Source organism: Doryrhamphus excisus, linkage group LG12 (assembly GCF_037039965.1).
Source record: "Doryrhamphus excisus strain RoL-2023G ecotype Guam linkage group LG12, RoL_Dexc_Guam_v1.1, whole genome shotgun sequence".
In the NCBI taxonomy this organism is placed as follows: Eukaryota; Metazoa; Chordata; class Actinopteri; order Syngnathiformes; family Syngnathidae; genus Doryrhamphus; species Doryrhamphus excisus.
Window position 1 is genome coordinate 10,113,678 of NC_136368.1, and position 202,508 is coordinate 10,316,185.

General features: G+C 39.2%; 4 protein-coding genes across 14 annotated transcripts; all 4 read right to left on the reverse strand.

The window, feature by feature from the left end:
- Window positions 1-24,468: 24,468 nt before the first annotated feature.
- Window positions 24,469-37,740, reverse strand: LOC131136124 (protein FAM171B-like). Of its 2 annotated transcripts, XR_009131704.2 has the most exons (9): window positions 37,461-37,740; window positions 31,478-31,711; window positions 30,913-31,005; window positions 30,676-30,834; window positions 29,653-29,823; window positions 28,966-29,082; window positions 28,585-28,708; window positions 26,133-27,568; window positions 24,469-25,868 (listed from the first exon to the last, which is right to left on the reverse strand). XR_009131704.2 is itself a non-coding variant. In XM_058082661.2 (8 exons), exons 1-8 carry the CDS (start codon window positions 37,678-37,680, stop codon window positions 26,653-26,655), a joined length of 2,034 nt encoding a protein of 677 aa, XP_057938644.2. In that variant the 5' UTR covers window positions 37,681-37,740; the 3' UTR covers window positions 24,469-26,652. The 2 variants fall into 2 exon arrangements, 1 of the variants encoding a protein (XP_057938644.2); XM_058082661.2 differs by having other exon boundaries at window positions 24,469-27,568.
- A 22,214-nt stretch (window positions 37,741-59,954) lies between these two features.
- On the reverse strand, window positions 59,955-66,015 carry lrrc3 (leucine rich repeat containing 3). Its single transcript, XM_058082432.2, has 2 exons — window positions 65,754-66,015; window positions 59,955-64,791 (listed from the first exon to the last, which is right to left on the reverse strand). The coding sequence occupies exon 2, from the start codon at window positions 64,539-64,541 to the stop codon at window positions 63,741-63,743; it is 801 nt and encodes a 266-aa protein (XP_057938415.2). The 5' UTR covers window positions 64,542-64,791; window positions 65,754-66,015; the 3' UTR covers window positions 59,955-63,740.
- Window positions 66,016-79,198: 13,183 nt separating this feature from the next.
- Window positions 79,199-124,854, reverse strand: pcbp3 (poly(rC) binding protein 3). Of its 8 annotated transcripts, none has more exons than XM_078795023.1 (14): window positions 124,585-124,854; window positions 107,557-107,716; window positions 100,909-101,066; window positions 96,660-96,683; window positions 96,548-96,580; window positions 95,170-95,286; window positions 94,587-94,718; window positions 92,008-92,136; window positions 90,444-90,518; window positions 90,235-90,276; window positions 88,729-88,804; window positions 85,603-85,655; window positions 82,859-83,021; window positions 79,199-80,207 (listed from the first exon to the last, which is right to left on the reverse strand). In XM_078795023.1, the coding sequence occupies exons 3-14, from the start codon at window positions 100,981-100,983 to the stop codon at window positions 80,131-80,133; spliced, it is 996 nt and encodes a 331-aa protein (XP_078651149.1). In that variant the 5' UTR covers window positions 100,984-101,066; window positions 107,557-107,716; window positions 124,585-124,854; the 3' UTR covers window positions 79,199-80,130. The 8 variants fall into 8 exon arrangements, with proteins under 8 accessions (XP_078651149.1, XP_057937702.2, XP_057937697.2 ...); XM_058081719.2 differs by having other exon boundaries at window positions 82,859-83,028; XM_058081714.2 differs by having other exon boundaries at window positions 88,729-88,807.
- An 8,684-nt stretch (window positions 124,855-133,538) lies between these two features.
- On the reverse strand, window positions 133,539-202,107 carry col18a1a (collagen type XVIII alpha 1 chain a). Of its 3 annotated transcripts, XM_058081532.2 has the most exons (42): window positions 201,923-202,107; window positions 201,776-201,849; window positions 155,570-156,111; window positions 153,739-153,822; window positions 153,375-153,446; window positions 148,997-149,078; window positions 147,723-147,859; window positions 147,025-147,051; window positions 146,677-146,883; window positions 146,552-146,578; window positions 146,367-146,429; window positions 146,158-146,235; window positions 146,018-146,068; window positions 145,773-145,904; window positions 145,590-145,652; window positions 144,455-144,499; window positions 144,101-144,232; window positions 143,963-144,034; window positions 143,153-143,179; window positions 142,836-142,934; window positions 142,022-142,057; window positions 141,824-141,913; window positions 140,939-140,971; window positions 140,681-140,716; window positions 140,314-140,373; window positions 140,156-140,233; window positions 140,039-140,074; window positions 139,851-139,904; window positions 139,638-139,703; window positions 139,417-139,491; window positions 139,321-139,351; window positions 138,357-138,410; window positions 138,212-138,246; window positions 137,100-137,228; window positions 136,836-136,995; window positions 136,655-136,719; window positions 136,373-136,501; window positions 136,259-136,291; window positions 135,875-136,171; window positions 135,574-135,771; window positions 134,767-134,882; window positions 133,539-134,662 (listed from the first exon to the last, which is right to left on the reverse strand). In XM_058081532.2, exons 1-42 carry the CDS (start codon window positions 201,931-201,933, stop codon window positions 134,449-134,451), a joined length of 4,050 nt encoding a protein of 1,349 aa, XP_057937515.2. In that variant the 5' UTR covers window positions 201,934-202,107; the 3' UTR covers window positions 133,539-134,448. The 3 variants fall into 3 exon arrangements, with proteins under 3 accessions (XP_057937515.2, XP_057937512.2, XP_078651369.1); XM_058081529.2 differs by lacking the exons at window positions 201,776-201,849; window positions 201,923-202,107 and adding an exon at window positions 163,245-163,768; XM_078795243.1 differs by lacking the exons at window positions 201,776-201,849; window positions 201,923-202,107 and adding an exon at window positions 162,192-163,170.
- Between the last annotated feature and the right edge of the window lie 401 nt (window positions 202,108-202,508).

Below are 202,508 nucleotides of genomic sequence, written 5' to 3' on the forward strand. Positions count from 1 at the left end.
AACGGCATTGCTGGATCCAGTCTTTCCTCTACTTTCCCTTGTAGTGCCCATGTTTGGAGTTTTATAAGCCATGTGGCTGCGGCAGGAAGACACCTGACTATTTCCATTTGTCATTACCGTGGGAGTTGCAAAGAGTCATTCCAGTGATGGGCAAGTAAGCTTTTATGAAACACGGATCCACTTGAGCCAGTTGTTTCAAAACTGTGACACTTCAGTTAGAGTGACCTTTCCTGGCAAAGTGTCAGGTCAAAGTGGGCAGCCTATTTTGTTTTTATGTTGTTTTGACAAACACAAGTGTAAATAATAACTGATTGATGATGAAAATGGAAGGTGCATGGTGGGGGAGTGGTTAGCGAGCAGGCCTCACTGGCAGGAGACCCGAGTTCAATTCCACCCTCTGTCATCTCTGTGTGAAGTTTGCATGTTCTCCCTGTGCATGTGTGGATTTTCTCTGGTTTCTCCAGTTTCCAAAAAAACATGGTCGGTTAATTGGCGACTCCAAATTGTTCATAGGTATGAATATGAGTGTGAATGGTTGTTTGTCTATATGTGCCCTGTTATGTACCCTGTGATTGGCTGGCGACCAGTCCAGGGTGTACCCCGCCTCTCGTCCGAAGACAGCTGGGATAGGCTCCAGCACCCCCCGCGACCCTCGTAAATGAATGATGAAAATAGAGGTGACTCATTTCTGTAAAGAAAGAGATTTTTGTAAAGAAATCATTTTTTTTCAACAGTTTTTGGATTAAGACAGTTTTTTTTTCCACATTTGCGGAGGACTCTCCCACAATTTTAAGTATTCCCACCTATTAGAACCAACTCGCCTGGCTCCATGATGATCCAAAAGCGCGAACATGCTGGCCACACGGTCATGAGATCGGGGCTTGAATCTCCATTTGGGTATCTCTGTGTGGAGTTTGTGTGTTCTCACAGTGCTTGGGTTTTCTCTAGGTACTCCGGTTAGGCTAATTGCCCATAGGTATGAATGTTTGAATATGAATGTGTGAATGGTTGTCTGCCTATACTGTATGTGCCCTTCAATTAGCTGGTGACCAGCCCAAGATGTACCCGGCCTAGTCTCTAGTAAGGAAATTAATGGATGACCTAACGTGTCAACCCACAAATCATCATTGACAGAATTTATGAAGTGTTTTAGGTGCCAAGAGAGAGTTAAGATAGGAGGTGTTACGTTCTACATGGAGTTGTTAGTGATGAGCTTGCCAAGGAAGCATTAAATAGTAGAATCAAGTTCAACTAAAGTGACTCTTTTGCTTCTGTTGCCTTTTTTTTGTTTGGACTAAACACACCATTACCTGCAGTGTACCATCTGGTAGACTCCCCACCTGCCTCAACAGGCTCTAGAACTGATGAGACAAGACTGGGTGAAGATGTTCACAGGTGGTCAAACGTTTAAAATGCATTTCTGCCTATTGTGGGGGAATTACGTTTTTTTAAGATATGGTGCTCCTACATTTGATTTTGTATTTAACTGTAGACTTTTAAAGGTGCATTTTTCCTCATCTACTTTCCAATACTTATTGACAAATGCATACATTTTCTATGCCCTTGTACTCATTATGTTCATGGTGGTATGCTGGAGCCTATCCCAGCGAACTTCAGGCGAGAAGCAGGGCACACCCCGGATTGGTGGCTGGCCAATTGCAGGGCTTGACATAAATAATATTTTTGAATTTATGGTATAGTAAACATATCTGGATCACATTGACATTTTTTGACAATGTGAACGATCAAAAATCATATTTTAAGTAAAAAGTGTTTTACTGCTCAGTTGTCTGTCTCTACTTTTAGGTCCAAAATTGTACAGTACAGATTCCTCCATATCTCTAGAATAATAATGTTGGTACTTTTATTTGTACAAGCTGCCCTCTGAGGTTCAGTAGTTGACTTACACCTCTAATTCTCTGAAGAGCACAAGGCTGAAAACACTTCTTGGCTCCATATGGAATTTCTTATGACCCTTATCTAGCTGTTAAGCAATGTGGCAGGGAAGAACGGAGGAAAAGGGGGGGATCTGAGCAAAAAAAGGTTTGAAGAAGATATTTCCTGTTGTTCTTTGTGGACAGACAGTCATCACAGCATATGACCTGAATATGTAACACTACCGGTTATAGCCTGAAACCACCTATTAAGATTAGCACACTTTTATAAGTTAGAAATGCTTGTGATAAGAGATGACTTGTTTGATTCACAGCTCCTTTCACAATTTTATGTGATCTGCATGATCCCAGTGGGTTAAAACCGTTTGGTCCAGATTGTTCATCTTTAGAAGAGATTAGTTCTTCTGGCACCTTGTTAGTTTCATTCACAGTCAAGGACTTGTTTTCCTGTCCAGCTTAAAGGGGAACTGCACTGCTTTTGGAATTTTACCCATCATTCACAATCATTATGTGAAAAATGAACACATATTAGTTTCCCTTTTCTTTGCATTCTAGGGCGGGGAAAAAGTTAATATTAGCTTGGTAGCAAACGGGATGGGATACCTATTTTAATGGTAAAGCTCTCAAAAAAACACAGTGTGCCATCAACACAACTGACTTGCATCCTAAAGAACAGCAAGGACTGGAGCACATGTCTTGTGACACAGCCATCCAAATCAGAGCAGACATTCTAAGTGTTGTCGCTGCTGTTGTTGTTGACATGGCTAGCATAAGTATGTGTATCAATGCAGTTAGTTTGGAGCTCGTTTTTGTCCCAAAGGGAAGCTACATGTGGATTACATTCATGGGGTATGTACTAACTTTTTGAAGTGTCACTGACAAATGTTTCTCTGTTATCCATCCATAGTTTTCTATGCCGCTTAACCTCACTAGAGTCGTGGGGTATGCTGGAGCCTATCCAGAGGACTTTGGGCGGGTTATTTTTTGGCCGTTTTTTCAAGTCCACGGCTGTCGCGAAATCACACTTTTTTCAGTGGTTGAAACAGCACTTTTCTGGCCGAGGGAGATGGACCAAACCCACCAGAGATTTATTAGGGGCCCCGGCAGGAGCCTAGGATGGCAAAAAAAAACACTTTTCTGGTTGTTTTTCGGCTGTTTTTTCGGGTCCCCAGCGGCGGAAACAGAACTTTTCCAGCCCGGGAGGTTGACCAAACCCACCAGACATTCATCAGGGGCATCTCCACACAGAGATGCCTAACGGGAGAATCAAACCCATCGAGGCCCACCGTGTGCGGAGCTTCTATACCATTTACCATACAGCCCATTGTGTCACAGTTCTGTTCCTGCCTTCTCCTGGTTTTCCATGTTTTCCAGATGTCCTGGAGCGGGCTGGAGGCGGGAGGACTGGGCACACCTGAAGTCCATCTAATTAACTGCCCATTTAAGGCCGCCGCTTGCAGCGGGAGTCGCTGGTTCCTCGTATTGTTTCCTGCTGACCTACTGGTGCTTCGGTCTACCCAGCACTCCCTAGCCGTCCAGCCAGCCTCCTGTTGTTCGATTTAGTAGTTTATGTTAGCTGTACTCTGTGGCGAGATTTTTGGTTTCTTCATCGTGTCTTTCCTCGCCACCACCTTGTGTTGCCCCCTGGGCAGTTTGTTTTTTGGACTTTGCCTATTAAAGGACTTTAACTGCTACACCTGTTGGCCTTTCTCTGCATCTGGGGCACCAACCCTGGACACCCCGTGACACCATGCAAGTCATTAGCATTTAGCAATGGTGCAACAAGAGTTTGTTAATATTTTCCAGCTAGAATGTAAAAACTGGACTAACTTTCAGAAAATGAGGGTTTTTTTTTCAGGAAAGGCTCATTCTAGTTTGAGCAATTGCGTGTGCCAAACAATGTTATGGGAAATTGAGCCTGAGCCTTTCTTTCTGACCTGCCGGATCTCAGCACAAGCTGTCACTGACTTTTGGCTGCACAGCTTTTCAGCAGAGGCCCCCGTGGGATCACAGGTGCAGATATCTGAGAATCTTGCTGATGCATTCACCCACAGAGAGTGTGTATGATTTGGGGGTCACCCAGCTTCCCAGTCTTTAGGAAACCCCCACTGAGCTTGACGCTATTTGCATATTTTTTGTAGAGTTATTATTAATGCTCTATATCCACCACAAATTTAAGAACTACACTTTTTGTCATTTTTTTAAATGACTTATTCATTAATGTATCGCAATACTTGAATCCCCTAAGGTCTAGACCACACACATGCAAGCACTTTACTTTTGTAACCTTGACAGAGGTCTCCCCCCTGCTGAATACCATTCTAGTAAACATGTCCAACATGAAGAAATGAGGTTACAACAGAGCACAGGCCTCCAATGGGGGAAAAAAGTCAGACTACTTTGCTTTTATCTGAACAATCCAAATGAATTCCTCTGATATAATCACATTGTAATCAACTGGTTGTGATGCAAAATGCCAGAATTATAAACTAAATGAGGTTATAAGTGTCAGACTTTCATTTTATTGAGTGTAAATGATAAAAAGCAGATGGTATTCGGAGACATTTACACAATTTAAAATTGTCACACATAACGTATAGTATTAGGTGCTCTCATTTCAATATGTCTCCTCGCTTCTATTGTTTGGCTAAGGAACGTCTCTGTCAGCAACTGGCAATTTTTTTTGTTCACTCTGTGAAAGTGCTTGTGAGCTTATAGCCAGCATCAGCAGCTTCCAGGAAACAGCTAATTCCCATGAGGTTAGTGTTTTTTCAGTTAAGACAGAAAATTTAATGTATACATTTTGCCTTGGTTTGCGTACATTTCCGGTTAGCATACACTGTGGAGGGAATCTTGTCTTGTTAATCATCCTCTGCATGTGTTTGTACCACAAAACACCCTTGTAAGCAGCCCATTAACTTGCTAATACATGGAGACAGGAAGCAGCAGTCACCCCATCTATGATGTCATCAGAAGTGGACTCGAGTTTCTACTTGTTTCAACCGTTTCAGCAACTTCAAAAAGTGTGATTTCGCAACAGCCAACCTGAAAACAAGGCAGACAATTGTGGTAAAAAAGTGGCTTTATTGTAAAACCATGAAAATGTGTTTTTGGCTCTGATCTAGTTAATGTAATTTAAATTATTCCTTATGGTAAAATTTGCTTAGTTTAGAGTATGTTTTGGTTAGTGTCAGACCTTTTGGAACAAATTAATGATGCTAACCAAGGTTCCATTCATTCATTCATTCATTCATTCATTTTCTACCGTTTATCCTCGCGGGGGTGCTGGAGCCTATCCCAGCTGTCTTCGGGTGAGAGGCAGGGTACACCCTGGACTGGTCGCCAGCCAATCACAGGGCACATATAGACAAACAACCACTCATACTCACATTCATACCTCTGGACAATTTGGAGTCGCCAATTAACCTAGCATGTTTTTGGAATGTGGGAGGAAATCGGAGTACCCGGAGAAAACCCACGCATGCACGAGGAGAACATGCAAACTCCACACAGAGATGGCCGAGGGTGGGACCGAACCCAGGTCTCCTAGCTGTGAGGTCTGCGCACTAACCACTCAACACCAAGGTTCCAGTGTATACAAAAAAAACATATAAAATATCAATATACGCAAACTACTTAAAGCACCATTAAACATACAGTATATGCAACATTGGTGGGTGCAGGGTGACTTATGTGTTTGTAGTTATAATAACAATCATATTTTGTTTCCATTTTAAGACTTAGTGGTAGGGGTAGTGTCACAAGACACCCAACTCGTTTAATATGTATTCTTTCACTTCGTGGAATTGTCGTTTATCTCACAGACAATTTGTACTGTCTATGAAACCTTTGGAGCATTTATTGAAATGCTGGCTTTTAAAATGTAATGTATAAGAGCTGGGCATGTTTATTTAGTTGCCTATATTACCAACACTTTTGAAGAGCAAATGTATGACTGACAAGAGGTTTCACTCTATCTAAGCCATTTGATGGGACGCCTGTTCTATGAAGCGTCTATAGCAGGGGTGCTCATTAAGTCGATCGCGATCTACCGGTTGATCGCGGAGGTGGTACTGGTCGATCGCTGGTCGATCGCGGCGTGACATTAAAAAAATATCATCCTAGCATCAGTGCCGTCACTTGATTGATATACAGGGCAGCCATTCAGATGACAACTGAATGTTGCCCTTCGGGTGACCAATCAAATCAAACAACGTCTCTAAGTGCAGCAGAACTTACGATGTCAGCCTATCATCCATCCCCGTTACTTGATTGACATACAGGACAACCAGTCAGATGACAACTGAATTTTGACCTTTAGGTCACCGCTCATGCGTAAACAACGATGCAAAGTGCTAAGCTAGTCGGCGAATTGCGTCAGATTTTAAGCCCTCGCTAAAGTTTATGGTCACTAAAATGAGTGAAGTAGCTGGACCAAGTAAAAAGGCAAAAACATATCACTTCCATACGGAATGGGAGGTGGACTTTTTTTTCACAATGTCTTTTTCGAAGTGCGTTTGCCTGGCTAACCTGGCTATCAGCAGCTACTGTCCGGACTGTGCATCCCTGGCTGATTCAATTCAGTGCAAGTCATCAAAGTAAACTCAGGTAATTACAAAAAAGGTTAATAGTTTTTTAATTATGTGTGTTTTGCAATACTGGCTCATTTGGTTATGTAAGGTACATCAACATACATTGTACGTACAAATAATCCTCAATACATTTGAAAATAAATAGATGTTTTGCATTTTTGTAGTGGGTAGATCATTTTGACTCGCTCATTTTAAAAGTAGCTCGCATGCTGAAAAAGTGTGAGCACCCCTGGTCTATAGGTACTGAAACCGATGCACAGAGTGAATTCTCTTCCTGCCTATTTGGAGATGAGAGATGAGGAAAACAGACACACATGCACATGGTTGAAGGCCGGAAAACTTACCCAGTTCATTTTTATTTGAGATTAATTTATTTATTATCATAATTCATTTATTTTTGTGATTTATATGTGAAGTCCAAGTGTTTGCAGCACAGTAAAATGTCCAAACTACTGACATTGTTCCAGCCCGTTGTGCATTTGTGTCTGTGGTAACAAACCTGCCGCAGGGTGTATTTATAATACTTTCTGTGCTCTTATATTTGACACCAGAGGTTTGAGGCTTTAGCTCTCCACTAAATTTGTCTCCTGGAAGCTGCAAGAGATCACAACAGATAAACTGGTACCAACAATGTTGAATTATGACAAATATAAACAACCTCACTTGAACCTGTTGTAGAAGGCAGCTCTGTACACACGCCTGGAACAGACATACAGCACCAATTACCATTACCAATACCCATACCCATATACCCATATCAACCTGTTGAACGGAAGAGGGCAGAGAAACAACCAAAACTCTCCAATTTGCCATCAAGCAGGTGAAGGAGGAACATACCAGCTCCCAAGAAGAAAAATGTGGCTAAAATCTTCTCATGTGAGTTAAACACTGGTCTCCTGAAGCCAAACAAACATAAGACAGCTGACAACTTCATAGATAGAATGTACAGTGCATCTGGAAAGTATTCACAGCGCTTCACTTTTTCTACATTTTGTCATGTTACAGCCTCATTACAAACTGTATTAAATTAATCTCTTACCTCAAAATTCTACACAAAATACTCCATTATGACAATGTGAAAAAAGGTTTTTTTGACATGTCTTGAATTTATTAAAAATAGAAAACAAAAAAATCACATTTACATAAGTATTCACAGCCTTTGCTTAATACTTTGTTGATCCACCTTTGGCAGCAATTACAGCCTCAAGTCTTTTTGAATATGATCCCACAAGTTTAGCACACCTATCTTTAGGCAGTTTTGCCAATTCTTCTTTGCAATAAGTCTCAAGCTTCATCAGGTTGGATGGGAGACGTCTGTGCACAGCCATTTTCAGATCTCTCCAGAGATGTTCGATCGGATTCAAGTCTGGACTCTGGCTGGGCCACTCCAGGACATTCACGGAGTGGTTCTGAAGCCAATCTTTTGAGATCTTGGCTGTGTGCTTCGGGTCGTTGACCTCAGGCTGGGGCGAAGGTTCATTTTTCAGCAGGACAAGAGCGCTCTGGAGCAGGTTTTCATCCAGGATATCTCTATATATTGCTGCATTCATTTTCCTTCTATCCTGACTAGTCTGCCAGTTCCTGCTGCTGAAAAACATCCCCACAGCATGATGCTGCCACCACCATGCTTCACTGTAGGGATGGTATTGGCCTGGTGATGAGCAGTGCCTGGTTTCCTCCAAACGTGGCGCCTGGCATTCACACCAAAGAGTTCAATCTTTGTCTCATCAGACCAGAGAATTTTGTTTCTCATGGTCTGAGAGTCATTCAGGTGCTTTTTGGCAAATTCCAGACGGGCTGCCATGTTCCTTTTACTAAGGAGTGGCTTTCGTCTGGCCACTCTACCATACAGGCCTGATTGGTGGATTGCTGCAGAGATGGTCCTTCTGGAAGGCTCTCCTCTCTCCACAGAGGAACGCTGGAGCTCTGACAGAGTGACCATCGGGGCCTTGGTCACCTCCCTGACTAAGGCCCTTCTTCCCCGATCGCTCAGTTTAGAAGGCCGGCCAGCTCTAGGAAGAGTCCTGGTGGTTCCAAACGTCTTCCATTTACGAATAATGGAGGTCATTGTGCTCATTGTGACCTTCAAAGCAGCAGAAATTTTTCTGTATCCTTCCCCAGATTTGTGCCTCAAGACAATCCTGTCTCGCAGGTCTACAGACAGTTCTTTTGTCTTCATGCTTGGTGTTTGTGCTCTGACATGCACAGTCAACTGTGGGACCTTATATAGACAGTTATTATATTTCCAAATCATGTCCAATCAACTGAATTTACTGCAGGTGGACTCCAATTAAGCTGTAGAAAGATCTCAAGAATGATCAGTGGAAAAAAGATGCACCTGAGCTCAATTTTGAGCTTCATGGCAAAGGCTGTGAATACTTATGTAAATGTGATTTTTTTGTTTTCTATTTTTAATAAATTCAAAACATGTCAAAAAACCTTTTTTCACATTGTCATAATGGAGTATTTTGTGTAGAATTTTGAGGTAAGAGATCAATTTAATTCAGTTTGGAATGAGGCTGTAACATGACAAAATGTAGAAAAAGTGAAGCGCTGTGAATACTTTCCGGATGCACTGTATAGCATGAGTCTATATGTGACCAGCCCATGTTAGTTAATGACACACAAATCAACTAAAACCATCATGATGACAATTTTTGGGGTGATGTCTGGGTCTTTGAAACAATCTGAAAACCATAAAAACAGCATCGCTTCTGTCATGTCATTCATCAAGTCAGAATGGAATGTTGGAATGGAAGGGAATGATACATCTTTCAGTTCAATAGTTGTCGCCTGTTTATGGAGCCAACTAGTCAGGCCGTCTGCTAATGTACATATAGCCTGGCTATCACTCAAGGAAATGTCTGGTAGGTTTGCTAATGACTGATTGTGTCCACTAGCACTTAGATGTCTTCCTGCAATTGTCAAACACAAGTGCCTTGATTTCAAAGTATATTTGAAGTTCTCCACCCAAAAGTAACACATACCAATGTGTCATGGAGGGCTAACATGAGGGAAAAAACACATTATAGAAAAATAACCTTCCATTTGTTCTTGGCCAGTGTGTGAGTGCCACCATCACTACGATCCTAGGACAGACTGTAGTGCATGTCAACACGCTGACAGATGCCCTTCAGTAGGGGCATTGCAGTCTTGCAAACTAAAGCAGGCCTATCTAGTCATTAATTTAGATTAGGAAAAAACAGTCCAGTTGGGATGATAAAATTCCCTAAGAAAACAACAAAATATTCCCATGCATTGCTCATGATAATATTGTGTACTGCTATACTCTTGCTATACTGTGTATATTAGTGTACTGCTGTAGATACTTTATACGTATGTCACATACCTAGTATGTATCGGATTTAAAAAAATCCCATTGTGTCCGACAATGAACTCTCGGTCTGTCCAGCACATTCCCAAAAAAGACATTTCTCTAAACACAGGATGGCTTGTTTACAAAACCCCTTTCAGTTTTTTGTCTGCTGCTCATAATTGAGGAAATATTGAATCATGTTTTCTTGAGTGTGGGAATCTCTCCAGACTTTGCTTCAAACAAGAGATTTACAAGAAAAAAGAAACTTCTTTCATTTGTTGATTAACCGAACCATGTTATTGGAATGAAAGATGGTTTTGACAAAAAGTGTTTTCAACAAACTGACTTCCCAGTTAGAGACTGTTTTTTAAGTTGACAAGCCCAATGATCTTACCAGTGATTATTATTTGACAGAAACAGGAACACAAAAAAATGGCATCACTTGAATACAAGGAATGGCAATATACTGTATGTGCGCAGAAAGGCTTTGAATATGACGTTCATAAACTGCAGCCACGACATGGTACCTTTCCAGTAGTGTGGTATAAAAATAGATGTAGTGTTCACAGGAATAAACTGTCAAGCAGAGTTCTTGTCCTGTGAGTTTCTAACGCTGCAGCATGAATGACTCATACCAACAATGACTCATATGACCTTCGAGCCCACTTCAAGTGACAGTCAACTCACAGAAAATACACTTTGCTGTCACATCATTGCGTTACGTAAAAACACACAAAGACCGATTACTGTTTTTTACAGGTTTTGTGAAAGGAATGATACATGAGTGGCAGGAGGTACAATGAAAAAAACTAGCAGTAATTTCTATGAGAATAAAGTACAAATACTAAGAGAATAAAGTCATAATATTCTGAGATTTTTTAATAGAATGAATTTCAATTTAATAATAAGTAAATTGAATAAAAAATAAAATGATCCATATGTACATCTTCTACAGCCAGTGAGGATAAGCGGCATAGAAAATCATTGGAAGTCTAAATATTAACAGTAGAAATGTATGTTTTAAGAGTAAATGAATGAATAAATATGTACGCATTCTACAAGCATTTGTCATAGTAAAAGGCACACAGAGTGCTCTGAGGGGTGCTTGTATTATGAATGACCTGTTAGCAGACAACCAAAGAGAACAATAGAAAAAACAACTGTGGAAGTTTTTCCTGTCCTCCTTTTGTCCTTTCCTTGAGTGAGCAAGTATGAGAGAAAGAGAAACTCTGGGTGTGTTTGTTTTGTAAAGTGGGATATGGCAGTGGGAGGGGCAACAAAGACCCTGCCTGCTGTCCATTCGCAAACACAGGAAACTGGGGAGGAAAAGGGAAATAGTCATACATTTTTACACCAGCAAGTCACTGTCTGCATACTAACACTCAGTATGTTGTCCCCTCTGAAGACGACTCAACAAATGAACGTTGCTATGGTAAATGAAGGTGACATTATGCAGGCGATGAGGCAAAAGGATGGAGTCAATCGAGGAAGGAAGTCATGGTGCCAACAGTCTGCTGACTGGCTCCCAAGGTAATAGATACATGCGCAGCAAACCACAAAAAGCTTCCGCAATTTGCAGTTTAATGCAATAAAATCGTCCCCAAATTAGAAGAGAGTTATTGTAGGTCCGCTAAATAATATTTTAATACAATACAAATGGCATAAAATAAAATAAAAAACAATAACAAAGTATTCATTACATTAATTTGGTTGACTCATAGTTTATTTGGAGTATACTTAAAAGGAACATAAGCAACATCATTTTTAACTGGAATGTTTTGAAGTTCACTGCCTGAATGTGATGTAATATGAGCTGATAATCAATATAATATAAAAATAATAAGAATAACTAAATAAATATTAATGCTCATCCATATAAATGTATACTATTATCTGAATGAGTTCATTTGTTTTTTTTAACAGTTTCATGTCTTGCATGCTAACACACTACGGCTAAATCCCAATTCTACCCCTTGACCCTTGTCTTACCCCTTACTAACAGTACAGTTCGCATGCTAGCATTATTAACATCCTAACATTTGCATTTTATTCATTTTCACAGGTATTACCTCACCTAGACAATTTGTGTTATCATGCTAGGTGTTAGCATGTGAACAATTAACAGCTACAGCATTCAGTCCGGTGTCATGGTTAGGGTGCGGAATACATTAGCGAGTGTAACATTGCAGTTCAGTGTCGCCAGCATTCACACACAATTTCTCCTGAAATCGGACATTCTTGTATGAAGTACTTAATCCCCGCTTTATAAGGATGACACTAGCCTTACCCATTCTCTAGTACGTATGTATGTGTATCTAGTAACTGTTGACATATTTTTGTCTTCTGTGCAGAAAGGGACAATCCTCTAAGACAAGTCCTATAAAATGAAACCCATATGTTACAAATGAAACGTATATGCATGGAAAATATACAGAAGAGTGAATTTTGAATCGATTCAGCCAACCGGCAGAAAGCAGAATTCATGAACTTCAGCTCAGTGCAAAGTTGGTGGACAGCTGACGACCTCTTCACATATGTTTGTTGAACCTTTGTCATGCTGCTTCCTGTGAGGCATTTGGGTTGAGGAGGGAGGAGGAACATATTACACACTGCACAATATTAAGAACAAAAGGGCACTGCACAGGATTCAGGAAGGGTAAAGATTTGTTTACAGCAGATAATGTCTTAATATCACAAGAATGATTCAAACTGTGACAATTTGTTTTTGCTTGTAGATAAAAAAATACTACATACATATATAAATAATGGCGAGAATTTGCAAAATTGACAGATGTTACAATGCATTTTCAAAGGGTTCAAAATAACAAACATGCATCATGCAAGCGATGATTCGACAAATATGTTCAATTTGGCTCAGATCTTTCATAATTTTTACCATTATACTAACAAGATTTAGAATACAGTTGGTGTCATTAATGCAGTCCAGAAGGTCCGACTCAAATGAAAACGTACTCTAACTCAGGGGTGTTCAAAGTGCGGCCTGACGGCCATAGCTTAGTGATTAGCATGTTGGCCACACAGTCAGTAGATCGGGAATAGTGTCAACAATTGTCTATGTGTGCCCTGTGATTGGCTGCACTGTCTCTTGCTGAAAGTCAGCTGGGATAGGCTCCAGCATTTTCTATGGGCCTGTGAACAATACATTGTAGAAAAAGTAAATGAGAAAAAACTGAAAGTTGATTTAAAAAAAGCTAATGAGTCTGACAGATGACTTACATACATACACAGTACACATATAGCTGAATAGTAATAAATATAGCAATAGTCTCATCAATCCATGTTAATTTCAGACTTAAAATAATGTACAGATTTAACCCACGCCTATATTCAGTTAAGCATACCCACTTCTGGTTCATGACCCACCCATTTTTGGGAAGATTACACCCACTTCCGGTTTATGCCCTGCCCATTTTGAGTACAGTTACAGATAGAGATCATTTTAATGGGTGAACCGATACAGATACACACAGACACAGCTCATCTCCACCAATTCTCATGAAACAATCTGTAAACTGGAAGGTGAGAGAATACATCTGTACTGACATCCAAGGTACTGTAGATATTTACAAAAGATGTGCAAACAAGGTGATGTCATTCCGGTATCAAAAGCCTGGGGTGGATGTCAAATGAGTTAAGCATCGTTCTGTTTTTTATCAAGCGAGTCAGTGATGTTATGCACAACAGCCGCTGCAGCATCTGGAAGGAAGAAAGTCACATTGTTACGATTTGACTCTTGGAAAAGGTTAAAAGGGTAACACTTTAAAATTTAAATCTTTGCAGGCAGGAATGACAACCTGAAGACTAAAGCCCGTGGATATCAGTCCATCAGGCTTTCACTTCAGCCGCTTCGGTTGTTGATGGTACAAAATATATTGTTGATTACTTATTTTTCCTCTGATCCGCAACGTAAATGAAGAGCAACCTCTTACCGTCACTGTCAGTCCAAGTACAAAGGCAGGACATATTGTACTGATCTAAATTTGTTTGCTTGTGAATGGGCACAACAACCAATAAAACTAACAAATAAAAATGTTGTGTGTTTGTCTTGGTTTCTATGAACCAGGAAATAACAGACCAAAACAAAAATACCACCCTCTGCTTTGAGGCCAGCAAGGGTCCTGCTGGTAGATCCTTAGCCACCGGCTGCTTATTGTGTGTCCCAGAGCAGGTCCATGAATGCCAGGATCTTTCAGGAGCCTGATGGTAGAGGAAGACACCAAACCTCTGCATCCTACTTCAATCAGCTGGACAGACCTTGGGCAGCCATCGTCGTCATTGTGGATCTGCGCCCTGGTCTGTGTAGCACAGTTTCTTTCGTCGTAGGCCTCTTTGGTGGAATCCTCTCCAACTTTAGTGAAGGAGACCATAGCACCCAGTCTAGTCTTAGGGTGGTGGTTGCAATCTCTTGGTGCTTGCCAATATGAACTGGCATCTTCCTATGCCTATCTGTCCAACTTCTGGTTTGATAGCAGGATGGTTAGGCTGTTTCGGTCCATCTTTTCACTTTTTGTGTCACTTTTATTTCAAATGTTGAACTCAAATTAGAGAAGAAAGACGATGTCAAGCTCACAGGAGGATCTGAAGTGGGAGACGCCAAAAATAGACATTTTATTTGTCATTTTCTCTGAAAACCAGGAAATCTACTGAACCCCACCTCTCCAAAGTCAAGACATATATATTTACGTATAGAAAATACTGCATAGTCAGCATTTCTTGGTCATAAGTTTTAGGCCAACTACATGTTAATGTGCTTGAATAATTCAAACACCTGTATCTAGTCATATGATTTATTTCACTTGGAGTTCCTGCTGCATAGAAAGAAAGGCAGTGGGATGGTCAAGAGGTCGATATGCTTTACGACTACAGACCGACGGCCAACAGCGTTACATAAGAACTAGCATTAGTGCACCAGGTGTTGATGATGAAAACAGACAGGAGAGGGGACTCAGCTTGTGAAATGTGCAAGCAGGCCAAAAACCATCATCATTTCTTGTCCCCGAGGTACTAAATGTTGCAGGGATGGGGATAATACAAATAAAGCAGACACGTTCCTTTTCGTTTATCTGGCTTGATACAGAAATGATACACTAGCTTGTAATTCAAATGAGCTGTTTTAAAGGGGGCCTATTGTGCTCATTTTTCGTCCCTTTGTATTGAGGTGTGGACTCCTATAGAGCAGCTACACATGGTAACCAACACAAGAGTTCTTCCAGAATCTGCACCCATTGAGTTTTTTTCTTTTTTTTTTCTTTTTCTTAATTTATTTCAGACATGCATACTATGTTACATTATTCTTTCTCACATATACACTTACAATACAATACACTTACAATACCTATATATATATATATATATATATATACATACACATATATATATATATATACACACATACTATATACGTACATACATATACATACACACATATCTACATATATATATACACATACATACACACATACATGCACACACACAACACCTCATTACTACACATGTCTGAAAAGGAGCAGGAAGAAGCAAAGTTGTATTTCTTTGGATTACGTGCTTTCCGTGAAAATGGTCCGTTTCAATGTATTCCCCCCACTGCCCACCTCCAGGTACACCCACTCTGCTGGGGTTGGTCACACTCCCATGTGTATAGAAAGACTACGCGTTTGGGCCACCAACTTTATAGGTTTTCCGCTTTTAACATACAGCCATACGTATGTGTTGGATCCCAAATCCGATCTGAAAGTAGAGACTGGACAGTTTGACTTTCTCAAGAAAAGAGGTTATTTCAAAACGTCTCTCAACTGGTAAGTAGCTTTAGCATTTTAGCATTTCCTAGAACATTGGTAACGTGTAATGTGTTTTGTGGGACTACCAGTGTGTAAAAAACTCAGGTTGATCCACTAATTGTGGTGGGAAAAGGCTATTAGCAAGCCCGCTTCCTCTATGTTATACAGCTAAGCGCTTTTTCTCCATGACGTACACAAAATAAACACAGTAGGGACACTGATAAACTGTTACTTACTGCTTGCTCTTCTGACTCTGCCACACAACCAAGTAACATTGGAAAGGCAAAGGGCTTCAGCAAGTTTGTCGGCTAGTCCAGCTGCATAGTGGCCCATAGTCACAAAACAGTGTGAAAGTGTCCAGTGTGAAATGCCATTGACAGATTAAAATGTATTTCTTTTGCTGGTAGGGAATCAGGAACTCCAACCACTTGTGCCTGTTGTGCGTCTTTTGTAAACAAATGTGGCTTTCCCGTACGGGGCAATGCTAGCAAGTAAACAGGAGCAGTGCTTGGGGGAGGGCAGAGAGTTTATATATGAGGAAGTCCGCCCCTCTGTGATGTCACAAAGAGGCAGTTTTACCACACCTTTTGAAACCAAGTGTTTTGAGCCATCCTAAACATCTTTCAGGTCTCACTTCCAACCTCATTATCTGAAACTGGCATCGTTTAACATGAGAATACAATGTAACAGGGTCAAAATCCTCAGCCTCAGCGTTTTCCCCCATACTCTCTTTGGCCCTAGAAGGCACCATGACATGCTCACCTGGGTTCAATTGTTCAATTACTAAGAAACAACCATTTTGTTGGTTCAACCAACAACCATTTTGCAACAGACCATTGTCATTTTGCTGGAGACCTGTTTTCTTGTGTTTATTAAATCTGCTGAATTGGTGAGTTAAATAGCACTCCAACAATTGACACAATGTCACCAAGAAGTGTTGAAAGGTTTTGTGTGTGTGTGTGTGTGTATGTGTGTGTGTGTATAAAATATATTTGATTGGAATGAATTGCTTTGCTAAGGTTAAGTTAGCATTAGCCTTGTTAATCTGACCTGAATTATATGAAGTGGATCGTTCCGTCCATGCAGGACAGGCGCCCTGTCTGTGGGATTGAATCCACTGATGGTGAGCTAGAAAGCAAGGCCAGGATTCTGGACATTCACCGCTCCTTCGGTCAACCTCCCATACTTGTGGTCTGGTAGGAGGCTCAGCAGCCTGTCCTCTTCTCCCAGCCTCATTAAGCCTTTTTTCGTAACAATATTTTTTTAATATTTATGTTGGATACATGTGACAATAAAATTCTAACTACATTTATAGGTCAGAAAAGTGGAAAAAGCATCATAGGTCCCCTTTAATGGTTTTAATCAAGTTGAGTGCATTTGGTCACGATGTAGGGAACTTGCAAGGGAACCCAGATTGCAAATTAATGTAATCATGATTAATTTGCATGAATTCATCACACTTTAAATATAACTATTACTGAGTGGGACTGTTTTGTTTACATGCTGTCAATATAATTTCATGAGCCGCAGGGTTTTGGCTCAGTTCCTGGTCTGCGCTCTTATTTTGGATTTGCTTCCTGTTGTGTGTACATGCATCAACTTAACCCCTGTGTTGCACATTGGACTGCAAAGCAAGAAGAGATCGCACTGCTGTTCCATTACTACATGCTAAATATAGCCTCATTTTCCTGACCTCCCTGCACCCGCAAAGAACATCGTTTGGCTCAATTAAGCGGACATTAGAACATTTCCTGCAGTCTCATACCCCATTTTAAGCCATGGCTTCATGTATACACCAGTCCTATTCTCACGGCCGCATGGGATTTCATCATTTTAATGTGCTAATTTATTTGTTGTTGAGCTATTATCAATGCACCTTGAAGCAGATGTTAGTTCACATCCACAACCCAAGCACGGTTAAAATACTCAAAGCCGACCCTTATCTCTCTGCATACAGGTGGCAAATCACAAACATGGCAGCTCAAACACATAAATCCAACATGTAGCAGGCTTCCTTTTATTTGTACAGCTGAACCATGGGTAACCTTGTCTGAAAAGCAGCGATGATGTTCTTGTATTGCCATACAGATCAGAGACCTTAACAGCTAGACAAGCATGAGAAAGAGCAGTAAAATAAACATGCAGGTTCTTGGCTTGTTGGTCTTTCACTCATTTATTGATGTTATATCTCTCATCAAGATGTTTGATATTCAGTTTCATGACACACATAGGCAGAGACATGTCTATTTATGACTTCCGTTGTAAAAGTCGCTACTTTTTCGTTAAAATTGGAACACCATGGCTAATGCAGCGGTGCAGTTACTGTCATTTTATAAACACTAAACTCATCACATATCAAATTTACACTCAGAAGGTATACCTGAGAAATATAAAAACATGTACCAATAAAAGTTTAAATTAACAAACCAAAGTTCTCCCACAATATATTCTGTCTGAGGGGCACTGCAATGACACCAGCCTCCCACTGAGACGGAGCTTTCTGGTTCTCACACTCATGCACACCACTATATGCCATTTACCATATTTATACAGTTCAACAATCATTCTCCATTCTTATATCATGTCTTTCCTTTGTTTTGGTGTAAAGAAGCACAAGAACATTAGGAAAATATTGAAATTGAATGAACTATCCTTTTACAAAACATTTCATGAAACACCTCATATTTCCTTAGACAAATGTGCAATTTACTTTTATCATTCACAAATATGCATTGCAACTGATCCCACTGATTGTACAAAGGCACAAAACTTTAATTGGTACTGAAAAATATAGTAATGCACTTTAAGATTAAATGAGACTTTTAAAGAAAGGGATTTTTAAACCACTTACACATAAGCATATAAAATCTAAATGTAATCCCTGCGTACACCTTACAAACTAAGGAGAGTGATTTTAAATGTGTAATGAAGAAAGTGTTTGCCTGTCCTGTAAATCTGTAAACTTCATACATGAAACATACATACACATACAATATATACTGAAAATTTATGGAGTTGTATGAACAGTAGAATTTTTGTTTTGAAGCTGCTGACTAACATTAAAGTGCACATTTTTTAAATCACCACAGTAAGGATTCATCTTCACAGAGCTGTATTCTTTCAATGCAAACAGTATCTAAGGCAGCAGTCTAGTCTGGACTTGTATTTGTTCCTGAAACTTGGCATCTTTTGGCCTGTACAAGTGCATCAACGCCAGGTGTCATGTCCTGACTAGCTGTCACTTTCAGAATGTCATTTAAGTGCTTGTTTGTGAGCCTTGAACGCATTTTTGTTTTATTGATATTCATCACTGAGAAAATTTGTTCACAAAGGTAGGTTGTCCCAAACAATGCTATTGTATCCCAAATATGCTAATGCTATTTCGCTAGCAATTAGATAGCTGGCTTTTACCGCTTCTTCACTGACTTCTCGGCTCTTGATGAAAGTTGACTGCTGTTTCCTCAGACCTGCCAGCAATTCGTTAATCTTATCTCTTCTCAGTTGTACTTGCAAGCCGTCATATTTTTCGCTGTGATGAGTCTCCTAGTGGCGTCGAATATTATATTCCTTCAATACCGAAACTTGTTGCAAACACACCAAGCACAAAGGTTTTCCGTGCATCTCTGTAAATAAATAGGACGTGGTCCATTTTTCTTTGAAAATTCTACACTCCTTATCTACTTTTCTCCGTTTGGATAACGACATTTTGGCTAATGAGGGTGCAGCGGAGAGGTAGAGACCAAGGTATTAACAACGTCTTAACAAGCAGCAGATGGCGCATTGATACCGTCTGCTGTTTTCAGTCTGTCTCAGTGATGCGGCTTGTCTTCTACTCTGATGGAAAGAGTGCGCCCCTTAGCGGATAATCCATGAATTGCAGCGAATTAAAAAAAATTAATTCCATGTCTTTTATGCATTTTTTCCACTTTCAAATTATCCTGCGGGCCTGATCGAACCTCCTTGGAGGCCGGTTCCGGCCCGCGGGCCGTATGTTTGACACCCCTGGTGTTTACCGTCTCTCGCCCAAAGACAGCTGGGATAGGCTCCAGCATACCCCACAACCCCAGTGAGGATAAGCAGTTCAGAAAATGGGTGGGTGGATATAAAATGTCAATATCACACCCTATTGGCGGACATTAATTTTAGTACATTTAAAGTTACATGTAAAATAGTGCTTATTCTGTACATGGTGGCGTGACTCAAGTCATAGAGTGGGCACCTCCCAAACTGATGGTTGCTTGTTTGATCCTCAGTTGTTGAATTTCAGTTCAGCATTTCATGATTCAAATGCAATTTCTACTGCAATTGGTACATCTAGTCTTTTTTAAAAAAAAATCAGTGAATTAAACATTACATTTTTGCACAAAAAAGACTACAATGACTTATTTTACACCCATAAAACAGAATATCTGTGCAGCCAGTCATCAGGATGTTCTGTCTTTTCATTTTGGGTGACATACATTAAAACCAGAAACAGCATGAGAAACAGCTGCTCTGAATTTGTACCCCAAGCCAAAAAAGCACTGCAAGACATTCCATCTTAAATTTATGAGCAACATTTGTAGTAGGTTTGCACAAGGGGCCTTTTGTAATGAACTGAGTTGTATCAGTTATTAATCAGTCTGGCTATTTGCAGAGTTTCGACATCAGCTACCACCTTTGATCCACCCTTATTGTGAAGCGAGTCTTTCTCTTCACATCGGAATTCACTGATGGTACTTCTTCAGCTGTCATATCCACTGAAGAGAGCTGGACTTGTATTTGAAAAAAATAATTTGACCAATTCAAAGCCAGTGGCATTTTGAGACCTGCCAATCTAGAAGAAATATCATGTTTTAGTGCACTCCCCCATTTTTACGCTGGAAGTACGCTGTTCAGAAAAAAAAACAAAGCACACTGCAAAAATGCCCTGTCAATTTTAAGGCTAAATATTCTAGATATAAGCATGCTTGTGCTTAAAACAAGCAAATTTGGCTGCCAGTGCAGTAAGTGAATTTCACTTGCTAAGATGTCTTAAAACAAGTCAGTCTGTCCGACTGTCAGTATAGCACATAAAATCTTGAAATAAGATCACAAAGACTAATTTCCAGCAATCTAGTTAAGCTTGGTTAATGCAAAAGAAGCTTATTATCACTCAAAACTAGGGTATTTTTTAGCATCAAATGACTTAAAACAAGATTTATGAAATTCTTGTTTTTAGGTTGCTAAATAAGACCACATGCTCTTAAAATAAGGAAACATGACAATGCTCTCAGAAAAAAAAACATGCTTTTATTGACAAGGACCAAGGTAAAGATTGTCTTCAGAGGGGTCTAAACCCAGCCCAAAACCCTAAACGTGCATTTCATAACAAATTTAGAAGTGAGTTTCAATCAAAATGACTAAAACCAAACAACAAATTGTACCGTGACATTTTGGCAAATCAAACATGAATCAACCATTTTTGGTCACACTGGTCACAAACCTGTGCATTTTTGGCTTACTCTACTTTTTGATGAATTCTTCCCATTCAGCTATTGCCTTCTTGTAGGAATGAGTAAGGTCACGCTTGTGAATAATGTCCTTCAGTACCTCAGTCTGGACCTTCAGTACATAACACGTGTAGAGACAACTTTACCAATTTACCTGTGTCATCACTATCCTGGTCTGTGGGCGTGTCCTCTAGGGGATCAGTGTTCTCAGTTGATGCACTCTGATCTAAAATAAAATATGTGTACATATTTATAAGTGTAATTAATTTACAAAACATCAAGGTGTGGATGAATCAACATTCATACAGGTGTCCATGTGTTTAATGATAGATTGATATCACCACAGTATTAATTTCAATTTCACACAGAAATTTGCAAATTGTCAACAAAAAATGCTATTCATGTGCATTTCTAGCACTACTTGTGAAATCATGCATTTTATCCAAATTGTCCAATTCATATTTTGTCTGTGATACACCTCATTCATTAATTCACAGTAAATCCATACCTCTGGATGTCATGTTGCCCAAATGCACTTTCGTCTGAGGAAGTTCTCTGGCCCAGGTAGAAGGTCCCTCAAGGTCTTCTCGTGTTGATGAGGGTAGTACCTCATTGGTAATATTTGCAGCTGTAACATGTGAGAAGAGATCATTTACCAAAAGCATATTTCTAACACCATTACTATGTTGCCCTTGTACATTAAAGTTACATCAATGCTAATGATTTTACATGATTTTGCTTGGTAAGCGCAGTAACAGACTACAATTGTTTGAAAAGAGCCCAGACTGAGTTATTATTAACATCAGTCTATGTGTGTCTAAAAATATGCGCTGAGGGTAGGCTCTTACAAGGTAAATGTCATGTAAATTATAAAGACACCATTGCTGAGACTCGCAACCAACTGGCTAATGTTAACCTTCCTTACCATATCAAATCCCCTTCGCGCCATGCGACTTGAGGCAGTCCTTAATGTTAGCTAGGTTTTAACAGATAACATTACTGAACACCAAAGGAAAACGCATGATATTAATGTCAGTTGACCTGGTATAAGCTACAGACAGTTTATTTACATGAGACTAATTAGCTACATTCGTTGTACACACCCCATCAGCGAGGCAGCTAGCTAGCAAAACGGGTTTTGCAGTTAGCGAGCTAGCTTAACAAAGTCAAATCAGCTAACAGTTCATTAAGTTATTCTGTCAACTTGTTATATTTGGAGCACCCCTCCATACATCCCCTATGCCTTTCTAATTTGACTGGCAATTATCTTGGTTAGCTGATGTTCAACTACATTGAATTTCTACCTTACCTTGCTCGGTCGCTGCCCCACCTTGGCTCTCTGGTGAACTGATGCCATAAGGTCCGCTAGCCACAACTGCTAATTTGGGCGTGTGGCTCGTGATGCATTTGGATGTCCTCGTGAAGTAGGAAATTCACACTTTAACAGCTGAAATTTTGACATTAAAAGCCAGAGAATTTGTAAATACAAGTGGTAAACTCGGGAAAGGTCCATGGTGAGGCGTTATGATGTATAGCAGGTCAACATATGTGAACAATTTAAGAAAATTGTATTATTTTTTTTTTGGCCAATATTTTAAAATTATATACAAAAAAAATTGTATATAGACATCTCTTCCTTAAAGAGACCAGATAATAGTCTGTGTGATAATAATTAAAAGAGATGAAAACAATTTAAGCCTCTGTTTTTGCCTGAATGTACCTGCTGGGGAAATGTTAACCACAGCTGATGCTTGAAATTAGATGTTTTTTTCTTGAGTTACTAGTACTTAAAATAAGACTTTAGTGGATGTTTACAGACATGCCTTGTATCTAGTCAAAAATTACTCTAACAAAGACAAAAATGCTTATCAAGACAAGGCAAGTGACATTTACTTGAATTAAGTCAAATGATCTTCCTTACAAAGCACTAGATAATCCATTTATACTTAAAACAAGTTCAAGTAGATTTTCTAATCTAAATATAAGATTATTACACTTGGTCAGATCTGCAGTTTTTGCAGTGCATAGCATTCTTTGCAAAATACAGCGACTGAGAAAACTAACTGGCTAACACTGTTGTACACATTTTTCTTCTCAACTAAATTTTTGACCTCATGTATTTGTTTTTGAAGAATATTCGCCATGGCTAGGAGAAGCTACATATTGCAGTTAATGATGGTATTTGTGGCAAAGGAAATGACTAAGTAAGACAATCCACAGGGCTTGCAGTGCCATAACCTATATGAGGGACACAAACAAAATGAGGGAACTGAGATGTTACTTGAGATGGAAGGGAATCTCCCAGGGTATCTATATACAGCCCCTTTTAACTCTGAGCTATTTCTGAAGCCATTCACACCAAGTCATTCTATTTTAAACGGAATGTGTGTGGGTGACTGAGGACTCTTTACAATCGTGCATTCAGAAATACTATTCTGAAATGCCCATGTAGAGATACCCATCTCATCCTTGCTTGAACAAGTTGGCAATTCAAGAACGTTCATAGTAAGAGGGATCTACTGGGCTCCACATTATTTAATGAAAATATTATCATTGTTAAGTAAAACATTGTCAAAATGATTCCTTTTAAGACACAGCTGTAAAAACACCTGCAAACTGTGTTAGTAGGCTGAAGCAAAAGTGTATTTTTAATACACTACTGTGTGTATATTGGTTTGGGAATTTGTGTTACGGGAGTAATGTGTCTCCTCTGTTCACAATAAATGTACAGTTCGCTGGAGATGCATCCAGCTCATTATCTACTACAGCACACACACCCTGAGTTTTCTGTCATGAATAAAATGTCAGTATTTGTCCAGTTACTTATTGTATTTGACAGCAAGTACCTAGGCCTTTCCCCGTCCTGTTGATCTTCTAGATGTCACATTTGGTGCTGCATGCACCTTGAATGTCCCTTTCAACTTATGTCACTACTTCAGTTCCTGTTATTGAACTGTATGCCTAATTAAGTACATTAATAAATTATCACTGTTTTGTGGTGGACTATGGTCTATTATTAGTCAAAAAAGATGCATATTTAAGAAAAGTTTACATGTTCTTGGACTAAATTAAGCATTTTTCATTTTCAAGCAAAAGTTGGACTTTGGTAAACAATGATCGACATTTTTGCCTCCTCTGATATTTTCATATTGATATGGTCCCTGTAGGGCAGGGTTGGGCGAATATTTTGACTTGTGGGCCACATTGAGTTAACAAAATTGTCCGGGGGGCCAGAACATATTAACACACTAACATCACAATTTATGCTTATTTTACCTGGAGAAGTGTTATACTATCAGTGGTATGTTCTCATGCCCTTTTTTTCAGGAGCCCTTTAAACATCAGACCACATCAAACAATGTAATTTAATTTTGCAGTTTTGTTGGGTTTTTTTGTTTTTTACTAAATAAGACATTTTACTTGCAAGTCATGTTGCCAGTTTGTATGTTAAGTTGAAATACTTAGAAAGCAACTGGCGGGCCGGATGAAAACGCTTAGTGGGCCGAATGTGAACCCCAGGCCGTAGTTTGCCCACCCCTGCTCTAGGGCCTAACCAACTAATAGCATTATTAGTCGTTGATTTTGAAGCTTATCATTAGTTGCAGCCCGTAATTTATTTCACAGTGCATTGCTTCAGTTTTCATACATTTCAGTTTCAGTCTGACCTTTTGAAGTGGTAGCATTAATCTATTTTCTATGCCGCTTATCTCATTAGGGTCACGGGGGTTTGCTGGAGTATATCCCAGCTGACTTAGAGTGACAGATGGAGTACACCCCAGACTGCTCGCCAGCCAATCGGACGGCACATCTGGACAAACAGCCATTCACACATATGGACAGTTAAATTAACTGTAGAGTTGCCAATTCACCTTTTGGGATGTGGGAGCAAAGCAGTACCAATGTATACGGTATATTGTGAAATGGTTTATAAGCATGCACAGCGCTTGTTTCCTTCATTTTGGGAGATCAGCTGACCCTATTACACATGAAACGGATCTTATCCAGTGATGTAATCTGCCTTCGCAAAGATCTGAAAGTCTGCCACAGTCCCCTTTTTACTTTGCCAGGCTGACAGCTCGCAAGTGACGCTAAAGCTACAGCCAGGTAGCGACCTCCTTAGTAGTGAAAAGAGCAAAGCTACAGTAGAATGAGAAAAATATGGGAGTTCATGGCATTTGATGTCATTGTGGATTTTATTTTTGGTAAGAGGCTCAAATCAGGTCTGCAGTGTAACCTGTAAGTATTGTGTAAGTTTTGTTTTTGAAGTGTGGAAAAAAGCACAAAGGAACCGATTAGGACAGCATTTTTCTGAACTTTTCCATCATAGCAGAGAGAAATACCTCATGTGGACTTTGTATTGTTTCATCCCGGGTATTGTTCAATGTTTTTCAACAAAATAAGATTGGAAGGCTGAAGGCCTATGTCAGTTTTAAAAAAAATCGGTATCTGACAAAATCTGAATCAAGTCAGGCTTTTTAAACTCTGTAATCCTTGGACCAGAAAGGATTTGGGATCAAAATATCCAAAGAATTGAATGTGAGCCAATAGCTTTTGCTTACTTATTTTGCTCAATTATTTAGTTAATATTATTTCATTGTTCTATATTGATGCATTTATATAGTTAAAAAAATTTGCACTGTTTTATTCTGTTTGTAATCATGGTCCACAAATTAAAGGCAATATCATTTAATAATCTTGACAAATTTAACCAAAAAAGTATTAGAATCTGCAGTACTGCCCTCCCTTATTTACTTCCATTGAATCAACTTCTTTACTCCTCAGTGCCAGTAGCCACTCTAGAAGAACAGAACAGAAAAACAGAGTAGGAGCAAGCATCAACAGACGCACACCACAGAATATGCAGTAGGCCATCACAAAAGGTACAGTCATTCAAGCCATAAAACACGTTTTCATAATTTACATACAACATGGGCACTGTTATAATAAACATGATGAAGCCCTTTCTTGGTATAGTCTATTAAAAAAAAATCAATTAAGCTGCTGTATTTATTACACATTATGATGGTGAAAGTAATGCTGCATCAATTGCACAAACAAACCTTGTGTAAGGCTGCCCTCCAGTGGATGGATGTAGCCAACTACAGTCAGTCAACTCCATTGGCCTGATGGAAACGGAACCTCTGAAGAATAACAAAACAATCCAATGGGATCTATTATCTAGGAATGGCTCCAACCTTAAATCCCCAGGGTAGTAGGTGGTTAATAAGTGTTGTATTTTAGTTGTAGGATTAACATAAGGATTGTTGTAGGAGTTGTGTGTGCGTGTGTTATGACCTTGTCACAAGGGAAATGTGGCAAGCGACCGAAATGCTGTTCATGTGATAGTGCAACAACCTCTTCTTGCTTTACTGCAGTGGGTGTCACTTTTTTTCTTCTTATATTCATATTATTTATTATTTGAGAGCAGTGACGCATACTAGCGTATTCAGGAGCCCAACTGCATGCTGAGTATGAATTCATACATGTTTAACATGTCTGCACTATTACTAAATGCTCCCCACCCTCATGCCCCCCCCCCTGACAGTTCAACATGGCTCCCACTGTGTGAGAAGCACAGCTTTACTGTGATGTTGTTTGTTTGCTGCTAGATGTTCTCTTAACAAAAGTAGCTTTTCGCTCCAGTGTTCCAGCTCTCCTTGAGGGTGTCTGGTTCATCTCGATCATATCCACACCCGAATCTAAACTAGTTTCCTGACTTTCCGCTGGTCTCCGCCTCCTCTGCTCTTCTGCCACAGCATAATGGATCTCAGCTGCAGGTTTGCCCTCAAGTGTGACAAACCAGGCCCGAGGTGGTTGAGACGAGGGCGTTTTTGAAAGTTCTGCCACAGCATCCATTGAGTGTCTGCTGGTTCTCATTTTACTTAACGTTTCTGGGACAGATGCAGATTCCAGTAGACCACACTGACTTCTAGATGTGTTTGGGGATATTGGATCCTTAGCATCCTTTAATTTGTCAACTTTGCTTTCTCCTTCTTGGGTCTGGGTAGCTGTGGAGACGGCTGGCAAATTTTGAATGCATTTTTTTTCGGGCAGTTTTTCTGGGGATTCACCATTCAAAGCAACTGCAGGTGTCCGAGTGGCTGCCTTGCTCCAGTGAGGCTGCTCCATTTGCTCTTCCACTTGGAAAAATGCTGACGCATGAAGAATGGCAACAGGCTGGTTGTAAAATATTAAATTGTCTGTAAGAGAGGCTGGAACTTTTATCATCTCAGGAGTGTGTGATTGAACCAGATCATTAGCTTCGGCACTCGCGGCCAAAGCACTGGGATTGGCTATGATATTGGCGTTGTAGATGGAAAGAGTAACATTGTGTTGGTTATCGCTCATTTCAGTAAATAATTCTTTCAGGCCATGCTGAGATGGAGTGGCATGACCAGAAGATTCTACAATGTCTTCACTGTTGCATGTGGTGGTGGCTTGGTCTTTTCTTGTCAGTGGTAAGAGCTGCTTCCTCTTAGTGTCCCTCGCAGAGCTTCTGCAGAAGATAAGGTACGTTATTACAGGAATTTAAAAGCTAGCATTTGTTACATTCATTCATTTTCTACTGCTTATCCTCACGAGGGGGTGCTGGAGCCTATCCCAGCTGTCTTCAGGCAAGAGGCGGGGTACACCCTAGACTGGTCGCCAGCCAATCACACGGCACATATAGACAAACAACCATTCACACTCACATTCATACCTATGGACAATTTGGAGTCCCCAATTAACCTAGCATGCTTTTGGAATGTGGAAGGAACTCCACACAGAGATGGCTGAGGGTGGAATCAAACTCGGGTCTCCTAGCTGTGTGGCCTGCATTTGTTACATGTATGCTATGATTGTAACATGCTGCAGTGATGCTTGTTGCCTCTACTAGTAGGAGCCAATGGCATTGTGTGGGTTTCCTGTGCCTGGGGCAAGGATTCATGATTGCAAATTATTCTAAATGTCACAGCGTTCACCTTCAGTCTCCCGTCCCTTGTTGTTATACTGTATAATTTGGCGATGACCTCCATTTTCAGTAACTCAATAGTTTTTGGACAATTGACCTAGATATAGACATAACCATATTCCATCCAACCATCGATTTTCTATGCCGGGTATGCTGGAGCCTATCCCAGCTGACTTAGGGCGATAGTGTTAATATTTCTGTTACTATATACATGGCCACATGGTCTGGCCACTGACTTGGTCATTGAAGAATATTCCACTAATTAATCTTTAAAATTATATGATTTCATTTAGTTATGTCTGGACTTGTGAACCCCTGAAAATATGTAACATGACATATTTGTGAATGTTATTGTTGGGATGCTACACTACAGTGACATTTTAACTGTTTTATTCTATTGGGTTGGAATATTAAGGTAAAATCATAAAAACCGTCATTGTACAAAGACCTACTTGTACCGAGACCTGTGTTATTTATATTTTATAGTTCAGTAAATTAGATTGTTACATTAACCATCTGTCACTTGAGCTTTATCCCATGTTGGTAATAAGCCTCCTTACCTCTGATAACTTAACAATCCAATGAGAAGACAGGAAAAAATAAGAAGCACCGCTCCCAGGATAACCGTCAGGAACGTTGAATAACGGACAAAGAAGTCGCTGAAGTTGCCAGTTCCAAAGACATCTAACACAAGATTGAGAAGATAGAGATTATAAACAAGCATGCATTATTTAAGAAACGTGTTTCTACATAATTTTTTCTTTGCAAACTACTGTACATTTCAAGATCAAGCAATGTTTCCTTATTTTCTACTGCTTTGCAAGCTAAAAAAACAAAACACACAATCCAACATAATTTTACATGTGTAATATGATTGTAAATTGTATAATTGTAATACTAAATAGCATTGTCATCTGTATTGCTTTAACCCCAGCACTTACCTCCACTAGTTGGCATCGGTGCAGCGATCCAGTCACCAAGATGAGGAGCTGTCCATGTCCAAAACAGTTTCCCATCCATAGACACCACAGTCCCTAATCCTTGTCTCATCCAACCACCTACAAACCATACAAATGAATCAAGTATAGCTCGCAAAGCTACAAATAATCTTGTCTGGAATGTTTAATTTGTAATGCGACATAAAATTGAGGCTGCATTTCACACTTTGACTGAAATCGCACAAGCTATTCATAATCAACAAGGAGATAATGGTGACAATAATACATTTTAGTTCAACAGCTTCTTGATCAGGGAGCCATACATCTATCATCTTTCTATGCTTACACTACAAAAACATTCAATTTATAAATAAGACCTCAAGGAAATTCACATTTGGGTCTGGAACCAATTAATCGCAATAAACGAGAGACAACTGTATTTGTAAAATACAATAAAAGAACAATTTCATCTTATTTACTAGAAATAATGTACCTTTGTTCATCACTCTATGCCAGTGACTCATAGCGACCACGTTAAGACATACATGGTGAGCTGGTGAAATTCATCCTTGTCGGAGTCCACCACTGCATATAATACTATATATATACACATACATACATATGTTGTTTCAAATTTTATCCTTCCCCATTATGGAGGGACACATTACACGTGCGTGATATTGTACCCACCAGTGGTCTGGTTATATAACCACGCTGGAACTACATTTGAAGACTGAAGTCCACAGCTGTCAGGAAGAGTTAAGCTGATCTTTATGGGTCCACTGATATGCAACTCTGTGTTCCTGGAGAAAATTCGCACACTGACGGCCGCCACTGGATTCAACTCCATGCTGATATATCCTAAGAAAAAAACAGTTCATAATATAATATTAATACATACAATTGTTTTTCACATAAAAACGATATTTTATTTTCCAATCTGGAACTGGTTTGTTTCAGAACAGTGTTTTGCACTTTTGGCTGTGATGTAAAAATGAATCGTTATAGATGCCTTAGCCAAAGGAGCTATAATCAAGTGTAAAAATGTGTCTGAGTGCCACAGTGCAGTTTCACATAACATCCAGAAGATGGTGCAATGTAAAAGTCACACAATGAGCTTTGTCTCAAGCAAATATATTTACAAATCCATTGGGGTCCCGTAAGGGGGTGCATTTTGCATTGGGGCATAGAGCACCAAGTCAGGCTGACGCAGGAGAGAAAAGAAAAAAAGTAATCTGACACTGAAGTCTAAAACGTCAAGATTCGCCCATTCACATGTACAGCTTAAAGCTTAACAATTAGCTCAATGAAATACATTTTTAACATATGTATATAGGCCATAGTCAACCACAGAACAGCAATAATTTATTATTTAATTTTAAAAAAATCATGATGCAAAAAAGCTGCAAAATTTTATATTTATGAGGACCAAAAGTACTCCAAATCATGCATGTAACTAAATTCAGGTTCAAGTCAAATAGTTTAAAAAAAGAGGTTTAAATATTTCAGGTCCTAAAAATGTGGTGACCACAGCTGCCCACAGGGGGACCAATGGAATTGTTTTCCACGAGGACTCAGAACTCCTGGCGAATATTGATTTTCACTGCAAAATAAAGGAGCATTTACTGACCGTTTTTATGAATATGACTGCAGGCAAATTGATTTTAAGGTCATAAAGGCTTGTCCTCTGTTTAACAATCCAGACATATTAACCTGATGTACTGCTTATGATGCCCAAAGTGTTGAGGAAGTGTCCCTCCTCTGAAGGCAATTTGGGGATTGTCAAGTAGGCTTGAATAAAAGCAACGTCACTGCTCTCTGTCAGGTTCAGCAGGCTCTTGGGAAACTGGACAATGGGCTTCAATGAAGCGTCTACAAAGTAAACAACAAAATAGTTGATCAGGCTGTACTTTACTATACCAGTACATTTAAATAACAGCAATACAGCACCAGATGTTTTGTCGGTTACAAGGAAAGTATCTTCAAACAGCCAGATGTTTCCTTGAGTAAGACCCAGCAGTGGCACGGTCACTGATGAAAATACTGAAACGGGAAGAACATTGTGTGAAATTTCTTGTTAGAGAATTGGTTTACTAATGGAACCATAATATCACTGGATGATGCTTCAGCCTACTTCAGTCGTCAGATATAGCACATGTGCTGGTGTATGTGCATACATTCATGAAGGGATAGTTAAAGAGGACACTTAACTGCAGTAGTTCTCAACAAGTTTGGCTGCACGATCCACCACTCAATGACAAGCATTTTTCAACTCAAACGTCTCAGATACGTATGTATCTTATAATTAAAGGGACTGTTTGAAACACAATGTGTGCTGCGGCGATCAAAATTTATTGGGTGCACTTCTCTAGCAGATATCTGCAGCTGTATCAAACAAAAAGCACGTTAAGTCCCCACTCAATGTCCTTCACCTCCAGCTCAAGCTCGACCATAAACAGCCAGGAATCAGTGCTTTACTGGATACATATTTATCCGGTTTACAAAGTCCACTTACTTGGTGTCCTGGTGATTCTATATGGTAACACTCGGCAAATGTAGCCGTCCCTGCTGGCCACGATCGTGATAGGCAGTCCAGTTTGGAAAGGTACTTGGAGCGAAACACCACCATCATTCCCAGTAAGAGCTGTGCTGGTTCTGGTGTAGTTTACATAGACGTCCACTTTTGCCTGGTTCAGGTACTGATGACTCAGCATTTCAGTAACTTGGACCTTCAAACTAAACTTAGAACCTGAGAGGAGAGATAACAAATGTGTTGTTTTGGATGCAGACAAATCGACACTGAAGATGCATGAACCAAAAAAACATTCATTATGTGACTTAACACTCCTACACACAACAGCATGCAACTGTCAACATTTACACTATGTAGCATACTTGCACATAGCAAAACCAAAACAGGTCTTACAAATGTGAGAAGATATTGCTATGTTCATATCTTACTGCCACCTAATTTAAAATGGAGCATTGTTATCTTAGGAAAAACCCTATAAACGTTACACAATAAAGGCTTGCGTGTCTTATACATGTGTTCCGATAGGAGCTGAGTTGAGTTCTAGCTTGCCGTGGGTAATGGGAGGAAACAGTAGCCCATTTTAGGGAATGGTGTGCCTGTTGTGAGATAATTCAATACTGAAATTATAGCCTGCCTCCATAGCCAAGTCTGGTGCTTTTGTGTCCCAGTAAACATTGCAGTAACATTACTGACACCTAGTCAGCAGTGTAGAATACTACATATTACATGTCATGTATCATCTGAATGCCTACCTTATATTTGTATTTTACTTAATTTAGCCATTTACTTAATTTAGTCAAAATATGCACATTTATATAAATATGCATGTTTTCCCTAATAGGCCATTTTCAACCACAAAAAACATGATCTAACAGTTAATGTGGATTTTGAAATAATGGTAATGGTTTTATTTCATTGGAACATGCATGAGATTACAATTGAGTGCATCACATAATCAGTTCACAGTTCCACGTGTCCAAAAGGAGTAGGAAGAAGCTTATTAAATCCTACCCCTCCATCTGGTACTTTTACAATCAGTAACTGTTACATTTGTTCACTTCCAGCTTTCCTAATAAAGTTTAAGTTTTGTTTTTTTGTTGTTTTTTTTTATCACGTACCGAAGTGCGAGGTGATATGACCACACAATGACATAATGGGTACCATAGTAAGTGTCAATATAGTGATATATATAGCACATCATGACTGGTTCAAGACTCTTCATCCTTGTATTTAGCAAACATCAACTGCTTGTATTGTTTCTTGAATTCACTCATTGTTGTGCATTGTTCGAGGGTCTTACTCAATCCATTCCAATCCATAGTTTGATTCCACATACTGATATGCTATGGCTTTTTAACGTAGTCCTAGCATATGTGTTTCAAATTTAGTTCTTCCCTGAGATCATATTTCTTCATATTAGAACTATTGGATGACATTTTTAGGTAATTGGTTATTTTTAGCCTTATGCATTATTTTTAGCTGTTTGAAGATGAACTATATCAGCAAGTATTTGTGATTTTAGAAATAAGGAGTTAGTATGTTCTCTGTAAATGTGTAGCATTATGCTGATTTTTTTTTACCATTTGTGAAAACCACTGAAACAGACAAACATATCCTGTTGTATTTTGATATGAATGTTTTTTTTTAATAATGAATAATGCTCATTACTTGGTAAAAATACATTACTAGGCTTGGTATTGCTGCCCCGCAGGTGTATGATTTATTGCTTTCACAAGAACTCCCACTGGATCACACACAACCTAACTCTTTCAGTAACAAAACAAAGGTGCCTATAGTTCCAAATAAAGCAGGCAGAAACTCCTCGGACAACACAAACAGAAAGCAATCGGTCGAACCCTGCAGCAATATTGATGAAGCCACCTCCAAAGAGCTATGGACACAAATACAAATGGTGATAGGGACAAGTCCGTAATAAAGAAGCATTTAAGAGCGCTGCGACAGTATAGTGCTTTTTTTTTTCAAGTTATATCAATGTGATTCTCTTATCATGCCATTTGCAATCTACTGATCCTCTGACACCACATCCATAGAGCTAATTAGCTGCTTCCACACTGTGAAAGCAATTGCTGGTCCATGTCGCCAAGACTAACATTTCAGAGAGCTATAATGCCGCATGCACATTTTAAAAGATTTTCAAAACGTGTACAATGGATCCCCACACAGATTTTTTTACAAAAAATAAACCATTAATTTTCTATGCCGCTTATCCTCACTAGAGTGGCGGGTATGCTGGAGCCTATCCCAGCTGTCTTTGGGCGAGAGTCTGGGTACCAAAAAAGAAACAAATAATTTAAAAACAGGCAGTTTTATCCGCACAAAACACTATTGCTATTGGCCCCAGAAAAATCCATTACAACTGCTTTAGTTGACATTTCTATTCATCTCTTTCAACTCTTCTCTTAATTTTCTGACTTGGTGAAACCAATCTGTGTACTGTACATTCATGAATCTCACCAATTGTTTTATTCTCAACAGCACGGTTCATGTAATGGATGACCAAACTTCTTAGGTTCACTATTTATGACTTCATTTTGGAAAATCACTCTCATCAAATTCCCCTCACATTACACTCGAGGGATCTGTGATAATCACGCTGCTTGAAGGGCAGCCATAGCTTTACGGGAATAGCTGATGAATCAATAGCTAGTTAACATAACAGTCAAGCAGGTGCCAAAATATTATCCCACATGGTGATATTTCAATATGGCCTCTATCGCATTTACATTGACTTGGAACATTATCAGCCTCACTTAGCCAACTGGGTAGACATAATAATACTTGGTTGCCTTTGTGAGCGTTTTTGGACGGGGCGGGTTCACCACATCTGAAGTGGAGGTGTCTCGTGCTAGATTACCATAATCTCTCCATTTGGCCAACCGAGGCATGTTGCAAAGAGGTTTATGATGAGGATTGAAATGGGCCATCTGAGGCCATTGATGTGAATGTGAGATAGAGCCCATGTTGTGTGCGATATAACCTAAATAGGTCTGTTACTGTCACACACAAATGAATACATTTAAATGTAGGTATTCCTCAATGTGTGTTGCCCCTTTGTATATAGAGTTCAGATTATCAGATTACTCAACTCAAGTGAAAAAGTTCCAAGCCAAAAAAACTGATACAAATGGCAAAAAAGGGAAAACTGTGAAATACTTCAAGCAAAGAAAATATATATATCTCCAAAGTTGCTTTGTAGTTACACTCCCACTACAAACCTGCAAAGCATGTGAACATACTGCCCAAAATAGGGAAAAAATAGAACACAATCAGGCTGATGGTTCTGCAAGACCACCAGGCAGCACTAACAGATGGTCCTACAGAGACTTATCTCTAGAAAACCCCCCACAGCCCTCACCCACTCCTGCTGATATAAACATGGGCAGCCTTGTTTGTGTGTGCGGGTGGGTGTATTGGAATTAGGTCATACATTCCACAGAAATAGGGAAATGCAAGACAAATCTGCTTCAAGTGTTGAATGTCAGATGCGTGGAGGTAAACAGTGTACAATCATAAGACATCCTTCCCCAGAGTCAAATTATTTCTCTACAACTACTAGCAAGAAAATAATGGTGACAATATACAGTACTTTGCAAAGGCCACTAGCTTCATTGTTATAATGACCTTTTTCGAAGCTGTCATTTCGACATAGCAATGGTAAATAGTGTGCATATTCTATAGTAAGTTTACAATCGGAATTTTCGGGTAAAACTCCTCATTGCCTCACTCTGCTTTAATGAAACTCCAATGGTCTTTTGGCTCTGCGAGGTCCTGGATGGACCATTGATGGGGGATTTTCTTTATAGAAATAAATACAAATACACAAAATAATCTCCAAAGTCAAAACCCATGGCACGCTAGCACCCTTGGGAATGCATTCAAGCAACTAATAAAGACACACTAATGAACTGACATTGCAATGTGATCACTTCTCACAAACATTGAAGAATGACATCTGCCACGGGCGAGTGAAGGAGGATGGGAGAGTGAGTAGGAGGTATACGTTGTTCTACCAACAAGAGTGAGGCGAGTTCTTGATTGCTTGTTGGGTAAAATAAACACACAAAGGGCAACCGATACTAATATGGGGAATAATAAACAACTATACTAACACTAAGCACATAACATTAGTAACTTTCCCAAAACAAGTACCGCAAATTATGCTGGGAAACCAGAAGCACTTCCAGCACCAGGAGTGATGGCGGCTTCCAACAGGCCATGTCATTCCAAAGTGAATACTTGCCCAGCCTCACCAAGAAGCTACCTCCAACGGCCCCCAGGTGAATTAGGTTTGAGACTGCTGTTGTAATTTAAAAAAAATCACACAAGATGGAGTATATGTGTATGAAGTATGAATGAGAGGGACCCAAGTGGAAGAGTGAGGTTACAGGGAGAAGAGATACAGAAGGTGGAGAATTTTAAGTACTTGTGGACAACAGTTCAGAACAATGAAGATTGTGAAAAGGAGGTGAAGAAGCCTGTGCAGGCAGGATGGAACGGGTAAAGAAAAGTGTCAGGCGTGATGTGTGATAAAAGAGTTTTAACTAAAATGAAAGGAAATGTATACAAAACTGTGGTGAGACCAGCCATGTTGTTTGGTCAAGAGACACTGCCACTGAGGAAAAGACAGGAAGCAGAACTGGAGGTAGCAGAGATGAAGATGCTGAGGTTCTCATTGGGAGTGACCAGGATGGATAGAATCAGAGGGACATTACATGTTAGAGGCCTTGGAAATAAAGTCAGAGAGGCCAGACTGAGATGGTTCCGACATGTCCAGAGGAGAGATAGTGAATATATTGGTAGAAGGATGTTTTGTTCAGAGCTGCCAGTTAGGACCAAAATACCAAAGAGGAGCTTTATGGATGTAGTGCAGGAGGACATGAGGGTAGTTAGTATGAGAAAGACAGATGCAGAAGACAGGGTTGGATGGAGGCGGTTGATATGCTGTGGTGAGCCCTGAAGGGAAAAGCCGAAAGAGAAAGAAGAAGTTGTAATTTCTAAAAGACGATGATTAAAAAAATGTTGCTACCATTGTACTGAAAGACTTCTGCACTATCATTGGTATGACCTGACATTTGCACTTCACTCTCCCCATCCCCGAGCAAGCCTCACTGGCCGGGGTGACTTGGTTCCTTTGCCCTGGTTGGACCTGCTAATAGCCTATGCCCCTGGCAAGCATCGCCAGCTATCATTCATCAGGTCTTGGGAGAAGTGATCGCATTAATTGACCGACTTTTCAGAACAATGGGGATTGTAACAATAATAAGTGTAATCTTAATTTCAGTTGGAACTTAAGAATGTATTGTTTTTTGGTACAGTTTGTTGTGTGAACATGTCTTAGGCTAAGAGAGGAGGACTTTGTTGGATGCAATTCAAGAAGAATTGTATTACATAAGGAGACCCTGTTTGTTCCCTTTTCCAAGCTTAATGGAGAAAGTTGTGTGGGATAGGCACTCATGTGATGAAGACTGCACTCCCATCACAGGATGAATTAGTCATGAGAAGTGACAGAACTGCAGAGAAGCAGTGTGAGCAGGGTCAAACCAGCCAGTTAGAGACTGTTTTTTTGTTTGTTTTATTTTAGAATAAAAACTAAAACCGCAAAAGGCTTCACACAAAGAGCTTAGTTTATTTGTCGCTGTATGGAAGTGACAACAAAATTGCGACACACAAATGGCGTGATTAAGATGCAGCGAGCGTGCACAGATGGAGACACTTTGTCATAAAGCTGTCATCACTCTAAACCAGCACATTTATACATTTTATAATGACATCCATGCTCACACCGACAACTACGAAATGATGACTGGGAATAGACGTGGGGCAAATATTAGGATATCAAGTCAATATCGGGTTTCATCCCCTCTGAAAACATGCCAAATATGTGGTTTGACTTCGTATTCACGAATAAATGAAACCGGCATGAATCTGTGTGTTTCTTACAAACCTGGTGGAGGATCGAGTATTTGATGCTGGAGCTGAAATGGTTCAAGATTCATGTTCCTGATTCGGTGAGAAAAGTTCTTGTCATCGACATTCAAAGCAGGTCCAGTCCTGGCTCCGATGGCGGCAGCGAACTCTCCCAGCATTTGGCTGTTGACAAAAATCAACGCGGATAGCAAAGAGACGAACATTTTGTCTTTGCTTTTGTCGAAAAAAAAACACATTCAATGCTTAAAACACACACACACACAAAGTTGTTGTTAGCTACACTACATTGTCATTTATCTCCACGTGAACGACTGACAGCCTCTTTAAAGACAAACTCCTCCCCTTTTCCATGACTTTTTATTTCTGGTCTTGTTTTTTCCCCCCAAATATTATCGATTTGTTTTATTTATTGGAATTGTGTGATAGTAGTGGTTGTTTACTTTTTTTGGTTCGTTTAGCCAATTCCACAATGTGTGATTTATTATTACATTATATAATGTGTATATAATTACAATTTATATGATCAACTATTGACCTGCACCTAATAATAATAATAATAATTTAAGTCGTTATTGCCTATATTATGATTTAATAATATTATTACGATAATTATTATTGTTATACCATCAAAAATAAATGTTACAATAATTACATGAATGCAATAAATCTAAATATCAATAATATACCGCACATATTCAATAACATAATATTGACATAACATAATATTTAATATTTACTCCTTTATCAAATAAATACTATCATTTAATATTGTTTTAGTATATAGTATAGGTATTATTACTAGAATTAGATAATTATTCATTTTTACATAATATAGTATTATTGTTTTTGCATTATTTTGTTTGTTTAAAAAAATGGAATATATAATGATTGTTGTTGTTATTATTATTATTATTATTATTATCATTCATGCCGTTTTCTTCATGAGCAATTTATTATAATTTTATTTAATACTATATACAATAATACAACATAATAAAATACTAATCCCCGGGTGTAAAATGGTGGCAGAAGTTTTTGGCCAATTTTGCATTCATAATTATACAAAAAAAAAATAAAAAAACGTGAAAAACAAATAAATACTTGCATTATCAAATTTCCACCGCTAGAGGGAAACACTGAAACTGCGTTTGTTCTTGTCATACTGGTGCCATAAATAGAAATATCTTGTTTGCCGTAAGATAGTCTTTTAACAGGGGGTTGAATTTGAAGCTAATGGAAGACAAAGCTGAGGGTTAGACAGTAACTTTAGACAGTAACTACAGATCAGTAACTTTAACAGCGTTAACTTGTCCCCTGTCACATACATTCTATGCACACTAACCATATACATTTCATGTGCTTATACACACTTTCATAACTGGATTGTACTTCTGCAATCCAATTTCACATTAGTGAGGAATCATGGTATCAGCCCTACGTGAAAAAGTAATTGGCCACTTGTTAAATCATGAAATAACTTTGGCACTCAGCTGAGTTTAATGCTGTAATCGGAAAGAAAGATGACCCAAGGGGTGATTTCCGGGACCAAACCTATGGTATATAACCTCTATTTAAACTGACATCTGCAAAGTCACAAAAGATCTCAAGCTAGTACTGTATGCAGATGATCTGACTGTATTCAACTTGGTCTACCAAACAAAAAGAGGCAGCAGAGATCACTTTTGCTGACTTAGCAATATTTTATATATATTTATGTCCTAAATGCTTTTTTCTGTCTTATATTTACTACATTGGGTAATATGAGTGAAAGGTGACTATAGGGGTGTTATTTCATGTCCAGACGGCTCTAATAAAAAACATATTTACAATGTTCTAAACGAGTTATCCATACTACGAAAATGTTAGATTAATAAATAAGGACTCCTACTTTACTGATATTCACAGTCAGGTCTGAAGGCAATTACGTAGTTGCAATAAATGAGGGGTGACTGTACTTATTTAGCCTTTCATGTCTTTACTGTCCTCTAGCGTCTATTATAATTACACGGGCATGCATCATAGTCAGTTATGCGAAATAGACATTGACGTCATTTATCCCCCTGATATCGACAGGGAATTTCTTCAAATAAATGTGTTCTATCATGTGTGAATCATCCACAGTGTCTTGGTGAAGTCACAACTATGTGCTTTGCCAACCATGCATACTTATTTTACTTTGGCAGTTGGACTTGTGAAGATTGGTTTCTCAAATAGAGATAGCGAAGCTTTCTATCCAAATAAAATGGACAAATCCTTTCTCATATTGCAGCCTCACATGATAGTTTTTTCTGTGACAGGGACATATTTTTCAAGCCAATTCTTTGCCCCACAGACCTAGCATAAATTGGAGTTTAAATACACGAGCAGGAAGATGCATGCTCGACCGGGTTTTTGGGATCAAATTGTCACCAATTAGATACAGTAATGGTTCATTTCTCAAAATAAGTAGCTGTATCAACAAGAGCAATTTAGAAAATATGTTTTCCATCCTCATGTGTGCACTTATCTCCAATTTATTTCCTAATCTTATCCAAGCACAAAAACATTTTTGTTCGTTGCTCCTCGTAGTCATAACACTGCCTTATTTAAATGCATGCATCCAAAAGATACATTGCATATAATAGCACAATATGAGATACTATTCAAAGACTTAAAATTTTCTGCTTATTGTGCTCATATTTCAATTGCAATAAAACTGAACGAAAAACAAAAAACTTTGTGGCTAGCAAGGCGACGTGTTAGTCCGCCAGATAAATGTTTCGTATTAGGTGCAACAATGACAATATCTCTGTAGCTTTGTTAATATACAAGTCCGTTATGTAAATCAAACACTTGCTGTTTTTTTAGTCTCAAAATAGATACCTCCCATGACGTCCATTGTTAGCTCGCACATATTTGTTTTCTTGTGCTATAAGGCACAGAAAAAGGGAAATAAATATGTGTTCAAGTTCCCCTAAGCCAGGGGTGGGCAAACTACGGCCCGGGGGCCACATGCGGCCCACCAAGCGTTTGAATCCGGCCCGCCAGTTGCTTTCTAAGTATTCCAACTTTTAACATACAAACTGGCAACATGACTTGCAAGTCTTATTTAGTAAAAAAAAACAACAAAACTGTCAAATTAAATGACGTAGTTAGATGTGGTGTGATGTTTAAAGTGCTCCTGAAAAAAAGGGACATGAAAACATACAGCTGATAGTATATAACACTTACAGATAAAATTAGACAAAAAAAAATTATTAAATAATAAAAGTAATAAAAGTATTAAATAGTGTGTGAGTGTGTGAGTTAAATATATATATATATATATATATATATATATATGTTCTGGCCCCCCCGGACAATTTTGTTTCCTCAATGCGGCCCACAAGTGAAAGTATTTGCCCACCCCTGCCCTAAGCCAACATCGACATCAATGATCAATTGCTTTACTGACCCAAATGGATCACTTTGTTTATGTTGATATGTGTAGTAGTTTTTTTAACTTCCATCTTTGTGACTCGTGAAATGTCGATTTGGTTATGCCAAAACTAGATGAATGCTGGAATGTAGAATGAATGAAATATCCTGGCAATCGACCGGCTGATGATGGAACCAGCAACCATCAGGTTGGGAGACAGTCACAGAATTACAACACTGAAAATGTCCATTTATTTTCAATCAGAAAAAGTCACAGAAAATATATTTTTATTATGATGGGAAAAGGCTGCATGGTGTGCAAGTGGTTAGCGTGCAGGCCACACAGCTAGGAGACCTGAGTTCAATTCCACCCTCGGCCATCTCTGTGTGGAGGTTGCATGTTCTCCCCGTGCACACATGGGTTTTCTCCAGGGACTCCGGTTTCCTCCCACATTCCAAAAACATGCTAGGTTAATTGGTGACTGCAAATTGTCCATAGGTATGAATGTGAGTGTGAATGGTTGTTTGTTTATATGTGCCCTGTGAACCTCATGAGGATAAGCAGTAGAAAATGAATGAATGTAGGGAAAAGTTGAGAAATTAGGGAGTAGTTTGGGGACAAAAAATGTCGGAATTTCAAATGTTGGAATGCAAAAATGGAGAATGGTTGTTTCATTTTCAATCGGAAAATTGTCACATAAAATATGACATTGGTAATGGCCGACATTGGTATCCAATTTTTTCCTGATAATGAAAATCAATATTAAAATATTTGTGTTTTCTATGGACTTTTGTGTCCCTGGCCACACTGACTATGGTGAAGTCGAATAGCCCCTTACGTTAGCCTCTGGGACGCTAGCGCTTACCCATGCATTAAAGCACAAATTTGAAGGTCTTGACATTCTTGCCAGCTCGTAGATCATGCTCGCTGGTGAATTCACTTTCCATGATACTATAAGGTCCCGAAGGCTTGAATCGCCACTTCCTTGGTAGCCGCTGGACTTTCATCTTAGCCGCGGCGCTGATGCCTCAATATCAATGGGTAGACAGGGAATAACACCGATGCTCATGGCATGTAAAAATGTGCTTGAATAAACAAATAGATATATCATAGATGGATAGTTTATTACTCTCCAACAGAAATTCACATTACCAGGAGCTCTGCAAAAATGGGCTCCTGTATTTGCCGGCATGCAGAAATGACCTCATCACTCTGCCTCTCAAGCGTGTAAATAAACAACAGTTGGCACTAGGAGCAAGCTAGCTTGTGCCTTCCATCCATACATTTTCAAGATTCACCGCCTATCTTCAGTAGGAATTAAACTAAATTAAAATTAAATTAAAAATTCCATGGAAATAAGCGTGGTAAAATCTGGCACTGTGTATGTGCGCTCAATTAGGATAATCTGTAGGGGCTACGGTAAAAATGTTGCTTTTTAATATGATATCTGGTGTATTTTCAATTGTATAGGCAGATAATCTTTTGCCTTCATTTTTGCCTTGGATTTACAGTGTGTAAGGAAGGAACTATTTTCCGTTCAAAGATTACCTTCGAAGGTCCTTTTTTGTAACACTGAAGTTTTGCACAAATGGAAAAAAACAATGTCAAAAACTGCCATCGCTTCAAAAATCCTTATTAATTCTGATTGTGTCCTTCTCTAAATGTGCAAACAATGGCTTTTTCGGTTAGTGAATTAGCCAACCCGAGAGATATGTCAACTTAAATTAGTTCTAATGTAATGTATTTTTCACCAACAAATTCAAATACTGCATTGGAGTATGCTGAAAAATGTTGTCATGATAATATCGATGAGCAGAGCTGATGAAATGTTCACTTTTGCAGCTGCAAAGCTGTATTCCTTCCAAAATAGTCGAGATGGACCAGAGGCAACAAAGTGATGTGAGAGTATAAGACAGAGTGGCAGATGTTGTCAATGAATCCGACCTTGCCTGGAGAGACAGGTGCATGACTTGCCTTTAATAATGATAACATCACCAAGTGCTTTGGCGATACAGTATAGTGTTGGCTGCCTATACACTGTTGCAGGAGAGGGATAGAGGGAGGGGTGCGGAAACAAAATAAAAGATAAGAAAAAACACCTCGTCCCTGGACCACTCTAAAGTCTTCATAGCCTGGGGCATTCGCTACAAATAAATTTGAGCTGCCATAGATACAGTAGATTTTCAAGATTCAAGAGTTTATTGTCAATTCACCATTTATGAAGGACATTCAGAGCATTGACATTAAGCTTGTTCCCTCCACTGTGCAATTACATTAACCCTTTAGGCGCCAGGGTTTTTTCAGTTTTGATGTTACTATTTCAAAACGTAGCTTGAAAGTGGCATATTGCAAATTAGTCATGTTGTCCAGTTCATGTGTCTGAGTGGGTAGTCCAAAATGTATGGGGTTAGTGTGAGGATCATGGGGTGTGGGTAATCCACAGTTTAGGGAGCAGAGGGATTTTGGGGGTGGCAGCTGGGAGAGAGTTTAGCATCCTGACAGCCTGATGGATGAAGCTGTCCCTCAGTCTGCTGGTCCTTGCTCGCAGACTCCTCAGTCTCCTTCCAGATTACGCGGGACTGAAATGATGATGTGTGGGGTGGGTGGGGTCCTGTGTGATGGCTAGCACTCTACTGGTCAGGCATGTACTACAAATGTCTTGGAGGGAGGGAAGAGGGAGGGAAGCGGGGTGCCGATGGTCTTCTCAGCTGTACTACACAACTGCAGACTCACAATACTGAGCATTTTTTTTATAATTCTTTGACAATGTCAAGCATTATTCCAATTACAAAGCACATTTTTCACATCACTGGAGTGCATGCAAGGTCAAAGTGGAGCATTTCATGTTAGAGGTGTTTTTTCCCAGATAATGTGTTTTATGTGCTCCATCACCCCTTCTCCATCAGCAATATATTGAAGTGTGCCAACATTGCACAAGCTCAGTTTCATTCTCCATTCCCGAGGATACAATAACGGCCCCTGCTACATCCTCACTGCACTGGATTAGATAATTAGGTATTTGACATACAACCTTTTTTATGACAAGAATATTCCCATATTTGTTGATATACAGTACCCTTGAGTGCTATCAGCTAAAATGTGGGTGTGTGATTGTTTTGTGTCTCACTATATTGCTCTATTCCGAGCCATTATTTAATGTTGGGTGTCAGAGATGGATTAACCATGAAGAGAATATTACCCATATTATTACCGCATCAAAATGTATGTGTCAGTGTGAGGTTACAGTGACAGTGACATTTACCTGTCTGGAAGTGGGGTTGAATGCTAAATTTGTGGACCATAAAACCGAAGCAATCACCTTAGATAGAGTGAACGTATTCTGGGAATTTAATGTGATAACAGGCAGCAACAGCATGCGATAAGTCACCTTGATTTGGTCATTACCAAGGACACTATAATTGAATAAGACGGTCTACTCTGTCGCAAATGAATGGAACAGTGTGTTGTCCACCAACAGTGACTTGTCATGAATTCAACTAATCACCCAGAGAAACAAATTTAATCTACAGTGTGTGGGAGTCCCACACTCACTGTGAATCTCGTCCACTGTCTTGTTTATTTATTACAACCGGTATAACAAATGTACAACATTTTTATCACACATACCTGTCTTTGTTTTTGCAGAACTTGAAAAACAACAAATCTGACTATTAGTGCAATCCATTGCTGTTTTTGGATTCCATCATGGCGGCCAAACCTCCGCCAGACATACGACGGAAGATTGTGCCGAGTTGACAGTCCTGTTGAATTCTAGTGTCCTTGGAAGATACTAGACTGTTGGGAATCAAATAACACAATTTCACGGAGTAAATACTGTGATATGTGCGTCTGATAGTGTATAAGCCACCAGAGAAGACCTCGCTGGCCCTGCTAAAACTGAAGACTGCGCCTAATGAGAGAACATGTCATAGATAGTGCAAGTGGGGTTCATTACTTGTTCACTTTCTGTGAAATAATGATCCTATAATGTATCTTGTTACTGTACTGTAGGGATCAGTTCATTATGGTTGTGATCTTTTCATGTGGTCTCTGAACAAAAAGGAGAAACTGTATGGGTTCACGTTCCATACGCATGTAAATAAGCTAAGACACAGCCATGTGGGTACAAAGAAAGAACTACAAAGAACACATGTACACATGTGACCATTTATATTTATTTATGTGTCTATTTGTAACCCTTTTGTGGGCTTCGTTTCATTTTTTTCATCATTATTTCAGGTTTCTGGTAAGAACAATTAAAAAAAAAGGACACTATTCTATAGCTAATCATAATCTTATGATAATCACTTAATGTTGTGTTTGCTCCTTATAACACACAGCTCTGAACAGGCAGACGGCCAGCCCCAAAATGTTGTTTCTTTCTTCACTACTCGAAACGTAGATTATCTGCATTTTAAAATCAAAGCCAGCGATTTTAGTGTTCCAACTGTTGTATTGTTCACCCACTAATGGGGGAATATGAGCTGGGTTTAGACCGTCATGCGACAGGTTAGTTTTACCCTACTGATGATGTGTCCTTGCAACAGTAAATCCAACACGGTGCAGTAGCTTGAGTGATCTCACTAATATCAATGTTAGTCCCACTTCTGTTCTGGAGCGTGCCAGTCGTGGTTATTTGTGGCTAACTGTCAAATAGTCAGTCGCTGGAAGATGTTTCAGTTGTCTCAGGACTCTTTTGTGGACTCTTTTCATGACAATATCCTGAAATGTGTGCAGTGGATCCCTGCACATTTGCGATTTAGTATTCCCCCAAATTTGTGCATTTTCTGTCTTTTTTTTTCTCTCCAAAAACTCTTTCACCCTAAGTCAGTAATAATTTAGAAATATGTGCTAATACCCGATGTACAGCATACACGTACCACACTTTTTACGTTTATGTGTTTACGCGTCACTGAAAATGCTTTTTCGTCAAGCATTCTCCTTGATCATTGAACACACTGGAGTTGCTGCGAGACACACAACTTTTATACTCCACCACAGTGGATTTAATTAAAAAAAACATTGTGATTGAATTCTGTACTTTCAGTTTTTAATTAAAAAGTTTGCCCAAAATGTGTCAATTTATGAAGAATATTTATATGCTTAACTCTCAAGACGTAGTTATAAATTTTTAAAATCCTGAACGCCAAAAGACGTATTTATAAAAGATGTACGACTGGTCTACGACTGGTGATGTATTTATGTTTTTTTTTTGTTAGTTTTTTTCTTTGCACGAGAGGCGAAAAGAGGTGATAATGCAACTGCACACTGATGGATAACACTTTTAGAGCAATTTTAAGCCATAAGAATGGCCACAACTTGGTCGTTATACTTGTAAATAATTGTTATTTTGATGTAAAACAACATTTTTGTGTTGTTTATGTTGTGTTATGTTTAGATATTTGAGCTGTCACAAAAGCAAAACAATGGCACCCAAATGCAAGTTATGCTTGAAATTTATCTTTTCACAAAAGCTGTTTTTTTCCTGTTTTTAGTCAGGAACTGATATTTTCCTGAAACTTACCTATGTTCCACTGAAAAAGGCAGAAACAAACTTTTCTGACGAAAGCTGCAAAGTCTAATCTTTTGGTAGTTTTCATGTTTGTATAGCTATCAAACACAGTATTCTGTGTGCCTTGAAAGATCAGTCAAAATCATCTAAAATGGCCAGTAGTGAAGGGATTGTTCAATGGCTGAAATTGAACGTGTTAAATGTGTTTGGACAAAATACATAATTTTAAATTCCTAATCATTTGCTGCTAATGAGATTCCCTATTCAGCACTGATAGGATCAAATTCTGAGTTTCATCCCTAATAATGCTAGGTTTTCATTCGAGATATAATTTGTTTGTGGATCGTACAGAATCTATGTTTTCAAGACAAAGCATGCTCTATTGCAGAGGTTTTCAAGAGGATTGGTTTGATTTGTATGGTGGCCAACAGGGGTAAACATGCAGCAACGTCCACACCGTAAAACAGATGCAATGGGGAAATGCTGCAAATTAAAAATGCTACAATCACATAAATGCAGCAGGATCAAAAGCAACTGACAAAAACACACACAAAAGGTGTGTAAGTCCCCTGGGGAGTGCTCGCACATGAATCCTTTGTTGCCAGGTGTGACTGGTGACCGGTCATTTTGTATAACGACAGGTCATTCCCCTCCCTGGTGGCAAAAGGCTTGTTAGTGGCCACTTTCCCGAAGATGTGAGACATAGGAGGGCGGCTTTTCTGGGCCCTCATTTACATCTCAAAAGGAAGGAATATTCCTTTTACAACAACAATGTCAAGATATTGGGCAGAGAGGACAGATGGCATGAAAGAGGAAGCCAGCTATAGCCCCCTTTCCAACAAGAACTTTACGTTGGATCCTGGAACGATACTGGGCCAAAGTTGAGATCCTTCTCGGCTGCACAGTTATGGCCAAAAAATGTTATACACTGAAAAAATATGCTACGTAAAAAATTGACACACAAAACTGAAGTCAATTGCAAAAATTTGTATCCATGAATGCAGCGTCCTTTTAAGTTCTCTGGACTTATTTCCTAACCGATAATAGTGTCATGTAAGGCAACGGTTCATCAATTGTTTTCGAGTATCATACAATGATGTTTGTTGTTGTTGACAGCTCCACTCATCTCTCATCTCTGTGGCCAGGATGCATGTGTCTTCACAGCCCCCCCGTATGTATGTATGTATGTATGTATGTATGTATGTATGTATGTGTGTGTGTGTGTGTGTGTGTGTGTGTGTGTGTGTGTGTGTGTGTGTGTGTGTGTGTGTGTGTGTGTGTGTGTGTGTGTGTGTGTGTGTATGTATGTACAGTGAAGAAAATAAGTATTTGAACACCCTGCTATTTTGCTATTTCTCCCACTTAGAAATCATGGAGGGGTCTGAAATTTTCATCGTAGGTGCATGTCCACTGTGAGAGAGATAAACTAAAAAGAAAAATCCAGAAATCACAATGCATGATTTTTTAACAATTTATTTGTGTGATACAGCTGCAAATAAGTATTTGAACACCTGTGTATCATCTAGAATTCTGACCCTGAAAGACCTGTTAGTCTGCCCATTAGAAGTCCACCTGCACTCCATGTATCATCCTGAATCAGATGCACCTGTTTGAGGTCGTTAGCTGCATAAAGACACCTGTCCACCCCATACAATCAGTAAGACTTTAACTTGTAACATGGCGAAGACCAAAGAGCTGTCCAAAGACACCAGAGACAAAATTGTACACCTCCACAAGGCTGGAAAGGGCTACGGAGCAATTACCAAGCAGCTTGGTGAAAAAAGGTCCACTGTTGGAGCTATCATTAGAAAATGGAAGAAGCTAAACATGACGGTCAATCTCAATCGGAGTGGAGCCCCATGCAAGATATCACCTCGTGGGGTCTCAATGATTCTAAGAAAGGTGAGGAATCAGCCCAGAACTACACGACAGGACTTGGTCAATGACCTGAAAAGAGCTGGGACCACCGTTTCCAAGGTTACTGTAGGTAATACACTAAGACGTCATGATGTGAAATCATGCATGGCACGAAAGGTTCCCCTGCTTAAACCAGCACATGTCAAGGCCCGTCTTAAGTTTGCATATGACCATTTGGATGATACAGAGGAGTCATGGGAGAAAGTTTTATGGTCAGATGAGACCAAAATAGAACTTTTTGGTCATAATTCCAATAAGCGTGTTTGGAGGAAGAAGAATGAAGAGTACAATCCGAAGAACACCATCCCTACTGTGAAGCATGGGGGTGGTAGCATCCTGCTTTGGGGGTGTTTTTCTGCACATGGGACAGGACGAGTGCACTGCATTAAAGAGAGGATGACTGGGGCCGTGTATTGTGAGATTTTGGGGAACAACCTCCTTCCCTCTGTCAGAGCATTGAAGATGGGTCGTGGCTGGGTCTTCCAACACGACAACGACCCGAAGCACACAGCCAGGAAAACCAAGGAGTGGCTCCGTAAGAAGCATATCAAGGTTCTAGCATGGCCCAGCCAGTCTCCAGACCTGAACCCAATCGAAAATCTTTGGAGGGAGCTCAAACTCCGTGTTTCTCAGCGACAGCCCAGAAACCTGACTGATCTAGAGAAGATCTGTGTGGAGGAGTGGGCCAAGATCCCTCCTGCAGTGTGTGCAAACCTGGTGAAAAACTACAGGAAACGTTTGACCTCTGTAATAGCAAACAAAGGCTACTGTACCAAATATTAACATTCATTTTCTCAGGTGTTCAAATACTTATTTGCAGCTGTATCACACAAATAAATTGTTAAAAAATCATGCATTGTGATTTCTGGATTTTTCTTTTTAGTTTATCTCTCTCACAGTGGACATGCACCTACGATGAAAATTTCAGACCCCTCCATGATTTCTAAGTGGGAGAAATAGCAAAATAGCAGGGTGTTCAAATACTTATTTTCTTCACTGTATGTATGTATGTATGTATGTATGTATGTATGTATGTATGTATGTGTATATATAGTATGTATGCATGTATATGTATATATGTATGTATATGTGTATATATGTATGTATATGTATATATATGTATGTATATGTATATATGTATGTATATATATTTATGTATATGTATATGTATATATGTATATGTATACATATAAAATTTAGATATATTCAACAAGCTTCTCTTTCTTTTCCTATCTTTTTTTCTCTTTGATTGAGATTCATGAGATGAGATAAGCAAATGAGAATACATACTTTGTATGGCATGCTGTGGCTGTTAGTGGTTTGTGGCTGAAAATTTTAAACTCATGAGTAGGCATCATACTTTCAGCTGCCGTCAGGATGATGTGTGACTTCTTTGATCTGACATCAGATGTGATGGGACAATTAATACAAAAATGTGCAGGTTCAGACGGTTAGATTAAATAGTGGTGCTGTGATTGTTTATTGCATTGAAATGTGCCTAACCCACCAGTGAGGTATTGGTGCACTGTGTGCCTGTCAGCCAATTACCACTGTGCAGGGTGCCTGCCTGATGAACAAACCAGGTTGGAGCTGACAATCTTTCAGTGGACCTTTGGCCCGGTGTTTTGTCACTAAATTGTCAACGAGCCAAGCTGAAAATGTGGCTACCTCCCCCTGGGGCACCGCCACGCCTATCTCTGTGCAGCCCGGTCTACCAAATTACCAAATTGACTGCACACAGTGGTGCACTGGATGAAAGTACCACTGAGTGGGGTCCGCCCCTTTGCGCTGAGCCACGTAATGAGAGCCCTATGAGTGAATGGAGTTACAAGGTACTTTTCTGACACCTTTGCAATACAGACTGTATATACAGAGGGACCATTTGCGCTTGATTACGTTCATCTATTGTTCAAATGTTCATGGCCAATGAAGCCGAAGTCATGGGTTCAATTACTTTGTGGGAGTGTTGTTTCGGTTTATTGCTTATTACATTCATACAGTCATGCCAATATGAGTGTGAATGGTTTGTAGATATGTCCCCTGTGACTGCAGTTATTCTTAAACACATTGCTTTGTCCTCCTTCCTACAATGCCTTTAGCCTGGGGGCTGATCGGGAAGTGGCCAGCCAACCAAAATTAACCAAAATTAATGTGCGGAGAGCTGACTCATCCAAAAAGTCAAAAAAGACCATAAGAAAGACACTGGGCAAACTCTGCCGGCATGGCAGTGTTCCAAGACGAAAACCACTGCTGAACAAAAAGAACATTATGATTATTCTCATCAAGAGATGAGAAATATGACCTTTGGAAAAAAGATTTATTTAATACGCTTATATGCAAGAACAACGATAAAAAGCTTCAGCATGTGGAATCAAATTATGGAATGGGTTGAGAGAGGAACTAGAACAATGCACTAAAATGACCCATTTCAAAAAAACAGTACAAACATTTGATGATGACAGAATAGAAGGAAGAAGAATCCTGAACCACAGACAAATACTATGCTACACCACATGGGAACTGCAATTTATCCATACCGATTTAGAAACCTCAACTTCAGTGCTACACGTTGTTTCATTGCTTATCATTTTGGGTATTATTCAGAAATTGGAAAGGAAACATTTGATGGGAAGTGAACAAATGCACCAGTAGTGGAAGTTAAATGTATTAGCAATTTGATTTGGAACTGGCAGGGGTTGGATTAAATATTAAATAAGCTCTGCTTTTTCCTACTCATTTTGGACATGTGATATGTGATGTGAAAGAATGTGAGAAAAGATGTTCAAATAAATCAGCCATCACCAAATGGCGGAACTCGCCCTTTACGGACCCGTGACCAATGAATCAAATGTGTTCTCAAAATGTAACGCCCAGAATGAAAAAATATTTTAAAAAGTCAGAGCTCATTCATTTACAGCACAGCAACATACAAATGGGTCTTCACTGAGGATTATATGGATATTGGAGCAAAACAACATCTTTCGGTGATGGGAGAACTCTGCTACAGAGGCAGCTTTTCTGTTTTTTCTCTAGATTTTACAGGTGCAGTTTTAACTTTAAAAAGCCTCTTGTGCTTATGCATTGTTTCTACATTAATTATGTGAAATTGGGTCCTGTTTTCTTTTAGATTGAATTTAGGTGCCAAAATAGATGTGTTGGAGGACAGTGGCTCTCAATTATTTTCTGTCAATTACAATAATTCTGCAAAGTTGACTGGGCCAGATTTCCTCCACAGCGCTGGAAGAGACTCATCGCAAGTTATTGCAAACGCTAGACTGCAGTTTGTGTTCAATTGTGTTGTTATTTTTTAATATTTAAATTTATTTAATGATCTGAAACATTTAAGTGTAAAAATTTAAAATTTAAGCATAAAAAAAATCGGGTTGTCAATATTTTTGGCTTTTTGGAATCAATGAATTGGATTTAAGTTATTTTTTATGGGAATTATTAATTCACTTACCTGGAACTGATTAATGATGTTGTATTTGATCCCCTACAAACACACAAGAATTCTGACCCCAACAGGCCGATTATGATCCCATGAGGGACACAAAAATCACTATTTTGTCCCCCTTAGAATTCATCTTAATCTCAGATGCCTTCAAACCATCACCATGGGTAAGACATAAGAGTTGGCAATTAACCTCAGGGACAAGATTGCAGACTTGCACAAGGCTCAGATGGACTACAAGACTATCAGCAAGGAGCTTGTTGGGATTCGGAAATGGAAGAAATACAAGATAACGGTTGATTGCCCCCACTCTGGAGCTCCATGTAAGATATCACCTCATGGGGTAAGGATGATTGTGAGAAAAGTGAAGGATCAGCCCAGAATTACACAAGAGGATCTGGATCATGATCTCAAGGGTGCTGAAACAAGTGGCCGAGACAGTCTCTGGACCTTAATCCCAAAATGCAGAGGACATATTTGTGTGGTATATTGGTGTATGGTATTTAAAAAATAGACTTAACACTACAATTGGTTTGTTCCAAAGTTTTATTTCTTACCATTTCTCATTACCTAAAGGTGTCATTCAACAATGGAAGTCAATGGGAAAGTTTGATTTCACAGGGGATATACTACATTTGTATCAGTGTGACTCTTTTACTGCCACAATAAAAGCAGCAGTGAATGCAACAGTTGTAAAGTTAATATCCAAAGCTCTATCAAAGAGGGCGTACGTCTGACAAGCGGTCAACAGTCCGAGCCCACAATATCTGCAAGTGACCTCTGGGTGCAAAGAAATACTTAAAGGGAGAAAGATACATTCTTGTGTCAAAGATGAGGTGCAATGTCATCTAGTGAAATAAAAGCAGCGCCTTCAGCAAGTCTGATTTTGGTAAAACTGCAATCTTGGCTTTTCAACAATTGTAGGATTTTATATGCCCATCTGGACCAATTTCTGCCACCATTGCACATAATTCAATCATTCATTCATTTTCTGCTAGAGCCTATACCAGTTGTCTACGGGCGAGAGGCGGGGTACACCCTGGACTGGTGGCCAGCCAATCACAGGGCACATATCGACAAACAACCATTCACACTCACATTCATACCTATGGACAATTTGGAGTCATCAATTATTATTATTATTAAAAATATAAAAATTATCATATTCTGCAGACTACAAGCTGCAAGTAGTGAAATTTGCAGCTGAAAAAAGTAATCGAGCAGCAGCAGAGAGAAAGTTTGGAGTAAATGAGAAACTTGTTGGGACTGGCATAAAGGAGGCTACTCTTACTGCGATGAAGAAAACAATACAGTTACTGCACTTAAAACGGTTTATGTACATAAACACTGGACACCTTTTCTGTTTGTGTTTATTTTTAGTGTAGCTGAATAACCATATCATATAGCATAGCATACGTATCCTACATCTATTCAGCCTGTTGTCTATTCTTTTATTAATGCTAGAACTTGCCTTCCAAGATGATGTAATGTTTGTCTTGGTCAAGTAGTTTGTAAAATAAATTACCCACAAACAAGGCAACTTGTACTCCAGACTTGTATATATATATATATATTTTCTACCTAATTATGCATTTTTGGCCTTGTGCGACTTATACTCCGGAGTGACTTGTAGTCCAGAAAATATGGTATATTTTTAGAATGTGCTGAAGGCCAATAAAAAAAAAACAAAAACCGCAGGCCACAAAAGGCCCCCAGGCTGATCTTGGGACACCCCTGATTTAGTAATTACATTACATTGTTTACTAGGATGGGAAATGCTTCAGTTTTTGTATGATTCGGTTTCAGGTGGACCCTTTGGAATGGATTAATAATGGAAACCAAGGTTCCCAAGGTTTATGCATACCATATTTATTTTTATATTTATCACAACTAGCATTCATCCCCTATTTGACTTCAGACATTGCAGTCTGCTTTATTCAAGCAACCCACTGGCAGGAAACCACAGCCAGACTGAATTATCCCCATGCTACCAACCTACATCATGAGCTTCTGAAAAATCATTTCTTTTTTTGTGCCTTTTTTCCGAGTCCTTGCCCACCTCCAGGTTGCTCTTTTTTCTTGGACCTTTTATGTTGCCCCCCCCCGCTTCTGGCCTCTTATCATTTTCTCTTGAACTTGTATCCTGCCACCTTTTTTGTGATTGCTTATTTACTCCCACCGGCTCATGCATTGCTGTCTCACTGTGGATATATTTTATTGGCTTTATTTGTTCCTTTTTAGATTCAACACACTAAACCCACATAGGGGTCATGAAGACAGCATGAAGGTGGCTACATGCTGTCTTGATCATCCTATATATCCCTGTGTTATGTGCTCTGTGGTGTGTCGTATGAAGAAGCATTTCACCCTGAGGAAGAAAACAATCAGTTATACTGAAGGTAAAAACGGATTTTTGACCAAAAAAAACCCCAAACATTTTAAACAAATAGTATTTTTTCCCCACCTAAAAATAAGCCATTAGTTGGTAAAGTTGTTAAAAATGTATGAACACATGATTCATTCATTCATTCATCCATTTTCTACCGCTTATCGTCACGGGGGTCGTGGCAGATGCTGGAGCCTATCCCAGCTGTCTTCGGGCGAGAGGCGGGGTACACCCTGGACTGGTGGCCAGCCAATCAGAGGGCACGTATGTGAAGTATGCAGTACATGTACTATACTATTAACAGAGCTCACAATTTCGACATGTTTATGTCTTTATGCTTCATTGATAACTAGGGTTGGCCATTGAGTCTTGAGCATTGATGGGGACTGGGACTAATATTCAAATTCTCCCAGCATCGTTCAAATGTTTTATTTCAATTCCTAGATTGGATAACCGACCGGAAGAAACGGCCACAAATGCCAATGAAGGCGAAGCCGGCAAGCACCAGCAAAGAATTGGATATCATTAAACACTTCATGGAGAACTTCAGTTATTCTATCCAAAAAGAGCTCTAAACACATGTTTTAATAAAGTTTCAGGAATGACACATTTTCTGAGAAAAAGGCACTGTGGTGACAGTGGTGTTTGAATCTAATGCAGCAAGTCAAAGTTTATCTCTGTAATGAGTTTTATCAATCACAGTTGTGTCACAGTTCTAATGGCTGAATGAGACAAATGATGAACTAATGAATAAAACAACAGACTTATGTGACACTCATTCTTTCACCATGAAAAAGTACATCCAAAATATCATCAAACATCGACAAACATTTACAAATATAACAATGCTTGTTTCAAAGAGAGAATTATCGCTCGATTGCCAAATCAATCCTTGGCCTTAAATTTGTTCATCAATCAGAATAAAACAAAGTGCAAAGATTTTAGGCAAAGAAAAACAAACTTATTTGTGAACAATTTAACACACTAAAATAACACATTTAATAATCAATAAAATAACACAATCATTACATTTATCACAAACATTAATAATTTTAATTAAGTCAAGAGTACAAAATAATGCCCCATTCAATCCATATGTTTGCCATCTTCCTTTTTTAAATTGTTTTACATGTTTGCCATTATATGTGTTTTGGATTATTGCCCAATCAGGGTTCCATTTATCACAGCAAGTCTTCCTGAATCAGGTAAACAGCCCCAGACCATCTCACTACAACCACCATATTTTACTGTAAGTGTGATGTTCTTATTCTGAAATTTGGCATTACTTTTACACTGGAGAGACACAGCCCTTCCATGAATTTCCACATATTTTCCCAAAGGTCTTGAGGATAATCAAGATAATTTCCACTTGGATTTGGGATCCAACACGTATGGCTATATGTTGAACGTAGACATTCTAATACATCCTGCTTATTATCAACTCCTTTAAAGTTGGCCGGCCGAAATGGGAAGTTTTTCTTTGCACTCAGCAGTGGGCGAAATTGCAGTTTATTATCAACTCCCATACCATTTATCAACTCCTATAAAGTTAGCGGCACAAGCTGGAACTTTCTATGCATCGGGAGTGTGACCAACCACAGCAGAGTGGGCGAAAAAGCTGTTTATGATCAACTCTTATACTGTTTATCAACTCTTATACGGTTAGTGGCACACACCAGGGCCCCGTTTCACGAAGCAGGTTTAGTGAAAACTCTGAGTATGTTAACCCTGAAATAAGGGAAACTCTGAGTTTTCCGTTTCACAAAGGGAGGTAAGTCAAACCAGAGACAGAGGAGTAACTCCAGCCTGTTTCACAGAGAGAGGTAACTAAACCTCGGTGTCAGTTACTATGGCAACAGACTCTGTGAACATAACCTGGTCAGGACCGGGTTTTCTTCAATGAACCTCGAGTTTCTTTCTGTCTCCGCCCTCTTACGCTACACACGGTGTGATTCATTCATTGTGTTTAAAGCCAGTTTGGTCGTTTTTCTTCAAGGTGTGCTGTGTGTCGCATTGTTTTTTGAACCATGGCATGTCCGTTTGTAGAAGACCCTGTAGACCAGAGGTAGGGAACCTATGGCTCGGGAGCCAGGTAGGGCTCTTTTGATAACATTTCTTACCACAATAAAAATTTATTTTTGCTAACATTTTAAAGTAAACCATCACAGAAATGACTGTTAAAAATAATATTAAAAATCAACAACTTTCTTATGCATTTTAATTTGTCCATCTATATTCTGCTGCAATACGGCCAACCATATCTATCTTTCCTGATGATATTTTCCAGGTCAAACACCAAAACTTGATTATTACTGGGTAATGCTGTAGTCTACCTCGGTCATTGAGATGTCAAAAAAACATGTAAATGTAAACTTTCCTCCTTCAGTCAAATAGCTAAAGCTGCAGAACCAAGCCTTCTGACGAAGATGGCCAAAAGAATGAAATACGTCTACGGAGTATGGTGCAAAACTATGCAGCAGCAGAAGTTGTATTAATGGCAACAAGTATTTCATTTATTATTAGACACTGCGCTGCTCACGAAAGTGTGCTGGCCACACCCCATTGGCGTGGGGTAGTGTGCCTGGTCTACATAATTAGAGCCCATTATATCTAAAACTGTTGGTCTTACATAAAAATGCACACATTTTATTGCATTCAATGTTTAAAAAAATGTATATGGCTCTCACAGATACACATTTTAAAATATCTGGCCTTCATGGCTCTCTTCGCCAAAAAGGTTCTCAACCCCTGCTGTAGACGAAGAGGCACTACTACTCAGAAGAGAGCTCCGCATTCGTAGGGAAGTTATCCACAGGCCGAGATTGGACACGCTATCATTTCCAGATAATTTTCTTTTCGAACGGTACCGCTTCACTTCACCATCCATCACTTACATCCATAATCTCATCCGTCAGGACATTCAAAACATCACCAACCGTGGACGTCCAGTGTCATCCACCTAGATTCTGTGTGTTGCTCTTCGGTTTTTTGCCAACGGAAGTTTTTTATATAATATAGGTGATGCAGAAAACATTAGCAAGGCCACCGTCTCCAGAGCTGTGAGAAAAGTGTCCCTAGCACTAAAAAGACAAATCAACTCCTTTGTTGTGTTCCCGGGACATAAACCCGTGGGGGTCATCAAGGAGGAATTCCACAGAATTGCAGGTGAATGTAGAAATCAGTTAAAATGTATGATTATAAATCATATTCAGTTAATGACATGGTGCTGCAACCTCACACTGGGATTTGTCATTTTAATTTCTTTTAGGATTCCCTGGTGTGATAGGGTGCATCGATGGGACGCACATTCCCATCGTTGCTCCTTCAGAAAATGAAGGAGACTTTGTGAACAGAAAATCCATTCACAGCATCAATGTGCAGGTAGATTGAATGTCAGACTGCATCAAACTGCAAAAACTCAAAATCATACCAACAATATTTCTCTTATTTCTCGTCAAAATGTCTAATTTCTGATCAAATTGAATCACACCTAAAAGTAAATTGTTTTTAGACAATGTTCACGTGTTTCAATCACATTTCACTTAAAAAAATAATTTGAAAAATCTGTCAGTGGAGCAAGTTTGTTATTTCTACTTATTTCAATTGAAAATGTGCGTGAAACAAGTGAAAATTGCCTGAAAACCAGTTACTTTTTATGTGGTGTCTTAAGTGTAAAGACATTTGATGAGAAATGTAGACCAACCACATGGTCACCCATGGTGAATCGAGGGAACGGGGCTCCATTGATGAGGGCTTTTTAAAGTCGTGGTGCACGCGCTTAACTCAGAGTGAACAAACTCTGTGTTGATTGAACCAAATGAAATCACCTGTTCTGAAACCCGGAACTCAGAGTTTCCTGTCTCAGAGTAGATCAACTCAGAGTTCAGGGTTAGACTCAGAGTTGGTTGAACCTGCTTCGTGAAACGGGGCCCAGAACTCTTTCTGGCAGTGTGACCAACCACGTGCCTGGAGGTGGGCCGTGGTTGCAGTTTTCTCAGCGTTTTGTGCTGGTTATTGTGTGTGGCTGCTCTATAGGAGTCCACAACTCAATACAAAATGAGCATAATAGGTCTCCTTTAACAAGTGGGGTCTGCAGTTCTTTGGATGTTGTTGTGGGGTCTTTTGTGTCCTCTTGGATGAGTTGTCCCTGCACTCTTAGGGTAATTTTATAACCTTTTCCAGACATGTAGGTTTAGTTCTTTTCTACCATAACAATAAAAATTTTAATTGAAAAACTGCATTTTGTGTTCAGTTGTGTTGTCATTGACTAATATTTAAAATTGTTCAATGATCTGAAGCATTTATGTGTAACAACATAAGAAAACATAAACAATAAGAAACCAGGAAGACACTTTCTCACACCAATATTGTATTGGCCCAGACAGAGGGGTGGTATTATTATGTAATATATATATAATATATAATAGTGAGGGTTGAGTCAGTGCAACTCTCCTCTTTTGATTTTTAACTTATTTTTTCACTTGTCATCCAAATGATGAAGAAACTTGTTTTGTGCTGGCACACCGTGTCATTTTGCACTACCTCAAATTCAAACTGGATTTTCATGTCATTAAAGAGACTGTTTGCAATTAACTGACTCACAATTACACCGCTAGCACTTACCTAGGCTGCACTTTACGTGCTCGTAGGAGAAGCACTTTCAACATATTCTGTTACCGTTGCAGTCTTTTACATTTCAAATTTAAATAAATAAATGTGATAGATAGATATGTAGATATGGAAGGTTTATGATAAAAACTCTGGGTCTTTCTTATCAACTGTGGCATTCTTATCTTTGAAGATGGTGGATTGATACACTGTATTTAAATGACAAAGAATCATAGCATCAAGAGAGTGCCTGCCCAATGCTGGTGGGAAGATACGATATGGGGGCAATGACCATTTATGTGGGAAAAGTTGGATAGTTTTTTTTAGTTAATTGTTAGTTAGTTTTGACTGATGATGCATTTAGGTTATTTTGCCAAAAGCACCATGAGTGTTCGACTATTTTTACGGAAACAGAATTTAGATTGGAAGCATGAGTTTGGGGAGAGATTTAAGCTTTTGCAAGCGAGCTATGGTGTGCTGAACTGTTTGGCTAAATGACCACAAGAGTTTTGAGAATTTAAGTTCTTTTGCTGAGCTAAACCAATGGAGAAAAATTGTAAAAGGCATTAAATAGAGCTGATTATTCTCTACAGGTGCATCTTCATAGCACAATGATATGCTTGTGGCACTGAGGCCACAGCAGCCTTCTGACTATCCATACGAATATCAATATCTTCAAAATTGATGAATTGTTGTCCTGGCATGACTCAGTCATGAATATTTTCATGATAGATGAGGGTGTTGTTTCTTCATTACTCACTCATTGTAGAAAATGTCAGCCATTTGTTCTCCCCAGTCAGTCAATGTATATATAAGCATGATGTACTCACGAAATTACTCATGAAATTACGTAACTTCATCTGCTTGTGTATTACATTACAATGAATATTTTAGAAGAACTCCCAACACATATACTTCTACTCTACATGAAGTTATAATTCTCCAGTGGAGTAGGACGTTCATGATCATAATCTGTCCCTCGGGGATATGGATAAAACATGATCATTTGCTTATTCCCGAGCTGGATGATGTTGGGTTTTTTTTAACAGTCCTATTACAAGTCACATTTTGTCAAAATATTTAATTTTAAAAAGTATTAAATGAATCAGGTATGAAGAAAGCACAAATGTTTTTGTTCCATTGGTTCATTTTTTATTGACAAATGCTGACAAAATGTCCACAGAAATCCAAATAACAAAATCAGACAATTACTCAGACTGTGACAAAACAAATGCTAGTATAACACAGAAAGTTACCCAAGCCCTTTCACTTCCATCATAGAAATACACAGCTTGTGAACTAAATGTCATCTACAGGAAAAAAAAAATGTTATCCAACATCCAAACATAGACGTAGACAGACAGAAAGTTAAGTTGTAAAAGTTGTACATAGTGGCATAACCATGTCAAATGACAAAACTGCACAGAGTGATTACAACTTAAGTGATAAGCACAACATTTTCAAATCATTCACCTTGTTTGGGAAGCTAGAGACTATCCTTCAGCTGATAATGAAGAGGGGACAAAGTGTTCGGTCAGTCACAGTGTACTAAATTCACAGTATGGAGAAAGGAAGATTGAGTGAGTGAGCTAAGTTTAGATTGCAACTGTAAAAGATTTCCTTGTTGCTACAACTACTACTTGCTACTTGTCAAACTTATGTAGGTGGTCCTCCTGTTACGATATTTGTGGTTCCGAACGCGCTTATGCAAATTCATTAAAAATGTAACAGTTAGAGAACTAGTTAGAGAATGTGCGTTAGATAAACACGTGCTCCGCTCAGCTAGGATGCAGTGCGTATTGGTCTCATGCACTGCGGATGAATACAAGATGTTCCTCATTTGCACCTGCATGGAGTAGATAACATTGGGTGCTAATTTGCTTTTTGCACTTTATTATGTCTCCCACGAGTAAGGCAGTCTCTTATGGTGGAAGTGTACCAAGGGAAAAAAGCAATTACAGTGGAAGTCGAAATGAACATCATGGTAATCTCCCATGAAAGAAGAAAGATCCACCAATGTTGGCCGCAATACTCTTGCAACCATCATTAAGTAACAAGATCCTTGAAAGTGACAGTAATAAGTAGCAGCGTAATTGTCTTACTATTGACATGGAAAGGTTGCTCGTGCTTTGGCTCCTACAATCTCTTTCCAATATGCCACAGAGAAAACAGTAATGGAATTGATTTTTTTTTTGGTTCATTTAATTCTTGTCATGAAGCTTTTTATTACTATATTTTACATGTCTGTTGTGTGTTCTGTATACACTGTGAGTAGTTTAAGGGCTCTAATTTTGCGGCGTGAGGTGGCGCAGCGTGGTAGACTGGACTGCGCCGAGATGGCCGTGGTGGTGCACCAGGGGAGGTATCCACATTTTCAGCTTGGAGCAGGGACAATTTTGTGACAAAACAGTGCACCAAAGGTGCGCTGAAAGCTCGCCAGCTCCGATTCATTCATTCATTTTCTACCACTTGTCCTCACGAGGGTTGCAGGGGTGCTGGAGCCTATCCCAACTGTCTTCAGGTGAGAGGCGGGGTACACCCTGGACTGGTCGCCAGCCAATCACAGGGCACATATAGACAAACAACCATTCACACTCACATTCATACCTATGGACAATTTGGATTCACCAATTAACCTAACATGTTTTTGGAATATGGGAGGAAACTGGAGTCCCCGGAGAAAACCCACGATTATTAAGAACATGCAAACTCCACACAGAGATGGCTGAGGGGGGAATCGAATTTGGTCTCCTAGCTGTGAGGCCTACGCGCTAACACGCTAACCATCCATGTCGCGCACATTTCAGTGGAAGAAAGAATGACAGCATCCACTATTTTATGTAACCGTCTGTCCCATCACAGCTGAAATTATGATGCCAACTGGTGCCGACTACATTGGGTGGGGGACAAATAAATGGCTTGTCTGGACAAATCAACATTTTAGAAGTAAAAACTGTGCCAGAAAAAAAGCACAAGACAGCTCCACTCATCCTTCACCTCTGTGGTTCTGCTTCCAACCATCCAATCACAAATGAACCAACACACAGCGTGGACTTTGTGTAAACATAGAAAGTGACCCATTAGACAACTAAGAATTAACAACAACTAAAAACTACAATTAATATAAAGTTGGTTGTTAAAATCTTTTTTACTGTTAATTTTTTCTCAAAGAGAATGAGGAGGAGATAACGCAAATATACCATCAAAGGTTCTCCTATTTAGCGATGTAGGAATGCTGGTGGAAAACAAGCAAGATGCCTGGAATTTGCCTGTTTAATGTAACTGTCAGGCACAGATGACGTGTCCCGCGAGGTGGTGTATGTGGAGCGTGATGCGGATTGTGTGCCTCTGATGGGCATTTCAAGGCAATGAGAGGCGTTCACTTGATTGGTTAAGATTCGGCTGTGTTAAACCCTCTCAGGCCTTCTCTCCTCCCTCTTTGCCACTTGCACTGGTGGGAGGGACGGAGGCGTGGGTTCGTGGCGCTGTGTCAGACTGTGCTGCAAAGTGCGCTGGCCACACCCCGTTGGCCCGTTGGCCGGTAGGCGCGGCGCAGAGCAGGTGAGCCTGATCTACGGAATTAGAGCCCCAGGAGTTGACAAAATTTGACTTACCATAATTTCTGGTGTATAACCCTCTACTTGTTTGTCACGCTTTCTGAAATAATTCTTTAACATAGGACCGTTTACATGTACATGTAACGCCACATGATATGGTCAGACAACTTGGGGAAAAAAATACAGTTTCCAGCAGTTTCCTAAAAATATCAAAGACTGATCCAAAAAATGCCAAATTTTTATTTTGGTGTGAATCACAATAGGGTGGGAATTATGGCTTGTGCTTGTCTAGCTTACAAATGTTTTTTTCAACAGCAGAAGGTGCTCCAAAATATTTCACAAGCTCCTTTTAAATTGCATTTGATTTACAACCCTATTTACACAATTAAAACTCTGTCAAGAAATCACATGAACCCCAGTGAGCCTATAGACAAGTTAAATGAACTTATTTGATCATGTGGTGTACATGAAGTGATGCAAAAGCTCCATGCCTTTTATTTTTGGCCCTTTTCACTTGTTCTTCTTTCTAAATTGTGCACCTGATAGCTTTGACTTACTCTTTTCCAAGTTTTGTTGACAATAATTAATGACACCAAGATAATGTTGCCCTAGGCAATTGCCCGTCTGGCTCATAGGTAGAACCGCCACTGCATACACCGTACCGTTATATTGACAATATAAGGGTATCCATATCAGTATTTACGTGAATCCATCTTCCTCACAAAGCCAAAAAGAAAAAGAAAAAACATTCTAGGACCAGTAATTGTATCACTCAACCAATACCAGAAGCTGTTAAGACAATGCTCCATTAAAAGTCAAACCTACATGTGGAGTTAAATGTACACACATTGCAGTCATAGTATAGCACAGATACTGGAGTGATCAATGTTTCCCATAGATTCATTTATTTGTATGATAAATTTGATCAATTTAAAAATTACAATAAATCATGATAAATTTGGCCACATATAAAAAAAAACTCTCACAAACGAAGGGACTGTTGTTGATTATTCAGATCCCTCTAGATTTTGTAGACTACTGACATTTTCTGGTCTTATTGGAGACGCTTAACATAAAACCATGTATCGCTCTCTGTATCGCTCTCACAGGCGGCTGTCTTGTTTGTGACATATAAAAAACACAAACCAAAGCAACAGAAAAACAGGGTTTTCCCCAAATATTTGCTTGACATTCCATGTTTTTTTGCTCATTTTTTGTCTCCCACTGCGTTGTAAAAATGACATGCATATGCGTCATGTCTAATTCTGCAAATTCAACGATGACGTCACCCGACACCTAATTTATCACGTCACACTGTCACAGATATTTGAGCTTTGCCAACAAGCTTCATAATGATTGTGACTGAACAAAGTTGAGTCAAGACACAATCCAATAGAAAAAGCAAAATAAATAGGCAAACCACAAACATATTTCAAGACAAAGACACACTTGAGTCGTGGGTGCCCTGCTAGAGAACAGTGCTGATGGTGTCAAAATCTTTAGTGATCTGAGAGCTACTGGGCAATGATTTGAGATACTCCAGGTGCCTCCTGGCATCCTCCTGGTTGTGTCTCACATAGTAGACAACATATCCAATCACCATTGTAAACCATCCAAACATGGTGACAAACATTGCAACATCTGTCGTCTTATGATGAAAGTTACAGAAGTTAATCCCCGAATCCAGAACTTGTATCACGGACCTGCCTGCGTATTCCTCCTGCACGGCTGTGTGGCAAACCACGTCATTTACCGACTCTGGATCCAATCTCAGTTCCCTTAGAACCTCCTGTAGTACGCACTCACAGTGCCAGGGGTTATTTGAGAGGTTGATTTTGGCCTTGAGACGGGCAAATGCCTCTTTTGGGACACTGTGGACACGATTGTTAGAAAGATCCAGAAGAAGGAGGCTGTCTGTGACACCCTGAAACGCTGCAACATCCACAGTCTCGATGTCATTATTCGACAGATCCAACTCCTGAAGGTAGTTCAGTTCTTTGAAGGCATGGTTGGGTATTTTAGTGATGCGATTGGATGCCAAAATCAGAGCAATGGTATCACTCGGGAGGTTCAATGGGATTTTCTCCAAGTTCTGAGACGTACATTGGACCACAGTCATGCCGCTCTTTTCTGAACAGTGACAGCTCGACGGACAAGCAGATGTACTTGCAAAAACTATTCCAAAGAGCAAGCCACATAAGGATGTGAAGCTATCAAATGTATGAGGTTTTCTGGGCATGTCAGACCGCAATACCTCCTGCATATTCATGAGTATATTACCTCACAAGTCCTCCCAGGTCTAACCACTTTCAACTGATTTTCCAATTCATGATAAATACTGAGTCATTCACTTTGAAACTGCATTGACCGAATCCTTGAGATATTCCTTCTTAAAGTACATTTGAGAAGAGCTCATCCAGTAATGAGGTGATGTGGAATCTCCAAGCAGGGATCTGTAATTTCATAGATTCACGAAGAGTACCGACCAAGCAATGCTGGAATCACCATAGCTTATGTTGCTGGAAAAAAACAAAATACATTAGTGTTACTAACATGACATCTTTCTTAAGCGCAGCATGAGTTGGTATTAGATTATATTAGTGTTTTTAATGCGTTGTACGTATCTACAGTGCAAGGACAATCAAATTTTATGAATGCAAATGCGATTGTCTTTCAATATCCCTATTAACCAAAGCTAAGTAAAAGCTATTCCCACAGTGTTTACAAAATCCATAATGTGATTATTGAGAGAAATGCATTTCATCTGAGCAAATTTCCTAAAGCGCCAGTCACATTTACGGGTCATCGGCAGGGTTCTTTTATTCAATTAGAAAAACCATTATGGTGTTGTGTATTGTCTACACAACACCATGAAATTATCCTCTAATGCAAAAGCCCTGCAGTGCATATCAATTATAATTACCTTCTTCCAAATATGCACTTTATCTTTGATTCAAACAATGACTGGGATCATACTCCGAGGATGGTTGATGCTCTTCCATAGACTCATTACAAGATATTCCAAGATTGCTCCAGCTGTCCAACTCGATCATCACTTTAGGTCTGTGCACCCTCTGGTGGACTTAATTAATCCCAAGATGCTTGCTGTGTTTAAGGTTAGCCACCCCTCGCTGGTATCCGTATGATTCTCATCTTTTTCCATGTCTGTCCAGGGTCGAATAGCCCAAGGCAACAGACACACACACACACACACACACACTCTTATGAGCTTAAATAAACCCCTCAAGTCCCCCAAAATATGTGGCACCTACTTAAACACGTAAGGGGAATGGTATCACAAACATCATTAAGTGTGACTGCTTCATGCTGTTATATAGAATAACATAACACTCATTTAGAAAAAGGCAATTAACACAAGATGTTTGCTCTTTAGACTATTATGTTCAAAATGTTTCACTTATCACATTAGGATGTTATTAAAATTGCAGGTATAGCACATAACTAAAAAAAGGGCACTTACCACGTGTTTCCTTCTCTTTTTCACACGAATTTAAACGGTCCTATACATCCATATGTTAATAAGAATACGAGGCTGCTCCTCCGACCAGTGTGGCCATGACACATGTGACACAAACCACATGTTAACAGAGTGCCCTCTCCAACAAGACTTCGCCATAAAAAAGGCGGACTTATCACACGGAGAAGTTATAAAAACACCTTCCAAGAGATGATAAATGTCTTCTTGAAGAAACATGACACACTCACTTGTGAAAAGCAGGATGATGAAGATGTTCTTTCAAGTGAAGCACCGCCTTTCTTTCCATTTCAAGCGCACTCCGGCCGGATGGCTCGCACTGGGCGGGTAGGGAGTGTGGCAGCAAGAAGCGCACGGAACGATCCAATTGTCGATAGCAAAGATACCAATGACAGTTTAAGTATTGGATCGATACCAGCGCGATGCCATCGCTATGGCATTTCCCCCCCATTTCCATGTCATGTTGATATTTTAATATATTGTTATAATATCTACAAACTCTGGGAATGAGTATATGAACATTGAAGGGCTGTGGGGCAAAAAAAAGCCAAATTATTTGAACGAGAGCCAGCTGCAGTTTTTGCTTTTTGTTTTGTCTATTACTTCATTTTGTTCAATACATTAACACAATAAAAATAGAATATAGAGGGATATGTAAATATTTTAATCATTATATATTTCAATATACATTTTAAAATATCGATACATTATATAAATATTTGTACAACAAAAGGGAATCATGCTATTTATATTGTTCCATTGCTGTATTGTACATTAACCCTCGTTTATTGTCATTAATTGGTTCTGGACCGAACCATAATAAGTGATTTTCCATCCATCCATTTTCTATGCCGCTTGCAGGTATGCTGGAGCCTACCCCAGCTGTATTCAGGCGAGAGGCGGGGTACACCCTGGACTGGTCACCAGCCAATCACTCACACTCGTATTCATACCGATGGAGCATTTGGAGTCGCCAATTAACCTAGCATGTTTTTGGAATGGGGGAGGAAACCGCAAATGTCCTTCTTTATATATTGAATATCTTCATAGCCCATAGGAAAACCTCTTTACGACCTCCTAAATTTTGTTTTTAACATTATTAGAGCCCCCTTGACACGAAATAACACCATTACAGTGGTAATAGTCACCATTACAGTCATAATACTCAATATAGATATAGAGTACATAAGCAATTTAAGACATGAATAAGGCTTGTGTGTGTGTATGTGTGGTCAACTCTAGTAAAGTTTATTTATAGCCCTATATCTAAGTCTGGAACATAACCCTCGCAAAAAGCACGGATCTATTGTATATATTTTTTGACAAACATCTTTGTCCTGGCTGCACGGTGAGCCGAGTGGTTAGCGTGCAGGTCACACAGCAAGGAGACCCCAGTTCAATTCCACTCTCGGGCATCTCTGTGTGGAGTTTGCATGTTCTCCCTGTGCATGCGTGGGTTTTCTCTGGGAACTCCGGTTTCCTTCCACATTCCAAAAAATGCTAGGTTAGACAGCTGGGATAGGCTGCAGCATGACCGTGACCCTCATGAGGATAAGCGGTAGAAAATGAATGAATGAATCTTTGTCCTGTGCTTTATTTTGTAGATAATCATGATCAACAAATAATCTTGATACTGGCCCTGTATTTATAGGTTATCACATGGTTTGTCTGGTATCAGGCCAGGTATCATGCCCTCAAGTGTCAGTATCAGCCCTAGACCGAAGGCTGATACTGGCATCTTATTATCACATACTATTTAATCATGAGCTTATTATCACATACTATATAATCAAAAGACCATTTTGTTTCCAGAAAATTTTCAGTTTATTACATGTATTATATCTAAACAGTGTAAACACAATAATTGCAAAAATATTTAAACAATAATATTTTATTAACAGTCTTATCTTATCCATGTCAGCAAAACAAACGCTGTGTGTTCACGCTTGTGCGCTGTTCTCTGATTGGTTGTTTCACGGGCACGATACCAGAGCAGCGCACTCTGAGTGGACAGCTACGGGGGCTGATACTGGACATGGTTGAACTCTATATTTTATCAGTATCACTGCCCTGGGCTTTGACACAGTATCATTTCGGCCTTTTCCGTATCATTCATGGGCGGTTTCTAGGGTACAGGGCCAATTAATACTGTAGTATGTGATAATTACTTGATATCTAATCTATACCAAAATGTGCACTATTGCCCACCCCAACTGGTGGAGGAACCAACTCAATCAACATGAAGGACAAACTAAATTGCCGTTTGTGTACAAAAAAACTCAAGACTGACATGAATATGTGAACTCTGCAGAAAGGAGTTTTCGTTTCACTAAAGCACTTCCAAATTAAAGTACCATATCAACGTGAAGCATACATTAGTCAGCGATTCCCCTGTGGGTACTTCTGGGCCAAACTACTCTCTACACTCTCACATAATTTCATGGTCCCAGTAAGTCTACCTCTGACAAATTGACTCCAGGTGGATTGCCAAAAACTACAGACCAATTAATATCGTCAAGGACAGGCGTTTGTTGCATCCCACAATCTTTTGAACAAGGCCAATTTCAACAATAACAATAACATTGAAAATGCAGGACAAATACAAATGAATGAGTATTAATTATGATTAATCTAAATTAATCCACAGCCGCTCAGATTAGGTAACAGGTTAATCATTTTATAGCCAACATGAATGGACTTACATTTTATTGTACTGTGAATTGGGCAACAATAGCTCAGTCTGTAAGGATATAGGTTCGAGTCCTGCTGCAGAGAGAAATTAGATAGTTGGGATTTTTTTACATGAAGTTGTATGACACCACCATAAGCAGTAAAGTCCGTCAACAGCGACTCACTCCCCACTTCATGTCCTGAGCCGGGTTCTGGTCAGATTTCGGTGGTAAAGAAAGTAGTTCTAGCTAGCTGCTGGGGACAGTTAAGTAAAGAGTTTGGATTCTCAAAACAATATGGTTTCAAAAGCATAATTTTAATCATTTGCATTGCAAAAATGTCTACTACAAAAAATCAGACGTCACAAATAGCTTGGCGGTAATTCCTCTGCCGTCGTATCATTTTGAACTCCTGCATGTCCATCATGATCACTCCTGATCATGTATCACAGTGATTAGATGCACGGATCACCATCACTGCAACGTGAGAGCTGTAGTAGTTTAAAAAATGGTACTTACTTGTAATTATATTTTAATTCCTGTTATATTCCAATATATATTTCAATGTAAAGCTACAAATATTATGAATATTACAGTGTTATTCTTGTCAAATGGACTTTTTCCTCATTTTTTTTCTCAATATACTGCTGGCCAATAACAAAAACAGCCACGAGCCACAAATGGCCCGGAGCCACACTGTGGACACCCAAGATTCATACCATTATTATTATCATCATTATTATGCTTTCTGTTCAACAAAAGCAAATTATGGGTGAACTTCTCATCATACTCACAAGGTACATAGTAGCACATTTGGTAGTGTAGTCTTACGGGGGTAAATTCTAACAAACAGCACAGAAGTCAAAGCACCACAAATGACACATATATCATTTTTTATCTTAATTTATTTGGGTGTTGTCAAAGGATAGAGGCCAGTATATTATTCTTTAACTTTTGCATTTCATGGTAGTTTGAGTGTGGAAGCAGGTGTTAAAAAAAGATTGTACTCTTTCAAAAAATGGAGGTTGCAATTGTCATGGAAAGGAGAGGAAAAAAAACGCTTTCATGTTTTGCTGTAAAACGGTATCTCCCACATTTCTTTTTATGTTCAATCCATGACAATTTAGCTACCTAACAAAAAGTTTACATACAGAATTTAGTCTCTGCAGTTGGGTAGTCTGCTTATCAGCCAGGAGACATATCGGGAATCATGAACCTTCAGAAATCTAAAACCAATAATGAGGTATTTACTGTAAAGTAATTAAAAGCATGCAAAATGATTCTTACAAGAAAAAAAACATCTGAATGATGTTTTTGAGTGACTGATACAATTACTTTTTGCACAAATGGTTTGACTTTTGGGAGGGGCAAGGTGGCATGTCGACAGCACAGATTTCTTTCTTTCTTTCTTTATTAATTCATTTCAGACAGGCATACAATGTTACATTCATGTACATTACATATTCACATATACAATATACACTTCATTGCTACACATGTCTGAAAAGGAGCAGGAAGAAGCAAAGCTTATTAAATCCTACCCCTTCTCCACGCCAGAGAAGTTGTCAATTCAGTGAATAGTTTTTCCAAATATATAAACAGACTATTACACAAAACGAAAGAAACAAAAAAGAAGTAACCCCAGAGCATTGCCGTAGCACACCACCGACCCTGCCGACCTCACCAGCACCTGAGTGCACCCATCTAGTGGCCAGCAACCCCGCTGCCCTCAAACAAGAAGCCAACATGGCGGACCCACAAGTATGTGTGTTAACCTGGGTGGGCTTACATTTGGGATGGTTTCTTTGTACTGTCATTCAACAGTCCTCTTCATTGTGCCACCAACATGTCACCAGCATGTATTCAACTTGACACCCAATATCCAAACATCACTGTACCTCATTCTTGCGAGGCTCCCAGAAGAAGCACCCACCAAGCCCAGGCGCCCCAAACGCCATCTGCAGGCTGTTGAGGCCCCAGCCCAACCAGAGAGCGGCAAGCCACGCAAGTGTGCTGAAGCACCCAAGACCCAGACACACACCCCCAGAAGCCCAGGGAAGGCCAGACCAGGCCGATCCACCAGCTGAGGCCACAGCACACCCCTGCCCATCCCAGAGTTCCACTTACTCAGAGTTCTCGCTCACTTGAAACCCTAATATAGTATGAATGAAAGGTTGCACTCTTTACATATCCCATCAGGCTACTAATCATTGATACCAAACCGGAATGCAGCAGTTGTCTGTAGTACACATTGAGATGAATACTTAAAATGATACACAAGTTCAATAGAAAGTGGGGTTTTTACCTTACGATATAACTGCTGAGGTTGATTCAACTCAAAAAACACAAGCTATGTCTGACCACCAGGGATCACGGCTAGTCTTATTCTGCCCAGAAAAATGAAAGGACGATGACAGCCAAATAAAAGCGAGTCAAGGTTGGTTTTGTGAAGCAGGAACGTTACAAATATCTCACATTTGCTGCCAAAGAGATCCTGCGGCTTTTACATGTCAGCAACTAATGCGCTTCAATCAATTTCAAACAAAACAAAAGGGCCAAAGGTTGGAAGGCTGCAAGCAAGCGGTTTTGCATCAGCACTTGGTGTATTATCGTAATCATTTTATGCAGAAATATTTTCACAGTGTCAGGGGTTTTGTTCACCTGTACATGCTTCATGACTGCAGTGTGTACGAGGCTTGTCATTTGAAATTACATGTTTCAGATTCCATATTTGATGATTAACACCCTCGGGAAGTGTTTCTAATAACCACCATTTATTTATGTTCTGTATGTTTCGATGAACAAATTTCACTGCTGTGTTCCTGTAACTAATAACTGCAATAGCTCCAAACAGAACGGGCCCCACTGTGGTTGTTGAAGAAACAATTTAATGTCAAAATGCATTCCTTTTTTTAATATCGCATCTCTTGTTTTAGGTCACCTGACTTCAGTCTGACCCGTCTGCAGTTACTACAGTTACTACTACGTCTGTAGTTGCAGAGAATAAGTAGAGAATAAGTAGAGAGAATAAGTAGAGAGTAGTTGCCTTCTTGCCACTTCTGACACCAATGTAGCAATTTTGAGTCACACAGTAAAATGGTCAGGGGCACTATTTCTTACTCAAGGAAGTGTGACACACAGAAAGAAAAAAAGCAACATTCAAGAGCAGAGTGAGCACACACGTCTGTCCTGGGTTGATAGCGAGGTTTGTTTGATCAGCTTGCTGGTCGCGGCACTCACTTTCGTGGGGCTCGTCCATCCTCTTCAGCCACACGTTCCACCTTGAGCGAGCTTCTTTCTCCGCTGTCTGCAAGTGTGAGTAGTTTGAGTCGATGCCATCCTGCAATCCCACTTCTGACACCAATGTGGCAATCTTGAGTCACACAGGAAATGGTCAGAGGCACTTTGTCTTGCTCAAGGAACTTCAAGCAAGCACCAGACCTCAGAGAACACGATCCACAGTCCAGACGAACATGTGGTCACTAAACAGAACACTAACCCAACTCTCGGGATGAACAAAATAATGGCACACCACACAATGTATGTAAACTCAGACTACATACTGACGACTACTACTACTACTACTAGGGGGGTGGAGGTAATGTAAAACAAGTAACACTAACACTAAACATAACATTTCTAACATTTCTAAAAGTGCCACAAGACAGTCCAGTGTTGACTCACTGTTGCTACAATATGTTACACCAGGGGTCACCAACACATTGCCTACAGGCAGCAGGTTGCCTCTAAGGACCCCCAGGCCTGTTCTAAAAATACCTTAAATAGTACCATTTACTAGTGAGCTGCATCAAATGTTTTTGGGTTGCTATTAAATCACACGTGTACATCTCACATGTACATGTAAACTGGTAATTACAATATAAACAAAAAAGACGTATGTTTAATAAGCCTATCCCAGCTGTCTTCGGGCGAGAGGCAAGGTACACGCTGGACTGGTCGCCAGCCAATCACAGGGCACATATAGACAAACAACCATTTGCACTCACGTTCATATCTATGGACAATTTGGAGTCGCCAATTAAGCTAGCATGTTTTTGGAATGTGGGAGGAAACTGGAGTCCTCGGAGAAAACTCACGCATGCACGGGGAGAACATGCAAACTCCACACAGAGATGCAAAGCAGACAATCAAATCCAGGTCTTCCTGATCTGCTGATTGTGTGGTCTAGATGCTAACCACACGTTCACCGTGCGGCCTGATGCAGCTTATAACCCGGAAAATACAGAATAGACTGTACATGTCCGAGTTCTCATTGTAAGCTTCTCTGTAAATGACGTCATTATCTTTCATTGTTTCAGAGGAAAAGCTTTAATAGGCAACATGCAGGATGCTCTCCAACAGCCAAGGCAACAGGTGTTTGTCTCAAGGATTGGTTGGAATCAAAAGGAAGAACAAATATGCTTTTTATATTTGAGCAGCTGTCACCGGACAGCTACAAATAACTGCTAAGGCCCTGTGGCTGCAAGCTGTCAAAGGCTTGGATATGCATAGGTTGAAATGATACACAATGCTCCAATTGATCAGCCATTTCCATAAAAATATGTGATCAGTGTATGCTGATAAACACAATTGCCAGTAAAATGATGCGCCTCATATTGAGCTCGCCAATTGAGGTTGTGTTTGATCACTCCCTTACCAAACCAACAGTAGCTCTGTTAGACCAATCTTGCATATTTGTTTACATGCTTTGCCAAGCTATAAACAAAGCTGTCTACTTTGCATTGGCGGCACCTGGCTAGCTAGCTGGAGTAATCTGCCTAGTTTCTGGTCTTAGGACTCCAATTGTGACTTTTTATCACAGTAACATTTTGTTTTTAAAACAATCAAGCAATGCGGTGAGTTCAGAGCTCTTTTTTTTCTTTTGGATGATCGGAAATTTTACTACTCTGTCAAAGCCCAATCCTAATGGCAAATATTTCTCAGATGTTTTATGTTTTTTACAGCCACTATGATTGCTGATGTGCTATCCATTAGCTTCACAACACATATGTGTTCATTTCACCACAGGAGATATGTCATGTGACACATATCGGTATCAGCTAATATCGGAAATTGAGAGCGGGACAATATCGGCAAAAAGACATCCCTAGACTGAAGAATTTAACATGGATTTGTATTACTCCAAAACATGCATCAAATTAAATTCACGTTTATGTCAAATAGTACAAGAATTGTTTCACACAAAGGCAAAAAAAAGACAATCCGCCCAAACGTTTATTTGCCAGGAATCCTTGCACTTATCTAACGGTGACCCTGGCCAAAACCACTCACCATGAATGAATTGAAAAATGTCGGTAATGCAATCGGCAGCGTAAAACCTTGATCGGAGCATCCGTAGACACAACTTTAAATAATGACCGATCAAATCCTAAAGCAGTCTTTGAGACAGGTTTTTACCCCCATTGTAAATAATATAAATAACATTTTTGACAGTCACACACAACTTGATAATTTTACTTAAAATCGACTCCCTATGGTAAATGGTATAAATATTGTAACATCATGAGTCGCTGTATATGGACCTCATGCATCTCACGTAAACATGATTAATCGTAAGACAGAGCAACAGTGAACAGGCTTCTATCCTACAGCAGTGGTTGTCAATTATGTTCTGTCATGCCCCCCAGTTGCACTAATTTTTTTCCACACACCACCAATTGGAAATACTATTATGAACCTAGAATATGTTTTACATTACATTATTTATTTATTTATATAGATATTTTTCAGTATTGTCTCCTCAACCCTAAATGTGAAGGACCACAAAACATCAATATATGCAAATAACCAAGCCTTAAGCCTGAAATTTATTGTGAAAGGAAACGTGTGTTCCACTTTACATCCCACAGTATGATTTGCTTGCACAAATTAGCACTGCTCTTGTCATCATTCACTATGCCACTGGGAAAGAAGGTGCCATACTTCATAGATAACCTTGAACTGTAAACAATGTCAGTTATTAATCTCTGTAATGAGACAAGGAAATAGAACGCCACAACCTTAATAATCTCGGATAACAAAGAAACCAAAGTCCTTACCTCCTTCTTGCATGAAGATGTCAAAGGAACTCAAAAAGATGAGCTTTCTGAGCATGCTTATTCAGCATTATTCAATACACCGAGTCTTATGTTACTGCTGTAATTGACTCAGCAAAGACACCAGCTCTTTAATCCTAGACAGGGTTTATGATTAATACTGTTAATGACGATGAGGTTGAAAAAGATTGGGAACTACGGTTCTACATTAATACTCCTTTATACACGTTGTATGCAAATTATTCTCCTGACACAGTATCTGTTTCTTATCTAATTTAAATATGGCTCAAACAGCAGAATGATACTCAACTCAGGGGCGCTGTGCTATTTGCGGGCCCATCATTCCTCTCGGCGGCATGTTTGTTGTCTGTTTTTGTGAAAAAAAGAAACATCATTTTTAAATTACCTGCAGGTATTAAGTCAGTATAATATACAGTATGTATGCATAAATTAGTTCAGGCTTGCACTAAACACAAACTAGAGAGAATATGAGTACAATGTGTAGAGACAAGTAATAATAGAAGTTGTTATTTGATTAAAGTGACTGTAATTGTGGTCATTAAGAACCAGCTGTCCCGTGTGGTTACTAAATGGATGTGCATGTATTGAAGAAGGCATTCAAAACTCTCCAGTTTCTGTTTCTAACAAGATTCATGGGTATTACTCTGTTAACTCGTACATTGACTCATATGGAATTGTGTTTGCACTCTGTGATGCTTGACTCATGTGACTTGATTACTTGATTCAAGCAAATTTCTGCAGATGTGTTCTGTGTAGGGTGATTCGAGTGAATCGACAACTCAATTCACTCAAGTGAGTGAATATTAAGAACTCAAAGGCAGTTAAAGGAATGAGTTTCCCATCACTTGTCCTCAAAACAGACAGCCGAAGCAGAAACATACTGTAACTCTTGTCCAGTTACACAACACAAGTTGTGCACAAGGAGACATCCTGTTCTCAGCAAATCGAGCTTCAAAATAAGATTTTGGCAGTATTAACCTGGATTTTACAACACCGGGCAGAAGCTGCATCCTATTGCTTCTCTTTACTAAAAGTGAATCTCCTCAAGTTGGCAGGCAGGGACGTCATCTGCATGCCATTTTTCACATATCAAATTGTACGTTCATTCATTCATTTTCAACCGCTTATCCTCACATTCATACCAATTTCTGTTCAGCAGAAATGTCGCTTCACTGACACTCAGTGAATGGCTTAGTGAGCGGCCAGAATAATACACATACTTTTGTCTTTCAATATATATTTTTTATTAATAATATGCCATAATCAATCACAAAACAGGGATCATTCATGAATTAATAATTTTTTGAAAAAACACAATATTGCAAGGCATGACTGTACCGTTAATAATAACAAACCAACCTTCAATGATTTTGTATAGTCACAACTTGCAAGAATGTAAGAAAAGATGACAAAAACAAAAGTCAAGCGAAAAAACATTTATTTTCTGTTTACAAAAAAATCAACCTCAATAAATAGACCTTCAGGAAAGAAAAAAAGAACAGGATCATATAACACATTTTGTCAAACCTTTCCTTAGTGCCAGAGTTTTATTGAAATGTTGCTCCAGTACAATGGCATATAATGTGGGGGATAAATGTGTCCGTAATGTGACATAAGCAGCACAGCATAAAGTGTTGGACACAATTCATCAGTGAAGAATATGACAGTCAAAAAGGCAACTGAGAGCTTTGAAAATTGATCAAGTATCAAGACAACTTGCGTGTATTTTACAGGTTCACTTGAACATTGTAAAGATGGAATGAGAATGGCGATGAATGACACTATAATAGCTCCTCTTACAGTCGTCTACCTGTCTCCTAAGCAATAACTTCACCAATTGATCTGTCAATCAAAGAGATTTTTCACTCCATTCCAAGGTTCACTCACACTCCCTCCTTTTAAGAGAAGGAGTATCGCTACTGACGTTTAATCACGCGTGTAACATTCCCGCTCATTTAATCTGTGATGGTAGCTTAAATCGACTGGTGATTGCTTTCATTTGTGGTCCGTCTAAAACCGAAAGGTACCAAAACTGAAACACAAAACACATTAATATAGAACAATTATAGTTATACATGCAGAAAAATATTTTGAATGGTGGGTTTTCTTTGTTGGGATACAGAATGTTACGGCAGGAACAATGAATTAGCCTTATAGAATATTGTAGTATTGTGTAAACTAAGTATCGTAGAAATTTGGTGTTGGGTGTATGATTGAAGATGGCCGGAAAAACAAGCAATGCTTCTATCATTACAAATATTACAAGTTTATTAGATGTAATATTGTGCACTAACTGAACCGGGCTACGACAACCAAGGTAAAATTATGGCTAAAACTCGGAAAATGAAGTAAATAAAAACTAGAGCATTTGAAAACCATGGTTCAAGGGTATTTACAAAAGGAGGAATGAGGAATTTGCAATAGAATCTTTCTTAGAACATGTTGCCGCTATATGTAGGTCAACCTACAAATTACCTGAGCCCAAGCCGCAGTGGATCAACTATTGTCTCTCATTTCTAGACTCATCATTTTTTTATATATGAAGAAGAAATTATTTAGCAACTGCCAACAAAAAGTTTGGGTTACACTCTTAAGGCAGAATCTGGTGCTTTAATAATTTTGTATTTTTCTTTCACCAACTCACTACTAACCCTATAAAGTACAGATATACAGTACTCACTTTGTGGGCATTTTATGGCAATGTGTGAGTTTCTCATGGCTTGTTGAAATAGGCTGAAAAAACAACGTCTGGCTGTTGTATTCCAGCAGTGATCCATTTATTTTCATGAAACAAGCTGTATATCTCTGATTGTTACAGTATTCAGTGGAATCTTGGTTGGCGTCCTTAATCATTTCCAGAAGGTCGGACTCTAATCAGAATGTACGCTAACCAAATACATTTTTCCCATAAAAAATAATATACGTAAATCCGATTAATCCCTTCCAGAAAGCCAAACATGTAACACAAAACATGCTTTTATAGTTTTATAATTATAGACCTTCACTAAAAAGTGAAACATCTAGAGTAGGTAAAGCAGTGTAATGTTTTTGTGTTTCGTATTGTAAAATTCCTGAATGTATGAATGCATGCATTTCTATTAGGAGGGCATTCAAATGCCATGCTAGTGGCATATAGGAGGACGTACAGGTAGGGGCACTAATAACCGACCTGTTGGGCCAATAACATGTTCATAAACAATATTATTAATTGGGAATAAATACAAATGTTATTTTCATTATATTATATCACGCTTGAACAGACTCAACTAGGGTTGGGCATCATTTGAATTTGAATTCCTGTTGCGTTTCTTTCAATTCCGGTTCATATCGATTGTCTATTCCTAACTAATTATTCGGTAGCTCGCTATGCTGAGCTACCGGAGGCCGTTATCCCTGCAGTGATCTCATGTCCTGCGCAATGTGGGAAACAAAGAATAATAGTAGTGTAAAGGTGAGAAAAGGGGTGTTATTTCATGTCTACAGGGCTCTAATAGTGTTAAAGAACATATTTCGAAAGACAAAAACTCTGAAAATATTCAGTTTATTAATATTGTATACTACTTTGCAGAAATTCACTTGTGGCAGTTGGGTCTGAAATCAATTAATCCCAATGAACACATTTTTTTTTTCAATTTGTAAGCTACTTTTTATGACACCCTTATTTTGATGTAGCCCAAAGCGCTTTTTTTCGACTGTTGCTAATAGAGACGGACCGTCAATGTGAATAATCTTGCCTGGTCTTAGCTGTAACGCCCATCATTTATTTAAACCGAACTTCCAAGACAACAATGTGTATCCTTCATTTTATGAAGTTATGGCAAACTTTTTGGCCATTGGTGCTTTCTGAGTTCTTCTTCGTTGATGCTGGCAACAAGTTATTTTTTGGTCAGCGAAGTGGCCATCAAAACAAAGAATTGAGATAAAAACATTTGAACATTCTAAGGAGAATCACAATGTTAGTCCTGGTTCCCATCAAAGCTTGAGGCTCGATGCCCAACCCTAGTCACAAGGCAACACACGCCTGCAGCAGCAGCAGCAGCAGCCCTCCTCCTATGACATCACAGCTCTACATCAAGTTAATGAAAAAACACCAACTTTGAAATTAAATTGCTCAAGTTCCCCTAAAAAAGCCTGTCTGGGATGACCTTTAAGATCCAACAGTGCAAAATGTAAATTGTTGCAATTGGTGTTTACATTTTGATCTGGAGTGATATTTGTGCATTTCAGTGGATGGGGTTACCATGAGGTCATTTCCAACCGGTGTGTGATATCCTGGCTACAAATACAGTGTTCACAGCTTGTTTCCTTACACTGCACCATGATGCAGTGGGTCACATGCAGGTAATTCAGTACAATGTGTGGGCAAACAGTAAAACATGACTTAATTGCAAAGTCAGTATGGAAAAGTCTTAGAGGGGACCTATTGTGCTTTTTAGTTTTCTGACCTATAAATGTAGTTACAATGTAGTATTCTCATGTTAAAAGAAGTTTCAGATAATGAGGTTTGCGCATCTGGAAGTGAGCCCTGAAAGACGTTTGGGATGGCTCAAAACGCTCGTTTTCAGAGGTCATTGTAAAACTGGAGGTTTGTGATGTCAAACATAGGTGGCCTTCCTTTTATGGCGTGTATTGTAGGCAAGATAAGCTCTCTGCCCTCCCCCAATCTCTGCTTCCCCCACCCTCCCCCAAACTCTGCTTCTCTGATGATTGTTAGCATTGGGAGTGTTTCTCCGGGTGTAAGGGAAGCTACATTTGTTTACAATTCCTAATGACGCGAACAGGCACAAGTGGTTGGATTTCCTGATTCCCTACCAACAGAAGAAAAATATTTTAATCTGTCAACGGTATTTTACACTGGACTTTTTTGTACGCAGCTGGACTTGCCTGAGGCCTTTCCAATGTTACTTGGTCATGTCAAAGTGTCAGAGGGGCAAGCAGTAAGTAACAATTTATCAGTGTCCTAACTGTGTTTATTTTGTGTAAGTCATGGAACAAAAGCAGTTGTCGGTGTAGCATTATAGAGTGTGCATACAGGGAATGGGGTTGCTAATTGCCATTTCCCAGCACGATCAGTAGACCCTTTATCAAGCCCTATAAAGTTGGGTTTGGCAGCTATCAACACAACACCAGAAGCACATGGGAGTGTGACAAACCACAGTGGAGTGTGCATGCCTGGAGGCGGGCCTTGTGGGGAATTCATTAAAACAGATCGTTTCCGTGGGAAGCACAAAATCCAAAGAATTACAGCTTGAATAGGTGCAGATTCTGGTAGATCTAGAAATCTTTCTGTGCTGGTTATCGTGTGTAGCTGCTCTATAGAAGTCCACAACTAAATACAAAGGGCCGAAAATTTGCATAATAGGTCCCCGTCAATAAAACATAATGTTGTTTAAATATCTAGTGACACAAAAGAAAAATGCAACAATGGATGGAACAACAATAGGTAACAATGTAGCATGAAAGGTTGTAAAGAATAAAAAAAATAAAAAAAAAAATAAAGTGAAAATACAAGACAAAAAAGTGATTCAAATAGGTGTGAATAATCTCTAATCTACATCACTTAAATATGAAGACCAATACAGATTAACCAACACATGGGGTGCAATGGCATTTTGCTCAGGGGCCATGTGATGCAAACGGGGAAGATGGGTAGAAATTAGAGTGTGGCCATTCCAGTGACTTCGGATGTAAGCCTACAATGGTACAAGGAGATTGGGGAGGAGCAGGGCAGGAAGGGATAAACAACACAACGCAACTGTAAAAGAAGAATTTGAACATAGGAAGAGAAAGTTATACTGCAGTAGCTGCTTGTGTGCTTGATTTTTGTAAATGTATATTTTTTAACTACTTTTTCAACACAGCTACACTCACAATGTACCCAATTATATGAAAGTCCCCCCAAAAGAACACATGCAGTTGTCACCTAAATTAAATATAAAATAAATATTGCTACATTTATTTATTTTTGCAGTTTTATGTTGATATTCTGTATCTCTGTTAAATAAACTTGCTATCGAAAAATTCATCACTTCTCATGTCTTTGTAAGGGAGTAAACTTACAAAATCAGCAGGCATCACATGCCCCCCATTTAGGGAAAAAATGTTGCACTTTCCACAAAAGATGTCAGAAAAGTAGACACACTTTAGCATGTTTTTTAACATTTTAATATGCTGTTACAGCCACCAGCTGGGCAGATATTATTATGATTACCATGATTACTATTATTATTATTAATCTAATACTGTAGCTTGTTTAGATTGGTTTTAGGGGTTTACCGTGGATATGGACCTGGTATTGATCGATCCTTTCGTTACCAGGGTATCGGGATACGATCAATACTAGTGCGATAAAATACAGTAGATATTCTTTGGATTGCTTCCATGTTTTTCCCCGCCCACAAATACAGTATCTGTGTGTTTTTTAGTAAGTTGTTCATCACGGTTAATCGAATTTTCATGAAGAAGGATTCCCTATGTCTAATTGGAATATTTTTGTATTTAGAGCAAAGAAAACATGTTTACGACCTTCTAAATAGGTTTTATAACATTATTAGAGCTCTTGATACATGAAATAACACCCCTATAATCCCATTTACACTCATACGTATTAGTCAATAGAATAACAAAAGAAAACAAGCCGTTTAAGACATAAGACATTATATAGACACGCACATGTTAGCATTGGGAGTTTTTTTTTACACTTGTGGTTGTGTACAGAATTTCCTTCGGTGGCTATTGTATCAATGTAATGAAATGACCCTTAAGGGCATTATTATTGTGTTCATGTTATTAAGCTTGTGTATGTTGCTGTAAATGTGTTCTGGTGACGACAGGAAGTGACGTTGGGGTTTCAGATTTGACTTTCAGCTTGACTTTGGCAACAATACCTCGTGTTGGGGATTATTGTCCCTGTTATGTAACAGCAGTTGTTCCTGTGATCAAGTCTGGTGCTTGTGTGTCTCACCAATCATGACAATAACATTACTGAAAACTCGTAACCAGTAAAGAATACTAATCACAATATCTTTGAATGCATCATGCCAATGGAGTTAGACATTTTTATGCTTGAAAATGCATAATTCGCTAACATAACGCTAAATCTGACCACAAAACAGCAATAGTTGATTGTAAAACCGTGATAGAGTAAAGACCCAAAATTTGAAGTGCAAAGTGGCGGATGATGGTTGTATCATTATTGTTTGTTAGCCTGAAATCTTTATTGTGTTATTCTGATTATAATCATGGTAAACAAATTACAGGCAATAATCACAAATTCATTTAATTTAGTTTATCATGTGAAGATATCTGGAGGGCCTGCAACCACCTTTTTCAGTGTATGAGATCCAAAATCAGCAGGATGAACTTTTAGACAATGCAATCAGATTATGCTTTGATGCTTTGATTGTGTTTCATTTGTTCATCCTGACAAGTTCTATCTTTGTATAAATAATATAAAATAAGATCATATATTTTATTTTTATTTTATAACATGTCAAATCTCCAGATTTGTAATACAACTTTTACTCAATTTAGAAAGCTGAAACAAGTAAGTCTAATTCCATGTGATAAAACACTCATGTTTGTTGATGCTCGTGTCTAAAAAGGAAGCCAGTATTGAAGGCGACTTCAGGATGTTGTCATTGTTGAAGGGTCATTCCACATGACAGCCACGTCCCTGAACCTGTCATTGGAGTCATGGGAAAGCAATAGCCATTAGTTTCTGTGTGGCCTGTTCTCTGAACTCGCCCTCAGAAGTCTAACACATAATGTCTGTTTTGTATTACGCATTATGTCTTTTTTTATTGTGTTAACTTTTACTATGAGGTGCAGGTAGCCTCAAGTGGATGTCAATGGATTTTGTGTGTTTCAGTATTTGTTTTTCATTTCATTGAATACATTTTCACAGGAATGAAAGATGGTAAGTAAAATATAAATACCAAATAAAGTGCTATTTAAAATGCTTATATCCAGCCATTTGTGCTGTTATTGTGATATCACTGTGATATTTCACTCTGTCCACAGACTTTGTAAAGAGGTATTGATTAGTTGGTGATTTCAGTATTCACTATCCACTATTCCAAACACAGCAGACAATTTTCTAAGTACCGCAGTTGGCACCACTCCTATGATCCACTTTAATAAAAAGGAAAAACGTAATGCATTTTGCCATCCATACACAGGAGGAAAGAGAAAACGGCGTTAATCCACAAACAGAACAAGTGACTACCCAACTAAAATTTTCATTACTCATAAATTTTAATCTTGAGTCTATTTTATCTCTTAAATTACCAGAGCTAAACTAATAGCGTAGGGTTGTTGTAAACTCAGGGGTCAATGGTGTTACCTGGCATTGATGAGATATTGGGCCAGGCTGATGTTAGCAGGCGTCCCAGTGATGGTGATCTGACGCTCAGATGAACCTTCCATGGCATTTGCGATTTTGATCTGCGCACCAGACATCTGTCGGATCTCATTAATCTTGGTTCCTTGACGTCCAATGATGCAACCTATTAGCTGGAAAATATGCAAACGTTACATTTTTAATAGAATCCCTTTTCAGTTTGATACATTGGATAATTAATGTACTGTGGCGTTAAAACACGATTTTTCAAGAGGATATACTGTCATGTAAATAGGTACAGTTATGTCCTGAAATATTTGGACAGTAACAGACGTTCATCATTGTTTCCTTTATGCAGCACCACATATGGTTTGAAGTTTCGGCTTTGAGGTCTTTGACATAATTGTAATTGCAACCACACTTTACAGTACAGTAAAGTCTCGTTATATCGATATCGGTTATAACGAATTACTACTTATTTACGATACTATTTTCATTTCCCAGCAAATTTCTAGTCTTTTATGATATAATTAGTTCCGTTAGTACGATACACGGTTATTATGATAATCCGGTTACTACGATGCTCTTTTCATCTCCTGCCAGACAATTTGGTCTGCTTATATCGATACAAAAGCAGCTTAAATCAATCTTTGCTTAAGGATTTCAATACCAAAAAAGAACACGGCGAACGGCTGCTTCCAGTCAACTTTATTTTTCACACTTCCACCACCAGAGCTGCGCACACCGATTCTCGCACTTCCTGGTTCACAGGTCATGCTCAACCCGCCCGGCATAGCTGGCCAAACACATGCCTGCAACAGAAGAACCAACTGACATAGCATACACACCTATTCCAACGAAGACACAAGCGTACAAATACATGTATTTAATTGTGTTGTATTCAGATATCTTTTTATCGCTTGCAATAATCACTGTTTTTCATATGTACATGCTGAACGCTGTTGCAGGCATGTGTTTGGCCAGCTATGTGGGGCGGGTTGAGCATGACCTGTGAACCAGGAAGTGTGGGAATCGGTGTGTGTGCTGTGCTCTGGTGGTGGAAGTGTGAAAAATAAAGTTGACTGGAAGCAGCCGTTCGCCGTGTTTTTTTTTGGTATTGAAATCCTTAAGCAAAGATTGATTAAAGTGCATTATTGCCCACTTTTAATGCAGTTCGGCGCAGGATCGGATATATGGATATATGGACCGTTATATCGGTATTTTTTCCGACTCCCGAGAATATCGATGTAACGAGACTTTACTGTATTTGGATGGAAAACTGGAATTTCGGCCCTTGGACATCATCAATTTCCAATTCTCCCTGAAGATGTTTTGTCAGGTCTGCACTGCAGTTGTTGCTTTTAATTCAGTCACATTTTTTTAGCTGATACATTTAGACTAGTTAGCACTTTTGTTAGCAGTTAACTAATTTTCTTCACATTTAATATAGAAATTAACTATTCTGTTTACTATAAATGCAAATGGTAAACCCAAGTGTTCAAAATCATTCATTCATTCATCCTTTTTCTACCGCTTTTTCCTCACGAGGGTCGCGGGGGGTGCTGGAGCCTATCCCAGCTTTCTTCGGGCGAGAGGCGGGGTACACCCTGGACTGGTCGCCAGCCAATCACAGGGCACATATAGACAAACAACCATTCACACTCGCATTCATACCTATGGACAATTTGGAGTGGCCAATTAACCTAGCATGTTTTTGGAATGTGGGAGGAAACCGGAGTACCCGGAGAAAACCCACGCATGCACGGGGAGAACAGTGTTCAAAATGTTAAATATAAATATTAAATCCACATTGTTTTGTTTCTTTCTGCTTTTCCTGTTTTCGGAGTCGCCACAGCGGATCTTTTGATCTGCATACTGATACATGTTAAATCTAAATAAAAGTGTTCAATGTAAATATAAATCTATATCTATAAATCTAAACATGAATCATACATTATTTGTTATATTAAATGTTGAATCCTAAAATAAATCTTTAATAAATGAATAAATCTTTATTTTGCTTTCAAAGTATTTCCATTCATATTCAACAAAATGTTACATGCTAAATGTTAGTATGTTTTATGTCACGTTGTGACCTGTTAAGGGAGGTACTCACTGATGAATCATTTATTTTCAAAAGGTTACGCCATATTTTTAAATGAGAGGTTTACACTTAAATCCCATCACATGTTATTGCAAATTGGCTGTGGTGGTATATAAAGTTAACATAATAAAAAAAACTCCGATAGTCCAAATACTACTTTATACACTACTGGTTAAAGGTTGTCCAATTTCTCCGGAGAGAAAAAAATACATTTTTACAAGTCTCTCCTAAGTTGTTGGCCACATTTGTAGCAAAAAATTACTTTCTCCAGTACAGTGCTGTTCAGCTGATGTTCATGAGAGTATACTACCACAGTGTGTACCAACTGTTTTTATGCAGACAGAGAAGGTAGTACGTACTCCAGAACTTGGAACACCTATAGGAATTAGTTGCACCAGCTGCCAAGGCTTGATCAACCTCCATTTCTGAAACAGAGCTATAATTTTACCTTTTGTTTAACCTCTGGCACTTCACCACTTACCTTTGTGCCATTTCAAGCTATTGATTGGACTTAAACAACTTGAATTTTAATAAATAACTGTAAACATTGATGTGTTCCAAAACTTTTGAACAGTAGTGTATGTTCGTAAATTATATATCTATATACAAATGCAACTACAGAGATTACATAAACCCTTCTCACATCATTAGGGATGGTGAGCTCATGAGTGCTGGCTGGTGGACTGGCATCCAAACCTGAATCAACAAAAAAAAGCAAAACACAGCTGAAAACTTCAGCTTCCTGTTAAGACTTTGAACAAAAATTTCACAGGTGTACAATAAGTAGAATAAGTATTTTGAAAAATGAGGGAGGTCACACGGTCTTCTTTTTGCAGTCGGTTTGGCTAATTAAACACGGACAGTAGATACGATGGAAGTATGGCAATGGATAGACCTGTGACTTGAAAAGGAGCTTGGGTTTCTAGCTGTATGATGTAGATCATCATGTGCTTCTGTTTCTGAAAAGTCTGAATAAAGTGAAACAATGTTTGAAATTAAAAATGTTGCTAATAAACAGGTTTGCAGCTGTGCAAAATTGTGCTAGGTTGCAGCACTACCAGACCTCCAAAAGATTTCATTGTCATTTGTAATTGCAAAAAGAGAGAAAATCGCTTACAATAATTAGGTCAGTTTGATACAACTCTTCTGGGTGTGTTCCCCTTGTTTAAAGTCCTGGGCCAAACTCATATCATAATTGGGCCACATCCCTTAAGGGAGTACAGCATCAACTTATAAGCAGAACTTGCAAGTGTATATTTGGTATATCTGGAAGCCAGATGGAGCAGACCCTAAAAAGGACCAAAGGGATGTACATTGTCCTAGAAATGACATACGTATGTACCTTGTGGCAACATCAGTTGCTTTTACTGTTACATTTCACATGCATACACTCCACAAGTGTAATAAGAACACACTGCAGCTCCCATTTGACAAATTTCCTATACAGATAAGCATGTGATGTTTCAAATTTAAAAACATTCTTCAACCAATTTCACTCCTTTTTTCCTCAAAAAAAACATTGGTATTCCAAGGAAATCATTCTTTAAAAAGTAAAAAAAAAATCAAGCAAAAACTTCAGCCTTTATCTCAAGAAATTAAAAACATACACTCATGCATACTCACAATGCAAACCCAGTAATTGAAAGTCATTATCACATCTAGCCCAACCAAATAAGATATGAAATATGATCAGAAACCTGCAAAAATGCACCTTATTAATGAAGCTGTTGGTAAAATTGTTGCTGCTTTGATTTTAATGTCCATATATACACTACTTACAAGACGTTTGGGATATCCGGCTTTCTCTAAACCTTTCCATATTGGAAAATTATACTGTAAAATTATTGTTTTTTTATGACTATTCACATTTCACCTGTTTGCCCAATGGATTGCGTGGATGGTTCTAATTTTTTGTGTGTAAGAGTACAGCAAAGCAGCTTAACTGAACAACTGTTATGATGCATAATTTAAAAATACAGTCAACCCTCACCACTTCACGCTTTAAATTTCACTGCTTCACCATATCTTGATTTTTAATAAATATAATAATAAGTCATTACTGTTTCGTGGTGGACTACAGCCTACTGTTAGTCATATAATATGCCTACTTAGACACATTTTAATATTTTGGGCTTAAATAAGTCCATGACAGTAATATGTGAATTTCAGCTAAGTTGGATTCCTTATTCATCAATGGAATATTTTTTTTAGTTAGTGCATTAAAAAAAACCTGTTCATGGCCTTTTAATTGGAGCCCTCTAGACATTAAATAACAAACCGACAGTCACCTTCACTGAACTGAGTGGGAGGCAGACAGGAAGTGGTGTAAGGGGTTCAGAGTTGAGTTTTAGCTTGGTGTGGGTTACTGCTGCAACCTGCAATAAAAGCCTGTTGTTCCGCAATCAAGTATGGTGTTTGTGTATCTCACTCAACATTTCATTACTGATACCTAAATACTACATGTCATCGCAGAGTCTTTGAATGAGTCTTTTGAATGCCTTATATTTGAACCTGTATCTTAGTTTATTTAGCCATTTTTATCCAGGTAAATGCATTAAGTAATTTTCTACAATATACACATTTCTGAATAAAAATAGGCTGTATTTATTATTCATTCATTCATTTTCTATACTGCTTATCCTCACTAGGGTCACGGGTATGCTGGAGCCTATCCCAGCTGTCTTTGGGCGAGAAGCAGGGTACATGCTGTGCTGGTCACCAGCCAATCACAGGGCATGATTTATTAACTATCACATATTTTTTTTTAAACGTGATGGAGTGACGCTGTAAAATTCAAAGCACAAAGACGCAAGCGATTCTATTTGGGGCATTCAGAAGACTGATTCAAAGGCATATTGTGATATGCCTTTGAGATATCATTGTATTATGGCGTATTCTACACTGGCCACTAGGTCTCAGGAGAAGTACAAGCCCAAGGCATAAGCAAACTAAGCACCTGCTTATGGCCCTGTGACCTATCGAGGGCCCCCAAGAGCAATAAAAAAAAGACAAAGTAATTAATTATTTTGCAATAGATGGCCCCAAAATCAAATTTTGCCTCGGGCCCCATGGGGGCTTGGGCCGGGCGTGAGAACAAAGTTCTATATTATATCTTATTTAATCTTAATATGTATATTATATAGGGTAATACAAGAGTCATGAGCACTAATAATGTTAGTAAAAAAAAACCTATGCACTAACTATGAAACTATTTGGTTTATAAATAACAAATCCTACTCAGTGCAAATTTGCAGAACTGAGTAACCACGTCGCCTTGTGGGACATCTGTGACCATGCACTTCTAGTTTTTTATTGTAGTCAGCTGAATAGCAATTACAAAAGTTGGTCAAATGCAACAAATATTTACGTATATTTACTTACATAGTTCAATATTTTTCCCCAGAACAATATATCTTTTGTTACAGGCTATTTGGTACATGCAAAGGTTTATGCTTTATAGTTAACTTCAGGCCTACCAGATATTGCATGTGATTATACTTTGACCATAAATGGAAAGTGAAATACCCAAAATGTTGTCAAGGACATAAGTTAATTCACATTATGAATATGTTCTGTTGGTGTCAATTATGCTTTCCAGCCCAAGGAAACCTCAACGCAAAAAAAAATGAAATAGAGTAGAAGCCTAAGAGATCAAGTCATGCTGAAATAATAAATGACATAAGGTGAAAGGTAAGAGAAGGGAAAGGATAAAAATGTATCGCAGGATGACGACGGAAGGACATGTCTACAGGGTCTTGTGGGTACGTACCAGGGAAAGCAGGGGTGGTCTGTCCAAGAGGGGTAAAGGGGGTTTGCTGCATAGCCAGCTGGTGGAGCTTGGTCAGCTGCTGAAGGGTTAGGAGGGAAAGTACAACTAACTGGTTACTGTTACACAAAGAAATGTAGTAAATCAAAAGTAGAGATGTATGAAACAGTGAGGAGAGGTGAACGTAACTCAGGATGGTGGAGGGACAAGAACAAGAAAAGGATAGAGAAAGGGGAAGGGGGATTTCTGGTTTGGAGCTTTATACCAGTCCTCCCAGGATTTAGCGGGCTTTTGTTAAAATTGTTGCGGCCTCAAATGTCTGCTTTTCCCCTAAATTGCCAAAGAAGTTGCAGTGTTTTTAGGTGTTTATTGCATGAAGAAATGGAAGCTGCAAAAAATTGTTGTGATTTTCCCTCTGTGTAATTACAACAGAAAAATGTGTTGACTAAGTAATTACAGTAACTAACAAATATTAAAGAACAAAAACATAGAGAAAAAAATCTAACCAGAATGGCACAAAACCATCAGAACAGGCTTTATTCAGCCACAACACAGTATATGAACCTGTGTTCATAAAGCAACAACATAAATACTAAATACAATGTTTTTATCAGCCTATACATGAGGGAAAAAAATGAAAGTGCACAGAACCTCACAGCAGAGTTAAGCATCATTAATACTGAAGATGACCAAATGGGAAAAGTCTGTCATAATTGTCATAAATAACCAAGCTTCCAAGCTGTCCAAACTTCAGTTCTATAATAATTACCCTTGAAAATACTGTGAGAAATTGTTACTCCTCACTTTTCTGACATATTATATGCACTCAGCACGTATACAGTGAAACTGTACGTCCCAGTTTTTGTTGTAAAATTATTGCCACAATTACAGTATGTCTCGGTTTACGTCCATTGTCTCGGTCATTGTATCAGTGCACATAACAAACTTGTTGAGTGCCCAAACAAAGCGTCCACACATTGGTAACTCTAATAATGGACAGTGATCCTTTTTGAGTTGGGACACTATAAGCAGATTCCATTTCGGCAGACATTTTGGTTTTGAACAATTCCATTTAACATGGATGGTCTCAGGTTATCGTCGGAAGCGTCAGTATTAACTTCCATAAGGAATGGGGGAAGATGTGTGCTTTAGATCATGATTTTCTGTTTTACAGACTTTTAAGAGGATGTCAAGTCTGTTCTTGAGTGACTCCAACCAGTACCTCCTACCGCATCCATCACTGACAAACTTTGAATTAATCAATATGACAAAAGGTAGTTCCCTTACGACAAGGATAAATGATGGCAGCTCATTAATGGAACACTATATGGTACACTGAAAATGAAAAAGGATGTACTAACCTACTTGGCTTTAATATGATCACCACTGTTATCTTGTTGCTCTGGAATGACTTATTTCAACTGACTTTCAACACTGTCACAGATGTCACAACACTACTATCAAGTTTTTGATTCCCACATTCTTCACAAGTAGAGAATAAAAACTCACATCTGGGTGTGGAATGGCATACTGTCCCTGAATTGTGTAAGCCTGTGGGGACAATGGAAAGAGGTATCATTATTAAAAAAACCGTAAAACTGCAATGTTTTGCTACCAAAAATAATATTGGTGTACAATTCCTCCCCGCCAATTAACTTGTAGTACATTTAGTCATTAGGTGGAAAAAAACAACGCATTTCATCACACACTGAACGTACCTGACCACCTGAAAAAATGACAGGTGTAGAAGCAGGCTTTGGGCGATAAGGGATCGTGGCACCTTTGGGGGGAGACTAAGAGAGACAAACACAAAAAAGAAAGGGAATAATTAGTCCATCATGTGAATTTTTAAGTTTTTAAGTTTGAACAATGTAGGAAATAGATGGCAATTATGGAAATACTCTAACCCTAATTCCAACGGTCTTGACATTCTGCCAAATAGAGTCTTCCCCATTTTTGGGGCCATTGGCATTGGCGCAATGGAGATATTCATGAAAAATCACAACATAAAATAGAGCCTTACGTTTGACAATTTCTTACGAAATCGTATGCAAACTCATACTGTGTATTTGTTCATTTTAGGTGGTTTATGGCATAATGTGAAACCAACACAGTCCCATGTCAGCATTCGTATTGAGATTGGGCCTGTGTAGTGACAGCAGAGACGCAGGCATCATGGGACTTCTAGTTTGCCAATATATTGTAATGACTTGAGCTACAGATTCATGCTGTGCACAGCAACAAAGTTGTTCAAGACAGGGGAGGGCTTAATCCGATATCTTATGTAGTTTATGTGCCTTGCATGCAACATCAAGACAATGTAATGTACATTACTAGCTGTAGCAGAATAGAAAGTATAAAAAATATTCTACTTTGGCTGTTCAAGTGCAGCGTTTCTTCAGCTTCATCTTATGGCCCAACTTCGTTTTAGCATTGTGTGTCTATTCAGTCAAGTTCTCAATAATTCTTTGTCATGAGCCTGACACCACAATTCACAGACCGGCAGCTTGTTAATTGAACATCAAGTAAACCCATGGTATAAATAAATACAGTAGCACTTAACATGCAGGCGGGGGGACTGCCCAGCATGCACTGCATGCAGTTTGTGAATACTGTTTGAGGTTACATGTTTGTTGTTAACATGTCACAGTTGTTTATTGGCCACATAGTCTTAGCATTTAATTTATGTTGTTGTGCTAACTTGCTTTGTATGTGTTGTGCTGTTAATTTTGTTTGTGAAACAGTTTCAGTGCTCTCTGCTTTGCTCTCAAGCTGTTCTGCAGAAAGCTCACAGCCCCCTGACACGTCACAGTGCCCGCAGGGGAGGCACACCCCACCATTTGAGAAGCACTATTTACATCAATTACAATCAATACATTTTGTTCACTAAACACGTAAAACATAAACAAGTCAACAACTACTTTCCAGTGCAGAAATTAAAGTGGTAAAAACATGTCATGTTTGGGCTGGACTGTCCATCCATACAATAGAGAAAAACAAGAGAATTAGGTCAGCTGAACCAAGTCGAACACAGCTTTAATGGCATTTTCACCCAAGATAGTCTTTACGAGAGTCTTTACACTGGAAAAATAAGCACCTCGTTGGACCTTTTAAGGCTCTGATTGTTTGTCTGTTTCTGATGTAGTGCCCTATGGAACATACCAGTCGCTTTTGTTTGCCCTGGAATAGGAAAAGCAGTGGCCCTGGAAAACCTTTATCAACTCTATAGGCTACATTAATGCAGAAGATAAAAGAAGCTACAAGTATGGCAATATACTGTACCTCCAGCATGATGACACAGATCTGTTTGACACACTGGATGATGGCTTCTGGGGTCCCGGAGATTGTCACTGCACGCTCTGTTGAGTTTGGGAGCATGTCCCCTGCTACTTGAACCTGTGCACCCGTGGACTGAAAACGGGAGGTGGTGTTTAAGGGGCTTTTTAACGTCGACAAACAATTCAGTTCAAGATTTTCATGCAAACAGGCTCCAGAGTTGAGTTTAAAAGGACCGTCTGTCTTCTTTTCAAGTAGGTAGGATGCATTGAATTGCTAAGTTGCATGTCATGTCACATTGCGGTCTTCACCTGCTCAAACGCTCAGGGGTCAAACAAGGGTATTCGCAGATAGACAGCAGAGGAAGTCACAGAAAAAGTAGCAAAAAGATGTGTTGTTCTTGCATGTAGAAATCTTTCAAATTGAGATTTTGGAAAAAGGTATTACCGTACTAAATCAGTCCATCATAACGGGAAAAAAAACGCAAAGAGGGGTCTTAACCTGTCTCTCTTGTTGATTAGAGCTGAGACTGAGCAAGGTGGAATTTGAAACAAATAGGCTAAATTTATACTCAAACTAATGAATCAAAACTAAAAATAAACAACAATAAACATTGTTGGAACTTTAAAATGCTGATAAAAATGAAAGAAACAATAGATTTGCAATTTCCTTATAGTGCTTCATCTAAATTCTCTGATTGTGTAAGTGCACAATTATTTAATAACACGCTAAATATACCGCAAAGATTACAAAGCCTGGTTTGTTGCAAGAAAATCTACGAAAGCCATAAATCAAACCTGTGAAGCATATTCACAAAGTTACTCCCTCGATGCTCTTGTCATTAAAGGGGACCTATTATGCTTTTTAGAATGTTGTATTATCGTGTTAAATGATGCCAAAGTTTCAGATAATGGGGTTTGCACATTTGGAAGTGAGCCCTGAACATTTTTTTCCTGGGTTTCAAAAGGAGTCCACAACTCAATACAAATGATTAAAAAATGAACATAATAGTTCCTCCTTAAGACTTAACTACAAGAACAAACACCTTCACCTGTTTAAAACAAATATTTCTAGAAATACACCCATCTGGGGGAGAGATGCAATCTAGTAGAAAATATGAACAGCCCAAGTCAGCTGCAGGCTAGGCAAAAAACGTGGCAGGGTCGTGATTGGGTTGTTTACATCAAATTACTGTTCATACACTACACCCCCATGGAATAATGATGAAGGACACATCCAAGAATGTATTTGTGCAAACTGGCTTGGTCTAAGTACCCAGATAGACATGTTAAAAGCGCTATTTACAAGTGTTACATGAAATGAAAATGTTTTATCTGAATGGTCTGTAGATCTTTTATCCTATGTGTATGAGTCATGCACTGAAATTGTACATCTATCTTTGCTGCTACTTTGCCTAAGAATATGCACCCAAAAGTTTAAGATTTGGAACAAGAGAAGCATATCCAGTGACAGACTGGAACTCCAAGAACGGCACTAGACTTTTGATCCAGACCAACCCACAACTGGTCCTTTAACCTTTTGTACAATCCCTCCCAAAATATTTAAATGTAGGTCAGATTTTCTTCACTCTGTTAGGGATACAAAGTCCAGACTTACTTCAGTTCTACTAAATTGCATGATGATAGAGCATGGTTAGATTATATGGTTTTAATGCCATATAATATACATATATTAGGGGTGCTCCAATGGATCAGCCACCAATTAGTATTGGACGATTTATGTGAAAATCTGCATATCTGCATCAGTCATGTGGATATGCAGATAGTTGGGTTTTAATGACTATGAGCTTCACTGATAACCTCTGGCTTAATTACAGCATCCAGCCTATAACAACTGTCTCACACCAACTCTCTCTTCACAAAGCCAAAACAAACATGTCTCCAGTGTGCTTCCTCGAGTTGTGAGAGTGGTATAAGTTTTGCACCCTGCAAAATAAAAAACCTTTAGTTTGTTGTAGCATTTTGTTGGGCGGGCACTTGGCAGGGTGTGGTGGGTTTTCATGGCCCATGCTAATTAATGAGGGACACACGCCCTTGTGTGCATGGCTCTCAGAGGTAGCGGATAGCCATAAAAGTGGATGGATTTGTCGGACTGGATGGCCGGCTGAGGACACTGGGTTTGCCGATTGCCTGGGGGCTTTTAGCAGTTTAGCTGACCACTTCATTGTAGATGCTATAAGGAAGATAACATTGTTCGTCACTCCTTGTTCGCATACTATACTGGTGAATATTGCCACAGGATGAATTAACTTCCATTTTGTAGATCATTGGGTCACAATGGATCGTTTTCACCACATATGGCAACATAATGTTAATGAGACTCTCGCTTGTAAATGTCTCTCTGTTCGATAATGTAATTACATTTCCACCTACTGCACAACTCAACGAAGACGCATTTTAATTTAAAGCAAAATCCATCTATTTCTATAACTATATGTCATGATTGGATAACAAAAGCCTTCAGGAAAACATACATAACGTACAGGAAGTGTGGATAGAACACACTTACATTGGAAATCATCACATGAAGCACCTAACTACTAGGAATTAACAGGCTGACCGTACCTCTCTCATTTCTTTTATTTTGGAACCTCCTTTTCCTATGAGGGAGCCACACTGGCTGGCTGGCACGACAAGCCTTAAGGTCACTGGAGGCTTGCTGGTTGCTGGGCTGTTGCTCATGGAATTGATGATATCCTAGAAAACGAACGAGAAATGGATGGCCTCAAGAAATCATGGTGTTAATTTATTACCGGCTATCAGTATGACTCACTTCATAATTAATTACTTAAACTGAGCAAATATGTTTAATTAATTGGTATTATAAAATGGGAAAATTGCCCAGAACAATTCTGATAATATTTGTTGGTAAAGTATGGGATGGTTTGTTTCAAACATCTATTAAAGAAGTATGATTTGTCAGTGGGTAAATTTACAGCAACAATTACAGTTCATACATTTAGACATGTGCAACAGCAAATTAGCTTATTTGACAACTAATAGCTTGCATGCCTAAAATCTTTATTTTGTGAAATGAAAACAGAAATATGTTACTAAGTAACTATATTTGCTCAAGACAAAATGCATTTCTTCTTCTCTGATTCAACAAGACATGTTCAATTACTTTGGAACACATACACATACATACCTCCTCAAATTTGTAGGCAATCATGGCAAAAGCCTTGAAGATTGTGTCTGTTGGTCCAGTAATGGTGACAATCCTCTCTGGGCAGTTGCCCTCTGAGATATTGATTCGTGCTCCACTCTGAAAAAGCAGCATATACAGTATGTAGTGTCCATGAAATCTATGTAGCTGATGTGAGTCTACAGAATCTCAACCGCAGTCAAATTCCCAATGCTAATAAAACTAAATACATATCATTAAAACAAATTGTTTCTTTTCTTTGTGCAGTAAATATAAAACAATGTTTAACTTCTTTGCAAATAATGATTTACCCACACACACATTTACAGTGATACTCGTTTCATTATGAAACTGTTCCACTGGGTCTATGAAAGGCCCAGTCGAAAAAAACCCAAATCAAAATTTCTCATAACAAATAATGTAAATCTAATTATCCCATTTGAATGAAATTGATAAATGCACATTTAAAGGGCACCTATTGTGCTAATTTTCTGGCCCTTTTTATTGAGTTGTGGACTTCTATAAAGCAGCTACACATGATAACCAGCACAGAAAATTTGTAGATCTTCCTGAATCTGCGCCTATTCCAACTGCATTTCATTGGATTTAATGCTTCCCACTAAAATGGTCTGTTTTAATGTATTCCACCCACGGCCCGCTTCCACGCATGCCCGCTGCGCTGTGGTTGTTCACACTCCCAAGTTCTCATGAGGACTTCAGGATTATGATAGAGCTTGAGCTTGTTTCTCAAAAAGAGGTTACTTCAAGACTTCTCTGAATAGTTAAGTTAAGTTTTCTACAAAATTGGTAATGTGTACTGTTGTGTATGTTTTTTGCGGGCCTGCCAGTGCTTAAAAAAATTGGGTCGACCCACTGATTGCATTAGGAAATGGCATTTTAGCAACTCCAGAGTCGGTGAAGTTGTAATTTCCCGTATGCCCACTCTATAATGCTACTCAAAGAACCTCTTTGTTCCATTACTTTCACAAAATACACACAGTTAGGACACTGCTACTTGCTTCTGACCCAACAATGTTGGAAAGGCGTAGGGCTTCAGGAACAATTTGTCCGCTAGTCCAGCTGCCTACTGGCCCATGTTCACTAAACAGTCCAGTGTGAAATGCTGTTGACAGATTAAAATATTTTTCTTTTGCTAATAGGGAGTAAAGGAACTCCTTGTAGGCTCAGTTCCAAATGTGCAAACCTCATTATTTCAAACTTTGGCATCTTTTAACACGAGAATACAACATTGTAACTCTATTTATAGGTCAGAAAACTGGACTACTTTTACCTGTACCTCTACTAAAGACTCTTACTGGCAATGATCAGCAATAGAGGATGAGAAGGTAGAGCCACTGTTAATAATGCAAATGACACTTACCTCTTCCCGCATCTTTTTCACAGTTTCCCCTTTCTGGGGAAGAAAAAAGAAACATTACAATTCTGCACTTAGTAAAGGGTTTCTGTGACTAATATAAAATAAAACCACATACCTTTCCAATTATACTCCCCACTTCCTACAGAAAAACAAAAAAACAATCATCAAGTGTTTACACAAGGACTCCACTGTATAATTTATTAGGAAGACATTTTTCTCTCTGAATGAGGAAGGCCCAACACTGTGGAGTGGTCACGTGGTCATGTAATCAGACTTCACGAGGTCACTGTGGCACAGTGGGTAAGGGACAGCGAAGTAGCTCTGGCTGTGTGTCAACACAAGTCCTTTCCTGCGTGACTGTAAGGGTTACTATGACTTTCAAAATTCCAGGTCACTATGTTCCTGGAGCAGACATTAATATTCATACAATATTCAACAGACTTTTTCAACAGCCACCGTTTACACTACCAGTATAAAGTAGTTTTGAATGTTCCTGAGTAGGAGAATACTCGTATACAGTGTTCCCTCACTACATTGTGATTCACCTTTTGTAGATTCGCTGTTTTGTGGATTTTTTCCTTATTGTGATTATTTTTAACAATGTGTGAACGTGCATTGTATTGTGCGTCCTTGTGGTGTATTAGAGCGATCTATGGCTGTTCTGTTTTATGTGTCTGTTATTGTATTTACCACTGCTACCATTAGCAGGTGTAGCATGCTCATGTGAGAGTTGAAGATGTGTGCAGCTAGAGTAAAGATGACATCCCTCCACCTCGTCAGCCGGCTAAATATGGAGACAACAATCCTTATTGGCTAAAGGAGAACCTGCCCATTCTGTGCTGATTACTGTACACCATTGTCAATTAATCTACTTCGCAGCACTGCCGTGTTTCCAGTTTCTTGGCGATCTCAGCACCATTATGGAATACTGTAAATGAATGTTCGTTTCATTAATGTCTCTATGAGAGAAGCGTATAAAGTGTGAGGGACAGTCTTAAAACATAGTATATAATAATTAGTTGGCTACTTCAAGGATTTCACTTATTGCAGGCTATTTTGGGAACCTATTCCCCACAAGGGAACGCTGTATTCCATTTATGGGCTATTGCTTGTCCTGTGACTCATTATACAATAGCAATCACCACTGTACAATACACTATACAATATACTAATAGCTGTGAAAGCTTTTTGAGATCTGCTGACTAAAAACCTGTTAAGTTTAGTTGCACTCTTAGACTTGCTTATTTTTTAAAGTGTTGAACAACCACCACATCATAAAAAATAATGTAATAAGATAACTGTACAATATTAAAGTTTGGCAGGTTTTGCAAGAGTGCCATAAAAGACCTTGCACTTAATGATACATGTCAGTGATAACAATCATGATGGTTGGACACCACCTGCTGTTTAGATATCAATGCATAATTAACTAAACGTTTTATCCACATGGAGTAATTTGGCCCCATAACAATAGCCTAGCTTCTTGTGTTGCATTTTACAATCATTGTTGTTATTGTTCTTGCCAAGAGCGCTGATACCAAAGCAAAGGGCCAAAAGAAGAGGAAATATCATTGAAAGACAATGAAGGTATCAGTGCTAAAAACTAATTTAGTCCATCATGCTAGTAGATTTGTTGGTACAGAGACTGGTGAGCGCAATGGAAGTTCAAATGAGCTATAATGGGTGAAATAAGGCCATAGTAGAGGACAAATGTGGGTCATTACACTAAAACGCGGGTAGCATGTTGGACATGTCAGGCAACGGGGGTCATTCAAATGATCAGAGCAGCTGTGCAATGGAGTAGAGACCATTTGGGGCACATCCAAGGGGAAAATATTTGTCTCTGTGGTGCATTCTATCAACCGGGCCAGTGCATTTTCATGTTGTAGCTTTGCATAATTAAGAACATTGAGGGTTTGCATGCTTTCTCGTGTTGGTTGTTGTCGTGTCCTCCACCATCTTCCAACAGTCCAAAAACATGTTTGTTGGGATACTCAAAATTGCCCGTCAGTGTGAATGTAAGTATTAATCTGTCTTCCTCCACTTGTCAGCCTTGCGATTGACTTGTGATCTGCTGGGATAGGCTTGAGCTCCCTGTGACCTTGAACAGGTCACACTGTAATTGATGGATTCATGGATGGGTGGATCAAACAGCAAACTAAATCCAAACCACACTAGAATGTACAACAATCAGAATCAACTGCTTAGTTATGGAATGCCTCACCGGAATATTACAAAACAACCTCCCAGGCTAGAGGGACACAAGAGTCCAGGGACACAGATGTACGAGACATTGAATAAGGGCAATAATAATAATGAACAACACATACCAATCACAGAGAGAGATGCCAGACTTAATTAGAGAGAGAGAGAATCTAAACAAAAGAAACAAGATTAAATGAAGATGTCCTGAGAAATTTCAGATCAGATCAAGATGGAGTTGAGCATCGGAAGCAGGCACCAAACCAAAACATCTAACAGCTGAGGGGCAAAAGAAGACCAAGTATCTAAGAAATCAGACAACGCCAAAATTCAGACTGCCATGAAGGTGCTGAAGGAGGAAACTATGTCAAGTAAGTTAGAAGATTAAATGTCAGCTCATGAGAAAGATAAAGGAAAGGAACAGATATCGCAAATTAAGCGGACAATGGATGTGATTGAGACTATTAAATCCAGGTCTTATACTAAGGCAGTCGAGAAGAGAAGAACTTGATGAAATGGATGATACCTCCTGCAATGAAGATGTGGACGTTAACAATGAAAATAATGACTAATAAACGTAAGCATTAAGTATCTTTTGTCCAAAAAACACAATTTTGTATCATGTGACACAGAGGGTTTTTTTTATTATTCCATAATGAGAAGTCCACTGGTCAAATGTTGTGTCCTTGGGCTGGACACCAAACATCGTAAATTGGTCCCAGTGGTTCACTAACATCGGACATGATAGCTTGCTGTGGTATAAGTGTATGGATGGTTGTCACAGAAACTAATTTGCAACCTTTGGGCCAAAGTACCATATAAATGAGGCAGAAAGCTGCTGATATTGTTGGAATGGCAGGGATGTTACAATTTGCTATTAATTGGTGTAGCATTACCTCACCACATGGTAGGTGCAGTTGATAGAGTCTTTAATAAAAAAATAAATGAGCTTGCTCGGAGCAGCACAACACAAAAATACAAAGTAGCAAACAAACAAAGTTGTGAAAGCTAGAGGACATGCACAAACGTAAATAATACAGACATGAGGAGGAGCTTTTAGGGACTCATCTAAAAAACTCATAGTCCAAAACATTGCATGGACGAAGTGTCAACCAAGGCCTAAATCAGAACCGGCTGTACGATATATTGGCTGTGCGATTTTTGGCGTTCCCCAAATCACTGCCTTTTTCTTGTTTTGGTTTGTGGAGAATGTCGTTGTGGTGATCTGGACATGCTTACAGGACATATGAAATATCTGAACATGAGTTGGTCGCACTGATTATGTATGTGGCATGAACGTGTGGTGCACCACACACATAGAATTAGGCATGTCCAACATTCTGGCACAGGCAAAATGTGCGAAAGACACACAACTTCCGAAGTATGTAAGTTTGTCTTTCACCTGAAAAAAACTTGGAGAGTTAGTTTGACATGACAAACAACCTCTGTGGCTGGTCTACGGTCAGTCTATGGCTCGAAAGTTAGCATGAGCTTGTATATCTAGGCTTTAAGACAATGATCCCACACTGACAATGGAATGTTCACAATGATTGCAATGATTACAGGGTTACACATATCATCGTGCTGAAACTGTAACCCAAATACCAAGGTAGGGTCTGTACCATCGGTTGCCCTATTGTTGCAACTCATATTGCATTGTATATAATATATATATATTATATATATATATATTATATATATATAATACATATATAATACCTTTAAAAAATGATGAATCCTTTTTTGGCTGGAACCTTTCTCCCAATAAAAGTAGAAAATAAATGGGTTCCAAGGAATGGTACCTTTTGCTTGTAACAATTCTGTTTGTGTCAAGCCAAGCCAAGATGATGACATAATGTGTGTTAATTAACAGTCCCTCCAGAGCCACATAACATCCATCATGGACAAAGTTATTACAGACTTGGCTGTATCACCAAGAAGGAAAGAAACGATTGCATACAACCACATGGTTGCTGAGAGTGGTTGACATGTCAACCAGTGAAACATCTGTGTGGAGCTCACCATTGACCTTAATGGTGACAAGCAGTTTTGAAAATGTGTGGATGGATGTGCTGCATATGGATAGATAGAAGTGAAGGAACCTCTGCGATGTACATGTTATTTCTTCCTTAAAGAAAACATCATGCACAGTGTTTGCTTACTTTTCCATGCATGAGGAGACGGATGGTAAGGGTGACATTGAGGCCACCTTCCGACTGGACTTTGGTAGACTCCATGTCAGGAGGAGGTATGGCCGAATGATGCTGCTGGAATCCTCAATAGAAGAATGAATATGATGGCACTCCTGCCAGCCAGCCACCTGTTAAACACATTTTAATAAACACATGTGCACAATGCATAACACATCTCTAGGATCTATATTATTTGTGTTAGTGATTTATCTTGAGTATCACTGACCATTGTAGTACATGTCAGACAAAGTTTGAAAAATAGTACTCTAAAGAATCTTGAATTTTGTGTGTGGGTGAGTGATGCATATATATATATACATATATATATATATATATATATATATAAGTATTCACAGCGCTTCACTTTTTCTACATTTTGTCATGTTACAGCCTCATTCCAAATTGTATTAATTTAATCTCTTACCTCGAAATTCTACACAAAATACTCCATTATGACAATGTGAAAACGTTTTTTTTTTTGACTTTTTTTGAATTTATTAAAAATAGAAAACTAAGAAATCACATTTACATAAGTATTCACAGCCTTTGCCATGAAGCTCAAAATTGAGCTCAGGTGCATCTTTTTTCCACTGATCATCCTTGAGATCTTTCTACAGCTTAATTGGAGTCCACCTGCAGTAAATTCAGTTGATTGGACATGATTTGGAAATATAATAACTGTCTATATAAGGTCCCACAGTTGACTGTGCATGTCAGAGCACAAACACCAAGCAGGAAGTCAAAAGAACTGTCTGTAGACCTGCGAGACAGGATTGTCTTGAGGCACAAATCTGGGGAAGGATACAGAAAAATTTCTGCTGCTTTGAAGGTCCCAATGAGCACAGTGGCCTCCATTATTCGTAAATGGAAGACGTTTGGAACCACCAGGACTCTTCCTAGAGCTGGCCGGCCTTCTAAACTGAGCGATCGGGGAAGAAGGGCCTTAGTCAGGGAGGTGACCCGATGGTCACTCTGTCAGAGCTCCAGCGTTCCTCTGTGGAAAGAGGAGAGCCTTCCAGAAGAACAACCATCTCTGCAGCAATCCACCAATCAGGCCTGTATGGTAGAGTGGCCAGACGAAAGCCACTCCTTAGTAAAAGGAACATGGCAGCCCGACAAAGATTGAACTCTTTGGTGTGAATGCCAGGCGCCACGTTTGGAGGAAACCAGGCACTGCTCATCACCAGGCCAATACCATCCCTACAGTGAAGCATGGTGGTGGCAGCATCATGCTGTGGGGATGTTTTTCAGCAGCAGGAACTGGCAGACTAGTCAGGATAGAAGGAAAATGAATGCAGCAATATATAGAGATATCCTGGATGAAAACCTGCTGCAGAGCGCTCTTGTCCTGCTGAAAAATGAACCTTCACCCCAGCCTGAGGTCAACGACCCGAAGCACACAGCCAAGATCTCAAAAGATTGTCTTCAGAACCACTCCTTGAATGTCCTGGAGTGGCCCAGCCAGAGTCCAGACTTGAATCTGATCGAACATCTCTGGAGAGATCTGAAAATGGCTGTGCACAGACGTCTCCCATCCAACCTGATGGAGCTTGAGACTTATTGCAAAGAAGAATGGGCAAAACTGCCTAAAGATAGGTGTGCTAAACTTGTGGGATCATATTCAAAAAGACTTGAGGCTGTAATTGCTGCCAAAGGTGGATCAACAAAGTATTAAGCAAAGGCTGTGAATACTTACGTATGTAAATGTGATTTTTTTGTTTTCTACTTTTAATAAATTCAAAACATGTCAAAAAAACCTTTTTTCACATTGTCATAATGGAGTATTTTGTGTAGAATTTTGAGGTAAGAGATTAAATTAATACAGTTTGGAATGAGGCTGTAACATGACAAAATGTAGAAAAAGTGAAGCGCTGTGAATACTTTCCGGATGCACTGTATATATATACTGGACATTTTATGTGGGTCTCACCACCCATAACCTTGCTTTTGTAATGTTTTGGAGATGTATATATTTGGAAAATTAGGCCGGTCTTAAGCTAACATACCCCCAAGTTCCCCTGTTTAATGGCAGGACTCTAACCTGAATTAAGGAATTTTATTCTTGTGGGCAGATGGAAAGTAATACAGTACAATATAATATCGTAAAACTGTATATTTTGGAGTGGCCTTTTGTTGTGGCCAGCCAAAGGCACACCTGTGTCATAATCATGCTGCTTGATCAGCATCTTGATATGCCACACCTGTGAGATGGATGGATTATCTCCATAAAGGTGCTCACTAACAGATTTAGACAAACGTGTGAGCAATATTGGACAGAAATAGGCATTTTGTGTACATAGAAAACGTGTTGTCGGCTCAAGAATGACAAAAATTTTCTGTTTATATTTTTGTTGAGTACACATAGCTGTAATGTCTAACTGTTGGTATTATGTCCCAGCACTAAGGGACATTGTACATTATTTAAGAGTGAGTTTAATTCACCGATCCGTTAAGTTACCACCAGCTTGCTTTTATTAGCACAAATGGATTTCTCTTTGCTGCATTCAATAGTTTCTTCTTTGGCTCCACAAAATTCAGATGAGTTTGTAGAATTTCCTTTTAATAATTAAGAGGGAAAATGGGAATGCTATAACGTGGTAGTCTCATACTAATTAGTCTGAGCTGACAGGCACTTCCAACAATGTTACCAGCCAACTCTTGAATCATAAATCCTTCATGAGTTTGCTGTCTTACAAAAGTCAGAAAAAGCATACTAATGATTTAAATGTAACGAATGTAAATAAGATTACAAATATAGCGTACATTACAATGTCACCATTGTACCGGTTTGACTCAGTGTCACTCACACAAACTTAACTTTCACTTTTTACAAGGGCTGTATAAACTCTGTGTACTTTCATTCTGAGCTCTCTTTGTCTAGCTTCCTTCTCAATGAAGAGTCCAGCGCTGTAAGTAATACTCTTGATACTTACAGTTTGACAACCTGTGTGATTGTTGACTCATTCCCAACAAAGTATAATTGGACCGGATATGGGTCATATGTACTACAAATTTCAGCCCATATTGGTTAAATGCATCTAGTCCATTGTCTTTTAGGACAATGGGCTTAATCCGGTGTGGACTCATTTACCAGATCTGCAACAGCTTTCTTCCAGAACTGGTCCAGATCAGCAAAAAACAAGTTAAAATATGACCCAAATAAGGCACGCATGCATTACCCAAAAAGTACATTTTAATCAGCGTTGGCCCAATTGTGGTTCAGATTTGTACCAAAACTGTTTGTTTGCTGACCTTTTTGCAATGGGAGAAGTAATTAATTCTCCAATTGTAAATGAAAGGAAAAAATTCCAAAGAACTGGGAAGAAAGCCCAAGGAGCAGCAATGTGGCCTTTACACCATTCTCTTGGCACCCATGCTGATGAGCATTATAATGCTGCACACTTTAGAATATTTTGTGCACAGCAGATGTTTTAGAAGATTCGGCACAAAATGGCTCTTGGAGCATTTTTTGCCCCAAGTAATTGAACTAACCAGTGCACACTCTGTACTTTTATTGTTGCAAAGAGAATATTGCGTACACTTGACTGTCACATCTTATAGAATTGCCTTAATACCTGCAAGCTGTATTGGGATAGCATCTTCCATCTGCAGTACACTTTGTACTTTTTCAAAATGGTCTCTGAGCGACGAACAATTTTAATTTATAAGGAAAAATTGCTGCCGGGGAACAGAAAGGGAGGTTTTGATGATCTCTGTGGCACCACATGCTGAGATCATATTTTCTGCTTTCAGCAATTTGCAAGTAGCTACTGTGAGCACAACACATGCTCCCATTTGGCCCAAAAGCAAAATGTAAACCAGTTATTTCCATTCACTTGGCCTGGTTGGGAACCTATAACTGACAGACTCACAGAGGTGTGGCATTGTTAGCAACAAGTACGAAGTGACATTTTGCTTGAAAAGGAAATATTTGTTTTTACATACATACATGCATGCATAGATAGATAGATAGATAGATAGATAGATAGATAGATAGATAGATAGATAGATAGATAGATAGATAGATAGATAGATAGATAGATAGATAGATAGATAGATAGATAGATAGATAGATAGATAGATAGATAGATAGATAGATAGATAGATAGATAGATAGATAGATAGATAGATATGTGTTGGGCGGAGTTTAACAAAAATGGGGTCAAATTTCAAGTCAAGTTTCAAGGCTAGCTAAACAGGGACCGCTGCTGACTCATCGTACATATCGTATCTGTTGGCCCATTTTTTTTTTTGTGTCATACTGAACTGTTCTGGCTACTCATCACAACACAATTTCAGTGAATGTTGTTATTGTGTTATCTATCTGTGTATCTATCTATCTGTGTATCTATCTATCTGTGTATCTATCTATCTATCTATCTATCTATCTATCTATCTATCTATCTATCTATCTATCTATCTATCTATCTATCTATCTATCTATCTGTCTGTCTGTCTGTCTGTCTGTCTGTCTGTCTGTCTGTCTGTCTGTCTGTCTGTCTGTCTGTCTGTCTGTCTGTCTGTCTGTCTGTCTGTCTGTCTGTCTGTCTGTCTGTCTGTCTGTCTGTCTGTCTGTCTGTCTGTCTGTCTATCTATCTATCTATCTATCTATCTATCTATCTATCTATCTATCTATCTATCTATCTATCTATCTATCTATCTATCTATCTATCTATCTATCTATCTATCTATCTATCTATCTATCTGTCTATCTATGTATCTGTCTATCTATCTATCTATCTATCTATCTATCTATCTATCTATCTATCTATCTATCTATCTATCTATCTATCTATCTGTCTGTCGCAGGGATGGGAATTTTCCGCGGATCCGCGGAATTCCGCGGATTTTTCTGGCAAAAGTCCATTTTCGTAATTCGTGTAAATTCGTTGAGAAAATTGTGGGGGGTGGGGGGGGGGGGGGTAGGTGTAGGTACAGTCTCGGTATATCGTGTCCGATCGGGCCGAGGCGGCATCTTGGCCGCGAAGTCGACGAGAAAATGAGCTGGTTTAGTAGGCTTGCTGTGATTGGTTGTATCGTCTTTCAGCCAATCACACGTCGCGTTTCAAACGCGTTCGGTGAACCCGTAATGGCGGAACACGGTGAAAGAGAGAACATGAGAAAGAGAGTAGAGCTGAGCAGAAGAAAAAAAACGAGAAGGCAGCGAAAGTTGCAAGACTGGCACATCAAAAAGCAGAAAAGAGGAAGGTTGCGACTGATCGTTTGCATGCACTGATTGCAAAAAGAAAACGACTATGTTAAGTTACCTGGTGTTGACTTCAACGTACGTGTTTAAAAGGAAATTGTGAGTCACATATTCAAACCTATGGAAATCTATTAATTTTACTTTGAATGCAGTTTGTTCCATGTTTTTTAGTCATTTATTTTTGTTGTTTGAGGTCTTAATATTTCTTTCATTGTATGCCAGTTTTAGTGCCCTCAAAAGCTGAAATGTTGGGAGCTTCCGGGGGGCTTCGCCCCCCTGGGCCCCCTACCGGGCTCCGCCCTGGACCTGGCTGGGTGGCCCCCAGACCCCCGACTTATTTTTGTCTGTCTGTCTGTCTGTCTGTCTATCTGTCTGTCTGTCTGTCTGTCTGTCTGTCTGTCTGTCTGTCTGTCTGTCTGTCTGTCTATCTGTCTATCTGTCTATCTATCTATCTATCTATCTATCTATCTATCTATCTATCTATCTATCTATCTATCTATCTATCTATCTATCTATCTATCTATCTATCTATCTATCTATCTATCTATCTATCTATCTATGCATGCATGTATGTATGTAAAAACAAATATTTCCTTTTCAAGCAAAATGTCACTTCGTACTTGTTGCTAACAATGCCACACCTCTGTGAGTCTGTCAGTTATAGGTTCCCAACCAGGCCAAGTGAATGGAAATAACTGGTTTACATTTTGCTTTTGGGCCAAATGGGAGCATGTCCCTGTTTCGCTAGCCTTGAAACTTGACTTGAAATTTGACCCCATTTTTGTTAAACTCCGCCCACTTCCAATGTATGCCACGCCCACTCTGATTACACATAGGGATACAGATCATTTAGATGGGTGAACAGATTCAGACAGTGATGTACTCGCTCATCCCTTTAACTTTAACCGTCAGTCATGGTTGTGTTTTGGAAAATCTTGACAGATATGCTCTGAATTTGTAATTAAACAGTTATGTATGTATATTTAATATCTTGCTATACACATTATACTGTATATCATCTTTGGGGCTTGAGGATACAAAGCCTCTATAGTAGCACAATAATCAATTAAACGTTTTTAGAAAATTGAATGTTGAACTTAACATAAATAAGCCGACAGTTAATCTCCCATTAAACGTTATCGGTCTGCTGACAATACAGTAAATACAGTGATTTCTAAGTGTGCACTTTTTTTGACCTGGTAGGTAGGACAATGTGATTTTTTATAAATATCTGTGTATATGTGGATTTAGCCTAAAATAAGCAGAGACATGTAAAAAGACACTTCAGACATGTCATTTCCTTTCCTTCATAACATGACATACAATTCAACAGTGTGAAAATCCTCCGACACATATCAAGGCCATGGGCAGTTGACAAGAGGGCATCAGATGAAACCACTGTCATTACTCACCACGTTTGCTGCGGGTGATGTTTTCCCAGGTCATAAAGGACAGCAGAGTGAGGCGGGATATGAAGCAACAGCGACAGACTCTCACTTACGCATTGATCAGTTTATCAGATTTCCAACTTCCATTCAAGTCCATTGCCAGCCCATGCTGTAGTCTGTAGGACTGAAATATAAAGAAGCAAATTGAGACAAATGATGACAAAAACTCACATTGACCCCAGCAAGAGCATCACTGGGAATAGGGTACTAGTAGCATGACCCCTTTTTTTCTTGAAATTTATTTGTTTGTCTTTTTCCATGAAGTCATCATAAAACAGGCGTGCTACTTACAATATAGGAATTTTGTTAGTTGGTCAAATATTACACTCAATAATATACTCAATATGTTACAGTATGCATGTTACAATCTTATACTTGTTTTGTATGTGGTGTATTTCACAGGGCAGGTGTATATGGCTCGTTTCAGTCACTGCCGGTATTTTTTTTTCCGTCTGCTCTTTTCTACTAATTTGGCTGGTTTCAAGTTTGCGTGAAGCACTGAACGCTGTGTTTTTTGAGAAATGCAGGGAACAGTGCTTACCAACTTCACACAGATCATGAAAGAAATAATTAAATAATGTTTTGCAGGTCACTTACATACATACACAATCACTTACATACATACACATATTGTGGAATACTAATAAAGAATACATATAGTAATCAGCAATTGCAAACATAGTACCAATGTAAGCCCCACCCCTTCCTGGGTAAACCACGCCCACTTCCAGTTTATGCCCCGCCCTCTACAAATACCGATACCGATACAGATCGTGGTGTACTCATTCCTAGAGAGCCCTGTCCTGTCCATCACATCTCTGCTGTTCTTCACTGACTGATTTGTAGGCCTTTTACAACCTCTCCTCCATATAACTTTTTACATCAACACACCTACTCATGCAAAGGTCCTTTTCTTCTAGAGGCTATCCACACAGATAGTCACCTCATCATTCCTTCCACCCACTTGATCCCAGTGACTCTTGCTAGCCTGTTCTGTTTCTGTTCTGCTCACAGCCTCCAGAAATCAGTCCAGACATGCATAAGTTTGACTATATTATACTTTATAGAAATTATTTAGAAAATTTCACAGGGCACATATAGACAAACAACCATTCACACCTGGACAACAGGAATACAGGATGTTAGGAACAACAACAGTGAGTGCGCAAACAAGGATTGATCAATTGGCAACCCACAAGCCTAATCCGGCCTATGAGAACTTTTTTCCAGCCCCTGCAATAAAACTATTGATTACTGAATTCAGGCTAAAGTCCTGGGGTATAAATAACATTTGATTTGATTGATGGCATAGGCAAAAAATTCTTTCTTTCTTTGAGTGTAGTCAGATTGGTGAGTTGCATAAGCAATGCTTTTTGCAGCACGCCTTTGCTGTTGTGCACAGTAAAACATCATTTTAAACTAAATGGAATAATCCTTGGCCCAAATAAAGGTTGTGAAGGGTTTTAAGGACAAAAAAAGTCTTCAAGGGCTTCATCTTCGTCCCAAAATTTCATGTTTGGAATTTGCACGAGAGCACCAAACATGAGACATAAAAAAAGTTTTATTCTCTAATGACAAAAAATATAACCCTCTCGGCCCTGATGTGTGGAGTTTGCATGTTCTTCACGTGCATGCGCAGGTTTTTTCCCAGGTACTCCGGTTTCCTCCTACGTTCCAAAAACATGCACGTTAGGTTAATTGGCGACACTCTGCATGATTGTCTTGTCTATATGTGCCATGCGATTGGCTGCCGACTAAATTAGGTTGTATGTTAATTCTTGCAATTTTTAAATTGATGTTAAATTTTTGATCAGGGGTGTATATATTTGGGCCTCAAAGTGTCTGAGAACAATTCTGGCCCTTGGCAAATGTAGTTGATGAACCATGAATTACATATTTTATTCATTCAGACTGCGTATGGATAACAGCTCAAGTCAAATGACTGGATGTTGAAAGAACTTTGTGTTGTCTTTTCAAAAAAATAAATGGGCAAGTATTTTTGGTCATCTTTAAACAAATTAGTTCCGGTACAAGGCAATTTTGGCCACGTATTGGGTCATCTCTGAGAAATTACATTTAAATCTATGGCTTTCCTGATTGCCTGCTGTTAAATGCATTTCTATTTTTGTTGAGGCGTTGGACATTTCAGCAAAAGCAAGAAAAAACCACACGGGAAAAGAATAATTTGTCCAGTGACTTGAATAAATTTTTTAATTGGGTTGAAGTCTAATGTTTCACAAAATGAAAAGACACAAAATTGTATTGTTTTTTTAGAATCCATATACAGTCGCACAAATATATACTTGCAACCAAATCTCTATCTATACGCCTGATTAAATGTGATAGCATATGCTTTTAGGATAATGACACAGTGAAACTTCTGCTATTGTCTTTAATCCATTACGAAGGGTCCAATGAAAACCAAAACTCTGCAACTTATTTTGCAGCCATATTTAAGTGAATTAACAGCACAAATTCAACCAATACTCAGAAACTCCTGAACCCCTCACTCAGCGGCGCACTGTGAGGGAGAAAGGACACAGCTACAACTTCATTGTACTGTGAACAAAAACCACACACACACATAATAAAGATGATGAGATGACAATCTATTGTGATCTATAGCCTATTGTGTCCCAACTCTAAAATAAACATGATCTGTTCTTTGCAGAAACTGAGGAACTAACTTTTGTTTACTTTGTTTGGGAACTTGATTCTGCTGACTAATTTGTTAGGTTTGGCTGTACAATAACCAATATACGTTTTTACCCTGCAAGCTACTTTTAAAATGACCAAGTCCCAAAGATGTACATCACACTATAATTCTATCAAATATATTTCTAAATATGTAAAGACTTCATATATTTACTACATTTATAAATGAGTGTTTGTGTATATGAGTACATGTGTATCAGGGGTGTACACACTTTTTCAGAATGCAAGTTACAATATTGCTCCCTCACTATATTGTGTTAAAAAATAAGACATCAATTAATTGTTATTGTTACTGACTTAAGTAGGGTACACCCAGGACTGGTCGACTAGGGCCTATTATTAGTCAAAAAATATTGAGAGACAATGTATACATTACAGTACATTACATTACCTTTCACACTGCATTGGGCTGGCTACTGAGCCAGCCGAGCCCAGTCGACATGCCATGGCTGAGTGAAAAAAAGCTTGGATGTGTAAAGTCACTGATCCCTTGTGACTGCTTTGGAGCAGGGCGGGCCAGCGGAGTACGAACAAAAACTGCAGAACAATACATGCTTCCACTTTTCAGTCCCCAAATACTAGAAATTTCTCCAACAATTCAGAAATAATTGCTAGATTTGTAAATATGTCACCAAGAGAGTTTGAAATATCGCCACATTTCAACAACAGACAAAGTTGGCAGCACTGCCACACTGTGTGTTTAACTCCGCCCCTTCATAGCTCAGTGTGGACACAGAGACGCTGGCACACATCTTGACCAATGACATTCACCTTTAACAGTATCAAAGAAAAAGCAGAAAAAAACTACACGGCTTTCAATTGGCTCCCAGCGACGTGGGCCATCTCCTGTTTTCATTTCAAAGAGCGTTTGTGACTGACACTTAACAGCATGCCCCTGTGACCCTTGGGAGGACAAGCGATAGCAAATGGATGGCTGGCCAGCTTAAGCATATCCACAGGCAGGAGCCTGTGCAACCAGCCACAATCAGTTAGTCCAGTGATGGTTTGGGCGTGAAATTACAACCACCATAATAACAAAAAATGTCAAAGCAAGGAAAATGAAGGGAAAGGTTGATGCTAATGTTGGAGAGAAACTTAGTGGAGATAAATTTACACACATTTAAATCCATGTATTTGTGACAACTAAGCCAGGCTAGATGTGCTGCATGTTGTGTGTGAGCCTGAAACAGTTTATTTGCAGCTACACATGACTGCATGATTCCCTCAGCACACACACCAGGGATGGCCAGACTTCGTTTTTACAGCAGGAGGCTGCTGCCCTCTGTTGGTGTTGTACCGGAAATGCATCACAACATGCTGTATAGGAATATCCTCTTTCTCTCGCTCTGCTTATATAGCAATTCTTTGATATTAATACGTCTACAATATTTCATGATTAAAATGCATCCAATTGTAAGGCTGACAAATAAGTCCATATGTAAAGTGCTCTGGGCTTTATTCCTTCAAAAGCATGGCAGGGTAGAAATAAAGTCAGTGGTCTATATTTGGATGCACCAAACATTAAGATTATCCTCAGAAACTGGGCGGTAATCTGATCTTCAGCTTTTGTGCTGCACCAAAGGGTGGGTTAAGTGTTGGCGGTCCCTCGAGGTAAAAAAGACTATTAGCATGCAGCATGAAAGTCAATGAAAAGGGCCCCGCTGTGCTCCCCTGACAGTTTTAATATTTAATGATAAAAAGACTAATGCTCATTCTTCTTAGCTTAGCTCTTATCCCCATTAAATATCCTGACATTATCTTCACCTCAGATTACAGCACTGACCTTGCCCCTTCACACACACACAGACACACAGACACACACATGTGCCGTTATATGGACACACCAGCATCAGATGTCAATATCAATATAATGCTGCCATTTTATTACTGTTAAAAACATGACAGCCGACACTTCCGCTGCACCCTCCGTTACCCAGTGTGCCTCAGCAGCCTGCAGTTATGTTTCTTCCTCAACTCCAGAGGTCCTCATACAGTAAATCAGAGCCACAGCACAGTGCTTAGTTATGTCATCAGATTTTTTAGTTTTTTACATTTCCAGTCATCTTCCAGTGAGGTGATTAAATGCACACAATTTGGTTTGGAGTGAACATGGGCACATCACCAACCCACCAAATGCCAAGAGCAAACAAGCAAAACCAGCGGAATAAATGCTTATCTTGAAATACTCAAAGAAAAAAAAAGACACCCAGCAGTTCAGTGGTCATTTTCACATACAAAGGCCACTCACAGGGGCTTAGCCGGAGTCATCATGCTGGGCAAATGCTGCTTTGCTAGAATCATAAGTCTGTATACAACTCAAGTCCGGGTTGTGGCACAGACTTTGCTTTGAAGTCATTCATAGGGAAGTCACTCAGTCGGTGGGAAAAGACTGGGTCTTGTCATTTCTGACGAGGCATTAGTCATGCTGTATTTTATGTGCAGCAGCTTTCTTCTCTGCTGCCTTTTTAGAGTTTTTGTCAGAACTGCTTCCTACGTCAACTCTGAATAATTTGAAAAAAAAGCCTCATAAATCCAAATTCAACGCACAAGTTCACAATGAAATGTTAACACTGAAGGTCAGTTCAGATGTTTGGGCACATATGTGACCTGTACCTGATTTTTTCCTGTCCTTCTTTTCTTGTGAGCTGTACAACTCAGATTTTCCCAAATGCAACTAAGACCTTGTTCGTATGTGAATATAAATCCTTGATATTTCCACAAATGTGCCAACGAGACCACAAATTACAGAAATGTTTACTTCCATAAACACATGACATAGAGTGCGACGTTGTGCTTATGCGCTTCATAAGCACTTCATGCTTAGCATTCACATTGACATGCAGACATTCACAAAATCACACAAGCCAGTATCTATTTGGAGAACAAACCTTGATGGAAGTTTGTAGTAAGAATAAGGGCACTAACTTGATGGGGCTAGGGTAAGTATGCCGCCTCAACGGGGTGTGGCCAGCTCACTTTGCAATTTTCATGAGCTGAGCAGCGCAGCGGTGCGCACCCACACCTCCATACCTCCCACCGGCGCAAGTGGCAAAGAGGGAGGAGAGAAGGTGGGAGAGGGTTTAACACAGCCAAGTGTAATTTTAACCAATCAAATGAACAACTCTCATTGCCTTTAAATGTGCAGAGCCCACTAGAATGTCACCCCTCTGTGACATAATCACCAGTTGGCTTTGTAGTTCTTCACTAACAAGTCACAAGTCTCTTACAGTACATTATTTATGTGAAAAACTATAATTATACACTATAAAACGTATTTTATGTGAATATTTTCAGGTGTTTGGAGCAGATTTAAGTTTTTTCTGATAGGAAAAATAGGATTCGGTTTTCAATGGACCCTTTGGAATGGATGAATAAGAACGATTTAGGTACTGTACCACTATCTATCAATTCTGTCATGAGTCTTTATGTCCCTACAAAATGTAACACAATTAATATTGAATGGATAATAATTGTGATTTATCTAAATTAACAACATAGTGATTAAACCGTTTAAATCTTTAGATGACCATAGCTGAGCTGAAAGCACCGCAACATTAGGTTACAAGAAATGTAAAGCAATTCAATTCAACACATCTTGAAATGTAAAAACTGATTCAAAGTGACATGAATAGGAAAGTTATTTTCCTAATAAAACAAAACATTTTGAAGGACTGAAGGACATCCAGTATGATCTGAAAAGACCTTGAATGGCCATCTAGAAGCAAGAGCTACACAAAGGCATTACAATTTATGGATACATTTACATAATCCTCCATTTAACATAGATATCCCTTCCATGACCCCTTCATTACATTTTTGCATCTTCACAGGACCGTGCTTGCACTTGTGTGTATATGCATACTGGAGGTTGAGGAAAGAGGGTGTGAAAGGCAATTGGCAAGGCTTCAACTGCAGATGGAATTGCCAGTTATATATCTTGATGCCGGACATATTTATGTCCAGAGAGGCTTGCTTTTTTTTCTGCCTGCTCATCACAGCTACTAGCAGGCACTACACTCGGTTTCTGAAGTGTATGATGCTTATATGTTGTGCACATGCAATCACAAGACTGAGAAAATACAAATAATTTAGAATAGATGCATATTGTTTTGGTTAATTTCACTCTTTCATTTCAACTGTAGTCACTTCAGGTCGTTTGTCCTGTGCTTGATTTGGGTGTTGGCCCTGCTGATGTCTACACCGAGCATTCGTGCTTCAGCCTATTTGCTTGAGCCATCATGTATACACTGCTGTATTACTACATGTATGTATTTTACTTTGTGGATTTTGTTTTATTTTGAGTCATTCTTTCCTTAATGATTTTTAAAAGAAATTTTGTTATTATTACATCCGTTTTTTGATCAATGTCTTTAATGTAGGTTTGATATCGTTATTCTTGATAATAGACCAATAAAATACATAGAACTCTCATACGGAAGATGCAATGTAAGGAGGTCCAATATGCACGCTGCTTTACTATCTTGAAATTAAATCATTTCACATTCTCTGGTATTGTTTTGGGGGGCATGAGGATGCTTTCCACCATGAAGAAGAACTACACTTGTCCTTTACTGATATGAAAGCGACGTCCTAACATTACATAAATTTGCGAGCTGCATCTCCACTGTGTCCTATTGCATTCCTCCAAAGCAAAGGATAATATAATCACAGACAATCAGCTATTTTACAACATTGCCCTCCATTTATCATTGATGATGGGTGAGCTAATAAATGTCCTGCAGTAAATGACCTCTTTTGAGTACCTTTAGCTTACTACCGTCAAAAAGATGGGCGGGCCATTTTGTAAATGTATAAAGTGGATGGTTTGGTAGTCATAATTAGAGATGCTCAATATTGGCTTTCTAACCGATATCTGATATTGTCCAGCACTGCATTTCCAATACCGATATAGGCAGCAGCTCTTCCCTCAAGGTCACATCTCGTGTAATGAATTAAAGCATTATGCTTTCTTTCACTGGGTGTATATGTATTTCATAACACCGTTTGTACAAAATAAGACCAATACTGCAATAGGTAATGGAAATTATCAACTAGAATAACATGTCCTCCCATTATCTTCCTACTATCTAATTTCAAAAATAACAAAGCAATTAAATAAGACTGGAAAGTGTACAATTTTTAAAATGTAAAATGGCATTTAATTAAAGTTAAATTTAATTCTAAATGTGTTCAAATGTAATAAAAAAAAATCCCCATCACAAAACCACGCAGTGTTCCCTCACTACACTGCGGTTCACTTTTCGCAGAATCGCTGTTGTTTTTAAGTGCAATTTTTATGCATATTTTTCTAAGAGCATATGAATGCACATTGTGTTCTTGGTCCTTGTGGTGTATTAGAGTGATCTACCTGTGCTCCGTTTAATGTGTCTGTTATGGTATTTACTACCGATACCAGTAGAGGGTGTTATATATTCATGTTGAAGATGTGTGGAGCTCCACCTCATCTGTATGTTTACGTGCTTGTATGATAATATAAAAGAACCCACAACAGACAATAGCCGGCCAAATATAAACCCACAACAGTCCCTTTTGGCTAAGGGAGAACCCTTCCATTGACGACGGCAGGGGCGATATGTTTTATCAAGGATACAAAATCACTACAGCCGTACTGCACAAGGACAAACCATGGTCTGAGCAATGAATATGAATATTAATGAATAATAATTTATTGTGTCCAATATAGTAGACTGATCTTTAAAATTCTAACAAAATTTTCACTCTCTGAGAAAAGTGTATTTGGTGTATTAGAATGAGTTTTACAGCCTTAAAACATAAATAATAATTGTTAACAAATAAAGTTGGGTAGTTTGTGGATTTCACTAATTTGCGGGCTGTTTTTGGAAACTGGGATTATATTGGTCTGTGGAGCACAATGTCATCATTTTGTGATACCTTTGTGATAAAGAATATCCTGTCTTCGAATCAAGAAAACCACAAGTGTACCTACCTCAAAAAAATCCCCAGAATGTGGTGTGGTTAGGATCTAGAAGGTGAACAAATAATTGTGTGTGTGCTTGTATGTGTCTCAGGGGAAGCTGAATATATCCTGTTTGACTAAGTAGCATTTGACATCCTCACACCTTCAGTGCAGAGACACACTTTGATGTCTCAGTCTTGAACCCCTTAATCCCAAAGAAGGGAAAATATTAAGAACCTCCTACTTGTGGATGTTTCCGTTTTACATTACGGACACACACACACACTTGCACGGATATTAGGGACATATAGGGATTTGTCTGTAGCTTCCGTGCATCTATTATTCATCCCCTGGGTATCCCCAGGGTTCCTGCAGAACTGGCATGACACCCAAAAAACAGTTTAACCCCATCAGGCCAGCAAAATCTAGAAGAAGTGCTGGTACAAGGATGCTTGTGTGTGTGAAATTGCTGCAGAAACCATGATGTCATACAGTTTCATCTTACAGGATGTCAAGAAGGATTTAGTGGAAGGATCATGTTTCGTCTTAGTGCATGATATATCATGCTGCTAAAATCATCTTACCACTTACCAACAGTTTCCTGTTGGGAGAAAAGGTATATACTGTATGGAGTATTTTTTTTACATTGAAAATTATATTAACACATCTTATTTTCTCCAAAATGAACAAAAACCAAACATTGAAAGGCATATTTCCTGTGTCACGGGTGCTTGAATGTTGACATATTTACCAATTGTTACACACTTCTTCCCAAGACTTCTTCCTACCCGGAACTACCCACGGAATACATTGTTTTACATATAGTTTTCTGTTGCTGTTTTTGATAATCACTACATCTTGCTCGTATTTCATAGTTGTTTACTGGTAGATGACAGCAGTATGATAAAAACTCTTTATTAAGTGAATGCTTTCATTTCATCATTCATATTATTTTTTTGGTCTTTTTCTTTGAAATTGTACTATTACAAATATAGGTCAAATTAAGTCATACTTTTGCTAACACTGCATGCCAGTGGGGAGACAGTACAACACTCACATACAGGGGGTAAAAGCAGTATTGCACTTCATGTTTAGTACAGCACAATATTTCAGTATCTACTCTGACACACTTTCAGCCTTGTAAATTAATAATGTAGAATGATGGGTGGCTAAAAAACAACTATCCTTTCCTTCGAAAAAAAGAGACTGCAGGTAGAAAGGAACGTACAACAACATCAAAGGTGGCCAAATCATTTATTCAGACGTTTATATTATCATTATGATGCATCCAGTTGTTCAGTCATCGCTCTGAGTAGTACATGATTCCTTAAACGAACCCCAGAGTAGCGTTTTGAAATTTTTAGTGATTAATGTATTTGGCTGTGCACATGGAGGGGAGGGAACTGGCTAATGGGATTTTAAGCTCTCCATCGCTGACATCACACCAGAAGTAGCTAGAAGAGAAAGTGTTTTCCCCTGAAGTACACACCACCTTTGTTACATCTGCTTAAGCACACACGGCTGTACTGTTGCTGACTTGGCAAGGCTATTTGAATGCTTATGGAGCTGCTAAAAAATGAATATATACTATATATATATATATATATATATATACAGTGTATATATAATTTACCTCAGAGGAATATGTCACATCAACAGGAAGCACACTTTCTGTTATCTACAACAAAACAACGGAGGGAGAACAGTAAATAAAGGGGGATTCCCGTTCCTAAATTACACCTTGCAAGATTCAGATCTCAAATCTTCTGAATGTGTGGCCAACATGTTAACCTCTAAATGCTACATTTGCATCTTCTTAATCAAAGTTCTGCCACTTGTAACTTTCTTTGGTGTCACTGTTGGTCATTTTGCAGCCATACTGAAATAAAGCACAGGCTGTCTGACACTGCAGAAATACGCAGCGTGCCTTAACGCCATATCAGCGCAGTGCGCATTGCTTATTATAGTGAAAGAAAGAAGAGTTGTTTGTCAGTCTGTGTGCGATCTATGAACAAATAAACCACACACTCGACACACACATAATAAGTGATGATTATTTCCTATGCAGTATTCCACTCCAATTTTGCAGCTTCACACTATTACGTTTTTTCATAAATATCTTATAAAACCATGCTGCCCATTATTAATAAAAACATAATATATTTTCACTAATTTTAGCATAAAAATGTCTAAATATATCAAAATACAGCTATAAGACATACAGAAGATGCATTCAGACATTATGATAATATGCAGCATTCTACACTGGCCACTATGTGTCAATAATGTTACTGTAATGTTGCATGAGACCACAAGCATCAGACTTGATCGAACAACAGGCTTTTATTGCAGGTTTTAACTACTATGTCTACTATATTGTGCAATATTAGTGTAACGGTTACTTTAGGAGTTAAACTAAATGGCTCTAATGTTGTTAAAAACCATATTGAAAAGTTCATATCACGTTTTCTGTGCTCTAACTACAAAAATAAGGAAAAAAAAAAAAAGGAATCCTACTCACAGAAATTCACTTAGCACGAGGGGTCTGGAACCAATTCCGGAGCATACAAAAACCGAGGTACCACCCTAAACATGAACCTTGAATAACATCTATAAATTACAAATATATGGGCCAGTTCTAAAAGAAAACTGAAAAATGAAAGCTACAGAATGTGTGGCTGCAGATGAAAGACATGTTTTCGGGGAATGAACCATGCGATTCCCCGCTCTGTGTGGGCATCTCTGTGTGGAGTTTGCATGTTCTCCCCGTGTGTGTAGATTTTCTCCGGGTACTCCGGTTTCCTCCCACATTCAAAAACATGTTGGGTTAATTGGCGAATCCAAAAGTGTGAATGGTTGTTTGTCTATATGTGCCCTGTGATTGGCTGGCGACCAGTCCAGGGTGTACCCCGCCTCTTGCCCAAAGACAGCTGGGATAGGCTCTAGCATACCCTCGTGAGGATAAGCCGAGAAAATGGATGGATGGATGAACCATGAACCTTCCTGGCATCGTGGTATTGTGGCATTATCTGCATTGCAATTCCATAGCACCCAAACTAGCAGTGCACACATTGGTCCCATTAAGACCTAAACATGACTACCGGTGTATCTTTTGACTCTTGTATTCAAAAAGAGCTGATATGCTGGACCTAAATGAGTCACTCTCTGTATAAAACAGATTGAAATGAAACCCATCCCATAGTTATTATAGGTTTTCAGTATTAGCAATTAATTTATATCCACCAAGGTGACTTAAAAGCCTTTTGTTTTTTATGTACCATATGCCGTTTATGCCCATGCACAAATGCATTACATGTTATAGGTTAATTTTACTCCATTTAGGCAATTTACTATTTTGTCCCAGGATTTTACTGCTGAATTTATCATCTTTATCATCGCATTCCGTACAATATGCACCAGTGATGTGCGGTTGGGAGAGGCAGGTGAGGCAGTGTTACATGTTCGCTTGGTGGTGTTGTGGCAGTGACCCCGGTATGCAGAGAGCAGGACACAAATGCAGCAAGTACGTTTTTAATAATTGTGGCAGAGCAGGACAAGGACCTGGCTACAAAGAGAAATAATGACAATGGATCATCCACGATCCCTATGTGGGACATGATCACACATGTCTAGCTCCATTCTGTGTCCGTACCTCAGATGGTGTCCATATTGCTGGAGTCTGTGCTCTCCCAAGTGACACTATAGTCTACTGAATTTGCTGTTTTACTCAATATAACAAGGTTAAATACTTAAAGTCTAATTAGATTATTGTTTGTAGATGTAATTAGCAGTGATATTATTGATCATTGCAAACTCTGACTCTCATCCAAGCTATTTCTCCGACAACCATGAACAATTCAAATATCCTTCATGCACTGAATGTACAGGTCAGCAGTATCAGTGGCTTTGTCACATCCTACCTCAATACCCTGCTGGGGCCAATCTGTTTGTTCAGTGTGGCTCAGTGGGCTGAAGACCTCGCCAACATTCTAAGAGGGCTTCAAAACGGAATGAACAGAGAGCTGTTCAAAAGATACGAGCAATAATTACAGTTTTTCTTGACTTTGGACACCACTTGACATCATTTGACATAATAAATTCATGCGCACAAAGCACACACAACACAGGTGTGGAGGCAGTGTCCTACTAGTCTGTAGTAATGGAATTTTTTAATCCATTCAGAAGGACATGGCGGTATCAGAGAAGTAGTACTAATGCATTAAACTTCCCTGTGGTCACAGTCTTGGACAACACATGCTCTGGCTACTGTTCTTTAGCTTCATAAAAGAATTTGAAAGCAATGCTGGGTGGATTATGTCTAAATAAAGCCACAGCACTGTATGAATCACTGTGTCACTGATCCCCTCTGCTTCCCAGACAACAGGTTTGCCTTCTGCAAGCTGTCACTGGATTTCCACTCTTTTAAATTGAGAATAAAGGAGAGCGAGAGAGAAATTGAGAATGCCTATGAGAAGGAGAGAGGGAGAGGGGACAAGGAGTTGACGTTTATCACTCGAGTGCTGTGGCTTAGCCTAAGAGGCTTGAATAATCAGTATGTTAAGCTGTCAGGGTGTGCGCTCGCACCTACCACACGCTTACAAACTCCTGGGTGCTTTTTAATCAAGTAAAACGCTGAGAGGCAGTGGCGAGTGCCAAGATTTCTAATATTTCTTACATTTTCTCCTGACATCACCAGACATGTTTTCAAGCAGCAAGCATACTGTTTCTTTCTCCCTCTCTCACACTCTCTCTCTCTCACACACATTCACGTATGCACACACACACACACACACACACTACGCACAATTTTATTTTACTTGAATCATCACTTTTGATTCATATAATTTAGATGAGTCAGTGTATACAATTTCAAGACAATATCAGTAAAAAATGTATCATTATGTGTTCGTTTTTTATGTGGATGCCATATTTTTTTCATATACTGTTATTTTTAAATTAATAATACTACTTCTTATTATATGTAATAATATTAACAATGATAATTCTTCATTATTATCTTCATTATTATTATCATATTTGTATTATTAATGACAATATTTATATAACCAATATTATTGAATATAATAATAATATGAATTGCTATTATTATTATTATTATTATTATTGGCACAACTATAAAATCATGAAATACAATAGCAAATAGTAATTAAAAAATAATTTGCAAAATACAATTTCTATTGTGATTTAATAATGGGTGCGTGTGTTAAAAGTAATAAATGAGAGGTATCAACTTTAATCAAAAAGGCATTGAAAGGGGTCTTTAAAAAGTCCTTAATTTGGTTTCCTTAAACCTGCAGACTTGCTTGATACTGGAGATCGGAATAGCTTTGAAAAACAGTCTCATGCAGAGCTGTGAATAATTAATAACATCACATGTGCCAGAGAAAAATACAGTATATTGCAAAATATATTCACTGGATTTAACCGATTTAAGGCTGAAGTTACACTATTGTTTTATAATTTGCTTTATAATTTTATAATTTACTGTATATTGTAGCTTATCGTAATTCTTCCTTTGGCCTTACTGGTTATAAACTGGTTTAGATCTTGTCCTACATGTAGAAAATTGACCTGAACTGAAGGGATCGTCCTGTAAATACGCACATTCAGTCACTAATCTGACCTCATTGAAAATCTGAGCACAGTTGATTTATCACAAGAGCACACTTAACTCGAGAGCAGCAATATTTTCTCACCATTGGTAACGTTTCCACCCAGGCTGTGTATTAGCAAGTGTAAAAATAGCACTCACAGAGGGGTCAAGGGCCTGACATATTAATGACCACCTATCACGACCCACCAGGATGCAATGAAAGCAGCAAGGGAATGACACAGCTCAATTCCATGATCCACCTATTCTTTCTTCAAACCTCACCTTCACCATATTAAATTACAGCAGCTAATAGGTTTGCACACACTCAGCCTTTACTGTGGAGAAACTGCGGAGAACGCATCCAAGCAATGAAGAACATGGCCAGTGTACCAGAGGTGTAGACTAAAGTCGGAATATTGATGACTTTGGAGTCACTATAGTCATATCAATATCATTAAAGACTTTAGTCTTCTTCTTCTTCTTTCTCTTTGGGCTTTTCCCTTCAGGGGTCGCCACAGCAAATCAATCGCCTCCCTCCAACCCTGTCTTTTGCATCTGCCTCTCTCACACCAGTTACCCTCATGTCCTCCTTCACTACATCCATAAACCTCCTCTTTGGTCTTCCTCTATGCCTCCTACCTGGCAGCTCTAAACGCAGGATCCTTCTACCAATATATTCACTATCTCTCCTCTGGACATTCTCAGTCTGGCCTCTCTGACTTTATCTCCTTAAGGCCGCTAACATGTAATGTCCCTCTGATGTACTTCCTGATTCTATCTATCCTGGTCACTCCCAATGAGAACCTCACCATCCTCATCTCAGCTACCTCCAGTTCCTTCATCTGATAACTTGAAAATATGATTTTCAATGGCCGTGTTGAATAAAATGTCTCCCCTATGCATAGTGTTCAACTAATTTTATGTCATTTCCAGCAAGACGACAATTTTTTTTAATGAATGCATCTATTGACGTCCAATCAGATACAAGAACAAGCGAGGGTGTTTATATGTATTTATGTATGCTGTCAGACTGGTAAAATAAAAAAAAGAATATATTGCACTGTATTTGTCAAATGTAGTATTACATTGAGTACAAGTATTACATTATTCAAATTTAATTTAATTTGGTAAATACTAAACAGTGCTTTTCACTTGTAAAGACTTTGACTTCAGACTTGACTCGACCTGTTTTGTCTTCGACAAGTCTGAGACTTGTAAAAACAGACCTCCACCACCTCTGCAGTATACACATAGTAAGTAATTGCACTCGGTGATATGTCGGCCGAGTATGATACGGCTTATAACCAACTCTTTGAAGTGAAAAACAGGAGCTGGCTCTGTGAAGTGAGGGAGACGTCATTCTCTTATCTTTTTTCTATTAAAGTCGCACGTGATTGGTCAAAACATGTGTCGCCATATGTGTTGACACTGAGCAGAAGAGAGAACAAGCGATTACATACACAAGAAAGCTGGAAAGGTGAAGAAAATGAGCAGAAGAAAACAAAAGCTGAGGGACTTTTGTGTTTCTGAACGCCTATCTTCACTGAAGACTAGGATAAGCCGTAACCTGCAGGTTACTTTTTCTTATTTTTGTGCATTTTTATTCATATTTGGTTGTGTACTGTTGATGTTGTTTTTGTCACGTCCAACATGACAGGCTGAACTTTTTCCTGTTTTCCTTATTTTCGTCTTCCCCCCTCCTGTTTTTGCACCTCCTTCCCCACCTCCTGGACAGTACTTCCGGTGGTTATTGTCTAATCAAAGTAGCATTACTGACACTTAGTGACCAGTGTAGAATTTGTATTTTAGGCTCCAGCACACCCGTGACCCTGAGGAGGATAGGAAAGGAATGCTCCAGAAGGCTTGATTTAATTTGCTTAATAAAAAGCATATACATACTGTATATATATAGTATTGTCTCGTGGTCACCATTAGTGAATCTATTGAACACTTGACAGGGGCGGTCCTGGGTGTACCTCTCAAATGGACTGACTTAAAAACTGTGCACGCAGGCATTATTGATGTCTCAACCACTTTGGCGGGATCTGTGTCTCACAAACACACTCCACAGTTCCTGGTACACTACAGGATGCACGGATGGAAGACTAAGCAGTTTTTCCCCTATGCAATTGCCAGGAATGCTTTATGGGCCGTGCTGAGTTCTCCTCCGTGATTCAATCAAGCAGGTCAATGTCTTGTAAAGTCATTACACTTTGTGCAAGTCATGTGATGTTCAGTCTTCAGTTCTGAGCCCATCGTTTGAGGAAGTGACCTCGTGAAGCATGCGGGTCTGGCCCATCAGCATCTATAAATAACCTTCACCAACTACCACTGAAGCTTTACAAATCAATTAGAGGTGTATTCGTTTTGCAACAACAACACAGAATGTTGCCTGTGTGCTCCAGGCAGCCTTGAAAACTGAAGACTTCATTGCATAAAGATTAATTTCCTCAGCACATTGTAAACCCTTTGCCCACAAGCTACAAGACATGATGCGATAAGACGGAATAGAGATGGTGCGACAAGAGCATAATATTAGAAATAGAAGAAGAGGCTTTCTTGGCATCTTATATGAAAGCAACACAAGTGCTGGAGGAAGAAGTTGACATGTGCATACAGGAAAAAAAGTGCAGACCAGCCAGCAAAGACAACAAGGTGATGTACCAGCAGTTTCAAATACTTGTACGGCCATTGAAGTACTTTTAGAAATGAACTGTAATCTTACCTTCTTTAAAAAGTGGCGGTTGGTGGGACAGAATTCGGGAGAGTCAAAGGGTCCCGGGGCGGTCTGGGCAGAGAGGGTCGTTGGTCCCGGCTCGAGGCGGGTCTTGCAGGTGGTCCAGGAGAGGGGAGGAAGGATGGAGTGACAAGGACCAGGGAGATGGGGAGGGGGGAAAGAAATGAGAGTTGCTTGTTCCTTTTCTCTCTCTCTTTATCTCTTTCTCCCTCTAACACTCAAACATGCTCAGAGGCACACACTAAAAGCCAGAGTCACTCACATCACAAGCACAAGATTCTTTACATTTGCCACGGGGAGGAGGATGGGATGAGCACCCCTCCCACTCACACCCAGCCAGCCAATGGTAGGAGGCGAGGACCCCCTTCCCCCCCGGCCAATGAGAATGGGAGCAGCCAGTGCCTTGCCCTGGCCAATAAGTGCAATCGCTCAAATCCTGTTGGAATAATGGCAATATGAATGGAGTCATGACCAGTTTCCCTTCTGAAGGACAGAGCAAGCATTGGCCTGATGGTCAGCCCTTGTCATTTTAAAGTATTAATATTCAGGGCCAGCTGAATCAGCAACCATAACACTGCAGGATGGAAAAAGTGAAAATAAAACAGGGAAAAAAAATATGATTAAAGCAGAGGTGTCCAAAGTGGGGCCTGCAGGCCATGTACGGCTCGCGTCAAAAAGTTATCTGCAACAAAATTGTATTTTTATTGGCTCCAAGCTCATTCTAAAAATCAATTTTTTAGAAACAACATTTTAAAAAACAAAAGCAAAAATGGAAAAAACACATTTGATTTTAGAAATATAAATATTAAGAGAGTAAAGTTATATTATTAAATATTAATATAATAATAACAAACCATATAATATAGTATCAAATGACAAAATGTAACACATTAAAAGGGACATTTGGTAATATGAGAAACAAGCAAAACTGTTGGTTACTTTTGTTTTGGGAAAGTAGGTTGGGAAAAAGTTCCAATAATACAACAATAAAGTCAAAATATTACAAGAATAAAGTAATAATATTATGAGAAAAAATGTAGCCGACAAGGAGAAAGGTGAAATTGTTGTAAAAATACAGAAAAAATTGATTGTTCTTTCTTTTAATATAAAAACCATGTTGGCATATCTACATGGGAGTTGGTGTTATTAGAGTTGTCTTCTTATATTAGGTAACACCCAGAGATGGGTGTTACCTAATATTAGACAGGTATACTATTCATCATGATGTCCCTTCTGCATGTACGTACATATAATATAATATAATATAATATAATATAATATAATATAATATAATATAATATAATATAATATAATATAATATAATATAATATAATATAATATAATATAATATAATATAATATACAGCATCAAGTATTGTAAAAGTGTCCTTTGACCCATGGAATGAACAGTAAACGTATTTTGTGTTCATTCCATGGGTGCCTGTCGCTGCCGTCCTTCCATAGAGAGGAAAAGCTACCATTTTCGTTTTTTGACTGCAACTCCGGCTAGAGTTAAATTAAATAACAAGTAGAATTAATGAATGAATTCATATCACCTCTTTTATTTCACATGCAGCAGGAAAGACTAAACATTCATTCATTCATTTTCTACCGCTTTTCCTCACAAGGGTCGCGGGGGATGCTGGAGCCTATCCCAGCTGTCTTCGAGCGAGAGGCGATGTACACCATGGACTTGTCGCCAGCCAATCACAGGGCACATATAGACAAACAACCATTCACACTCACATTCATACCTATGGACAATTTGGAGTCGCCAATTAACCTAGCATGTTTTTGGAATGTGGGAGGAAACCGGAGTACCCGGAGAAAACCCACACATGCACGGGGAGAACATTCAAACTCCACACGGAGATGCCCGAGGGTGGAATTAAACCCTGGTCTCCTGGCTGTGAGGTCTGCGTGCTAACCACTCGAGCACCGTGCAGTCCGAAAGACTAAATATTGATACACAAATCATACGATATTTTACTTGTTTTTTATTTACTTTAGTTATTAATTAATAGTTGGAACATGGAAAATAGGCTTACAACATTATGAATATGGATTTAACACTATTTAACACAATGTTTCACACCCTAGAGACATATAGTGATATATATATAATGACATATAGTCACCTTTACACTTGTATGATGCAACATAGGAGACAAAATACTCGAAAATAAAACATGTAAGGTATAATATCGACTCACACATTTTAGCATTGGGAAAGTTCCTAGTTGTTGTTCATTAACTTTTATTTTATAGTACTTGCTGCTCAGGATCATCAATGTAATATTACTGACACCGAGTGACCAATGTAAAATGTTACATCCCAGAATGTTTTTCAAAGCATTTTCTGAATGTCTTATTTATATTTCACTTCATTTGGCCATTATTAAGCTTGAAAAAGCTTAATTTAGTCAAACAATATGTACAATTTGATTAAATATGCACATTGTTTTGACTATTCACTATGAAACAGCATGATTTAATAATTATATATAGTATAATTATATTAATATATTGTATAGTTTTGAAAAACAGTGATGAAGTGAAGGTGCAAAGTGGCAAGAGATGACTGTACAACCTTTGGCACCTACAAAAGGCTACGTGCAGACAAAAGTTGGTTCATTCTTGGGTCTCCTAAGAATGTGACGAGCATGTGGTACAAGAATAAAGAGTCTTGCCGTGCTCCTACCTAATTAGTCTTGATGCGTAGTTATTAACATCAGCAGAGCCAGTGAATGTGCCAGTGAATGAGGGGACGCCTTTTAAACATACACAGTACTGCTACATGGTCGACTCACATGAGGCAAGTCAAGCACTCGCAATACAATACGACAGAAATAGAATACAAAGAATTGCTGAATAAGAAAGTTGAAATTCACCACATTTAGCAAAACATCAGAAAGTAATGACAGATATGATGAAAAAGCTTTGAAGAAAGAGCTGAAAAGGACTGTTCGTCACATCTTAGACAAAGGTTTTATGGACTAGTGAATATTTGAGGTTCATCTCAGCATCTCTGTACTTTTTGGTAAATTCCAGTCTTGTCCTCCTATTTTTTGGCATGAGCGGTTTGCATCTTCTGGTCTACACATGAAACTTACATTCAAGAAGTCTTCTATGAACAGCAGATAGTTCTGCAGAGTTTTTCTTTAAAGCTCTCACAATGTTGTTGCCCTTGGTTACTACTACTATTACTACTACTACTACTACTACCAACTAACTTGGTTGCTACTCTACTTCAGTGGTTTCTTTCTTCTTCAGGGCTTTCCACATGGTTGTAGTGGCTAGGACCAATGTGCAATGTTCCGATTGACATTGTACTCTGTCTCAAATGCTTGAGAAATGCTCAAAAATTGCTTGTTTTCACCCATAGACAGCTCTCTGATTTTCGTGTTGTTTTCACCTCTAAATGCAGTCTACACAGGCAAAACCTATCCTGAACCCAATCTAAAACTGAGCGCAGACATTCCGTGCTATTTATTGATTGACAAAGCAACATAATTGGACAATAAACATTATACCATGACCATAAATATTCCCATAAACACAACACTGCAGTGATTAGCAAATCAAATCAGTATTTTTCTATTTATGGGTTATTTACAACAAACGGAACAGAGGGGGTCATCAGTTATTGTCAAGGCAGCTCCGTAATTTCTAGTGGCATAGTTTTAGTTGGTGCAAACCCCATCTGCGTGTGAGTGCAAGAGGAAGAGACATCAAAAATTCATCAGGAGATGGAAGTAGATGTCACATCGAATATGTAGCCAGCTGCACTGATGACCGTGGGTAGTGAGCTGTAGAAGGTTCACAAGGATGCGGTTCAGGTTTCGGCAGGGTATCGACCCCAGCAGGATGAAATCATGTTTGCATCATTTAGACTCCAGGAAATATTTCAACCGATATAGTATACTTATGTCAGCAATAATACAGTATAAATAATCCCTCGCCACTTTGCACTTACAATTTTCAACTTCACTCTGGCATGGTTTTTCAAAAGTATATTAATAATTCATGATGTTTTGATGTTTTGAACACAGCCTATGATTAGTCTATTATTCACACATTTTACACATTTTTGTCCTAAATTAAGCATTGTCAAGCATAAAAATGGCAAAATTAAAAAAAAATGGCATTCATGATTTAAAAAATTATTAAAAGGCGCTCTGATATGTATGTAGTATTCTACACTGGTCACTAGGTGTCAGTGATGTTACTATAAGGTTTGATGAGACACACAAGCACCAGACTTGATTTGCTTTTATTACAGGTTTGAAGTAGCTCACAACTGGCACAATAATCCTGAACACAGGGTACTGTTAGCTGTATAAGATAAAATTCAACTCTGAACCACCACCATCACTTTCTGTACGCCCCATATTATTTCCTCCTATTATCTGGATACGGACCCAATGATGGCTTTTCACGGACCCGCGACCAATTAAAGTCAATGGGAAATGGAACAATAACACCTAATTGCAAAAGTAAGAAAACTTGATTGAGGAAACTGAACATTTAAAAAGTGAATGTTCAATTTTGAAACTGTACCACTGGTCAAAAGTGCAGATGTGACGTGAGATTACCTGACACGGATCATTGGAGGGGAAGTATCCATCCAACTCTGATGCATGAGTGTGAAAAACAACATTGATTACAACCCAGTATGAAAAATCTATCAGTGTCATAACACATTCATTTAAAGCACAGCAAGGTGCTATTGAGTCTTCACACAGGATTGTATGGATATTGGAGCAAAAAAAAAACCCCAACACTATTCACTGACAGGAGAGTTGTGGAGTGCCATTGCTGCAGAGATTTTACTCTAAACAAAACAAGCAATTGTGTGACAAATTCCGGCATATACCGTGCAATTTTCTTCCATATTCGTATAAGCTAGCCTGTGTGGTGCAATTTCAGGCAAAATGAGGTTCGGACCTCTGCTATGATAAAATTAGTAGAAACGGACCTTCCTCAAATTTTAACTCAAGACCCCTGGTATATAGTCAACTTTAAATTTCTTCAATGTTGGCAGGTCTGTGAATGTCTTTGTTGATGCTTGAGCACCTCAGACCAACTCAAAATAAATAAATAAATAATAAGAATACAAATAATAAATAACACATACTAGCTCGTATGGCAAAGACCTCAGTCTCTGTTCACATTTCTGGGAATGCCCATGCTCTATAACACTCTGCTCATCAAATATTTAAAAACAGGAGAAAAAAATAGGCTTAAATGCCAGAAGATCACATGGGGATTTAAAGAGTGGGTGGGCGTTACTCATTATCTAGCTACATGCCAGTGATATATGAACGCCTTGCAGATCACTTCAGACACTGTCCAAATGTACTAAGACATCTCCCTCTTACCAAAAAACACACCGGTTAAGTCTGGGGTCAATTGGCAAATATTATATATTATATTAGTATTATATTATATTAGTTTTGTAAGACATGTTTGTCGAGGTCATTCTTAGATTTTGCTGAACATGACAGCATATCCCCGCCAATGAATAAACACAAAGCACAGAGCTGACACCCGTGGCTTTTTGTGTCCGCCCCTATTGTAATTAAGTCCCTGAATCGGCTTGTCACCTTGTTGTGTCATTGCCGCAGCGGGATCATTTTTCCGTACTTAGTTATTACTTAGCACCCACTAAATATAGCTTTCTGCAGGCAGCCAGTGTGATAGCTCATCCCAGCAAAGCCAGCTGCGGGTTGTTACATCTACAGCCCCCACCCCCTGGCCCTTCTAACCTCATATGGTTAAGGATATACAGAAGATAGCATATCAACCATTCGGCGCCTGTGTAGGACAAAAAAATGGTTGCAATCTGTTTTTAAAAACATATCTGAATACCTTAATAAATATAAAATGTGTTATTTTTTTGTCCCGAACAGATTAATGGGATTTACATTATTCGTTATGGAAAAATTTGCTTCAGTTTTCAAGTGTTTAACATTTTTTTTGACATTTTGGAACACATCAATCAGGAAAAACAAGGTTTCACTGTATCTAAAGGGTGGCCTGGGGGCCATTGACAGCCCACAACGGTTGGCCTGCAGCACACTAATAATTATAATTTTTAAAGAAAAATAAAACCTAATAATCAACAACGGTAAAAATGTGAATTTTGCATGAATAGTTAGTAATTTTGTCATTATACACATTATAATATTGTCTGGGAAAATAAAGTAATTTTACTAGCATAATGTTTAAATAATAATGTTAAAAAAATCAAATAAGGTAAAAAAAACACATATTTTTAAGTCATAATATTTTGATAAACAAACAAAACAAGATTACAACAAGTTGTAATTTTTTAAATAATTAGGTTATGGAAAATAATATATGAATAAAGTCAAAACATGGGAATAAAAGAAAAAAAACAGTACGAACTTTAAATAAAACCAGCTGAAATGACAAAACAGCTGTGATTTTGCAAGAATAAAGTCCCAATATTAAAGAGGACGTCAGTATTATGCAAATTTTCAGCACTTTGTATTGAGTTATGGACTCTATAGAGCAGCTACACACGATAACCCCACAGAAAGCTTTCTAGCTCTTCCAGGTTCTGCACCTCTTTCTATAGTGTTTCCGTGGACTTCCTGCTTCCGAACCCAAATGGTTGTTTAATTTAATCCACCCGCTTTTCTAGGTACGCCCACTCCGCTGTGATTGTCATACTCCGAAGCGCTCCTGATGACTTCTGGACACGTAGGTCTGCATTTACTGAGTGCAGGCAAACTTCAGCCCAAACCGCATTGACATCAATTTGAAAAAAAAATGTAAAACCGAGTGTGCAGAGCCATCCCAAATGTTGTTCAGGGCTCACTTCCAAAACTTCATGATCTGACGCTTTGGCATCGCTTAACACAAAAACACAACATTGTAACATTTATGAGCAAGAAAAGTGGAAACAGCATCACAAATCCCTTTTAAGAAAAAAAATGCATTTTAATGAGAATAAATTGATCTCATATATTTGCTTTTAAGGAACACAATATATTTATATAATATATTTCAGTGAGATCAATCATCCCCAGAAGAAACTGGACAGGAGCGATGATGGTGGGTATTTCCTTATAATACTGCTGTGACATTCAGCCCCAACTCAATTAATATAAGCCATGCAGTCATAAGGTCGGCTTGCTGGTTGACATGTTTGATTGGCAGATTTAATGGAATTGGAGTCTGACATTTATTTTAGGAACTTCTAGCTTATTTTCATTGCATTATTGCGGATAAGTTTGGTGTCTTTGCCTTTCGCTAAGCTGAATGTGAAGATGGCCCTTATTTAGTCTGTAGGAGTTATACTGATTTGACGATGAGGCAATAGCGTGTCATCTTAAAAATACATTTGAATTTTATGCAGTGAATTAAACTGCCGAGGACTTATACTAGATTAAAAAAGTTCCAACGCTTGAGTAAAAAGATGACGAGAACATTCAGAACACACAAAATATGTCAGTAATAACTAACAATAACGGCTGCTTTTCTTGACCTTGGACATTCACTGGACATGAAAGCAAAATAATGCAAAAATAAGCATTTCCCAATTGGGTATCTCGTTTCTACTGTCTGTAAGCATGCATTCGTATGACATGTCACTATAATTGTAAAACTATAAAAATGTGTTTTGTGTTGACATTTTTGACTTTACATTTATTCTAATGGCAAAAATTGATTTGGTTAGAGTCGGCTCTTCTGGACTGTAATAATGACATGAACCAAGGTTCCACCGCATATTAACTTGTTAACATTGTTAACTAAAAACTTTCACTACTTCCAATAAAAAACTTAACAGGTTACCCAGGTCATAATCAGATGTTTTAAAAAATCCTTTCTTGACTTTGCTGCAGCATATTTACAAAGTGGATTTTAGATTTAGTTAATTAGATGGAAACAAAATCCGGTTTACGTGTGGTTACCCAGTGGTTATAAAAACGGTGGAACAACTTACTTGGATTATTATTTTATTATTACTTTATATGCAGAGATGAGGATGCTGAGGTTCTCATTAGGAGTGACCAGGATGGATAGGCTCAGGAATGAGTACATCAGGGGGACATTACATGTTAGAGGCCTCGGAGATAAAGTCAGAGAAGCCAGACTGAGATGGTTGGGACATGTCCAGAGGAGAGATAGTGAATATATTGGTAGAAGGATGCTGTTTAGAGCTCCCAGGTAGGAGGCATAGAGGAAGACCAAAGAGGAGGTTTATGGATGTAGTGAAGGAGGACATGAGGGTAGTTGGTATGAGAGAGACAGATGCAGAAGACAGGGTTGGATGGAGAAGATTGACTTGCTGTGGCGACCCCTGAAGGGAAAGCCCAAGGAGAAAGAAGTTTTATTACTACTTTATTATTGTTCTTTTTAAAAAAAGTTTTTAGAAACATGGTGTCTCCAATGAATGCAATAAATAATGTATATAGCAGTCTTTCTGGCATTAATTTAAAGAAAATGGTTGTGCATGTTTGCCTTCCGAGCAAACGTGAGTCCAGGAACCACCTGAATGTGGGAGATGACAGGCACGTCATATTAACCTATCCAGCAAATTAGGCCACCTCTGAATAATTCAAATTAATCTTCTTAATCAAATATGATCATAGAACTCCTACTAACTTTAAAGTCCAGATTTAAGAGGATTTTATAGGCATCCGCCAATGACTAGTGACCTAATTCAGTTCTCTTTTAATATCCACTTTACTTTAAGACCTAGAGTCGTTGTATGAACGTCAATCTAGATATACGCAGGCAAATTGAAGGAGTGCTGTACTCATGTCCTCTGAAGTTAATGTGTATTAAGATCATTTTCTCACTCACCATAAAACCGGTACAAAGAATTTGATATATGTCGTTACCAAGTTGCCTTTATATAATAAAAACACAAAGCATACTTCTCACTGCATACAAGTAGTAATGACGAAGAAATTGAAACAATTTTTATTCAGTGCCTTTAGGATCAGTACAAAAATGGAAATTATGATGTAAAACCACAGGTTTAGTTGCACTAAAGTCAGGTTAGTTGCTGAAAATCAATTGAATAGTAATAACAATATATATTTGTAACTTTTTTGTTTAGCAATAGCACAACACAAATCAGCATCAATCACTTCCAGGACACCCGCTACTCAGTAAATCTTAATTTTGGTGGTTGAATTTTTAAAAAATGTTCCTCTGGGTATCATTTATGCCCAACAAAACACTATAAGGCATATAGTTATAATCAAAACAGGAAGTGGGCCACTAGGTGAGCATATTTAGTGAAAAGTAGGCATGGTCTTAAGAGTGAGGCACCATTCAAAACATAAATGAGGGTATTTGGGCACATTGTATTTTCATTTAATTTGTTTGTTGGTCTTGCATATCTTCATTTAAAAATAAATATTTTTTTTTCAAAATAGTCTTTGCTGTACCCTATAGTCACCCACGAGTAAAATGAAATTGGAACAAATGTGGAAATGATCAATACATCAAATAAAAAGCATGGATATAGCAATTTTAAAAAGGTAAAAATGGATAGCAAAACAAATAAACACAAAAATGACAAAACATGTAATATAATTTGTTTTTTTTTTTAAATGGATACAATTTGTGAAGACTGTATTTTTTATGTGCCAAAGCCCCCTCTCCCGAGACAAAAGAACCCCTTTGTCCAACACATCCTCTTTGGCGTTCATGGAGGGACGAAGCATGCAAAGCAAAGCCCCTCTGCCAGGCCAAAAAGCCACCGGGCAAGTTCATTCATTGGACGCCAAAGCATATCATATGAGAAATTGACATTGGTGATGTATATTTAAAAACTACTTAACTGGGCAAAAACAAAGTGGAGGCATCCTTATTGTTTGGAGTGCAATGTGAAGGCGTTTTCAATGCACAGAACGATGTGTGAACTGGAGCAGCTGCTGGAGTGTTGCTGCAGGAGGTGGGCGCTCTGTAGCGACGATGCCAGACCGGTTACAGCGCGGTCGCCTGCCCGCCATGTTTCACAATAGTGGTCTGTTTGCCTGTGGCCTTTGTCGCTCGACCCATGCCAGACCATTTTGTCTGGCCTGATGAAGAAGAGGAGGTATTAGTACATGTTTGGTACAGTGTGCACCAATTAATGATCAAAGAGAACACATTTTTAGAAGTGTAAAACACAAAATGGACTCACCATGCACTGTCCCTGAGAATATCTCTACCGTCAAAGGAGTAAATTGGTACATTCTCCTTCATTTTGCTTGCATTGTCACCAAAGATGGATTCCCAGCTGTCAAACAATACCTGATCCTGCATGTAAATCGGTTGACATTAGTAGTGACATGATTACAGCAATAAAAGTCATGGTAATGCAAACATAAAAGCTTCTTGAGGTCATATCGTGATATCACAGCAAGCTCAGTATGTCGGTATGTGGTGGAAATATACAATTTACAATATTTCAACTTTCTCCTTAAATCATCTTTGTACACTTTCTTTTGTAATATCATGGATTCATCCCATAATATTATAACTTCTTCCCCAACCTAATTTCTGAAAATTGCAACTTTCTTATGTTTTGTATGTTTCTCATAATATTGTGACATACATTTTATTGAAATTTTAATATTTTAAAATATTAATATTTATATTTGTCCTCATCATATTACGTTATTCTCATAAAATGTTTTTGTTATGATACAATACTTGGACTATATTGTTGTAAAATGTATGCTGATTTTCCCATTCTTGTTATAATATATTTTTAGAATACAATTAAATATCTCCTGAGCTACACTTTGGAGACCCCTGCTGAAACGTGTGACATTTTCCCTTTTTGCATAATGTTGCTCCATGAGAGAAGCCAAGTGAATTCCAAGTGTCCTTGAACACAGCAGCACCTTGTGTCTGTGGAGGCACCTGAATGCACCATTCCGAAAAAGAACTAGCTCAGCTCAGACTTGGCAATAAAATATACACCTTTTTGAAAGACACATCTCACCTTGAGGTTGACAATAGGGAAGTTGTCTCTGTCCGACCTGCGGACAATGGTGTAGAGGTCTTGAAGCTTAGAGGACAGGAACGCTCTGAAGGTCCCCTTCAGGCCTACAGCACGGGCCTGCTGGAAACACAAGAAATCTGCCCCTCGAATTCCTCGCATGTTTCCAGTTTGAGGGGTGTTCAGGGCAATGAGATGGAGCTGATGAGAAAGAAAGATGACAATGTAAGTTTTTCTCAAAGCGCACAAGATCAAATTAATTAAATTCTTACATTTACATTTCTGGTCGTCCCCCTCCACTTACCCCTGATCCTGACTTGTCCACATGCACAGCTGGTTGCAGTGCAGGATGGCTAGGTTTTCGCTGAGGAGTGACCGGATGCTTGTTCTGAACATGTTCTGTAGCCAGTCTGCTGTCTGTCTCACCCGAGTGCCTCTGGTAAGGGAATCTGTGGTCGACATGCGGGTGTGATGGTGGCTCAATGGGTTGGACAGTGGAGACACTCTGAGAGTAATGGCCAGCTCCGTTGTTCTGAGACTGGTCATGGGACTGGGGGTACAAGACCACAGGGGGAGGCTTGACCTCTGCGACCTCATTTTCCTTTGAAGCAAAATTTCAAACAAGGATCAGTACATTTCAAGAAATGGAAAAACTCCACCTTTCCTTCTTCTGTGGCGTTAAACTCACCAGCTCTCTAAAGAAGGGCCTGTAGTCTCCAAGCTGTGAATAAAATAGAATTCTAGATATGAAGACATTCAGAAGACCATTTGGCAAGAGGGTGAAGAATCAAAAGAACCATACCATGACTTGTCGCAGTCCATCACGGACTCTTAAATAGAGGTCGGCTTTGTCGATGATGTAGATAAGGCTTCCTTCTGCCTGGCGTCTGGCAGTCGCAATCATTGTGTCATAGGACCTTAGAACTGTAACCTGTGGAAAGCAAATTGACAAAGTTGTACTGAACCATCATGTGTCAGTTAATGAGCAGCGATTGGTATTGCCAATACCACTGGGCCCTGCCAAAGACAGATTCTTCATATTCAGTTCATAGACGTTTGACAAAAACTAAGGAAAGACACGTACTGCAGATGAGAGTCCAGGATTTCCAGGTGGGCCAGGAGGACCAGGGGGTCCTGGTAGATTGGCAGCTTTAAAAATAAACAGCTTGTTTAGGGTGTGTCTTTATAACCACTGGGGTTTCCATTCGTCCAAAAATGCAGAATCCAATGCGTCAGTAGCGAACCACTAAATCAAAGTTACTTACAGTGACTGGGCCAAAAGGCACCGGGCAGAGAAGGAGATGTTGCTGGTCCTGGTGGTCCAGGCGGACCAGGTGGACCGGGGCGGCCGTCGTACCCAACTCCTGGTGGGCCAGGGGGACCCTGAGGTCCAGGGGGACCCCTAACAGGCTCTCCTTTTGGACCCTAAAACAAAGAAAACATTTAACAAAATATATCAAATACAAGTTGTCCATAACATGAAATTCAAACATGCTGATAATGTGCTGATGTTTTATTCTAAAACTCACTGGTAGGCCTGGTTTGCCGGGAGGCCCTTGTGGACCTTGAACTCCTCCAAAACGAGGGTCATAATATCCACCAGGTTCACCCTTTTCTCCCTTTACTCCTGGGTTTCCTTGCTCTCCTTTTAGGTCATTCTGTTGAGAAAAAGCTTTGCCTGTGTAATAGCATTCTGAGCAATTGTCACATTTGTACTTTGAAGTTCACATGGTTTAGAGCAGTGATTCTCAACTGGTGGTTCGCAACTGAACTGTTTGTTTGTGGTTTACTCCCATGAAGATGTTGAATGTGACAGTCCTGCCGTTAATGGTCATTAAATTTGTTTAATACTGGCTGGCACGTTGGCGTCCAGTCTCAGATTGGATTTGGCATCCAACACATATGGCTGCATGTTAAAAGCAACCATTATGAAAAGATGAATCGTCGTTTATTATCAACTCCTATACCGTTTATCAACACCAATGCACTTGAGCGTGTGACCAACCACAGCAGAGTGGGCGTGCCTGGAGGCGGGCCATAACAGCTGGAATAGGTGCAGATTCTGGAAAATCTAAAAAGGCTGGTTATCGTGTATTGCTGCTCTACAGAAGTCCACAAATCAATACAGAGGGTGAAAATATTAGCATAATCGGTCCCCTTTAAGCCTTTTCTCAGGTATTAGGTACTTAACTATATGATGCTAGCTGTTAGCATGCTAACATTGTTAATATGCTAATGTTAGTATGTTAGTGTTTATGCAATTTTCATTCATTCAGTGACAAATTACATAAATACTAAGTGCTATCATGCTATACATATGTTAGCATTCCTAGTATGCCAATATTGGCATATTAGCATAGGTAAAAAACATAGACACTTACTGTAATCATGCTAAGTGTTAGCATGCTGACAGTATTTCAGTCTGGCATCAGCTCAGCGAGTGTAAAATTGCAGAATTCACATACAATTTTCTCCAAATTGCACATTTCTATTTAAATATATGAGATGTGTGAAATTGGAGTTGAAACATTTCCACAATTTTTTAGTGAGTCCAGCAGTTAAACCAGTTGAGAACCACTGTAATGTTGCGTTTGTGTTAAAACAAGATTTATCGCTTATTCTGGAACTTTCAGATGCTCACCTTGAATGTGTAAATGTCAAAATTAGAGGCTGATCCTGCAATATATATATATATTGTGTTAAAATGCAGTAAACTGAGCACTTACAACAGCTACTGTATATGGAACATATTATGATTTTAAATGTGGAAAAATGTAATGATTTACCGGGGAGGCCTGGAAGTCCATGTTCGCCACGATCCCCCTTTTCTCCTTTAATTGCTGCAGTTAAATATGACATACACACAGCCTCATGAGACAGTGTTCCATACAGTAGGTAACAGGCGTTGGCATTACTCTTTCTTATGGAGACGTCTCTTTTGTGGTTGTGACGTCTTTCGGCTCATTACTCCCATCTATTAACACGGATTAATCTTCAGACAATGGAGGATATTTATACCCCTTCAGCGTGAGGTAGCCAGATGAAGATGAAATTAAGAACCGTTTTGTCTCCAGAAACTCAAAAACCCTTCTTTGATCTACTGTAACTCTTTGACAAGAACATTTGTTCTACTTCCCAATTTTTAGCATTATTTTTGAGTATTTTTTAGAGCATTATTTTAAGTTCCATCTTATTGTACCATACCACTGACATTAACAGTAGCTACACCTAAACGATCTAATGAGGTCACAGATAAGAAGCACTTTTACAAACTAGAATGATCTGTGTGTGTGGAGCACAGACCAAAACAAGCCTGGGTCAAGTATGGTGCTTGTGTGTCTAACATTATAGTCACATTATTGACACCAAGTGACCAGTGCAAAATAGTACTTCACAAGTCTTTGAATGCGTCTTCTGAATGCCTTATACTTGTATTGTATTTAATTTTGCCATTTCTATATTTGAAAATGCATTTAGGCAAAAAAAATGCAGACATTTCTGAAATATTAATTTTTACAAATAATCGGCCACATTTAACCATGAAAAAGCACAATACATTTTTCTAAACAAATTAATCATGTGAAGCCATGAATTTCGAAGCAAGAGGTGGTGAGGGATTATTGAATGACAGTTTCTTAAGAGTAAAACTAAAAATGTTGCTTATTGGACCAGTGGGCCTCTTTACTACTTTATCTCATTGCATTTCACCTAATTATGTATGTTCAACAGTGTATAGGGAATAGGTCATACCTGGATAGTTTCTAGAGGTTTCATCATAGTGCTGTGAACAAAAGAGAGTTACATATTTAGATGTATAAATGACATTTAAATGGTTTGGTTACTTACATTGAAACGGTCAAAGGGACTGGGGGGCCCCGGGGGTCCAGGAGGGCCAGGTGGTCCCGGTGGGCCAGTAACTCCCTGATAAAAAAATATTAGATTCTGAATTATTCCTCACTTTATAGTAAAGAAAACACCACATGACAAGCAAACTATTAAGAATAAAATATTCTTTTTTAGACCTTTAGACCTCAGCTCAGTTCAGTGTAAAAGTTCAGTGTTTTTACCGGGTAGACAGAGCCTCCCCCCGGCTCTCCTTTTTCACCCTTGTATCCATTTACACCAGGGCGACCCTAAAAAAAGACAAATCAATGTTATTAAAAAACATTACAAAATACACTATTGCAGTGTTTTTGGTCAAATACTGTAATATGTGTTCAATTGTATTTGAAATATATTTAAATGATGGCAAGCGCCTGACAGTCCAAATGTTTACTTACAGGTCTTCCCGGCATTCCAATTTCACCCTTGAATCCAGCAGGTCCATATTGTCCCTTCATTGAAAAAAATCATACATAGTCATGACACATTACAGTTAACTTTTGAAAAATAAGTGTTAACACATCAAGTTCATTATCTGACTGACAATATCTGACTAACAATACAATACCAAATGAGTAATGCTTACAGGTGGTCCGACGGGCCCAGGAGAGCCTCTGTCTCCCTACATGCACAATAGAAGCATAAGCAAACATGAGGAGGCAATATATTTAGAAAGAATGCAGACAATTAAAGCAATACTCACTTTCAAACCTGTTAGCCCATCCAAAAACAGTGGACTCCCATCAGGACCGATTACTAAACCTGGCTCACCTTTCTCACCCTGCAGAGACAAGAGTGATCAGTTCCATTGCGAATGGTGACACAAGGCGTGCATACTGTACACAGTAATTTTCATTGTACCTTGATGCCATAACCGGAAGGGCCAGGGTCTCCTCTTTCACCCTTTGGACCCATAGGACCCTGCAGGACAAAGGAAAAAAAGCAATTGCATTCAAGTTCAAGGAATGGCGTGGCCATCATACAATGTGTTAAGCCATCAACAACTCCGTCCAATGGTTGGCATCGTAACTCTGCATAGTCAGAGACATCTCAGCTTGCAGAAGGCGCTCTTGAACGGTGCAAACAAACATGGACAGCATAGGACATTTGTTGACGACATGTAACGAACTGAGAAAGTACCCGCAAGGCATGCTGGGTACACCAGTGACAAGTACAATACGGAATCACATCAGACTGTGTGTCACCTCTCTGAAACAAATGGACTTACAGGGAATCCAGCTTGGCCAGGCATCCCGGGTCCTCCCTTTGTAGAAAACACACACATTAATGGAGTAGACTTTCTAGTTGACTTTATGTTACCTCGTCCAAAAAACTCAAACATTATGAAGAACACTGCTGAGTCAAGCGTGCTATTCAGCAAAAAATGTGAGGTAGCAATTACAATCAAAACCCAATGCCAACATTTAGACTGATTTAGTACAATATACAGTATATCTTCTATTAACCTACTTTATTGAATACATACCTGAGGCCCAATACTGCCAACAACACCATCAAACTGTAATGATATAAACAGAGTAATTGTAAGACAAGACAAGACAAGAGAAAAGAAATGCAAAATAAAAAAAAGTTTTGTGGTTGAATACGGCCTATTAGTAAACAAAGAACGTGCACATCTAAGTAACTTTTGTCTAAATTAAGCATTTAAGCATCAACAAGTATAAAAATGGCTAATTGAACTAAAATACCAATATAAAGCATTCAAAAGACACAAAGACATAAAGACAAGACATTGATGAAACCAGTATTCTATATCGGTCACTATGGTGTCAGCGTCAGTAGCACCAGACTTGCTTGCCCAAACAACAGGCTTTTATTGCAAGTTTCAATTATCTGACAACAGGCACAGTAATTCCTAACATGGACTACTGCCACAGTCTTAACCCACGCAAGCTAAAACTAAATTTTGAACCTTCGGCCTCACTTCCTGTCTGCCCCACGCTCAGTTCCCCTACCATCGGAACACATTTACAGCACACTTATGTGTGAAATGGCTTATTTGGTCTTATTATGTCAACTTGGGAAATAAGAGTGTAAAAGGGTGCTTGTTTAAAAATATGTATTTTGAAGGTCCTAAATAAGTTGTCTATGATCTAACTACTATAATATTTAGATAGATAGACTCCCTTTATTATAAATAAAAAAAATCAGGAATACTACTTCCAAAAAAGTACTTATCATGGTTGGTCCTGGAACAAATTAACTGTGATAAATGTATTCGTTAAAAGTGATTTTTTAAATCCTTTCTTCATTGCTTTATTGTACATATAATAAAAAAATTACATACATATTTTTTTCCCTCAAAATCTGACATCTTTTTTTCAATTTCATTTTCATTTATTTCTTTTACATTTTCAGATGGCTGATAGATGATTTGTCCAGGTGGTCCGGGTGGGCCTGGCGGTCCTGGAAATCCAGATCCATCTCGGCCTGCTTCACCCTTAAACAAAATATGGATGTTAGACAATTACCATCTTATCTTCTACCACTTCTATTTCTTTGCGGTGACAATCAACACATGAACAGTTTGACTGGAAATAATAATCACCCTCTCTCCTTTGTCACCTCTGTCACCCTTTGCTCCCTGGAAAATTAAAGAAAATTTAAGAATGAAACACGAGACTGAAAAATCAACAACTTGCCATTGTATCAGAAGGTAGCAGGTTTCAGCTTGAGGTCACAAACAAATATCCGGACATTCTCCTTCAGGATTTTTTGTTAGACAGCAGAAGCTTTGGTGAAGTCTTCCAAATCCTAAAGCAGCAAAACAGCCCCAGAACATCACACTACTACCACCATATTTTACTCTTGGTGTGACGTTCTTTTTCTGAAATACTTTTATGCCAGATGTAATTGGACAGACATCTTCCAAAAAGTTCAACTTTTGCCCTGTTAGACCACAAACATGAAGATGTTTACTGGCAACAACGAGACAGGCCTTAATGTTTTTTTGTTCAGCAGTGGTTTTGGTCTTGGAACTTTTTTTCACCATATGTGGATAATGGCTCTCACTATGGTCCTTTGGAGTCCCAGAGCTATAGAAATTACTTTCTAAAGTTTCCAGACTGGGGAGAAATCGCTTTCACATAGGCCCACGAAGGTTTGGTTTTTTCTTCCTTAATAATCCAAAGTTTAATTTGAAAACAGCATTTTGTGTTCAGTTGTGCTGTGACTGACAAATATTTAATTTTTTTGGATGATCAGAAACATTTACATGTGACAAACACGCAGAAAAAATAAGAAATCAGGAACACTTTTTCATGCCACTGTACCTGTATATGCAGTATATTAATTTAACATGTTTGCTGGAGCTTGATAACAAACGCACAGGACAAGAACATCGGATATGGTGAATTAATGACCTGAATTCCAGGGAAGCCATCTAATCCCGGTTGCCCATCTCTTCCTTCTGGGCCGCCACTGCCCTTCTGACCGGGGAGGCCAGGCAAACCGGGTTTACCCTGCAGAGGTTCAGACATTCCAGATATAATGCAGAAAAAAGCAAGAGACTTCATACAATCATAAAACTGTGGTAAAATACCTGCATCTTGACAATATAAATAAAACATTGACATTTTGTCATCTCTGTATTATATCCGTGCCCACTGTTATCCTCACATCACATTATATATAAAAATAACACATGACTGATTACCACAATAACTACTTGGCTACTTACAGGAAGTCCAGGTAGACCCGGTGGACCCTGAGAAGACACATTTAGTTTGTGATTATCTCAATAAAACCACAATTCCACCAAAAACAACATCCATTATGATGACAATGGCAAAGCTGTTTGAATATTCAGTTACCCTACTTCTGTCCCCTATCACCGTGAAGCTCAGAATAGGTGGGCTCTCCAAATTTTAGGTGCTGACAACAAAGGAGAAACTCCCTAAGTGCCTAGTGTCAGCCTGTTGTCAGGATGTTATCTTTAGTCGTTATCGCCTGTCACCTCGGTCTATTTAAGAAACGTGTTGGGATGCTGTCTTTGCACTCAGTCAACTAACCCATACAGCCTCCAAGACTGTTTCAATGAACTTACTTGACACAATTAACACAATTAACACAACTTTTATCCACTTTTACAGGGCCACATATGAAAAATAAAAGAGTATTTTGATACTCTTTTGAGTAAACGTGTAGATATGCAAAGAAGTTAGAAATGTTTCAAGAAAATTGCATCTCAGCTTTGTGACCATCTTCCAATGTTCACAATTTACAACGAACATTATAAAAAACAGACAGATAGAGTGACAGATTTTTTTCCTGTGCTTTCTATGATGAAATATTGTGAAATATATAAATATATATATAATACACACACACACACATGTGCAGGTGTGCACCCCAAATTCAAATGTACCAGAGCAATCGCATAACAGCTAGCTACGTTGCACGTGTGTATATGTGTGGCAGTTAACCAAGAGAGACCTCTGGTAAAATTTCTGTACATTGTTCATACAGAGAGAAAACAAATCTACCTTACCTGTATTCCTTCAGGTCCTCTCACACCAGGAACCCGATTCGAGAAAATTCCACCAGATCCTTCCATGTCATCCTTCGAACGACAACAACATAAACAATGATTCTTCTAACTTTGACCATATATGCTTATGGAACTTACAAATCCAACACGATAGCTTGGTCCAGGAGGCCCGGGGGGCCCAGGTGGGCCAACTGGTCCCATTGGACCAGGTAAACCAGCCAATCCAGGCTCCCCTGTACGTCCAGGTAAACCATTATCTCCTTGAGCTCCCTGTTGAATAGATGAAAAAACATATATATAACTACATAGATAACTATATATATATGTGTGTGTGTCTATATATCTATCTATATATATATATGTTCCGATATATCCGAGGTTTACTGTATATATATATATATATATATATATATATATATATATATATATATATATATATATATATATATATATATATATATATATATATATGTTGATGATATGATGTTTCACCTTCACGCCAGCTGGTCCAGAAACACCAATATCACCAGAATCGCCCTAAACCGGAACAAAATAAAGATATATAGTTGACACATTCAATCACTGCCATATCATAAAACAATGTTAAGTTAATAAAAAATAGTGGCAAATAGTGGCAAATAAAACCTTACACTCATAACAATCATGACGATTGGACACCACATTATTTTGGATGTCAACATATACATAATTCACATTTCATTCACATGGCATAACTAGGCCCCATAAGTGTGTGTTGGAAGCAAAACAGAAAACGTTCAAGGAGCTAGCCACACGGGATGGCTGCAGACACGAAAGGGAGCGGTTGTTGAACTCCCAAAGTTCCTGTACTTTGTCAATATTGTCCGTGTAGCAGAAAATGTGTGTGTATTTTGCAAGCTGCGCATTATAATATTTATATAGGATGCAATTTCGGTTCATTTCAGTTCAAACAATCAAGAAAACCATTATATTTGTCCCCCCTCCCCCAATTCAAAATATGAATAAAAAAGATCCTTGTACACATCTGACTGTGTTTTATGATTAGGAAAATAACGATGGTATAATACAACACAGTGTGCCACAGAAAGGATAGATAATATGAGACTGTATTCGGTATTAATACCTTTTATTATTTACATATAGAATCGACCATCCTTTGGACATCTGGGATGTAGCCATTTAACTCAGAACTCTGAAATTATTAATTTAACTGGAGCTATATTAGCTGTCTTATGTACCATACGAAAGCCATAAAAACAACAAAACTCATGAAATCATAGTCACCAGTTGTGGATGTACAATATTTTATGTGCTGAACATAAAGATGACGGATGTAGAGAAGTGATACAGGAGGACCATACGTATATTTTTAATGGGTTTAATTAGAGGTTGTTATCATCGGACCATTTACTTAACTACAATTGCATCAAATCAAATAATATATTCTGTCTTTATTAGATAGTAGATGGAGGCCGTTTTTGTCTAAACGATAATGGAAAAGGCTAAGCATGGTTGTTGAATTGAATGGTAAACTCAAATGTAGGCCTAGGTGCCAGTACTTGACTCACCATTAGTTCACTAGGTCAGTTAATTATATTCTGACTAAGGTAAATCTGTATTAAATTACCTTTTCCCCCTTAGGACCAGGGGCTCCTGGTGCACCATCAACACCTGGTAAACCAGACAAGCCCTATAAGCCGGAGATTGAAATCACAAGTGAATGAACGATCATCATAACCAAGTTGATAAACAAGCTACAATTATCTGACATGCAGTATTTATGTTAATTGAGGAATACATTGGTACTTACAGGTTGGCCAGGTGCTCCATCTTTTCCTGGTGGACCTACAGCTCCAGATGTCCATCCAGTACCTGTAGTTGAGAGACCAGAAACACCTGGTGGACCAGGGGGGCCCGGTGGGCCCGGTAGCCCTGGCAGTCCCTAAATCAAAAGATATGAATCAAGCATCCATCGACAAAAATTCCAATAAACTAACATTTTTCACACAGATGTATTTCCCTTTACATATTGTGGTTGTATTAAATTATTGTTACCCGAAAAGATTCCAGATCTGGGAATCCTGAGCCCTCCATATCCACAAAAGTCTGAAATACAGCCATTCCAAAAACAGTTATATCCAATCAATGATCCTAAAAGACAGAAGGTATACATGGCTCACCAAAGATTGACTTACAGGTCTGACTCCTGGTCCTGGGGGTCCGGGAGGACCTGGGGGGCCCCTGAGACCAGGCTGACCCTCTCCACGATCTCCCTGCAAGCATAACATCCGATTTATGGGGCAGAATTGTGATGTCATGTGCAACCCAGAAATAAATGTATTTCTTTGTATGCTACACCAATAACAGCATAAAATTATTTTCCCCAATATGTGTTGCATCTAACCTTCTCTCCCTTTGGTCCAGCATCACCAGGTGTTCCTGGAAAGCCGGGCGGGCCAGCAACACCCTGAATTAAGAAAGGTAAGAAATTTCAGTGAATCCAGTACAGCACATGCAAAGGCATAGTGTAGATTGTAGGTATGCATCTACCGCCATCACACACGCTTAGATATTTAACACAAAACTCACCCTCTTGCCATCCTCTCCAGGATCACCCTGTGTAAGTGCGTAAAATGTTGATTAATATATTCAATATATGCAAATACTAACATTGTGGCTGAGAGCTTGCTTTGCAAGATATATAGAACACTAACTGGTTCTCCCTCAGCTCCAGGAGGTCCTTGGGCACCGGGTGCCCCTTGGGGTCCAGGTGGGCCTCGAGGACCAGGCCCACAGGAAGCATCTGAGCCCTCCTTGCACGCTGAGACCTCAGATGCCGGACCTGGAGGGCCAGGGGGACCAGGGGGTCCAGCAGGGCCGGGCTCACCCTTCTTTCCTTGGTATCCAAAACCTGCATTGCCCTGAAAAATAAATGAGCATTGTTTTTTCATAGTCAGGAATATCGGATAAATATTCATAATACGCTGACTTTTAGTGAGATATAGTTTTACTGTAGGTAAAAGTTTGACGACACTGCATCAAGAAATAATCTGTAGACTCACCTTTACACCTCTTTCCCCTGGTTCTCCCTAAAAATTGAATCATGAAAGAATATATTAGCAAATATCTAAAATGAGCTTTATATATTGATTATTCATTTCGAGACAATCAATACAATTAACTTAAATGAGTGGAACTGTGTATTTAATGTATTTGTATCACAAAATGTCCGTGTTAGCAGCCGAATGTTAGCAACTGAAAGTCAGCTCAGTTGCCCATCTATGATGTCATCAATGGTTGACTCTGTAGTTCTTTGCTAACTAATTATTATTACTAGTTATTCCACATTCCCATTCTCATGGGATCATGGCTGCAAAATAACTGATGATGGACAAGAAGGTGAGAAACACTAACATTTAAGGCTTCCTGGAACAGATACATTGAATTGATTTAATTAGAGTACGTTTCAACGCCAATCAAGGTTCCATAGCATTTCTATCCATAATACAGGGTTCATAGACACCTAGAGTCACCCAGATATTTTTTAGATCAACTTTCAGCTTTCAACTAGACACAAATATATATTCATACTTAAAAGGTTCAGGTTGCAGAGGGAAAAAATACATAGGAAATGCATGTTTCATGTTTAAAATGTGTCACTTGCTTCAAAGATTTTGCTTGTTATTTCTTGATACAAATTTAAGCCCTTGTGTATTTTTAATCAAGAATTAAAAAATGTAAATAAAAAAATCCTGCAGACCTTCAGTCCTTGGGCTCCACCTTGTGAGCCAACAGCAGAGCTATACCCTGCATCTCCTTTTGGCCCCGCTAGACCTCTGTCTCCTTTCTGTCCTCTGTCCCCTCGGTCTCCTTTCTCTCCTTTAGCCCCAACTGGTCCTGTAAAACAATAACAACTAATTTACATGTACACCCTTTCTTCTAGACAACTTGATTTATGCCATTGTAATGAAACACGATCCAATTGTCAGTGAGTAGCAATACACAAGTTGAGAATATTGCATATTCTTGACCTAAATGCATTTTTAAGCACAAGAGCAAACATACAAATATAAGACATTCAGAAGACGCATTCAAAGATGTAATATGCAGTATTCTATACTGGTCACTAGAGGTCAGTAATGTTGCATTAACTCATTCAATACCGAAGATGTATTTATTTGTTTTTATAAACTTGTGTGCCCGATCCAAAAGACTACTTCTTACATCTTTTGATGTCTTTATACCGTTTTGTATGAGAGGCAAAAAGAGATGATGACACTGCTAAATGTCGCTTTAAAAACAGTTTTAAGCCGAGATTCTAATTTTTCTTTTGGTTGGTTACATGTTAATATGTTCATAGTAATAATAATATTCTGTATGTCTTCAAAATTCAGTCAAAATCGTCTCAAATGACTGGTACTGAAGGGGTTGTCTTTTGAAAAATGGCAGGGATAGAATGAGTTAATAACAGTCATTGCAAGAAATATGCTATCCAGAAAAAAAAATACAACAAAAATACTCTCTCGATACATGTAAATCTATTTTATATCTTACTTATATCTAATATGTCTTATTGACTGTTATTATTTCTACCATATTGTGTAATACAAGTGTAAAAGTAACTTTATGGGTGTTATTTGATGTCTCGAGGGTTAATAAAATGTAATAAAAAGACAGACAGACAGACAACTTTATTAAATAAATAAAAATAGATATATAAATATATATAAAAATATATCAATTTTACAGTATATGTATAATAATAAATACATAAAAACATAAATACTGCCCATTTGATACATCTTCCACTGATATATTTTCGTTATATTGATTTTCATGAAAACAACTTGAACACACTACAAGAAGAGTGGTTTATATTTACAAAAATTCTAGATAAAACTGACCTTGTGTAATAACCCTCCTCTCCACTAGATAGAAGCATTTGCCATCAAATCAGCAAGGCAAGAATCACTATTTTGATGTAGCAACCTCTTCAGTGTTTAAAATTAAAATGATACACAGGCAGCACTTTACCTGTGTGTCTTGCAGTTGACGTCTCAACTTGCTTAGCAACCGGGGGCTTCTGAATAGGCCGTGAAGATGGCGGAGCTGTCTCCTGTTAAAAAAAAAAGCAACACATCACAATCATGTTTATTAGACATGATAAATAACATTTAGTAGACACACTGGAACTAAAACTGTACATCTACAGTAGATATTGTCTCTTCCGGTCCATTTGTGACCTTTACCATGAAATGTTTCATCTTTGCGCTCAGTTGACCCCATTAGAGGTCATGGGAAAATGTGCAAGCTAACATTAAACCCAAACAATCCCCAAAAGATCACAGAGTACGAATGTTTCCTGACACAAACACGTGTAACCCAACTCTTCCCAACACTGTGAAAAATAACATCAGTGAAGTAGCATATTATAGTATACAATATAGTGTACATCTGTAAACTATAACAGATAATGTTGCTGTATTACTTACATTAAATTACCGTAAAGCAATGATGTTTAATATAAAATTATACGCCACCCTCAAAAATGTTATTAACAAAATGTGTAACATTTAAATTAAATGATTTGTATGCAGTTTTTGTGAATAAGCCTTTTATAAACACATCATATATAAGTTACACATTTTTTTAAGTGTTAAATAGTCGTCTTCTGGTTCTTTGTGTTTAATTATATTTTGGGTATTATATGAATTTATGTTTATGTACAGTATGCTGTATAACCTGTGTATAATAGTGCTCTTATTTCATATATCCATATGTTGGTTATTGGCCCATATATCGCATATTAGTTTTTTGCCCAAAAACAGCTGGTTCGGCTCCAGGATGCCCTTGTGAGGATAAGCGGTACAGAATATGGATGAATGGACACAAATTCTCATCGTTCCAAGTCACAGAGTGTAATCTAAACTCTCTCATTGGTTGCATTGGTAGTAGTCAGTCAGTCATTAGTTTTGAACTCAAGTCGTATACTGCGCTTCTCGTCTAACAGTATGTTCTTTCACACAACAGTAATCACGTAAGAACTGGGACATTCTGGTATTTGTGGTTTTTTTAAAGGTTCATAAACAGATGCTAAAGTATGCACACCAGGACAACAGCCCCCTTTCTAAAAGTGTGCATCTTTCAGGTTAAAACAGGAACAATAATACCATTATTTTCTCAAACCTCAACCTTGAGACCAGTTTCCAAAAGATGTCATAAAAGCAAACTGCCAAAATAACGCTGTTTATTATCAGTTTTCAACAAAAAAAAGAGTAAAAGGGCGCTTAACCATACGGGTTGCCAAGCAAGCGGAGTAATTGAAGACTGGAGGAGGCAGGAGTAATTTCAACTCTTTTGTGTGAGTATGGAGGCAGGGGAGGAAATAATGGATAACCCTGTCCTAAACACACACACACACCCTAACACACACGCATCTGAAGCTTATTCTTCACCTGAGACACACCTCAAATTGTCACCTGTGAAGGATGTAAAAGGGAGCGCAGCTGAAGCGGAAAACATGAAGCCCATGTTGATAATTAACTCGATTTTTTTCTGACAGCCTAAATCCCCCTGCTGTGTCGCATAGCAATGACTATGCTAAGAATTTGGTCAGGCCATGGTTGACTTTTCAGGGACGACACAAACAACAATGTGATAGAGAATACCCAACATCTTCACTCATCTTCATCATAACAGAGGGCGATGGGTGGCTGACCCGAGCTGTCTAACAATGTTGATGGATTTGAACCGCATGACCTACAGATTCTAAAAACACATATCCAGTTTCCTTGGTGATGAAAGTCCTTGAGTCCTATTTTTTTTTACCTTTTTTACCTCTATGTATCAATTTCTATTATTTTCGAACATCATATTTGCATTTTTACGTAGTGAACCAAAGATAGCATGTTAGTTGAGTACAGTAATGCTTCATTTATTTTCAGCCCCAACACTCTCCATACACATGCGCTGAAATATATCCTTAAGTTAGACTGTGGTTTGTGAATTGCATTATTTTCAAGGTTGAGTTCGCATTAATATACATTATACAGTGTATAGTATTAGATCAATAGGCAGGCCCATTAATGACCCAGAATGCTACAATTCAGAAAAATAATTCTGAAAAAAAACATGATTTCATCAATCATATTGTGCTTTAACATTTGTGCAAAACTGAATTTTATTGGGAAAAAAATATGTATATATACATATATATAGTATATATATATATATATATATATATATATATATATATATATAAAAGCATCAAGTAAGCTAATATTACATAGAAAAAAATATATGTATATATACATATACATATATATATGTATATACATATATATACACACATATATATATATATTTTTTTTATATGTAATATTAGCTTTCTTGATGCATGATGCTGTGTAGTTCGGAGCACTATGTATGAATGATATGAATAAAAGTAGATGAATAGACTGCAATAGCAGCTCTTAAAGCTGCTATCCCGGGTACATTCCTTTTTTCCGAGGTATTGCCCATGGGAGAATGGCAATTAATGTATTTATTGACCCTTTCGTCAACTTTGGTGGAGGTATGCACTTTTTCTGGATGTGAAAGTACAAGCCCAGCTGCCACAGGTAGTTTGCGATTGAGATCATTATAATTATTAACAACAGCTAAAATGTAGCAAATGTTAATTACCCTGGTGAATGTCTGGGTTGCTACAGACAAAAACAAGCTGATAACATAGTACGTCTTCTTTGTTAAGGATTTCCTGAGCATCTTTACATCCCGTTTTTACAAATTCCTGAATGACATAATGGAAAGTCTCACATCTACCCTCTCTTCTTTGCCCAGGCTTGTCTTGTGCTGCACATTGACTATGTAAGTTGTGCTACCTGTGAACAGACATCACATGGGAAAACATTCGCAGGTAAACACTAGGTACCAGCTGTCGTCTTCAGCACCACTTCTCTTATTATAATGCTAATACACCGATTGAACAGATGGAAGAAACCCACTTGTAAAAGTGACAGGGCATCAGTGCAGAATTCTTAATGTCCAGACAAGGAGTTGTTGCAATGTGGACCTGCCCATTAGGTCTGCACTCGGCTTTCTGTTCTTAATCAGGAGCAAACTCAGTTGTGGTGCGAGGGGGGTGGGACGACTTAAGTGGGTGTTTGTGGATTCTGATTGTGCGCCAATGTGAAAGAGACATAAAGCAGGGACAGGGAGACCAAATGACAAAATCCAGCTGGAAAAAATATAAAGGAATAAACAGAGAAATCCTTTATCATGGAATATGGTTGTTAGTGTATCAAATTTAAACAATTTGCAGTGTCTCTTTCGAGGTGAATCACGTCTCACTTTTCAACTGGGCCTGGCATATCTCTATAAAATTTATAGAGATGCTTTAAATTTTGCGTTTTCACTCTCTTGGTTTTTCAAAAATACATAAATAAATCATCGCTGTTTTCTGGTTGAATAAGTCCTCATATTAGAAAAAAAAAATGCCCATTTTTGTATATGTTACTTTTTTTTTGCTTATAGTAAGCATTTCCAAGCATAAAAATTAAGATGTTGCAATAATATGCTACACTGGTCAATAGGTGTCAGCAATGTTATATTGATGAGACAATAACCAGGAAGTACTGTACAGAAACTGGAAGTTAAGAAATTAACAATAAAAAACTCTCATAATGCAAACATGTGAGTCTATTATGTCTTATTTATTCCCTATGTGCCTTATTTTCTCTGTATTTTGTATTATGAGTGTAAATGTCACTAGAGGGTGTCATGTGTTGTCTAGACCACTAATACTGTGTACAAAAACATATTTACAAGGTTGTAAGCAGGTTCTCTATGCTCTGACGACAAAAATACAAAATTTATAAATAAGGAATCCTACTTTGTGGAAATGCGATCTTCGCGATCGGGTGTGGAACCACTTAACCGTGATAAACAGGGTATTTCTATAATTCTTTTGATACCCTCCTGGGCCCTAACACTGAGTACGCTAGCGTAACCAGAGATCAACTACAGTGGTAAAACATACCCTCTCCTTTAAAAGGCAGCAGCTGTACCCTTACACCACCAGGGACTGATTGATGATGATGCTGTACATCCTTGTGGCAACTAGCCTTGGTACTCCGTGCATCACGGTAGCAATGTACATCCTTCGTGCATTTGCCAAGAATGTGTCCCCTTGCACAATATCAGGCCCCCTGTGGATCGTGGGGCCCTACACACAGCGTTCTCTTGTATTCTGCATGTAGGGAAGGGCGGCTCTGCATATCTGTATGGTAACTTTGATGTTCAATGCTAATGGATAGTATACATATGACAATACTGTAAAAATGATACTGCATGTTCATACATGGCCTCTCTCTCATCAAATGTCATTCCATAACAAATACAAATGACTCCATACCACCCATGTGTGCTTCTCTGTTACTGGTTTCGATGGTCTGGTTTCTCCATCGGCACTTCCTTCCCCTGAGGCCTGAGAATAACAATAACAGTTTTTTTTTAAATTTAAGGTTCACTTGTAATTGCTTTACTCTACACATATAGCAAGAAATGCTCCATTACAAATGTTTTTGGTTCCTTACCAAAAAAGTAATGTTCGTAATTTTTATTTTGATTAATAGGCGTTCCAAAGAAAATAGTTTCACTGATGTCTGTTCACCTCCTTAACCGTTTGCAACCGCTAGACCCAACACAGATGGCAGCGTGGTTGCATATCTCACATCTATGTTATTTAAACTTGCTATATTAGATGATTAGATACTTACAATATCTGAATCATCTTCATCCTCTTCACAATGCCTCTCAGCAGCACGGGGGTCTCCCACCACCCTCAGTTCACTGATAACACCCTGTTATAAAAACAAGAACAAGGTGAATGCCAATGCTTGGTAATGAAATCTCAATCAATCTTGTTTTCATGCAACTGCATAGATAAGTAGATATTTTTCAGCAAATTCAATAGTACATCACAGTACATTCAGAGAAGCTGAATGTATTAGGGAAGTGTTAGACACTTGTTCAAATTTGGTTTTCATATTCAGTATCTGGGCTGCACGTCGGACGAGTGGTTGGTGCGCAGGCCACACAGCTAGGAGACCCGAGTTTGATTCCACCCTCAGGCATCTCTGTGCGGAGTTTGCATGTTCTCCCGGTGCATGCATGGGTTTGCTCAGAGTACTTCGGCTTCCTCCCACATTCCAAAAATTAATTGTTAATTGAAGACTCCAAAATTGTCCATTGTTATGAATGTGAGTGGAAATGGTTGTTTGTCTATATGTGCACTGTGATTGGCTGGCGACCAGCCAGGGTGTACCCTGCCTCTCGCCTGAAGGCAGCTGGGATAGGCTCCAGCCCACCTGCGTCCATCGTGAGGATAAGCATCAAAAAATGAATCAATATCCAGCATCAGGAAATCTTGTGACAACTGCAGTATATACTGCAGGTGCAGTGCTGTGGAAAGAGATCGTGAGCTTGGTGAACTTGCTTAACGGTAAACCTGTTGGACTGTTCCCAAAGACACAATGTGGCAGCTATGCAGATCAACACGCTCCTCTTCAACACAGTAACACAGTGATTCAGTCACACAAAACTGAGCCATATAAAGTCGCAGGTGTCAGCATTTGATAAAGAAGTTGAGGAACACGACTGAATTCAAAATATAACTCATGACAAAACAGAAAGGTGGTGTTGAAGACGAAAGTGTCTTTAGGAAAAGTCACATCTTCAATGAAGGTAAAAGTAACCTTATTTTTTCATTGATTCCTTTCATTGGGGGAAAAACTTTTGGTGTAAACTTTGACTTTAATCCAAAAACACGCTAACCAAGGTGGACCCAAACCGCTGTTCCACGGTACAAGAGTGTCCTGTAAAGTTCATTTGTTTGAAAAACTCAAATGAGAATGTTACAAAAGTCTGTTTGTCAACAATACGTTTCATCTTGGCGCTAATGTTGTTGTTGGTCTGGATCTCCTCTCCTACTTCCCTGCTCTATCTTCGCCAACAAGTCTTCAATGAAAGGTAAATGTGACATTCATGTATGCATTTCAATCCTCATTTAGAATTATTTTGCTCTCTTTTCTTAATGTAAAACTGTAATTATTCTCTGTAAAGACATATTTTTTTCAAATATGTGGGTGTCCGTGACAAATTAATTGGATTTCCATTATTTCTTATGGTAAAAAATGCATCAGTTTTTGTACATAATTAATAACAAAAAACAAAGTACCGCTGTAGTTATGACACTAACCCTTGCCCATGCCAAAATCCTCCAATTACTGCCAGACAATTTATGGGAAGCTCGAGTGATGAATTCAACATTCATGTTATGGTTCAGATCAGACCAATTTGAGCAATAAAATCATACAAACTATTCAGCTGCAATGTCTCGCATGCTTGATTATGAAAATAAACCAGCAGCAGAGCAGCAGGTGCTATGTTGATGCTGGTTCCCAAAAAAATGGGATTTGGGATTTGTGCTTCCTCTACTCTGAAAGAATTAAGAATTGCTGTGAACTCATGACAATTTTTTTTTATTTTTGTAAAGCGCACGATCTCAGCATGTGTTTTGCACACAACAGCTACAGTTTTCATACATACCAGAAACTTGTCTGGATTCGTTCCTCCAGCCTGTCCGACAAAGACCCCAGCGCCAGCTTCCAGCTCCATCTCATCAGGGGACCTTTCGATGCGCATAACTTGAGGATCGATATCACAGTTGAGGTACAACATCACCTTGTCATCCTTCACTGCAATGGCAAACCGGGTCCAGGTGTCCCTCAAAGAGGGTACAATGAACCTGGCCGCCTCGTATGATGTCTCTGAATCAGGCTCCGTGTAGTACAAGATGACATCCTGATTGCTGCCCATCACGGGTGACAGTTTTACACCCACATACATGATTTGCTGTGTGGCGTCCGTGACAGAGAATAACACACCGCCTCTGTCAGAAGTGGCTTTCAAGTTGAAGATGAGGGAAAAGTCACGGTAGAATGGGTTCGGCAAATGGGCACGTGCCAGTTGACCCGTGTTGGCATCGGGGCCAAACAGGTATCCTGGAGTGGTGTCGGGCCCGTAAACTCTGGTGATCTCATTCGGAGGAGGGTCCCCAATCAGCTGCAGCAAAGATAGACCGGTGTCTTCTAAAGAGGAACAAAAAAAAAATGCATGTGAGCCCACTATTTCAATAGAATGAGTTGGAGGTTAAAAAGGGAGGGCAGCATGGCAGGGTTAGAAGAGGTTTTCTTGATTGCATGCAATTGTGTCTGTTGGAATTGTCATTTCACTCTTTGACTAAACAAATCATTATTTCTTATGGTATTGCTGCAGCCTACATGACATTGACAAGGATGGTAATTTAATGTGTCTGCACCAAAAATGATTTATGACAGGGAATTCATCTGATCTCAGGTGTAAGAAGAGGCCCCTTTCACTGGATTTCATTCCAGACTTACCAGCAAATGGCAGAAATATGTGAGTAATTAAGACACCCATAAAAAAAATTGTATTTTGCTGACACATGGCTTGCTTCTCCCCACATTAAAATCCTCCTTATACTGTTCACTTACAACACAAACCAGATTCAAGCCCTATGAAGTTCGACTTTACTCTTACTCACTCCACTCCATCAGCTTTTTTCCCCCAAATATATTAATTTAACAAATCATATTGCGGTTTCTTGTTGTTTTGCGGTTGACTGTAGACTATTATTAGTCAAAACTATGCATATTTAAAATTTTCCCCCCAATAAATATGGAATATAATAGAAATACAAGGCATTCCAGAAGAAATACTGATGCATTGAAAGACAAAAGGTATACGGTTGTGTGTAAGAACTGTGTATGTAAGTATAATGTACACGTGCATAAGTATTATTACTATATATATGCGTGTGTAGTAAGCATATCAAATGAAACAAAACATAGGCTAGGGGCAGATAAAAAAAACGACAAAAAACAAGCCGAAAATCACTTATAATAAGTGGCACTTGCAACTATGCTGTTTGGTCATCCCTCGCCACTTTGCAGTTGGAATTTTGCAGCTTTACTTGGTCACGGTTTTTCAAAAGAACATTGATTACTAAATAATTCTGTTTCATGTTTGAATGCAGCCTATTACTACTTAAAACATATGCATGCTTGAGCAAATCTATTTTTCTTTGTTTCGGACTACCAAACAAAGATTTGATTTGATTTTTTTTTTTTTTTTTTTTTACCAAAAATCCATGAATTTGCAGAATCACAAATGTGCAGGCTTCCACTGTACAACATGATCAATTCACGCAAACACAGATGAAAAATACCAAATGCATCTCAAAAGACAGGCAGTATTACAGATGCATACCCACATATGAATGCACATGTTCAGGCTTATCCATAGAACTGCTGGCCGTCATCTTATGAAAGCCAGGCACTATTGTTATCAATATAGAAGCTAACTAAAGTGAATCATTTTCTGTATATGCCGTCGGCATATGTTCCCCCAATCCCCCATCTCTCTTGGTGACTGGTGATGCAGTATATATAAAAAAAAGCCAAACAAAAACACAGATATTTACATAACATGGTGCGGATGTGTCTGTGTTAGTGTTTCACTGACATTGAGCTTCAGACAAAAATGTACTTATTACTTTGATGTAATGTATTCCACAAAATTAAAAAAAACACTGTTTTGAGAAAGCACTTGTAGTTTTTCATTCTTTGAAGACAAAGCTTTGCTTTACCACCTGGTGACTCATGCTCAAGCTCCATTTGAGGGTTCAAAGCCTCCCCACTGCCATGAGTGCTGGAGATCAGTGAAGATGATGGTCAGCTTTGTTGAGAGCTTAAACACACAAGGAGTTTGACTGAACCCAGGGGTCTTGGTTTCTGCTCAACAACCCTCAAAACAAGTGAATAGTCTGGCACACTGTTCAACAAATAAAGAATCTCTCTTCTGAATCTGAGCTGACAAAGAACCAAGTCAAGCCTTAACAGGACAGCAGTAAAGTTCTTTACACTGTTATTAAGTGATACCTTTTCCTATGGTAGTATAATTTGATGACATTTCCTCAGTGTAGACTTGGCGACATGAAAGATAAATGAACACCTGTTAGATAAACAAACATGTAAAAGTCACAACAAATGTTCATCTTAAACATATTTATCATGTAAAAAGTCAAACAGACACTAAAGTTTAACTGTGGCTAGTAAAAGTGTAATTTACAAACAGATGTTTTAAAATCAGAATGACAAAGCTCGAGGGACTCTTTGCCGGGCTTGTGTTCGCATGCCTGAACCACATCCTGACTATGTGGACAACATGTTACCTGGAGTCAAAGTTATCAATCAACAATTGCTAATTTGGTGCCTTTGAAAAGTTCTGGTGCTTAAACAGTGCCAGAGCAGGTACTTGGACATGGAAAGCAGCAGTAATACAGGACACAGGGAATGTGCAAAAAAATCTTCATAATTGAACAGTACGTTAAATCATACATACAAAAACCGATTACCACTCTGGCAACCTGCTTGCATTGTAATGTAGATATTCAGAATTTCTACGTTCATGAATACACCTCGCTTGCTGTGAGTGTGATTGGTGGAGAGCAAGAGAGGAACGTGTGTGAGTTCACCGTGTCTGAAATGTGTACAGTCATCCTTCACCATATTGCAATATCACAAATTGAAATACAAGTGGTGTGTAGTATTCTGATCACGAGGCAGCAATAAGCAATGACATGTCTGATGTGATGTGAGTGAAAAAAAAGTTAACTTCCATTCCGTGCGGAAGTGGTACGTTTTTGGCTTCTTAAATTTAGCTTAATATTTCACCTTCCTGACGAATACAGATGGTACTTACTAGTTGAGATTAAAACTCGAGGCATCCGCTCCAAAGTCCAGAACGCTAACCACTACACCATGGCGGGCTCCAATACATCTTTACATTATAAGTGATTCAAAAATATTAGGTCATGATATTTACATTAACATGTTGAAAATGTACTTAAATTATTAATGTGCCACGTTAGTTCGATAGCTGCAAAGCCATATGAAATACACACTAAAACAACACTAGAAGAGCACACGTCTTGTCACATCTGCACCGCTTAATGTTAACAAGGCAGCTAACGTCTGTGGCGGTTTAATTGTCAACTTTTGGCAACACATCTAATGCTTGTGGTTTCAGCACATCGAAGCCCTGTTCCAACTGTGAGTATTAACACAGGACATGACAAAGTATTTCCACATAGTGGACAGGCTGGACCTCCAGTTTCTCTCATACCGTAGGACGGTATGACCGAGAGAAAACGTAGTATATCTTGAAACCAGTAACTGGCCCATCTCGAGTTAAAACCTGTATTTACAAAGTCATAAACAGGTTTTCTATGCTTTTCCATATACTCCATATATTCCATATATACTCCAACACTGAGTCTGATATTGTGAAAATTAATTTATCGTGGCCGGGTCTGGAACCAATTAACAAGGGACGACTGTATTGCTGTTGGCATGTTAATGTTGGAAGTTGAGTTTAAAAATGTCAGACTCTGTGTGTCTCTATGGGACCATGCATTTCCCACAAGATGTTACTTGATAAATATCACCTTCGAACAATTGCTGCAGCTGGCTGGCTACGTCAGCTTTAATTTAGCACCTTAATAATAGCTATTTCATTTTTCTGTCGACCAGTACGCAACCCGAGTGAATGGCGACATTTTCCACAGCAATACTGCAATAACTGTATTTTCTGATCCTAAGATACACAGTTAGACATGTTTTAGCTTCCCTACTTTGTTTAACAAGGCCTTTCATTCTTAATCTCTGTACAGATGAAATGACAATGTCTGGAAAATCGCATCATCTCAAGGACTTCTCTATACATCTTTTCTTTCTACTGTTATTCCTGATTTTATGATCATGTGACAAATGTAAAACCAGACTTTCCTCTTGAAACATCGAAGCTTCCCAAACCTATCATTAGTGAAGCATCCCACCTTTTAACTCATCACTCACATAAACAGATGTGCATCAGCCATATTCTACTGAAATGAACTGGAGAACCTTCAGAGAAAACATTCCACTATGTCCACGTTAAAATAAGTTAAAAGACAAAAGAGAGAAATCTAAAAAATCAAAAGAGGAAAAAGAGTGGAATTTGAAAAAAAAAATTCTGCGTAATTTGGGAAAAATTAAATGCATTTCATGGGACCCTACAGAATGCAGTGAAGTGAACTGCCTTCAGCAGGTCTTTCTCTCTATGCTTGTATCTTTTCCTATTGTCAATAGGAAAAACGTATTCTAAATTTCAAGGAAGGACAGTGCTCATATTAGGGGTTCAACTATATATAGAGAATCCTACACAAAAACATTCCATTAGCATTTTAACAGCATTCTTGCATTCTCAATGTCGCCTTACCAAAGACCCTTTGTGAACCAATGACAGCTCCAAGGTCAAGCGAATAGTCACTGAATGGAGTAATGCTGAGTTTATGGTACTAGTTTGTCTTGTCAAGAAGGCCTCCTCTTATTGGTAGAACATTCCAAGATGGGGCAACGCAATTGTGATTCTCTGGGTAATGAGCTGAAAACATTGCCTATATGTAGAGCTTTAGGATTCTGCATGGGAAAACATTTGAAAATCTGGGAAGTCACATGTTTACAGACATTGTGTTGTCAATCTAAGATTAAGATATGCCTTTATTCGTCCCTCAGTGGGGAAATTTGTATAGAACAGCAAATCTCAACTGGTGGGTTGCACCACAAAACTTGTGTCACTGTGTCATTTCGTTGGCAATTTCACTACTGTGTTTTTGTGCAATGACAATAAAGGGAGTCTATCTATCTATCTATCTATCTAATTCTAAGTTGGTTGTGGGCAGCTCGTAAAAAATACATTACAGGATTTAATATAGAGCCGATGTGTCTATATTTTATATGTTGATATAAAATTATTTTGACAGTTGTCTTCCACCTTGTTGTTTGCTTCAGGGGGCCTACTATGCTCATTTTTCCGCCCTTTTTATTAAGTTGTGGACTCCTATAGAGCAGCTACACATGATAACCAGCAGAGAAGGCTTTGTAGATCTTCCAGAATCTACACCTATTACAGCTGTTTGCTTGGATTCTCGCAAAAATCCGGTCTGTTGTAATTTATTCTACTCACGGCACAACTCCAGGCTGTTGGTCACACTCCCAAGTGCTCAGTAAGACTTGCAGATAGCTGCTGAACCCAATTGTATAAGAGTTGACAAACGGTATAGGAGTTTTAACATACAGCCATATGTGTTGGATCCCGAATCCGATCCGGAAGTAGAGACTGGACAGTCCCAAGTTTCTCAAGAAACGGAGCTTTTGCATTTTAGAGTTAGGTGTAATGTGTATCGTGTAACGTGTAATGTGGTTGTTACACGTTTTTAGACGTTACACGAGCTTGGGTGAGGGCAGAGAGTTCAAGCAAAGCATACTGAAAATATAAAGCGATAGTAGAGGTTCCCAATCACCATTGGTCTATCTAAACCAGTTGTTGCCAACCAGAGATCCCAGAGAGGCAAGATAACGTATCAGGGCATGCAGAAACTTGGGTTTGTCAGACAGACAAACATAATAAATTATGAAAAATGAAATACCTAAAAATTCGATTCGCCTACATTAACCATGCGACAATGTCTAAAGCTGTTGCCAGAGCTATAAATCCAAACTTGCAGACCTTAAAAATGTCAGCAAATTGTTGATGCAACAGTACCTACTAAGCATAGTCAATTGGAATGGCCTTTTATTGTCATTATGCAAGATGTACAACGAAATTGGAGAGCTTCTCTTTTCAGTGCAGTAGTCAAGTTTATATCATACTACCTAAAACAGGCATGCAACTGAACAATACTTAAATGTATATGAATTTTAGTAAATGTGTGCATGTCTGTAATCTGCCCAATGGACGGTAGGAGCAAGCCACATGCAGTTTAATGAACAAGAGAACAAATACATGCAACAGATTACAGATTATAAAATGGCATGCAGTTATAAATAGAGCATCCCACCAGAGCAAACACCACAGCATGCTTTAATCTGAGTAGGTTTCCTGTGTGAGGATACTCATTGGGGTGCTGCTTGGGATCAAAGTGTGTCGGTACGGGGTAGCAATTGTAGGTATGGGGTTGACATTGCAGATAAACTGGGGGATAAGGATTTGGAAAACTGGTTCAAATAAATGTCCAAATTGGTATTCATTTAAAACCAGTCATTACCTTTCTGATTCAAAACAGACAAGCACCGATACCCATCATACTCTTCATCCGGGAGAATTTGGCACTTCACAGGGAGGTGGCCCTCATCCAGGAGTGTCCAGCAACTGTCCTTTAAAACCTCACAAAAATTTCGGCAAGGCAACACCGGCACTGGAGAGCCACACTTTGGTAGTAAAAGAAGACAGAAAAACCTCTCCAAATCAGAGTGGCAATTTGACCTCAACAACCAAGCCCATTCATTTAGGAGTATGTGGACTTCCTCCATGCTAGACTGGTTGAAGTGATTGGGCACAGCAAACTTCTCGCCGGTCATGGATGAACAGAAGGGAAGTGCAGTATTCAGCAATAAGCAATATGGGGTAGCTAAGTCTTTGTCCTCGTCGGCTGGTGTCCAACTATCCAAAGAGCTTTGATTAGGTTTCAACCGACTCTCTGGTGTAGTTGGTATAGCCTGATCGTTGACTCGGTGCTGGGTGGATTGGGGTAATATTGCTCTGCCTGATTGCACATTAGCTGGTTGTGTAATGAACAAGCTTGGTGTTTCTAATGTAGGAAATACCGCACTACCTCCAGGTGTTTTTCTTCCAGAGTTACGTGGACTCTCGAGGTCAACTGTAGAATCAACTACATGCCCCTGAAGGACTTCCACTTTCTGCATGTCTTGTGGTATCACAATTCTTCCTGAAGAGTTTTTGCCAACAACCCGGTTTAATAAATCTGCAATGGCTGATTTCTTGTGAGAAGGAATGGTCAAATCAGACTGATTTGCATTCCAATTTAAACTACCCCCACCAAGATTGTTACCCTCTTGAGTCCCATTACTACTGATCTCAATGCTACTTTGAAACATCAGATCACTAACTTTAGAACGCACACTTCCCACACTGGCAAACCTATTTTGCTTTTCCACAAAGGATCTACCGGACTTGCTGCTAATTTCATCTGGTTTGGTAAATTCTGATTCTAACAGAAGACTGAAGCTATCATGAGCAAATTCAGACCCAAATCCAACTTCTTTCAAAGCAGCATGATTAGATCTACCAGAACCCATACCTTTAAGTGAAGATGCTTCATTACCAGGTTTACTTGTGCTTGGCGTAATCGTTGTTGTGCTCTTGTCTGACGTATGTTCAGTCCCTGCTCTTGGTGTGACAGTAGTAAACTGAGGAGTTTGAGTCCCTTGCAAAGTCTGATCAACACTTTGGTTAGTGTGTCTGTCCTCAATGACCTGTCCTCCATCATTTAAAATGGGCTCGGTTGGTACTTCTCCACTACCAGCTGGACTGCCGGAACCCTCGTGATCCACTAATGGAGCCAAAGTAGTAGTTCCAGTCCAGGACCAAAACCAAGCATCAGAGTAGGCAACACAAAGAGTCAACAAAAAAATCCCACAAAAGGTCCTCATCTTTGGCATATTGGTGAACACATCCACCTGTTTGATCAGACAACCTCAGTGAACTGTGACATGCCCTGACAACCCCTACTGTCCACAAACACACACACACACATACCCACACCCCCACACAAACACATACACGAGTGTGGTCTCTTCACTCTCTCTACTTGGCAGAAAAGACAAGTGAAGAGAGTACCCATTCAAAATGGTAAACCCCAAGAGCAGGAGGAGCTGCGCTCCTTATTGGCTCTCCTGACAACAGTTCCCCTCACAACTCCTCCTCCCTTTGTCAAAGCAGTGAAAAATGATCTCTCCTGCTGACCTATACTTTAGAATTATGGCAGTCTTTCTTTTCAGTGTGTAGTATGAATGCTTCCAATGTTTAGTGACTGTCTGTATTAAACCTTGACACTGGAAAAAAAAACCACTGTGATTGGCTGCACTCTGCTTCTTTCCCTAATTCAGCTTACCCTCTAACTCACCTATGACTGTCGCACGATAAGCAATAGAAAACAAATGACTTCTGTACTGAAGGTGCCATTCATGTTGGAACACCATAATCCATCCAGACTTCACATTTTTGTAGAGGCTGCTTTATAGACAATGGGAGGTGTTGACAGAGACCTTGAATCCCAAAAGCAACTTGAGTGATAAAAGGAACTCCTGGTTATTGCAATAAAAACAGATACAAGGAAGCACTTTGTGCATTCAGACAGAGGAGTTGACAGGGACCTGTTTTTATGAAGTGTCCATGAAAATGGCAAAGATAAGTAAAGTGTATCTTCGTCAAGGAAAGAGAAGGTGTGTAATGTTCTGTATTAAATGTGTATACCTGAAAGGAATCATAAGACAAATTCCTGTTGGGCAAAAATAATTAAGGGACTCATGAAAAAGGACCAATTTCTTCCAAGTGATTTTTTTTCTTCCACAATATTCTATTTGCAGTATGATTGAAGTGATTATAATTGAGCAACAGGACCAGATGGGGATAACCAAGCCATTGTTCCCTCCCAAACTAGTGATCTCAAACTAGTGACTATGAAACAACAACTTACAGGACATTTGAAAACAAACAGAGTTAAGAGCCAAATGTTGTTTTTTGTGCACTCCAGTTTTCATATGGTTCAGTTTTTGTTTTTGCTCGAATTCTGCTTCAGGTCACATTATTGCACTTAAACTAGTTTAGGGGCTGCAACTTAGTCAACTGAAACAGTTGATCATTTTTTCAATTAATCAAATAAAAAAACAGATGTTGATAAATTGGATCATCAATTAATCATCCAAGTCATTGATTAATCGATGCAGCTCTAAACTACTTTCCATGATTATGTTATGCATTACATTATTTCCTGTGGGGAAAATTCCCTTGGTTTCTGTATGTTTCGATTGATAACAAAAACTGAGGTACCACTGTAAATACAACACATGCATGAATTAGGTTGTAATAAAATGTACTTGCTATGAAATGTATGATATTTGTAATGTTTACAAGACTAATCAGTGTGAAGTTGCTGATACATTCAGTCAGCCATGAGCAAGGTCTTTAGGCAGAGAAACTCACTGATCCATATCGTTGTTTCACTCTGTAAATATGGGATTTGTTAATAAAAATTATGAGGTAAAAAATACGACCATGTTGGTAATGATTAGCTTAAAGGGGAACAGCACTTTTTTGGAATTTTCCCATCTTTCACAATCCTTATGTGAAACATGAAAGTCCTTAACTGAAATTCCCTGAATTCATTTGTTTCACAGTATTATTACATTAGTACTGTGTGTATAAATATACTGTATATATACTGTATATGTACATATACTGTGCCAATTCAAAAAGGCATTATCTCAAAGAAGTGTACATATGGATCCAGTCTAGAACCACACTCCTCATACAATGAAGAGAACCACCTAAACCCCACTTTAGCAAGCACTTGGTAACAAGGCAAGAAAAAACCCTTTTGGGAAGAAACCTCAACAAAACCCAGACTCTGTGGGAGAGACAGAGTCGAGGAGAGAGGGTAAAATGGGACAGAATGGAGGTTTTAGAGAACAAGGGGCACAACAGCCATATCTAAAACAGTAATTTCAATATAGTGCTTATCAGAACTCCCAAAGATTGCCTGACATGATTGATCAACTTTGCAAGTATGTATGACGTTGTTCGATTTTTTTAAAGCAAACACAAAATTTACAAAAATTACATTTGTAGTTGACGGCACCAGCCATGACAAAGTAGATCACAGCTCAGCCTCATTTCCGGAAGTGATGTAAACGGGGCAGAGTAAACAAACGTCTCTCAAGTTCGATCGTCGACTTGTTTCACTATATTTTTCATCAAAATAGTAGTCATGCCACAACTTTATGTTGCTGCTGAATGTTCGACCACAAAGCATTATGAGTGTAATAAACATCTTTTGACTATGCATTCATCCTCAACAAGCCACCTCATACACAATAAACCAGGCAATAAAAACCTCTGCGCTCATTAAGTAGCCGATTTAAAATGACCAGAGTATGGCAAAATACTGTAAGTGTTACATGTTGTCACGAATGTACCTGTTACTGCATGGTCACAGCATGTACTATATAAAACTGTAAAACAATGTTGGAGGTTTTTGGATGCAGATGGCTTTTCAAGCAGATTGGCAGTGACCCACTAAGTGCATTAATGAGCTGCCTCTTTTTATATCTTCAGAGCGCACAGTAAAGAGAAAGATTTGTGTGACCATGCCTCACATAAGGATTGTGAATGACCCCCCCCCCCAAAAAAAGGTCCAGTTTTCCTTTAACATCGCAATTTATGCAAATAAGCCATGTGGTGGCAAAGAAAACTTGGACAGTGTTTCATTCTATCTTTCTATCTCTATTAAACATTGAATGTATCAGCAGGTTCTGCTTTTGCCTTGCATCTCCAGTCCTGGCATCATGTTTGCTCCTTCAGAGTGAAACCTTGTGGAGAGTGGAATGCTAACACTGTCAGTTCAAACACTTTTGTTGTGGCGATGCTGAAATCTCTTGAAATAACTTCCAACATCACTAAGCCGGTATTTTGATTTCCTCTAAGGTAAACAATGTGTTGTTGACCTTGAAAATAGTTTTTTGAGTAATTTTGTTTTTTGTTAACATAAAATCATTTTATCATAATTTTCCTCAGTACATGTACAATATGGTACCTATGTTATTATCGTGTTATTCATACACTGTTCGGGTCTAACTGTATCCTTAATGTATTTTTGTCCTTGTTGTCAGCCTATTAAGTTTACTAATACATGGAAACTGAAACCAGAGGTACAGTAAGCTCTGTTGCCTGTTATGTGCTGTTGACTCTGTGGTTTGTTTGCTAACTAACAAAGTCTCTGCTTATCTTTTGATCACAGCTGCAATACAATCCACAATGGAAACAAAGAAAGTTGCACATACCAGCACTTTCATGAAGAAGTTAAGAAACACCATTGAATTCTAGAAATATCAAGAAAAACATAGAAGTGGTACCCAAGTGGATGGAAAAGTGATGTTAAGTGTCCAATTATCCCTTTGAGTCATTATCTATATACAGTATTAGGGATCGACTGATCGCCTCCACACACACACAAACACATCACACTGACACAATTCAGTACAATATATAAAACATTTCTCTCATCATTAAAGTTCGTGTTGTGCACGCTAAAGTCCTCTCATAAGCAGACACGGCTGCTCCAATTCCTTCTATGTGCGTGTGTGCGTGCATGCTCCGAGAGAGCGCACACACATAACACGACACATATTTAACCTCAGCCCGGCGTTCGCTGACTGAAACTCCAACAAAGACCATGGGACTGAATTGACAACGTTGACATTAAAGCGGTGTTGGTAACAGCTGTACGTATTGTAACAAACAAGAATGTTACATGCACTTGGCGTTCATGTTACATATTTGAATTTCAATTAAGTTTAACTGTTAGAAACTAATTAAAAGTTGAAAACGTACCCTTGTTATGATTCGCCAGTGGGGGCAGGCTACCGCGACTGCGTGTGTTGCAGGGTCCTCCGGCAACACAAAGCTGCCCGCCGGATGCCTGTCTGTAAATCCTGCGGCGGAAAAATACATCGGCGAACCCACGTGCGTTTTGGCCGATACCGATTCAAGTAAAGAACGCAAATATCGGCCCGATGTATCGGTCGATCCTTATACAGTATGCATTTTGAAGTGTTAAAAAGTGTTTGTGTTAACATGTTTGGCTTTCTGGAACTTAATAATATTATTATTTCTTATGGAAATAATGGATTTCGTTAGAGTACATTTTGGTTGGAGTTGAACCTTCTGGAATGGATTAATGATGCTAACCAAGGTCCCACTGTGTATTTCTCAGCACAGATCTTAGCTGGAAAACACCTTAAAAACCACCTACTTTAATTGTCATAAATGGTCTTTTTCCATGTCTTTCAAGTCTACCACTGACTTCAAACTACAAGAGTAATTACAACACAAGTGGAAGATTTCCTGTTTTCAAGAGTGGCATTTGAGAATAAAAGTGGTAATTAGGGCTGAAATACTTGAAAGATTTCCAGTATGTCAGAGCTAGAAGGGAGACAACGTTGTACTGTCCTCCATCTGCTGGTGCTCACTGTGTGACACCATCTCCCACATGCCAAACATTAAACAAGGAGTTGTCATGGTTCAGTGAACTTTTGGCTAAAATTTAATCGGTTCATGTGTCGGCAACAGCAGCATTGCATGTACGACATTCCTGTGCACCATAAGAATATGGTAAAGGGGTTTAAGGACTTTGTTTAAATTCAGGTCAAATGCCAAACCTCTGCTGGCTGGGGACCATAATCTCAGCGGGGACACCTGCTCTTTTAAAGGGTCCTCCAATGCAAATCAACAAAAAGTGTTTCATTTTATAACTGAAGGACTCCACAAAAGCCTCCAAGATATAAGCCACTTTAAACTTAATATTGTTCCGCAAACAGTGCAATTGTAACAAAATATATATAAATATTAACAAACGCACATTTTATAGGAAACTAGATTAAGCAACTTCAGTAGAAATGTGTGAATTTTGAAACTGAACTGAAGAACGAATGCTGAAATTGCCTAGACACGTGCTTAAATCTATTCACCAACTGAGGAGCGAACCAGCAACCATCAGGTTTGAAGACGATCACTCTACGAGTCATGTCACCGTCCACATGATATCCAGAATGTGATATGTAATGTAAGATTAATTTCTACCAATAGGGTACAAAATTTAAATTTGCCATTCTAAAAATTCTAAAACATTAAAAAATGGGAAAAAAAAAATATAGTGGAATTTTTTTATAAAGGTTCTGATAGGGACCCTACATGAATGTGCTGACTAAAATCAGCATAATTATGAATGTTGTAAAATAAACACAATAAAAAAAATGTTGAAATGCATAAATGAGTTAAATGACAAGCTCGAGGATCGACCCAACAACCAGCACTCTCAGCATTCATGCAATAATTTTAGTTTTAAACGCAGGAATTTTTTTTGCAGCGGTATTTTTTTTAAAGCACAGATTCAGAAATACGCAGTGCTCTTGAACATCTCATCATTGTCTGGCGCAGGGCCCACACACACATAATAACGATGATTAAAGGATTCCCTTGCTAGAATCTATCTATAGTGTCCGAAATGGTTCCAATTCTTCACAGAGTCGACATTGCGTGGATGATTTGTTTGGGCACTCGACTAGTTTGTTAGGTGCAATGACCAGTTTCTGTCAAAAACCGAATCCTACAAAAAACAGGGTGTATGAAACCCAAGGTTTTATGGAACACATTTTTGAGTGTGACTGTATTTTATGGCCTCTTTAAATATCACTAAATATCAACACATTTTAATGAAATGTCTTTCATGTCTGAGAAACTCTTGAGACGTTCAGAACCAACTGAAATTCACAAGTCTCTCTTAGTCCTCCTTAGATCTTCTGGAAAGGATCAGGCAACCATCTCATCAATCGACAATTTAATCCTTGCTCTTATTCGCATATTATTTCATACGCAGAGTTCTGGCTTAATTAGCTGAAAATACAGTTCAACTGAAGATATGAGGACTACACATGCAACAAATTCCACTCATTGAAGGTTTTGCAGCTGTGAACTGTTCAATAGGGGTTTCGACCTTAGCAAGTGTAACTGCTGTCCAAACAGAGAGTTGGTAACTCAGACGCATGTCATGCAGGTTGAAAAATACAAAAATGTTGGTGTCTACTCTCCTGTAGAACTTTGACCATCTATAGGGCATGATGGCACCAACCCCCCTGCCCCATGACTGGTGTTATTTCAGCAAGTGAGGGTCATTGACCTCTTGTTGTGAGTCCCCATCTTCACCGGTTTTACAAGCTCAGAGGCTCTCAGTTTGAAATGACACACATAAATACACACTCGGGAGAGGGGATGAGCGAGGCAACACATGGTTGAAATCCATGTGCATACACACTGAGACACACACAAACAAACTCAACTACAGTCGCACAGCATGTCACAGCTGAAGCGCAGTGTAAACACTGACAATGTTGTGACCATATGGTTGAGTACAAATGTGTTGCCTGCTTGTGCTACAGTCATTCTTACTTTACCCAAAATGGCTTGACTTCACCATTTGAAAAGGGGATACATACATCCCTCATTCATCGTGGCTCGTTGGTTCCGTACTCGACCATTATAAGTGAAATAAAAATACGTAATTCCAAACCTTTACTTTTTGCATTTAGCCCTCATTTGACTCAAGCAGCTGCATAAACAGCATCACTTCCTATTAGGCCATGAAGCAGCCAACCAACCAATCACTGAATCACTTAAAGATTCAAATGTCTGGCATCTCTGAGACCTCCAGTGAGTGATGGTGTGTCAGAATGAGAGGTAGTGGGGGTTTCCTCACAGAATGGAGGTCGGAAGGTCACAGCTATCAGATTAGAAAAGGAAAGAGGTCCTGTTTCTCACAGAGGCTTTTCACAGTCCCGTATTCATGGCAGCGATGTGTGTGAGAGTAGCTACGGTCAACAACAAATGCATAATGCCGTGACAAACTTTAATTAAATTTCAACTATGTAGCATTGAGAGGAAAGGCTGTCATCACAGTCTTTACAGATCACAGTTTTCACAAAATGAAGGAGTTCAAGTAGTGCAATCTTGCATATGAGGGAAATTACGTATTTAAGCCACATTCCCATTTGCACACAATTACCAAGATGCAAAAAATTAATCAGACAACTCCTGATGCTTGACTTCACCCACTGGGTATCAAAATGGAATATTTAAGATATCAATATCATTTAAAAATGTACAAAATGAAACTCATTGCTAACATGGATGACTTGTTTGCACTAATTGGTGGATGAACACGTATCAATTTTTTTGCAGATACTGTAAATACGAATGACACATTACTCATTAGCCTTTCTCTCATTAACCCCTTTCCTGGGGCATTGCCCTTGGAAACCGTTAAAGCGGGTCTTTTTCACAGAATAATCAACCATCCTCTAGAAAGAGACAGAGCCCTGCAGGGTTCCCCCACAGTTCTGCTCAGACAAGCAGAAACAGCCTGGCTGTCAGTGTGAATAAGACACATTCCATAACAACAGGAGAATATGTGGCCTGTGGTGCCTGAACAGCAGTTACAGTACAGGGAAGAAGAAGGGTGCTAGGGATCATGTATTAACACCATGCATTTTCAGTAGGGATGTCCAATATTGGCATAAAAATGAGATCGGATCATGTCAGTGTCAGTTTTTATGCTGATAATGATATCGGTGCATGAGTGATGACGTGCACAGAGCAGTATGGCGTGAAAACTAAGGAAAAACAAAGCTAAAGTCCAACCTGCCAAGGGAACAATGGCATAAAGCCCTGATTATTTATATTTATATTTATATTTTTTGCAAATGTTTTTACTTGTAAAATGCATCCAGAGACATCACAGTGATAAACAATAGTTTAAGGGAAGAGCTGTTGTAAGAAAGCCAATGTCAATCATCTCTTATTTTCAGTTTTTCTTTCAGTTGGCGCAATGCATCCTTAGAACAATGAACTAAACATTGTGAACAATTCATTCTGCGCCTTACAAAGTGTCATCAAATCTTGCTGGGTATGTTTTTTTTTCCGACATGGCAACCAAACATTATCTGCCTTGCTATCATTATTTCAAGGACAACAGTTGAACTGTTTAAAAATGTTGTGTGTGTAAATGGCTGCTGAAGACAAAACGTTCTTATCTGAAGTATGTGACTATAGAACTTGACGAGGATGTTTCCAAATCCAATGCCGGTTGAGGCTTTGAGAGGCTTGGTGTTAAACAGCTGTTTTTGAGTCATGTCAGAAAGGAAGAACAATTCCACTTTCCCACAGAGCCCAGTGTGTGAAACACTATAATTTTCAAGAAACATGTCGAAACTAAACTTGCCACAAGCTCTCAAGGTTGACGATTGAACGAGGAAGGGCATTTAGTTGTGGGGAAATACCTCCCTCTACTGTCCAAAACATGGTACAGACTCTATCCTACTTTTATTAAAAACCAGCATCAGCAATACTATGTTAGTCTAAAATGACCAACATGAGGTAAACATACAGTAAATATTATTATAAATGTCATGAAAATAGAGAGCACAAAAAGGCAGATGTAGAATGACTCAGTTTTGGGTTGGTTTGTTTGTTAATTGAATTAATAAGAACTTTGCATGGATGCTGTCTCACATCTTTGCCGCTGCAAACTTCACTGCACATCAGACATGAAATGCATATAGATGGTGGTCGCCAAACAAAAACACACCTGGAGCAAATCAAACACAACATCCAATAGGCCTGTCAACGCCAACCAGCAGCTTGTGGTAGATAAAGCACTTAGTCCAAATGCAAAATCATGATAAGATATTAAACATAACATCTATGTGTATGACCTGTATGTTTGCTGTCTATTATGCGCAGCAGAAAAGTTCACACCGTGTACAAAATGTCTATGTTGTGCGATTGTGGCCGAGATAAGCAGACTACAATGTATGCATTCAAGTGCTGTCATTGTGGCGGTTTAGCTTGCACCTGCACTGTTGATGTCACCGCACAAAGGAAAGCACATGTGTTCACCATTATTATGTCGGTGGTATTTGATATTTTCAACTGCTGTCAGACATACAATATCACATAAAAACATTGTGTATACATTACATCATTGCCATCATTCATTACAACATCGCCCAAACTTACCTAAATTGAACGAATACCAATTCCCTGGCCATGTTTTAATAATATATTAACTGCATTGTTTATATAATTTTGTATTAGATGTACTTGATTAAGTACATTTTAAAGTGATTCATTTTATAGAACACATCTTTATCATAATCACAAGCTTACTATGTTTTTATTGATAGTATTTTATTTCCAAATAAAATAATACATCTCTGTGTGGAGTTTGCATGTTCTCCCCGTGCATGTGTGGGTTTTCCTCGGGTACTCCGATTTCCTTCCACATTCCAAAAACATGCTAGGTTAATTGGCCACTCCAAATTGTCCATAGCAGGGCTCTACATTAAAAACCAAAATGACTTGCCCATAGGGAATCCTTAAGGTGAGAACTACTTGCCCGAACTTGCCCCATGTAAAATGAAAAGACTGCCATAATGATATCATGTAATTTTTTGTGGCATCACATGAGAATCTCAAATAAATAAAATAATAAAATAAATAATACTGTAGCGTTGCGTGTGTGTTGTATTCCGGGCTGTAGTTTCATGCATGGACGCTGGGGGGCAGTCATGTTCAGCTCGCGGTCTTGGAGCGGGCGTTTTGGGACCAAAGAAGAGGAACGAGAGGGTAAAAAGGAGAAGTTCGGTTGCCGTGCGCCCAGCTAGTTAGTTAAGTCTGCAACAGGCCAGTAAGTTGTTTTTCATGCTGCCTTGGAAATAAAAACCATGCAACGATAGAGGTTCATCACTTTTTGCTGTTTCCTTCAGAATTAGACGATGTTGGCAGCGACGCCATGATGGATGTTTTCGTAGTCAAACGATCGCTGATTGGTTGATCGCGAACAACGGGTGTGGGTAAAACGCGGACTGTGGATTACGGACCGCGGTCTAAATAAACGATTCTGATTGGTCCATTTCAAGGATTGCTTTGCAAATTACCACCGGAATTTTGCAGTCCGTGTTTTACCAACACCCAACAAGAACCGCTTTAAAAAAAACTCTTGGCAGTATGGCATGCCGAAGTGCACTTGCCCGATGGGAATATCACTGATTGGATTTACTTGCCCGAATTTAGTTTTAACTTGCCCCGGGCCATCGGTACATCGTTATTGTCGAGCCCTGCATAGGTATGAATGTGAGTGTGAATGGTTGTTTGTCTATATGTGCCCTGTGATTGGCTGGTGACCAGTCCAGGGTGTACCCCGCCTCACCCGAAGACAGCTGGGATAGGCTCCAGCACCCCCGCGAGGACAAGCGGTAGAAAATGAACGCAGGCCACACAGCGAGGAGACTCCAGTTCGATTCCACCCTCGGGCATCCCTGTGTGGAGTTTGCATGTTCTCCCCGTGCGTGCACCAAAAGTGTTCTGGGATAGACTCCAGCATCCCCTTGTAAAAATGGATGGATATTTCGTTCAAGAATACTACAGATGAGCACTGTTTTGGACAGTAATAAATCAGACACTTGTGATTGATCTTTTGTGCATCTGTTCTTAAATACAAATAAAAAATAATGTATTAATTTTATTTAATGTTTCCTTTTTTTACCTTTTTTAAATGAAAAAAGGTAGTACTGTACACTTTAATGTATAACTAATATCGCTCTATAACGGCAAACAGAGGCATCAGAATGTGTGACCAAGTAAGCGGTGGTTGCATTTCAATTCCCCGGGATTACGATAGTGTATAAGTGAATAACCATAGCCAGACACACACGGTTGTGTGCACTTGTGGCATTTTGAATGCACAGAGATCCCATGATGAGATCCTGAGGGCCTTTGTTATGCCATTTATGCATAACAACCACCTCATAGCATGTAGCATGATAATGCAAGAATCTGAATCTGTACACAATTCCTGGAAGCTGAAAATTGGACACTGGACATGTCGCCCATTCAGCATGTCTTTGATGCTCTGAATCAGCATGTACGGTATTTAAATAAGCTAAATTGTGGTCACACCAGTTACTGACTGGATTTATTATATTCTACTTACATCTACTTAGATATTACACCCTCAAAAGAGGCAAAAGCAATCATCACAATTGCAATTCCACTATACTTACTTAAGACCCGCTGTCATTTTTGTCCACTGTTCGTTAATATTTTCCTTCAATATCTTGGTTTTATCATATGTGGGAAATTCTTTTCAAACCAGTCTGAGAGTGTTTGAACTCTTAAGCGAAGGGTTATGCCATTTTGACAAATCATTTACCTGGCTTTCTTAGCCACAAAATAATGGACTGTGACTCTCCCACACGTGGAATTCACACACTCAAGAGTCAAATAAAAGCAAGGTTATGGGGTCATTGAGTTGAAAATGACCCAGTAAAGTTTGTTTTCATGTTAGCAACAAATGACAGTGACACAAAAACACAAGGGATGCTTAGATCAGGGTTGTTGCAGACTCTGATACAGATCATCCATGAGTGAGATCGGCCAATAGCGATCACATGGATTAACTATACATTTTTCAATTTATTTATGAGTGGTACTGGTCAGGGACACCATTGGACAATTCCAAGGGCCACTGGGGAATAGGTACCTAAAAGCCCTTCTTTCAGGGCTTACTTCCAAATGCTCAAACCTCATTATCTGAAACTTTGGCATTGTTTAACACGAGAATACAACATTCTAACTACATTTATAGGTCGCCTTTAAGGCTACAAAACCCACCAACATACATGTTATACACTTTTCTCATACAAGCGTTAACATTTTTTCACATTTTTCTCGTTTAAACACTCAAAAAAGTTAAAACCGTTCTTTGAATTTTAATGATCAACCTATGAAGTTGGACACAAGAAATTATTATTATAATATATAATATTATTAATTATAATAATATAATACATTATTATTTATATGTATTATTATTATTATAGCATTATTGTATCATAGATCAAAATTATTGCTGCAATCCTCCTTGAAACGACGATTAATTTCCATTCATTCTGTAATTGCATCCCACACACACATAATTTCTATAGTCCTTCAGCATGTCCAGAAGTCCAACTTTTGTGCGATTGTTAGCATCCGTCTCTGCCTTTTAGCCACGTAACGTTTCATTGACATTAAGGGCTTTGTCGGGGAGAAACTTGCAAACATACAAAGACTGAAAGCAAGCAAGGTAGGGATGACACAGGAGACACAACGGAGTGGCATGAAGGAGATTAGGAATGATCCGATCTTCACAATCAGGATCGGCTTCCGATCCGCTGTATTTTGAAGATCGGATAATATTGCAGTCATGCGTTTCAAAGCTGGTTTCCACTCGACTCCTCCGCCCGCAAGAAGTAGAAAATGCAACACCGCAGTGCAGACACGTTTGTGGTGTAGTTAGTTCAGTTAGTTAGTTTCACTTTTGATGGACACTTGGCTCCGTAACTCCTCTGTTATGGAGCGTACAGAAGCTACATGGGTTAACATTGTGTAGCAGTGCAGCTTTGTGTGTGAGCGACTCAGACTATATCAGTATATTTTCACCGTGTGTTTTACCGCTATTGTGTAAAGACCATTGTACAATGCCCACAAGCGACGTACAGGTTATGATTGAAAAAAGACAAGAGGCACATGTATTCTTGCATCAGCTTGCATTTTTTCGGATTTTTCCTTTTTCTGAGTCTAATCTTTATTTTCGTAATTTCCACATTTAGCCATACAACACAATATGTCAAAATCATCTCAAACTGCTGGCACTGAAGGGGTTGTCTTTTGAAAAATGGCTGGGATTGAATGAGTTAATGGTGCAGTTGAACTAAGGCTTAACCAGCTGAAGCCAGGTGGCCACCTTGTCGGAGAAAGGTGACTTTTGACTGGTGTGTCCCCAGTTGGACTCCCAAGACCAGATGGGAGAAACCAGAGTTGGGGTAAATGAATAACATTCTCATTTGAAAAACTGCAAGTAGATGTCCTTAAGCAAAACACTTAAACCGCACAGTGGATTCCTGTTTGTAAAGAACCCCGTTATAGTAGTTAACATATTGTAGTAGATTTAGAGTCTGAATTTGTCAGTGTGGCTGCCATTCCCACAACATCAACGTAAAAAGAAGCAGGATAAAGCAGAGGTTACACAAGGAACTGCACAAGCAGCTGTGATTTCCTGACAGTGCATGACAGACATGTCAAAACTATTTCCTTCGTCAGACATAAAAGAGGCTACAGGTTCTAGGTTGAGGGCCAAAAGCCAAGCCCATATTTTATCGCCCCATAAAAATGTCAAAGGGAATTAACTAAACAAAATACTTTTCTGCCACAACTAGTGATTGAGTGGCCTGCTAGGCCAGCTGGCCAAGATAGCAGGTTACTAATAAAAGAGACAGGTACATATCAGCATCAGTGTTGTGTTTGGACATCTGCTGATGACACTGCTGTCATTCTCACTTTCAGGAAAAAATGCAGCAAGTTTGGTGATCGGACGTTCAGCATTACAAACTGTTGACTTTGGGGGATTACAACGAGCAACCGGAAGTGGCAGAAAAAAAGCATGAATTAACTTGAGAAACAGAACTGACTTGAAGTAAAATGTCCCCGGAGTCATGTCCATATTTATTTTCAAAAGCTGCTTTCTCAATTATCTAATCCCAGGGAAGAAAAGGAATGGGGAATGGGATCATTTTCTTGATGGGCACTTGACATATGAATGTGTAAATTACAATTAATTTTTCATGAATAAAAAAAAAAAACACCCTGGGATGACTAATTAGACCACATTCTTAGTGTCTTTCTTGTGTGGGGTCTGACTGTTCAATGTTTGTAAGATTCTTCTAGAAAGGGGTAATTGTGTGTGCTCCACCCACATGATTTCCTGTCACACACATTGAAGGTCAGTTTTTAATGCTCTCACGCATGCACTGAAACAAGTTGAAGGAAAGAGGATGAGAAACTTGGCTTCTGTACAAACCAGCATCCCTTTTGTCAAGAATGGACTGATGCTAGTTTGGTGATAAAGAGGGACTATCACTTTCTGTACTCTTGATGTACACACACACACACACACACACAGAAGCGCAAGCTGTAAGACACAATTTTTAACAAAAGTGTCCTAATGGTGTTTATTGTGTGTAAGTAAACAGTTGTCTGTGTAGCATTATACAGTGTGCATACATAGAGTGGGGTGCAAATTACAAGCTCACCTATGTCTGGAATTGCTATTAGCCTTTTTTCACCACCAGTCACTGGTCCAGTGGTCACCAGTCATGCAAAAAACTACCAGTAGCTCCTAACTACATTTGAAGTTACTCTCCAAAGGGTTTCTTCATTTATCACAAACTCCTACACTGACAAAATTAGAAAGTGGATTTCGGCAGTAGTCCAGAAGTCTCCAGGAGCCCTTGGTAGTGTGACAAATTACAGCAGAGTGGGCGTGCCTGGAGGTGGGATGAGGGTGGAATAAATTTAAACGGACCGTTTTGGAAATCCAAGGAAATACAGCTGGAATAGGTGCAGATTCTGGAAGCTCCAGAAAGCTTTCTGTGTGAGTTATCATGTGTAGCTGCTCTACAGGGGTCCACAACTCAATACAAAGGGCTGCAAAAGGGCTGCAAAATGAGCATAATGGGTCCCTTTTTAAAATCAATGCAAATTGCTATCTAACATTTTTCAAGTAAGTCCTTCAACTTGTTTTTGTTCAGTGCCGCTCCAACCAAAAAAGATCCATACAAAGCTTTATCATTTCATTACAGATGAACTCTGACTCTGAAAGTCTCAGACAGAGTTTATTTCCGTTGACTGTTGCATGCCAAGATGACTAACATGTTGCTCTGCAGTTTAATAGCATGAATCAGGAACAGGCGAGATAAATCGGAAATTTCTTCTACTTGCAAACAGATGGAGGGGAAATCCAGATGTTGCCTTACCCAAACTAATGCTCGAGCATTGCCTTTTGTCAGCGGATTTGCATATATTCCACTCTTAAACATTTTTGCCATCATCAAAGTATTGTCACATGACATGCTGCATTGTTGCTATGTTGCCATCTGATTATCTTTTTTGTATTCATTATAATGAATGTGAAATGGAATTTTTTTTCAGCCAGGCTTCCATATAAAACTACCCTACTTTGGTGTGCTTCATGGGTATTTCCATTGTCATAGTAGACAATGAGAATTTCAGACCTGTAATATTGAGGTATTAAACTAGCTAATTTTTCTTGACCATACAACAATGTTTGCGGAAGAAAGTGGGTAGTTCTGTGGCATCTTATGGAAGTATATTAGATTCATTTTTTTAACTGAGAAGTTTAGTCAAAATTAGTCAAGGAAAAATCAGTTAAGGAAATAAAACAATCATCAGCATCAACATGAGTCGACTTTGGGTGTTTCATGAGGACTTCAGTTTCATTGACTCACAGGTGCCCGACAAGGACTTGAGTTTCAATGACTCACGTGTGCTCGGCGCACTTGCATTTTGCTAACTCACAGGTGACTCGGGTTTCACTAATTCACGGGTGCTCGAGGAGGACTTGAATTTCAGTGACTCAAGCTTTTACTAACACATAATGAAGACTTGACTTTTACCGACTCACAGATGCTTTATGAGGCCTTCAGTTTTACCAACTTAATTTCATGCCTCATGGGTGCTCAATGATGACTCAAATTTCACCAAATCACGTGTGTTTGACCAGGATTCAAATTTCACTGACCCACATGTGCTCAACAAAGACTCAAGCTTCATCATCTCAAGGTTTCTCAATGAGGACTTCATTTTCACGGATTCATGTGTACTCAATGAAGACTGGACTGACTCACGGGGGTTTCATCTGGACTCTACTTTGACTGACCTGTGTTCTCAATGAAAACTTGACTTTCCCTGACTCAAGGATGCTCACAGAGCATAAAATGTCTTGCACATGAGTTTCACTGACTCACAGGTGCAGAACAAAGATTCGAAATTCATCGACACACGGGTGCTTGATGATTACTCCATTTTCAGAGTAATGTGTACTACTTGACAAAGACTTGACTTTCACTGACTGACAAGTGCGTGATAAGGATGCTCAAGTTCCACTGACACACGTGTACACGATGAAGAGTCGCGTTTTAGCAAATCAGAGTTGCCTGATGAGAACTTGGGTATCATTGACTCACATGTGCTTGATGAAGACTCAACTTTTAAAGACTCACAGGGCTCAAATTTCAAGTTTCACCGATTCAAATGGGCTCAATAAACATTCAACTTTCACTGACTCACTGGTATTTGATGAGGACTATACTTATACGTTGTTGTATACTCAATGAAAACTAGAGTTTCCATGGGTCACGGGTGCTCGCCGAGCATCAACAGCTCGGCTGCCAAATGTCTCGGCTACATGTGTGAGTTTCTGTGCAAGTGAATCAAATACCCAATTCACGTCAGTGTGTGACTCATCACTGCTGTTCTATAATCCATAGAAATACATGTTAAGGGTCTTCAGAAAAAAACTTTGTATCACAACATACCACATAGATGCATACACTGTATTTTAATTTAGGTTTTTTTAAGAAAATAAGTGAACAATGAATTCATTCCCCTCAGCCATGTTTTGAGGTTTAGCCGCAGACATCACTTAACATTTCCCCGACACAATTTGCTTTTCCCGAAAAACATGTGATGGCAAGATGTTCAACAAAGAGCCCTGAGGTACACGAAACGAATTCAAAGCCATAGCCAAATAAAACAAGATTTCAAATGTTCTGTTACTTCAGCATGTTTGGGAGGAAGAACACAGATCACCAGAAGAAAATTGTGTGGCTTTGCGTGTCCAAGGGAACTTCATCTGCATGATCAATTGTATAATCAGAAAATACAGATGCCATCAACTTTTTGGCTCATGTCCAACACTAAACAGATGAAGAGCAAACTCAGTGCAGATGCTTTTGTAGCACAAAAAGGTGGGATCTCTGAATTGTGTGTGCAGTTCTATAAGGGTCCCTCTAAATTAGCAGTGTCAAAACCTTTTCCACTGAAAAAGAAAATCAAAATATGCGTGAGGCACTTTTACGTTATTCTAAAACAACCCATTAGGATGCCTTAATTTTCATATTATTTTGACTTTATTATCCTAATATTATACATTTTACCCAACCTAAATTTCCTAAAATTGCAACGTTATTCTTTGTTTCTCATAAATAAATATATATTTTTAGTCTTTAATTTTCCAACTTCTCACTATTTTTTGCTCTTAATATACTGACTTTATTCTCCCAGTATTTCATTTTTGTAAAATTACTGCTCTATTTTTCACTATTGCTATTGCTTTTTTTTCTTTTCTTGTTTATTAATTGGCTTCTCAAAGTAAGGCCAGAAAAAATGACAATGACATTTCATCATTTTAGAAAAAAAAATGAAGATTTTTAAAAGACTATAGCTGTCAAAGTATATATACCAGTGCCTTTTCTACACAGCTTTGAGAATTTTCCACATCACAGGGTGGAGTGTAGAACAAAATCTGTCTGAATGATTTCCGAGGGATTTGAACAAAGGAACACATGGAGGCGTTTTTCAAGCGGATGTGATTGACTTCACATCTGTAACACTTTCATGACACACTCACAAAACATAGCTAAGAGTGTGGGAGGAGAGCAAGATTGTGGCAGCATCTGTCATCTACAGACAAGTGGATCACCAAACGCCATATTTAACAGGCGCCCATGGATTTCCTGCATCTTTGCTTTGCATTAGTCCTGCACCACCATCCCACCATCTGGTGTACTACAAAAAAAAACATAGTCTGATGTGAATTTCAGTTAAGCCAACATCCCTCAGATTGGTAGGATCACCTCAACATAAGCAGTTGTCAACATAACCAAAAATAACCATTGCGTGATTTTTTTGCCAGAGGAATATGGCAAATTGTTGAAAATGAAGGATATTTTTTTGGCTATTCCAGTTTGTTACTACTTATCTCGTACATTTTACACCAAAAAAACCCAAAAAGCATCCTAAAGGACTGTGTCTTCTAATGTGTGGGTGGGGTGCCTGTGTCTGGCCATCTGAATACAGCTCTCATTATTTGTCTTTCTTAGTCTTTACGACCAGGTCTAGGGAGAAAATGCATGGTTTCAGGGGTGTGGAGGACACTTAAACATACACAGAGCATCCTTGTAGATGAATGACAAGATGAGGCGGCTACATCCTTTCATCATTCTCTACATCAAACATTTTAAAGAACTTAGAAGCCAATGCCAGACCACAAATAGTGAACAGAGTTCTCCCACACAAACACATACATACACTGAATCACGCAGCAGTAAATGTCAACCATTGCTACCGAAAATGTTGCATTGACATTTATACACAATACGACCTCTTGTTTTTGTAAACTCTGTCAACTCACACAATATAGATCCAGCATAGAATCCATCAATTGTACATCCTAGTACATGATATTATGGTCATCTATATTATGATATTATAGCATCTGTAAATCTGTAAACTGTATAACCATTATGAAAGGGCACATGAAAAAACAAAGAAACAATAAAGAACACTGTTGTTATTCAGTCCTCATTATATAAGACATACCTTTGTCCCTCATTTATGTTGGTCAATTGGTTATAGACCCGATCGTGATATGTGAATTTCCACAAAGTAGGATTCTATATTAATAAATTAAATATATTCGTAGTTAAGCATAGAAAATGTGACTTTGCAAATATGATTTTTAACATTATTAGAGCACTGTAGACATGAAATAAAACCCCTATAGTCACCTTTACCAAGAGACCAAGAGTGATTCAGAAGACCCATATGAGCAAGAACGAGAGGAGACAAAGTACCTCGCCCGGATGTGGGATACCGGGGCCTCACCCTGGAGCCAGGCCCGGGGGAGGGGCTCGCAGGCGAGCGCCTGGTGGTCGGGCCTTCACCTGTGGAGCCCGGCCCGAAGAAGCCACACGGGATCTCCCCCTCGTAGACCCACCACCTACGGGGGCAAGCATAAGGGTCCGGTGCAATGTGTGTTGGGTGGCGATCAAGGGCGGGTGCGTAGGCGACCTGGTCTTCGGCGGCCAAATCTGGTTCTTGGGACATGGAATGTCACTTCGCTGGTGGGGAAGGAACCTGAACTTGTGCGAGAGGTTGACACATTCCGACTAGACATAGTCGGACTCATCTCGACCCACAGTTTGGGTTCCGGAACCAAACTCCTCGAGAGGGGCTGGACCTTGTTCTACTCTGGAGTTGTTGCAGGGGAGAGGCGGCGAGCTGGTGTGGGCTTATTAATAGCCCCCCGGCTTGGTGCCTCTGTGTTGGAGTCAGCCCCGGTGAACGAGAGGGTCATTTCCCTACGCCTTCGGGCTGGGGAAAGGGTCCTGACTGTCATTTGTGCGTACGCACCAAATGGCAGTTTGGAGTACCCGGCCTTCTTGGAGTCCATCAGAGGGGTGCTGGAGAGCACCCCAGCTGGTGACTCCGTCGTTCTACTGGGAGACTTCAACGTCCATGTGGGCAATGACAGTGTGACCTAGAGTGGCGTGATTGGGAGGAACGGCCTCCCTGATCTTAACCCGTGCGGTGTGATGTTATTGGACTTCTGTGCGAACCACAGTTTGTCCATAACTAACACCATGTTCGAACATAGGGATGTCCATAAGTGCACTTGACACCAGGACACCCTAGGCCGCAGGTCTATGATCGACTTTGTAGTCGTATCATCAGACCTGCATCCGCATGTTCTGGACACACGGGTGAAGAGAGGGGCTGAGCTGTCAACTGATCACCACCTGGTGGTGAGTTGGATTAGATGGCGGGGGAGGATGCTGGACAGACCTGGTAGACCCAAACAAGTAGTGAGGGTGTGCTGGGAACGTCTGGCAGAGTCTCCCGTTCGTCGAGTCTTCAACTCTCACCACCGGCAGAGATTCACCTGCATCCCGGGGGAGGACCGAGATATTGAGTCCGAATGGGCCATATTCCGTGCCTCCATTGCTGAGGCAGCTGACCGGAGCTGCGGCCGCAAGGCGGTCGGTACCAGTCGCAGCGGCAGGCCCCGAACCCGATGGTGGACACCAGAGGTCAGGGCTGCCGTCAAGCTGAAGAAGGAGTCCTATCGAGCCTTGATGGCTTGTGGGACTCCGGAAGCAGCTGACAGGTACCGTCAGGCCAAACGGTTTGCGGCTTCGGCGGTTGTCGAGGCAAAAACTCGGGTGTGGGAGGAATTCGGTGAGGCCATGGAGCACGACTTTCGGTCGGCCTCGAAGAGGTTCTGGCAAACCATCCGGCGCCTCAGAAAAGGGAAGCAGTGCCCAGTCCACACTGTTTACAGTGGAGACGGGGGCCTGCTGACCTCGACTGGGGATGTAGTCGGGCGGTGGAAGGAATACTTTGAGGCCCTTCTCAATCCCACTGACATACCTTCCATAGAGGAAGCAGAGTCTGAGGACACATACGTGGACAGTGCCATCACTGTGGCTGAGGTATCTGGGGTCGTTAAGACGCTCCTCAGTGGCAAAGCTCCGGGGGTGGATGAGTTCCGCCCAGAATTCCTCAAGGCTCTGGATGTTGAGGGACTGTCTTGGCTGACACGTCTCTTCAACATTGCATGGAAGTCGGGAACAGTACCTTTGGATTGGCAGACCGGGGTGCTGGTCCCCCTTTTCAAGAAGGGGGACCGGAGGGTGTGTTCCAACTATAGGGGGATCACACTCCTCAGCCTCCCTGGGAAAGTCTATTCCAGGGTGCTGGAGAGAAGGGTACGACCGTTGGCCGAACCTCTGATACAGGAGGTCCAATGCGGTTTTCGTCCTGGTCGTGGAACACTGGACCAGCTCTACACCCTCACGAGGGTGCTTGAGGGTGCATGGGAGTTTGCCCAACCAGTCTACATGTGCTTTGTGGACCTGGAAAAGGCATTCGACCGTGTCCCTCGTGGCATCCTTTGGGGGGTGCTCCGGGAGTACGGGATTGGTGGCGCGCTACTACGTGCTATCCGGTCCTTGTACAAACGGGGCAGGAGTCTGGTTCGCATTGCCAGTAGTAAGTCGAGCCTGTTTCCGGTATACGTTGGCCTCCGCCAGGGCTGCCCTTTGTCACCGATTCTGTTCACAATTTTCATGGACAGAATTTCTAGGCGCAGCCAAGGTGTTGAGGGAGTCCAGTTCGGGGGCCTTAGAATCTCATCTCTGCTATTTGCAGATGATGTGGTTCTTATGGCTTCTTCGGGCTGCGACCTTCAGCGTTTACTGGGACGGTTTGCATCTGAGTGTGAAGCTTCTGGGATGAGACTCAGTACCTCCAAATCAGAGGCCATGGTTCTCAGTCGGAAAAGGGTGGGTTGGGAATGAGGTCCTGCCCCAGGTGGAGGAGTTTAAGTATCTCGGGGTCTTGTTCACGAGTGAGGGAAAGTGGGAGCGTGAGGTCGACAGACGGATCGGTGCAGCCTCGGCAGTAATGCGGTCGCTGTACCGGACCGTCGTGGTGAAAAGAGAGCTGAGTCGGAGGGCATAGCTCTCAATTTACTGGTCAATCTACGTATGTTCCCACCCTCACCTATGGTCATGAGCTTTGGGTCATGACCGAAAGAATGAGATCGCGGATACAGGCGGCTGAAATGAGTTTCCCCCGTAGGGTAGCTGGACTCACCCTAAGAGATAGGGTGAGGAGCTCAGCCACCCGGGAGGGGCTCAGAGTAGAGCCGCTTCTCCTTCACATCGAGAGGAGTCAGTTGAGGTGGCTCGGGCATCTAGTCCGGATGCCTCCCGGACGCCTCCCGGACGCCTCCCTGGTGAGGTGTTCCGGACATGCCCAGCCGGGAAAAGGCCCCGGGGCAGACCTAGGACACGCTGGAGGGACTATGTCTCACAGCTGGCCTGGGAACGCCTTGGTGTCCTCCCGGTGGAGCTGGAGGAGGTGGCCGGGGACCAGGAAGTCTACAGTCACTTTAAACATTGCAAGCTACCGAGCAAATTAGTTCGTCTCCAATTTGTTTATCCAAAACTTAAGAAAGGGTTTCAAACAGAGTGGGGAGAAGGGACGAAGTGAGAAGCCAAAAATATACCAATTCCACACAGAATGGGAGGAGAACTTTTTTTCATGTCATACATGTCAAATCATGTCGGACATGCCATGGTGAACGCCATGCAGTGTCAAGATAACATAATAACATAATCTAAAGTATATGTCCCATCATTGTAACATTACTGATGCCTAGTGGCCACAATAAGACACATAACTTGTCTTTCAATAGTTTTGTACTAATAATGGGCCATATAGTCCACCACGAAAAACAGCAATCATGAATTATTATTTTTTAAAACTTCTTAAAAAGAGCGATGTGAAGGAGGGAGCAATGTTCCAACCGCGATGCCTGTATAGTAATTAATCTAAAAGCAAAAATAAATTTCCTCTAATACTAATATTTTCTGCATATGAACCCTATAATTTTCTCCAAAATCAATAGTGCACCTTAAGTAGTACCAAATTAGTACCAAAATCTGTCAAAAAGCGCTCCTCTTGGTTGACCGTCAGACCATTTCCTGTGAAATAATAATAAATACTATGTACGCTGGCAGCGATAAACCAATCAAACAACACCTAATACGTACACTACATACGCTTAACAACATTGCTGTAGCATGGTTTTAATATACAGTACAAGTCAGTTATGTAATTGGAACACTGTTTTTTGTTAGTGTTTTAGCGACAAAACAGGTAGGTCCCATGACGTGCATTGTTAGCTAGCTCATACTAACTCATTTTCTCTCATTACAATACACATATAAGGCAAAGGAATATATGTGTTCATGTTTCTCATAAGGATTTTGAATGACAAAATTCCCCAAAAAGTGCATTTCCATTTAAGGAAAACACTTTGCAGGGGCACATGCAGGACTTGCTGACCATGTGTCTAATTATAAACCTTTGAGGTTATTGCATGTATGGAAACATGTCTATTAAAACATTTTCAGCACAACCCATATTAGGCACCACAAATGCAACTCCTGGTCACATGAAAAAAAATTGAGATAGCCCAGGGTGTTCTAATTTTTTGTATGTCATTAGTGGGAAAATATACCTGTAAAATTGTGACAAGACAGTAATACGGACAAGATGCGAGTTTCTCTGTATTTAACTTGGCTAGTAGGTAAGTAGGGCTACACAGCTATTGTCTGTACAGAGGCATTCTCCACAAGCTGTGACTAGTCACCTTGGCGACTTCACTGTGTATGTGTGTCTGTGTGCACTGACCCCCGCACTTTAACTTCAGCCACTGAGCTTATGGACGTTTAGATCAGTGAGGGGGTGCAGTGATGAAGGGAAGTCAAAGCTTAGAGATGGCTGTGAGGGAGGAATAGGCCACGGTTTCATTGGAAGTAACAGAAGACGGCCTAAACAAATCAACAACAGTTTGGTGTTTCATGGTATCAAGGTGTGTGAACGCTCATTTTTCCCTTTCTGATGAACCAAGCGCTTTTTTTTCATTCTGAAATAAAGTATAGAGATCAGCTAAAAATCTTTAAACAACAAGAATTGGATGAAGTATATCAGACAATTAGAAAAGATAAAGTGCGGACCAGGCGCCATTTGCAGCTCATGGCTGTCCTGTGCAGCTTTCCTGCTGCACATCTTAAAAATATAATTTAACAAGAAAAGTAAAAAAAAAACAAAAAAAACAGCACAAACAGCACTAACAGCACAAAGTCAACACTAATTTTCAAATTTTAAAAGAAAAAATATTAAGAGAAAAAGTTCATCAATTTACAAGCATAACATCATATGAGGAAAATAATTTCATTTTAGTAGCATGAAGTTGAAATATAATATGACATAAATACATATTTTTTACATACTACATATGTAATACATATTTTTACATATTATTTTTTTAAGTCTGAGTATTATGAGAAAGAAACCAAACAAAAAATTAAGTTGTATTTTTTTAGGTATAAAAATGTTATTTTATTAATATAATATATTATATTATATTATGAATGTAAATTATATTAAGAAAGTCAAAATATTAAAATAAAGTCAGAATTAGGGGCGAAACTTAATAAGTAGAGGGCAAATTAAAAAAATCATCAAAATTGGAAATAACAGCTGTAATATTAAGTGAAAAAAACCTTTGGCATATCAAAGATAAAATATATGAAAAATATGTCAAATTTGTAATATTATGACAAACTAGTTTAATATTTGAAAAATTAGGCTGGGGGAAAGTACAAATATTAATTGAATAAATTGAAAGTATTATAGCAACCAAATCATAATATTAAAACAAATATTGACAAAGATTATTTAACAATAAAAATATGACAGAAAGAGCAAAGACCGAAATTCATACCAATAATGTGCTTTTTCATCTATATCACAAAGGTGAGATGCAGTTTTTTTTCTTGAACTACATATATCTTCTTAGCATATCTTTTACATTCTTTCACTTCGGTGAAGTTTGAAAAAGTTTCAGAAAGAGTTGTACAGACTTCTGTCTTTGTGTATAAATAATTATTTCATAAAATGATTTTACCAGATACATATTTCCCTCCCTGTGAGAGGAAAAAAAAACATTTTATAGACCATAGCAGCTCTTTCAAATAACAGGAGAGACTACGTAGCACTGTTCAGCTGTCAGGACTGAAGGGTGGAATGCACATCCGGAATGTACAAATATCTGAGTACTAGATGAAAGGTAAACTAGGGTACAAATATTTAAGTAGCTGCATATGAAGCAGTTTTTGATCTTCTAACATTTTATTGTTAATTGAACATTTACAGACCAATCCATCCAACTTCATTGCTTAAGTACTTTACACCCAACTGTGAACGTTGAATAATGCAAAATAAGCTCTTGGCCAACCTATGATTCCCCCAACCACAGACGCACCTCTGCAACTCACCCTTTTTAAATTCTCATTTTGGGGGGATTCTTTGTTATTCTGACATGAGACGCAGACACGACCCTTGAGGCAAAATGAGGTTTTAGAGGGTGGGGAAGTCTGAGATTTGCCTTGCCCTCAGGCTAAGTACGCTTCGGTGGTATTGAGGGTGAAAGCCAATCCATCAATATTGGATCACAATAGAATGCTGCGCATTAAAGTCTATAACATCAGAGAACATAAAACAACTAGTTGTCTCTTTATGGCACATTTATGACATTCAAATTGTCTTTTACACCTACATTCTTAGCATCTATGCATATTAACTTCTACTACTGTGTAAAAACATACACTAAAAGGTATACATGACAAAGTTTATATGACTATGTACTACTTATCAAGGCATGCATCTTACAGCAGGCAAGTGTTTAAAACAGCAACTGGCACAGAGAAAAGCACTTCAGTCTGCTGAGGTCTTTTATTGGCTTTTCTGAAGCTGTGAACAAGTTGAAGCCCGTAAAATGACTGAGGAAGGCTTTATGCCTCAAGACTGACATTACACCCAATTGTCTGGTTCTTTGTGCTTAACAGGACACTTTGATCGGGTTCAATTTGATATTGCGGACAACAATTAAGGAGGTCTCTTGATAAATTGGCTATCAAGCTTGTGGCAGACCTCCTGCAGGGTCCAATTATATATAATGCATTGTTGTTAACAGTGGAACCATGGTTTTTGTACCCTCCGATTATCATGGAATTTTGTTTGAGAAAAATTCTTAACGCAAAGGTATGTTGTGTGTTGTCTCGGTTATCATACAGTCAAACAGTGTGCCTAACACACTACTCGAGCTTCCACACTTTGATGAAAGTCTCTGTGAAGAATGGTCTTTTTGAGTTGTGATAGTATAAGCAGATGAGGGCGAGGGGATCCTTTCATGACCGTAATATATGTGTGTGGTAGGGCTGGGCGATATAGACCAAAACTCATATCCCTATACATTAAGGTTGAATATCAAGATACGATACGTCATTTATATGTGCTTCATTTTATTTTCTGCATGTAAATTTTCTCTATAAAATGTGTGTTTGGATATTCATGATTTCTTATGGGCCAAATTATTATTTGTTTTACACATTGTGGTTTTTGTCTGAGCTTTTGGAGAGGATTAATGATGGAATCAGTGTTTCCACCATAATGGATTATTGTAATAATAATCACAACATTTTAACGGTACAAACATAATATGGATCAAAATTAAGACTTAATGCCCAGAATGTACTGTATGCCTGAGCTTTCTAATCTCCTACTTGACCGCAATAAAGACCTACGAAATGAAAAACATATTTTCCACAAGATCATCCTACATTTTTATTGGCCTCAATTTGGCCAATACACAAATCGGATCCCACATTTTTGCGTAATCCAGCTAATAATGGGACAAGTGTAACAATCAAACGTACGGCCACACATCCCCACCAAATCAGAGTGATATCAGGCAGCGCTTAACAGTGAGCCAAATGCACCAGGTCATCAACACACTGTTCAGTGCAGCTCTTAAAGCATAGGGGAATGAGAATGTACACAACATACAATCACACAGCCTCACTAGATGACATCCACTACACAAGATCAGAAGTCACCGATGAGTGCTGACCTCCTTTTACCAGTAAATACATCATTACATTGCATTACAGTTGTATGAATTGGAAGTACAACAATATACAAACCCTAAACAAGCCAAACCAGTGACTTCATATTTTGACAAAAATCCGTCATATTCCCTGGATTGCAAAAGGCAATGACAAGAACGTGCTGTTGCTTGTTAGCTGTATAAATCAAAAGTTATGCCTTGGTCACATTCCAAGACATGCTCATATCTAATAAAATAGAGGCCCACCACGTTGTCATGTAGAATATCCACTGACAAACTTCCCAGGCTATCAGCATTCTTAAGATTCTCCTGTCAGTCATGCAGGACAATTTATTGACTGACCACTGAAAAAGAGTGTGGCTACATGTGGACAAAAAAGGGTTACAGTTCCACATTGCCCCTTTGAGCGAGTGTCTGCCTATAAAGTAACAATTTTAGTACTTTTCATCGATCGTTCTGACATTTATTAGTCTGGGACGTGCTTTGGCAACAACAGTTGTCTGCAGTGACAAGATGCTGAGCCATGCTGGCAATGGAATTTAGAGAAATAAAGTATGACATGCTGAGCTAGCAATAGCATATTTATGCATGTGCAAAAGGTTTACACAACTATCTGTAATTTGACCGGTTGAAAAGAACAGAAGCCTAAAAGCTCAACTCTGCATGACAACAGACTATTTTGCCATTTTTCCTGACCGCAATGACATGATTGACTACTTTGTTTAAAAACCAAGTTTTCGCTGCCACTAACTGTTAGCAAGCCAAGCTAACTGAAGTTAAGCAAATCACAGCAGCTACCTAACAGAGGAATGCCTGGTACCAAGAAGGAAAAGCTTCAAGATGTAGAAAAGTCCAAAGAACCGGGGACCTCCGAGAGCGAATAATGAGATAGATCCAAAGTCAAGGGAGCTCTCAATGGTTGAATTTCAGAAGGAGGTAAACAAGGTACTTGACGACAACTAAATCTCACCATGTTGCAATGAAATCTCTGAGGGGGGAGAATGCCATACTTCTTCAAGTAAATTGGTATGAAATTGAAGAAAAAACATTAGGATTAGGAAAAAGAACAAATGGACGAGTTGAACCAAAGCACAGAACAGAGAGGAAAAACAGGTGGCCAACTTTCAGCAATCGAAGAGGTGGAAGTGGGCAAACATCAAAATATGTATTCCATTGTAAGCAAGAAATAACAACACCGCACCATTATAAACCTCACCCACAAAAAATGCAAAACAGAGCTGCTAAGCAGGATACGAGGATCTGCATGAAGGACTGTCTGACAAAGCACAGTGCCGACATAGCCAAGAAAGTAAGTAGCTTGAGAAAGCTGTGAAAATTATAAAATCTACGTAAAGTTAAGCAGAAGACCAGAGAAGGCCAAAGCAGTTGTAATCAGATACAACATGGAGCTGGACATAGAGATTGTGAACTGGACAACATGGTAAATGAAAGGTACACTTCAAATGTATCAGGGCTCTACGTTTAAAAACAAAAATGACTTGGCCATGGGGAATCCTTAAGGTGAGAACTACTTGCCCGAACTTGCCCCATGTAAAATGAAAAGACTGCCATAATGATATCATATATCAATATATGCTGATAATTCATCAGATAATAGTACTGATGCATTGTATTTGGAAGAATGTCTGAAAAATTGTGGAGATGTATGTTAACATGGCAAGCCATGCTACCTTACACATTGTAGTCGTAGTAAGCAGTGATATTTATAAGTTGTGCACCACAATGAAACATTTGACACATTTGTGTGATCGCGAACAAGAACGGGTGTGGGTAAAACGCGGATTGTGGATTACGGACCGCGGTCTAAATAAACGATTCTGTTTGGTCTATTTCAAGATTTGCAAGGATTGCTTTGCAAATTACCACCGGAATTACGCAGTCCGTGTTTTACCAACACCCAACAAGAACCACTTTAAAAAAACTCTTGGCTTGTTTGACAATGTTGGCTTTGTTACTTAATAGATAACCTCCATGGTCTCTATTCATGTACATGTACAATTTTTGCAGTTACAGTCATACTACATTGGGTTTTTGAACATCGCTCCCATAAATGGCCGCTGTTTCATGGTTGACTGTTAACTAATACTAGTTATTTATATGTTATATGTGGGCCGCACAGTGGTTGAGTGATTGGCATGTTGGCCACAAAGTCGGGAGATCGGGAAGATCTGGGTTCCATTAAACAAAGGAGCGTACAGATCACTATAGGGGTGTTACTTAATGTCTAGAGGGCTCTAATAATGTTTTAAAAAATCATATTTCAAAAGTCTTAAAAAAGTTGTATGAATGTACAACATTGCATATTAGATGTACATATTTTGTAATTTTGTTGAGCAACAATTTGTGTGTACAGCAAGAGAATATGAAGTTTCATAATCAAAAATCCTGCACACCTGGATTTATATCTGTCCATGTGTGCGACGTCTGTCCAAACTTTGATGGCAAACAAAGTGTTTGTTGATCCCATTTACGTTCAACCATGGTGGTCAATGAGGACTCGTATATCTGTATTTTGCAGTCTCGATTCTTTGTCTTTCGCTTGGTTGTGTGAGCACGAAGGCCTCACTGTGTTGAGTGTTGAGTCGCAGGTTTAGAAAGCACTTGAAAATGTCAATGGACAGTATATCTGCTGAAGGAGCGAGACAAAGGAGGGATTTTTTCCCACAAGGTTTTGCAATGACGAGGCATCATAGACTCAAACCTTTGACATTTGAAGGAGATGGGCCTTCCCAACCCTCTTGACAGACAGACAATCAGGAAGGGGACATCAGAACCCCTGTCTTTAGCCTGTGTTGAAAAATAGTCTATGTAAATCAATGAAAAGTGGAAGTGGCCAAAGTTGCTTAAAGGGTCCTCAATGTTTCAAAGCTCAAAGCCACAAACAATTATTTAGATCTTGTTGAGAGTTCCGCAAAGAATTAAAAAACTAATTGCAATTTTGATTCACACCAGCATGTGATCTAATTCCTGATTGGCGCCCCCTGTCCCAAGGGGGGCAAGGGAAAAGGGAGAGTCATTAACAAGTCAAGTCAAAAACAAATCACAATCATCAGCTGTGCAACTGGCTGACCAGTTTTTCTTCTTTCTCTCTTTGAGAAGTCTAATAATAATGACAATAATAATAATAATGTGTGATTTCTTTAATATGTTAGCACTTGGCCCTAAACATACGTACGTTTGTGTATGCAGCCTGAATCTCGTCGTTGTTTCTCAGAAGCTTCAGTGCCATTCCTATTAAACTGGGAAATTTCCATAAGAAGCATAAACTTTGACCTTCCCCTCAGATGACCTCCTTCAGCCCTAAGGCAAAAGTCCTGAAGGCAAAGTCTCAACCCTTGGGAGGGCTGTTGACAGTGGCGAAAAGTTTTAGTTTGCAAGAAAAAAAAAAACTTCAAATTTCCACCAGTATACAATGCTAGTTAATTTGTTTCACCTTCATCTGACACTTTAATCTCCTTTAATAAATGGAAACAATGGCTGCAACAGGGTGACGTTATGCCTACAGCTATATTAGAGGCCCCAGGGATACAGTAAATGAAAAGAGGCGAGTGCGACAAAGAGGGCTTTCATCCACAAGACAATATCAGAGCTGTCAATTAGGAAAAAGAAGATTATAGTCCAGGGTGCCGGCGTTCATTGTCCTCCTTTTTGACAACTTTTATACACATAAAAAAATCAAATAAAAAATAAAATAAAGTCATTCTCTTCCCGTTTCAGCTTAAACCAAGCACAGGCATGTTATAATCCACGTGATGGGGCTTTAGTGAGCTGGTGCACCAACTTGATTTCAAGTGAACTTTGTGAACCAGGACTGGAGATGTAGGGGCTCGTATTCTAAAAACAAAGCAGCAACACTACAGGAAACAAGAACTAAAAAAAAACTATCCTTGGCCTCTTTCTCTTTTTGAGACATGTACAAGGAAGCGGTCCAACCAAACATCAGGTATTCCTTTCCTGGGGCATTCATGAACCAGCGACCTCATCAAACATTCAGAAGATCACACACAGAAAAACGAGAAGGGGCCCAAGGGCCAAGTGTATGAGTGTGTTTGGAGCATTTTGCTTTGCTCTAGAAATAGAGTCGAAGTTATGTTTCAGTGATACTTTACACTGAGACAATTAGTCGACTCCGAGTTATTTCCTCTCACAAAGGCAGCAGATCATTGTCTGAGTTCTTTGTGACGCTATTGTGTTGTGTAATTTTTCACCAAAAAGGGTGAGGGGATATGAAGCGACATGACCCAACAAGATAGAACAACGTCATAAGCTGACATTCGGGGTGATGCTAAGTAATGTGAGGCATGAGGTAACGTGAAAGAATGTTAGGTAACATAGACGTTAATTATACTTGGTATTAGTTCTGAAAAGTATTCATTATCTATGACAAATGTATAATTGATCTGAGATGATATATGATATGAGATTTTATGCAAGCCAAGTAACCTGTGTGAGGAAGTCAAACTGGCATCCTTCAGCGATCAGTGTATTTATCAAGCTTTGATTTGGATGTTTTCAATAAATACTCATAACATTGGCTAGTGTTGAGTTGATGTTAGCAGCTAGAGCAGGGGTCCCCAACCACCGGGCCTGGGGCCGGTGCTGGCCGTGGTGCATTTGCTACCGGGCTGGACAGAAATAATAAATAATTTATTAACAATTCACTGTCTCCAATCACACCTAGGTGGGACCATCTCGTCTCAACGAAACAAGCTCAGCCCTGCACTTAACATTTGTTTTTAGCCCCATCGTGTTATTTTATATTTGCTGTATTTTTCTGCCGCACATTGCCGGTCCGTGGTGCAAAAAAGGTTGGGGACCCCTGAGCTTAATTATAAACATGAGCTTTACCTGAGGTTTACCATAAATATTACAAAAAATAAAGTTAAAATATTAGCGGGGAAAAGTTGGTAGATAAAGAGCTACAAGTCGGAATTTCACAAGAGTAAAGCAACATGTAAATAAAAGTTATTTTGGTATAATAGAGCAGATATATTGAATAAAAATACTTATGAGAAACAAAACAAAGCAAAGTTTTTTCTTTTAAAATTTAGATTTCATACTTAAATTTACAGCTATTTTTTCCATTTTTGCTGTTGAGAATGGCCACAGGCCAACAAAAAACAATATAAACCCTAAACGGTCCTCAGGCCGCCCTTTAGCTACCCCTGGTGTAGCCTAATAATGGATTTTACAGTTATATCAGTAAATAGCTTTTTACAATCATCCTGCTTTTTACATTTAATACATTTAGCACAGGAAACAAAGTTGCAATAAATCCACTCAGCAAAGTCTGGCAACGCAAAGAATAATGTTACAAACTGAAACTGTGAAACCACCAAGTTCTGTTCTGAACACAACAGTTTCACAGGCTGTTCCATCCTATAAAATGGCTAGCGAAGGGAAGAATTCACTGCAGACCTATCAGCCTGCTCCTCTCCAGAAAATAATGTCACTGCCTTAGCAGATAAATGTGCCCGCAAATCTTTCACTGGACCTTTAAATATTTAATGGCCTCATGGCTGACCTATGTCCCTCCTCTCTAGACCTCTCAATGGATGGCACCGTGCCACCTGGCCCAAAGCAACCACAGAGTGAATAGGGGGCAGCCTTTATTGTCTGCAAGCTCATGATTCACACAACAATTAGAAGCTTCCAACTTATGAGAAACTGAGGCAATCACTTTGAAAAAAATGCAGACTCAGCACATTAAAAATATATCTCATTATGCCACTTTGTGTTTGTTTCTTTTTCTGCACATGACAATGAGTACCTGAAAATATCCCCTGGTAATTCAAAGTCAAAACGAGACATTTCTTAAAAGTCCTTCACCCTATCCAAGTCCTACTTGGAGGAAGGAGGTACAGGACTCGGCAAATCCCTCTTTTGTCACAAAAGCTCGAGACTTGATGGTAATCTGCCCGTCCCATGGGATTCTCCTCAATTCACACACCCGTGGTGTGAGATTTGCAAGGGGGTCAAAAGAGAAATGCCTGCAGACGTGGCAACTCTTGAGGGACGGGTGAATGACTGGAATCTAGGGATGCATTGAAAAGTGGCCCGAGAGTCAATCAGAAGATAAGACGACATGGAGAGCAAAAAGCGGGATAACAGCGAGTGAAGTCTGAAATGCACAATGACATTCCCAGATGGGGCCTCATGAAATCCTGAATGGTCTATTCACTCATTTATAAAATGCATTGAGTGCTTACCGGTGCGTCCACTGACCAGTGTTCACATCTGGCACTTTAAATATTTTTAATACAGAACCAAATCTGTGCAGAAATACATCATATTAAAAATGTTCCATCCCAAAAGCTACAGTAAAAGTACCTCAAAGCCTGAAAGAAAATTTAGCTTGAACATTTGCGTCTGCACAGCAGGCGAATGGTTAGCGTGCAAATGGTTAGCGTGCAGGCCACACAGCTAGGAGACCCGAGTTCGATTCCACCCTCGGCCATCTCTGTGTGGAGTTTGCATGTTCTCCCCACGCATGCATGTGTTTTCTCCGGGTACTCCAGTTTCCTCACACATTCCAAAAACAAGCTAGGTTAATTGGTGACTACAAATTGTCCATAGGTATGAATGTGAGTGTGAATGGTTGTTTGTCTATATGTGCCCTGTGATTGGCTGGCGACCAGTCCAGGGTGTACCCCGCCCGAAGACCGCTGGGATAGGCTCCAGCACTCCCGCAACCCTCGTGAGGATAAGCCGTAAAAAATGAATTAATGTTATTTTTTGCAGTGGTTGTCTGGGTTATCTATTGGCTCAGACCACAGAATGTATGGTATTGGAGTAAAAAGACATCTTTTATATGCATATTGTTACAGTAACAGCAAAGTTTAGCAATTACTCTTGGACAGGAGATCAAACGGTATTACATAAAATGCTGGGTCCTGTTATTTGTAGATCTAGGCGTCACACCTCCACTAACTGTTGACTGGGAAGGAGAAGCAAATAAGTGAGGGTTTCACCACAAACAGGAAAGAGGTGCTGAGAGCTTAGAGAGCACTCAGTGTGCCATTAGTGCTGGAGACAGTTGGGTATACTGAACAAGTGGCCGTAGAGACCCTCTCCCACTGAAACACAAGTAGCAATTATGGAATAACTCTGTATTTTGACACTGCCAAACTGGCATTTTGACAGCACAGAAAACATAACACGAGAAGGCAAGAGCACCTGAAACTGAAGTGGAAGCACGTAAAAATACAAATAACAGCTGTCGGAAACAGTTTCCTTGCTGAAAAGGAAAATAAAGGATAGCGGATAGCGGAAAGATGGACAGTCCAGAAAAACATACCGGAAAACAAGTACAGATGCATTCCATTACATATACCATACGTGCACATACTAAATATAATAAAAATCCAGTTATGCTGGCCTTACCACAAAGACGAAAGGACAAAATTGTTTCCAATGTAATGGTAAGATGCATTAATAACAATAAATGGGAAATGTGTGAATGTGAAATATGTGCTCAAGCTCAGGCATTTTTTCTCGGGGATAAAAAAAACATACAGTTTAGTGAACTGTTAGTGTGCACCAATGTACAATCAGCTTCTGATGGTTTATGATTACCAGAAGGGTGGTGAGGGACCCTCCTGTCTGACCCAACAAATCGAATCAAGTTCAGTTCATGCTTTTGTTAACACCCTTCTTAATAAAAAATACCTACCAAAACTTGGTACTGTTCAAAAAACTAAATAATGGGTGCCTCATGTGTGTGCTTCATGAATTCAGACTCAGCCACCTGCAACAAGTGCTTGTAGGTGATATTGTGCAAGTAACGTATTGTAACATCGCCAACATCGAGACACACAGTCTGGCCCTCTTTTTAACTTTTAAAAGACTGATATATTTGAAAAAATCTTTTTTAGGACAAAATCAAAAATAAAATTAAATGTTTCTAAATGTTTCCAATACCAGTTAAATAATGATTTACTAATCATATTTCTCAGTTACTTTCTAAGGCTGTATTCACACTTGTGGTTCAGTATTCTGGCCTGCACCAAAAATTATTCACTATATTGCCATGTGCATATGTGGCTGTGCACGGAAATAAGGAAATAATTTAATCCTTTCTAGACACCCATGGAAATAATTATGTGAAATAGTTATAAATGACAAATAGATGGAACTTATTGTCGATGCAGACTTGCCATACATCCTAGTGAGATCTAATTCAATAGTGTGTGCCACCATGGTAGGACATCCTTTGTGATGTCACAGAGGAGCAGGCTTCCTTATGTGCGTGGCTGTGGGCGCGCAACAGTGCTTCTGACAAAGTGTGTCCAACAATGAGTGCTCATCCTCGGGCAGGTGAGGTTGGAGGCATGCCCACATGTCCAGCTTCACCTGAGCTGAACACTTTTCAATTAGCTCTCCAAAAGACAGTGAGTCAGCAACACAATGGTTACTTTGTTTGGACACAGAATTTTGCGGAATGATACAGTACAGGGCCAACAGACTAGTTTGTTACATTAGTGTGTACAAAAGTGTACAAAAACCGGAGCAATATTTTGGCAAAATGTTTTTACAAATACAGGGTTTGACTGTATACTCCAGAGGCCCTTCTTCATGGGAGGTCCCAGAAAGGAAAGCACTCACTCAGTCGGAAGTACAAACACACACATAATACAGATAAGTCAATTAATTAATGCGATTGCTCATCCCATGAGTTCATGATTGACAGTTGAGACTCGCTGATATGGTGGGAAGATTGAGTTTCAGGCTATTACTGTAAGTGCTATCATCTTCATAAACACATATTTAACTGGAACATACAAATGTTGTCTAATGTGAAAAAGACCACCGACATGACAAACAAATCAGACCTTTCTCTAAATGTTTCCTCCATATACTTGAACCCTAATTTAAACAGTATGTGTGAGCAGGCAAGGGATTTTTCAAACTAGGCCATGTGTGGAACACATACAGATATACAGATTCAGAACCAAATCCAGATGAGTCAATTTAAGTTCCTAAAGAAGAAAAACACATCCAACTGATGGTAAACTATACCAAATTGCTTCTCCGAAAAATATATTTTTGTTTGTAAATTGTGTTAATGTGTGGTCCTGAGTCAATCTAAAATATTTCACAGTGAGTCCATAAACAGGATTTTGTAATGTCCGAAGAATGCGCAAAGATCGGCTCATCGGGAGTTAAGTAACTTGGATCTTGTTGAGTGACACACAAAAGACAGTGGTCTTGGATTGGATTTAGAGCATGGAAAAAGGGAGCGTTAATCCCTTGGGACATGGTTGTGAAAATGCAGAGAAAACACAGCCAATAAGGGAGGTCCAGACCACTTGACACTTTGAATGACCCCCATCCACAAGTCCAAACCTGGCCATCCTCACACTGAATGACATAAAGCATCTCCCTAGAAGACTCCTAATGACCTTTTAAATCCAGCAGTAGAGATGGAGCCTCTGAGCCTTGATATGCAGCACCTCATGAGGTGGTTGATCATGAACAAGTGGGTTTACTGAAGAGAAAATCCAGGGATTAGACATCACAAGGTTCAATGCAGAAACAGAATCTGTGCACAGCTAGCCCGTTTAATTTCATTTGCAGGTTACAATGATCTCAAAACTGCTACCAATGTCCAGATTTTGGCTGGTACTGGGTAGACCTCGAGCATTCCTATTTTGCAGCAATAATGATGCTCACATCTGGTCAATTTCAGCAAAAACACGAATGGCTCCGATTTAGATTATTAGCTTTGATGCATAATCGGGTTTAATCAATGTCCTCGTATTCAGAGGCTTTATATGAGCTTGGGCTTTTTTCCTTCCGTCGCAGTGGTTGGCATGATGGAGAGCTCAAATTATTTATTTTTCAGTGTTTTAGTGGGAGCAAAGTTAGTGTCCTTGACATATACAGTATTGACATGAAATATTGACATGATGATGCCAAGGTTTTTGGCCAAAATGCCAATGTTTAGGACCACTCCTAAATCAGCCTAATTCATGCAGTCATGACCAAAAACATTGGCATCTTTGGCAGGCCAATTTTTTTGGCCATGACTGTAGAGTATGAAAGTTTTTTTTGATCCCAGTTTAAGAGGCCAATCTGAAACATGCTTTTGTTGTTGAAGTTTCCTTTCTAATGCAATCTTGTGACCAACTGAGCAAGCCTAACAACAAACACAGAGTATGCCTGATATTTCCACGTTTCTGTTTTTTATTAGTCCTAGCTGTGTTGTGATTGCAGATGGTGGCCTTAACTGTTGGTTTGCTTTTGGCTTTTTAGTTTATGATAATTATAAACATGATTAATCAAATATATTAAAGACATGTGGACTAATAAACTGTAATATGCAAATTATGCTGCACTTTCTTTAGCACATCTGAAGCTTTAACCCCCATTGTTTCAAGTGACTCTACTGTGCTCCCGTAGCCATCATGCCCCTGCTTGGGAAAAAGACGAGACCCCAATCCAGCTGTGATTTTTAATGTGGCATCTAATTCAGGCATTAAAGGCCACAGCGGGGTTTCTTACAACCGTCCCCTTGCCCCTTCTTCGTCCTGCTCCCCTCAGGCAAAACCATGCTGGGTGCATGTCAAAGATCACATGACAATAGGGATTCCTGACCCAGCCAGGGACTGGGAATGAATCAAACCCTAATTCAAGCATGTCGCATGCAGCCAACGGCACTGGGCCTGAGGCAGAATGGCAGGCTTTGCAACCTGGACACACACACAGGATTAGGTCTAATTCTCAGAGTTACCCGTAACATACTTTAATACCTCCAAGGTATTGACTGAGTCCTAGTCACTTGAGCAACTAAACTGATAATGGCAGTTTTACTTTGGCACAAATGTGATACTATAATAAACTTGTACCTACAATTGGCTGCTTAAACCAAGTCACAACCGACCCATGACTTTTGGGTCTTACCGCATATGTGATAAGGCACCTAAAGCGCTGTCTCACAGGTCTGATCACGTATCAATCAAATATTCATCAACATCCTCTCAATTTCTTTTCCCTATCAACTGACAACAACGCATCTGCGAGATTAACCACAGTCATTAGCGCTGTCTATAGATTAATTATTTACCTCATTCATTCATGTGCATCTGCTTTCAATTAAATGCAAGGATTATGATTACTTTTCAGTGCTGAGGAACAGACTAGAAGACAAGGAGCAACAGTATGTGTTCATATTCAGGAGAGACAGGGTAAAATTCAAGCGGAAATGCATAGTAGACTTTGGACCTAAGAAAACATGTATTCCTTGCAAAATCAGCCCTGACCCTCACAGAGCAGTAGTGTTTTATCAATGACAACGCATGCAAATGGTGCTTGAGTCTGAACCAGAACAAGACAAACAACCTCATAATCAATGCAAAACATTTGTCACCTGCTATTCCACAATTTCGACCAATATAGCACACACTCTGGTGTCTAGAACAAAAGTATTACGTGTTATTAACTTGGGAGACTCACTCACTCCAGACTTCACATGCACAGAATTCTGTTCTAAGTCAGGACTGCTAGAAGATAGGTTGATGGTAGATTGTTCTTCTTACCTGGCCATTGCGTTGCAGCTGGTTTTACAAGAATTAGGACGCAGCACAAAAAGTGCTCCAGCCATGAGGAACACCTGCAAGAGGAAGCAAACGATCAACACGAAGTTATCGCGCAAAAAAACAATTTAGACAATTTGCACAGAGTACCTCATTGTCATCTCTCTTGCGCTGCACCCGAGCGGCAAAGAAGCAACATGGACCTTATTGTGTCCTCCTGGTGGATCGCCGTGCTGCTCCTCCAGCTGATGCACGCTCAACTGAGGCCGGACCACAGAAAAGTGAGCCGGCCAGTAGTGGGACGATCCAAATTTTGATAGCGAGGTTAGTATCAGTATGTCGATACTAGTCAACAAAATCGATATTTTTTAGTTCTCCGCTATGTTTCTTTTCATCAAAGTTAATTATTTTTCATATAGTTACATTGTTGAGAGTGGTTTATTAATCCTTAGGGGAAAAACCAAAGGATTTGAATGTGAGAGCCAATATAGTGTTGTGTCGAGATGTGCGAGTATTGAACGAGTTGTTCAAAATTCCCGAGTTTGTCACTGAATTTCGGACTCACGGATACTCGTTTCTGTTAACTGGTTTACTTGCTCACCTTTGTTACCACCAGCTTGATTGAAAAAGGAAATCAGGCAACATGGTAGGGGGTGAAGAAATGGAAACAAGTCGGTGGAATTGACGGAACTGTGTGGGAATTGAGCTCCCGATTCACAAATTGTTGGGTATGTGC

Bases quoted from the DNA above. Each gene is read 5' to 3' on its own strand.
- LOC131136124 (XM_058082661.2), bottom strand. From the start codon at position 37,680: ATGTGTTTTTTTTTCGACAAAAGCAAAGACAAAATGTTCGTCTCTTTG. The intron at 31,006-31,477 runs GTAAGTGGACTT...TTCCCGTTTCAG, and splicing joins TAGAATCACCAGGACACCAA to TATTTTCATCAGTGACCGTG. The intron at 29,824-30,675 runs GTTAATATGTCT...TTTTTTTCTTAG, and splicing joins CATCATAAGCAGTACATCAG to GATATATCAGCATGGAGTTG.
- lrrc3 (XM_058082432.2), bottom strand. From the start codon at position 64,541: ATGAATATGCAGGAGGTATTGCGGTCTGACATGCCCAGAAAACCTCAT.
- pcbp3 (XM_058081714.2), bottom strand. From the start codon at position 100,983: ATGGAGTCTACCAAAGTCCAGTCGGAAGGTGGCCTCAATGTCACCCTT. The intron at 95,287-96,547 runs GTAAGTGTCATT...CTGCTTTTTCAG, and splicing joins TGAAAAAGATGCGGGAAGAG to AGTGGAGCACGAATCAATAT. The intron at 92,137-94,586 runs GTACGGTCAGCC...TCCCGTTTTCAG, and splicing joins AAATAAAAGAAATGAGAGAG to TCCACGGGTGCACAGGTTCA.
- col18a1a (XM_078795243.1), bottom strand. From the start codon at position 163,041: ATGTTTCAAAGTAGCATTGAGATCAGTAGTAATGGGACTCAAGAGGGT. The intron at 140,717-140,938 runs GTATGTATTCAA...TTTTCTACAAAG, and splicing joins TTGGCAGTATTGGGCCTCAG to GGAGGACCCGGGATGCCTGG. The intron at 137,229-138,211 runs GTGAGCATCTGA...TTTTCTCAACAG, and splicing joins TTGACATTTACACATTCAAG to AATGACCTAAAAGGAGAGCA.